The 288358-nt window shown below is 49.3% G+C and overlaps 4 protein-coding genes across 6 annotated transcripts in view; 2 read left to right on the top strand and 2 right to left on the bottom strand.

Annotated features, from left to right (window-relative positions):
• TRIM50 (tripartite motif containing 50) overlaps positions 1-36236 on the top strand; it is a 55486-nt gene extending 19250 nt beyond the window's left edge. The window contains exons 2-6 of the mRNA XM_075333271.1: positions 1067-1162; positions 16005-16235; positions 18230-18252; positions 19323-19447; positions 35110-36236. Coding sequence (XP_075189386.1) covers positions 1067-1162; positions 16005-16235; positions 18230-18252; positions 19323-19447; positions 35110-35675 — 1041 coding nt within the window. The 3' untranslated portion in view covers positions 35676-36236. The remainder of the gene's footprint in view (positions 1-1066; positions 1163-16004; positions 16236-18229; positions 18253-19322; positions 19448-35109) is intronic.
• A 12522-nt stretch (positions 36237-48758) lies between these two features.
• Positions 48759-75393, top strand: NSUN5 (NOP2/Sun RNA methyltransferase 5). Its single transcript, XM_075335358.1, has 10 exons — positions 48759-48888; positions 49924-50046; positions 52135-52306; positions 53298-53406; positions 53659-53806; positions 53887-54002; positions 54167-54345; positions 64603-64813; positions 72665-72811; positions 75141-75393. The coding sequence occupies exons 1-10, from the start codon at positions 48796-48798 to the stop codon at positions 75322-75324; spliced, it is 1482 nt and encodes a 493-aa protein (XP_075191473.1). The 5' UTR covers positions 48759-48795; the 3' UTR covers positions 75325-75393.
• Positions 75394-116178: 40785 nt separating this feature from the next.
• POM121 (POM121 transmembrane nucleoporin) lies at positions 116179-168661 on the bottom strand. 2 transcript variants are annotated; one of them, XM_075335355.1, is made up of 13 exons: positions 168179-168661; positions 163464-163676; positions 160829-160987; positions 160533-160610; positions 160110-160275; positions 159930-160021; positions 157381-157448; positions 156775-156890; positions 156594-156696; positions 144192-144362; positions 142208-143545; positions 117804-117902; positions 116179-116645 (listed from the first exon to the last, which is right to left on the bottom strand). In XM_075335355.1, exons 1-13 carry the CDS (start codon positions 168619-168621, stop codon positions 116548-116550), a joined length of 3144 nt encoding a protein of 1047 aa, XP_075191470.1. In that variant the 5' UTR covers positions 168622-168661; the 3' UTR covers positions 116179-116547. The 2 variants fall into 2 exon arrangements, with proteins under 2 accessions (XP_075191470.1, XP_075191472.1); XM_075335357.1 differs by lacking the exon at positions 144192-144362.
• An 11924-nt stretch (positions 168662-180585) lies between these two features.
• On the bottom strand, positions 180586-238003 carry TEKT1 (tektin 1). 2 transcript variants are annotated; one of them, XM_075333269.1, is made up of 8 exons: positions 237889-238003; positions 226172-226381; positions 221795-221960; positions 217107-217235; positions 208264-208407; positions 201693-201915; positions 196284-196480; positions 180586-180940 (listed from the first exon to the last, which is right to left on the bottom strand). In XM_075333269.1, exons 2-8 carry the CDS (start codon positions 226359-226361, stop codon positions 180781-180783), a joined length of 1209 nt encoding a protein of 402 aa, XP_075189384.1. In that variant the 5' UTR covers positions 226362-226381; positions 237889-238003; the 3' UTR covers positions 180586-180780. The 2 variants fall into 2 exon arrangements, with proteins under 2 accessions (XP_075189384.1, XP_075189383.1); XM_075333268.1 differs by having other exon boundaries at positions 237880-238002.
• Positions 238004-288358: the final 50355 nt, after the last annotated feature.

Below are 288358 nucleotides of genomic sequence, written 5' to 3'. Positions count from 1 at the left end.
ACACACTGCAATGTCGCTGGGGAGGTCGCTATAACGTCACAAAACTGGTGACGTTACAGCGATGTTGTTTGCGATGTTGCAGTGTGTAAAGGGGCCTTAACATTCATCTTCTTATCTGTGTTCTATGTCCTGTTGTATATAAAATATGGCAACAACATATTTCAAAATCTTTGCATTCTTGTTTTCCTTATAATTGTTTTTTTTCTTCATTTGCTTTATCTAGTGTTGAAAACGAGATGTGGAATCTATAGTTTTTTTTAAACTTTAAAATCCCTCACTTTTCGGGATACCATAACAGTTCATTAGCATTTGTTAGCTTTTACATCATGACATCTGCCCAGAAAACCACTCTCTTCTTGCACTCTTAGGCCCGTTTCACACGTCAGTGAAAAACAGTGACGTTTTTCACTGGCGTGTAAAACACGCACATGTCCCTGCGTGTGCCGTGAATCACGGCACACGTGGGTTGTCTAAGTGCAATCCGGGCTCCGTTATCCGTGGAGAAATCAACTCACCTGCGCCCGCTCCCGCTGTCCAAGGTGCTGATCGCTCCCGCGACGCAGCATCCAGCCGGCGGTGACCCCCGCAGCAGCTGCTTCCGGGTCGGCTGTGTTGCGCATAATGAATATGCGCGACAGTAATCAGCTGGCTTAGAAGCAGCAGGGAGAACGGGCTGCAGAGGACATCGCTGGACGCCGGGTGAGTTAAAATTTTTATTATTTTAAATGCACGTTTTTTTCTGGCACGTGTTTCACGGACCACACCACTGCGTGGTCCGTGGAACATCAGTGATGCCAGAAAAAAATGGACATGTCTCCGTGCAGCAATCACGCACACGCGGGTACGCTGCACGGAGACACGTGCAGTGAAAAATCACTGACGTGTGAGCAGACCCATTCATTATAATGGATCTGCGTATGTCAGTGATTCTGGTACGTTTAAAAAAAAGCACAAACGTACCAGAATCACTGACGTGTGAAAGGGGCCTTATGATAGTATTTTTGTTTTCATTTCCATTACATATATTACGGTACTTTATAAATTATTCTGTTGTGATGCTTTTCAGGAAGAAGTATCTGCTCTGATGACTGAACTACAGAAAGAGAGACAAGGTCTGGAGGAACAGATAAGCAAACTTACCAACAACAAGACCCGAATATCAGTGAGTGAAACTAATTAACTTGGAGTACATAATAAATAGACTGTTTTGACCTAGTAGAAGATAAAGGATTATTCCCATCTCCAAGATCTTATCCCAATATGTAGTATGTGTAAGAATATTAATATTAGCAAATACTGTACCTCCATTTAAAAATGTAGTATAGTTATCCTGATTAGCTATGTCACTTACAGTCAGGGCCAGAAATATTTGGACAGTGACACAAGTTTTGTTATTTTAGCTGTTTACAAAAACATGTTCAGAAATACAATTATATATATAATATGGGCTGAAAGTGCACACTCCCAGCTGCAATATGAGAGTTTTCACATCCAAATCGGAGAAAGGGTTTAGGAATCATAGCTCTGTAATGCATAGCCTCCTCTTTTTCAAGGGACCAAAAGTAATTGGACAAGGGACTCTAAGGGCTGCAATTAACTCTGAAGGCGTCTCCCTCGTTAACCTGTAATCAATGAAGTAGTTAAAAGGTCTGGGGTTGATTACAGGTGTGTGGTTTTGCATTTGGAAGCTGTTGCTGTGACCAGACAACATGCAGTCTAAGGAACTCTCAATTGAGGTGAAGCAGAACATCCTGAGGCTGAAAAAAAAGAAAAAATCCATCAGAGAGATAGCAGACATGCTTGGAGTAGCAAAATCAACAGTCGGGTACATTCTGAGAAAAAAGGAATTGACTGGTGAGCTTGGGAACTCAAAAAGGCCTAGGCGTCCACGGATGACAACAGTGGTGGATGATCGCCGCATACTTTCTTTGGTGAAGAAGAACCCGTTCACAACATCAACTGAAGTCCAGAACACTCTTAGTGAAGTAGGTGTATCTGTCTCTAAGTCAACAGTAAAGAGAAGACTCCATGAAAGTAAATACAAAGGGTTCACATCTAGATGCAAACCATTCATCAATTCCAAAAATAGACAGGCCAGAGTTAAATTTGCTAAAAAACACCTCATGAAGCCAGCTCAGTTCTGGAAAAGTATTCTATGGACAGATGAGACAAAGATCAACCTGTACCAGAATGATGGGAAGAAAAAAGTTTGGAGAAGAAAGGGAACGGCAGATGATCCAAGGCACACCACATCCTCTGTAAAACATGGTGGAGGCAACGTGATGGCATGGGCATGCATGGCTTTCAATGGCACTGGGTCACTTGTGTTTATTGATGACATAACAGCAGACAAGAGTAGCCGGATGAATTCTGAAGTGTACAGGGATATACTTTCAGCCCAGATTCAGCCAAATGCCGCAAAGTTGATCGGACGGCGCTTCATAGTACAGATGGACAATGACCCCAAGCATACAGCCAAAGCTACCCAGGAGTTCATGAGTGCAAAAAAGTGGAACATTCTGCAATGGCCAAATCAATCACCAGATCTTAACCCAATTGAGCATGCATTTCACTTGCTCAAATCCAGACTTAAGACGGAAAGACCCACAAACAAGCAAGACCTGAACGCTGCGGCTGTAAAAGCCTGGCAAAGCATTAAGAAGGAGGAAACCCAGCGTTTGGTGATGTCCATGGGTTCCAGACTTAAGGCAGTGATTGCCTCCAAAGGATTCGCAACAAAATATTGAGAATAAAAATATTTTGTTTGGGTTTGGTTTATTTGTCCAATTACATTTGACCTCCTAAAATGTGGAGTGTTTGTAAAGAAATGTGTACAATTCCTACAATTTCTATCAGATATTTTTGTTCAAACCTTCAAATTAAACGTTACAATCTGCACTTGAATTCTGTTGTAGAGGTTTAATTTCAAATCCAATGTGGTGGCATGCAGAGCCCAACTCGCGAAAATTGTGTCACTGTCCAAATATTTCTGGACCTAACTGTACATCATGTGCAGGGCATTACAATAGCTTATGTATCCATGGTCCTAGCCAGAGTACACATCGGGTTAATTACCCGATGTGTTCTCCAGCTACGTGTGCAGGGAACAGGGAGCCGGCACTGGCGGCGGACGCTAGTAACTAAGGTAAATATCGGGTAACCAAGGAAAGGGCTTCTTGGTTACCCGATGTTTACCGTGGTTACAGCTTACCGCAGGCTGCCAGACGCCGGCTCCCTGCTCCCTGCTCGCTTCAGTTCGTCGCTCTCTCGCTGTCATACACACCGATGTGTGCTTCACAGCGGGAGAGCAACGTCCAAAAAATGAAGCAGGACATTCAGCAACGACCGGCGACCTCACAGCAGGGGCCAGGTCGTTGCTGGATGTCACACACAGCGACGGGACGTCGCTGCTACGTCACAGAAAATGGTGAATTAGCAGCGACGTCGTTGTCGTCGTCACTATGTGTGACACCACCTTAAGACATCTCCGCCATTAGGGATGACCCGGAGGTTAGGGATAGCCTAGGGTCCCCTAGCGTGAGAGACAGCGTGAGCAGGGCAGATCAAAGTGTGCCTTCGTGGGACCTCAATTCTGGTTAGTGTGCCTGACGTAGGACACGTCATGCACATAGGCCTCAAAAGAAAGAAGATGGCGACCTCCACAGAGAGGAGGCACCCGACAGGAGACCAGCCACACCCATCGGACCAGACCACCCCCTAGGTGAGTATTATAAATGTTATTTTTACATTATACAGCGTGGCCTGGGCTCTTATATACAGTATTCTGGAATGCTGTATACAAGAAACTCAGTGGTGGTGGCCGCAGCTCATAGTTGCCAAATCTGATGACAGGTTCCCTTTAACCTTCATCCCAACATGTAGCTTTACGGTTGAGTCGGGCCATAATTGTCATATTCAGCAGACAATTATTTAATGTACTAGAAGGTGGCCCGATTCTACGCATCGGGTATTCTAGAATTTACGTATTGTGTAGTTCATGTATGATTTTTGTTATATATATATATATATAGAGAGATGTTGTTGTCTGTAGTTACCAAGTGTTTGTGTAGGCGCTGTACATGTTCTGGGTGTTGTCTGGGTGTGACGGGGGGTGAGAGCGGTGTTGTATGTGTGTTGCGTGTGTTGCGTTGTTTGTGGAGCGCTGTGTGTCTGTAGCGTTGTGTGTGTGTTGCGCGGTTTGTGTGTGTGTGGTGTGTTTTGGGGGGAGGTATGTTTTGAGCAATGTGTGTGTTGTGCGGTATGTGCGTATATTTGTGTGTGCCGCGGTGTTTGTGTGTGCAGCGTTGTCTGTGTGTGCAGCGTTGTCTGTATGTGTGGGTGTCTGTGTAGGGCAGTTGTTTGTGGTTCCCAGTGTGTGTGTGTGTGTGTGTGTGTGGTGTGTTGTGCAGTGCGCGCGTGTGTGTGTGTGTGTGTGTGTGTGTGTGTGTGTGTGTGTGTGTGTGTGTGCATCAGCCTCTCTTCTCTCAGCCTACCTCTCCCAGCCTCCCTCCTCCCAGCCTCCCTCAGCATCAGCCTCCCTCTCCCAGCCTCCCCAGCATCAGCCTCCGCCAGCATCAGCCTCTCTCCTTCCAGCCTCCTCCAGCATCAGCCTCCCTCTCCCAGCCTTCCCAGGATCAGCCTCTCTCCTCCCAGCCTCCGTCCTCCCAGCCTTCCCCAGCATCAGCTTTCCCCTCCCAGCCTCCCTCAGCATCAGCCTTCCCCAGCATCAGCCTCTCTCCTCCCAGCCTCAGCCTCTCTCCTTCCAGCCTCCCCCAGCATCAGCCTCTCTCCTTCCAGCTTCCCTCAGCATCAGCCTCCCCTTCCCAGCCTTCCCCAGGATCAGCCTCTCTCCTCCCAGCCTCCTTCCTCCCAGCCTCCCTCAGCATCAGCCTTCTGCTCCCAGTCTCCCCCAGCATCAGCCTCCCCATGCATCAGCCTCCACCAGCATCAGCCTCTCTCCTTCCAGCCTCCCCCAGCATCAGCCTCCCCTTCCCAGCCTTCCCCAGGATCAGCCTCTCTCCTCCCAGCCTCCTTCCTCCCAGCCTCCCTCTCCCAGCCTCCCTCAGCATCAGCCTTCCGCTCCCAGTCTCCCCCAGCATCAGCCTCCCCAAGCATCAGCCTCCACCAGCATCAGCCTCTCTCCTTCCAGCCTCCCCCAGCATCAGCCTCTCTCCTTCCAGCCTCCCTCAGCATCAGCCTCCCGTTCCCAGTCTTCCCCAGGATCAGCCTCTCTCCTCCCAGCCTCCTTCCTCCCAGCCTCCCTCAGCATCAGCCTTCCCCTCCCAGTCTCCCCCAGCATCAGCCTCCCCAAGCATCAGCCTCCACCAGCATTAGCCTCTCTCCTTCCAGCCTCCCCCAGCATCAGCCTCCCCATGCATCAGCCTCTCTCCTTCCAGCCTCTCTCCTTCCAGCCTCCCCCAGCATCAGCCTCCCCTTCCCAGCCTTCCCCAGGATCAGCCTCTCTCCTCCCAGCCTCCTTCCTCCCAGCCTCCCTCTCCCAGCCTCCCTCAGCATCAGCCTTCCGCTCCCAGCCTCCCCAAGCATCAGCCTCCACCAGCATCAGCCTCCCTCGTCCCAGCCTCCCCCACCATCAGCCTCTCTCCTCCCAGCCTTCCCCATGATCAGCCTCTCTGCTCCCAGCCTCCTCCAGCACGCCGTGCTCCTCTGCCGACACTCACACACCCGATCGCATCCACTCACACACACCCGATCGCATCCACTCACACACACCCGATCGCATCCACTCACACACACCCGATCGCATCCACTCACACACACCCGATCGCATCCACTCACACACACCCGATCGCATCCACTCACACACACCCGATCGCATCCACTCACACACACCCGATCGCATCCACTCACACACACCCGATCGCATCCACTCACACACACCCGATCGCATCCAATCACACACACAGACACTGACGATATCGCACATACGCGCTTATACTCACAACATCCGGGGATATCACATGCTTCTGGCCATGTGATCCTCCGGCAGGTCCTGGAAGATCACAACAGCACAGTATCGAGGCCGAGAAGCAAGCGATATCCCAGGATGTTGTGAGTATGTGGATGCGATGTGATGTGTGTGTGTGTGAGTGTGATCTGATTTGTGTGTGTGTATGTGTGTGCTGTTATGTGTGTGTGCTGTTATGTGTCTGTATTTTCCGGCGCTGCAGGACCTTGATGTGTGGATGCGATGTGATGTGTGTGTGATGTGTGTGTGAGGTGTGTGTGAGAGTGAGTGTGAGCCGCTGTACACTGTTAACTATGATACACATCGGGTAACTAAGGGACCTTAGTTACCCGATGTGTATAATGGTTACCAGCTTTCACGGCCTCCGTGAAGATCCCAGCATCGCAAGGTTATGTCTGGCGCTGCTGGGATCCTGACGGAGCCGGTGTAGAAGCAAGCGATATCCCAGCATGTTGTGATGTGTGAGGTGTGTGTGAGAGTGAGTGTGATCTGATGTGTGTGTGTGTACTCACCTGGGAATCGGGGCTCCATGTCAGTTGGGCCAGAGCGAGCGTGGATTGCGTGAGGGGGGCGGGGCCTGCAGAGAGCCGGGGCGAGAGGCCAATCCGTGTGGGGGGGCGGGGCCATGGCGAGCCCAGCGGCCAATCAGCTTTGTGTCACCGTAAGGACACAATTTCGGAGCATGACAGACAGACAGATAGACAGATAGACAGACAGATAGACAGACAGACAGACAGACAGACAGACAGACAGAATAAGGCAATTATATATATAGATAATGTATATGGCCACTTTAGGAAATACCATCAGTGATTGACACCTACTTGGCACCTTTCTTTGGCTTTCCAAAATGTAAAATATTGTACTGTACTGTAGATATTGTTCATATTTTAAGTCATCTTAGGATACAGTACCTGAATGACTACTAAATGTATAGATTGCTATTGATCTATGGAATTTTCAATTGAAATTTTCCATTTCAGTTGTCTGTTGTTTACCAGGATTTTTTGTTAGTGCTAGTACAATGTGAGCTCATTGTGTACTTTATAATATGTACACAATCATGCTTCCACATTCTGATTAGGTTACAGACACGGTGAATCATGGAGGCAAATACCCTTGTGGCTTGTCCTTCATAGGGTTTGCGATAAGGCTGCTTTGGTACATTAGCAGTGGTCTATCCAAGACTGACCCTCCCCTTTGTAGATTCAAGACTATTAGAGTACTAGCAAACCAATGGCTCTTGCCCTGTACTAGCGGAGCTGATATCATTCTTTTTTTAGTTTATTTGTGGACACAGTTCACACACATTTTTTTCAACTGAGTAAAGTATTATCATAATGAAAAAGCATTTGAAACCTACGAGTTTACTTGGGCAGAGGTGTAAAAATGGCCATACAACAAAGGGAATTTATCTGAATCCACTGGATCATTCGATAATCTCCTGCCAAAGGCATGATGACAAAGATTAAAGGGGGCTTTACACACTACGATATCGTTAATGTTTTGTCTTCGGGGTCAAGTTGTTAGTGACGCACATCCGGCGTCATTAACGATATTGCAGCGTGTGACACTGACCAGCGACCTTAAGCGACCTCAAAAATGGTGAAAATCGTTCACCATAGAGAGGTCGTCCCAAACTCAAAAATCGGTAAGGGTTGTTTATCCAGGTGGTTCGTCGCTCATGCGGCAGCACACATCGCTATGTGTGACACCGCAGGAACGAGGAACGTCTCCTTACCTGCCGCCGGCCACAATGCGGAAGGAAGGAGGTGGGCGGGATGTTACATCCTGCTCATCTCCGCCCCTCCGCTTTGATTGGCCGGCCGCTTAGTGACGTTGCGGTGACGTCGCTGTGATGCCGAACGTCCCTCCCCCTTGAAGGAGGGATTGTTCGTCAGTCACAGCGACGCCGCCGACCAGGTAAGTATGTGTGATGCTGCCGTAGCGATAATGTTCGCTACGGCAGCGATCACAAACAATCGCATGCGCGACGGGGCGGGTACTTACATGCTTGCTATCGCTACAAATTGCTAGCGATATCGCTACCGTGTAAAGCCCCCTTAAGGGAAAGAATAATGGGGCATGTATGATTTCAATATTCCCTAACTTTTATTTCCACAGATGTGTTTGCAATGTCCTACTCCCTGCTTATGAATGTGTGGCGCCCCTGACCTGGTCAGGCGCCGCTGAGTACTGCACCCATGCTGGGACAGTACTTCCAGGTATTCCTAAAGGTTGGAATAGGGTGTGTACGCACAGACACATAGCGACCAGGTCTCCCACACCTTGAGAGGGGACCCTTGGGTAAACTCAAGAGGGGGCTTGCCTCCACATCTCATCAAGGGGTGTAGTGGAGGGGCTGGGAGCTAAAGTGCAGAGTCTGTCAGGAAAGGAGTGGAGCAAGCCAGTCTGATAGTGGTAAGCGCGGGAGTTGCTAAGGGAGACGCGCGTGGCCACTAGTCAGATCCTGCGCGCGTGGAGTAGCCATTAGCGGGGGAGAACGGTTACCGGTCAGTCAGTCAGAAAGACAGAGAGAGAGTCGGTTGAGTTCGGGGACTTCTGGTGACTAGGCACGCATAAGAAACAGGTCCCTAGAGTAGACATCCATTTATTGATCTGCTAAACCTGCCGGTGAGGGGAACTACAAGTCCCTCACCAACCATCTACAGTCCGAGATTCAGCAGCAACGAGGGAGCCCATAAGGGGATCGAGCCTGGAGCCATCTCACTTGGTCCACGCTGCCCGCAAATGGGCCAAAAAGGAAGAAAAGGCAGTAGCGACTCCCTGGATGAACCCCACGGTACTTCACGTCAGGGGTTATCCGAACAGAGAAGTGCAAGGAAGGCGAGTTAATGTTTACCCTTAGACTGGCCTGAAGGAGCTCCTGGTTTCAACCTGGTTAATCTCAGCATCGCCCGGGTACCTCACAAAAACAACTAAAGTGAGTAGTAAAGATCAATTGAAAGACATTTTGGACTCTGACTGGATTATTCCTGGATCCACTACCCTACACACCCGAGCCCCTGGGGCCACCCTCACTCACGGGAGGCCTCACCATCAGACTGCAGACTCCATCAGCCCCAGACGCTCGTTAAATTTGCAGTGGCGGTCACCCATATCCCTGACCGCAAACCGTGAGTGGCGTCACGACACATATTATACAGAAATCGACATACCTGTTGCCTTGCCATATACTAAAGAAGACCCTGTGGCGTCCCTGAAGGTGGATCGATGTCCCTGGGACGACTGGGCTTCACAAATGAAATAAACATAGAGGCTCAGATGAGCATGCATGTTAATAGCGAGTGGTAAAAATAGTGGTCAGCTGACAACTATTACATGTGTATGGCCACCTTAACTTACCAATAGGATAGGTGATAATGAAAGCTTACTGACCCCTGGTGATCCGAACGCTGGGATCCTCACTAAGGGCTGCTTCTCACTTGCGAGTTCCTCGCAGTAGAGCAATGCAAGAAAATCTCGCATTGGAATCGGACACATGTTAGTGAATGATTCAGCTCGCATTTGCGATTTTTTTTCTCAGTCCAAATCGGACTGAGAAAAAAATCGCAGCCTGCTGCGTTTTTGCGAGTTTCTATTGCGAGTCTCTCCAATGCAAGTCTATGGGAGCGTGTAAAAAATGGGATGTCACAGGACGGCACTCACACCATCCTAGTGACATCCGATTTTCTAAATACATTTCTCGCATGTTTCCTAAAACACTGGAAACGAGTGATGTCTCACAATGTCTGTCAATCACTATTCTCTGTCAGTCGGTCTCTCCCTCTCAGTCTCTATTCTCTCTCTCTGTCGGTCGGTCGGTCACTATCTCTGTCCCTCACTCTCTGTCCATGTCGGTCTATCCCCTTCCCCCCCTCTCTCATACTCACCGATCTCCGATCACCAGCGCGGCGCTGCACGGCGTTCACACTGCTCCGGCGGCTTCTCTTTTGAAAAAGCCGGCCGCTCATTAAACAATCTCGTATTCCCTGCTTTAACCGCCCACCGGCGCCTATGATTGGTTGCAGTCAGACACGCCCCCACGCTGAGTGACAGCTGTCTCACTGCAACCAATCACATCAGACGGTGGGCGTGTCTATGCTGTGCAGTAAAATAAATAATAATTAAAAAAAACGGCGTGCGGTCCCCCCCAATTTTAATACCAGCCAGGTAAAGCCATACGGCTGAAGGCTGGTATTCTCAGGATGGGGATCTCCACGTTATGAGGAGCCCCCCAGCCTACCAATATCAGCCAGCAGCCGCCCAGATTGGCCGCTTCTATTAGATGCGACTGTTCTGGGACTGTACCCGGCTCTTCCCGATTTGCCCTGGTGCGTTGGCAATCAGGGTAATAAGGAGTTAATGGCAGCCCATAGCTGCCACTAAATCCTAGATTAATCATTGCAGGCGTTTATGAGACACCCCCAATGATTAACCTGTAAATTAAAGTTAATAAACACACACAGTGAAAAAATCCTTTATTTGAAATAATAAACAATAACAAAGACCCTCGTTCACCACTTTATTAAGTACGCAAAAAACCCATCCTTGTCCGACGTAATCCATGGAGGTCCCGAGTCGCTTCCAGCTCTGCTACATGAACGTGACAGGAGCTGCAGTAGAACACCGCCGCTCCTGTCAGCTCCCCGCAGCAACTGAGGTGAGAAGCGCGATCAGCTGATGTCAGTCAGGTAACTCGTGGCCACCGCTGGATTCTCCAACAGTGACAGCAAGTCGCCTGAGTGACAGCGATGAAGTCACAGGTGAGTTGTGGTCTCGGGTGGAGGATCCAGCTAGCCGCGGGTAACCTGAGTGACGGCAGCGCTAATCGCGCTGCTCAATTCAGTCACTCAGGGGATTAGCGGTCATCGTTGAGTCCTTCACGGGTGACCGCTAATCAGGACGCGACACAGACAGAGCCGCGGCATGACAATGAAGTCGGGTGAAGTTCACCTGAGTTCATTCTGATCGTGCGGCTCTGTCTGTGTCTGCTGTCATCTGCCATTCAGCTCTGCTACATGGCTGTCTGTGGCTGCTGTCATCTGCCATTCAGCTCTGCTACATGGCTGTCTGTGGCTGCTGTCAGCGGCCATGTAGAAGAGCTGAATGGCAGATGACAGCTGCTGAGAAAAAAAAGGATCACACACGGATCACACACGCATTGCACACGCACTGCAATCATGAGAACAATCTCAGGATCACAGTGCAGTTGCATTGCAATCTGACCTAACGTGAACTAAAATCAGCCGAGTTTTTTTCAGCCAACTCGGACCGATTTTACTCGCATAGATGTGTTTCCAGCCTAATCCCAAGAAATGCAGAGCCCCATCTTAAGGGACCAGATGTCTAGCAAACACTCCACTGCCCCAATCATTGCCCATGTGACTGTCGGAGGCAGCTTAGTACTGCACTCTGTAGAGTTCTGCTCTCATGTTTTTTTGGAATCACATCTCTTATCAATCAGTAGCATACCTGTCGTGCAGTGTTCAGCGTTGCACTCTTTGGGTGTCATGGCAGTGCCAGACTCTGTTCACACTGCAGAGTCTGACAAACAGCCTGGGATCACTTAGGTTGCTTTCACATCAGCGTTTTTTTGCCGGTCGGCAAAAAACACAAACCGCATATGACCGGATCCTGTGGATTGAATGTGCAACGCATGCAACCGCAATTGTTATTTTACTGGATCCTTCTACTTTTCATGGCTGCTGTGATGGATACAGCGGGACACAGAATTTAATCAGCCGGCACTGGAATAAGCTGATCGGGAGCCAGCTGAACTCCTGATTTCACAGCCTGCACACGCTGCGATGGATGCAGGTTAACAGCAGTCACTGCTTGCTGCTGATCACGTGTGACCATGTGCGGGCTGTGTGGTCAGAGGTTCAGCTGAGTTCACATCAGCTGACTCCCGTGTCGGCTGATTACTTGTTCTGTGTCCCCCTGCATCCATCGCAGCGTGTGCGGGCTGTGGAATTCAGCTGAGTTCGGCCGGCACTGGAGTCTGCTGATCTGAACTCAGCTGAACTCCTGACTTCATAGCCAGCAGAACAAGTAATGAGATCAGTTGACTCCAGTGTCAGCCGATTACTTGTTCTGTGTCCCGCTGCATCCATCGCAGCATGTGCGGGCTGTGAGGTTAACTGAGTTCAGATCAGCCAACTCCAGTGCCGGCCGAACTCAGCTGACCTCACAGACCACACACGCTGCGATGGATGCAGTGGGACACAGAACAAGTAATCGGCCGGCACTGGAGTCAGCTAATCTGATTACTTGTTCTGCTGGCTGTGTGGTCAGGAGAAGGGATGAGTGAGCAGTAAAATGCTCGGGTGCTCAATGGGCGACTCCCATGTTGATTTTTTTTTAATTCATTAAAAAATTAAAAAAAAAAACAAAAACAAAATAAAAACCAAACACATAAGCCTAACCCTAGGGTTAGGGGTAAGAAAAAAATGCGTGGGCTCCTGCTGCCTTTTTTATTACTAAGGGTAACCCAAGCAGCTACTGGCTACTAACCCCCACTGCTTGGTGTTACCTTTACTGGCAATGGAAAATCCAGGGAAACCCTTCTTTTTTTTTTCATTTTTTTGCCCAAAAACTAAAAAAAAAAAAAAAAAAAAGACGTGGGCTTCGCCATATTTTTGTATGCTAGCCAGGTACAGCAGGCAGGTACGGGCTGCACCCAACCCCCAGCTGCCTATTTGTACCCGGAACCAAAAATATAGGGAAACTCTTTTTTTAATTATTTCATGAAATAATTAAAAAAAAACTATGTGGGCTTCTCCCAATTTTTGTGTCCAGCCAGGTACAACTAGGCAGTTGGGGATTGAAATCCGCAGCGCAGGGTGGCCCAAGCTTTCTGCACCCCCCCTGTGAATTGCAGTCTGCAGCCGCCCCAGAAAATGGCGCTTTCATTGAAGCGCCATCTTCTGGCGCTGTATCAAACTCTTCTAGCATCCCTGGTGGCGGGTGGCACGCTGGGTAATAAGGGGTTAATACCAGCTTTGTTTTACCAGCTAGCATTAAGCCCGAGATTGTTAATGTCAGGCCAAGTTTGACCCGGCCATTAACAATCTCCAATAAAGGGTTAAAAAAAAAGACACCACACAGAGAAAAAAATACTTTATTAGTAATACACAGACACACTTAGGGATTCCATCTTTATTACTCCCTCTAACCCCTCCACGATCCTGGTCTTCTGTCACTGATCTAGATCTGCTGTATTACAAAGCACAGGGGAGGAACTACTTTCTGGTCATGCTCAGTACAGACAACAGGATCCTGCCTATCAGAATGCGGTGACTTCTGGTAGAGAAGGATCTGGCATTGAACTACATTGCAGGTACCGCGGCAATATGAAGGATCCGGTGAGATGCAGTATTTTGACCGAGATCAAAAACGCAACAAGTAGCGTTTTTGAAACACAGTAAAATCCCGCAAAACAACGGATCCAGTGCGTGCCGCACACAACCGCATCTTGTCGCGATTCCATTGCAAATGCATTGAATTGACAACGCATTGTAAAGGATCCGGTTTTGTGGCAAACGCTGATGTCAAAGCACCCCAAGTTGCACAGCCTGTATTGGGCGTCGGCTGGTACCTGTTTCACTGCTCTCCTGCACAGCAGGAGTTAATTCCTGCTGGCTTCTGATTATCTGTTGGGAGTCCAGGCTGCTGTTCACTACCAGATGCCCTCACCCTTTATAAACTTCTGGATTCTGGGGCTGTTTGCCGATTGTATAGTGATCTACAAGTTGCAGTGTGTGAATCCTCCAGTTATTTATTTCCTACCCCTTTTGCGTTACTCCCCAGTTCACATACTGTCCATCCTTTGTGTTTCAGTGCAGTGTGCACGAGTTTTCGTTTACCCTTGTCTGTGATTATTTGTGGGGTTTTGGTAACTGTGTTTCCAGTCCGCTCCCTTGGTGGGCGGAAGTAGTATCTGAGCTTGGACAGGAGACAGGACCACGTTGGAGGCTCGATTTTTGCTACCATCAAGTCTACCTTCGAGATAAGGGCCCCAGTCTTAAGGCCGCTTTACATGCTGCGATATAGTTACCAATATCGCTAGTGTGCGTACCCGCCCCCATCGGTTGTGCGACACGGGCAAATCGCTGCCCGTGGCGCACAACATCTCTCAGACCCGTCACACTACTTACCTTCCCTGCGACGTCGCTGTGACCGGCAAACCGCCTCTTTTCTAAGGGGGCGGTTCGTTCGGCATCACAGTGACGTCACTTAGCGGGCACCCAATAGAAGCGAAGGGACGGAGATGAGCGGAACGTAACATCCTGCCCACCTCCTTCCTTCCGCATGGCCGGCGGCTGCAGGTAAGGTGAGATTCCTCATTCCTGCGGTGTCACACATAGTGATGTGTGCTGCCGCAGGAACGACGAACTACATCGTACCTGCAGCAGCAACGATAATTGGGAATAGGGGGGGCATGTCACCGATTAGCGATTTTGAACGTTTTTGCAACGATTCAAAATCGCTAATAGGTGTCACACGCAACGACATCGCTAAAGCGGCCGGATGTGCGTCACAAATTCCGTGACCCCAAGGAGATCGCTTGAGCGATGTCGTAGCGTGTAAAGCGGCCTTTAGGGTCAGCCTAGGAGCCCCTGTTCCATCCGTATACTCCCGTGACAATTCCTAATTGATACAAATCTTTAAGATTTTAGTGAAATGTCAGTATAAAACCTTCTGTTATCCATTTATTTGAGGTGGGGCTGTGTGCCACAGAATCATCTGCACGTCCTATAGCTCACTGATGTATGCACCAAGACAAGTAATAATACATGTACGTATATAGATATTCATGGAACTATGAGTGATTTGATTGTTTTTAAATCATGTAACCTTTGTCACGCACCGACAGTTTTGGCTGATGTGTGACAAGGGCTGCAGTCATACTTTCCCTGACAATTTTCTTTTTAAACTAATAACTAAACTCAAAGAACTTTCCACACAACAACACTGTGAGAGAAAGTCGCCAGCCACAGATAGGTACAACTTTAGGGGTGTGGATAATGCACCTGAAAATTACACTGATTATTTACAAAGAAACTAATTTGCAATAATAATCCACTTAATAATCTAGCCTACACGACTTTCACATTGTACGTGGTTGGCAACTCTCCGTAATTTCCATGGACATCTCAAGGTTGCAGTGACTCATTTTTCCTGAAATCCTTTTCCCTGTTTTGAACTAAGTAGTTCTCGAACACATTCTCTCATTCTAAATATTAATTTATAGGAAATGTCTTGATTACTATAATGCCTAGTGAAGGTACCATACACATCTGTAACATAATGTATAAAACATAGTAACATAGTCTAGCTGGTAAAATCTAACACAATATAGTATCAGTCTCCTTAAATAGGTTGTCCAGGTGCCTGATAAAAGTCTGCAGTTACTTTATGTGACTGCAATTTTCTGAATCCTGATAGTGTGTGGTGTACACACTTTTAGGATTCTTCGGTGTTGGTCATATGGCTTCAAGTATGCAATTTTCAGCCACATTCTGATTAGATGTGCCTGACTTCTCACAATACAAGTAAATTTATTGAGGCCAAGCACTTCTAGTCGGCAAGTGACTGCATGTATGCAAATCATAGACTTGTAGTCACATGACTGCCAGCTTTCACTGGCAATACCGGTGAATCTTGACAGCGTGCACATCGCACACTGTGAGTATTTAGAAGTCCGCAGTAACTGCAGACTTTTATCAGAAGACCAGACAACTGTTGTGCAAGTACCTTTTATATAAAAGTTCTTCAAAAACTATAATGTATAACAAAATTGAAAGTTTTCTCCTATCTCCTACAGGTAGGGTATGCAACAAACCTTTGGCAAATCTGTGAATTACAGTGAAAATTACATTGTGGATGAGATTTTACAAAATCTCATCCATGGTCTGTAGAGAAAATCTATGGGCCTCTTGGGCAGCACATAGCCTATATGATAATCCTAAACAATGCTTCCAAAATAATGGGTGCTGTCTCTCCTGCTTTCCAGAATGAATCCGATGTATTTCAGCGTTTAATCTGCAAGGAATTCCGTGATCTCCAACGATACATTGCAGAAGAAGAGTCTCATTTCCTAAAGCTGGTATCCACAAAAGCTGCAGAACGCATCAACGCCATTGAGATTCAGTTACAGCAAAGAAATGAGATTCTGAGCATTGTACTAGGAAAAGAGCGACAACTGGAGAACCTGGGCAATGAGAACCACTTACACTTTATCCAGGTGAGACATTACTCTTCTTGTCGGTGCTCAAAATAAGGATGTATTCACAAGGCAGAAAGATGGGGCAAAGTCCAACACCACAAAATTTATTATGGAAGCAATTCTAGAATGATATATTTAGAAGGAGCCAGTCACATGCATAATGTGGTAGTGGAGGCAGTATGATATAGAGAAATAGGAGCTGAGGAGATTAATATATCGTTTTTTGAGAAAAGATTCAGTAAAGCCTGTGTTTTAGGCTGTGCTCACACGAGCGTATATTCTCTCATGCAAAAGTATTGGATCGATTATGTTATTGGATCAAACTCTGATCTATGTTTGATCTGAGTGTCAGCTTAGTGTGATTCGATTCTCTCAGATGAAAGAATCTATCACAGGTCAGGACAAAATGGAGAACAAATTTCTCCATCTTCTCCATTCTATCAGTCTGTGGCAATCGGATTGGACTCAGATGTCATCTGATGATTGCAGTCCAATGATTTTTGCAAAGTCATAGACTTTAACAGGTGCGTGCTTTCAAGCTCCCCCCCCCATTTTGAAACCCAGCCAAGATAAAGCAGTCAGCTGGGGGCTGGTATTTTCAGGCTGGGGAGACCCGTGGTTATTGGGCTTTGCCTAAAAATAGCAGCCTGCAGCCGCCCCAAAATCGGAGCATTTCATTAGATGCGCCAATCCTGGCACTTTATCTGGCTCATCCCGATTGCTTTGGTGTGGTGGCAATCAGGGTAATATAAAGGGTTAATGACAGCTGTGATTTGTGAATAAATCACAGCTGTCATCAATTCCAAGTTTAGTAATGTAGAGGTCTTTGAGATCTTCCCATTACCAATTGTAATTTTCTTCCTTTTGCAGCCCCCTAGCCATTGCTAAAACCATTTTATAACACCTAAGTTCGGGTCCCTTAGACTTCTATGGGGTTTGGCATCTAGATTGAGTCAAGTCCTGTCCCGAATCAGACTTTTTTTTAAGTCCTGCCAGGTTCGCCCACCTAAATCTATGAATCAGCGTTACTTGTAAGTGTACATGCAGACACAGCATCAGACAGAAGTACCTTGGACTAGCCAAAATTTTTTGGGGCTCCTTAGTCATACTTATTTGGACAGCTCTGTATAGCACCCCTAACTTACAAACACCACCTCACTCACAACACTCATTGATGGGGGAAGTTCTATGTGAAATTGTGCGCAAAGAATTCAGCACTGTGATACAGTATTGCTGAGCAGATGATATTTTAACAAATCTTAACCGCATGCTGCAAAACATTTCTATGTGAAATATCTGTAGTATGTAACATGCAGACTTTGCTGCAGATAAACTGCAGATACACTGCAAAAAATGTGCAGCAAAACTATGAGTGAACACACCCTACAGATTTGCTTTAACAAAAATTACCACTACACTCACAGCAACATCAAATGTACTAACATGCATTTTTGGGAGAGTTTTCAGGCTTCATTTTGCTGCATTTATGAATGATACTAAAATGCAGAGTCTAAACTTGGCTTTACTGAAGCTTTGAAATGTAAAACAGAATTATTAGTCACAGCTCTTCACAATACAGAACACCTCTCTCCAGTAGCCCCTAGTGGACACTTATTATAGTGAGAAATAAGTGAAAACTTGTGTATAAAAGGGTATATCGCTTTCATAAATAAAATAGATGCTTCATATTGCACTTAAACTACAGTTTTTTCTTAAATAAAAAAAATCCAACAGTGTCCCACTGACACCGGATAATATGTGATCACCTCTGATCTTCATCTTATTCATGTTCAAGATTCTGTGCAAATAAACATAGAAAAGCATAAAAAAAACTTAGTTACGGTTTCAGCACTGTTTGTAGTGCTTTTAATATTTTCCTATTGCTTCACAGACAAAATATGTCTAAAACATTTTTTACTCCCCTTCTTAATGAAAAAAAAACATGGCATTTTTGCAAAATGTGCTGTGTTAACCCATCCTTCACCACTTTTTCTTTTTGTTTGCATTTACAGAACTATGCTGTAGTGACTTCCAGGTGAGCGATACACACATTTGTATTAATATTGCATGATGCAGGTTAATAATTTAAGCACCACTCCATTTTTGTGTTTTTTGTTTTTTTTATTGAACCTCTGGTGTGCTGCTTTGAATCTAAATCCCCTGCCCCCTGTATTATACTCACCCTCCAGCAGCTTCATCTTCTATCAGCGCCGCTCCTGTTGGTCTATTTTGAGTTTTGACCTGCTGACAGCTCCAGTGTTTCATAGAGCGCACCAGAGGTCACAAATGAATACAACTCTAAAGGGTGCTTTACACGCTGGCATCTCGCTAGAGAGATCGCTAGCCAGCGTACCCGCCCCCGTCGTTTGTGCGTCATGGGAAAATCGCTGCCCGTGGCGCACAACATCACTTACACCCGTCACACGAACTTACCTTCCCTGAGACGTCACTGTGGCCGGCGAACCGCTTCCTTTCTAAGGGGGCGGTTCGTGCGACGTCACAGCGACGTCACACGGCAGCCATCCAATAGAAGCGGAGGGGCGGAGATGAGCGGAACGAACATCCCGCCCACCTCCTTGATTCCTCATTGCGGGCGGCTGCAGGTACGAGGTTGTTCCTCATTCCTGCGGTGTCACACATAGCGATTTGTGATGCCGCAGGAACGACAAACAACCTCGCTACTAACCAGACAACGATTTTTGGTAAATGAACGACGTATCACAGACCAACGATTTTTGCCTCTTTTGCGATCGTTTAAGGTCGCTCATAGCTGTTACACGCTGTGATGTCACTAACGACGCCGGATGTGCGTCACAAACACCGTGACCCCAACGATATATCGTTAGCGATGTCGCAGCATGTAAATGGCCCTTAACAGAGCCTCGATCTGGTCCTCATAGACTTGTATTGAGCACTTGTGATTAATTTTTGGCCAGTCAGAAGTTACAGTCACAAGATAGCGCCAAGTGACAAGAGTGGCAAAAAAGCAGAGTGAGTATAAAATAATGGGCAGTGTGCTTACAATTAAAGCGCCACTCTAGCACTTGAAAACTGAAAGCACCACTACAGCATATTTTTAAGTAAAGTTACATTTCTTTCTTGCAGTTGTCAGCCTCCGCTCCCTCGCTGTGCCGACACATCTTATAGTGCTGTTTCCTTTAAGCCTGGATTTCGACAAGATGACATAAAACTAACAGTCTGGAAGCGCCTGCACCGCCGAGTTCTGCCCGGTGAGGATCTACAAGTGCATTCAATAATATACAACAAAAAAATACTATATTACTGACAGGAATATTTTTAGAAAAATCATACCAGTTAGGTGGGGATTTGACCACTTATGATTTCCATTTTCATGTAGAGATCATAGGTCATATGTCACAACTCCATTAAATTTAATGGTTGTATTTTTTAAAGGTTTGGTCTGACAAACACAGTCATTTTCATCCTAAATCCTTATCTATTTACTGCAATAATCTAAACTATTCTCTAATGTACATTAGTTAAAAATTCCCGTTACTTTCCTCATTTCATCAACAACTTAAATAAATAAAAGGGGTGTTTCACACAAACAAAGTTCATTTTAAAATTGATTTTAATCAAAAGATCTTGGAATAATAATAATTTCCACAATTGGATGTGTTTAAAAAATGTTCCTGTGCTGAGATAATCTTACAGTGCCTACAAGTAGTATTCAACCCCCTGCAGATTTAGCAGGTTTACACATTTGGAATTAACTTGGCATTGTGACATTTGGACTGTAGATCAGCCTGGAAGTGTGAAATGCACTGCAGCAAGAAAGAATGTTATTTCTTTTTTTATTTTTATTTTTTTTTAAATTGTGAAAAGTTTATTCAGAGGGTCATTTATTATTCAACCCCTCAAACCACCAGAATTCTGTTTGGTTCCCCTAAAGTATTAAGAAGTATTTCAGGCACAAAGAACAATGAGCTTCACATGTTTGGATTAATTATCTCTTTTTCCAGCCTTTTCTGACTAATTAAGACCCTCCCCAAACTTGTGAACAGCACTCATACTTGGTCAACATGGGAAAGACAAAGGTGCATTCCAAGGCCATCAGAGACAAGATCGTGGAGGGTCACAAGGCTGGAAAGGGGTACAAAACCCTTTCCAAGGAGTTGGGCCTACCTGTCTCCACTGTTGGGAGCATCATCCGGAAGTGGAAGGCTTATGGAACTACTGTTAGCCTTCCACGGCCTGGACAGCCTTTCAACGTTTCCACCCGTGCCGAGGCCAGGCTTGTCCGAAGAGTCAAGGCTAACCCAAGGACAACAAGGAAGGAGCTCCGGGAAGATCTCATGGCAGCGGGGACATTGGTTTCAGTCAATACTATAAGTAACGTACTCCACCGCAATGGTCTCCGTTCCAGACGAGCCCGTAAGGTACCTTTACTTTCAAAGCGTCATGTCAAGGCTCGTCTACAGTTTGCTCATGATCACTTGGAGGACTCTGAGACAGACTGGTTCAAGGTTCTCTGGTTTGATGAGACCAAGATCGAGATCTTTGGTGCCAACCACACACGTGATGTTTGGAGACTGGATGGCACTGCATACGACCCCAAGAATACCATCCCTACAGTCAAGCATGGTGGTGGCAGCATGTCACGCTCCCCGGGTCCTCTGCTCCGCTCCCCGGCTCACCTGCCACGCTCCCCGCTCTCCAGCCTCCAGTCCCAGCGCTTCCCAGGTCCGCTGGTCCCCGCTCCCGGCGCCCGTCGGCTTCCCAGTCCATGGCCGGCTCTGCTGCGTCCTCCTCTCAGCTTCCTGTGTTGGCTTCTGGCACCCGGGCCGCGCGCATGCGCATTAGGGCGCGCGCGCGGTCACTGACCCTTTCTTAAAGGGCCAGTGTCCACGAACAGGAAATGATGCACACAGGTACAGGGTATATAGGGGGTTAATGTCCAAGGGAGCGGGGCCTGTTCTTCGTGTTTTCCCAAGCTAGGAGTCAGGTCTCCTTGTGTTCTGTGAGATACTTACCTCTCTGTCTTCTAGAGCCGATCCTGCATCGCCATCCGGTCCTGCTGTGTCTCGAACCCCGAACGCTGCCCATCTGCCATCCTGACAGTCCGCACCATCTCGGTTCCCTGCGGTGACCCGTCATCTCGCTCCAACGGTTCCGGACCCCGCCTGACATCATCACGGCTTCGGAACCTGAGCTCCGTCACCCGGACCACCATCAGTGACCTCGTGGTCCCAGGGACTTCTCCATTGTCTTCCAGTGCACGGACTGTTCTGCTACCTAAAGTGCTCCGGCTACCGGACTCCTTTTCCTCATCGGGGAGTTCGGCCCAGTGGATCCACCTCCCGGGTCTGCCCGGCCATCTGGCCCTAACAGTAAGAACAGGCCATGGATCCCGCCGAAGCACTAGCGGCCTTGCATGAGGAACTACAACGCCAGCGTGAGACTCAGACCCGCATGCTGAACTTTATGACTTCCGTGGACGCCCGCTTGAATACGCTACAAGCCTCGGTCACATCTTCAGCGTCCCGGGCCTCCACTAGTCAATCCACGGCCCCCGCTCCCGTGGCAGCCTCCTCGGATGCTTCCAGACTGCGTTTGGCCTCACCACCCCGGTACGCCGGAGATCCCAAGACCTGCAGGGGGTTTATAAACCAATGCTCCCTCCATTTCACGCAGCTGCCACATTTGTTTGCCTCCGACCAAGCCAAGGTCGCCTTCATCATGTCTCACCTAGAGGGCGAGGCACTGGCGTGGATGAACCCCTTGTGGGAGAAGGAGCACCCTATGACCAAGAACCTCCAGGACTTCCTACAGGCCTTTCGCAGCACCTTTGACGAACCCGGACGCGCCTCCGCGTCTGCTTCATCTCTTCTCCGGTTACGTCAGGGAACTCTGACGGTGGGTCAATACGCCATCCGTTTCCGCACCTTGGGTTCAGAACTCGGGTGGAATAACGAGGCCCTAACCGCCGCCTTCTGGGAAGGACTCTCGGGTCGAATCAAGGATGAGCTGGCTGGACGTGATGTACCGTCCACCCTGGACGCCCTGATTACCCTAGCGACTCGAGTGGACATACGCTTCCAGGAGCGGTCCAAAGAGGTGTCCCGTGAGAGACGTCCGGTACGGCATTCCTCTCCTCCACAGAAGCCCGCTGTACTCCAGTCAATGGCCTCAGGCGTCTCCGTCCATGAGCCCATGCAGATCGACCGTGTGCGACAGTCGGAACAACGTCGAGCAGAGCGGCTCGCCAAGGGTCTCTGCTTCTACTGCGGAGAAAGCACACACCTGCTACGCGCCTGTCCTGAGAGGCCGGGAAACTCCAAAGCCTAGGGTTGGTAGGAGAGGCCACCCTAGGTGCTGGGACTCTCTCAGACCCGGTTACATGGACTGTGCAAGTGACAACGGGAGAGACGCGGTTTACGGCTGAGGCGTACCTCGATTCTGGGGCAGCAGGCAATTTCATCCAGCAGGCCACGGTGGACAAGTACCAGGTGCCTGTTACTCCACTCGCCAAACCTCTTGTGATTGCCTCCGTGGATGGGAGACCCCTCTCTGACACCATCTCCTGGATCACCAAGCCGCTTGAACTGCGTATCGGTGCTCTGCACACCGAGAACATCGCTCTCTACGTCCTCCCACATATGTCACATCAAATCCTGCTGGGCCTTCCCTGGTTGCGGACACACGAGCCTTCAGTCAGCTGGGGCACTGGCGATATCACTCGATGGGGGTCTTCTTGCCATGAGAAGTGTCTGAAGACCATACAACCTATCCGGCGACCTCCAGTTCCCGAGTCCCTACCGGGACTGCCTTCAGCCTATTGGTCCTTCGTGGACGTCTTTGATAAGAAGGAGTCCGAAGTACTTCCGCCACATCGTCCTTACGATTGTGCCATTGACCTGCTCCCGGGAACTACACCACCTCGAGGACGGATATATCCACTGTCTCCAGCCGAAACAAGAGCCATGTCTACGTACATCACAGAGAGCCTGGCTAAGGGATTCATTCGGAGATCCTCCTCTCCTGCTGGAGCAGGCTTCTTCTTCGTAAAGAAGAAAGAGGGCGACCTACGCCTATGCATAGACTACCGGGGATTGAACCTAATCACCGTAAAGAACAAGTACCCCCTGCCGCTCATCCCCGAATTGTTTGATCGGCTCAGAGGAGCTCGTGTGTTCACCAAGTTGGATCTTCGGGGTGCCTACAACCTGGTCCGTATCCGCTCAGGGGATGAATGGAAGACCGCGTTCAACACTCGCGATGGGTATTATGAATACTGCGTGATGCCCTTCGGCCTGTGTAACGCACCAGCAGTCTTCCAAGAATTAGTGAACGATGTGTTCCGGGACCTTCTCTACGTTTGTGTGGTGGTATATCTGGATGACATCCTTGTCTTCTCTCCGGACCTCCAGACCCACCGAGAGAACGTGCAACTGGTCCTACAAAGACTGAGAGAGAATCGTCTGTACGCCAAGTACGAGAAGTGTGTCTTCGAACAGTCTTCTCTCCCCTTCCTGGGGTACCTCATCACCGACACCGGACTGCAGATGGATCCAAAGAAGGTCTCTTCCGTTCTCAACTGGCCTCCCCTTTCTGGACTGAAGGCAATCCAACGCTTTCTGGGATTCGCCAACTATTACCGCCAGTTCATTCCTCACTTCTCGGCTCTGACTGCTCCTCTCTCCGCCTTGACCAAGAAGGGGGCTAATCCAAAGGACTGGTCACCTGCGGCCGACGCCGCGTTTGGCTCTCTAAAGCGAGCCTTTGCCTCCTCTCCTGTACTCCACCGTCCAGAGTTAAACCGCCAGTTCACCTTGGAGGTGGATGCCTCCTCCTCGGGAGCCGGAGCAGTACTCATGCAGAAGTCCTCCTCCGGGAAGATGGTGACTTGCGGTTTCTTCTCCAAGAGCTTCTCAGCGCCTGAACGCAATTACACCATCGGTGACCGAGAGCTATTGGCGGTCAAACTGGCTCTGGAAGAATGGCGCTATCTTCTGGAAGGAGCAGTGTACCCCGTCATTATTTACACGGACCACAAAAACCTGGAATACCTGCGGACTGCTCAGCGACTGAACCCACGGCAAGCCAGGTGGTCCTTGTTCTTTGCCCGGTTCGACTTCCAGCTTCATTTCCGACCCGCGAACAAGAATGTACGCGCTGATGCCTTATCTAGGTCTTTCCTGCCCATGGAGCAGGAGGAAGAGACATCTCAATCCATCATCTGTCCAAGTAAGATTATTCCAGTGGCTCCTGTCACCCTGGCCCAGATACCGCCTGGGAAGACCTATGTCTCTGAGACTGACAGGCAAAAAGTGTTACACTGGGGCCATGCCTCGAAAACAGCCAGTCATGCAGGTCAGAAGAAAACATGGACTGCGATTGTGCGTCATTACTGGTGGCCATCCCTTCGCACGGACGTCGCCTCTTTTGTCTCTGCCTGCTCCTCCTGTGCCAGGAACAAGACTCCCAAACACCTGCCATATGGCCGTCTTCTGCCTCTGCCCATACCCTCAGTTCCCTGGCAACACATAGCGATGGACTTTATTACGGACTTGCCATTGTCCTCCGGACACACAGTCATATGGGTCGTGGTGGATCGGTTCTCTAAAATGGCCCATTTCGTTCCTATGGCTGGACTGCCCTCTGCCCAGGAACTAGCGGACGCTTATATACATCACATCTTCCGCTTGCATGGCTTTCCATCACACATCGTGTCCGATAGAGGAACTCAGTTCACCTCCCGCTTCTGGAGGGCTCTCTGCAAACATCTGGGAGTGACTTTGGACTTTTCTTCGGCCTACCATCCTCAGTCGAACGGCCAAGTGGAACGGGTCAATCAGATATTGACCTCTTTCTTACGTCACTACGTCAACGCCCATCATGACGATTGGTCCACGCTTCTTCCTTGGGCTGAATTCTCCCATAATCACCACGTCAGTGAGTCCTCCTCCAGTTCTCCCTTCCATGTCGTCTACGGACTTCAGCCGTCTGTCCCATTGCCGGTATCCTCTTCCTCGGACATCCCTGCTGCTGATGCAGTGCTCCGTGACTTTGCTACCATTTGGGACTCAGTTAAGGCGTCCCTTGCACGTGCATCCCTGCGGATGAAGAGACACGCGGACAAGAGACGTCTGGATCCTCCGTGTTTCTCTTCGGGAGATCTCGTCTGGCTTGCTTCCAAGTACATCCGACTGAAGATACCATCCTACAAGCTGGGACCTCGCTACATCGGACCATTTAAAGTCCTCGGCAAGATCAATGAGGTCTCCTACAAACTGCAGCTCCCGGCCACGATGAGGATACCCAACTCCTTCCACGTCTCTCTGCTCAAGCCGGTTGTCCTTGGTCCCTTCTCCGCTGCCGCCAGTCCGGCTCCTCCCCCTATTGCTGAGGACGACATCTATGCGGTAAGGGATATCGTGGCCATGAAGACCGTACGAGGTCGACAGTTCTTCCTGGTGGACTGGGAAGGGTATGGTCCTGAGGATAGGTCCTGGGAGCCCAGGGAGAACGTGGGCACTCCTCTGATCCGTGCCTTCCTGTCCCGGTTGCGGGGAGGGGGGCGTGGGAGGGGGTACTGTCACGCTCCCCGGGTCCTCTGCTCCGCTCCCCGGCTCACCTGCCACGCTCCCCGCTCTCCAGCCTCCAGTCCCAGCGCTTCCCAGGTCCCCTGGTCCCGGCGCCCGTCGGCTTCCCAGTCCATGGCCGGCTCTGCTGCGTCCTCCTCTCAGCTTCCTGTGTTGGCTTCTGGCACCCGGGCCACGCGCATGCGCATTAGGGCGCGCGCGCGGTCACTGACCCTTTCTTAAAGGGCCAGTGTCCACGAACAGGAAATGATGCACACAGGTACAGGGTATATAGGGGGTTAATGTCCAAGGGAGCGGGGCCTGTTCTTCGTGTTTTCCCAAGCTAGGAGTCAGGTCTCCTTGTGTTCTGTGAGATACTTACCTCTCTGTCTTCTAGAGCCGATCCTGCATCGCCATCCGGTCCTGCTGTGTCTCGAACCCCGAACGCTGCCCATCTGCCATCCTGACAGTCCGCACCATCTCGGTTCCCTGCGGTGACCCGTCATCTCGCTCCAACGGTTCCGGACCCCGCCTGACATCATCACGGCTTCCGAACCTGAGCTCCGTCACCCGGACCACCATCAGTGACCTCGTGGTCCCAGGGACTTCTCCATTGTCTTCCAGTGCACGGACTGTTCTGCTACCTAAAGTGCTCCGGCTACCGGACTCCTTTTCCTCATCGGGGAGTTCGGCCCAGTGGATCCACCTCCCGGGTCTGCCCGTCCATCTGGCCCTAACAGCATCATGCTGTGGGGCTGTTTCTCAGCCAAGGGGCCTGGCCATCTGGTCCGCATCCATGGGAAGATGGATAGCACGGCCTACCTGGAGATTTTGGCCAAGAACCTCCGCTCCTCCATCAAGGATCTTAAGATGGGTCGTCATTTCATCTTCCAACAAGACAACGACCCAAAGCACACAGCCAAGAAAACCAAGGCCTGGTTCAAGAGGGAAAAAATCAAGGTGTTGCAGTGGCCTAGTCAGTCTCCTGACCTTAACCCAATTGAAAACTTGTGGAAGGAGCTCAAGATTAAAGTCCACATGAGACACCCAAAGAACCTAGATAACTTGGAGAAGATCTGCATGGAGGAGTGGGCCAAGATAACTCCAGAGACCTGTGCCGACCTGATCAGGTCTTATAAAAGACGATTATTAGCTGTAATTGCAAACAAGGGTTATTCCACAAAATATTAAACCTAGGGGTTGAATAATAATTGACCCACACTTTTATGTTGAAAATGTATTAAAATTTAACTGAGCAACATAACTTGTTGGTTTGTAAGATTTATGCATCTGTTAATAAATCCTGCTCTTGTTTGAAGTTTGCAGGCTCTAACTTATTTGCATCTTATCAAACCTGCTAAATCTGCAGGGGGTTGAGTACTACTTGTAGGCACTGTATATATGTGTCCCTGCTGTGTGCTGTGTAATGGCTGTGTCTGCCCGTACAGGGACAATGTCTGATCATACCACATCTCCTGGGCCGGGGAGGATGCAAGAGAGAGTATACAGGCACTGTATCACAGCTCACTCTTTTTGTGATGTAACACATTTCCTAGCCTGTTTTTTTTAAATGTTTTACCTCTAAAAAAATATATAAGATTATCTCAACACATTAATGAATAAATATAAATATATATATATATATATATATATATATATATATATATATATATATATATATAAAGGGCAGCAGAGCTAAGTGGATGTGTGTGCTGCATCATTCTTTTTGTTCATAACGTAGAGCAACATTATGTGAGATTAACTGTTAAAGGGGTTGTCTAGTACTTACAGTGCCTTGCAAAAGTATTCAGCCCCCTTGAATTTTTCAACCTTTTCCCGCATTTCAGGCTTCAAACATAAAGATAAACATTTTAATGTGGTGAAGAATCAACAACAAGTGGGACACAATTGTGAAGTTGAACAAAATTTATTGCTTATTTTGAATTTTTATAAAAAATAAATAACTGAAAACTGGGCCGTGCAATATTGTTCGTCCCCTTTACTTTCAGTGCAGCAAACTCACTCCAGAAGTTCATTGAGGAGCTCTGAATGATCCAATGTTGTCCTAAATGACTGATGATGATAAATATAAGCCCCCTGTGTGTAATCAAGTCTCCGTATAATTGCACCTGCTCTGTGATAGTCTCAGTGTTCTGTTTAAAGCGCAGATAGCATCATGAAGACCAAGGAACACAACAGGCAGGTCTATGATACTGTTGTGGAGAAGTTTAAAGCTGGATTTGGTTACAAAAATATTTCCAAAACTTTAAACATCCCAAGGAGTACTGTTCAAGTTATCATATTGAAATGGAAGGAGTATCATACTACTGCAAATCTACCAAGACCCGGCCATCTATCCAATCTTTCATTTCAAACAAGGAGAAGACTGATCAGAGATGCAGCCAAGAGGCCCATGATCACTCTGGATGAACTGCAGAGATCTACAGCTGAGGTGGGAGAGTCTGTCCATAGGACAACAATCAGTCGTACACTACACAAATCTGGCTTTTATGGAAGAGTGACAAGGAGAAAGCCATTTCTCAAAGATATCCATAAAAAATGTTGTATAAAGTTTGCCACAAGCCACCTGGGAGACACCAAACATGTGGAAGAAGGTGCTCTGGTCAGATGAAACCAAAATCGAACTATTTGGGCAAAATGCCAAAACGATATGTTTGACGTGAAAGCAACACAGCTCATCACCCTGAACACTCCATCCCCACTGTCAAAACATGGTGGTGGCAGCATCATGGTTTGGGCCTGCTTTTCTTCAGCAGGGTCAGTGAAGATGGTTAAAATTGATGGGAAGATGGATGGAGCCAAATACAGGACCATTCTTGAAGAAAACCTGTTGGAGTCTGCAAAAGACCTGAGACTGGGATGGAGATTTGTCTTCCAACAAGACAATGATCCCAAACATAAAGCAAAATTTACAATGGAATGGTTCACAAATAAACGTATCCAGGTGTTAGAATGGCCAAGTCATAGTCCAGACCTGAATCCAATCGAGAATCTGTAGAAAGAGCTGAAAACTGCTGTTCACAAACACTCTCCATCCAACCTCACTGAGCTCCAGCTGTTTGCAAAGGAAGAATGGGCAAGAATTTCAGTCTCTCGATGTGCAAAACTGATAGAGACATACCCCAAGCAACTTGCAGCTGTATTGGCAGAAGAAGGTGGCGCTACAAAGTATTAACTTAAAGGGGACGAATAATATTGCACGCCCCAATTTTCAGTAATTTATTTTTTTAAAAAAAAAGTTTAAAATAAGCAATAAATTTCGCTCAACTTCACAACTGTGTCCCACTTGTTGTTGATTCTTCACCATAACATTAAAATTTTTATCTTAATGTTTGAAGCCTGAAATGTGGGAAAAGGTTTAAAAATTAAAGGGAGCCAAATACTTTCGCAAGGCACTGTATATATTGATGTAGCGATGACCTATCCTTACAGCCTCAAGAGCCCTCACATAGTTTTCTAACTACATTATGAGCCCCATATATAGCCTCCTACATACATTATGAGCCCCACATAGCCACCAAACACAGTATAAGCCCTCACATAACCTCCTAAACACAATATGAGCCCCACATAGCCTCCTAAATACATTATTAGCTCCACATAGCCTCCTAAACTTTTTATGATCCCCACATAGCCTCCTATATACGGTACATTATAGGCTCCACATAGTCTTCTAAATACAGCATGAGCCCCCACATCGCCTCCTATATACAGTATGAGCCCTGCTATATACTGTAATTTATAAACCCCACATAGGCTCTATATATATTTCTGAGCCCCCATATATCCTCCTATATCCTGTACATTATGAGCCCCACACGGCCTCCTACATACATGTAAACATCCCATCCACGTGAAAAATAAACCCACATACTGACCTCACTCCCGTACTTGCGGCGCTCTGTATCTGCCACCGATGCACTGACGCTCCGCACAGCACACTCGGTGATGTGATGTCATTGTGTCTGCTGTGTATCACACTGATTAATAGAAGCTTAAGCCTGCGGCATCGTCCACCACAGATGTACTCACTGTTGTCTGCAGCCTGAGGATGCAAATAGCGGTAACATCAGAAAGCAGATGGTGTCAGCGGCGATGGGCATATAGTGCAACCTGCGGTCCACTGTTTTCAGCCCTTTGGCTGTCACGGGCCACGGGCTACTTTATAGTCTGAAAAACATGGTAAATACCATGGAGCATTCCTTCTAACTGTGCTGTTTTCTCTGTTGTTTGTTTAGAATATTCACAAATTAATTGACAACTGGGAGTTACTTTCCGCTTTGTCGAAAGGTTGAGTACACAATATAATGCTGACAGCACTGGTTCTGTTACACGCTGTGTATTTTCCACCTGGAAAGTCCAGATGTGAAATCTGCAGTGTATCTGCTCTTTATAAACTTTCATTTAAAGCAAATGTCCCTACTTTTAATGCCATATAGTTTTTAGATCTGATTAATTTCCTAATATATTTTTATAGCAGTTGGAACTTTGTTTTTCCCTGTATAGAGATACAGTATGATACAATTCAGGCACCACTAGGAGCAAAATCAGCACATGAATACTATACAGTATGCTCCTTATCTCCATCTAGTGGTGGCTGCAGGGAGCACAAAGCTTTTTATCCTGAAGTGGTCTATGCAAGAGTTTTAATACTCAGTATCAGAAAAATGAAGATCAGCATAGAACGTTGAAAATATTATGGTTATCTTTAATATTTTTAGTATATCCGGAGTTCTGTTTTGCTTTGCTATGTCTGACATCCTTTTTCCCCAAATAGGTGGGGATCCCCTGTCCTGCCAAGCAAAGGCGGATATGTTCCCTAGGAACGTTTGTTCGAATCTAGTTTATTATACAAGGTTTTGTGCTCTGATGTTCTCTTTGTCTTCTTCTTCGCTATACTCTACTTCTTTCAACCCTCTCCCTCCTTCCTCTCTTGGCGGCCGGGCTGATCGTGTTCGATCCCCTCTCTCATGTATCTTTAATGTCACACTCTCTTATAGATGGCGGACCTGACTATTGCCTCTTTTAACGCCAGGGGCCTCAATGTTCCGGAGAAACGAACACAGATCCTGTACCACTTCCATAAACAGAAGGTGAGCATGGTGTGTTTCCAGGAGACCCACTTCAAACAAGGGCATGCCCCCATTTTCAAAAATAAGTATTATCAGACATGGGTATCCTCAGACAACCCGGATTCCCGATCTAAAGGGGTGGCGATAGCCATCCATAAATCCCTCCCACATCAAATCCTAAAATGTACGACTGATAGGCTTGGACGGTACATCATCCTCTCGCTGAAGGTAGGGGATCAAACACTCACAGTCATTAACGCATATGCCCCAAACCAAAAGCAAGATAGCTTTGTCACCCGCCTGGTAGACGTTGCGGTCCCTCTGATACAGGGTACAGTGGTTCTATGTGGCGACCTCAATGTCACCCTCGACCCCACATTGGACAACTCCAGGGGGAAATCTAACATTGCTTACAGCACAATCAAACGTATTAAAAAAGCTCTATTGCGTATTCAACTGTTCGACACCTGGAGACTGAAACACCCGTCCGATAGAGATTATAGTTTCTATTCCCACACTCAAGACTCATACAGTCGCATAGACTATATACTTTTACAACATAACGCTCTCCCCTGGATTCGACACACTGGGATGGACAACATACTATGGTCGGACCATGCTCCGGTCTATTGTACAATTGAGATACCCTCCCTCTCGACCCCCAGGGGTTCGTGGCGGCTTAATGAGTCGTTGCTGTTGGATGAGCTCTGTGTTTCCGACGTTCAGACCTCTATCACGGGGTTCGTAACAGACCACTTAACTGATGACACAGCCCCCACTTATAAGTGGGAAGCATTGAAATGTGTCATACGAGGTATTTTTATTAAGCATGGGTCCCGAATCAAAAAAGAACGGGCCCAGGATATAGTAACAGCCCTTCGTAGGGTCTCTGAACGTGAGCTTATCCACAAACGAGCACTATCGGCCGCGAACCTACAGGCCCTTTTACAGGCCAGGATGGAGGTCAAAAAGTTGTTGGATTCCTCATATAAGCGCCTGATACAGGTAGGGAAAGGGAGGTTTTATGAGTTTGGAGATAAACCGGGCAGGTTACTGGCCAACGCGTTGAGAGAGGGAAGAGCCCACACCCTTATACCTTGCATCAAGAACTCACGTGACGAACTACTCTACGCCACCCCCGACATCTCCAACACGTTTCATGACTATTATTCCAAGCTATATAATTTACCTGTCGAACCCTCTGAGTCGAGTGCCGAGTGCCCCTCAATGCCCTCACCCTTTAAGCGCCTTGGTAGCTCCACAATTGAGGACCTGGAAAGTCCATTTTATTGAATGAATTGTTGATGGTGATCCGTGATACACCGGGTAATAAGAGTCCTGGACCTGACGGATTCCCCGCTAAATTTTATAAAGCCTTCTCGGAACAGTTAGCACCCTTAATGCTCCTCTCTTTCAACTCAATCTCGGACTCGGTCCCTTTCCCGCCCCATTCAACCACGGCCCATATTTCTCTGATTCGTAAGGCTGGAAAGGACCCCACAATATGTAGCAGTTTCAGACCGATATCACTCCTTAATGTAGATTTAAAAATCTATGCCAAGCTTTTGGCAAATAGACTGGGCCCTTTGCTTCCTGACCTGATCCATCCAGACCAGGTCGGGTTTGTCCAGGGCAGAGAAGCTAGGGACAATACTATAAAGACCTTAGACCTAATCCAACATGCGCACACTAAAAAACTCTCCTTGATGTTGTTATCTTTGGATGCTGAGAAGGCCTTCGACAGAGTCTCATGGCAGTCACTCTCACAGACATTGGAGCATATGGGCCTGGGACCCATTTGCTCCTCTAAGATTATGGCTTTATATCACTCTCCGACTGCATACATTAAGATTAATGGCACTCTGTCGAGGCCCTTCCCCATCCGGAATGGGACCCGGCAAGGATGCCCCCTATCACCTTTATTATACGTATTAGTAATGGAACACTTACTGTCGGCCATTAGGGCTAACCCGGATATTCAGGGCATTCGGGTTGCCAACCGGGAACATAAATGTGCCGTGTTTGCCGATGATCTCCTTATTTATTTATGTAACCCTCTTACATCCCTCCCGTCCCTGCTAGTGGAGCTAAACCGCTTTAGTAAATGGTCCAACTTCAAAATCAATTTTGACAAGTCGGAGGCGCTGAATATCTCTCTGCCCCACACAATGGTAAACGCCCTAAAACCAAGCTTTCCCTTTAAATGGCCATCCCATGGTAGCATTGAATACCTGGGCATAAAGATTCCCTCCGACCTGAATAGGCTCTTTCAATTAAACTATCAAACTTTTCTGTCAAGACTCGAGGGAGACCTAGCCTCATGGCAAAAAGGCACTCTTTCGTGGTTTGGCAGGATTGGCGCTCTCAGGATGACCGCCCTGCCGCGATTACTGTACCTGGTCCAGACGGTTCCGGTATATATCCCGGCAACATATTGGGCCAAGATACAACGCATATTTAACCAATTTGTCTGGTCCAAAAAACGTGCTCGCTTGAGATGCAGCGTCTTAACCAGGACCAAAAACGCGGGGGGAGCAGGTCTGCCCGATTGTAGGCGATATTATATGGCAGCCGCTTATGCCAGGGTCTTGGACCTTTTGCACTGCTCTAGGTCTAAGCTCTGGGTCTGCCTGGCACAGGATCTGTGCCCTTTATCGACATCGACCTTGCCGTGGACCTGGCCCCTCCTCACCAAGCATAAAATTGAGATGTCCTATAGTACCAAACAAACACTACGAACGATACACTCTATATCATCACGCAACCTCATGATCCAGCCTAGGGGACCCCTTATGCCACTAACTGACAACCCGGAGTTTCTACCGGGAGCGTCGTCTAACAACTTTCTGGGATGCACGAAGCTAAACCCCCTGAGATTAAACCAGGTAGCTTCGGGAGGATCCCTCCTTCCGCTCCGGGAGATTGTAGAGAACCGCAACTTCAAACTGCGGTTCCACTTTGAATATGCCCAGCTCAAACATTTCATAACCTCCCAGGACATTGACAGAGCCCACCACTTGCCCCAAACGCCTTTTGAAAACCTTTGTAGTGGGTCCTCTGATGCACGCCATGCAATCTCAAAGGTGTACAAATGTATGACGAACGCGGCGGAGACGTCTCCCCCCCGCTTCTGTGCGGCATGGGAGGCGGAGCTCGGCCAGACTTTCCCTGAGAATCAGTGGAAACGTTGCTTCCGTTTGACCCACAGGTCCGTGGTGGCCACCAGGATGCAAGAAACCAGCTATAAAATACTTTCTAGATGGTATAGGGTCCCAGCATCTCTTCATGCATGGTATCCCGAAATTCCTGACACGTGCTGGCGCTGTGGAGCGCAGGGGGGCACTATGGCGCATATCTGGTGGTACTGCCCGAGCTTGTCGGCCTTTTGGAATAAAATACTGGCGGCCATTCATGAGGTTACCGGGGTTGCGGTCCCGAGTCGCCCAGAGGCGGTATTATTGTACATCTTTAATGTATCCGAAAAGGTCTATAAAAATTCTATCCTAGGCCATCTTCTCCAGGCAGCCAAGACAGTGATCCCACGACGATGGAAGGACTCTGCTCCCCCTTCGTTGGAAGAGTGGGTAATGGAGGTTAATGTGATCCACCGTATGGAGGTGGTGATGGCCCAGTCACGCGGGCAGACAGTGGAGACAGCCACCAAATGGTCCCAGTGGGAATCTTTTCTGTCTAGTAAAAAATTCTTGGATCTAATGTAACTCCTGAGGAACAAGCACCCCGGCCCCCTCTCTTCTTCAGACGACACACATCATCTTTTCGAATGGCCTTGGTCCAGCGGACAGTGTATTAGCCCCGGTCACCGCGCTCTACTTTCTATTTTTCCTCCTTTCTCTCCGACTTACGCTATCTTTCCTACATCTCATGACTGCTACTCTCCCCTGTCTTTCCTCCCTGTGTTACTGGTTTCTACGGTTTAAAATGAGGATCCATGTGTTACCGTAATGACCTATAATCCATTATGACTCCTATGACAGTTTAATTTTGTCCAGATGTTTGATGAAAACTATCTATCATTACATGGTCCCATGCTCTTTTACTGTATGCTTATGAAAATTCAATAAAATTTTAAATTGAAAAAAAAAAAAAAGAACGTTGAAAATATTAATATTTACTTTAAGACATTTCATGTCCTAAGTCTTTCCTGGGGAAGGGATTTCTTCAAATTAGATCCAGGAAAATATTTCATTATTGCCTACCTCTATTTTACAATTTTATCTTCTGTGATTTCTTCAGTTCCAGAGGTTCTGAAATTGGACCCCCTCACAGCCCATCCACTTTTACAGTTGTCCAGGGGAGATACTGTGGTACAGTGCAAGTCGCCCGCCGGCCGTCGTGGCAGCAATCCTGAAGGCTTTGAAAACAGCAGTTGCGTGCTGGCAACACGGGGATTTTCTACAGGAAAACATTACTGGGAAGTTATCGTTGGTAACAAACAGAAGTGGAGAATCGGCGTGGTGAAGGGCACGGTGAGTCGGAAAGGCAAGATGATCCGTTCACCGGAGGCAGGAGCGTGGCTCATTGGCCTTAAAGAAGGACGCTATTATGAAGCCTTCACATCTCCCAGTGTCTGTCTGCCCATCCAAACCCGTCCACAGCGCATTGGGGTTTTCCTAAATTATGAGAAAGGGGAACTTATGTTCTATAATGCAGACAACCCTGACGAGCTGATCCCTCTCTATACATTTCATGCAGAATTCCAAGGAAAGCTTTACCCAGTTCTGGATGTTTGCTGGCAAGAAAGGGGAACCAACCCCCAACCTCTCATATTGCCAACATCAGTAACCATCAAAGCTCCATGATTGCTTAAGAAAACCTTGAAAAAAAAAATCACTATGTGTGTGTGTGTGTGTGTGTGTGTGTGTGTGTATGTATATATATATAATTCTCAGCCCAAAAATCACTTTAAATAATATTTGAGATTATACGGATAGAAGTGAGATGTCAAAACAAGTGTGTAGATGAGTGCATGGCGTGATTGTGTGATGTAGCTTGAGAAAATCTTAGAGAAATTGTCTCGGGGTATGCTTAATACTTTTCACAAGTATATTAAATACTTCAAATGGATCAGTATGCATAGGACAAAGGAAGAGACACTAAAATTGGAGATATATAGATATCTATTACTTCAGTCTGTGATTTAATGATAAAATGCTGCTTAAATGCTTGTAGAGAAAGCCTGTGAGTGCAGGCTCACCCTGTACACAGTGAATGAGAGCTGTCTAATAGACGAGTGAGGGCAGAGAGAACTATTATTCACAGGCTGTATCTACAAGTCCATGCAGGATTTAAAGTAATCTGTCAGCAGGTTTTTGCTATGTAAGCTGAAGACAGCATGCTGCATGGGTTAACAAAGATAATTCAGGCATGCCGGTCTTAGGGTAAGAACGTACTTTGCTTTTTACCTGCTTTTTTGCTGCTTTTTCAACTGCAGCGTTTAATGCCAAAATGGATGTGTTCTGCTTTTCAAGCAAAGTCTATGGGAATTTGGTTTTCTAAACCGCACTATGCAGTTCAAACTGCAGCCTTTTTGTGGCAGAAATTAGAGCAAAAACTCAGCTTTGCAGTGCAAAACCCAAATGGCAAAAACAATTGAAATTCCCATAGACTTTGCTTGAAAAGCAGAACACATCCATTTTGTCATTAAACGCTGCAGTTGAAAAAGCAGCAAAAAAGCAGGTAAAAAGCAAAGTGCGTTCTTACCGTTAAGGTCTGATCTGTTGTTTATATGCTATGTTTGTTTAAGCAGCTGGACTTTTTACCGTTAGGACTACAATGTCAAGCGTGCGGCAGTCCGACACGTCCCCTCCTGTGATTGACACCTCATTGTCAATGTACAATCTCTATATAGAGCTTGGTATGGGGACAGGACAGCTCTCTCAGCTCTGCTACATATCTAAATCTAAACATTCTGATTGTGTCAGAACGGCTGCACATAGTAATCTAAATGATGTATGGCTGGATTCAGGATCTCTTTGCCTGCATCGTGCTGTTCTCAGATGATGTAGCAAAAACCTGCTGACAAATTCACTTTAATCAGCATTTTTGCAAGCAAATACATACTTAAATCCATAGAAAATGATGTATTCCAGAGCTCAACATGTCTCCCTCTATCGTGTTCTGCCTGATACAGTAATATAAGAAAGTTATGTGAACTATTTGTGTAAATAGGTTTAATAGATCACATAGCATTAGAATACCAGATGATCTGTTCTAGTAGGGGTTCCCTACCTATATCTAAAGCCGACTCTTTAGGTCATATAAAAAGTTCAAACACATAGGTGGGCATTAGAGGTACTTATCTTTGTATTGTTCATAAACACACATTCATACAGTGTGGTCCCCAAGGTCTTGGCTCAAAAACTAAATTGAGACAAGGAATACAGAGTTTCATCACATTGCATTATAATTAGTGATGAGCAAGCACTACCATGCTCCGGTGCTCGGTACTCGTAATGAGCAGTCAGAAGTTTGGATGGGTTAGACTCATTTACCGAGTATAATGGAAGTCAACGTGGAACTGAAGCATTTTTCCAGAAGATCTTCCAGAAAAACGCTCAAGTTCCCCATCCACTTACTTATACTCTGTAAACAAGTCAAGCCGGCCTGAGTATCAAACTGCTCATTATGAGTATCGAGCACCCGCATGGTAGTGCTCAATTATCACTAATTATATGCACAGAATAAAAGGTGTTGGGTCCCATGTGACTGATGTGTGCTGCCTAAATGTTACCATGTTATGGACAATTTAGGCACAAATTAATGATCAGACTTACACAGAACCACAGAAATAGACATGGGTAAATCTATTCACATTACCTTGATCCAGCGACCACGTCAGTAGTCCATGGCTGCCGGACGAGAGCCTTGCTAATTGCCTTCTGCCTGCCAAAATTCCCACCGCCTCTTATATGTAGGCCCGGTGAATTATCATGTATGCGTCATGCCGTAACAATGATGCATCGAGCCTACAAATCAGAAGAGGTGCTGGGGATTCGGTAGCAAGACTGTCATCCAGCAGTAATCCACTACTGATCAGGGTCCTGCAAATGCATTCGCTCATGTGTATGTGACGCCCTGGCCTATCAGGTCGTTACAGAGTATTGTGCAATCTGCACTTCTGTGCAATATCCACCTCCTCCTTGGTTACGGGTCCCTAACCATTGGTGTTGCCAAAACCAGCTAATCAAAATTCTAGGAACACTCTGCACCACACCAACCAGACACACCACTTGGGGGGTTGGTTAAGGGGAGGTCAGGAGAAGGCCAGTGTAGTGTTGGAGGTGAAGGAGAGAGGAGGTTAGGAGTACTAGGTAGCAGACGGTGGTCTGGGCCTGGTAGGAGCTGGACCCCTGGTCGCAGGGGATCATGACAAAGGGCACGGCATTGTCGTGGAGGACAGCTGGCGGCCTTGTACCATCACCGGGCTGGGACCAGGGCACGACGGGGTACGTGGACTCTAGGTCAGGGAGTAGCTTCAGGCAACCTGACAATTTACCCGACGAGAACGGAGCCTTCAAGATCCGCTCTCTACCCGCTTCAAAATCTGGGTACTAGTGCAACAAGGGGGATAGGACTTTCCACTAAAACAGTCCAGGAAATCCCAAGCGTGAACCCTGAGAGCAAGCTCCCTCAGTTAGCTATACTGGGGAGCGGGACCCGATTAGTTTCAACTTATAGGGGCCAACTAAGAAGAGAACAAGGTGCCAAGGGAACGATCATCAGGCAACACCAGTAGAAATGGGACCCAAACGTGCTCCCCCTCAGCGGCAGCGGTGTCCAGAACTTTGGTTTACTAAGTTGTCGGTCTCAGCGTTATCGGACTGAGTGAGTACACAAGTGACCCTTATCTCCCCAACGGCACCTCCCTGTCACCATCACCGACTCCGGGGGCATCCCCCCTACCCGTGGAGGGGTTAACACCTGGCTACCCACTCCATCACCACCGGGTACTCCCCAGCTGCAGCGGTGGTACTCCACCTTACCACACACCACGGGTGGCGTCACGAACTGTAAATACACCATCCCCTGTAAATACCGCCTTTAATTCGAGTGGCCGCAAGACCCCCGGGTCCGGACTCCCCTCGAGCCACCGCGGATCCGGATACGAGCAGCTCGGCTGCCGACGTGGGGGCGGCACATGTACATATTCACACCCATTCAGACAAGTGTATTTTCGGTCCACATGTTGAGTGAGTGACAGTCTGCACATGGACCAATGCAAGTGAATGGGGCAGTTCTTGTAAAAATATCTATATACAGTGCCTACAAATAGTATTCAACCCCATGCAGATTTAGCAGGTTTGATAAGATGCAAATAAGTTAGAGCCTGCAAACTTCAAACAAGAGCAGGATTTATTAACAGATGCATAAATCTTACAAACCAACAAGTTATGTTGCTCAGTTAAATTTTAATAAATTTTCAACATAAAAGTGTGGGTCAATTATTATTCAACCCCTAGGTTTAATATTTTGTGGAATAACCCTTGTTTGCAATTACAGCTAATAATCGTCTTTTATAAGACCTGATCAGGCCGGCACAGGTCTCTGGAGTTATCTTGGCCCACTCCTCCATGCAGATCTTCTCCAAGTTATCTAGGTTCTTTGGGTGTCTCATGTGGACTTTAATCTTGAGCTCCTTCCACAAGTTTTCAATTGGGTTAAGGTCAGGAGACTGACTAGGCCACTGCAACACCTTGATTTTTTCCCTCTTGAACCAAGCCTTGGTTTTCTTGGCTGTGTGCTTTGGGTCGTTGTCTTGTTGGAAGATGAAATGACGACCCATCTTAAGATCCTTGATGGAGGAGCGGAGGTTCTTGGCCAAAATCTCCAGGTAGGCCGTGCTATCCATCTTCCCATGGATGCGGACCAGATGGCCAGGCCCCTTGGCTGAGAAACAGCCCCACAGCATGATGCTGCCACCACCATGCTTGACTGTAGGGATGGTATTCTTGGGGTCGTATGCAGTGCCATCCAGTCTCCAAACGTCACGTGTGTGATTTGCACCAAAGATCTCGATCTTGGTCTCATCAGACCAGAGAACCTTGAACCAGTCTGTCTCAGAGTCCTCCAAGTGATCATGAGCAAACTGTAGACGAGCCTTGACATGACGCTTTGAAAGTAAAGGTACCTTACGGGCTTGTCTGGAACGGAGACCATTGCGGTGGAGTACGTTACTTATGGTATTGACTGAAACCAATGCCCCCACTGCCATGAGATCTTCCCGGACCTCCTTCCTTGTTGTCCTTGGGTTAGCCTTGACTCTTCGGACAAGCCTGGCCTCGGCACGGGTGGAAACTTTCAAAGGCTGTCTAGGCCGTGGAAGGCTAACAGTAGTTCCATAAGCCTTCCACTTCCGGATGATGCTCCCAACAGTGGAGACAGGTAGTCCCAACTCCTTGGAAAGGGTTTTGTACCCCTTGCCAGCCTTGTGACCCTCCACGATCTTGTCTCTGATGGCCTTGGAATGCTCCTTTGTCTTTCCCATGTTGACCAAGTATGAGTGCTGTTCACAAGTTTGTGGAGGGTCTTAATTAGTCAGAAAAGGCTGGAAAAAGAGATAATTAATCCAAACATGTGAAGCTCATTGTTCTTTGTGCCTGAAATACTTCTTAATACTTTAGGGGAACCAAACAGAATTCTGGTGGTTTGAGGGGTTGAATAATAAATGACCCTCTGAATAAACTTTTCACAATTTAAAAAAAAAAAGAAATAACATCCTTTTTTACTGCAGTGCATTTCACACTTCCAGGCTGATCTACAGTCCAAATGTCACAATGCCAAGTTAATTCCGAATGTGTAAACCTGCTAAATCTGCAGGGGGTTGAATACTACTTGTAGGCACTGTATGTGCAGACCAAATGGTCTATGTATAAAATAATAAATAAATTACCGCATTTACTACTCTGATATTTTTTGGGTTTTTTTTAAATCAACCAAACCTAGTAAACTCAATGGTATCTATGTTTAACAAATTCATTGAAATTATTAACATAGGAAATGGTATTTGGCCTTATATAAATTATTAATTGTTGAATTGAAGCTGATGTCATAGGGAGATCAAACATCATGTGATCAATATTGTGAATGTGTTTAATATATGTGATCAATGCTTTTAAGAAAGGTTTACCAGTAACCAACGCAACACTGTTTAATATTTATTAATTGTCCAAAAATGTTTTTGCTTATTAATATACTTAATTAAATCTGTTCAGATTGGCCCCACCTGGCACCTTCAATTCTGTACATGAGACACAGGCTATGGCGGTGATGTGGGGAGTGGGCCGGCCATCAGTATATTAGCGATCAATAATTTCATTTTTTTACAATTGTTAAAATAAACAGTATTTTTTTTGCTGATTATTCATTTAATAAAAGGCACTAAGTGATAAATGAGCCAACATAACAAATACTAAGTGGGAGAAGAGTCACTAATATGGAGGCAATTCCTACTACTTCTGTATCCTCAAAGAGTGATGTGAATATACATTTTCGAGTAATGAAATATCTGATTATTTTCTTACTATACAGTATGAAAGCTATAACAACGAGAGCAAGAAAAAAATAATGTATTGCAATCTCTGGTCATGTCATGATGTAGACAATTGTTAATAAATTAACCTACGTGGGAAATAAATTCTATCCAATAATAAACCCAGTGTTGGTGTATTCACTAAATTATAGTTGTTAAAGGGAAACAGACGGCAGGTCATTTCTCCAAAGTGTCCCAGAACACATTTTTCAACACAACAACTCCAGGCCGCATGTTGCTCATGCTACTGTTAGCAACCTGTGTGGCCTAAACCTGATACCATTGCCGGCAGCGTCTCCGGATTTGTCTCCCATAGAGCGCATATGGGATGTCATTGGTCAGCAATTGCAAAGAGAGGTGCCAGCAGCAGATCTTGATGAGTTACATACCCAAGTGCTTTCAGTGTGGAAGAACATTCCTCAGATGACCATTAATAACCTCACTGATAGCAACAAGGCATATAAAGCCTGCTTTACACCTTACAATTAAGCATACGATATCGTATGCGATGTGACACGCCCCCATCGTATGTGCGGCACGTTCAATTTGTTGACCGTGTCGCACAAACGATTAATTGCCGTCACACGTACTTACCTACCATACGACCTCGATGTGGGCGGCGAACATCCACTTCCTGGAGTGGGAGGGACGTTAGGCGTCACAGCGACGTCACACGGCAGCCGGCCAATAGAAGCGGAGAGGCGGAGATGAGCGGGACGTAAACATCTCGCCCAACTCCTTCCTCCCGCATAGCCGACGGGAGCCGCGGGATGCAGGTAAGCTGTAGTTCATCGTTCCTGGGGTGTCACACACTGCGATGTGTGCTGCCTCGGGAACATTGCACAACCCGATGTTCAATTTTTAGGTTTTGAACGACGTGTATGCGATGAACGTTTATTCGTTCAATCGCACGTAGGTTTCACACACTACAATATCACTAACGATGCAGGATGTGCGTCACGACGTGACCCCGCCGACACATCGTTAGATATATTGTAGCGTGTAAAGCCCGCTTAAGTATCTTTATTTCTGCACAAGGTTGCTCAGACTAAATACTGAATAAATCGATATATTTTGAAAATATAATTTTCATCATTTGCATATTAATCCCTCGTTTCTGTGATTTCATGACTTTTCTTTCTTGGTGTTGCAATTTCAAAGTGGAGGACTATAGTTTTGACTTGTGTTCTTCAATTTTAAAACAATGAAGCAGTCTCCCACTATTTCCCTTCCAGTGCTTACTGGTCACACCTGGTCTCTACTTCATAAACCAGTCTCAACACAGCCCTTTAAAAAAATGTTTTATTCATTGGAGTACACTGACAAGATACAGTGGGTGCGGAAAGTATTCAGACCCCTTTAAATTTTTCACTCTTTGTTTCATTGCAGCCATTTGGTAAATTCAAAAAAGTTCATTTTTTTCTCATTAATGTACACTCTGCACCCCATCTTGACAGAAAAAAAACCCAAAAATGTAGAAAGTTTTGCAAATTAAACAAGAAAAACTGAAATATCACATGTTCATAAGTATTCAGACCCTTTGCTCAGTATTGAGTAGAAGCACCCTTTTGCGCTAGTACAGCCATGAGTCTTCTTGGGAATGATGCAACACATTTTTCACACCTGGATTTGGGGATCCTCTGCCATTCTTCCTTGCAGATCCTCTCAAGTTCTGTCAGGTTGGATGGTGAACGTTGGGGAACAACCATTTTCAGGTCTCTCCAGAGATGCTCAATTGGGTTTAGGTCAGGGCTCTGGCTGGGCCAGCCAAGAATGGTCACAGAGTTGTTCTGAAGTCACTCCTTTGTTATTTTAGCTGTGTACTTAGGGTCATTGTCTTGTTGGAAGGTGAACCTTCAGCCAAGTCTGAGGTCCAGAGCACTCTGGAAGAGGTTTTCTTCCAGGATATCTCTGTATTTGGCCGCATTCATCTTTCCTTCAATTGCAACCAGTCATCCTGTCTCTGCAGCTGAAAAACACCCCCATAGCATGATGCTGCTACCACCACCACGTTTCACTGTTGGGATTGTATTGGGCAGGTGATGAGCAGTGCCTGATTTTCTCCACACATACCGCTTAGAATTATCACCAAAAAGTTCTATTTTCATCTCATCAGACCAGAGAATCTTATTTCTCATAGTATGGGAGTCCTTCATGTGTTTTTTGCAAACTCTATGCGGGCTTTCATATGTCTTGCACTGAGGAGAGGCTTCCATCGGGCCACTCTCTGCCAGGAAGGCCGGACTGGTGGAGGGCTGCAGTGATAGTTGACCTTGTGGAACTTTCTCCCATCTCCCTACTGCATCTCTACAACTCAGCCACAGTGATCTTGGGGTTCTTCTTTACCTCTCTCCCGAAGGCTCTTCTCCCATGATTGCTCAGTTTGGCTGGACGGCCAGGTCTAGGAAGAGTTCTGGTGGTCCCAAACTTCTTACATTTAAGGATTATGGAGGCCACTGTGCTCTTAGAAACCTTGAGTACTGCAGAAATTCTTTTGTAACCTTGGCCAGATCTGTGCCTTGCCACAATTCTGTCTTTGAGCTCCTTGGGCAGTTCCTTTGACCTCATGATTATCATTTGGTGTGACATGCACTGTGTGCTGTGAGGTCTTATATAGATAGGTGTCTGCCTTTCCAAATCAAGTCTTATCAGTTTAATAAAACACAGCTGGACTCCAATGAAGGAGTAGAACCATCTCAAGGAGGATCACAAGGAAATGGACAACATGTGACTTAAATAAGAGTGTCTGAGCAAAGGGTTTGAATACTTATGAGCATGTGATATTTCAGTTTTTCTTTTTTAATAAATTTGCAAAAATGTCTACATTTCTGTTTTTATCTGTCAAGATGGGGGAAGGGGTGCAGAGTGTACATTAATGAGAAAAAAGAACTTTTTTGAATTTACCAAATGGCTGCACCCATTGTATTTATACCCTTTAGTGGATACTGATACTGTAAAGGGGGTGTTACACGCAGCGATATCGCTGGTGAAAGCACCCGCCCCCATCCTTTGTGCGTCATGGGCAAATCGCTGCCCGTGGCGCACAATATCGTTAGGAGCCGTCACACGGACTTACCTGCCTAGCGACGTCGCTGTTGCTGTCGAACCGCCTCCTTTCTAAGGGGGCGGTTTGTGCGGCGTCACAGCGGCCGCCCAATAGAAGCGGAGGGGCGGAGATGAGCGGGACGTAACATCTCGCCCACCTCCTTCCTTCCGCATTGCCGACAGCCGCATGTAGGCTGCAGTTCGTCATTCCCGAGGTGTCACACGTAGTGATGTGTGCTGCCTCGGGAACGACGAACAACCTGCGTGCTCAACAATCAACGATTTTTTAAAAAGGAACGACGTGTCAACGATGGACGATTTGGTGAGTATTTTCCATTGTTAATGGTCGTTCGTGCGTGTCACACGCAACGACATCGCTAACGATGCCACATCTGCGTCATGGAATCCGTGACACCGGCGATATATCGTTAGATACGTCGCTGCGTGTAACAGGGCCTTAAGGCCATGTTCACACACCAGACTAAAATGAATGTCTTTGAATAGAGCTCTTCCTCAGTGTTTCCAGCCGGTATAGCTAGCATCCCACTTATAGGGCTCATGCGCACGTAACTGCTGATTCTTCTGCAGCGATTTGACAGCTCATGTGCGCTTCAAATCGCTGCAGAATGAATGCAGTATTTTTGTTGAAAAAAGCTGATTTCATGCGCTATGGCTGCTGCCCCCACCATAGACATAGAGTGGGAGCTGTATCCAGAACGCAGAAATAATTGACATGCTGCTTTTATGAACGCATGGATTTGGGTCAAAATTTTAGCACCCAAATTGCTGCATTCATAAAAGCAACATGCGCACGTCTCATACACAATCTTCATAGATTGTGCTGGGGACGCAGGACGCATGCATTTACGCTGCAGTGCAATACGCAGCGTAAATGCATGCAAGTACGCAACGTGCGCATGACCCCTTAAGGTGTTTATATATTATACTCCAGTTACTGTTTCCCCACACTACTCTCAGAAGAACCAAACCTACACATATTTATGGCAAAGGAGTAATGCTTATACCACTATTTAACACTAGTATTACCTCTATTACAAAATACTAAAAAAGATAGAGCATGATCCAATCACAACGTGACATTATTAGTGATGAGCGAGTACTAACCTGCTCGAGTGCTTGTTACTTGAATCAAGCAGGTCCGATGCTCGTCTGGGCTCAATTCAAGTAACGAGTATAACTGAAGTCAATGGGAAACGAGCATTATCCCGGCAGATCTCCCTAGAAGGGGTGGGGGCAGGAAAATCACAGAAATTGAAGGAAACAGTGCTCAGATGGAATGGGAACAGCATGGGAAAAACGCCCGGATGCATCTCTCACTACAAGGTTGCTGCTGAGAAGTACATAAAGAAATTATTTTAAAAAATGACATGGGTCCCCCCTTTTTATTGATCACCACACAAGGTAAAGCAGATAGCTGGCGGCTGATATTATTAGGCTGGGAAAGACCATGGTTATTTAGTCCTTCCAAGCCTAAAAATATTAGCCTACCACCACTCCAGAATTAGCCCATCACATTAGATGTGCCAATTCTGGCTGTTAGCGTGACTGCCCGATTGTCCTCCTGCAGTGGCAATCGGTAATAGTTTTTGGGATTGAAGTCGTCTGTGTAATGTCAGCTGGGTTAGTAATTGAGAGGCATCTATCAGACACCCCCATTACTAACCCAGTAAGTCTAAAGTGAAAAAAATCCACGATCCATGAATGCAGGTCTGGCAACTATGAATAGCAGTAAAGTACAGCTATTCACAGACACAGAGCGAGACGACAACCCTCATCACAGCCACAGGTTCAATGCTGCTCTCAGTCATGTCTTCTAATGAAGACCTATTTTATAGTTTTAAAGAAATTTTTGGATAATATGCAGTTGTCATATTTACCATGTTTAATTCTCACAATGAGATTTGTGTATCATGGACTACAATGGAGCTTCGTGGGAACATTTTTGATAAATTGGTGAACATGAAAAAGTATGGGGGAGTCTTTATTCAAATAAACTTTTTTTTTCCTGTGTGTGTTTTTTCACTTTACACTTAGTGGGTTATTAATAAGGGTGTCTGATAGATGCCCCCCCATTACTAAACCCTAACTAATGGACACAATCCGTTGTGTACTGGTCCCATGACGCCCCTTGAATTTGTACTCCAACCTATGAAGCCTTGTTCAGAAAATGAGGTCAGCGTCAGATCTGGAATTTCTCACCCACGGTGACCTCAGTAACTCAACGACGTCACTGCACGTGAGAAATTCCAGGTCTGGAACTGACTGGGAGTTAGTGATGTGTCAGTCGAGAACGATCCGACACAAAGATCCGGCTCCCTGCTGTGACTGACAGGAGCTGGATCCCCAGTGAGAGCCACTAAATTCTCTTAACGGCTCTCACTGGGCATAAAATTTTGGTGTTTGGTGGGCAAAACCCCGTCAACCTGAAAAAACCCCGCCTACTAGTGATGTGTCGGTAGCGAACGATCCGACACAAAGATCCGGCTCCCTGCAGTAACTGACAGGAGCCGGATCACTAGTGTGAGACAATAAAATCTCTAAATGGCTCTTTTCGCCGCTGAAACCCCGCCCACCCGTGGCTAAACTCCACCTACTCAACAATCTAATTGGTCACTTGTAAGTGGGTGGGGTTTTGCCGTGGGTGGGCGGGGTTTCAGTGGCGTCACTATAATCTTAAATATGTGTTCACCTGGGGTGAACACATATTTAATAAGGAGCTGAGAACGATCTGAAAGGTTCGGCTCTTTTTGGTGAGCGGAGCCATGGGAACCGGATCACCAAAAAGAGCCGGACTTCCCATCACTACCGCCTACTCAGCAAATTATTTGGCAAGTTGTGAATGGGCGTGGTTTCGGTGGCGTTAACACAAGCTTAAATATGCGTTCACCTGCGGTGAACGCATATTTAATAGGGAGCCATGAACAAGTTGAAAGAGACGGCTCTTTTTGATGAGCGGAGCCATGGGACCCGGTTCACCAAAAAGCGCCGGACTACCCATCACTACTGGGAGTGACCTATGGAGCCTCGCTCTGAGAATAAGGCTCCATAGGTTGGTGCACCGATTAGGGGGACATCATGTTACATCCCCTACACATGCTTGTGCTGTAGGATAGCATCTCTCCATGTACTTGTCCACCCCTGCTGTGGTCTGCAGAGGACTCGCCACAGTCCACCATGAAGCAGAGAAGGGTTGGGTGGTCTCTTGCCTTCTGGAGTGGTGACTGTTGTCTGAACTCCCTACCTACTAACGCCTACTGCTACAGCCAAATCCCTATTTTTCCATTGTTTCTCCTCTTTTATACCTGCCCCCCAGCTAGACCCCCCCCCCCCCCCAGTACGCACTACACAGCGCCATCTAAGGCTGCTTTCACACATCCGGTTTTAGCAGTGCGGCTAAATCCGTCTCTAAAACCTATGCAACGGATGCAGCGAAAAAACTGCATCCTTTGCATAAGTTTTTCCATGCGGCCCGTCCGGTTTTTGCCAGTTGCGGCATGCTACTGAGCATGCGCAGTGCAAAAAAGTGCATGCGGCGGCCGGATGCGGTTTTTGCCGCATCCGGCATCCATAGGCATGCATTGGAAAAAGCGCCGCATTGTCCGGATACGGCGCGATGCAGTTTTTTTTGCCGGACAAAAAAAACGTGCCAGGCAACGTTCCATCCGGCCGCTGCATGGGCTAAATATACCGCATCTGGCAAAAACCGGACCGAACGCAAACCCATGCAGCACAATCCGGCACTAATGAAAGTCTATGCGGAAAAAACGGTTGCTTTTCTGAAAAGAGCCGGATTGTGCCGCACAGCAAAAACCAGATGTGTGAAAGCAGCCTAATCCTCTTACCATAAGGCGCTCAAAGGTCATCACCAATAGATTACACCTAATGATTAACCCTTCCATGATTTAGGGCTCACATGCACAGGTTTCCTGGGGGCTCTAATTTCCACTGCACTTTTTTTTGGCAGCTAAAATCTGCACAGAAATGTGACTCCCCTGATCCCGTCACAGAAACAAGGTAATGTAACTGCTGCAGCCATCCCAGTCTGTAACTGGCTGCACTGGTGTGTGCAGAGGAATTGTGTCATGTGTTAGCAGTAAACCACCTGCTCATACTGACATAGTGGAGGGCATGTGTCAGGTTATATGTAGGTTACATACAGCCACCATCAGGCTCTGCACAGCCTCAGTTGCTTCACACAGTGCACAGCTCACGGCGACTGCGGCTGTAGCCGTCAAGCGAGGCTCTGTTGGGAGTCGTAAAGCGTGCACACTGTACGGCAGCAGGAAGCGCAGACGTCACACGTGGTGCCGGCCGGAGGAGCGGACATGGCGCTGTACCAAACTGCGGCCGGGATCCTCGAGAAACTACAGCGAAGAGAGGGGGCAGTGAAGACCCTCGTGTACGACAGTGGCTTCAAGGTACAGGCGGAGCACCGGAGGGCTGGGAGCGGCTGACAGTCCATAGAAAGCCGCATAGGTCTGCGATCGTGAATGTGTGACTTGTGGCTACTGGGCAGGAAAAGTTCTGTATGCTTAAAGGGGTATTCCATCGGAATAGCAGATCATGGGAGTCTGGGATTCTCATATTTGGGGCTGTTTTGTATTGTGGAAACGATGGTGGTAGCAGAATTGGTGCTGTAGTTTGTATCATAAAGTTAATTATTCCTTGCTACCTGCTCCGCCACTCTGATGGCTACTTCAGGCTTCTCATTGACTTTGCTGTCATCAGGATAGGCATGCAGATTTGTGACAACTGCACAAAAAACCGCAGTGTGTGCACAAGGCCTTAGGGTTATGTTCCGTTTCACGGTATATGGGACTGGCTGATGTTTTTGTTTTTAAATCTATGTATTTCTTAGTCCCATTAGGGGACTTGAACCCGTAATCATTCAATTGCTTGTGTGAGCAGTACATTAGGAGTTAAAGGGGTTGTCCACTACTTTGACATTCATGGCCTATCCTTTGGATGGGTCATCAATGTCTGATTGGCCAGGTCTGAAACCCCCACCAATCAGCTACTCAAGGTACCAGCGGCAGCAGCAGGAAATGCTCCGTTCTGGCGCAGCTCCGTCTGATAGCGGCCTCAGCCGGGCACTGCACATCCACCTATTCAAATCAATAGGAGGCGGATGTGCAGTACCTAACTGCTATCAGAAGACAGAGCAGTGCCGGAACTGAGCATTTCTGGCTGCTGCCTCCGGGACCGAGAATAGCTGATTGGTGGGGGTGCAGAGTGTCAGACCTTGGCTGATCGGACATTGATGACCTATCCTAAGGATAGGCAATCAATGTCAAAGTAGTGGACAACCCCTTTAACAAGAAAAAAAAGTACTCTTGATTCTTCCAAAAGACTAAAGTGATTCTTTATTGCTTTATGTAATATATGTACAATACAAACGTCCTTTATTTTCTGTTGTCGGCTCCTCAGCAATAATGTTTTTTTCTTCACCCTAGAATGTGCGCCAGCTGTACGCCCTGCTCTGCGAGACGCTGCGCTACGCCTCCGTTATTGACGAGATCATCACAAGTTCAGAACTTCTTCGTGGACCAAAGAAGTTGCCGATAAACTTGGCTAAAGTAAGTTTAAAATAAAACTTCAGTCTTGGGCTACAGAGCGACTCAAGGTCGTATGAGTGCCCTATGTGAAAGTGTTACAGTGGGGCGGGGGGGGGAAGTATTTAGTCAGCCACCAATTGTGCAAGTTCTCCCACTTATAAAGATGAGACGCCTGTAATTGACATCATAGATAGACCACAACTATGAGAGACAAAATAAGAAAACATCTAGAAAATTACCTTATCTGATTTGGCAAGATTTTTTTTTTTTACAAATTATGGTGGAAAATAAGTATTTAGTCATCTAAAAACATGCAAGATTTCTGGCTCTCACAGACCTGTAACTTCTTCTTTTAGAGGCTCCTCTGTCCTCCACTCATTACCTGTAGTAATGATACCTGTTTGAACTTGTTATCAGTATAAAAGTCACCTGTCCACAACCTCAAACAGTCACACTCCAAACTCCACTATAATGAAGACCAAAGAGCTGTCGAAGGACACCAGAAACAAAATTGTAGCCCTGCCCCAGGCTGGGAAGACTGAATCTGCAATAGGCAAGCAGCTTGGTGTGATGAAATCAACTATGGGAGCTATAATAAGAAGAAAATGAATGACCTACAAGACCACTGATCATCTCCCTCGATCTAGGGCTCCACGCAAGATTTCACCCCGTGGGGTCAAAATGATCACAAGAATGGTGAGCAAAAATCCCAGAACCACACGGAGGGACCTAGTGAATGACCTGCACAGAGCTGAGACCACCATAACAAAGGCTACCATCAGTAACACACTACGCCACCAGGGACTCAGATCCTGCAGTGCCAGACTTGTTCCCCTGCTTAAGTCAATACATGTCCGGGCCTGTCTGAAGTTTGCTAGAGAGCATTTGGATTATCCAGAAGAGTATTGGGAGAATGTCATATGGTCTGATGAAACCAAAGTAGGACTCTTTGAAAGAAACACAACTCGTCGCATTTGGAGGAGACAGAATGCTTAGTTGCATCCAAAAAACACCATACCTACTGTAAAACAGCATGGGGGTGGCAACATCATGCTTTGGAGCTGTTTCTCTGCAAAGGGACCAGGATGACTAATCCGTGTACATGAAATAATGAATCGGGCCCATGTATTGTGATATTTTGAATGCAAATATCCTTTCATCAGCAAGGGCATTGAAGATGAAAGTGGCTGGATCTTTAAGCACGATAATAATCCCAAGCACACCGCCAGAGCAATGAAGGAGTGGCTTCGTAAGAAGCATATGAAGGTCCTGGAGTGGCCTAGCCAGTCTCCAGATCTCAACCCCATAGAAAATTTTTGGAGAGAGTTGAAAGTCTGTGTTGCCCAGCGACAGGCCCAAAACATCACTGCTCTAGAGGAGATCTGCATGGAGGAATGGGCCAACATACCACCAACAGTGTGTGCCAACCTTATGAAGACTTACAGAAAACGTCTGACCTCTGTCATTGCCAACAAAGGCTATATAACAAAATATTGAGATGAACTTTTGTATTGACCAAATACTTATTTTCCACCATAATTTGCAAAAAAAAATTGCCAAATCAGACAAGGTGATTTTCTGGATTTGTTTTCTCATTTTTCTCTGATAGTTGTGGTCAGCTACAGGCGTCTCATCTTTATAAGTGGAAGAACTTGCACAATTGGTGGCTGACTAAATACTTTTTTCCACACTGTATATGCCACCAGGATGGAAATTTTAGGATTGGCGCATGGATTCATCCATCAATAGAATAATTGAATTACAACCATGGTCTTCAGCATTCTGTCTCCTAAACCATATTTACTTTATATCATGAAGGAAAACTAAGGTACTGCTGCTGATCCACTATTTACTATGGGTTTGGTAAAGCTACTAACCAAGCAGCTGTAGCATAAATGTGCCTTCTCATGTCGACCATTGCAATAAACAGACTGCAATCCAGCGTGTTCTGGAGCGGGAGCTGCTCTTCTAGACGCTCTTTACTATGACTACTACTGGCCCCTGCTGTATGATGAATACATGTGCTAATAGAGCAAATAGACCGGGCTCACAGTGTATGTATATTGAATCAAATATGTGGTCAATGGCTTTTTTTTCCTTCCATCTCAGGTGCTAGTTTATGATTTGCTTTTTGGGAAAGGACTTCAGTGTGGAGGCCGATGGAAATCAACAATTCTAGCACATCGAGCAAGACTTCATGCCGAGCTTGCAAAACTAAAAGTCAAGAGAAAGGTCAGCAGCAACCAGGACTTGGTGACATCTATGGGTGGCTCATCTCAGGGTATGTAGAGAATCCTTTCACCCAAAAGGCGCGGAGCCGTTAAAGAGGTTGTCCCGTCTTTTGATAAAAGATAGTGACTGCAGATTTCTGAATCCTTAGTCTTCACACCGCACGCTATCAGGATTCTCCGGTGCTAAAGGGAACCTGTCAGGTGCAATATGCACCCAGAACCACGAGCAGTTCTGGGTGCTAACATGCTAATGAATGCGCAGCATCAGAGGATGGTCATGCTCACCTCTCTGCTGCCATCGCATCCCAATCCTGGATTTTGTCTCAGTGTGCATGATCCCGGACTTCCGGTTATGCGCACCATATGGGTTTGAAGCCAGGACTCGTACACCCAGCTTCATAGTGCGCATGACCGAAAGTCCGGGATCATGCGCACTGAGCTGAAATCCAAAACTTGGATGCGATGGCAGCAGACCATCCTCTGACGCTGCAGAGTCATTAGCATGTTAGCACGCCAATCGGGGCATGCTTACATGCTAAGGGGGCTGACTAGCCAGGGGAAGTAACGCTGTTGTGACTAGTCGCTGGCCTCATTTGCATATCATATGGAATCTTTAGAAATACTTTTTCTAAAGATCTCTTTATCTATGCTAGTGTATACAGGGACAGTTAGGCAGGGATTACTAATATGCACCCAGAACTGCTCGTGGTTCTGGGAGCATGTTGCAAATGACAGGTTCCCTTTAACGGTGCGAACAAGTATGTAGTCTGTATACTTCCAGCCACATTCCAACTAGACATGTGCAGTCTCGATTACTTCACTTGTATTGAGGGAGGCCTAGCACATCTATTCAGCACGTGACCACATGTATTTAAATCGCCTACTTGAGGTCGCATGACCGCCCGCTCTTGCCAGCATCGCTGGAGAATCCTGACACTGTGCCATGCGCACTGTAACGATTCAGAAGTCTGCAGACTCATTGAGTGACTGCAGACTTTTATCAAAAGACACTGTTGTGCTAGCTAATCATTTCTCTCATAGGCCCCGTTTTGCCACGTTATGTCCGTGTCAACACACTGAAGACCTCCATGGATGATGTCATCACTTACTTCAAGCGTCAAGGTTATACCTACTTTGGCAAAGCCCGCAGGTAAGTAGCCAACATGGTATTAATATCAGTGATTGTGTAGCATTAACCGTCTCATTGGCGCTTTCTTGGGTAAGTGCCAGGGCTGTAACTGCAGGTAGAAACAGAAAGTGCAGCCTATGACTGAAGTTCTGGTATTCCTTCTTCTTCACATTTCAATGGCCACTTGTGCTAATACAGAGACTTTCCGTCCTTGAATAGGCCAGAGCTATGGAAGTTTACGGTGATATTATATATTGATATTTTCCTTTGCAGTATCCAAGAGCTGATAGACTTTGGGCAGAAATCTGGGAAGTTGTTCCTCCAGGATCTCCATGTCCCCAACCTGCTAGTTTTTCCACCCAGCACAGATTTTCACAAGGACTCCTTATACACATCTGGACATCTTATATTGCAGGATAAGGTGAGCATATCCCAATATTTCCACAAAAGAAAGACTTGTCATCCACTCCAGGCACATTACTGATAACATTGCTTCCACAGGCGAGTTGTCTCCCAGCATTACTTCTGGACCCTCCGGTGGGGGCCTTTGTCATTGATGCTTGTGCTGCCCCTGGAAATAAAACAAGCCAGCTGGCTGCCATATTACAGAATAAGGGGTAAGCCAAATCTGTGAAAGTGATATGTGCATTATATGTCTTAGTGGGCAGTATGGTGAGACCCCTTCCATCCAGTGCAGTAGACCATTGATAAGCAGCTTAGTACATGATTTTGAGGTCATAAATAATATTAGAGCTCTTTAATACCTTTTTAATATTTCCAGAAAAGTTTTTGCCTTTGATCTGGACACAAAACGTTTGGCAACCATGAGTACACTGCTGCTGCGTGCTGGAGTCACGTGTCAAGAACTGGCCAACCTGGACTTCCTCACAGTCAATCCGAGTGACCCAAAATATCACAAAGTCAGCCACATCTTGGTGGATCCATCATGTAGCGGATCAGGTAATTACTGACTTTTCTACAAAAGGCTACAAATGGGAGGCAACAGAATCTGTTTGTAACTATGTATTCAGGCCATCAGTGGGGTTGTCCTGGGGCTATCCATTACTACACAGCCCCCTCTTCATTGCTAAAGAACCCCATATAAAATAAAGAAAACCACATCTTCACCTCTAGGACCAGCGCCATTCTTACGATGTCAGTGCTGTGACTTCCAGCGGTCATATGACCTTGTCGTGTGACCACTGCAGCCAATCGGCAGCCACAGTACAATGTACTGGTGTACAGACCAGTGCAAACAATGAAGAGACCACAGTGTTTATTGGAAGGCCGCTGTCCCTTTAAGTAGCTGATGAACAAGGGTCAGATCCCACTAGTCCAATATTGGTAGCCAATTCTGAGACGAGGTAAGTAACATAATAATTGTACTCATGTGGTGGTTTAACATCCTGTTCAGGCGCTCAGATAATGCTTTCATTGTTTGTTAATTCGGGACTAGAAATGAGCGGACCCGTGGAAGTTCGGGTTCTGCTGGTCCAGCTGAACTTTCTTAAAGTTCGGCTTTGGACCTGAACTTCATTTGTAGTCAGTAATTGGGCAGTTCGGGTCTCCGCCCACATGCAGCTAGCCATAAACAGATCACTTCCTTGTTAGGGAAGGCGGGGCTCCCTCCCCCTCCCCCCCCCCCCTTTTTTTTTTCTTTTCTTTTAATTGGGTGCACACTACATCCGATCACGCTGTTGTTACTCCCAGTTCGAGCCGATTGAACACTACAAGCAGCTCCCACCGGACCGAGCACCGAGTGTACCCGAGCACAGCGATGCCAGAGAGAATGCTTTGCATGCGTAAAGCACCCGAACTCTGAACCCAAACTTTTTCTTGGAAAAATCTGAGTTCGCACTGAACATTGAACTTCAGGTTCATTCATCTCTATTCAGGACCTATAGTGGGTGATAATTTATTCATACCAGTTTTAACCTATTCCTGACTGTGGCTTTTGCTGGGCTTTGTGCAGCACAGACGCATTACAAATTGCTCTACTCGAGTAACAAGCACCCGAGCATTTTAATGCTCGCCCATCATTAGTTACTTATTACGATTTTCTGTGATATAACTCTGGTTTAAGAGCATCAAAGTTCAAAAATTGCAAAATTAAAAAAAATATATTAAGTTGTTTTTTTTTCACAAACACAAATCATATTGATCAAAATTTAGAACTAACCTGAAGTACAACATGTCACGAAAAAATACTCCGAATGACTGGGAGATGTTGAGCTGTTCCAGAGTCATTACCACAAAGTGACAATTGTCATGACTGTAAAATTTGGCCTGGCCAGGAAGGTGAAAACCAGGCTCTGGTGCAAAAGGATTCATCCATCAATAGAAAAAATAATCTTTTTTTTTTTTTATTATTAATAATAATAATAATAATAATATAATATTATGTGTGTTTTAAAAAAAACAAAACACTACAGTAATTTTAAATGGCCATTTTTAGACTGGATAATGGCTTGCATTGTTTTCCCTCTCTAAATTAATTAACAACATTCTTTTACTTGACAGAAAGACACACCGCAGGTCAGTGTTTGCTGTGTAAAAAACAAGCACAGTGGGCACGGGATTTCTAGAAATCATCCACTGTGCTTGTACTGTACAATGCAGCGTTTTGGACGCAGCGAAAACACGCTACATCCAAAACGCTGCAAACACTGATCGAGGGCACACAGCCTAAGGCCTTGTGCCCACGGGACCTTGTACCTGCGGATTTTGCTGCGAAAAACCTGCGGATTTATCTGGATTTTCTAGATAAATCCGCAGGTTTCAGCAAGTACGGACACTCCCCATGTTATCCTATGGGATTTGGGGAGTGCTGTGTCCATGCTGCGGTATGTGCGGCTGCGGATGGGCCGCAGCCGCACAACTGCATGTCAATTATTCCTGCGGAAATTCCTGCAGAAATTCCGGCCCTCCACTATGGAGATGGAGGCCGGGACTTCCACAGGTAAGTCGCATGAATGTCCGCAGGTTTACCGCAGATATTTTGATGGAATGCCGCAGCTAAGCTACAGTTAGGTCCAGAAATATTTGGACAGTGACACAAGTTTTGTTATTTTAGCTGTTTACAAAAACATGTTCAGAAATACAATTATATATATATATAATATGGGCTGAAAGTGCACATTCCCAGCTGCAATATGAGAGTTTACACATCCAAATCGGAGAAAGGGTTTAGGAATCATAGCTCTGTAATGCATAGCCTCCTCTTTTTCAAGGGACCAAAAGTAATTGGACAAGGGACTCTAAGGGCTGCAATTAACTCTGAAGGCGTCTCCCTCGTTAACTTGTAATCAATGACGTAGTTAAAAGGTCTGGGGTTGATTACAGGTGTGTGGTTTTGCATTTGGAAGCTGTTGCTGTGACCAGACAACATGCGGTCTAAGGAACTCTCAATTGAGGTGAAGCAGAACATCCTGAGGCTGAAAAAAAAGAAAAAATCCATCAGAGAGAGAGCAGACATGCTTGGAGTAGCAACATCAACAGTCGGGTACATTCTGAGAAAAAAGGAATTGACTGGTGAGCTTGGGAACTCAAAAAGGCCTGGGCGTCCACAGATGACAACAGTGGTGGATGATCGCCGCATACTTTCTTTGGTGAAGAAGTACCCGTTCACAACATCAACTGAAGTCCAGAACACTCTCAGTGAAGTAGGTGTATCTGTCTCTAAGTCAACAGTAAAGAGAAGACTCCATGAAAGTAAATACAAAGGGTTCACATCTAGATGCAAACCATTCATCAATTCCAAAAATAGGCAGGCCAGAGTTAAATTTGCTGAAAAACACCTCATGAAGCCAGCTCAGTTCTGGAAAAGTATTCTATGGACAGATGAGACAAAGATCAACCTGTACCAGAATGATGGGAAGAAAAAGTTTGGAGAAGAAAGGGAACGGCACATGATCCAAGGCACACCACATCCTCTGTAAAACATGGTGGAGGCAACGTGATGGCATGGGCATGCATGGCTTTCAATGGCACTGGGTCACTTGTGTTTATTAATGACATAACAGCAGACAAGAATAGCCGGATGAATTCTGAAGTGTACCGGGATATACTTTCAGCCCAGATTCAGCCAAATGCCGCAAAGTTGATCGGACGGCGCTTCATAGTACAGATGGACAATGACCCTAAGCATACAGCCAAAGCTACCCAGGAGTTAATGAGTTCAAAAAAGTGGAACATTCTGCAATGGCCAAGTCAATCACCAGATCTTAACCCAATTGAGCATGCATTTCACTTGCTCAAATCCAGACTTAAGACGGAAAGACCCACAAACAAGCAAGACCTGAAGGCTGCGGCTGTAAAGGCCTGGCAAAGCATTAAGGAGGAGGAAACCCAGCGTTTGGTGATGTCCATGGATTCCAGACTTAAGGCAGTGATTGCCTCCAAAGGATTCGCAACAAAATATTGAAAATAAAAATATTTTGTTTTGGGTTTGGTTTATTTGTCCAATTACTTTTGACCTCCTAAAATGTGGAGTGTTTGTAAAGAAATGTGTACAATTCCTACAATTTCTATCAGATATTTCTTTGTCGCTCTATTGGGAGACCCAGACAATTGGGTGTATAGCTACTGCCTCCGGAGGCCACACAAAGTATTACACTTAAAAGTGTAAGGCCCCTCCCCTACTGCCTATACACCCCCCGTGGGATCACGGGCTCCTCAGTTTTCATGCTTTGTGCGAAGGAGGCTAACATCCACGCATAGCTCCACTGTTTAGTCAGCAGCAGCTGCTGACTTTGTCGGATGGAAGAAAAGAGGGCCCATACTAGGGCCCCCAGCATGCTCCCTTCTCACCCCACTTTTGTCGGAGGTGTTTGTTAAGGTTGAGGTACCCATTGCGGGTACGGAGGCTGGAGCCCACATGCTGCTTTCCTTCCCCATCCCCTTAGGGCTCTGGGTGAAGTGGGATCCTATCGGTCTCCAGGCACAGGAGACCGTGCTCCGTCCACAGCCCTGGGAATCTGCTGGACATGGAGCTGAGTATCGTCAGGGACATGGCCCTGCTACATTAAGGTACTCTGTGTCCCCGTACAAATCGCGCACACACACACCAGCATTGCTGGGTGTGTTAGTGCGCCGGGGGCAGCAGCGCGGCGCGCTTGTGCTATACTCACTGCAGCTTTGCTGAGTGAGTTTATGTATTAGGAACTGCCGCGCCGGCCGCTGATGGCGGTTTTTACGGCGGCAGCGCTGCGGCGCGGCTGGGACTTGTGGTGCGCCGGGGACTTCCGCGCTGGACGCGCTTATACGGCGGCCGCGCTTATAAATCGAGTTCCCGGCTTTTGCGGCCTAGTTCCGTTTCGTTCCCGCCCCCAGGCCTGCCAGTCAGGGGAAGGGCGGGACGCTGTTCAGAACGTCAGCGCCGAGGGCTGGAGTCTGCTTAGCATACTCCAACCCCCCTCACTGGGCACAGTGGGACGCCAGTTTCCCGCACTTTGTCTGGGGCACGCCCACGGCCCGCCCCTCTTCACAGGACGCTGGCAGCCATTCCTGTTTGCAGTCTCAGTGGAGAAGGGAGACAAGCTCTGGGAGACCCAGACACGGGATTCTGGCGACCACACACCCGCTTGGAGCGGGCGGTAAGCGGCACCTCGGGTGCTGACCCCACTTGTGCCGAAGTGTTCATTTGTACTTTATGCTTGTATTCTATACATTGCACTGTACGGTCGCTATTCTTGGCTATATACCCTCCTAGATTGCTAGACAACATGTCGTCCGCAAAAAGCAAGGGGGCCAAGGCACAGGCTTTCTATGCTACCTGTACCGCATGTGCGGCTGTTCTACCGGCTGGTGCCACTGACCCCCCATTGTGTGCAATGTTCGGCCCCTGTGGCACTTGCTCAGCCGGGGCCTCTGCTAGAGGTGGCCCAAGGAGAACCACCTGTGAACACTGTCCAGGTGACAGGGACGGAGTTTGCAGTTTTTGCTGATAGATTGTCGGTGACTATGACTAAAATCCTTGAGACTTTGCAGTCCAGACCGGTAACTCAGACCATGGGCACTGTTGATTCAATGCTCCCTGGCCCCCCTCATTTGGAACAAATCCGTGCTCCGGGGGGGGTCCCATGCATCCCGGGGTGATGGCTCTGACACGGACGACAGTCCCAGACAGCCTAAGCGAGCTCGCTATGAGCGACCCTCGACTTCATCACACTGGTCAGGGTCCCAGCAAGAGGACTCTCTATATGATGAGGCAGAGGTAGCTGATCAGGATTCTGATCCTGAGACCGCTCTTAATCTGGATACACCTGAGGGGGACGCAATAGTGAATGATCTCATAGCGTCCATCAATAAAATGTTGGATATTTCTCCCCCAGCTCCTCCAGTGGAGGAGTCAGCTTCACAGCAGGAGAAATTCCATTTCAGGTATCCCAAGCGTAAATTGAGTACTTTTCTGGACCACTCTGACTTTAGAGAGTCAGTCCAGAAACACCACGCTTATCCGGATAAGCGTTTCTCCAAACGTCTTAAGGATACACGTTATCCCTTTCCCCCTGATGTGGTCAAGAGCTGGACCCAGTGTCCAAAGGTGGATCCCCCAATCTCCAGGCTTGCGGCTAGATCCATAGTTGCAGTGGAAGATGGGGCTTCACTTAAAGATGCCACTGATAGACAGATGGAACTCTGGTTGAAATCCATCTATGAAGCTATCGGCGCGTCGTTTGCTCCAGCATTCGCAGCTGTATGGGCACTCCAAGCTATTTCAGCTGGTCTTGCGCAGGTTGACACTGTCACACGTACATCTGTTCTGCAAGTAGCGTCCTTAACCTCTCAAATGTCTGCATTTGCGTCTTACGCTATTAATGCTGTCCTGGACTCTACGAGCCGTACGGCAGTGGCGTCCGCCAACTCCGTGGTTTTACGCAGAGCCTTGTGGTTAAGGGAATGGAAGGCAGATTCTGCTTCCAAGAAGTGCTTAACCAGTTTGCCATTTTCTGGTGACAGACTGTTTGAGAGATTGGATGAAATCATTAAACAGTCCAAGGGTAAGGATTCATCCTTACCTCAGCCCAGACCAAATAAACCCCAACAGAGGAGGGGACAGTCGAGGTTCCGGTCCTTTCGAGGCTCGGGCAGGTCCCAATTCTCCTCGTCCAAAAGGACTCAGAAGGATCAGAGGACCTCAGATTCTTGGCGGGCTCGGTCACGCCCGAAGAAAGCAGCCGGTGGAACCGCTACCAAAGCGGCTTCCTCATGACTTTCGGCCTCCTCTCTCCGCATCCTCGGTCGGTGGCAGGCTCTCCCGCTTTGGCGACATTTGGCTGCCACAGGTCAAAGACCGTTGGGTGAGAGACATTCTGTCTCACGGGTACAGGATAGAGTTCAGTTCTCGTCCTCCAACTCGATTCTTCAGAACTTCTCCGCCTCCCGACCGAGCCGATGCTCTTCTGCAGGCGGTGTGCTCTTTAAAGGCAGAAGGAGTGGTGATCCCTGTTCCTCTTCAGGAGCAAGGTCACGGTTTTTACTCCAATTTGTTTGTGGTGCCAAAAAAGGACGGGTCTTTCCGTCCTGTTCTGGACCTAAAACTGCTCAACAAGCATGTGAAAACCAGGCGGTTCCGGATGGAATCCCTCCGTTCCGTCATCGCCTCAATGTCTCAAGGAGATTTCCTAGCATCAATAGACATCAAAGATGCTTATCTCCACGTGCCGATTGCTCCAGAGCACCAGCGTTTTCTACGCTTCGTTATAGGAGACGAACACCTTCAGTTCGTAGCCCTGCCTTTCGGTCTGGCGACAGCCCCAAGGGTCTTCACCAAGGTCATGGCAGCAGTAGTAGCAGTCCTGCACTCTCAGGGTCACTCCGTGATCCCTTACTTGGACGATCTACTTGTCAAGGCACCCTCTCAAGAGGCATGCCAACACAGCCTGAACGTTGCGCTGGAGACACTCCAGAGTTTCGGGTGGATCATCAACTTTTCAAAGTCAAATCTCCCCCCGACCCAATCGATAACATACCTTGGCATGGAGTTTCATACTCTCTCAGCGATAGTGATGCTTCCGCTGGACAAACAGCGTTCACTACAGACAGGGGTGCAATCTCTCCTTCAGGGCCAGTCGCACCCCTTGAGACGCCTCATGCACTTCTTGGGGAAGATGGTAGCAGCAATGGAGGCAGTCCCTTTCGCGCAGTTTCATCTGCGTCCACTACAATGGGACATTCTCCGCCAATGGGACGGGAAGCCGACGTCCCTAGACAGGAACGTCTCCCTTTCTCAGGCGGCCAAGGATTCTCTTCAGTGGTGGCTTCTTCCCACCTCATTGTCAATAGGAAAGTCTTTCCTACCCCCATCCTGGGCGGTGGTCACAACGGACGCGAGTCTATCAGGGTGGGGAGCAGTTTTTCTCCACCACAGGGCTCAGGGTACGTGGACTCAGCAAGAGTCCTCACTTCAGATCAATGTTCTGGAAATCAGAGCAGTGTATCTTGCCCTACAAGCCTTCCAGCAGTGGCTGGAAGGCAAGCAGATCCGAATTCAGTCGGACAACTCCACAGCGGTGGCATACATCAACCACCAAGGAGGGACACGCAGTCGCCAAGCCTTCCAGGAAGTCCGGCGGATTCTGACGTGGGTGGAAGACACGGCATCCACCATATCCGCAGTTCACATCCCGGGCGTAGAAAACTGGGAAGCAGACTTCCTCAGTCGCCAGGGTATGGACGCAGGGGAATGGTCTCTTCACCCGGACGTGTTTCAGGAAATCTGTCGCCGCTGGGGGATGCCGGACGTCGACCTAATGGCGTCCCGGCACAACAACAAGGTCCCGGCCTTCATGGCACGGTCTCACGATCTCAGAGCTCTGGCGGCGGACGCCTTAGTTCAAGATTGGTCGCAGTTTCGGCTGCCTTATGTGTTCCCACCTCTGGCGCTGTTGCCCAGAGTGCTACGCAAGATCAGGTCCGACTGCCGCCACGCCATCCTCGTCGCTCCAGACTGGCCAAGGAGGTCGTGGTACCCGGATCTGTGGCATCTCACGGTAGGACAACCGTGGGCACTACCAGACCGGCCAGACTTGCTGTCTCAAGGGCCGTTTTTCCATCAGAATTCTACGGCCCTGAGCCTGACTGTGTGGCCATTGAGTCCTGGATCCTAGCGTCTTCAGGTTTATCTCAAGAGGTCATTGCCACCATGAGACAGGCTAGGAAACTAACCTCTGCCAAGATCTACCACAGGACGTGGAAGATATTCTTAGCTTGGTGTTCTGCTCAGGAAGTTTCCCCCTGGCCATTTGCATTGCCTACTTTTCTTTCCTTCCTGCAATCCGGGTTGGAAAAAGGTCTGTCGCTCGGCTCCCTTAAGGGACAAGTTTCGGCGCTTTCTGTATTTTTTCAGAAGCGCCTAGCACGACTTCCTCAGGTACGCACGTTCCTGCAAGGGGTTTGTCATATCGTCCCTCCTTACAAGCGACCGTTAGAGCCCTGGGATCTGAACAGGGTTCTAATTGCTCTTCAGAAGCCGCCTTTCGAGCCTATGAGGGATGTTTCCCTGTCTCGCCTTTCTCAGAAAGTGGCCTTTCTAGTAGCGGTCACGTCTCTTCGGAGAGTGTCCGAGCTAGCAGCGCTGTCATGCAAATCTCCCTTCCTGGTGTTTCACCAGGATAAGGTGGTTCTGCGCCCGATTCCGGAGTTTCTCCCTAAGGTGGTATCCCCCTTTCATCTCAATCAGGATATCTCCTTACCTTCTTTGTGTCCTCGTCCAGTTCATCAATGTGAAAAGGATTTGCATTTGTTGGATCTGGTGAGAGCACTTAGAATCTACATTTCCCGCACGGCTCCTCTGTGCCGCTCGGATGCACTCTTTGTCCTTGTCGCTGGCCAGCGTAAAGGATCGCAGGCTTCCAAGTCAACCTTGGCTCGGTGGATCAAGGAACCAATTCTTGAAGCCTACAGTTCTGCGGGGCTTCCGGTTCCCTCAGGGCTGAGAGCTCATTCTACCAGAGCCGTGGGTGCGTCCTGGGCATTACGGCACCAGGCTATGGCTCAGCAGGTGTGCCAGGCGGCTACCTGGTCGAGTCTGCACACTTTTACCAAGCATTATCAGGTGCATACCTATGCTTCGGCGGACGCCAGCCTAGGTAGACAAGTCCTTCAGGCGGCGATTGCCCACCTGTAGAAAAGGGTCGTTTTTACGGCCCTATCATGAGGTATTATTTTACCCACCCAGGGATTGCTTTTGGACATCCCAATTGTCTGGGTCTCCCAATAGAGCGACAAAGAAGAAGGGAATTTTGTTTACTTACCGTAAATTCCTTTTCTTCTAGCTCTAATTGGGAGACCCAGCACCCGCCCCTGTTTTTTTGTATACACATGTTGTTCAGGTTGAATGGTTTCAGTTCTCCGATATTCCTTCGGATTGAATTTGCTTAAACCAGTTTATTGGCTTTCCTCCTTCTTGCTTTTGCACTAAAACTGAGGAGCCCGTGATCCCACGGGGGGTGTATAGGCAGTAGGGGAGGGGCCTTACACTTTTAAGTGTAATACTTTGTGTGGCCTCCGGAGGCAGTAGCTATACACCCAATTGTCTGGGTCTCCCAATTAGAGCTAGAAGAAAAGGAATTTACGGTAAGTAAACAAAATTCCCTTCTTTTGTTCAAACCTTCAAATTAAACGTTACAATCTGCACTTGAATTCTGTTGTAGAGATTTCATTTAAAATCCAATGTGGTGGCATGCAGAGCCCAACTCGTGAAAATTGTGTCACTGTCCAAATATTTCTGGACCTAACTGTATGTATAGCTGCGGAACTTGGACAATACCTCCTAGTTTGGGAAGGTTTTTAATGTTTCAGCTTCATAAGTGACATGCACTTTTGTTTTTACAACTAGCGCTTTTCAATATTTTTTCAGAAAAGTTAAAAGCTTGAAAAGCTTCTCATATGAAAGTCGATTTTTCCACATAAAGGAGTTGTTTTTCCAATTGTTTTTGAAGCAGTACAGTATTTTGCAGAGAATCCACTCCAAAGTAACTCTGTGTGCACACAGCCTTACGTGTCTCATTTTTAGACCGTTGTTTTCCTTGGGATCCTTGCTAAGGCGATGTGTACACAGTCTGGTGCTGAGTTTTCTAAGCAGAAATTTAGCAGCGACTGAAAGTTTTTGAGATTTTGGAGGAAGATTTGTTGAGTTTCCGCTCAGCTTGCCCTCCAAAAACTCCTAAAAAACTTTTTGCCACACATAACCTAACAGACTCTTCCATTTCTCAGGCATGCCAGATCGGATGAGAGTCCTCACAGATGAGGCAGGGACTGAACAGGAAGAGAGGCTGCAGGCCCTATCGGCTTTCCAAAGGCGAGCCCTGTCCCATGCCCTGAAGTTCCCTTCTGCGCAGTACGTCGTCTACTCTACCTGCTCCATACACCAGCAGGAAAATGAGGATGTGGTAAAGGATATTCTGGAGCAGCACCCAGACTTTAGGTACGTTATACCGTATATCACAAGTGAGTACACCCCTCACTTTTTTTTATTAAATATTTTATTATCTTTTCATGGGACAACACTGTATATATTGCACTTTGATACAGTGTAGTCGGTGTACAGCTTGTAAAACAATGTGAATTTGGTGTGCCCTCTAAATAACTCAACACATAGCCATTAATGTCTAAACCTCTTTCAATAAAGGTGACTACACCCCTAAATGAAAATAGCAAAATTGGGTCCAATTAGCCATTTCCCCTCCCCGATGTTATGTGACTCATTAATGTTACAAGATCTTAGGTGTGAATGGGAAGCAGGGGTGTTACATTTGGTTTTATCGCTCACACTGTCTCATACTGGTCACTGGAAGTTCAACATGGCACCTCATGACAAAGAATACTTTGAGGATCTGATAAAAAAGATTGTTGCTCTACATAAAGATGGCCGAGGCTATAAGATGGTTACCAACAACTTGAATCTGAGCTGCAGTACAGTAGCCAAGACCATACAAGGGTTTAACAAGACAGGTTCCGCACAGAACAGGCCTCGCCATGGTAGACCAAAGAAGTGGAGTGCACAGTGTCATATCCAGAGGTTGTCTTTTCAAAATAGAAGTATGAGTACTGCCAGCATTGATTCTGAGGTTAAAGGGGTGGGGGTCAGCCCGTCAGTGCTTAGACCATAAGTTACACACTGCATCAAATTGGTCTGCATAATGCTCAAGAAAGCACGGACACAAAGTTTGTTGAAGACAAGCAGACTAAGGACCTGGATTACTGGAAGCATGTCCTTTTATCTTCGTCTCATCAGACCAAATTTATTAAGTTTAGATGGTGTCAAGCTTACGTGGTGGCAACCAAGTGAGGAGTACAAAGACAAGTGTGTCTTGCCTACAGTCAAGCATGGTGGTAGGAGTGTTATGGTTTAGGGCTGCATGAGTGCTGCCAGCTGTGAGGAGCTACAGTTCATTGATGGAACCATGAATCCCAACATGTACTGTGCAATACTGAAGCAGAGGATGATCCCTCTTCCCTTTTGTAAACTGGGCTGCAGGGCAGAATTCCAACATAACTCCAAAAAAGAGAATTTTGTTTACTTACCGTAAATTCTTTTTCTTATAGTTCCGTATTGGGAGACCCAGACATTGGGTGTATAGCTTCTGCCTCCGAAGGACACACAAAGTACTACACTAAAAAGTGTAGCTCCTCCCTCTGAGCATATACACCCCCTGGATAACCAGATCTAGCCAGTTTAGTGCAAAAGCTGAAGGAGAATAGCCACCCACAAGTAAAGAAAGAGCAAGAACCGGAACAACCGGAGACTCTGTCCACGACAACAGCCCGTGATAACACGCGGAACAAGAAACTGCCAACAGGCAACAGGGAGGGAGCTGGGTCTCCCAATACGGAACTGTAAGAAAAAGAATTTACGGTAAGTAAACAAAATTCTCTTTTTCTTTATCGTTCCTATGGGAGACCCAGACATTGGGACGTCTCAAAGCAGTCCATGGGTGGGAATAAACAGAAAAACTGAGAAGTAGGCAGAGCCTAACTTCACAAATGGGCGACAGCCGCCTGAAGGATGCGTCTGCCCAAGCTCGCATCTGCCGAAGCATGAGCATGCACTTGGTAGTGGTTTGAAAAGGTATGCAGGCTAGTCCAAGTGGCAGCCTAAGAGACTTGCTGAGCCGTAGCCTGGTGCCTGAAAGCCCAAGAGGCACCGACAGCTCTGGTCGAGTGTGTCTTGATCCCCGGCGGGGGAGGCACCTGAGTACACTGGTAGGCATCGGAAATGGCCGACCTAATCCAACGAGCTAAGGTCGGCTTAGAAGCCGAGAGGCCCTTACGCCGACTTGTGGTTAGCACAAAAAGAGAGGTGCACCGCCTAAGAACAGCGGTGCGAGACATATAGATCCAGAGCGCCCGCACCAGATCCAGAGTATGCAATGCTTTTTCAAAGCGATGAACAGGAGCCGGACAAAAGGAAGGCAGGGAAATGTCCTGGTTAAGGTGGAAAGGAGAAACCACCTTAGGGAGAAAATCCGGAGTCGGACGGAGAACCACCTTGTCTTGATGAAAAACCAAAAAAGGTGACTCCGAAGAGAGCGCAGCCAAATCAGAGACTCTCCTGAGGGAAGTTATGGCCACTAGAAAGACCACTTTCTGTGAAAGACGAAACAAAGAAACCTCCCTAAGAGGCTCAAAGGGGGGTTTCTGCAAGGCCGTGAGGACCAAATTGAGGTCCCAGGGATCCAAGGGCCGCCGGTAAGGCGGAATGATGTGAGACGCGCCCTGCATGAAGGTGCGGACCTGAGCCAGCCGGGCGATACGCCGCTGGAACAGCACTGACAGAGCCGAGACTTGTCCCTTGAGGGAATTGAGGGATAGTCCTAGCTGCAGACCGGACTGTAGAAAGGACAGAAGGGTCGGCAAGGAAAAAGGCCAAGGAGCATGGCCGGAAGAGCGACACCAGGACAGGAGAATTCTCCAGGTCCTGTGATAGATTTTGGCCGAGGAAGACTTCCGAGCCCGAGTCATAGTGGAGATGACTTCAGGAGGAATACCAGAAGCCGTCAAGATCCAGGACTCAAGAGCCACGCCGTCAATCTGAGAGCCGCAGAATTCTGGCGGCAAAACGGACCTTGTGAGAGAAGGTCTGGACGGTCCGGAAGATGCCACGGCACCTCTACGGACAGATGGAGCAGGTCTGGGTACCAAGCTCGCCTGGGCCAGTCCGCAGCAATGAGGATGACCCGACGGCCCTCCATTCTGATCTTGCGCAGAACTCTGGTCCCAGTTTCGTCTGTCCTACGTGTTTCCCCCTCTAGCTCTCTTGCCCAATCTTGAACCAGAGCGTCCGCTGCAAAGGCCTGAGGATCGTGGGAGCGAGCCACGTAAACCGGAACCTTGTTGTTGTGCCGGGATGCCATTAGATCCACTTCCGGAGTGCCCCACTTGCGGCAGATTGACTGAAACACTGCCGGATGCAGGGACCACTTGCCACTGTCCACGGTTTGACGGCTGAGATAATCTGCTTCCCAGTTTTCCGCGCCTGGGATGTGGACTGTGGATATGGTGGACTTGGAGTCCTCCGTCCATTGAAGGCTGCGTTGAACCTCCAACATTGCCAGGCGGCTGCGTGTCCCGCCTTGGTGATTGATGTAGGCAACCGCTGTCGCGTTGTCTGACTGGACTCGGATGTGCTTGCCCGCCAACAGGTGGTGAAAGGCTAGGAGAGCTAGAAGCACAGCTCTGGTTTCCAGCACATTGATCGAGAGGGCTGACTCGGACGGAGTCCAAGTGCCCTGCGCTCGGTGGTGGAGACATACCGCTCCCCAGCCGGATAGACTGGCATCCGTGGTGAGGATCACCCAGGACGGGGCCAGGAAAGAGCGCCCCTGAGACAGAGGGAGGGGCCGAAGCCACCACTGAAGGGAGCTCCTGGTCTGTGGCGACAGAGCCACTAGCCTGTGCAAGGAGGAAGTCCGCTTGTCCCAACAGCGGAGAATGTCCAGCTGCAGAGGACGCAGATGGAACTGGGCAAAGGGAACAGCCTCCATTGACGCCATCATCTGACCCAGCACCTACATTAGGTGCCTGATGGAATGACGGCGGGGCCTCAGCAGAGAGCGCACCGCCAGATGGAGGGACTGCTGTTTGACTAAGGGCAGCTTCACAAGTGCCGGCAGAGTCTCGAACTGCATCCCTAGGTACGTGAGCCTCTGGGTCGGAGTCAGAGTGGATTTGGGCAGATTGACAAGCCACCCAAATTGGGCTAGAGTGGCGAGAGTGAGCGAGACACTCCGCTGACAGTCTGCGCTGGATGAAGCCTTGATTAGAAGGTCGTCCAGGTAAGGAATCACTGCCAACCCCTGGAGGTGCAGAACCGCAACCACTGCTGCCATGACCTTGGTGAATACTCGAGGGGCCGTGGCTAACCCGAAGGGGAGAGCCACGAATTGGAAATGTTCCTCTCCGATTGCAAAATGTAGCCAACGCTGGTGTGAAACTGCAATTGGCACATGCAGATAGGCATCTCTGATGTCGATGGATGCCAGGAAATCTCCTTGGGTCATTGAGGCAATGACTGATCGCAGAGACTCCATGCGAAAATGCCGCACCTGAACATGCTTGTTGAGAAGCTTGAGATCCAGGATGGGCCGGAAGGAACCGTCCTTTTTGGGGACTAGGAAGAGATTTGAGTAGAAACCTCTGAACCGTTCCCGGGCGGGAACCGGTACAATTACTCTGTTGGCCTGCAAGGATGCCACGGCCTGTGAGAAGGCGGCGGCCTTGGAGCAGGGGGGAGTTGACAGAAAAAATCTGTTTGGCGGGCTGGAAGAGAATTCTATCCTGTAGCCGTGGGAGATGATATCCCGCACCCACTGATTGGAGACGTGTTAAAACCACACGTCGCCAAAGTGGGAGAGCCTGCCACCGACTAAGGACGTTGCTGGCGCGGCCAGATAGTCAAGAGGAGGCTGCCTTAGTGGCAGCAGCTCCTGCGGTCTTCTGTGGACGTGCCTTTGTGCGCCAGTTGGATTTTTGGTCCTTGGCTGAGTTAGTGGACGAGGCCGAGGGCTTAGAGGATGACCAGTTGGAGGAACAAGAGGAACGAAACCTCGACTGGTTCCTACCCTGGGCAGGTTTCCTGGTTTTAGTTTGTGGCATGGAAGTACTCTTCCCGCCAGTAGCTTCCTTAATAATTTCATCCAGTTGTTCACCGAATAGCCTGGATCCAGCAAAAGGGAGCCCAGCAAGGTACTTCTTTGAAGAAGCATCTGCCTTCCACTCTCGAAGCCACAAGATCCTGCGGATAGCGAGGGAATTAGCCGAAGCCACCGCAGTGCGGTGAGAAGCCTCCAGCATGGCAGACATGGCATAGGATGAAAAACCTGAAGCTTGGGAAGTTAAGGCAACCATTTCGGCATAGATTCCCTGGTGAGGGAATGCATCTCCTCTAGAGAAGCAGAGATGGGTTTGAGAGCCCACACTGCTGCAAAAGATGGGGAGAACGAGGCCCCTGCCGCCTCATATACAGATTTGGCCAGAAGGTCAACCTGGCGGTCAGTGGAATCCTTAAGAGAGGTGCCATCAGCCACTGATACAACGATCCGGGCTGAGAGTCTAGACACCGGAGGGTCTACCTTTGGTGAATGAGCCCACTCCTTGACCACCTCAGGTGGAAAGGGAAAACGGTCATCAGAACCACGCTTTGGGAAGCGTTTGTCAGGACAGGCCCTAGGCTTGGTCACAGTGGCCTGAAAACTGGAGTGGTTAAAGAACACACTCCTTAGGGCGCGTCCACTCGGGTGGGAACTCTTTGTACCCTTCCCCTTTCATCTTACTTTCCCACGTTTCTGTTGTCTTTACTGTCTCTAAATTCTTCTTCCACCTCCTCTTCTTCTTTATCTCTTTTTTTTCAACTTGTTCTTCCTATTTCAAACACATACGAATTGTACTTGTTATTTTTGGTCGCCAGTGGCGAAGGTGTAGTCAAAGAACTGTTGTGTTTTTAGCAGCTAGCTTGGATATATACCCTCTGCCTGCACGCTGTGCAATTGTTTGATTATCTTCTTCTATTCTAATAAACTTTGATTTGAACAAAAGAACACACTCCTTGTCCTCTTAGGCAAGGTAAACTGGTGCTTTTCTGCCAGAGAGGGTTGCTCCTCTGATACTGGCGGATTGAGATCCAGTACAGAATTAATGGACGCAATCAAATCACTAACATCTGAGTCACTTTCGGACAGATCAATGGGGCACATGGAGGTAGCCTCCGAGCCCCCAGTAAAGGCATCCTCCTCGCCTGTGAGTCAGCTCTTGAATCAGAGCCGCGGGACAAGGAAGGAGAGGGGACCCTGCGTTTCCTTTTAGGAGGACGGGGTCTGGGACCAGATGATGAATCCTCTGTGAGCTCCGCTGAGAGAGCCCTAGCAGCAGAGGCACCCTGTGAAGGGGGCTGATGCATGTTCAGCAAAGTCCTGGACAGCTGTCCCATGGAGTCGGCAAAAGACTGGGAGATAGACCTAGATAAGGATTCTACCCAAGCCGGGGGTTCAGCCACAGGAGCCGGAGCAGCCGGAGAGACCACTGGGGGGGCGATTCCAGGCTGAGGCATTGTCAGGGCAGAGCAGACATCACAATGTGGATATGTGCTCGGTTCATGCAGCACGAGCTTACATGCAGTGCATACTGAATATAGCTTTGGAGCCTTGCTCCTCGTGTGAGACATGCTGCTGAAGTGGGGGCTCTTGCCAGAGTGACCCCCAGAGAGTATATACGGAGACCCACAACTAGAGGTTGTGGCTTATCAGACTGCTGGAGTGGTGTTGTGTGCCCTCCAGATCTCAAAGCCCGGACCCCCAAGCACCTCAGCAGGGATGCTGCAGCCAGTGCTGATTGCAGAGAAAACGCTGATAAAATGGCGCCGGAGCGAGGAGAGGGGGCGGGGCCAACCCTGAGAGCGGGATCTGGAGGGCCAAAGAGACTTACAGGGGAGGAGACATGTACTCAGTGAGGAGTGTCTCTCCCCTGTGCAGAACGGCCGCTGGGCGGAGCCACACTGTCCCTCTGCATGAATGACATGCGAGGGCAGTGAAACCGAAAGTAGGCCTCCGGCGAAGCCGGGGCCTAAATTTGAGCGATGCGGCCGGCGCGCAGGCACCATCGGCGCGGTTCTCAGGCGACAGCCAGAGAACCCGCCGGAAATGTCACAAAAAACACTCAGCACACTCTCCCCACATAATAAAAGTACAGGGACCCCCAGAACATAAACGTCTCAGGTACTTGGCCCTGCGTCTCAGCAAGCTATGTCCCTGGGGATGAGTGCTCCGTCCAGCAGGATCCTGAAGGGCTGCGGATGGAGACCGGTCTCCTGCAAAGCATGGAGAACCGTGCTGGCTCCCACTTCAAGCCAGAGCCCGAGGCATGGTGAAGGAGCGCGGCATGTAAGGCTCCAGCCTTGGAATCAACCTTAACAACACCGCCGACACAGTGGGGTGAGAAGGGACATGCCGGGGGTCCAGACTTGGACGCGCTTTTCTTCAAAATCTTTCCAAAAATGAAAAAATCAGATGAGAATGCATGTGTGGATGTATGCCTCCTGAACACAAAGCAATGAACTGGCTAGATCTGGTTATCCAGGGGGTGTATATGCTCAGAGGGAGGAGCTACACTTTTTAGTGTAGTACTTTGTGTGTCCTCCGGAGGCAGAAGCTATACACCCAATGTCTGGGTCTCCCATAGGAACGATAAAGAAAACACTCCCAATACAACCACTGCCTTGCTAAACAAAACTGAGGGTAAAGGTGCTGGACGTTGCAAGCATGTCTCCAGACCTAAACCCTATTAAGCATCTGTTTGGCATCCTCAAACGTAAGGTGGAGGAGTTTAAGATCTCTAACATCCACCAGCTCTGTGATGTCATCATGGAGGATGAAAGAGGATCGAGTGGCTCCTGTGAAGCTCTAGGGAACTCCATGCCCAAAAGAGTTAAGGCAGTGCTTGAAAATAATGGTGGCCACACAAAACATTAACATTGGACACAATTTAGTAATTTTCACTTAGAGGTGTTCTCACTTTTGTTATTTGTTTTGACATTAATGGCTGTATGATGAGTTATTTATAGGGCACCAAATTTACACTGTTATACAAGCTGTACACTCACTACTTCACATTATATCAAAGTGTAATATCTACCGTGTTGTCTCATGAAAAGATGTAATAAAATATTTACAAAAAAGTGAGGGGTGTACTAACTTTTGTGATATACTGTATGTGTATTGTCTCTGATATACAGTGAATATTATGCTGCTGAGATCTTATGGTATCCTATCCTTTTCTCTTACAGATTGGTTCATGTTCTTCCTTCATGGCCAGTGCGTGGGCTGAGCACGTTCCCGGGATCAGAGTGCTGTCTGCGGGCCTCTTTGGCAGATACACTTACAAATGGATTCTTTGTAGCGCTATTTCAGCGCAGGAGCCCAGAAGAAAAAAGGTACAATAAAATGTTTACATTGTGACAATTGCTATAAATGTTGATATCCGTTTTAATAGTGAGGCATTTGTATTTGTAACCTTGGATCCGAGGAAGAGTATTGGTGCAACAAAGTGAGTGCATAGTAATCTTCAGTGTTGCCTCCTGCCATCTCATCAGGTCTGTCATGATGATCATACAGAAAAAATGTGTCTGCCAATATTCTATCTGTAACTTACAGAAATCCGTGCGAAAAAAAAAAAATGTATTCCACCTCTGGTGGCTGCTAACGTTTACCTCCTTGGGAGTCCGGCTCAGGTGGAGCTGGATCTATTCGCTGACATTCTTAAAAGATCTACACTCATATGAAAAAGTTTGGGCACCCCTATTAATGTTTAACCTTTTTTCTTCATAACAATTTGGATTTTTGCAACAGCTATTTCAGTTTCATATATCTAATAACTGATGGACTGAGTAATATTTCTGGATTGAAATGAGGTTTATTGTACTAACAGAAAATGTGCAATCCGCATTTAAACAAAATTTGACCGGTGCAAAAGTATGGGCACCTCAACATAAAAGTGACATTAATATTTTGTAGATCCTCCTTTTGCAAAAATAACAGCCTCTAGTCGCTTCCTGTAGCTTTTTTTTTTTTTAATCAAATACTTTTTTATTAAAACAGAATACATACAAACAGTATAACAAATTGGCATCCAAATTAAGTTTATCGTATCTATTACCCCTTTCCCTCCCCCTCCCGCCCCCTTCCCCGGCAGCAACACTCCTCCCCAGTAATACATCCCATTTAGTACACACTTAGAATACCCTCCAACTGCAGTATATCAACCATCCTTCCTGTAGCTTTTAATGAGTTCCTGGATGAAGGTATATTTGACCATTCCTGTTTACAAAACAGTTCCAGTTCAGTTAAGTTTGATGGTCGCCGAGCATGGACAGCACGCTTCAAATCATCCCACAGATGTTCAATGATATTCAGGTCTGGGGACTGGGATGGCCATTCCAGAACACATTGTAATTGTTCCTCTGCATGAATGCCTGAGTAGATTTGGAGAGGTGTTTTGGATCATTGTCTTGCTGAAATATCCATCCCCTGCGTAACTTCAACTTCGTCACTGATTCTTGCACATTATTGTTAAGAATCTGCTGATACTGAGTTGAATTCATGCGACCCTCAACTGTAACAAAATTCCCGGTGTCGGCATTGGCCACGAAGCCCCAAAGCATGATGGAACCTCCACCAAATTTTACTGTGGGTAGCAAGTGCTTTTCTTAGAATGCCATGTTTTTTTGCCTCCATGCATAACGCCTTTTTGTATGCCCAAGCAACTCAATCTTTGTTTCATCAGTCCACAGGACCTTCTTCCAAAATGTAACTGGCTTGTCCAAATGTGCTTTTGCATACCTTAGGCGACTGTTTGTGGCGTGCTTGCAGAAACGGCTTCTTTCGCATCACTCTCCCATACAGCTTCTCCTTGTGCAACGTGCGCTGTATTGTTGACCAATGCACATTGACACCATCTGCAGCAAGATGATGCTGCAGGTCTTTGGAGGTGGTCTGTGGATTGTCCTTGACTGTTCTCACCATTCTTCTTCTCTGCCTGATATTTTTCTTGGCCTGCCACTTCTGGGCGTAACAAGAACTGTACTTGTGTTCTTCAATTTCCTTACTATCTTCCTCACAGTGGAAACTGACAGTTTAAATCTCTGAGACAACTTTTTGTATCCTTCCCCTGAACAACTATGTTGAATAATCTTTGTTTTCAGATCATTTGAGAGTTGTTTTCAGGAGCCCATGATGCCACTCTTTATAGGAGATTCAAATAGGAGAACAACTTGCAAGTGGCCACCTTAAATACCTTTTCTCATGATTGGATACACCTGCCTATGAAGTTCAAAACTCAATGAGGTTACAAAACCAATTTAGTGCTTTAGTAAGTCAGTAAAAAGTAGTTAGGAGTGTTCAAATCAAGAAATTGATAAGGGTGCCCATACTTTTGCACCGGTCAAATTTTGTTTAAATGCGGATTGCACGTTTTCTGTTAGTACAATAAACCTCATTTCAATCCAGAAATATTACTCAGTCCATCAGTTATTAGATATATGAAACAGAAATAGCTGTTGCAAAAACCCAAATTGTTATAAAGAAAAAAGGATAACATTAATAGGGGTGCCCAAACTTTTTCATATGACTGTATACTTTTCAGAGTAAGCCATGTTGTGTTTGTACATAAGGAATAACAATGATGTAAAAACCCATATGTAGTTATAATAATGTAAGCTTCATATGTTGGAATAATCCTTTTACTATCTTGTTTTATATTTGCAGAATAGCCTGCACCTCTAAAGCGCTAAAACCAGCAGATGTACAAGTAAATGCCTCCGATGGACGGAGTGAGAGGAATGAGATTGTCCACTCCAAAAGGAAATCTGAATGTATCAGTCAGGATTCAGTAAGCGGCCCAAAGAAAAATCGCAAAAAGAAGAAGAAACGCAAAACGGACCAGTCCTAAATTTTTTATATGCTAATGCATGAATGATTTTGATACTGTTATAATGGAAAAAAAGACTGAAAAAAACCCCCAGCATTGTACTTACTTAAATACTTCTAAGAGCACATTCTAAAAAGGAACCACAGCTCAATACTCCTCCATTGTGAGGATTCTAAGTTTGCAGTCACACTATAGACTTATGGTTTTAGACTGGACAATTCCTTTAAAGGGAACCTGTCTGTTCAAAAAAGCGTTATAACCTACAAGCAGGAGCCTGTGTGAGCTAGTAACCCCTTCCTACCCATCCCTGTGTTTTAATATGAAAGGCATAAAATACATTTTATTACTTACATATTCCCTATGTAAATGAGCAGGTCTCTAGCCCCATGGGTGTCTCATCACGCCGTGGGCGTTTGCATAAGTCAGTACGGGTCTCAGAAAATGGCACCCAAAGCTCAATTCTTTTTTTTTGGACAAACTTCTGAATTTTATTTTAACCCCTTAGATAAAAGTATACATGTTTGGTATCTACAAACTCTTACCGACCTGAGGCATCACACCGATACTTCAATTTTGACAAATCGTGAACATGGTGAATAAAATATCCCAAAAACAATTGTGTAATTGCACTTGTTGCAAAAAAAAAACAAAAAAAAAAACACCGCACTTGGAATCTTTTCCCCTGTTTTCCAGTACACTATGTGGTTTAAACTAACTATGCCATTCAAAAGTACAACTCATCCCGTAAAAATAAGCCCTCATATGGTAAGATTGACAGAAAAATAAAAAAAGTTACGGCTCTCGAAAAAACAAATTACCTGGGCGTGAAGGGGTTAAAAGAAAACTATACATGTTTGGTTTCTGTGTACTTGTACTGACCTGGAGCATTATATTGAACATAGTAAAAAGAGAAAAACAACAAAAAAAAATTGTACTTGAAAATAGGAAAAAAAAAAATCCAACTGCGATGACATGGCAAAACAAAAGTGCAGTTCCACAATATCTGGCAGAGTGAATGGTGTCAATCAAAATTACAAGTCTTACTACAAAAATGAAGCCCTTATGAGGCTGGTAAAATAAAAGTTATGGCTCTTCTGGAAGAAGGGGAGAAAAAATGGAAAGTTGCCCTGGGTTGAAGAGGTTAATTGAATAAATGAGTAAGCCAAGGTGCCTCACATACTGACGTACATTGTGTAATCCCTGCAACTCCCTCACCTTCCACCATCGCAAATGTAATAGGTCACCAACCTACCTCGAAAAACTGTGTAGTTGTTGATGTAAGGTGATGATGGAAAGGAGATGCTGCGGATATGTTGACATTTAGCAGCCATATAATAAACCCAAGGATTCAGAACTGCCAGCCGCCCTCCCTGATGCTTTGCAATGTTTCCAGTCGAACATGTCGAGCTTATTTACCCCAGATCAAATCCCTGAACAAATTCAGAAAAAAATATACACAGAATTCCCCAATTTGAATACCCCAGAGATGAGTTGGGGTATCCGGATCATTTTGACCAAATTAACTTGTCCTACCACAGATAGTGTTAATTTAGACCAAGTGCCCAACTTTTGTTTAAGGATAAGGTGTAGTCTCTCATATTCAGTCACCCGCGCCGTTCTCAATACCCAAATATTTGAATTGAGAAGTCGCCTGAATTCCAGACCTGGCATAAATTAGGTAAATTATTGCTGCTAACGAAAGGGAGCAGGGCTGATTTACTCCAGTTAATTACGAGGCCTGAGTATGTCCCATATGTCTTAATTGTCTACAACACTGGGAAAAGAAGAATCAGCCCTGGCTAGTAATAATAGGGCATCATCGACATATAGTGCCACTTTTACCTCCATTCCCCCTCTGTAGAAACCCTCCATTTCCGTACCCATGGCCAAGTCAATATGCAAAAGTGATTCATGAGATTTTGAGTAACAGGAGAATTGCTTAGTCTTGGTTTTTCAAAACTCCACAAATCTGACAGTGATAGTTCCAACAACAGCATACCAAATGTAGATATGGGGGTGTACTCTGTGGTCTGATCTGAATTTGTCCCAATATGGGTGAATAATGGTCTTAAAGTCTCTCATAGTTAACACAGGGAGCCTCCTTTTCTCCATCGTTTCATTGGGGGACACAGGACCATGGGTTATGCTGCTGTCACTAGGAGGCTGACACTAAGTAAACAGAAAAAGTTAGCTCCTCCCCAGCAGTATAACCCCTGAGCCAGAGGCGGACTCAATCAGTTTTTTGCTTAGTGTCGTAGGAGGCTGATGTGGGCCGACTGGGCCCTCTTCAGCCACTTGATTTTTTGCGTATATTTTTTCTTTTTTCTCGGCGGCGCTCGTCGCTCTCATCTGTTGGAATTCTCTTTTCTGCAGGTATCGTGTCTCTACCTCAGCCCTCGCAGCCTGTGTGGGTACCACTCCCCTGGGTCGCAGAAGCTTGAGTTGTCGGGCCCTCTCCCCCGTCCAATTCCACGGTACCACTCCCGGGTTGGCACGCTGGGCTAATCCTTCCTGGACACCTCCTATTCACCCTGCGGTATCACCCCAAAGGGTGCAAGGGGCATACAGCAGGGACTGGACCTCACAGCGCGTCTGGATGATGATGGGGCCCGCAGCGCTGCTTCACCACAGGGGCTCCCTGCCCCCACCGGGTCCACCTCCCTGCCTGCCTGCCTGCCTGCCTCATCCTTCTGCGGTCCGCAGCCTGCACACTGGCAGAGGCTACGCCGCCGACCAGGTAGGACACCCCCTCCTACCTTCTCCCAGGCGGTTACAAAATATAGGCCCCGGTCCGGGCCTACTCACCGGGCGCCCCGGCCACGTCCTCTCCCAGCGCTGGAATCCACCCTGACGGCCGGTGCACGGATGTCGCTGCCGCGCCGCCGCCCCCACAGGTAGAACCGCCGGTTTCTACATAACCCGGCGCTGGCTGCTTCTTTTTAGGCTCCGGCCTGGGCCGCATCGGGCGACAGAGCGCACGCACTGCCGCCGGTCTTCGCAGCTGCGCTGCAGCCACCGGGCAGCCGGCCGGTACCCTCCATGCTCCGGCAGCCTTCAAAATTTAGGCCCCGGCTTCGGCCTTGTCCCCGGCGTCCTAGGCCCGCCTCCTGCCGCAGCGCGATTGGCCGCCGGCCGCTCGGTCTACACCCTCCTCCCAGCCCCAGGCATCACAAGAGGGGGCGGTGGAGGTTTTTTCCCGCTCTCCTCGGCCCCCCCCCCCCCCAGCATCCATTTTAAAAAAAAAAAAAAAAAGTGACTGATTATAGCAGTCTCCCTAGTCTGCGGATTGCTGAGGCTACAGCAACCCTCATATGGAGGAAAAGTAGCCAACATTAGCCACGTTCTCTTGAACGGTAGTGGTTGTTTTCTGTTTCTTTTGTCATGGGCTCAGTTTACTTCAATATGTAAAGGTAGACATACATGTATATATATGTATATTAACTCTTACGGGCACAATACAGGTTGAGAATTTAATTAAAAATTATGGGATTTGTTTGATTCAATGGGAATTTTTTCTGCATTTTTTCTGCAGCATAATGTCTGAACCTGTTTTTTTCTTGGATCATGACTCATTGTTTGAGATCCTGCAGGTGCTTTTTTATGTACATATATATATATATATATATATATATATATATATATATATATATATATATATATATATATAGGTATATTAACTCTAACGAGCTCTTATTCGGGTTCTTGGTTTGCATAAGAGGTACAGTTGGTTTAGGGCTGTTCTCTCAGTTATGAATTCCCCCGAACGTTGTCATTAGTACTTCCAGCTTCCGCGGGCCCTGGCACTGCACGCACCGGTATCCCGCACCGGCAGGCGGGTTGGCGCCCTCTCTCTCTCTCAGTCCCCGCATACCCGTGCTGACGTCCCTGGGGTGAGTGCGCATGCGCTGCGCCCCCGGGCTGTCGCTCTGCCGTAACCATCCGCAAGACTGGCGCATTCCCCCCGGTGAGTTGGGTCCCGTACTAAGGATCCTTTCCTCTGCCCAAGGCGGACCCGCCAGGTCTCGTCTTCTGCGCCCCCAAGGTTCACCTTACTCCCCAGGTCCAGACTGCCTCTCCTCTAGTAGTCTTTCGACCTCTCGGGAATGGCCCAGGCGTTTCCACCTCTGCTGGACTTCGAGCAGGAGTACCGGGATGTTTGGCACATGACTAATAGCCGGGTAAGGATAGTGAGTCAAGCCTTAAAGGTACGAACAGTCCTTCTCTACGTGCACGCACCGGGGGAGGTGAGTCCCGTACCAGGGACCTCACCCGCTGCTCGAAGCGTACCCGCCAGGTCTCGCCTTCGGCGCCTCCCCCTGGTTTTTCCTTCATTCCCAGGTCCAAGCTCCCGATCGTCCAGAAGCTTTCCGACCTCTCTGGGGATGACCCAGACGTACCACCTCTGCTGGATTCCGAGCAAGCGCCGAGGTTCGGCGCATGACGATTAGCCTGGAAGATACGGTGAGTCAGGCCATATGGCCACGGATAGTTCTCTTCTCCTCTCTGAGCACACAGGTCTCCGTTAAGACCTTTCTAGAGGACCCATGATGTTTGTCAGTGGACATCCAATAGTTCGCAGAGCTACTGCTCCTTCACAGACATCAGCCAGACTGGACGTTACCAGCGGTAAGTCTTGTTATTGTCTTTATTCATTCTCCAAGGGGCCCCGGAGAGAAGTGGCATGCCCCCCTGCGATCGACTCGCCAGGTTGCCTCTTGGCTTATCATCCCTAAGGTGACGTCTCTCAGGGACTGCACGGTCTCCCTACGCAGAGGACTACATTCCATCTCTGCCGATCAGAACTGGTTGACATCTTCGGTAAGTTCCTTCTCATCATAGCCCTGGCACTTTAACAGCCTCACGGTCTGAGCCTATAGCAGCAGTGTGACCACACGTCGAGGCCTCTGCCTCAGGAGCTGGATCGCGGAGGCGACATCTAGAGAGTCGCTGACCTTCCTTCCACCTTTAGGTGAACGTCCCTTCGGACATAGGTTAGTCCAGTGGATCCCCTAGACTACGTGAGGGTAGTGGACATCTCTCCATAGGCTACGCGAGGGAAGGGCACATCTCTTCCCAGCATCGGCCCAGACGCTCAGGATCGTCGCCTTCACCGCTCGGCTCCTGTCCGTTCGAGCCGCAACCGTCAGGGCGCCGCTATTTCTCATCGTCATTTCTCGCTACTAGGGCAGCTGTTCCACCGGTTGGAGTCCTTTCAGATCCCGGCCCGGTAGATCATCCCCTTAGGCATGTTTTTCGAGACCGCCATAGGGAAGTTACTCTTCACGCTGGAGTAGTTTTTCCTTCCCCGCACCAAGTTGGGTTCGATAGGTTAGTCCGCAGCGGCTGGGGGAGGTGATAGCGGTGGTACACTTACCGGTGTTCATCCTTGCCCTTTCCCTTCCTAGTGGACCAGCTTTCGTGTCCGGTCCCTGGGAAGATCCCCTCTCCGTCTCCTCTGGGGAATAGCATCAGCCATTACCAGTCTCCTATGCTAGGGTGGGCTTGTCCACTTTTCCACAGCACGATCCCGAGGAACACCCCCTATGTGTGGTCTCCCCTTCAGCATTCCAGGATTTCAGATCCATCCGGTTAGACTGGTTACGTTTTCTTCACTGGGGCGAGGTTGTTCCGGTCAGGTTCCAGTCGGACCATGCCACAGCGGTGGCGTGCATCATCCACCAGGGAGACGCAGGAAGTGTCGTGCAAAAGGAAGACGTCAGGAAGATCTTGCTCTGGGCCGGATCTCGCGCTCTCTAATCTCAGCAGTTCACATCCCTACCGTGGACGTTTGGACGGCCGTTTTTTCTTAGCAGGAGGGGCCTCGCCTAGGCAGAATGGCTCCTCAACCGGGTAGTCTCCAGCCAGATCTACGACGAGGGAAGACCTCCAGTCGTGGTCCTATTTGCCACCCGATCCAGCTTCTAGTCAGGTGACGACGCCCTCGCCCGGCTGTGAGGCCGGTTCATTTTTTTTTTTTTTTTTTCATTTTCTTGGGCATCTGCCTACGGCTTCCCATGATCTCGAGCTCCTCAAGAGGGACCGAGGCAGAGGGTGGCTATGGAGGGGTCCAGGCGAGCATAGTTCACAGAAGTCACTCAATCCACTCGCAGAGGCCCTGGGGCGCTTTCCAGACCGTCCAGTTCTTCCGTGTCGAGCCCCCTCTGCCACCAGGACTTAGAAGCCCTAAGTTTCCCGACCTTAAGAGCGGATCCCGGGTTCTTGCTCGCACAGGCCGGTTGACAAGAAAGATGCAGACAATGTTGGAGACCGGGGAGCTGGTTCCCTCGAAAATGTATTACCACACGTGTGGCATTCCTCCGGGGGGTAAAGAGCACATTTTCTTTCCTCTCTCTTTCTCGCTCCTTTCCTGCACTACTGCCATGCTGACAGTCAGATCGGGATGCGGCTTTCTAGCGCGTTCCTCTAGGGGCCTGGTGTCGACGCGGTCATTTCAGTTCAGAGGCTTATCACTTCTCGTCCCACGACCAAGGTGTTTCACGCAGAGAAACGTCCATCTAGCTCGGCGGCATCGCCGTCCACTAGTGACGTGGGACCTTAATCTAGCGATGGGTTCACCTCACGACTCTCGGTTTGAGCTTTTCCGAGGGCTTCTTACTCCCACATGTTTGGATAGGTGGGCTCCTCGTGACCGTCTCCTTGTCTCAAGGGGCATCAGGGCGGACAGCTCTCTCTTGTTGCCTTTGTTCCCCCCTTTTTTCCAGGTCCTCCAGTAGGGCAAGGGAGGTGCCCCAGCCACTACCCTCCCTTCGGTCCAAGGCAGCCCGCCTTCCTTCCAGATAAGGTGTTTGGGGTTTCGGGTTCGGTTCTAGTACCTTCTCTCAGCCTGAAAAGAGCCTAGTCCGTTCCTGAACGGGTACGAACCCTCAGTAGGTGTGCCCTTAGGACCGCACTTTTCGGTCTACTCCGACAGTCAGTTCATCTTTTCAGGACAGTTCCTCTTTTCATCCGGTCCCAGGAGGCGCATGCTGGCGCCCAGGGCTAAGATTTCCATAGGGATCCTTCCGTCATAGGTGAAGCCTATCGCATGGAAAACGGACCTCCGCCGTTTTTTTTTTTTTTTCTACCGTCCAAGGAGAGTCTCTTGGATGATTGGACTACAGACGTTGACGGACCGAGGTCTGCCGGGCCTCCTACTGGTCTAGTAGGCAGTCCTTTACTAGTTCCTTTCAGGTCACACCCAAGCTTTGGCAGTGGCCAGTCTTGCCGTTATCTTTGCGGGCGGCAGTAGCACACCGGTAACCAGGTAGGTAATTGTAGGTCCGGGTCGAGCCCGACTGGAGGTAGCGGTTTCCTACCGATCTCCGGTGAGGGTTCTCTTCCCACCCAGGGACTGCTTTTGGACATCCCATGGTCCTGTGTCCCCCAATGAAACGATGGAGAAAGATAGATTTTTGTGTACTCACCGTAAAATCTCTTTCTCTGAGTCTTCATTGGGGGACACAGCACCCACCCTGCTTGTGTTTTTTGGGTTACATTTTACCGGTCTGTTGCCTCAGTGGCCTTATTCCCAGGCCATTGGTCGCACGTCTATTTAGTTATAGTTTTTTCCTTGTCTTATTCAGGATTGTTGGTTCTCCTCCTACTGCTTGTGCACTAAACTGATTGAGTCCGCCTCTGGCTCAGGGGTTATACTGCTGGGGAGGAGCTAACTTTTTCTGTTTACTTAGTGTCAGCCTCCTAGTGACAGCAGCATAACCCATGGTCCTGTGTCCCCCAATGAAGACTCAGAGAAAGAGATTTTACGGTGAGTACACAAAAATCTATCTTTTTACCCCATAAGTAGCTTTATCGACTTCAACAACTTCTTATATGGAGGAGGGACATAAACTGCGAACAATAACAATTCCTTGGAGAAAATGTTATACTGATGCTCACCAAATCTACCATCTCCATCAATCTTGGAGGATATGGCTTCAAAGAGAATGGACTTATGGAGAATTCTAACTCCTCTAGAATAGTTCTTGTATGTTAATGATACAAGAGCGGTTCACTATGTAGTTTTATCCTTTTCAAGATGAGTTTCTTGGAGACACACATTTGCGAGTGAATGCACCCTGATAAACTCCATGACATCCAACCTTCTTGTTGAATCCCCTAACCCTCTAACATTCCATGAAAGACCTTTGACATTATTAGCCTTTACACCACTCTGTATTAGCTAAAAAAATATATATATAGTGGGAATATATATTACCCACCATCCCATGTACCAGCACACAAAAAAAAATCCATTTGCACATAGAATAGTTAGCAACATCGTGTTTAGCACCATGCAGAACATTCTCTGTGAAACATTAATATCCACAAAACAACGTAAAATTACAAATCCATCTGACAATGGAACTCGGTTATGGAGTCACTAGAAAAAGAGAGAGCTCCAACAATGTAGCAGATTAACACCTATGGTACTTTGCTTGAAGTATAAAGGGTTAATGCTGCAGGCTCCAGTGAATTCTTTCCTCATTTACAATTGCATTTCAATAAATTAGAATATCATAAAAAAGTTAAATTAATTCAATACAGAAAGGGAAATGAATATTATTAGTCATTACACACAGAGTGATCTATTTCAGGTGTTTATTTCTGTTAATGTTGAGGATTTTGGCTTACAGCCAAGGAAAACCCAAAAGTCATCTCAGAAAATTAGAATAATTACCACAAAACACCTGCAAAGGCTTCCTAAGGCCTGCGACACACATCCGTGCCGCCGGTACGTGTTTGCCATTTTGTGCACGTACCGGCGGCACGGAGACACGTTCAGCAATGCTACCCTATTGTAGCAGGCACACACACGTAAAACCACACGGAACGTGTGTCTGTGTGCGTTTGTACGTGTGCGCGTTTTTCTAAGCGCTGACATGTCAGTGTTTTCTCCGGCAGCACAGGTGTCACACGGCCCGCACCCGTACCACACGGATGTAGTGTGGATGCGGTCCCGTGTGATACGCGCCGGAGAAAGCCTAATAGTGTTTAAAATGGTCCCTTAGTCTGGTTCAGTAGGCTACACAATCTTGGGGAAGACAGCTTACTTGACAGATGTCCAGAAGGCAGTCATTGACACACTCCACAAGAAGGGCAAGCCACAAAAGGTCATCGCTAAAGAAGCTGGCTGTTCACAAAGTGCTATATCCAAGTATTTTAATGGAAAGTTGAGTAGAAGGAAAAAGTGTGGTAGAAAAATGTGCACAAGCACCCAGGATAACCGCAGCCTTGATAGGATTGTTAAAAAAAAGAGAATTTTGTTACTTACCGTAAATTCTTTTTCTTATAGTTCCGTATTGGGAGACCCAGACCATGGGTGTTTAGCTTCTGCCTCCGGAGGACACACAAAGTACTACACTTAAAAGTGTAGCTCCTCCCTCTGAGCTTATACACCCCCTGGTCGCCAGTCCTAGCCAGTTTAGTGCAAAAGCTGAAGGAGAATAGCCACCCACAAGTAGAACCGAGTAAGAACCGGAACAACCGGAGACTCTGTCCACGACAACAGCCGGTGATAACACACGGAACAAGAAAATTGCCAACAGGCAACAGGGAGGGTGCTGGGTCTCCCAATACGGAACTATAAGAAAAAGAATTTACGGTAAGTAACAAAATTCTCTTTTCTTTGTCGCTCCATTGGGAGACCCAGACAATTGGGTGTATAGCTTCTGCCTCCGGAGGCCACACAAAGTATTACACTCAAAAGTGTAACCCCTCCCCTCTGCCTATACACCCTCCCGTGCCTCACGGGCTCCTCAGTTTTATGCTTTGTGTGGAAGGAGGCACACATCCACTCACACATCTCCATTTTAGTCAGCAGCAGCTGCTGATTGTATCGGTTGGAAGAAAAGAGGGCCCCCACGGGGCCCCCGGCATGCTCCCTTCTCACCCCACTATGTCGGCGGTGCTGTTAAGGTTGAGGTACCCATTGCGGGTACGACGGCCGGAGCCTCATGCTGTGTTTCCTTCTCCATCCCTGAGGGCTCTGGTAGAAGTGGGATCCGAAGCGGTCATCCAGGTTCTGGGACCGTGCTCCCTCCGCAGCCCCTGAGGGAATCTGCTGGACAGGAGCTTATCTATCTTCAGGGACAGGGCCCTGCATCCACGAGGTACTCTGTGTCCCCATGGGGACTGTGTATGGAGCGCCTGGTTTCCAGACGCCGCAACTGTCTGCTCAATTGTGAAGACCGGGGACTACCGCGCCGACCGCGCCTGCTTGTCGGCCGCGGTATTAAATTTAGTCCCCGGCTTCATCGTGGCCTAGTGGAAAACTCCCGCCCCCGGGCCTGACTATCAGAGATAGGGGCGGGACAGCCAACCTGACGTCGGATATGAGGGCCGGGGCATCCTGTATGCTCCCTCCCCCCTCACTGATCACTGTGGGGACCCCAGATTCCCGCACTTTTCCTAACGCCGCCCCTGGCTTTACTCCTCCCCTGAGAGCTCCGGCAGCCATCTTTAGGACATTCTGCCGGTGGAGAATCACACAGAACAGCTCTGCAGCTCTGGGAGACCAGGCAGGGAATCTGGAGCGCACACACCCCGCTTTTTAGCGGTCGGTAAGCCGCACCGGTCACTCGGTGTTGGTCCCCTCTGGTGCCGGTATAGATACGTATATATATACTTTTCTGTTCGGCCGGGCTGTATACCCTTTTTTCTGTATACCCTCAGTGATCACGCTCCTAGGACACAACAGCATGTCGGTCACAAGGAGCAAGGGCACTAAAGCACAGGATTTTTTTGCGACATGTACCTCTTGTAGGGCCATGTTACCTGCGGGTTCCACCTACCCTCACTGTGAGCAATGCTCGACCCCTGTTACGCTTGCTCAGCCGGAGCCTCGGTCACTAGTGGGCCCCTCGGCTCAGGCAGACCCCCCTGTTTCTACTGTCCAGATGGCAGCGACTGAGTTTGCAGTTTTTGCTGACAAGCTCTCAGTCACTCTCACAATCCATGGCTCAGTCTATGGACAAATGGTCTGCCAAGTTGCTGGAAGCCCTGCAGTCCAGACCGGTCCTTACACAGGCCCCGGACCCGGTTAGATCGGCACCTCCAGGTCCCTCTGGGTACACCCCGGCCGGGGTGGGCCCCAGGTCTCACGTGGAGGACTCCTCCACGGACCACAGTCCCAGGCCAGCTAAGCGGGCTCGCTTGGAATCATCCCCGACTTCCTCACGCTGCTCGGGTTCCCAGCTTGAGGACTCTCTAGAGGACGAGGCGGAGGTCGCAGCTCAGGGCTCGGACCCTGATGTTGCTCTCAATCTTGATACACCTGAAGGGGACGCCTTAGTAAATGATCTTATCTCGTCCATCAATCAGGTGTTAGATCTATCTCCACCGCCTCCACCTATAGAGGAGTCGGCCTCTCAGCAGGAGAAACACCAGTTTCGGTTTCCCAAACGTATACGGAGTGCATTTTTTGATCACTCTAACTTCAGAGATGCTGTCCAGAAGCCCAGAGCGGTTCCGGACAAGCGCTTTACTAAGCGCCTTACTGACACACGTTACCCCTTCCCCGCTGACGTAGCTAAGGGTTGGGCTCAATGTCCTAAGGTAGATCCCCCAGTCTCCAGATTGGCGGCTAGATCCGTGGTTTCGGTTGCAGATGGCTTATCACTAAAAGATGCCACTGACAGGCAGATAGAACTCCTGGTGAAATCCATCTTTCTCCATCGTTTCATTGGGGGACACAGGACCATGGGTTATGCTGCTGTCACTAGGAGGCTGACACTAAGTAAACAGAAAAAGTTAGCTCCTCCCCAGCAGTATAACCCCTGAGCCAGAGGCGGACTCAACCAGTTTTTTGCTTAGTGTCGTAGGAGGCTGATGTGGGCCGACTGGGCCCTCTTCAGCCACTTGATTTTTCTTCAGCGCTCTATTGGGAGACCCAGACGATTGGGGTATAGCTACTGCCTCCGGAGGCCACACAAAGCACTACACTAAAAAGTGCAAGGCCCCTCCCCTTCTGGCTATACCCCCCCGTGGTATCACGGGTTCTCCAGTTTTCAAGCTTTGTGCGAAGGAGGTCAGACATCCATGCATAGCTCCACAGATTTTAGTCAGCAGTAGCTGCTGACTATTTCGGATGGAAGAAAAGAGGGCCCATATAGGGCCCCCAGCATGCTCCCTTCTCACCCGTTGATGGTGTTGTAAGGTTGAGGTACCTATTGCTGGTACGGAGGCTGGAGCCCACATGCTGCTTTCCTTCCACATCCCCCTGAGGGGCTCTGAGGAAGTGGGATCCTGCCGGCCTCAAAGCTCTGACGCCGGGCTCCATCCACAGACCCATTTGAACCTGCTGGATACGGAGCTGGAGTACCGTTCAGGGACATGGCCCTGCACCATTACAGGTACTCTGTGTCCCCGGACACACAGACACAGCACACTCCAGACTTGCTGGGTGTGCTAGTGCGCCGGGGACAGTAAAGGGTTACAGTCACTGCAGCTTTGCTGAGTGACTTTGTGTATTGGGAACTACCGCGCCGGACGCTCCGGGAGCGGCGGCGCGGCTGGGACTTGTAGTTCGCCGGGGACTGGGCGCCGACCGCGCTTTTACGGCGGCGGCGCTTATAAATCCAGTCCCCGGCTTCTGCGGCCTAGTGCCGCTTCGTTCCCGCCCCCTCCCTGTCACTCAGGGAAGGGGACAGGCGCTGAGCAATCAGCAGCGCCGAGGGCTGGAGCCTTTTTACATGCTCCAGCCCTCTCACTGCACACTGTCGGACGCCGGATTCCCGCTCTGACTTGGGGCACGCCCACGGCCCGCCCCTCCTCACACGAGCTGGGGAAGACGCCGGCAGCCATTACCGCAGTCCGAGCTCGGACTTTCGGCAACCAGGCAGGAAATATATACTGCAGTGTGTACATGTGTATTTTAACTGCATAGGTCGCTATATGCCCGCTTGGAGAGCGACACATCAGCAGCAGGAAAGCAGGTGTGCTAAGGCACAGGCTTTCTATGCTGCTTGTATTGCACGTACTGAAGTGTTCATTTGTATTTATGCTTGTATGCTATACATTGCACTGTACAGTCGCTAGTCTTAGCTATATTCTCCTGGAATGGCTAGACTACAGCAGCTGAAAACCAAGGGTGCTGGGGCACAGGTTTTTTTCTATGCTGCTTGTATTGCATGGGCTGCAGTGTGCATTTGTACTTGTGCTTGTATGCTATACATCGCACTGTATGGTCACTCTTCTGGGCTATATTCCCCTAGATGACTTGTCTACAGCAGCAGAAGAGCAGGGGTGCCAGGGCATAGGCTTCTATGCTGCTTGTATTGCTTGTGCTGCAGTGTTCATTTGTACTTTATGCTTGTATGATATACATTGCACTGTACGGTCACCATTCTTGGCTATATACTTCTAGATGGCTAGTCGGCAGCGGCAAAAAAGCAACACAGATTTTCAGTGCTGTTTTTACTACATGGGATGCTATTCATGACACCGTCCCATTGTGTGCATGCTCCCCTGTAGCACTTCGTCTGCCGGGGTCTCTAGCACTTCGTCTGCCGGGGTCTCTACTAGTCGTGGCCAAAGAAACCACCTGTCAACCCTGTCCAAGGACAGGGACGGAGTTGCAGTTTCGACAGATATATTGTCATAAGATAGAGACTTGCAGTCCAGACAGGCCATGGGCAATCTTCCTGACCAACCTCATTTGGAACGGGGGGGTCCCAGGAGGACTCTCTGTATGATAAGGCAGCTCTCCAGGACTTTGATCCTGACATCGCTCTCAATCCGGATACACCGGATGGTAACGCCATACGGAATGATCCTATAGCGTCCATCAATGGAAGGTTGGATCTTTCTCCCTCAGCTCCCCCAGTGGAGGAGTCAGCTTCACAGCAGGAGAAGTCCCCTTTCAGTATCTCAAACGGATATTGAGTATTTTTCTGGCCACGCTGACTTCAGAGAAGCAGTCCAGAAACACCACGCTTACCAGATAAGCGTGTTCTCCAAACGTTTTTTAAAGATACACGTTATCCCTTTTCCCCTGACGTGGTCAAGCGCTGGACCCAGGGTCCAAAGGTGGATTCTCCAATCTCCAGGCTTGCGTCTAGAGACATAGTTGCACTGGAGATGGGGCTTCACTTAAAGATGCCATTCACAGACAGATGGACTCTGGTTGAAATCTGTCTAGGAGGCTATCGGCGTGTCGGTTGCTCCGGCATTCACAGCCGTATAGGCAACCTAACCTGTTCAGCTGTTCTTGCGCAGCTGGCCTTGAGCACATGTACATCTGTACCGCAGAGGCGTCCGTAACCCCGCAATGTCTGCACTGCGACTTACCCTATTAATGCTGTCCTAAAAGTACAGTCGAGGTTTCGGTCCTTCCCAAGCTCGGGCAGGTCCCAATTGTCCTCGCGCAAAAGGGCTACAAAACCTCAGACGGGCTCAGATTCCGGCCGGGCTCAATCACGCCCAGGGAAGGCAGCCGGAGGAACCGCTACCAAGGCGGTCTCCTCATGACTCTCAGCTCTCTCTCTCTCTCTCTCCGCATCCGCGGTTGATGGCAGACTCCCCCGCCTTTGGCGACATTTAGCTGCCACAGGTCACAGACCGGTGGGTGACGGACATTGTGCTCACGTGCACAGGACAGTGTTCTGTTCTCGTCCTCCGACTCCATTCTTCAGAACGGCCCCACCTCTCCACCGAGCAGATGCCCTGCTGCAGGCGGTGGACGCTCTAAGAGCAGAAGGAGTGGTGATCCCTGTCCCCCCTCAGGAACGAGGGCGAGGGTTTGTACTCCAATCTCTTTGTGGCTCCAAAACAGGATGGCTCCTTCCGTCCTGTTCTGGACCTAAAACTGCTCAACAATCATGTGCACGCCAGGCGGTTCCGGATGGAATCCCTCCGATCCGTCATTACCTCAATGTCTCGAGGAGACTTCCTTGCCTCAACAGACATCAAAGATGCCTATCTCCACGTGCCAATTGCTACGGAGCACCAACGTTTTCTACGTTTTGTGATAGGAGACGACCATCTTCAGTTCGTAGCTCTGCCATTCGGTCTGGCGACAGCCCCACGGGTGTTCACCAAGGTCATGGCAGCAGTGGTAGCAGTCTTGCACTCTCAGGGACACTCGGTGATCCCTTACTTGGACGATCTACTCGTCAAAGCACCCTCCCTCGAGGCATGCCAACGCAGCCTGAATGTTACGCTGGAGACTCTCCAGACTTTCGGGTGGATCATCAATTTGGCAAGGTCAAATCTGTCACCGACTCAATCACTAACGTATCTCGGCATGGAGTTTCACACTCTATCAGCGATAGTGAAGCTTCCGCTGAACAAGCAGCGTTCACTGCAGACAGAGGTGCAGTCTCTCCTTCAAGGCCAGTCGCACCCCTTAAGGCGCCTCATGCACTTCCTAGGGAAGATGGTGGCAGCCATGGAGGCAGTTCCCTTTGCGCAGTTTCATCTGCGCCAACTTCAATGGGACATTCTCCGCCAATGGGACGGGCAGTCAACCTCCCTGGACAGGAAAGTCTCCCTTTCCCAGACGGCCAAGGACTCTCTGCAATGGTGGCGTATTTCCACCTCATTGTCACAGTGAAGATCCTTCCTACTCCCATCCTGGGCAGTAGTCACGACAGATACGAGTCTGTCAGGGTGGGGAGCAGTTTGTCTCCGCCACAGGGCTCAGGGGACGTGGACTCAGCAGGAGTCCACCCTTCAGATCAATGTTCTGGAAATCAGGGCAGGGTATCTTGCCCTACTAGCTTTCCAGCAGTGGCTAGAAAGAGAGCAGATCCGAATCCAGTCGGACAACTCCACAGTGGTGGCATACATCAACCACCAAGGAGAGACGCGCAGTCGGCAAGCCTTCCAGGAAGTCCGGCGAATCCTCATGTGGGTGGAGGACACAGCATCCACCATATCCGCAGTTCACATCCCGGGCGTAGAAAAATGGGAAGCAGACTTCCTCAGTCGCCAGGGTATGGACGCAGGGGAATGGTCCCTTCACCCGGACGTGTTTCAGGAAATCTGTCGCCGCTGGGGGGTGCCGGACGTCGACCTAATGGCGTCTCGGCACAACAACAAGGTCCCGGCATTTATGGCACGATCGCGCGATCACAGAGCTCTGGCGGCAGACGCCTTAGTGCAAGATTGGTCGCGGTTCCGGCTCCCATATGTGTTTCCACCTCTGGCAATCTTGCCCAGAGTACTGCGCAAAAATCAGATCCGATTGCAGCCGCGTCATACTCGTCGCCCCAGACTGGCCGAGGAGATCGTGGTACCCGGATCTGTGGCATCTCACGGTCGGCCGACCGTGGTCACTACCAGGCCGGCCAGACTTACTGTCCCAAGGGCCGTTTTTCCATCGGAATTCTGCGGCCCTGAACCTGACTGTGTGGCCATTGAGTCCTGGATCCTAGCGTCTTCAGGATTATCCCAAGGGGTCGTTGCCACCATGAAACAGGCTAGGAAGTCCACCTCTGCTAAGATCTACCACAGAACGTGGAAGATTTTCTTAACCTGGTGCTCGGCTCAGGGAGGGTCTCCCTGGCCATTTGCATTGCCTACTTTTCTTTCCTTCCTGCAATCGGGGTTAGAAAAGGGCTTGTCGCTCGGCTTCCTTAAGGGGCAAGTCTCGGCACTATCCGTGTTCTTTCAGAAGCGTCTAGCACGTCTTTCTAAGGTGCGCACGTTCCTACAGGGGGTCTGTCATATCGTACCCCCGTACAAGCGGCCGTTAGATCCATGGGATCTCAACAGGGTACTAGTTGCTCACCAGAAGCCGCCTTTCGAGCCTCTGAAGGAAGTTTCATTTTCTCGCCTGTCACAGAAGGTGGCGTTTCTCGTTGCGATCACATCGCTTCGGCGAGTGTCTGAGCTGGCAGCTCTGTCATCCAAGGCTCCCTTCCTGGTGTTCCACCAGGACAAGGTAGTGCTGCGCCCCATTCCGGAGTTTCTCACTAAGGTCGTATCCTCATTTCATCTTAATCAGGATATATCCTTGCCTTCCTTTTGTCCTCATCCGGTTCACCGGTATGGAAAGGACTTACGTTTGTTAGGTCTGGTGAGAGCACTCAGAATCTACATTTCCCGCACGGCGCCCATGCGCCGTTCCGATGCATTTTTTGTCCTTGTCGCTGGTCCGCGCAAGGGGTTGCAGGCTTCTAAAGCCACCCTGGCTCGATGGATCAAAGAACCAATTCTAGAGGCCTACCGTTCTGCGGGGCTTCCGGTTCCTTCAGGGCTAAAAGCCCACTCACCCAGAGCCGTGGGTGCGTCCTGGGCATTACGACACCAGGCTTCGGCTCAACAGGTGTGCCGGGCAGCTACCTGGTCGAGTCTGCACACTTTCACCAAACATTATCAGGTGCATACCTATGCTTCGGCGGACGCCAGCTTAGGTAGAAGAGTCCTGCAGGCGGCAGTGACACCCCCGTAGGGGAGGGCTGTTTTGCAGCTCTAACATGCGGTATTTCTTTACCCACCCAGGGACAGCTTTTGGACGTCCCAATCGTCTGGGTCTCCCAATAGAGCGCTGAAGAAGAAGGGAATTTTGTTACTTACCGTAAATTCCTTTTCTTCTAGCTCTTATTGGGAGACCCAGCACCCGCCCTGTTGTCCTTCGGGATTTTTTTGTTGTTTGCGGGTACACATGTTGTTCATGTTGAACGGTTTTTCAGTTCTCCGATGTTGCTCGGAGTTAATTTGTTTAAACCAGTTATTGGCTTTCCTCCTTCTTGCTTTGGCACTAAAACTGGAGAACCCGTGATACCACGGGGGGGTATAGCCAGAAGGGGAGGGGCCTTGCACTTTTTAGTGTAGTGCTTTGTGTGGCCTCCGGAGGCAGTAGCTATACCCCAATCGTCTGGGTCTCCCAATAAGAGCTAGAAGAAAAGGAATTTACGGTAAGTAACAAAATTCCCTTCTTTGCGTATATTTTTTCATTTTTCTCTCGGCGACGCTCGTCGCTCTCATCTGTTGGAATTCTCTCTTTCTGCAGGTATCGTTCCTCTACCTCAGCCCTCGCAGCCCGTGTGGGTACCACTCCCCTGGGTCGCAGAAGCTTGAGTTGTCGGGCCCTCTCCCCCATCCAATTCCACGGTACCACTCCCGGGTTGGCACGCGGGGCTAATCCTTCCTGGGCACCCCCTATTCACCCTGCGGTATCACCCCAAAGGGTGCAAGGGGCATACAGCAGGGACTGGACCTCGCAGCGCGTCTGGATGATGATGGGGCCCGCAGCGCTGCTTCACTACAGGGGGCTCCCTGCCACCACCGGCGTCCACCTCCCTGCCTGCCTGCCTGCCTGCCTGCCTCATTCTTCTGCGGTCCGCAGCCAGTCCTCCGGTGTGCGGAGCACACGGACACAGGTGCAGAGCTCCACGCCTGCACACTGGCAGAGCCTACGCCGCCGACCAGGTAGGACACCCCCTCCTACCTTCCCCCAGGCGGTTAAAAAAATATAGGCCCCGGTCCGGGCCTACTCACCGGGCGCCCCGGCCACGTCCTCATCCAGCGCTGGAATCCACACAGACGGCCGGTGCACGGACGTCGCTGCCGCGCCGCCGCCCCCGCAGGTAGAACCGCCGGTTGCTTCATTACCCTGCGCTGGCTGCTTCTATTTAGGCTCCGGCCTGGGCCTAGTCACCGGACGCCCCGGGCCGCATCGGGCGACAGGGCGCACGCACTGACGACATCCGGTCTTCGCAGCTGCGCCGCAGCCACCGTTCGCTGGCAGGACAGCCGGCCGGTACCTTCCATGCTCCGGCAGCCTTCAAAATTTAGGCCCCGGCTTCGGCCTTGTCCCCGGCGTCCTAGGCCCGCCTCCTGCCGCAGCGCGATTGGCCGCCGGCCGCTCGGTCTCCACCCTCCTCCCAGCCCCAGGCATCACAGGAGGGGGCGGTGGACGTTTTTTTCCCGCTCTCCTCGGCCCCCCCTACCCCCACCTCCAGCCTCCTCAGCATCCATTTAAAAAAAAAAAAAAAAAAAAAGACTGATTATAGCAGTTCCCCTAGTCTGCGGATTGCTGAGGCTACAGCAACCTCTCATATGGGGGAAAAGTAGCCAACATTAGCCACGTTCTCTGGTAATGGTTGTTTCTGGTTCTTTTGTCATGGGCTCTGTTTATTTCAATATGTAAATGTAAAAATATATATATATATGTATATTAACTCTTACGAGCTCTTATTCGGGTTCTTGGTTTGCATAGGAGGTACAGTTGGTTTAGGGCTGTTCTCTCAGTTGTGATTTACCCCGAACGTTGTCACATTAGTGCTTCCAGCTGCCGCGGGCCCTGGCACTGCACGCACCGGTATCCCGCACCGGCAGGCGGGTTGGCGCCCTCTCTCAGACCCCGCATCCCCGTGCTGACGTCCCTCGGGTGGGTGCGCATGCACTGCGTCCCCGGGCCGTCGCTCTGCCATAACCATCCGCAAGACTGGCGCATTCCCCCCGGGGAGTTGGGTCCCGTACTAGGGAACTTTTCCTCTGCCCAAGGAGGACCCGCCAGGTCTCTTCTTCTGCGCCCCCAGGGTTCACCTTACTCCCCAGGTCCAGACTGCCTCTCCTCTGGTAGCCTTTCGACCTCTCGGGGATGGCCCAGGCGTTTCCACCTCTGCTGGACTTCGAGCAGGAGTACCGGGATGTTTGGCGCATGACTAATAGCCGGGTAAGGATGGTGAGTCAAGCCTTAAAGGTACGGACAGTCCTTCTCTACGTGCACGCACCGGGGGAGGTGAGTCCCGTACCAGGGACCTCACCCGCTGCTCGAAGCGTACCCGCCAGGTCTCGCCTTCGGCGCCTCCCCCTGGTTTTTCCTTCATTCCCAGGTCCAAAGCTCCCGCTCGTCCAGAAGCCTTCCGACCTCTCTGGTGATGACCCAGACGTACCACCTCTGCTGGATTCCGAGCAAGCGCCGAGGTTCGGCGCATGACGATTAGCCTGGAAGAAACGGTGAGTCAGACCATAAGGCCACGGATGGTTCTCTTCTCCTCTCTGAGCACACAGGTCTCCTTTAAGACTTTTCTAGAGGACCCATGATGTTTCTCAGTGGACATCCAATAGTTCGCAGAGCTACTGCTCCTTCACAGACATCAGCCAGACTGGAAGTTACCAGCGGTAAGTCTTGTTATTGTCTTTATTCATTCTCCAAGGGGCTCCGGAGAGAAGGGGCATGCCCCCCTACGATCGACCCGCCAGGTTGCCTCTTGGCTTATCATCCCTAAGGTGACGTCTCTCAGGGACTCCACGGACTCCCTACGCAGAGGACTACATTCCATCTCTGCCGATCAGAACTGGTTGACATCTTTGGTAAGTACCTTCTCATCATAGCCCTGGCACTTTACCAGCTTCACGGCCTGAGCTTATAGCAGCAGTGTGACCACCCGTCGAGGCCTCTGCCTCAGGAGCTGGATCGCGGAGGCGACATCTAAAGAGTCGCTGACCTTCCTTCCGCCTTTAGGTGAACGTCCCTTCGGACATAGGTTAGTCCAGTGGATCCCCTAGACTACGTGAGGGAAGTGTACATCTCTCCCTAGGCTACGTGGGGGAAGAGCACATCTCTTCCCAGCATCGGCCCAGACGCTCAGGATCGTCGCCTTCACCGCTCGGCTCCTGTCCGTTCAAGCCGCAACCGTCGGGGCGCCTCTATCTTTCATCGTCATTTCTCGCTACTAGGGCAGCTGCTCCACCGGTTGGAGTCCTTTCAGATCCCGGCCCGGTAGATCATCCCCTTAGGCATGTTTTTTCGAGACCGCCATAGGGAAGTTACTCTTCACGCAGGAGTAGTTTTTCCTTCCCCGCACCAAGTCGGGTTCGGTAGGCGAGTCCGCAACGGCTGGGGGAGGTGATAGCGGTGGTACACTTACCGGTGTTCATCCTTGCCCTTCCAGAGGTCCCCACTGAAGAACGGAGATAAGTAGCTTCCGTCTGTCCGGGGGGATCCGCCTTTTCCCTTCCTAGTGGACCAGCTTTCGTGTCCGGTCCCTGGGAAGATCCCCTCTCCGTCTCCTCTGGAGAATAGCATCAGCCATTACCAGTCTCCTATGCTAGGGTGGGCTTGTCCACTTTTCCACAGCACGATCCCGAGGAACACCCCTTATGTGTGGTCTTCCCTTCAGCATTCCAGGATTTCAGATCCATCCGGTTAGACTGGTTACGTTTTCTTCACTGGGGCGAGGTTGTTCCGGTCAGGTTCCAGTCGGACCATGCCACAGAGGTGGCGTGCATCATCCACCAGGGAGGCGCAGGAAATGTCGTGAAAAAGGAAGAGGTCAAGAAGATCTTGCTCTGGGCCGGATCTCGCGCTCTCTAATCTCAGCAGTTCACATCCCTACCGTGGACGTTTGGACGGCCGTTTTTTCTCAGCAGGAGGGGCCTCGCCTAGGCAGAATGGCTCCTCAACAGGGAAGTCTCCAGCCAGATCTACGATGAAGGAAGACCTCCAGTCTTGGTCCTATTGGCCCCCCGATCCAGCTTTCTAGTCAACGGCACGTCTAGGGTGCCCCCTTTTCTGCGCTAGGTGACGACGCCCTCGCCCGGCTGTGAGGCCGGTGCATTTATTCATTTTCTTCGGCATCTGCCTACGGCTTCCCATGATCTCGAGCTTCTCAAGAGGGACCAAGGCAGAGGGTGGCTATGGAGGGGCCCAGACGAGCATAGTTCACAGAAGTCACTCAATCCACTCGCAGAGGCCCTGTGGCGCTTTCCAGACCGTCCAGTTCTTCCGTGTCGAGTCCTCTCTGCCACCAGGACTTAGAAGCCCTAAGTTTCCCGACCTTAAGAGCGGATCCCGGGTTCTTGCTCGCACAGGCCGGTTGGCAAGAAGGATGCAGACAATGTTGGAGACCGGGGAGCCGGTTCCCTCGAAAATGTATTTCCACACGTGTGGAGTTCCTCCGGGGTGTAAAGAGCACATCTTCTTTCCTCTCTCTCTCGCTCCTTTCCTGCACTACTGCCATGCTGACAGTCAGATCTGGATGCGGCTTTCTAGCGCGTCCCTCTAGGGGCCTGGTGTCGACGCGGTGATTTCAGTTCAGAGACTTATCACTTCTCGTCCCATGACCAAGGTGTTTCACGCAGAGAAGCGTCCATCTGGCTCGGCGGCATCGCCGTTCACTAGTAACGTGGGACCTTAATCTAGCGATGGGTTCACCTCACGGCTCTCGGTTTGAGCTTTTCCGAGGGCTTCTTACTCCCACATGTTTGGATAGGTGGGCTCCTCGTGGCCGTCTCCTTGTCTCAAGGGGCATCAGGGCGGACAGCTCTCTCTTGTTGCCTTTGTTCCCCCCCTTTTTTCCAGGTCCTCCAGTAGGGCAAGGGGGGTGCTCCGGCCACTACCCTCCCTTCGGTCCAAGGCAGCCCGCCTTCCTTCCAGATAAGGTGTTCGGGGTTTCGGGTTCGGTTCTAGTACCTTCTCTCAGCCTGAAAAGAGCCTAGTTTGTTCCTGAACGGGTACGAGCCCTCAGTAGGTTGTGCCCTCAGGACCACACTTTTCGGTCTACTCCGACAGTCAGTTCATCTTTTCAGGACAGTTCATCTTTTCATCCGGTCCCAGGAGGCGCATGCCGGCGCCCAGGGCTAAGATTTCCATAGGGATCCTTCCGTCATAGGTGAAGACTATCGCATGGAGAACGGACCTCCGCCGTTTTTTTCTACCGTCCAAGGAGAGTCTCTTGGATGATTGGACTACAGACGTTGACGGACCGAGGTCTGCCGGGCCTCCTCCTGGTCTAGTAGGCAGACCGTTACTAGTTCCTATCAGGTCACACCCAAGCTTTGGCAGTGGCCAGTCTTGCCGTTATCTTTGCGGGCGGCAGTAGCACACCCGTAACAAGGTAGGTAACTGTAGGTCTGGGTCAAGCCCGACAGGAGGTAGCGGTTTCCTACCGATCTCCGGTGATGGTTTTCTTCCCACCCAGGGACTGCTTTTGGACATCCCATGGTCCTGTGTCCCCCAATGAAACGATGGAGAAAGATAGATTTTTGTGTACTCACCGTAAAATCTCTTTCTCTGAGTCTTCATTGGGGGACACAGCACCCACCCTGCTTGTGTTTTTTGGGTTACATTTTACCGGTCTGTTGCCTCAGTGGTCATATTCCCAGGCCATTGGTCGCACGTCTATTTGGTTATAGTTTTTTCCTTGTCTTATTCAGGATTGTTTGGTTCTCCTCCTACTGCTTGTGCACTAAACTGGTTGAGTCCGCCTCTGGCTCAGGGGTTATACTGCTGGGGAGGAGCTAACTTTTTCTGTTTACTTAGTGTCAGCCTCCTAGTGACAGCAGCATAACCCATGGTCCTGTGTCCCCCAATGAAGACTCAGAGAAAGAGATTTTACGGTGAGTACACAAAAATCTATCTATGAGGCCACGGGAGCGTCTTTTGCCCCGGCTTTTGCAGCCGTGTGGGCACTCCAAGCTATCTCAGCTTGTCTGGCTGAGATTAATGCGGTCACACGTACGTCGGCCCCGCAGGTTGCATCTTTAACCTCTCAGGCATCAGCGTTTTTTTTCCTACGCCATGAACGCAGTCCTAGACTCTGCTAGCCGTACAGCGGTGGCATCCGCTAATTCTGTTGCAGTCCGCAGGGCCATGTGGCTGCGCGAATGGAAGGCAGACTCTGCTTCCAAGAGGTTCTTAACCGGTTTGCCGTTTTCTGGCGAGAGATTGTTTGGCGAACGATTGGATGAGATTATTAAGGAATCCAAGGGAAAGGACTCCTCCTTACCCCAGTCCAAACCTAAGAGACCTCAGCAGCGGAAAATACAATCGAGGTTTCGGTCCTTTCGTCCCTCCGCCAAGCCACAGTCCTCTTCGTCCAATAGACCTCAAATTGCTCAACAAACACGTGAGCACCAGACGATTCCGGATGGAATCTCTCCGCTCGATCATCGCCTCGATGTCACAAGGAGACTTCCTCGCATCGATCGACATCAAGGATGCCTATCTCCATGTGCCGATCGCACCAGAACATCAACGCTTTTTGCGTTTCGCCATAGGGGACGAACACCTTCAGTTCGTGGCTTTACCCTTCGGCCTGGCGACAGCCCCACGGGTTTTCACCAAAGTCATGGCATCCGTTGTGGCGATCCTGCATTCTCAGGGGCACTCGGTGATTCCTTACTTGGACGATCTCCTAGTCAGGGCACCTTCTCGGGCGGCGTGTCAACACAGCCTTACCGTCGCTCTGGAGACCCTCCAGCAGTTCGGGTGGCTCATCAACTTCCCAAAATCCAAGTTGACACCGACCCAATCTCTGACCTATCTAGGGATGGAGTTTCATACACAGTCAGCGGTAGTCAAGCTACCACTAGACAAACAGCTGTCACTGCAGGCAGGGGTGCAATCTCTGATTCAGACTCAGTCTCACCCCTTGAGACGTCTCATGCACTTCCTGGGGAAGATGGTAGCAGCGATGGAGGCAGTGCCCTTCGCGCAATTCCATCTGCGACCACTCCAGTGGGACATTTTCCGCAAATGGGACAGGAGGTCGAACTCTCTCGACAGGAACGTCTCTCTTTCCCTTGCAACAAAGACGTCCCTTCAGTGGTGGCTTCTTCCCACTTCTCTTTCACAGGGAAAATCCTTCCTGCCCCCAACCTGGGCTGTGGTCACCACGGACGCGAGCCTGTCAGGGTGGGGAGCGGTGTTCCTCCATCACAGGGCTCAGGGAACCTGGACTCCGATAGAGTCTTCCCTTCAGATCAATGTCCTGGAGATAAGGGCAGTGTATCTGGCCCTAGTGGCTTTCCAGCAGCTGCTGGAGGGCAGGCAGATCCGTATCCAGTCGGACAACGCCACTGCCGTCGCATACATCAACCACCAGGGCGGCACGCGGAGTCGTCAAGCCTTCCAAGAAGTCCGGCGAATTCTGCAGTGGGTGGAAGCCACAGCATCCACCATCTCAGCAGTTCACATACCGGGCGTAGAAAACTGGGAAGCAGATTTTCTCAGTCGTCAGGGCATGGATGCGGGGGAATGGTCCCTGCACCCAGAGGTGTTTCGAGAGATCTGTCGCCGCTGGGGAACGCCGGACGTCGATCTCATGGCGTCACGGCACAACAACAAGGTCCCGACCTTCATGGCACGATCTCAGGATCACAGAGCTCTGGCGGCGGACGCACTAGTTCAGGATTGGTCGCAGTTTCGACTACCTTATGTATTTCCTCCTCTGGCAATGCTGCCCAGAGTACTACGCAAGATCAGGTCCGACTGCCGTCGCGCCATTCTCGTCGCTCCAGACTGGCCGAGGCGGTCATGGTACCCGGATCTGTGGCATCTCACGGTGGGTCAGCCGTGGGTGCTGCCAGACCGCCCAGACTTGCTGTCGCAAGGGCCGTTTTTCCATCTGAATTCTGCGGCCCTCAACCTGACTGTGTGGCCATTGAGTCCTGGCTCCTAGCGGCTTCAGGGCTGTCTCAGGATGTCATTGCCACTATGAGACAGGCCAGGAAACCGACGTCTGCCAAGATCTATCACAGGACTTGGCGGATTTTCTTGTCCTGGTGTTCTGATAAAGGTCTTTCTCCTTGGCCTTTTGCCTTACCCACTTTTCTTTCCTTCCTTCAATCCGGAATGGATAAGGGGTTGTCACTTAGTTCTCTCAAAGGGCAAGTATCAGCACTCTCAATATTCTTTCAAAAGCGCCTGGCCAAGCTTCCGCAGGTCCGCACGTTCCTGCAGGGAGTTTGCCACATAGTCCCACCTTACAAGCACCCGCTTGAACCCTGGGACCTTAACAGGGTGCTGACGGCTCTTCAGAAACCGCCTTTTGAGCCGCTGCGTGATGTCTCCTTATCACGTCTTTCGCAGAAAGTGGCATTTCTAGTAGCAGTTACTTCTCTCCGTAGAGTGTCGGAGCTTGCAGCACTGTCATGCAAAGCCCCCTTCCTGGTTTTTCACCAGGATAAGGTGGTTCTCCGTCCTGTTCCGGAATTTCTCCCTAAGGTGGTATCGCCTTTTCATCTCAATCAGGATATCACCTTACCTTCATTTTGCCCTAATCCAATTCACCACGTTGAAAAGGATTTGCACTCATTAGATTTAGTGAGAGCACTCCGTTTCTACGTGTCTCGCACAGCGCCCCTGCGTCGTTCAGATGCGCTTTTTGTCCTTGTGGCTGGTCAGCGTAAGGGTTCGCAAGCTTCCAGGTCAACCTTGGCTCGGTGGATCAAGGAACCGATTCTTGAAGCTTACCGTTCTTCGGGGCTTCCGATTCCTTCGGGGCTGAAAGCCCATTCTACCAGAGCCGTAGAGGCGTCCTGGGCTTTGCGGCACCAGGCGACGGCGCAGCAGGTGTGTCAGGCAGCTACGTGGTCTAGTCTGCACACTTTCACAAAGCACTATCAAGCGCATGCCTATGCTTCGGCAGATGCCAGTCTAGGTAGGCAGGTCCTTCAGGCGGCGGTGGCCCACCTGTAAGAGGGAGTCGTGTCGGCTCTTGTTATCGAGGTATTCTTTTACCCACCCAGGGACTGCTTTTGGACGTCCCAATTGTCTGGGTCTCCCAATGGAGCGACAAAGAAGAAGGGAATTTTGTTTACTTACCGTAAATTCCTTTTCTTCTAGCTCATATTGGGAGACCCAGCACCCGCCCCTGTTCCCTTCGGGCTAGTTGTTCTTTTGTGTACACATGTTGTTCATGTTCAATTGTTTCATGGTTTTCAGTTCTCCGAACATCCTTCGGATTGAATTTACCTTAAACCAATTTATAAGTTTCCTCCTTCCTGCTTTTGCACCAAAACTGAGGAGCCCGTGAGGCACGGGAGGGTGTATAGGCAGAGGGGAGGGGTTACACTTTTGAGTGTAATACTTTGTGTGGCCTCCGGAGGCAGAAGCTATACACCCAATTGTCTGGGTCTCCCAATAGGAGCTAGAAGAAAAGGAATTTACGGTAAGTAAACAAAATTCCCTTCTTTCTTTATCGTTCCTTTGGAAGACCCAGACCATGGGACGTTCCAAAGCTGTCCCTGGGTGGGAATAAACAGAAAAAACTAAGAAGTAGGCGGAGCCTAACTTCACAAGTGGGCGACAGCCGCCTGAAGGATGCGTCTGCCCAAGCTCGCATCTGCCGAAGCATGAGCATGCACTTGGTAGTGCTTCGAAAAGGTATGCAGGCTAGTCCAAGTGGCAGCCTGACAGACTTGTTGAGCCGTAGCCTGGTGCCTAAAAGCCCAAGAGGCACCGACAGCTCTGGTCGAGTGTGCTTTGATCCCCGGCGGGGGAGGCACCTGAGTACTCTGGTATGAGTCCGTAATGGTCGATCTAATCCAACGGGCCAAGGTCGGCTTAGAAGCAGAGAGACCCTTGCGCTGCCCTGTGGTTAGCACAAAAAGAGAGGTGCACCGCCTAAGCGCAGCAGTGCGAGACACATAAATCCGGAGAGCACGCACCAGATCTAGAGTATGCAGCGCTTTCTCAAAGCGATGAACAGGGGCCGGACAGAAGGAAGGCAAGGAAATATCCTGGTTAAGGTGGAAGGGAGAGACCACCTTAGGAAGAAAGTCCGGGGTCGGACGGAGAACTACCTTGTCTTGGTGAAAAACCAAAAAAGGTGACTCCGAGGAGAGCGCAGCCAAATCAGAGACTCTCCTGAGAGAAGTTATGGCAACTAGAAAGGCCACCTTTTGAGAAAGACGATACAAAGAAACCTCCCTAAGGGGCTCGAAAGGGGGTTTCTGCAATACCGTGAGGACCAAGTTAAGGTCCCAGGGATCCAAGGGCCGCTGATAAGGCAGAATGATGTGAGACGCACCTTGCATGAAGGTGCGGACCTGAGCCAGCCGGGCGAGACGCCGCTGGAACAGCACTGATAGAGCTGAGACTTGTCCCTTGAGAGAGTTGAGGGACAGTCCTAGCTGCAGACCGGACTGTAAAAAAGACAGAAGGGTCGGCAAGGAGAATGGCCGGAAGAGCGACACCAGGACAGGAACATTTTCCAAGTCCTGTGATAGATCTTGACGGAGGAAGACTTACGGGCCCGAGTCATAGTGGAGATGACTTCAGGAGGAATACCAGAAGCCGTCAAAATCCAGGACTCAAGAGCCACGCCGTCAATTTGAGTGCCGCAGAATTCGGGCGGAAAAACGGACCTTGCGAGAGCAGGTCTGGACGGTCCGGAAGATGCCACGGCATCTCCACAGACAGTTGGAGCAGGTCCGGATACCAAGCTCGCCTGGGCCAGTCCGGTGCAATGAGGATGACTCGACGGCCCTCCATTCTGATCTTGCGCAGGACTCTGGGCAAGAGAGCTAGAGGAGGAAACACGTAGGACAGACTAAACTGGGACCAGTCTTGAACCAGAGCGTCCGCGGCGAAGGCCTGAGGATGGTGGGAGCAAGCCACGTAAACCGGAACCTTGTTGTTGTGACGGGATGCCATTAGGTCCACGTCCGGAGTGCCCCACATGCGGCAGATTGACTGAAACACTGCCGGGTGCAGGGACCACTCGCCACCGTCCACGGATTGACGGCTGAGATAATCTGCCTCCCAGTTTTCTACGCCAGGGATGTGGACTGCGGATATGGTGGACTTGGAGTCCTCCGCCCATTGAAGAATGCGTTGGACCTCCAACATTGCCAGGCGGCTGCGTGTCCCGCCTTGGTGATTGATGTAGGCAACCGCTGTCGCGTTGTCTGACTGGACTCGAATGTGCCTGCCCGCCAACAGGTGGTGAAAGGCTAGGAGAGCTAGAAGCACAGCTCTGGTTTCCAGCACATTGATTGAAAGGGCTGACTCGGACGGAGTCCAAGTGCCCTGTGCTCTGTGGTGGAGATGTACCGCTCCCCAGCCGGATAGGCTGGCATCCGTGGTGAGAATCACCCAGGACGGAGTCAGGAAGGAGCGCCCTTGGGACAGGGAGAGGGGTCGAAGCCACCACTGAAGAGAGCTCCTGGTCCGTGGCGACAGAGCCACTAACCTCTGTAAGGAGGAAGGCCGCTTGTCCCAACAGCGGAGAATGTCCAGCTGCAGAGGACGCAGATGGAACTGGGCAAAGGGAACCGCCTCCATGGAGGCCACCATTTGACCCAGCACCTGCATCAGGCGCCTGAGGGAATAACGGCGGGGCCTCAGGAGAGAGCGCACCGCTAGCCGGAGAGACTGCTGTTTGATTAAGGGCAACTTCACAAGTGCCGGCAAAGTCTCGAACTGCATCCCTAGGTACGTGAGACTCTGGGTCGGAATTGGGCTAGGGTGGCGAGAGTGAGCGAAACACTCCGCTGACAGTCTGCGCTGGATGTACCCTTGACCAGAAGGTCGTCCAGATAAGGAAGCACTGCTAACCCCTGGAGGTGCAGGACCGCAATCACTGCCGCCATGTCCTTGGTGAATACCCGAGGGGCCGTGGCTAACCCGAAGGGGAGAGCCACGAATTGGAAATGATCCTCTCCTATCACAAAACGTAACCAACGCTGATGTGACACTGCGATTGGCACATGTAGATAGGCATCTCTGATGTCGATGGACGCCAGGAACTCCCCTTGGGTCATAGAGGCAATGACTGATCGCAGAGACTTGATGCGAAAATGCCGCACCTGGACATGCTTGTTGAGAAGCTTGAGATCCAGGATGGGCCGGAAGGTACTGTCCTTTTTTGGAACTAGGAAGAGATTTGAGTAAAAACCTCTGAACCGTTCCTGAGTGGGAACTGGGACAATCACTCCGTTTGCCTGCAAGGACGCCACGGCCTGCGAGAAGGCGGCGGCCTTGGAGCAGGGGGGAGTTGAGAGAAAAAATCTGTTTGGAGGGCTGGAAGAGAATTCTATCCTGTAGCCGTGAGATATGATGTCTCTCACCCACTGATCGGAGACTTGCTTTAACCAAGCGTCGCCAAAGTGGGAGAGCCTGCCACCGACTAAGGACGTGGCTGGAGCGGGCCGAGAGTCATGAGGAAGCTGCCTTAGTGGCAGAACCTCCTGCGGTCTTCTGCGGACGCGCTTTTGGGCGCCAGTTGGATTTCTGATCCTTGGCTGAGTTAGCGGACGACCAGTTGGAGGAACGAAAGGAACGAAACCTCGATTGATTCCTACCCTGGGCGGGTTTCCTGGTCTTGCTTTGTGGCATGGAAGTACTCTTCCCGCCAGTAGCTTCTTTAATGATTTCATCCAGCTGTTCACCAAACAGCCGTGAACCAGCAAAAGGGAGCCCAGCAAGAAACTTCTTGGAAGAAGCATCTGCCTTCCACTCTCGAAGCCACAAAATCCTGCGGATAACAAGAGAATTAGCTGAAGCCACCGCAGTGCGGTGAGCAACCTCTAGCATGGCAGACATGGCATAAGATGAAAAAGCTGAAGCCTGAGCAGTTAAGGTAACCATCTCAGGCATAGATTCCTTGGTGAGGGAATGCATCTCCTCTAGAGAAGCAGAGATGGCTTTGAGACCCCACACTGCTGCAAAAGTCGGGGAAAACGCGGCCCCCGCAGCTTCGTACACAGATTTGGCCAGAAGGTCAGACGGTCAGTGGAATCCTTAAGTGAGGTGCCGTCAGCCACCGACACAACGGTCCGGGCTGATAGCCTAGACACCGGAGGGTCTACCTTTGGGGAGTGAGACCACTCCTTGACCACCTCAGGTGGAAATGGAAACCGGTCATCAGAACCATGCTTTGGAAAGCGTTTGTCAGGGCAGGCCCTGGGTTTGGTCACAGCGGTCTGAAAACTGGAGTGGTTAAAGAACACACTCTTCACTCTCTTAGGCTAGGCAAACTGATGTTTTTCTGCCAAAGAGAGTTGCTCCTCTGACACTGGCGGATTGAGATCCAGCACAGAATTAATAGAAGCAATCAAATCACTAAGATCTGAGTCACCCTCAGAGAACTCGATGGGATACATAGCCTCCGAGCCCCCAGTGAGGGCCTCCTCCTCATCTTGAGAGTCAGCTCTTGAGACAGAGCCGTGGGATGGGGAGGGGGAGGAAACCCTGCGCCTTCTCTTAGAAGGACGGGGTCTGGGATCAGATGATGAATCCTCCGTGAGCTCCGATGGACGGAGGTCAGAGGATAGGAGTCCTCTGTCAAGAGTATTAGAGGCACCCTGTGACGGAGGCTGATGCATATTCATCAAAGTCCTGGACAAAAGTCCCATGGACTCAGCAAATGACTGGGATATGGACCTAGAAAAGGACTACCCAGGCCGGGGGTTCAGTCACAGGTACAGAGGCAGCCGGAGAGACCACTGTGGGTGAGACTCCAGGCTGTGGCACCGCCAAGTTAGAGCAACCATCACAGTGTGGATAAATGCTCGGCTCAGGCAGCAGGAGCTTACATGCAGTGCATGCAGAATAAAGCTTTGGAGCCTTGCTCCTTCTGTGAGACATGCTGCTGGAGTGGGGGCTTTGCAGAGAATGAACCCCAGGGAGAATATACAGAGGTCCACAACCGGAGACCGGCTGTGGCTTACCAGACCGCTGAGCGCGGTGTTGTGTGCCCTCCAGATCCCGAAGCCCGGTCCCTCAGTCGCAGCACCTCAGCAGAGATGCAGAATGCAGGATGTCCCAGAGCAGAGTGAACTCTGCCTGAGAAATGGCCGCCGGAGCGAAGAGAGGGGGCGGGACTAGGGGGCGTTCCTATAAAAGAGCGGGAACTGGAGGGCTATAGAGACCTGCAGGGAAGGAGGGACGCCCCAGCAGTGGGGAGTGTCCCTCCCCTGTGTAGAACGGCTGCCGGGAGGAGCCAAACCTGTCCCTCTGCATGAGTGACATGCGAGGGCAGGAAAATGAAACTAGGCCTCCGGCGAAGCCGGGGCCTAAATTTAAGCGGCGAGGCCGACAAGCAGGCACCATCGGCGCGGTTCTCAGGCAAAAGCTAGAGAACCCGCCGGAAAAGTAAAACAATCACATACAGCATACTCTCCCCTTACAATAAAGAACCGGGACCCCCAACATAAACGTCTCAGGTACTTAGCTGCTGAGACGCAGGGCCATGTCCCTGGGGATGAGTGCTCCGGTCCAACAGAATCCTCAAGGGGCTGTGGATGGAGACCGGACTCCTGCCAGGCATGGAGACCGTGTTGGCTCCCACTTCAAGCCAGAGCCCAGAAGGGATGGTGAAGGAGCGCGGCATGTAAGGCTGCAGCCTTGTAAATCAACCTTAACAACACCGCCGACACAGTGGGGTGAGAAGGGACATGCCGGGAGTCCAGACATGGACCAGCTTTTCTTCAAACTCTTTCCAAAAGTCAAACAATCAGATGAGAATGCATGTGTGGATGTATGCCTCCTGACACAAAGCAATAAACTGGCTAGGACTGGCTACCAGGGGGTGTATAAGCTCAGAGGGAGGAGCTACACTTTTAAGTGTAGTACTTTGTGTGTCCTCCGGAGACAGAAGCTAAACACCCATGGTCTGGGTCTCCCAAAGGAACGATAAAGAAAAGGCCATTCAAAAATTTGGGGGAAATTCACAAGGTGTGGACTGCTGCTGGAGTCAGTGCTTCAACAGCCACCACACACAGACGTATCCAGGACATGGGCTACAACTGTCGTATTTCTTATGTCAAGCCACTCATGACCAATAGACAACACCATAAGCGTCTTATCTGGGCCAAGGAGAAAAAGAACTGGACTGTTGCTTAGTAGTCCAGGGTGTTGTCTTCAGATGAAGAAAGTAAATTTTGCATTTCATTTGGAAATCAAGATCCCAGAGTCTGGAGGAAGAGTGGAGAGGCCACAATCCAAGCTGCTTGAGGTCTAGTGTGAAGTTTCCACAATCAGTGATTATTTGGGGTGCCATGTCATCTGCTGGTGTAGGTCCAGTGTTTTATCAAGACCAAAGTCAGCGCAGCCGTCTACCAGGAAATTTTAGAGCACTTCATGCTTCCCTCTGCCAAGCTTTTTGGAGAAGGAAATTTCATTTTCCAGCAGGACTTGGCACCTGTCCACACTGCCAAAACTACCAATACCTGGTTTAGTAACCACAGTATCACTGTGCTTGATTGGCCAGCAAACTCGCCTGATTTAAACCCCATAGAGAATCTATGGGGTATTGTCAAGAGGAAGACGAGAGACACCAGACCCAACAATGCAGACAAGCTGAAGGCTGCTATCAAAGCAACCTGGGCTTCCACAACACCTCAGCAATGCCACAGGCTGATCGCCTCCATGCCACGCCGCATTGATGCAGTAATTCATGCTAAAGGAACTCCGACCAAGTACTGAGTGCATTTACTGTACAGACTTTTCAGTAGGCGCCAAAATTTCTGTTTAAAATAATTTTTTGATTTGGTTTTATATAATAATCTAATTTTCTGAGATGACTTTTGGGTTTTCATTAGCTGTAAGCCATAATCATCAACATTAACAGAAATAAACACTTGAAATAGATCACTCTGTGTAATGACTCTATATAATATATGCGTTTCACCTTTTGTATTGAATTACTGAAATAAATTCACTTTTTGATGATATTCTACTTTATTGAGATGCTCTTGTAGATCCATCCATTTTAGTGCCTCCTTCAGCAGCTCAGCAACGAAAATATCCCCTATAGCCTCCACTCTGCAGGATAGGGAGATTATTACCACATGTAATTGCAGTTCCCTCCGACTCCCCAGTTAGCTTCACAAGTTGTAAACTGTCAGCTGTGTCTGTGCTCCCCCTGCAGAGGGGGCTTGTTTAAGGGATGTTCTGGCAAAATTAGTCAGTTTTGCACTGCATTGGATGTAGCGGTCCTTCCCACCCTGGTACGGGCACGTCGACACAATCTTGGGATTCCCCCACCGTGCATACCGCAGTCTCCTGATCTCTCCTGCAGCAATTCCTTCATCATCAGTATGTGCAGAAGATCTTCATGTTCTTGCTGAACCACGTAGAACAGATGCGGGGACCCAGTGGATCTACAAGCAGGCTGTTATCCCCAGAGGTCTCCGCATATGCAACTGCTCACATGCCTGGCCAAGCAATGCCCCCATGAACTATCGTTTTGGTAGATTCAGGGTTGAGGAAGGGTTGGATTATGGAAATATTTTTCAGTTGAAGGTGGCAAGAGCTTGAAAGTACAATTTGAAGGACAAGGCAGTCAAGGGTTACTCCGAGGCAGTAGACTTCCGCTACAGGGGAAAGCATGCTGTAATTTCTTGTGATAGATAAATCATGTAGGACAGTTAGGTAAGATGGCAGAAAGATGGTGAGCTCAGACATGTCCACATTAAGCTTTAGGAAGTGTGATAAAGAGGATATGGCTGATAAATATTCCAGGATTATGGACAGCTGAGAGGTGACATTTGGGCCAGAGCGGTAGATCTGAATGTCATCAGTGTATAGATGGTACTAGAAGCCATGGGCTAAAAAGGTATAGATGGAGAGTAGGAATTGTAAAACAAAGCCTTGAGGGACACTGATAGGTCAGGATGAGGAGGTAGTGTGGTAGTAGGAGCGGCTAAATATGCAGTTGAAAATATACGCAGTGATACAGGAGAGGCAAGGTGTCTCTGTCTAGTGGAAGAGAGGATGTGTAGGAGGAGGTAATGGTCAACTATATGGAATGCAAAGAACACGTCTAGAAGGAGGAGTATAGAGCATTGCCTGTTAGCCTGGGGTCAGATGAGTGAATTGAGTGTTATTAGCATATCACATTGGATTCTATACAATCTCTGATTCAAGTTGTTGCCAAGTGTCATTCAACTGTGCTCCAATTCTCTCATGTAATAATCGAAGCATAGGTGAGGTGAAGATGGAAAGATTTGTGACGCCCCTGGACTATCAGGTCGTCACAGGGCATTGTGCAATCTGCCCTCCTGTGCAATATCCACCTCCTTCTTGGTTATGTGTCCCCAACTACATGGTGTTGCCTACATCATCTGATTAAAATCCTAGTTACACTCTGCACCACACCCACCAGTGGACGGCCTGAGTGGAATAGGGTCGCCCACTTGGGGGGTTGGTTAGGGGAGGTCAGGAGAGAGAGAGAAGCGTGTTGGAAGTGAAGGAGAGAGGAGGTCAGGAGCCGGGCTCCTAGGAAGCCATCTAGGTAGCAGACGGTGGTCTGGGCCTAGAGGAGCTGGACCCCCAGTCACAGGAGATCATGGCAAGGGGCACGGAACTGTTGAGGACAGCCGGCGGCCTTGTACCATCACCGAGCTGGGACCAGGGCACAACGGGGTATGTGGACCCTAGGTCAGGGAGTAGCTTCAGGCAACCTGACAATTTACCCGACGAGAACGGAGCCTTCAAGATCCGCTCTCCACCCGCTCCAAAAATCAGGGTACTAGCGCAATGAGGGGGGGATAGGACTTTCCACTAAAACGATAAGTAAGAGTAATCTGGGCTCAACTGCTTCAATCCTGGTGCTCGGGAGAAAAAAAAAAATAGTACATATAAAGATAAAGAACCCCGGCACACAGTATGGAAGGAGGATAAACAGTCAATGGTTTTTGTAGTATGTTCGAGTTTTATTCAAAAGAAGAATTCTCCAGTTTCTCATCTCCTAGTGTTGTGCACAGGACCCACTCTGTACAACATCAGTACGGTACCTTTTTGTCCCTGGTGAAGGCTCATTTAAGAGCCGAAACGTCGGACTGTATTGCAACTCCTTGTTGTTGTGAAAGGACTGTATTGCAACTTCCAATTGTTGTGAAAACTTCTTTTGAATAAAACTCGAACATACTACAAAAACCATTGACTGTTTATCCTCCTTCCATACTGTGTGCCGGGGTTCTTTATCTTTATATTTCCACTAAAACGGTCCAGGAAATCCAAAGCGTGAACCCTGAGAGCAATCTCCCACACTTAGCCATAGTGGGGAGCGGGACCCGGCAAATTCCATACTACCCGGACCAACAGAGAAGTAAACTTAGGGCCAGGAGGCAGGTCATGGATCACCAGGCAGCACCGGTGGGGACGGACCCGAACTAGCTCCCCTCAGCAGCAGTGGTATCCAGAACTTTGGTTTATCCAGTTGTCGGTGTCAGCTTAATGGACTGAGTGAGTATGCAAGTGACCCCCTTGACACCCAATGGCACTCCCCAAACACCATCGAGTTCCAGAGCATTCCCCTACCAGTATAGGGTTCAAACACCTGGCTGCCCCATTCCATCACCCCCGGGTACTCCCAACTGCAGCGGTGATACTTCAAATCACCACATACCACAGGTGATGTCACAAACTCTTAACACAATCCCCTGTAAATACCCCCTTCATTTGAGTGGCTGCACAACCCCCAGGTCCAGAGACCCCCTCGAGCCACCACGGATCAGAGCAACCTGGCTGCTGGCATGGGGGCGGCACAGATTAGTCTCTCCATCACCTGGATCTGTGTATATGGACTTCACTCGGATGTTATCCAAGTACAGTCCGACGTGTGACTTGCACCCATAGACTTGTATGTATGCACATGATCCAATTTACGCAGGCACTTGCAGCATGCTTTGATTGTTTTGTTATAAGATATCGGCATGGTTGGAGTTGAGGATGTACTCTTCTGCCTCACTGATTAACATTGGTCAGAGCACAAGATTTGCTCCCCTCCCCACTTAAAAGGGAATCTGTCAACAAGTTTTTGCTCCCCCATCTGAGCAGCATAATGTAGAGACAGACCCCGATTTCAGCAATGTGTCACTTACTGAGCAGTTTGCTAGATCTGCAGCAGAGAAAACATTGATTTTATGAAAATGGACACCAGTTATACAGAGCTTATGAATATGCTGGACTACCTGGCAGCAGCCAAGTAGTCCTCTAATGAATTATAAAAGAGAAAAAAAAAAAGTTTAATCCGCAGTAGATTATTAAAACTACACTAAGCAGCCTAATAACTGAACCACCACTAGAATCAGGATCTCTGCCACTATGTTATGCTACTCTCAGATTAGGTGACAGATGCCCTTTAATTTTATTTTTGAATCAAAATTTTACTTTATGTAGAATATAATCAGCAAAACAAGTTAAGCAATTTTGTTTTATTTAAAATCAGAGTTTTAAGACATAAGAATTTATAAAAAGAAAAAACAAAAACAAAAATTCTAAAAAACCTCCCAAAACTTAATCCAGGCAAAACAGCAAGCTTACAAAACTATGTACATTCCACCATACATAAAGCCATACACATTGTCCACAGCAGATTTCAGTACAGTAATGCTTTGGGCTGTAACGCTGAAGGTCTGAGAGCCCCTTTCTAGCTCTGACACTTTTGCAATGTAGGCCATAGGGTCAAGTACAATAATATTGGGTTTTACTCATCCTCCAAGTACTGAGTCTAAAAATTCACTGAAGATATTTCTAAAAATTACAAAAGAAATTGTTCTCTTATGGGTGCAAGTAGAATGTCACTAGCAACATAGTCTGCCAGGATAGTCCATACCTTATGCATGTACAGATTCCTCTGGCAGAAACAGGCCTGGTAAAAATCCACTCTAAAGCCACCCTAAACCAACCTTAAAAAAGGCCGGAGTCACACTTGTGAGAGACTCGTGCAAGTCTTGCATCACATCACCCAACATGGCCTGCAGCTCTCCGGACCGGACAGGAGCATCTCAGCTGCACAGAAATACATGCAGCTGACCCGCTCCTGTCAGGAGAGTGTGTGGCCATGCCGGGTGATGCGATGTGAGACTCGCGAGAGTCTCTCCCAAGTGTGACTCCAGCCTAAAACTCAGTGTTGAGTGCACCCTCCCATATCTAGATCTTCGATGAGTTACGGGGGCAAGCAAATTCCATATGCCCGATTTACCAAAAGGATAAGCAAACCCACAGGGAAATTCAAGACTTAAAGGAAACACTTTGGAAAATACCATTTACCTGCAGCTAAACTAGGATTATAAAGCTGCCTGGCCACCTTACTGAAAGTGCGACTATTGGGTGTCAGTGGCAGGGAGTACTCGCAGTCACCGCTCACAGCACAGTGACAGCTGGCTCTGCAATGTGTTCATGCAAAGAGGGAACAGTTTGTGTCTGTAGTCACCCCTATGGTCTAAAAATCAGTGTTTCCCAGGAGGAAAGAAGTTTATTTTCTCCCAGTAGCTGCACTTTAATTTGGCTGGGTAGCATTGTAATACTATTTTACCCTATATCTGAATATATTTATTAAAAAAAAAAAAGCTTTTTTCTTCTAAAAAGAAGTGACACGTACCATTTTAAGAACCATTTACACTGAAAGACTATCATATATGGGTGTTTCTAGGAGAGTTAACGTCACAATTTGAGTGTAAACAGGCTGCCGCTCGTCCAACAAATGGGCAAAATACAGGTCAGCTGAAATTTCCTTTTGTGCAAAACAAAAGGAATGATTCTTCGCACACTGCAAAGAATGGCAGCCTATAGGCCCTGAACGATGTTACAGATAGTGTGCGTGTGAAGTGGGGTCTGTCTTTGTAAACTGGCTATTTGATTGCCAAAGATTAGCAAACAAGTAGCCAACTTGTGGGGCTACATGAACATCAACATAAAAAAGACCTTTCCTGGGGATATGCCTGAAAATTTCCCAACTAAATAAAATCAATCACTTGGGTCAGAGAACGGAGGAAGGTAAATTAGCACCTGTGGGGGTTGATATAGCCCATACTCAGTTTGTCAGTGTCTCTTTACACTGGTTCTTTGTTCTGTAGCTCTATAAAACAAAGTGATATGAAGCCAATTGCAAATCAGACAAGACAATGCTATGTTGAGGCATACAGACTTTCCAACTAGTCAGGTTTCCTAAAATAATAAATTTAATCTGCACGTTACAGGTCTAAAAATCAACTTACATCCTCCCTGCAGCTGCTCACCTTCATTGAGAGAAGCTAGTAATGAGCAAGCTCCACCATTAAGAGCAGTTAGATGGGAGTAACTCTAGCACCCAAATATCATTGAGGTCAATGGGGATTCTAGCATTTTTCCAGGAAATCTTCTAGAAAAATACTTTAGTCCCCCTCATTGCCCTCCATTTTTACTAGGGTGCGCTAGTCATAACCATCTGTGCATGGTAGTGCTCTTTCATCTCTAATAGTAATCACCCCCTTCACCACTATGCTGAGTGCATGACAAATCTCCCCAAAAAGGAGGCTGCTGCATTAAACTGACAGGACTTATTGTAGTCACAGGAGCAGCTTCAGGGTGGATATACATTCATGTTCACCCTGAAGCTGTAAGTCCAGTCAGGTAGGCAGGTTTTTAACCTTCTATTCTGCAAGTAAACAGCATGTCAAGTTAGAAGCCAGTGCCTTTTCCAAATATGTTCATATCAGCAAATATTTTAGGCACCGACATTCACCAGAGTGGCAGAGTAATTATTTGCAGGCATGATCTCATATGTAAGCACAGACAAAGCTACAAGCAATCCAAGATCAGGCCACCACGCACAGTGGTGAGTGACATTCGCAGACAGTGAGCTCTCATGGCAATAACTAAATGTTGAAGACCCCCGCATCTGCTGCACGCAGTCTCATTCTAACATGCATTTCACTTTCACTCTTCCCCTTAGAGGTAGCTTACAAAAACAATTTTTCACAACACAAATAAAGTGACTGACAATTGCAAAAAAGCATGTCATAAGTTAAGGATGATGCCTGCGTGTTATAGAGCATACAATCTGCACCGGAGGGCGGAGAACTGCTTTAAAGAGCAACCGTCGTTTTATTTTTCATAGATCAATAGCAAAACCGAGCCTAAGCAGGTTTGTAATCTCTTCCCAGAGAAATCAGCTTCCTTCTTCTACAGGACTGATCATTCACTCAAGGCAGGGGGGTAAAAACCTGTATTCTGTGAAGACCAACTCTTCCCCATTACTGAGATAGATGGCAGCTGAGGCTTTTAACACTAGAAGCCCCAGAGAGGGGTCATTTGTCATTTCTACCATTGGAACCCTATGGAGCTTGAAATTCCTGGGACTTCTAGTGTTAAACTATGGAGGAGCTGGGGGCAGATAGAGATTCTGCTGCAAGTGCTCCTGAGAATGACCGTTGCCGTTCTCCATAGAACTTTAAGAGCACCAACTATCATCTCCTTTTGTAATGGGGTGGAGGAAAGGGGGTGTATACAGAGACCTGCCTTCACTGAAGACTTGGCCATATATTTTTAAATTCTCAATTCATGGGTTATGTGCCCACCAGACAATGTGACCGCAGATTTTGCCACAGAAAACCTGCAGACTTATCTGGATTTTCTAGATAAATCCGCACGTTTTAGCAAGTACAGACACTCTCCATGTTATCCTACGGTACATGGGGAGTGTCTGTCCATGCTGCGGTAGTCCCGCAGCTGCACATAACCGCATGTCAATTATTCCTGCGTAAATAGCTGCGGAATTCCCACATCTCCACTATGGAGATAAAGACCGGCAAGTCGCATGAATGTCCGCAGGTTTTCCCACAAATATTTTGCTGGAATACCACAGCTATGGATAGCTGTGGAGTTCAGGGCGCTGCTGCGGGAAACCTGCGGACATACCTGCATATATATCCGCAGGTGCGAGCTCCCGTGGGCACATAGCCTTTCAGAAAGCCGCACATTTCTCTAACATTAAAGAGATTTTTTCCTTCTAGTCAATTGTACACAAGAAAAGAAAAAAAAACAAAAAAAAAACCAAAAGTTACTCTTTAAAGTTTAAAAACAGTCTAAACAACATCCTACTTGTTTAGGAATCAGAGCAAGTAAAAAAGGAGAACAATGGGATTTATACAATGGCATATTACTGAAAGTCCTAGTATGATGGGAAAAAAAAAAAAAAAAAAAAGTCTGACAAATTGTGAAAAAAAAAAAAAAATTAAAATAAAAAAAATATAGGCGTCCCTTGTATACACATGGAAATATGCACAGTTCACCAGGCATTAAATTAATCATCGTATATAACTTAGGTCAGTTACAAGATTGTAAGCCGTGGTGTTAATATTCATTATGAACATTGCGCTCATCACGGTACAAGTCCCGGCTTTGGCACTCCTTCCCTTGCTGAACAACTCAGCAACAGGTAGATCATCAAGTAAGGAGAAAGCAGGGGGAGAAAAAAAAAAAAAAAAAAAAAAAAAAAAAAAAAAAAAAAAAAAGGCACTGCAAATGAAATCCAAAACTGATGAACAGGCAGTTTTACAGTACTTTTATACAGAAATAAAGCTGCTCCCAGTCACAGGATGGCCACGCTGTCCAGATGAGAGTGCAGGCAAGAGCAGGTGAACTGTTTGGCAGTGTCATTTTGCATGTTATCGCAACACCATCACTCCATAACTAATCAGATGTTAGCAATAGTCTCTAGACCCCGCCTGGAGAGAAGGTCGACTCCCCAATGGGATAGGAATTCAGTGTTCTGCTTTCTCATTGCAAGGAACAATGGAGATTGTGAAAACAGTGTATATATAAAGTTTAAAAGAGCAAGTAGATGCAATCCTCCATGTCTACTTCTTCCGCGTATGCTGGCGTCGGGCCATAAGTCGCTGACGAGTTCCTGAAGATTTAGAGGTTACTCCGATTGAGAAACCATGACTTGATTGACCTTCATTAATACACACATGAGAAAATATAAAAGTGATTGTTAACCAAGCTGTCAAACAATATGCAATAATTCTATTAGCAGTGGTGATCCACACAAAGTATTAATGAGATAGGGAAACACTTTCCAAGATTGTCTCTGCACAGTAATGCTAATCCCTTATTGACATCTGTGGTGCGTGTCAGGTACATGGAGCAGGCTCTGGAGCCAAGCCTACACTAACCCAGCATCGGCTTCTGACCGCTGCAATCCATTTAATGCCTTACATGCCACTGTCACTCATACAGGGACATTAAAGTCATGTGTCTGTATACCAATCCAGATGTCCATTGGACCATGCCCCTAAGATATTGCAGCAATCGCAAATTCATGTATTTTGGGCAGAAGAGGACACCTGTAGAAGTCTGATATTCGTGATGGGCGGACTTGCAGATAACCGGGACTGGAGGGTCTAACTGGGGATGGTCCACTAAGCATAGGACTCCCAGGCTGGCAGGCTTCATCTTGGCTGGGTATTCAAATTGGGGAGGACCATAATTTTTTATTTTTTTTATACAAATAAAAAGCCACATGTGCCTTTTCCTGTTTTGATGTACAGCCAAGATAAGCGCATGGCTGGGGGCTGCAGCCGTATGCTTTATCTATGCTGAGTATCATAATACAGGGGCACCCTACGCCAATAGGTTTATTTTTACACTATGACAGTGACCCACAGACAGTGCCTGTGATTGGTTGCAGTCAAACTGTCACACAGGCCGGGGGTGCGTCTGACTGCAACCAATCATAGATGCCGGGGAAAGCAGTGCATATGGATGAGCAATAATGAGGCGCCAGAAGTAAATAAGCAGCGGCAGGAGCAGTTACAACCACACTGGAGTCTTGGTAAACGCTTAACCCCCCGCAAAATAAACCCTAAAAAGCATTAAACAAATTTAACGCCAGAATTTGTTTTCATCTGGAGAATCCTGCTGGACAAGTAATGTCATTCTTACAGCACAGGGAACGCAAAAAAAAAAAACAAAAAAAAAACAAACAAACAAGAAGTGTTTCTTGCACTTGGAATTTCAATAAAAGTTGAATGGTAAGTGTTCCTTTAACCCCAATAATTAGCCCACTCTGTACATGCTACATCATTATAGTGAAGTCACACATGCATCTTACCAAATGAAGAGGCGCCAGGGCTACCGAATGAAGCCGTTTGAGCCCCAAAGGTAATGGGTGCAGGGGAGGCATTCTGACCAAATGGTGTAGCAGGTGTTCCTATAGGTAAAGGAGATATTATGGTATATTATAGTTAGAAATCAGAATGATCCCATAAGTCAGTGACATGTAAGCCTGCCCCAGCAATACAGGAGATCTAGTCAGCTGATTCATGCTGCCCAAAGGGCAAATAGAGCAATTCCTGCATTTACACACATTTTCGCAGACCATTTTGGAACAGCTTTTAAACGATTACAGCAGTAAAGCCCACTATTGTATGACACGGGAAATCTACTTATGTGTTGTGTATATATATTACAAATAACCTAAAGTGCAAATTAGACAGACGGTCACAGAATAATGTATGCGATATGCTCCCAAATGATCCGCACTAAGAATGGGTAAAAGCAGATACTGGGAGCCTAGGACATAAGGTATTAGTATGCACAAGTCATTGTTCATATGGAGTTAAACAGCCCTAATCAGTCAAGATATGTTGACAGGCAATGTGCCTCCTATCTGAATGCAAGACTCGTACCTTTAGGCCTAAGCCACACGGCATGAAAATCGGAGCGAGTGGAATGCGAGGTTTTAATCGCACTCCACTCGGACCAATATTAGCCTGTCACAGCACCCATGAGCAATTTTCTCATGCCCTAATTGGACCTAGAAAACCGCAGCATGCGGCAACTGTAATGCAAGTCTTGTTTCTTTCACACCCATTCAAGTCTATGGGGCGAGAGGGGGGAGGGGAGCACTGCACTCACAGTACACCGGTGTACCGCGAGTGCAGTGCAAGAATGGCAATAGCTGGCTACGGAGGAGAGCAAGAGATAAATCCTGCCCCAACTCAGTGTCAGCCCGCGTCCTGCAGCTGAGGTCCGATCGCATGATTGGACCTCAGTCGCAGCAACACTCACATGACACTTAAAGGTGTATGTCCCTCAGCCCCCCCCATCCTAAAATTAGCCCCCTTAATCTGGATATGGCCCCCTTATATTGAATATAGTCCCCTTGTGCTGGCACACGTCCCCCAGTGATGGCACACGTCCACTACAGCTGGCACAGATCTCCTATGGATGGCACAAATCCACCTGTGCTGCCCATGGCTTCCTATGAATGGCACATGTCCCCATTTTAGATATAGCCCCCTATGGATGGCACACCTCCCCCTGTGCTGCCCATGGCCCCCTATGGATGGCACACCTCCCCCTGTGCTGCCCATGGCCCCCTATGGATGGCACACGTCCCCCTGTGTTAGATATCGCCCCCATGCTGCTGCCCATAGTAAAACCAACACTTTACCCTCTCCAGTGCTCTCCTCCCTAGTGTCTCCCTCCGTGCTGCTGATCTCCTGCACTTCCTGGTTCTCTGTACCAGTCATGTGATCGGCACAGCAGTGTGATATCTCTGCGTGCATGATCACAGCGGCATAGGGAGACCGGGAGATCAGCGCTGGAGGTAAACAGTTTTTTATTTTACTATGGGCAGCAGCATGGGGGCCATATCTAACACAGGGGGGCATAGGCAGATATAATATGCGCTGCTGCCCCAGCCTATCACCACAGTGATGGACAGCAGCAGTGCATATTATATGAGCGGGAGCAGGAGATGTAACTCTGCCTGCAGCTTTCACCAGCCCCCAGCACCACTCCAAAGCTGCAACCACCTCCCCTGGACACACACACACACACACACACACACACACACGGCCAAGAGTATTGGCACCCCTGCAATTCTGTCAGATAATCAGTTTCTTCTTGAAAATGATTGCAATCACAAATTCTTTGTTATTATTATCTTCATTTATGTTGCTTGCAATGAAAAAAAAAAAAAAAAAAAAAATTCGAATTAAAACAAGAATCAAATAATTGATCATTTCACACAAAACTCCAAAAAAATTGGGCCAGACAAAACTATTGGCACCCTTAGCCTAATACTTGGTTGAACAACCGCTTCCAGTAACCATCAAATGAGTTTCTTACAATGCTCTGCTGGAATTTTAGACCATTCTTCTTTGGCAAACTGCTCCAGGTCCCTGAGATTTGAAGGGGGCCTTCTCCAAACTGCCATTTTAAGATCTCTCCACAGGTGATCTATGGGATTCAGGTCTGGACTCATTGCTGGCCACTTTAGTAGTCTCCAGTGCTTTCTCTCAAACCATTTTCTAGTGCTTTTTGAAGTGTGTTTTTTGCGTCATTGTCCTGCTGGAAGACCCATGACCTCTGAGGGAGACCCAGCTTTCTCACACTGGGCCCTACATTATGCTGCAAAATTTGTTGGTAGTCTTCAGACTTCATAATGCCATGCACACGGTCAAGCACTCCAGTGCCAGAGGCAGCAAAGCAATCCCCAAAACATCAGGGAACCTCCCCCATGTTTGACTGTAGGGACAGTGTTCTTTTCTTTGAATTCCTCTTTTTTTTCCTGTAAAATCTATGTTGATGGCTTTTCCCAAAAAGCTCTACTTTTGTCTCATCTGACCAGAGAACATTCTTCCAAAATGTTTTAGGCTCTCAGGTAAGTTTTGGCAAACTCCAGCCTGGCTTTTTTATGTCTCTGGGTAAGATGTGGGGTCTTCCTGGGTATCCTACCATACAGTCCCTTTTCATTCCGACGCCGACGGATAGTATGGGTTGACACTGTTGTACCCTTGGACTGCAAGGCAGCTTGAACTTGTTTGGATGTTAGTCGAGGTTCTTTATCCACCATCCGCACAATCTTGCATTGAAATCTCTTGTCAATTTTTCTTTTCCTTCCACATCTAGGGAGGTTAGCCACAGTGCCATGGGCTTTACACTTCTTGATGACACTGCGCACCGTAGACACAGGAACTTTCAGGTCTTTGGAGATGGACTTGTAGCCTTGAGATTGCACTTGCTTACTCACAATTTGGATTCTCAAGTCCTCACAGTTCTTTGGTCTTCTTTCTTTTCTCCATACTCAATGTGGTACACACAAGGACACAGGACAGAGGTTGAGTCAACTTTAATCCATGTCAACTGGCTACAAGTGTGATTTAGTGATTGCCAACACCTGTTAGGTGCCACAGGTAAGTTATAGGTGCTGTTAATTACACAAATTAGAGAAGCATCACATGATTTTTTTTTTTTTTAAACAGTGCCAATACTTTTGTCCACAATTTTTATGTTTGGTGTGGAATTATATCCAATTTGGCAATTTTTTTTTTCATTGAAGACTAATTAAATGAATATAATGCCAAAGAATGTGATTGCAATCATTTTCAGGAAGAAACAGTATTATCTGACAGAATTGCAGGGGTGCCAATACTTTTGGCCAGCACTGTATATATTTTACATATTGTATTACATATTTACAATTTATTACAGTTTGTGTTCTAACATTGTATTACAATATATTTTATGTTCTAAATATCTTGATTAGTGTATCAAAAATGATTAAGTGTCTGATGTTTACATTGTACTACAATAATTTTGTCACTTAAATATAAGCATTATACAAAATATTATTTAGTATGTGTTGAAAACAGTTTGCCACATATACATATATATACACACACACACACACACACATATATCTCACATACATATATACACAAATATATATATATATCTCACATATACATACACATATATATATATATATATATATATATATATATATGTGTATGTATATGTGAGATATATATATATATTTGTGTATATATGTATCTCACATATACATACACATACATATATACACAAATATATATATATATATATATATATATATATATATATCTCACATACATACACATACATATATAGACAAATTATATATTATATATATATATATATATATATATATATATATATATATATATAATATATAATTTGTCTATATATGTATGTGTATGTATATGTGAGATACATACATACATACATACATACATACATACACACACTATGTAATACACTATGTAAGTGGCAAAGAAGGGAATTTTGTTTACTTACCGTAAATTCCTTTTCTTCTAGCTCCAATTGGGAGACCCAGACAATTGGGTGTATAGCTTCTGCCTCCGGAGGCCACACAAAGTATTACACTTTAAAAAGTGTAAACCCCTCCCCTCTGCCTATACACCCCCCCGTGCATCACGGGCTCCTCAGTTTTGGTGCAAAAGCAGGAAGGAGGAAACTTATAAATTGGTCTAAGGTAAATTCAATCCGAAGGATGTTCGGAGAACTGAAACCATGAACCAAAGGAACAATTCAACATGAACAACATGTGTACACAAAAGAACAACCAGCCCGAAGGGAACAGGGGCGGGTGCTGGGTCTCCCAATTGGAGCTAGAAGAAAAGGAATTTACGGTAAGTAAACAAAATTCCCTTCTTCTTTGTCGCTCCATTGGGAGACCCAGACAATTGGGACGTCCAAAAGCAGTCCCTGGGTGGGTAAATAATACCTCGGTAAAAGAGCCGTAAAACGGCCCCTTCCTACAGGTGGGCAACCGCCGCCTGAAGGACTCGCCTACCTAGGCTGGCATCTGCCGAAGCATAGGTATGCACTTGATAGTGTTTCGTGAAAGTGTGCAGGCTCGACCAGGTAGCCGCCTGACACACCTGCTGAGCCGTAGCCTGGTGCCGCAAAGCCCAGGACGCACCCACGGCTCTGGTAGAATGAGCCTTCAGCCCTGAAGGAACCGGAAGCCCAGAAGAACGGTAGGCTTCCAGAATTGGTTCCTTGATCCACCGAGCCAAGGTTGACTTAGAAGCCTGCGACCCTTTACGCTGGCCAGCGACAAGGACAAAGAGCGCATCCGAGCGGCGCCGTACGAGAAATGTAGAGTCTGAGTGCTCTCACCAGATCCAACAAGTGCAAATCCTTTTCACATTGGTGAACTGGATGAGGACAAAAAGAAGGTAAGGAGATATCCTGATTGAGATGAAAAGGGGATACCACCTTCGGGAGAAATTCCGGAACCGGACGCAGAACCACCTTGTCCTAGTGAAACACCAGGAAGGGAGCTTTGCATGACAGCGCTGCTAGCTCAGACACTCTTCGAAGTGATGTGACTGCTACTAGGAAGACCACCTTCTGTGAAAGGCGTGAAAGAGAAATATCCCTCATTGGCTCGAAGGGTGGTTTCTGAAGAGCCGTTAGCACCCTGTTCAGATCCCAGGGTTCAAGCGGACGCTTGTAAGGAGGGACTATGTGGCTAACCCCCTGCAGGAACGTGCGTACCTGCGGAAGCCTGGCTAGACGCTTTTGAAAAAACACAGAGAGCGCCGAGACTTGTCCCTTAAGGGAGCCGAGAGACAAACCCTTTTCCATTCCGCATTGAAGGAAGGACAGAAAAGTGGGCAAGGCAAATGGCCAGGGAGTAAAACCCTGATCAGAGCACCAGGATAAGAAGATCCTCCACGTCCTGTGGTAGATCTTGGCGGACGTTGGTTTCCTGGCCTGTCTCATAGTGGCAATGACCTCTTGAGATAACCCTGAAGACGCTAGGATCCAGGACTCAATGGCCACACAGTCAGGTTGAGGGCCGCAGAATTCAGATGGAAAAATGGCCCTTGAGACAGCAAGTCTGGTCGGTCTGGTAGTGCCCACGGTTGGCCCACCGTGAGATGCCACAGATCCGGGTACCACGACCTTCTCGGCCAGTCTGGAGCGACGAGGATGGCGCGGCGGCAGTTGGACCTGATCTTGCGTAACACTCTGGGCAGCATTGCCAGAGGAGGAAACACATAAGGTAGTTGAAACTGCGACTAATCCTGAACTAATGCGTCCGCCGCCAGAGCTCTGTGATCCTGAGACCGTGCCATGAATGCCGGGACTTTGTTGTTGTGCCGAGACGCCATGAGATCGACGTCCGGCGTTCACCAGCGGCAACAGATCTCTTGAAACACGTCCGGGTGAAGAGACTACTCCCCTGCGTCCATGCCCTGGCGACTGAGAAAGTCTGCGTCCCAGTTTTCTACACCTGGGATGTGAACTGCGGAGATGGTGGAGGCTGTGGCTTCCACCCACAGCAGAATCCGCCGAACTTCCTGGAAGGCTTGCCGACTGCGTGTGCCGCCTTGGTGGTTGATGTATGCCACCGCCGTGGCGTTGTCCGACTGAATTCGGATCTGCCTGCCTTCCAGCCACGGCTGGAACGCCTTTAGGGCTAGATACACTGCCCTTATCTCCAGAACATTGATCTGAAGGGAGGACTCTGGCTGAGTCCAGGTACCCTGAGCCCTGTGGTGGAGAAAGACCGCTCCCCACCCTGACAGACTCGCGTCCGTCGTGACCACAGCCCAGGATGGGGGTAGGAAGGATTTCCCCTTCGACAGAGAAGTGGGAAGAAGCCACCACTGGAGGGAGGCCTTGGCTGCCCGAGAAAGGGAGACGTTCCTGTCTAGGGACGTCGACTTCCTGTCCCATTTGTGGAGAATGTCCCATTGAAGTGGACGCAGGTGAAACTGCGCAAAAGGAACTGCCTCCATTGCTGCCACCATCTTCCCGAGGAAGTGCATGAGGCGCCTCAAGGGGTGCGACTGGGCTCGAAGGAGAGATTGCACCCCTGTCTGTAGTGAACGCTGTTTGTCCAGCGGAAGTTTCACTATCGCTGAGAGAGTATGAAACTCCATCCCAAGATATGTCAGCGATTGGGTCGGTGTCAGTTTTGACTTTGGGAAATTGATGATCCACCTGAATCTCTGGAGAGTCTCCAGGGCAATGTTCAGGCTGTGTTGGCATGCCACCCGAGAGGGGGCCTTGACAAGAAGATCGTCTAAGTAAGGGATCACCGAGTGTCCCTGAGAGTGTAGGACTGCTACCACTGTTGCCATGACCTTGGTGAAGACCCGTGGGGCTGTCGCCAGGCCGAAAGGCAGTGCCACGAACTGAAGGTGTTCGTCCCCGATGGCGAAACGCAGGAAGCGCTGATGCTCTGGTGCAATCGGCACGTGGAGATAAGCATCCCTGATGTCGATTGATGCTAGGAAGTCTCCTTGGGACATTGATGCGATGACGGAGCGGAGAGATTCCATCCGGAACTGCCTGGTTTTCACGTGTCTGTTGAGCAGTTTGAGGTCCAGAACGGGACGGAAAGATCCGTCCTTTTTTGGCACCACAAACAAGTTGGAGTAAAAACCGTGACCCCGTTGCTGAAGGGGAACAGGGATCACCACTCCTTCTGCCTTCAGAGTGCTCGCCTGAAGAAGAGCATCGGCTCGCTCGGGGGGCGGAGATGTTCTGAAGAAACGAGTCGGAGGACGAGAGCTGAACTCTATCCTGTAACCGTGAGACAGAATGTCTCTCACCCATCGGTCTTGGACATGTGGCAACCAGGCGTCGCAAAAGCGGGAGAGCCTGCCACCGACCGAGGATACGGTTTGGGGAGGCCGAAAGTCATGAGGAGGCCGCTTTGGGAGCGGTTCCTCCAGCGGTCTTCTTAGGACGTGACTTAGACCGCCATGAATCGGAGTTCCTCTGACCCTTCTGAGGCCTGTTGGACGAGGAGAATTGAGATCTGGCTGAAGGCCGAAAGGACCGAAACCTCGATTGTACCTTCCGTTGTGGAGGTGTGTTTGGTTTGGACTGGGGTAAGGACGAGTCCTTTCCCTTGGATTGTTTAATGATTTCATCCAATCGCTCGCCAAACAGGCGGTCGCCAGAAAATGGCAACCCGGTTAAGAACTTTTTGGAAGCAGAGTCTGCCTTCCATTCACGTAGCCACATGGCCCTGCGGACTGCCACCGAATTGGCGGATGCTACCGCCGTACGGCTCGCAGAGTCCAGGACAGCATTCATGGCGTAGGACGCAAACGCCGACGCCTGAGAGGTTAAGGACACAACCTGCGGAGTAGAGGCACGTGTGACTGCATTAATCTCAGACTGACAAGCTGAGATAGCTTGGAGAGCCCATACGGCTGCGAATGCCGGAGCAAAGGACGCGCCAATAGCTTCATAGATGGATTTCATCAGGAGCTCTATCTGCCTGTCAGTGGCATCCTTGAGTGATGCACCATCTGCCACTGCAACTATGGATCTAGCCGCCAGTCTAGAGACTGGAGGATCCACCTTGGGACACTGAGCCCAACCCTTAACTACGTCAGGGGGGAAGGGATAACGTGTGTCATTAAGGCGCTTAGTAAAGCGCTTATCTGGGAAAGCTCTGTGTTTCTGGACAGCATCTCTGAAGTCGGAGTGATCAAGAAAACCACTCCGTGTACGTTTGGGAAACCTAAAGGGAATTTTGTTACTTACCGTAAATTCCTTTTCTTCTAGCTCCAATTGGGAGACCCAGACGATTGGGTGTATAGCTACTGCCTCCGGAGGCCACACAAAGCATTACACTAAAAAGTGTAAGGCCCCTCCCCTTCTGGCTATACACCCCCCGTGGGATCACGGGCTGCTCAGTTTTAGTGCTAAAGCAAGAAGGAGGAAAGCCAATAACTGGTTTAAACACATTCAACCCGAAGTAACATCGGAGAACTGAAACCGTTCAACATGAACAACATGTGTACCCGAAAAACCAAAAATCCCGAAGGAAACAGGGCGGGTGCTGGGTCTCCCAATTGGAGCTAGAAGAAAAGGAATTTACGGTAAGTAACAAAATTCCCTTCTTCGGCGCTCCATTGGGAGACCCAGACGATTGGGACGTCCAAAAGCAGTCCCTGGGTGGGTAAATTAATACCTCATGTTAGAGCTGCAAAACAGCCCTTCCCTACGAGGAGGCAACCGCCGCCTGCAGGACTCTTCTACCTAGGCTGGCGTCCGCCGAAGCGTAGGTATGCACCTGATAATGTTTGGTGAAAGTGTGCAGACTCGACCAGGTAGCTGCCCGGCACACCTGTTGAGCCGTAGCCTGGTGCCGTAATGCCCAGGACGCACCCACGGCTCTGGTAGAATGGGCCTTCAGCCCCGAGGGAACCGGAAGCCCGGCAGAACGGTAGGCTTCAAGTATTGGTTCCTTGATCCATCGAGCCAGGGTGGATTTGGAAGCCTGCGACCCTTTGCGCTGACCAGCGACAAGGACAAAGAGTGCATCCGAGCGGCGCAGGGGCGCCGTGCGGGAAATGTAGATTCTGAGTGCTCTCACCAGATCTAACAAATGCAAATCCTTTTCATACCGATGAACTGGATGAGGATAAAAGGAAGGTAAGGAGATATCCTGATTGAGATGAAAGGGGGATACCACCTTAGGGAGAAACTCCTGAATCGGGCGCAGCACTACCTTGTCCTGGTGAAACACCAGGAAGGGAGCTTTGGATGACAGTGCTGCCAGCTCGGACACCCTCCGAAGAGACGTGACCGCTACCAGAAAGGCCACTTTCTGTGAGAGTCGAGAAAGTGACACCTCCCTGAGTGGCTCGAAGGGCGGCTTCTGGAGAGCAACTAGAACCTTGTTCAGATCCCATGGGTCTAACGGCCGTTTGTACGGAGGGACGATGTGACAAACCCCCTGCAGGAACGTGCGTACCTGAGGAAGCCGTGCTAGACGCTTCTGAAAAAATACAGATAGCGCTGAGACTTGCCCTTTAAGGGAGCCGAGCGACAAGCCTTTTTCCAACCCAGATTGCAGGAAGGAAAGAAAAGTAGGCAATGCAAATGGCCAGGGAGACACTCCCTGAGCAGAGCACCAGGATAAGAAAATCTTCCACGTCCTGTGGTAGATCTTAGCAGACGTGGGTTTCCTGGCCTGTCTCATGGTGGCAACGACCCCTTGAGATAATCCTGAAGACGCTAGGATCCAGGACTCAATGGCCACACAGTCAGGTTCAGGGCCGTAGAATTCAGATGGAAAAACGGCCCTTGTGACAGTAAGTCTGGCCGGTCTGGTAGCGCCCACGGTTGGCCGACCGTGAGATGCCACAGATCCGGGTACCACGACCTCCTCGGCCAGTCTGGGGCGACGAGTATGACGCGGCGGCAATCGGACCTGATCTTGCGTAGCACTCTGGGCAACAGTGCCAGAGGAGGAAACACATAAGGGAGCTGGAACTGCGACCAATCCTGCACTAAGGCGTCTGCCGCCAGAGCTCTTTGATCGCGAGACCGCGCCATGAAGGCCGGGACCTTGTTGTGCCGAGACGCCATTAGGTCGACGTCCGGTATTCCCCAGCGGCGACAGATTTCCTGAAAAACGTCCGGGTGAAGGGACCATTCCCCTGCGTCCATACCCTGGCGACTGAGGAAGTCTGCTTCCCAGTTTTCTACGCCCGGGATGTCAACTGCGGATATGGTGGATGCTCTGTCCTCCACCCACATCAGAATCCGCCGGATTTCCTGGAAGGCTTGCCGACTGCGTGTCCCGCCTTGGTGATTGATGTATGCCACCGCTGTGGAGTTGTCCGATTGAATTCGGATCTGCTTTCCTTCCAGCCACTGCTGGAAGGCTTGTAGGGCAAGATACACTGCCCTGATTTCCAGAACATTGATCTGAAGGGTGGACTCCTGCTGAGTCCACGTACCCTGAGCCCTGTGGTGGAGAAAGACTGCTCCCCACCCTGACAGACTCGCGTCCGTCGTGACCACCGCCCAGGATGGGGGTAGGAAGGACTTCCCCTTTGACAATGAGGTGGGAAGAAGCCACCACTGAAGAGAGTCCTTGGTAGTCTGGGAAAGGGAGACGTCCCTGTCTAAGGACGTCGACTTCCCGTCCCATTGGCGGAGAATGTCCCATTGAAGTGGACGCAGATGAAACTGCGCAAACGGGACTGCTTCCATTGCTGCCACCATCTTCCCCAGGAAGTGCATGAGGCGTCTTAAGGGGTGCGACTGGCCTTGAAGGAGAGATTGTACCCCTGTCCGTAGTGAACGCTGCTTGTCCAGCGGAAGCTTCACTACTGCTGAGAGTATGAAACTCCATGCCAAGATATGTTAGTGATTGGGTCGGTGTCAGATATGACTTTGAAAAGTTGATGATCCACCCGAAATTCTGGAGGGTCTCCAGCGCAACTTTCAGGCTGTGTTGGCATGCCTCTTGAGAGGGTGCCTTGACAAGTAGATCGTCCAAGTAAGGGATCACCGAGTGTCCCTGAGAGTGCAAGACTGCTACCACTGCTGCCATGACCTTGGTGAAGACCCGAGGGGCTGTCGCCAGACCAAATGGCAGGGCTACGAACTGAAGATGGTCGTCTTCTATAACGAAGCGTAGATAACGCTGGTGCTCTGGAGCAATCGGTACGTGGAGATAAGCATCTTTGATGTCTATTGATGCTAGGAAATCTCCTTGAGACATCGAGGCAATGACGGAGCGGAGGGATTCCATCCGGAACCGCCTGGTTTTCACGTGCTTGTTGAGCAGTTTTAGGTCCAGAACGGGACGGAAAGAGCCGTCCTTTTTTGGCACCACAAACAGATTGGAGTAAAAACCTTGACCTTGTTCCTGAAGAGGAACAGGGATCACCACTCCTTCTGCTCTTAGAGAGCACACCGCGTGCAGCAGAGCATCGGCTCGGTCGGGATGTGGGGAAGTTCTGAAGAATCGAGGCGGAGGACGAGAAGTGAACTCTATCCTGTACCCGTGAGACAAAAGGTCTGTTACCCACCGGTCCTTGACCTGTGGCAGCCAAATGTCGCGAAAGCGGGAGAGCCTGCCACCGACCGAGGAGGTGGAGAGAGGAGGCCGAAAGTCATGAGGCAGCCGCCTTGGTAGCGGTTCCTCCGGCTGCCTTCTTTGGGCGTGATTGAGCCCGCCAGGAATCTGAGCTCCTCTGTTCCTTCTGAGTCCTTTTGGACGAGGAGAATTGGGACCTGCCCGAGCCTCGAAAGGACCGAAACCTCGACTGTCCCCTCTGTTGAGGTTTGCTTGATCTGGGCTGGGGTAAGGAAGAATCCTTACCCTTGGACTGTTTAATGATTTCAGCCAATTGCTCACCAAACAGTCTGTCTCCAGATAATGGCAAACTGGTTAAGCATTTTTTGGAAGCAGAATCTGCTTTCCATTCCTTTAACCACAAGGCTCTGCGTAAAACCACAGAGTTGGCGGACGCCACTGACGTACGGCTCGTAGAGTCCAGGACAGCATTGATAGCGTAAGTCGCAAATGCAGACATTTGCGAGGTTAAGGACGCCACTTGCGGCACTGATGGACGTATGACAGAGTCCACCTGCGCAAGACCAGCTGAAATAGCTTGGAGTGCCCACACGGCTGCGAATGCTGGAGCAAACGACGCGCCGATAGCTTCATAGACAGATTTCAACCAAAGGTCCATCTGTCTGTCAGTGGCATCTTTAAGTGAAGCCCCATCTTCCACTGCAACTATGGATCTAGCCGCAAGTCTGGAGATTGGGGGGTCCACCTTTGGGCACTGGGTCCAGCGTTTGACTACGTCAGGGGGAAAAGGATAACGTGTATCCTTAAGACGTTTGGAGAAACGCTTATCTGGATAAGCATGGTGTTTCTGGACTGCTTCTCTGAAGTCAGAGTGGTCCAAAAAGGTACTCAATTTACGCTTGGGATACCTAAAATGGAATTTCTCCTGCTGTGCATCTGCCTCCTCCGCTGAAGGGGCTGGGGGAGAAATATCCAGCAGTCTATTGATGGCCGCTATAAGATCATTTACCATGGCGTCACCATCAGGAGTATCCAGATTGAGAGCAGTCTCAGGATTAGACTCCTGATCATCTACCTCTGCCTCATCATACAGAGAATCCTCTCGCTGAGACCCTGACCAGCGTGATTACGTCGAGGGTCTCTCCCAGCGAGCCCGCTTAGGCTGCCTGGGACTGTCGTCCGTGTCAGAGCCTTCAGCCTGGGATGCCTGGGACCCCCTTGGAGCACTGATTAGTTCCAACTGAGGGGGACCGGGAAGCATTGAATCAACAGTGCCCATGGTCTGAGTGACCGGCCTGGACTGCAAAGTTTCTAGAATTTTTGTCATAGTCACAGACATCTTATCAGCAAAAACTGCAAACTCTGTCCCCGTCACCGGGACAGGGTTCACAGGCGTCTCTGCCTGGGCCACTACTAGCATAGACTCCGGCTGACGAAGTGGCACAGGGACCGAACATTGCACACAATGGGGGTCAGTGGAACCTGCCGGTAGATCGGCCCCACATGCGGTACAAGCATCATATAAAGCCTGTGCCTTGGCACCCTTGCGTTTTGCGGATGACATGCTGTCGTCTCCTCAGAGCAATATAGGGGTATTAGCCAAGAAGCGACCGTACAGTGCAATATAGGTACAAACAAAAGTACACAAAAAAACACTGTGGCACTAGTGGGGTCAGCACCTAGGTGCCGCTTACCGCCCGCTTAAAAGCGGGTGTGTGGTCGCCAGAATCCCCTGTCTGGGTCTCCCAGAGGCTATGTCCGTTCTCCAGCCCAGACTGCATGCAGGAATGGCTGCCAGCGTCCTGTGAAGAGGGGCGGGCCGTGGGCGTGTACAGACAAAGTGCGGGAAACTGGCGTCCCACTGTGCCCAGTGAGAGGGCTGGAGTATGTAAATAAGACTCCAGCCCTCGGCGCTGAACATCGTACAGCGTCTCGCCCCTTCCCTGACTGACAGGGCTGGGGGCGGGAACGAAACGTAACTAGGCCGCACAAGCCGGGGACTAGATTTATAAGCGCTGCCGTCGTAAAAGCACGGTCGGCGCGGAAGTCCCCGGCGCACCACAAGTCTCAGCCGCGCCGCTGTTTCCAGCAGCGGCCGGCGCGGTAGTTACCCACACAAACTCACTCAGCTAAGCTGCAGTGAGTATAGCCAAAGCGCGCAGCGCTACTGTCCCCGGCGCACTAGCACACCCAGCAACGCTGGAGTGTGTCTGTGCCTGTCTGTACGGGGACACAGAGTACCTGAATGTTGCAGGGCCTTGTCCCTGACGATACTCAGCTCCATTCCAGCCGGATCTCCGGGTCTGTGGATGGAGCCCGGCCTCAGAGCCTGGAGGCCGGTAGGATCCCACTTCACCCAGAGCCCTTCATGGGGATGGGAAAGGAAAGCAGCATGTGGGCCTCAGCCTCCGTACCCGCAATGGGTACCTCAACCTTAACAAACACCGCCGACAAGAGTGGGGTGAGAAGGGAGCATGCTGGGGGCCCTAGTATGGGCCCTCTTTTCTTCCATCCGATATAGTCAGCAGCTACTGCTGACTAAACAGTGGAGCTATGCGTGGATGTCTGACCTCCTTCGCACAAAGCTTGAAAACTGAGCAGCCCGTGATCCCACGGGGGGTGTATAGCCAGAAGGGGCCTTACACTTTTTAGTGTAATGCTTTGTGTGGCCTCCGGAGGCAGTAGCTATACACCCAATCGTCTGGGTCTCCCAATGGAGCGCCGAAGAAATGGAATTTCTCCTGCTGAGAAGCTGACTCCTGAATCGGAGGAGCTGGAGGAGAAAGATCCAACACCTGATTGATGGACGCTATAAGATCGTTTACTATGGCGTCCCCTTCAGGTGTATCAAGGTTGAGAGCGGTGTCAGGATCAGAGCCCTGATCTGCCACCTCTTCATCCTCCAGAGAGTCCTCATGCTGAGACCCTGAACAGTGTGATGAAGTCGAGGGAAGCTCCCAGCGACCCCGCTTAGCCGGTCTGGGACTGCGGTCCATGTCGGAGTCCTCACCGTGGGACCTATGAGCCGCCCCAGGAGCACTTTGCTGCTCCAACCGAGGAGGGCCTGGGGTCAATGATTCAACTGTGCCCGTGACCTGTGTTACCGGTCTGGACTGCAAAGCTTCCAGTATCTTAGCAGACCATTTATCCATAGTCTCAGACAGTTTGTCAGCGAATACTGCAAACTCTGTCCCTGTCACCTGGACAGTGGAAGCAGGTGGTTCCACCTGGGCCGGGGGTTCCACCAGTGGCATAGGCTCCGGCTGAGTGAGTGTCACAGGGGCCGAACATTGCACACAATGAGGGTAGGTGGAACCTGCAGGTAGCATAGCCGCACATGAGGTACAGGTTGCAAAGTAAGCCTGTGCCTTGGCACCCTTGCTTTTTGCGGACGACATGCTGTTGTCTCCTCTTAGAGCAACCAGTGAGGGCTATATAGCCAAAAGCAAATAGTGCTGCCGTACAGAGTAAATGTATACAATATAAGCCTATAAGTATACACTTCGGCACCCAGGGGGGCCAGCACCTAGTAACAGGTGCGGCTTACCGACCGCCCGCAGCGGTTGTGTGACCACCAGATTCCCTGCCCGGGCCTCCCAGAGCTGTGGAGCTGGGTGTTGTCTCCCCTCTGAAATTGCCAGCGTTCTGAGAGGAGGAGGGGGCCATGGGCGTGCCTCAGAAAGTGCGGGAATCTGGTGCCCCACGGTGCTCAGTGAGGGGGGAGGAGGATACGAAGTATGCTCCAGCCCTCAGCGCTGACGTCCAGTGCAGCGTCCCGCCCTTACCCCTGACTGGCAGGCCTGGGGGCGGGAGTATGCGGTACTAGGCCGCAAAAGCCGGGGAGTAAAGTTATAAGCGCGGCCGGCAAACAAGCGCGGTCAGCGCGGTAGTCCCGGCGCACCAACACACCCAGCAGCTGCTGTAGCGTCCATAACACAGGCGCTCTATGCGCCGTCCCCAAGGGGACACAGAGTACCTCAGAGTAGCAGGGCCCTGTCCCTGATGATACCCGGCTCCTGTCCAGCAGATTCCCTCAGGGGCTGTGGAGGGAGCACGGTCCCAGTGCCTGGTGACCGTTAGGATCCCACTTCACCCAGAGCCCCTAAGGGATGGGGAAGGAAAACAGCATGTGGCTCCTGCCTATGTACCCGCAATGGGTACCTCAACCTTAACAGCACCGCCGACCAGAGTGGGGTGAGAAGGGAGCATGCCGGGAGCCCTGTTATGGGCCCTCTTTTCTTCCATCCGATATAGTCAGCAGCTGCTGCTGACTAAATTGTGGAGCTTGCGTGCATGTGTGCCTCCTTCGCACAAAGCATAAAAACTGAGGAGCCCGTGATGCACGGGGGGGGGTGTATAGGCAGAGGGGAGGGGTTTACACTTTTAAGTGTAATACTTTGTGTGGCCTCCGGAGGCAGAAGCTATACACCCAATTGTCTGGGTCTCCCAATGGAGCGACAAAGAAAAACAGTTTTCAACAAAACCATACTAAATAACATTTGTGCAGTCTATGAATTTGTTGTAAGAAATAGAATTGCTTCCATCAGATCCTCCTTCGCAGATGACCTCAAATCTGACCTAATAATTTTCAGGCTAGAGAACAACCTCTCTGCAGTAAGTTGGGTTGGAGGCAAAGCCGTAACCACATGGGCAACACCTCTAACAATTTCCAGGTATAAAAAGGAATTGCGTCATGCAGTCAGTTTTGATAAACTGTTGCATTTTTCTATTTCTTTGGGAGCAAGTGAAAAATTTTACTGAAATATGGCCAATCTGCTGCTATAGGAGACGGAGTGAAATCTTTTTTCCTTGCGGCAACACTTTGCCTGCTCCATGTCATCCAAATACTTGTCAACGTTAAACTCATCTGATGAGGATGAAGATATTGCAGCAGTAGCACTGTCAGGCCCCAGGTCCTCTTGCGCCTGGCAGTCCTGTAGCTGCTCATCCTAACTGCTACCTCACTCAAAGCTTCTTTTCCTTTAGTAAGCTGTTGATCATCAAGCACTATATAATGACTTGGGTCCACATAAACAGCTGCCAGAAGAATTTTATTTTCCAAAAGCGGTGTCTCTCCATTTCATTAAAGCAGAAATGCAATCTGCGATTAAACCTCCTCTTTGGGACATGCAAAATAGCAAGTTTTTCCACTCGTGAAAATGCCAAGAGTTAAATCCTCAGCTTGTAATTTTTTTTAGTTTTTTTTGGGTGATTAAGCAATTCCTTCAATTAAGCCACCTGTGTCCATTGACCTTCATTTAAGGTTACTTGAGGGTTCACGATATCTATAAGAAATGATTTTAGTTCAAGCAATCGCTCAGTCATTAAATAAGTGCTGCCTCACCGAGTGGCTTGATCAACAATTGCCCCTTTCCCAACAAGTCTCTTCAAGATGGAATCAATTTTAGGGGGTTCTGGTGGCAATAACCAATTTCCTCACTTTTCCAATCAGATTTCCAGCATGTCCGCCCAGTTTTACACATCCGGCTTTTCGCCGGTTTGGCGGATGCGGCGCACGCGAGTACAGTACGATACAGTACAGTGGCAGCGCTGCAACTTCCAGGTCACATGACCGCATGTGACCGGTGTTTGTCGCGCTGCTAATGTACTGTATAAACTGAAGAGCGCCGCATCCGCCAAACCGGCGAAAAGCTGAATGTGTGAAATCGGGATCCCTCTTGCAGACTCTTCTTGCCAGCTGCAGCGTGGGCACAACACAGCGCATGTGATGAATATGAAAGTGTTTTGAAGAAGCTTCAACAAGATAATCTAATCCTAAAGCATCATTTTGCTGTTCTGTTGTAATATCTGCTTGTTCGTCAGTTACATGAGCAGCACTGTTGCTTTATCTCACATACTGAATCCTAAATTTTCTTCTAACTGTTCAATAATCTCATTCATCAGTTTAAGGCCTAAGCCACACGGCGAGAAAAACAGTGCGAGTGGAATGCGATAAAACATCGCATTCCCCTCGGACCAATTCTAGCCTGTGTGTCAGCGCACATGAGCGATTATTTTCTCAGCCCTAATCGGACTGAGAAAACAATCGCAGCATGCTGCGATTGTAAGCGGAGACTCTCGCACCCATTCAAGTGAATGGGGCGAGAGAAAAAAAAAAAAATATATATATATATATATATATCGCACTGCACTCGCGGTACACCGGTGTACCGCTAGTGCGGTGCGAGAATGGCAATAGCCGGCTACGCAGGAGAGAGGGAGAGAAATTCCTCCCTCCCCTCTTGAGTGCCGGCCCGCTCCCCGCAGCTGAGGTCCGCTCGCACAAACGGACCTCAGTTGCAAGGACACACGCATGACACTCGGCTCTGCTGTACTACCAGCACGAGCCGAGTGTCATGCAAGGGGATCGCAGTAGTCCCCGTGTGGCCCCAGCCTAATTGTACTTCTGTTTGAAGCATTGGTTGTTACAATAGCAAGAACCTGTTTTTTTGAGTTTGTAATCTTGCAGAACTTTTTCCACTAAGGCCTGAAGAAACTGGCTGGTGTGATGAGCTTTAGTATCCGTTACTGCCAGTGTCTTGCTAACAATTTCTGTGTCACAAACATATCGAACATTGATGGAAAAATAATTCAGTGAAATGCAGTGACTCTGGGCACCCAGCAAAGGCAATGGGTGAAAGAAGGGAATTTTGTTTACTTACCGTAAATTCCTTTTCTTCTAGCTCCTATTGGGAGACCCAGACAATTGGGTGTATAGCTTCTGCCTCCGGAGGCCACACAAAGTATTACACTTTAAAAAGTGTAACCCCTCCCCTCTGCTATACACCCTCCCGTGCATCACGGGCTCATCAGTTTTGGTGCCAAAGCAGGAAGGAGGAAACTTATAAATTGGTCTAAGGTAAATTCAATCCGAAGGATGTTCGGAGAACTGAAACCATGACCCAAAAGAACAATTCAACATGAACAACATGTGTACACAAAAAAACAACAGCCCGAAGGGAACAGGGGCGGGTGCTGGGTCTCCCAATAGGAGCTAGAAGAAAAGGAATTTACGGTAAGTAAACAAAATTCCCTTCTTTGTCGCTCCATTGGGAGACCCAGACAATTGGGATGTCCAAAAGCAATCCCTGGGTGGGTAAAAGAATACCTCGATAAAAAGCCGAAAAACGGCCCCCTCTTACAGGTGGGCAACTGCCGCCTGAAGGACTCGCCTACCTAGGCTGGCATCTGCCGAATCATCGGCATGCACCTGATAGTGTTTCGTGAAAGTGTGCAGACTCGACCAGGTAGTCGCCTGACACACCTGCTGAGCCGTAGCCTGGTGTCGCAATGCCCAGGAAGCACCTACGGCTCTGGTAGAATGGGCTTTCAGCCCTGCAGGAATCGGAAGCCCAAAAGAACGGTAGGCTTCAAGAATCGTTTCCTTGATCCACCGAGCCAAGGTTGACTTGAAAACCTGAAATCCCTTACTCTGGCCCGCGATAAAGACAAGAGCGCATCGGGCCGGCGCAGTGGCGCCGTGCGAGAAATGTAGAGCCGGAGTGCTCTCACCAGATCTAATAAATGCAAATCCTTTTCACATTGGTGAACTGGATGCGGACCCAAAGAGAGTAAGAAGATATCCTGATTGAGATGAAACGGGGATACCTTAGGGAGAAAGTCCGGGACCGGACGTAGAACCACCTTATCCTGGTGAGACACCAGGAAGGGGGCTTTGCCTGACAGCGCTGCTAGCTCCGACACTCTTTTGAGTGATGTGACTGTCACTAGGAAGGCTATCTTTTGCGAAAGGCGAGAGATCCATCCGATAAAATCAGCAGCTGCTGCTGACTAAAATGGGAGCATGAGTGCATGTGTGCCTCCTTCAACACAAAGCATAAAACTGATGAGCCCGTGATGCACGGGAGGGTGTATAGCAGAGGGGAGGGGTTACACTTTTTAAAGTGTAATACTTTGTGTGGCCTCCGGAGGCAGAAGCTATACACCCAATTGTCTGGGTCTCCCAATGGAGCGACAAAGAAAGATAGGACATTCAGACAGTTTTGTGAGGATCTGTTTTTTGGCTCAAAAACAGATTCTCGCCAAGAATGAGCATGTCAGTTTGTGGCATTTTTCTAATCTGCTTTTGCTATTGACAACATTTATGAGCTCAAAAACCTTTCAGGTGATGCTGTTTTTTTTAAAAAACTGATCTGCTTTTGCAGCTGACAAACGTAAAACGTATCCTCAAAAACGCAACAAAAACGCTGTGTGTGAATGTAGCCTTAGATCAGGAATAGAACAGCCATTTATAGAACATTTCATAACTTTCCCAAATTCCTATGAAAAAATATTCAGCACACTCTGCATTGCACTACTGTCCCCAAGTTATTACATATTTTAGGAGTTGGTGCATTTTATACCTTCTCCGACTCCACTAAAATGAGCTCCGACTCCACAGCCCTGGGACTAAGCCCTTATGGGCAGGTTTACAACTACCTGCATGTCTGGCCATGTGAGAATTTCTCCTGACTGAGAAGTCAAAAGGAAATTGGAGCATTGACAACATCACATCAACAGCAGCTCCTTCTCTTCCACTCTATTGCTGATATGGGGATTGATAGATGGATCCCCAGCTGCCCAACTGAGCCAAATTAGACACCCATGCCTATTAACCCCTTACATCGGTCAGAATTGGACAGATGTATAAGCACGCTGCCATAAGGATAACTTACCCACCACCATCGGAAGTCATATGATCACGTGACTTACGGTGGTTGCCATGGTAGCACAGGGTCATGCGAGGACTCCTATAGCAATCATGAGTCACTATCTCAGTGCCAGCAGAGCGCAGTGTGTGAGAGTTAGGCCCCTTTCACACGTCAGTGATTCTGGTACGTTTGCTTTTTTTTTCTACGTACCAGAATCACTGACATACGCAGACCCATTATAATCAATGGGTCTGCTCACACATCAGTGATTTTTCACTGAACGTGTCTCCGTGCAGCGTGCACGTGTGGCCGTGATTCTGCACGGAGACATGTCAGTTTTTGTCAAGAGAACAAGAGTAGAAATGCTTCAAATATTTTTATTATTAATAGTAGTCATGAAGGAAGGGTGCAAAAGAGGGTCTATGATGACCAATACATTTTCAATATGGCACAAAAAGTGGGGACCTAGATGTAAAAGGTAGGCAAAGAAACACACGGACAATCAGCTGCACTTCAAGAGGACTGTAAAACATTCATTTGCCAAAGACACAGCCATGTGAAGCAGTGAATTGCTACTAAAAAAATATATATATATATATATATATATATATATATATATATATATATATATATATATATATATATATATAATGCTCTTTCAGTATCACCATGCAGGAGCATTCACAGGGACACATGACCATGTCAAAAAGGCCAAACCAGGGGGTCAGCAAACACATTAAAAATGCATCATCACCCCAGTAACATGCATACAGAGTGGAAGTAACCTGTCCCTGCTCCCGCGCATGCGCTGACGTCATGACGGCCGGTGGGAATCCCTGGATCTGAGTGGCGCTATGCGCGCACGCGCCGTTACTGATCAGTGACGTTACACAGCTGAACGCGGGCTATTTAAAGCAGCCCTGCTGTGCCATTATCTACTCCCTGATGAAGCAAGATATCACTGTATGTGAAACGTACGTCGGAGTCTTGTGCCTGGGGTAACGCTCCCTGTCACCCACGGACCTGCCTGCACTTCTCACAGCACTTTTTTGATCCTGTCCAGTTACAATCCACGGTGGGTCAGCCTTTCTGCACTTACTATGTGCAATAATGTCTCTCTGCCCCAGTGTGTCTATGCACAGTGATTGACTGTCTCTTATTTATTTTTTGATTATTTACTTCCACTCTGTATGCATGTTACTGGGGTGATGATGCATTTTTAATGTGTTTGCTGACCCCCTGGTTTGGCCTTTTTGACATGGTCATGTGTCCCTGTGAATGCTCCTGCATGGTGATACTGAAAGAGCATTATATATATATATTTTTTTAGTAGCAATTCACTGCTTCACATGGCTGTGTCTTTGGCAAATGAATGTTTTACAGTCCTCTTGAAGTGCAGCTGATTGTCCGTGTGTTTCTTTGCCTACCTTTTACATCTAGGTCCCCACTTTTTGTGCCATATTGAAAATGTATTGGTCATCATAGACCCTCTTTTGCACCCTTCCTTCATGACTACTATTAATAATAAAAATATTTGAAGCATTTCTACTCTTGTTCTCTTGTCTTAAAATGCTATTTGAGTAGCTCTGAAGTTTGGTGGTGAATTCTTGATCCACCTTGCTTCTTTTTTCAATGCATATGGAAGTTCTGTGTTTAATGTCAGTTTTTGTCTAGAATCACTGATGATCCACGGACCACATTATGGTGTGATCTGTGTGTGATCAGTGACACACTTACAAGAAAATCACGGACATATTAAATATTCAAAATTTTCAACTTACCTTTCCTGCGATTCGCTGTGCCTGCTCCGTTCTCGGCAACTCCTGCCTGGCTCATGAATATTCATGAGAGCAGGAAATGCCGACCAGGAAGTAGCTGCTGAGAGCTGTGGGCGGACGCTGCAGACCCGAGGAGTTCAGCACCAAGGACAGCAGGAGTGAAGGCAGGTGAGTAATGTCCATATGCAATCACGGGATCACGGATTGCACATGGACAACCCACGTGTGCCATGAATCACGGAACACGGAGGGACATGTGCGTGTTTTACACGTCAGTGAAGAACGTCAGTGTTTCACTGACGTGTGAAACGGGCCTAAAGCAGCTTTTCTCCAGATCTCAGCTGTGTAGCTGTGATCTGGAGAAATGGAAGAGCGATCAGACAGCTGATTTGTTATAGTCCCCTAGGAGGACTAATTAAAAAAAAAAAAAAAAGTTATAAAAACCCAAAACCTAAAGAGTTCAAATCACCCCCATTCAGCCCATTGAAAATGTCACTGCGTTCAGAAACTCCCGATCAAAATATAAAATTAAATTAATCCGATTGGAATTATTGCCGCCACGCAGTTTACCAAACGCTAAAATTACGTTTGAGTCACCGCAAGTTTTACTCAAAATGCAACAGGTGATCAAAACAGCATCTGTGCAAAAATGGTACCATTAAAAAAAAAAGTCAGCTCGAGACAAAATAAGCAGTCAACTGAGCCATAGATTCCAAAAAGTGAGATTACTACGAGTTTCAGAAAATGGCTCAAAAAGTGCACCACTTTTTTTTTTATTTACAAACTTGTGAATTTTTAACCCCTTAGATAAAAGTAAACCTATACATGTTTGGGGTCTATAAACTTGTACCGACCTGAGACATCATACAAAGTTTTACCATATAGTGAACATGGTGAATAAAATATTCCTAACACTATTTTTCAATCGCACTTTTTTCGAACTTGAAATTTTGTGGCAGTTTACCAGTACACTATATGGTAAAACCTATGGTTTCATTTAAAATTACAACTCGTCCCACAAAAAAAACAAGCCCTTATAATAATATTTCCCTATAAGTATTAAATTATTACACACACACACACACACACTTTGTGTGTGGTGTGTGTCCAGGATTGGCATCTGCACAGTCACTGCTACAAAATTTTGCACACACACACACACGTCTGGACCCCGAGAGCATAATAGGCTATGTTGTGAGGCGAAATTTTAGCCCCGCGCATTCCAGTTTAACAATTTTGCCCCTTATCTACATAATGGGGAGAAAGTGAAACGAAAAGTGTATCCGCAACGTCACATTTACAATCACAAATTTTGTACAGACACCTCATGTCACCCAGGGAACTTCGTAGACTATGTTTTGACAGGAAAATTTAACACCGCGCTTTACAGTTACTATCCAAAAAACCATGCCTCCATTCAAGTAAATGGAGCCTGGAACTACAGGTTATTAGTAGGAGCTGTGATTGTTCCTATAGCAACCAAAAGACATTCATAGTATACCAAGCTTATATGTGAGGTAATAAGATGTCAGTGGGGAGATGGGGAAAAGAGACAGACGGGGAAAAGAGACAGACGGGGAAAAGAGACAGACGGGGAAAAGAGACAGACGGGGAAAAGAGACAGACGGGGAAAAGAGACAGACGGGGAAAAGAGACAGACGGGGAAAAGAGACAGACGGGGAAAAGAGACAGACGGGGAAAAGAGACAGACGGGGAAAAGAGACAGACGGGGAAAAGAGACAGACGGGGAAAAGAGACAGACGGGGAAAAGAGACAGACGGGGAAAAGAGACAGACGGGGAAAAGAGACAGACGGGGAAAAGAGACAGACGGGGAAAAGAGACAGACGGGGAAAAGAGACAGACGGGGAAAAGAGACAGACGGGGAAAAGAGACAGACGGGGAAAAGAGACAGACGGGGAAAAGAGACAGACGGGGAAAAGAGACAGACGGGGAAAAGAGACAGACGGGGAAAAGAGACAGACGGGGAAAAGAGACAGACGGGGAAAAGAGACAGACGGGGAAAAGAGACAGACGGGGAAAGAGACAGACGGGGAAAGAGACAGACGGGGAAAGAGACAGACGGGGAAAGAGACAGACGGGGAAAGAGACAGACGGGGAAAGAGACAGACGGGGAAAGAGACAGACGGGGAAAGAGACAGACGGGGAAAGAGACAGACGGGGAAAGAGACAGACTGAGCACATTACTTGGCCAATTTAATTAAACATGTGTGGAATATCTGTTGTGAAATGCTTCTATTAGCTTAGTTGTTGCCTTTTAATAATTACACTTCTATTTGTTTTGTGTGTGCAGAATAAATTTGTTAATACATTCTATTTTGTTAACAACAGTTATTAACCCGGGCAAAGCCAGGTAGTACAGCTAGTAGATATATAAAATGGACTCCGGAATTTAACACTCACCAAAAGACAGCTTGTTTTCTGTTGGTCCGGGGGTTCCAAATGTGCTATTCTGAGCCGCAGGAGAGTTTCCAAAACTCATGGCTGGAGCAGGCACAGTGCTTGTGGTTGCACCAAAGGATACAGCAGTGTTTGTTTTTTCCCCAAAAGAGAAGGGCTTTGAAGCACTAAACTGGCTTGTTGTGGGGGTACTGTTTGTTTGTGTGCTATTTATTGTGCCAAAAGTCATTGGGTTTGTTGTTGCAGGAGCAGATCCAGAGCCAAATGTAAAAGTTACATTTGAACCAAACGCTGGTTGGGAATTTGCACCAAATGACGTCTGAGAGCCGCTTCCAAAAGTGGGCTGAGTAGTTGATCCAAATGCAGATGGTGCTCCAGATGTTCCAAAGCTAGTAAGTGGATTAGGGGCAGGTTTGTCTGCCTGAATCCCACTGCCTGAGCTACTGTTAAAAGTGGGTGTGCTGGAGCTACCAGGATAGGGAGGTGGATTGGAGTTTAGCGTAGCTGAAAATGCAGAACTTGTGGAGCCAAACACGGACGACTGTGGGGGTTTAGACGTTGCAACAGTTTGCGTATTCCCAAACATATTCATCCCAGGTGTTGCTTGTGAGGTAGGTGCTTGCCCAAATACAAATGTGGTCTTTGTTTGGGAATCTAAACTTGTGTTGCTTCCCAAGAATGTATTTGTGGGAGCAGAGGCAGCTGCGCTACTCGAGGTTACAGCTGCCGGAAAGGTTGAGCTAAAGCTAGTGGTGGCACTGCTGGATGCCGGTAAAGAAGTTGATGGCTTTGTGCCGCTGTCCGTGCTTGGAGTTGTACTGGTCGCTGTAGCACCAAACCCAGAAAAAGATGGGGGAGCAGTGGATGTAGGATTGGAGTTCACTTGGAATGTGAATGGGGATGCAGAAGTAGCGGCAGGTTGCTGAAGAGAAGAGTCCCCAAATATTGGCTTAAATGTATTTACAGGCGGATTCTGCTGCACACTTTGCTCTCCAAATATTGGTTTAAAAGTATTGGTTGAAGAGACTGAGGGCACAGATTGCCCACTGGAGGAAACACTGGGGGGAGTAGCACTCACATTACTGGGAAATAGTGGCTTAAAGCTAGACTGGGAATCATTTCCGGATGGTTGCGTAAGAAGCTGAAGAAGACTACTTTTTGATTCGGGTTTATTCTTGACCCTTTCGGGCTGGGATGCAGAGATCGTGGGCACAGGTGCAACTTGTTGGGGTGCCAGTTTGAGGGAAACATTCTGAGCAGGACTAGAAACATCTTTAGGAGACAAACCCAACGAGATCACCTTGTTATTTGGAAAATCTGCAGCAACGGTTTGTGGAGGCTCTGAAGGACAAAACAGAAGAAATGTTACATCTAAGCGCACGTTTCATTTATACATTTGTTAGTGCTTACAAGCCACATTTTAATTACAATGTGGCATATTGCCACTTAAATGAGTGACTACCACTGATCCTGAACACAATCCAGTCTACGTTTTCCCAGCACAGCAAAGCTTCTGGCCTCCCACACGTGCGGCAAAACGCAATGAAGGGCAAAAATGGATACACCAGTGTTTTAGATACCAAGAGGTTGAATCCCCAGATCATAAAGGTGCTATATCACTAGAATATGCCATTACATTCCAGTCACAATTTGACAAATCATGTTCACGTTCAACGACTGTCCCATCTAACAAAGCGTCCCTCTCCTAATTAAACATTCGAGGAGAGTCCTTTCAGGCCACAGCTCTCCCACAATTGTTATGGCAATACACGTAATCAAGAAGTTTGGTCTGAGGAGCATTGTCAAAATTGCTGTTTCCCCTCAAAAAAGATGCAATTTTTTACCCATGGGCATTTTGCATATCAGTTCTATTGAAGTGAATGGTACTAAGCTGCAATTCCACACAACCCATGGATAGAGGAGCAGGGATAAAGTGTAGATTAGGCCCCGTATTGCCATACACCTAAGACATTATCATCCTCCTCACCTTGTGAGCCCTCTTTGCTTTGCATTTTTGCTAGGCTCTGTAGTAAAGGGTTACTGCTTGCTGCAGAGGTCTGTGATGTGAGCGCGGATGTTGTATTGGATAATATAAAGAGAGGTGACGCAGTAACAGAAGAAGTGGTAATTGATGGAGTTGAGTTTACAGGGATTGGATCTGTAAAAAAAGAAGGGAATTTTGTTTACTTACCGTAAATTCCTTTTCTTCTAGCTCCAATTGGGAGACCCAGACAATTGGGTGTATAGCTATTGCCTCCGGAGGCCACACAAAGTATTACACTTAAAAGTGTAAGGCCCCTCCCCTTCTGGCTATACACCCCCAGTGGGATCACTGGCTCACCAGTTTTAGTGCCAAAGCAAGAAGGAGGAAAGCCAATAACTGGTGTAAAGACCAACTCAATCCGAGGAAACATCGGAGAACTGAACCATACCACATGAACAACATGTGTACCCGAAAAAACAGAAAAACCCCGAGAAAACAGGGCGGGTGCTGGGTCTCCCAATTGGAGCTAGAAGAAAAGGAATTTACGGTAAGTAAACAAAATTCCCTTCTTTTTCGCTCCTAATTGGGAGACCCAGACAATTGGGACGTCCAAAAGCAGTCCCTGGGTGGGTAAAAGAATACCTCGTGATAGGGCCGTCAAAGAGCCCTTTCCTACAGGTGGGCAATCGCCGCCTGAAGGACTTATCTACCTAGGCTGGCGTCTGCCGAAGCGTAGGTATGCACCTGAAAATGCTTGGTAAAAGTATGGAGACTCAATCAGGTAGGTGCCTGACACACCTGCTGAGCCGTAGCCTGGTGCCTTAATGCCTAGGATGCACCCACGGCTCTGGTAGAATGGGCCTTCAGCCTTGAGAGAACCAGAAGCCCAGTAGAACTGTAGATTTCAAGAATTGGTTCCTCGATCCCCCGAGCCAGGGTGGATTCAGAAGCTTGCGACTGTTTACGCCGACCAGCGACAAGGACAAAGAGTGCATCCGGGTGGCGCAGGAGCGCCATGCGGGAAGTAGAACCTGAGTGCTCTCACCAGAACCAACAGATGCAAATCCTTCTGAAATTGATGGACTGGACGAGGACACAAAGAAGGTGAGGTGATATCCTGATTGATATGAAAGTGGGATACCACTTTAGGGAGAAATTCCGGAATCGGACGCAGAACTACCCTGTCCTGGTGAAGGACCAGGAAGGGAGATTTGTATGAGAGCGTTGCTAGCTCGGAAACTCTCCTAAGAGACGAGACCGTTACTAGAAGGCCACTTCCCGAGAAAAGCGGGAAGGGAGACCTCTTTCAAAGGCTCGAAAGGCGGCATCTGGAGAGCAATTAGAACCTTGTTCAGATCCCAGGGCTCTAACGGCCGCCTGTACGGAGTGCTGAGAAGACAAACTCCCCGTAGGAACGTGCGTACCTGAGGAAGTCGTTTCTGAAAAAATACAGATAGCGCTGAGACTTGTCCCTAAAGGGAACTGAGCGACAACCCTTTTTCCAACCTAGATTGCAGGAAGGAAGGAAACATAGACGATGCAACCGGCCAGGGAGAAACACCCTGCGCCGAGCACCGAGATAAGAATATCTTCCACGTCCTGTGGTCAATCTTGGCGGACGTTGATATGCTAGCCTGTCTCATGGTGGCAACCACGTCCTGAGGTAATCCTGACGACACTAGGTTCTAGGACTCAAAGCCACACCATCAGGTTGAGGGCCGTAGAATTCAAATGGAAGAATGGCCCTTGAGACAGCCAGTCTGATTGGTCTGGTAGTGCCCCCGGTTAGCCTACCGTGAGGCACCACAGAACCGGGAACCACAACATCCTCGGCCAATCTGTAGCGACGAGGATGGCGCGGCCGCAGTCGGTCCTGATCTAACGCAGCACTCTGGGCAACAATGCCAGAGGTGGCACATAAGGTAGCTGGAACTGCGACCAATGCTGAACTAAGGCGTCTGCCGCCAGAGCTCGATGATTGTGAAACCGTGCCATGAAGCTGGCACATTGTTGTTGTGCCGTGACGCCATTAGATCGACGTCCGGCCTCTGTCAGCGGCGCCAGATCTCCTGAAACCCGTCCGGGTGAAGAGACCATACCCTTTCGGCCACACCCCGGCGACTTAGGAAGTCAGCTTCCTAGTTTTCCACGCCTGGGATGTGAACTGTGGATATGGTGGATGCCGTGTCTTCCACCCACATCAGAACCTGCCGGACTTCCTGGAAGGCTTGCCGGTTGCGCGTTCTTCCTTGGTGGTTGATGTATGCCACTGCTGTGGAGTTGTCCGACTGAAGTCGGATTTGCTTGCTTTCCAGCTGCTGTTGGAAGGTTTGTAGGGCAAGATACACTGCTCTGTGTTCAAGAACATTGATCTGAAGGGTGGACTCTTGCTGAGTCCCCGTACCCTGAGCGCTGTGGTGGAGAAAAACTGCTCCCCACCCTGATAGACTCGCGTCTATCGTAACTATCGCCCAGGATGGGGATAGGAAGGACCTTCTTTTTGACCATGAGGTGGGAAGAAGCCACCACCGTAGAGATTCCTTGGCCGCCTGAGAAAGAAAGACGACTCTGTTGAGGGAGGTCGACTCCCCGTCCCATTGGCGGAGAATGTCACATTGTAGTGGACGCAGATGAAACTGCGCGAGAAGAACTGCCTCCATTGCTACCATCTTACGTAGGAAGTGCATGAGGCGTCTTAATGTGTGGGACTGGTTCTTAAAGAAGAGATTGCAGCCCGTAGTGAATGCTGTTTGTCTAGCGGAAGCTTCACTATCGCTGAGAGAGTATGAAACTCCATGCCTAGATATGTTAGCGATAGGGTCGGAGTCGGATCTGACTTTAAAAAGTTGATGATCCACCCAAAACTCTAGAGAGTCTCCAGCGCAACGTTCGGGCAGTGTTGGCATGTTTCCTAAGAGAGTGCCTTGACAAGTAGATCGTCTAAATACGGGATCACAGAGTGACCCTGAGAGTGCAGGACTGTGACTACTGCTGCCCTGACCTTGGCGAAGACCAGTGGGACTGTCGCTAGCCGGAAGGTAGAGCTACGAACAGGTGTTCGTCTCCTATAACGAAGCGTAGAAACGCTAGTGCTCTGGATCAATCGGCACGTGTGGATAAGCATCTTTGATGCTTAATGATGCTAGGAAATCTCCTTGGGACATTGAGGCGATGACATGGCGGAGGGATTCCATCCGGAACCGCCTGGTGTCCACGAGCTTGCTGAGCAGTTTTAGATCCAGAACGGGACGGAACGGCCCGTTCTTATAGGCACCGCAAATAATTTGGGGTAAAAACCGTGACCTTGTTCCTGAAGAGGAACGGGGGTCATCACTCTTTCTGCCTATAGAGTGCACCCTGTTTGCAGAAGAGCAGCGGCTCGGCCAGGAGGTGGAGAAGTTCTGAAGAATCGAGTTGGAGGACGAGAAGTGAGCTCTATCCTGTACCCGTGAGACAGAATGTCTCACACCCAACGGTCATTGACCTATGGCAGCTAAATATCGCCAAGGCGGGAGAGCCTGCTACCGACCGAGGATGCGGAGAGAGGAGGCCGCAAGTCATGAGGAAGCCGCCTTGGAAGCGGGTTTTCAGACTGTCTCTTTTTTGGGCGTGACTGAGCCCGCCAAGAATCTGAGCTCCTTTGATCCTTTTGAGTCCACATTGGACGAGGAAAAATGGGACCTGCCCGAGCCTCGAAAAGACCGAAACCCCGACTGCCTCCTGCTCTGTTGGGGTTCGTTGTGTCCGGGCTGATGAAGAAGGGAATTTTGTTTACTTACCGTAAATTCCTTTTCTTCTAGCTCCAATTGGGAGACCCAGACAATTGGGTGTATAGCTATTGCCTCTGGAGGCCACACAAAGTATTACACTTAAAAGTGTAAGGCCCCTCCCCTTCTGGCTATACACCCCCAGTGGGATCACTGGCTCACCAGTTTTAGTGCCAAAGCAAGAAGGAGGAAAGCCAATAACTGGTTTAAAGACCAATTCAATCCGAGGAAACATCGGAGAACTGAACCATACCACATGAACAACATGTGTACCCGAAAAAACAGAAAAACCCCGAGAAAACAGGGCGGGTGCTGGGTCTCCCAATTGGAGCTAGAAGAAAAGGAATTTACGGTAAGTAAACAAAATTCCCTTCTTCTTTGTCGCTCCATTGGGAGACCCAGACAATTGGGATGTCCAAAAGCAATCCCTGGGTGGGTAAAAGAATACCTCATGATAGGGCCGTCAAACGGCCCTCTCCTACAGGTGGCCAACCGCCGCCTGAATGACTTATCTACCTAGGCTGGCGTCTGCCGAAGCGTAGGTATGCATCTGATAATGCTTGGTAAAAGTAAGTAGACTCGACCAGGTGGGTGCCTGACACACCTGCTGAGCCGTAGCCTGGTGCCGTAATGCCCAGGATGCACCCACGGCTCTGGTAGAATGGGCCTTCGGCCTTGAGAGAACCAGAAGCCCAGTAGAACTGTAGGTTTCAAGAATTGGTGCCTCGAGCCCCCGAGCAAGGGTGGATCTGGAAGCTTGCGACTGTTTACGCCGACCAGCGACAAGGACAAAGAGTGCATCCGGGTGGCGCAGGAGCGCCATGCGGGAAGTAGAACCTGAGTGCTCTCACCAGAACCAACAGATGCAAATCTTTCTGAAATTGATGGACTGGACGAGGACACAAAGAAGGTGAGGTGATATCCTGATTGATATGAAAATGGGATACCACTTTAGGGAGAAATTCCGGAACCGGACGCAGAACTACCCTGTCCTGGTGAAGGACCAGGAAGGGAGTTTGTATGAGAGCGTTGCTAGCTCGGAAACTCTCCTAAGAGACGAGACCGTTACTAGAAGGCCACTTCCCGTGAAAAACGGGAAGGGAGACATCCTTCAAAGGCTCGAAAGGCGGCATCTGGAGAGCAATTAGAACCTTGTTCAGATCTCAGGGCTCTAACGGCCGCTTGTACGGAGTGCTGAGAAGACAAACTCCCCGTAGGAACGTGCGTACCTGAGGAAGTCGTCGTTTCTGAAAAAATACAGATAGCGCTGAGACTTGTCCCTAAAGGGAACTGAGCGACAACCCATTTTCCTACCTAGATTGCAGGAAGGAAGGAAACATAGACGATGCAACCGGCCAGGGAGAAACACCCTGCGCCGAGCACCGAGATAAGAACATCTTCCACGTCCTGTGGTCAATCTTGGCGGACGTTGGTATGCTAGCCTGTCTCATGGTGGCAACCACGTCCTGAGGTAATCCTGACGACACTAGGTTCCAGGACTCAATGCCACACCATCCGGTTGAGGGCCGTAGAATCCAAATGGAAGAATGGCCCTTGAGACAGCCAGTCTGATTGGTCTGGTAGTGCCCCCGGTTAGCCTACCGTGAGGCTCCACAAAACCGAGTACCACACATCCTCGGCCAATTTGTAGCGACGAGGATGGTGCGGCCGCAGTCGGTCTTGATCTAGCGCAGTACTCTGGGCAACAATGCCAGAGGTGGCACCTAAGGTAGCTGGAACTGCGACCAATGCTGAACTAAGGCGTTTGCCGCCAGAGCTCGATGATTGTGAAACCGTGCCATGAAGCTGGCACATTGTTGTTGTGCCGTGACGCCATTAGATCGACGTCCGGCCTCTGTCAGCGGCGCCAGATCTCCTGAAACCCGTCCGGGTGAGGAGACCATACCCTTTCGGCCACACCTCAGCGACTTAGGAAGTCAGCTTCCTAGTTTCCACACTTGGGATGAATTGTGGATATGGTGGATGCCGTGTCTTCCACCCACATCAGAACCTGCCGGACTTCCTGGAAGGCTTGCCGGTTGCGCGTTCTTCCTTGGTGGTTGATGTATGCCACCGCTGTGGAGCTGTCCGACTGAAGTCGGATATGCTTGCTTTTCAGCCGCTGTTGGAAGGATTGTAGGGCAAGATACACTGCTCTGTGTTCAAGAACATTGATCTGAAGAGTGGACTCTTGCTGAGTCCACGTACCCTGAGCGCTGTAGTGGAGAAAAACTGCTCCCCACCCTGATAGACTCGCGTCTGTCGTAACTATCGCCCAGACGGGGATAGGAAGGACCTTCTTTTTGACCAAGAGGTGAAAAGAAGCCACCACCGTAGAGATTCCTTGGCCGCCTGAGAAGAACGACGACTCTGTTGAGGGACGTCGACTCCTCGTCCCATTGGCGGAGAATGTCCCATTGTAGTGGACGCAGTAAAACTGCGCGAAAGGAACTGCCTCCATTGCTACCATCTTACGTAGGAAGTGCATGAGGCGTGTCAATGTGTGCGACTGGTTCTTAAAGAAGAGCTTGCAGCCCGTAGTGAATGCTGTTTGTCTAGCGGCAGCTTCACTATCGCTGAGAGAGTAAGAAACTCTATGCCTAGATATGTTATCGATAGGGTCGGGGTCGGATCTGACTTTAAAAAGTTGATGATCCACCCAAAACTCTAGAGAGTCTCCAGCGCAACGTTCGGGCAGTGTTGGCATGTTTCCTAAGAGAGTGCCTTGACAAGTAGATCGTCTAAATACGGGACCACAGAGTGACCCTGAGAGTGCAGGACTGTGACTACTGCTGCCCTGACCTTGGCGAAGACCAGTTGGACTGTCGCTAGCCGGAAGGTAGAGCTACGAACAGAGGGTGTTCGTCTCCTATAACGAAGCGTAGAAACGCTAGTGCTCTGGATCAATCGGCACGTGTGGATAAGCATCCTTGATGCCTAATGATGCTAGGAAATATCCTTGGGACCTTGAGGCGATGACATGGCGGAGGGATTCCATCCGGAACCGCCTGGTGTCCACGAGCTTGCTGAGCATTTTTAGATCCAGAACGGGACGGAACGGCCCGTTGTTATAGGTACCGCAAAGAATTTGGGGTAAAAACCGTGACCTTGTTCCTGAAGAGGAACGGGGGTCATCACTCTTTCTGCCTATAGAGTGCACCCTGTTTGCAGAAGAGCAGCGGCCCGGCCGGGAGGTGGAGAAATTCTGAAGAATCGAGTTGGAGGACGAGAAGTGAGCTCTATCCTGTACCCGTGAGACAGAATGTCTCACACTCAATGGTCATTGACCTATGGCAGCTAAATATCGCCAAGGCGGGAGAGCCTGCTACGGACCGAGGCCGCAAGTCATGAGGAAGCCGCCTTGGAAGCGGGTTTTCCGACTGTCGCTTTTTTGGGCGAGACTGAGCCCGCTAAGAATCTTAGCTCCTCTGATCCTTTTGAGTCCACCTTGGACGAGGAAAAATGGGACCTGCCCGAGCCTCGAAAAGGCCGAAAACCCCGACTGCCTCTTGCTCTGTTGGGGTTTGTTGTGTCCGGGCTGAGGAAAGGATGAATCCTTACCCCTGGACTGTTTGATGGTTACATCCAACGCTCACCAAACAGTCGGTCAGCAGAAAAAGGCAACTGGTTAGGCAACCTTTTTTGGAAGCAGAATCTGCCTTCCATTCACTTAACGAGCAGACCAGGCTCTGCTTAAAAACACGGAGTAGCGGAGGCTACCGCCGCACGGTTCGCAGAGTCCAGGACAACCTGAATCGCGTAAGAAACAAATGCAGACATTTGAGAGGTTAAGGATGCCACCTGCGGCACAGATGTACGTGTAACCGTGTCAATCTGTGTAAGACAAGCTGAAATAGCTTGGAGTGCCCCAAGGGAGAGAATGCCGGAGCCAACGGTGCGCCGACAGCCTCATAGATGGCTTTCGACCAGAGATCCATCTGTCTGTCAGTGGCATCTTTGAGTTTGCAGTTCCATCTCCCACTGCAACTATGGATCTAGCTACAAGCCTGGAGATTGGAGGATGCCGCTCTGGACATTGGGTCCAGTCCTTGACCAAGTCAGGGGACAGGGATAGCGTGTATCCTAAGCCGTTTGGAGAAGCGCATATCTGGATAAGCGTGGTGTTCCTGGACTGCCTCTCTGAAGGCAGAGTGGTCCAGAAAAATACGTGAAGCTGACTCCTCCACTGGAGGAGTTGTGAGAAATAACCCACATTCTATAGATGGACGCTATAAGATTATTTACTATGGCGTCACAATCAGGTGTATCCAGATTGAGAGCGGTCTCAGGATCAGAATCCTGAGCCGCTACTTCCGCCTCATTACACAGCGAGTCCTTCTGTTAGGACCCTGATGAAACCGAGGCCGCTCATAGCGAGCCCACTTAGGCTGTCTGGGACTGACGTCCGTGCAGAGCCGTGACTCTGGGATGCGTGTGACATTCCCGGAGCTGTTAGTTATTCACACTGAGGGGGGCCATGGATCAATGATTCAACAGTGCCCATATTGTGAGAGACATGTCCGGACTGCTAGGCTTCTAGTATCATAGCCATAGTCTCAGAAAAACTGTCAGTAAATACTGCAGACACCGTCCTCATCCCCTGGCCATTAGTGCATACAATGGGAGCTGTATAGAAAAACATGTGGTTCTGCACCTTTGTTTTACACAGAGAATATGCTGATAACTCCTCCGCATAATCCAGGAGGGTATATACAACGTGCGACCAAACAGTGCAATGTATATAGTACAAGCATATCTATAAGTGCACTTCTGCACTAGTGGGGTTAGCACCACAGGTGCTGCTTAACGCCTGTTACAGCGATTGTGTGACTACCAGAATGCCAGGGTCTTCCACACTTGTCTCTGTATCGTACAGAAACTGACACTAATGGCTGCCGGTGTCCTTGTAGCGAAGGAAGCCGTGGGCGTGCCTGAGAAAGTGCGGGAATTGCACACAGTGAGAGGGGTGGAGTATGCAAAACATACTCCAGCTCTCAGCTCTGCTCTTGCAGCGTCACGCCCCTACCCTGACTGTCAGGGCTGTGGGCGGTAACGAAGGGAGACTAGGCCCAGAAGCCGGGGACTCGAGTTAACAGCGCGGCCGCCGTAAAAGCGCGGGCCGCGCTGAAGTCCCCGGCGCACCACAAGTGCCAGCCGCGCCGCAGTCCCAGCGGCCGGCGCGACCGCCCTAGAAGTGGCCAGCGTCCCGCCCCTCTCCTGACTGGCAGGTCTGGGGGCGGGAACGAACTAAAGCAGGCCGCAAAAGCCGGGGACTCGAGTTATCAGCGCGGCCGCCGTAAAAGCGCGGGCCGCGCTGAAGTCCCCGGCGCACTACAAGTGCCAGCCGCGCCGCTGTTCCAGCGGCCGGCGCGCCCGAGTCCTAGACGTGGGCAGCGTCCCGCCCCTCTCCTGACTGGCAGGTCTGGGGGCGGGAACGAACGGAAGCAGGCCGCAAAAACCGGGGACTGTAGTTATCAGCGCGGCCGCCGTAAAAGCGCAGGCCGCGCTGAAGTCCCCGGCGCACTACAAGTGCCAGCCGTGCCGCAGTCCCAGCGGCCGGCGCGGCCGAGTCCCATAAGTGTGCCTGCTTCAGCTAAGCTGAATGAGGCTATGGCACAGGCGCCGCAGCGCTGATGTCCCCCGGCGCACTACAACACCCAGCATGCTGCGGTGTGAGCGCCAAATGCACGGGGACACAGAGTACCTTGAGGAAGCAGGGCCATGTCCCTGATGTACTCCGCTCCATCCAGCATCTTCTCCAGGGGCTGTAGATGGAGCACGGTCTCAGTGCCTGGAGACCGGTAAATCCCACTTCACCCAGAGCCCTGTAAAAAGGGATGGGGAAGGAATCAGCATGTGGGCTCCTGCCGCCGTACCCGCAATGGGTACCTCAACCTTACAAACACCTCCGACATACAGTGGGGTGAGAAGGGAGCATGCTGGGGACACTATATGTGTCCTCTTTTCTTCCATCCGACATAGTCAGCAGCTGCTGCTGACTAAAAAGTGGAGCTATGCGTGGATGTGTTGCCTCCTTCGCACAAAGCACAAAACTGGTGAGCCAGTGATCCCACTGGGGGTGTATAGCCAGAAGGGGAGGGGCCTTACACTTTTAAGTGTAATACTTTGTGTGGCCTCCAGAGGCAATAGCTATACACCCAATTGTCTGGGTCTCCCAATGGAGCGACAAAGAAAGGATGAATCCTTACCCCTGGACTGTTTAATGGTTACATCCAAACGCTCACCAAACAGTCGGTCAGCAGAAAAAGGCAACTGGTTAAGCATCCTTTTTTGGAAGCAGAATCTGCCTTCCATTCACTTAACGAGCAGACCAGGCTCTGCTTAAAAACACGGAGTAGCGGAGGCTACTGCCGCACGGTTCGCAGAGTCTAGGGCAACCTGAATCGCGTAAGAAACAAATGCAGACATTTGAGAGGTTAAGGATGCCACCTGCGGCACAGATGTACGTGTAACCGTGTCAATCTGTGTAAGACAAGCTGAAATAGCTTGGAATGCCCCAAGGGTGAGAATGCTGGAGCCAACGGTGCGCCGACAGCCTCATAGATGGATTTAGACCAGAGATCCATCTGTCTGTCAGTGGCATCTTTAAGTGCAGCTCCATCTCCCACTGCAACTATGGATCTAGCTACAAGCCTGGAGATTGGAGGATGCCGCTTGGGACACTGGGTCCAGTCCTTGACCACGTCAGGGGGCAGGGATAACGTGTATCCTAAGCCGTTTGGAGAAGCGCATATCTGGATAAGTGTGGTGTTCCTGGACTGCCTCTCTGAAGGCAGAGTGGTCCAGAAAAATACGTGAAGCTGACTCCTCCACTGGAGGAGCTGGGTGAGAAATAAACAACATTCTATTGATGGACGCTATAAGATTATTCACTATGGCGTCACCATTAGGTGTATCCAGATTGAGAGCGGTCTCAGGATCAGAATCCTGAGCCGCTACTTCCGCCTCAGTACACAGAGAGTCCTTCTGCTAGGACCCTGATGAAACCGAGGGCCGCTCATAGTGAGCCAGCTTAGGCTGCTGGGACTGACGTCTGTGCAGAGCCGTGACTCTGGGATGCATGTGACATTCCCGGAGCTGTTAGTTGTTCACACTGAGGGGGGCCATGGATCAATGATTCAACAGTGCCCATGTTGTGAGAGACATGTCTGGACTGCTAGGCTTCTAGTATCATAGCCATAGTCTCAGAAAATCTGTCAGTAAATACTGCAGACACCGTCCTCATCCTCTGGCCATTAGCAGAGACTCCGGCTGAGTTGGATACAATGGGGGTCTATGTAACCTGCCGGCCGTATAGCCGTACATGCTGTACCGGCTGCATAGAAAAACATGTGGTTCTGCACCTTTGTTTTACACAGAGAATATGCTGATAACTCCTCCGCACAATCCAGGAGGGTATATACAACGTGCGACCAAACAGTGCAATGTATATAGTACAAGCATATCTATAAGTGCACTTCTGCACTAGTGGGGTTAGCACCACAGGTGCTGCTTAACGCCTGTTGCAGCGATTGTGTGACTATCAGAATGCCAGGGTCTTCCACACTTGTCTCTGTATCGTACAGAAAACTGACACTAATGGCTGCCGGCGTCCTGTATAGAGAAGGAAGCCGTGGGCGTGCCTGAGAAAGTGCGGGAATCCGGTTTCACAGTGCACACAGTGAGAGGGGTGGAGTATGCAAAACATACTCCAGCTCTCAGTGCTGCTGTGCTATGCAGCGTCACGCCCCTACCCTGACTGTCAGGCCTGTGGGCGGTAACGAAGGGAGACTAGGCCCAGAAGCCGGGGACTCGAGTTAATAAGCGCGGCCGGCATATCAGTGCTGGCCGGCGCGGAAGTCCCCGGCGCACCACAAATCCCAGCGGCGCCTTCAATAAAACGGCAGCGGCGGTTAGCGCGGTAGTCACCCAATACACTAACACACCCAGCAACGCTGTGGTGTGCGATGGCACTAGTGCGGACAGCGCCGCTGTCCCTGGCGCACTAACACACCCAGCAGTGCTGCCGTGTGTCTGCGCAGTCCCCACAGGGACACCGAGTACCTCCATGTAGCAGGGCCATGTCCCTGAAGATACTCCGCTCCATGTCCAGCAGATACCAGGGGCTGTGGATGGAGCACGGTCTCTGTGCCTGGAGACCGATAGAATCCCACTTCACCCAGAGCCCTGTAAAAAGGGATGGGGAAGGAAGCAGCATGTGGGCTCCAGCCTCCGTACCCGCAATGGGTACCTCAACCTTAACAAACACCTCCGACATGAAGTGGGGTGAGAAGGGAGCATGCTGGGAGTCTGTATAGACCCTCTTTTCTTCCATCCGACATAGTCAGCAGCTGCTGCTGACTAAACAGTGGAGCTATGCGTGGATGTGTTGCCTCCTTCGCACAAAGCACAAAACTGGTGAGCCAGTGATCCCACTGGGGGTGTATAGCCAGAAGGGGAGGGGCCTTACACTTTTAAGTGTAATACTTTGTGTGGCCTCCGGAGGCAATAGCTATACACCCAATTGTCTGGGTCTCCCAATTAGGAGCGAAAAAGAAATTAAATAAAAATTAAAATAAATATTCAATGTTTTGGGGAAACTTTAAAAAAAATATAAAAAGATTATATATACACTCACCAGCAGTTTCTTCCAGTGCCTTGTTAAGCCTCTGTAAAAATGCTTTTTTCTCAGAATCCAGATCCTTTGATGTAATATTGTATCCAACGACAGGTGGTGGGGGCTAAAGGAAGAACACATTTGTGACCACCACATGAAGGTGGAAAAGGGTTAAGAGGGTAAAAACATCAAGTATCTTTACCTGTGGGTAATTCTCACCACGACGTGAACACATCAACAAAACCTTCTTCCTGCGAGGCCCACCACTTCCATTATCAGATGAATTTACAGCAGAAGACTTGGAGGACGAAGTTTTAACTAAGTGCAAAATAAATAAAATAAATAAAAAAGGCACACCAAAAGTGAAGTGGCTTTTTGAAACATTGTAGCTGAATACAATTTGCCGTTGGCAGCTGCTACTTTCCCTTTGCATTGGTTTTGAAAGTGCGTGATCATCTGACAATAGGAAGCACACTCAGTTATCAAAGTTGGCAATATTTCTTGACTGCACTATAAACATGTACACGGTCGAGCACCCATGTTTAGATCAATATGGAAATGTCCCCCTCCCCAAGTAGAAAAGCTGCAGCTAGAGGATTAAGTGCTAAATTACAAGAGACGCAAGCAGTGCCTCCATTATGATGAGATATGAGACCTCCAATATAGCGAAGAGGGTCTCATCCCACCGAAATACACTCACATTTATGGCAAGCATAACGAACGTTAAGACCAATGAATACATTTGATATATAAGAGGACTATCAAATTACTATTCTATAAAATGGACAGTAGCACATTTTTTACTTACGCTCCCCTGACTGGTCCCCACTGCCAGATTTCACTGGAGTTGTTTGGCTCGTTTCATGCACATCATCCCTACAAAAGGCCATGACAAAATGAGATTAGATTTATATTGAGTCAAACTGACCAGCAGATCCAAGAATGAGAAGTGTGAACAGGTGCAAGCGAAAACAGCTGGTCACTATAAGACGACTATAGCAGAACTCTGAAACGCTGTAATATGTAACAATGAAAAACCTGAAATATAAATACACACATACTTTCGAAAGTATTCAGCCCATTTGAATTTTACAACCTTTTCCCACATTTCAGGCTTCAAACATAAAGATAAAAATTTTAATGTTATGATGAAGAAACAAGTGGGACACAATTGTGAAGTTCAATGAAATTTATTGCTTATTGTAAACTTGTTAAAAAAAAATAAATAACTAAAAATTGGGGCGTGCAATATTATTCGGCCCCTTTACTTTCAGTGCAGAAACTCACTCCAGAAGTTCATTGAGAATCTGAATGATCCAATGTTGTCCTAAATGACTGAAGATAAATATAAGCCCCCTGTGTGTAATCAAGTCTCCGTATAAATGCACCTGCTCTGTGATAGTCCAGGGTTCTGTGTAAAGCACAGAGAACATAAAGACCAAGGAACACAACAGGCAGGTCCATGATACTGTTGGAGAAGTTTAAAGCCGGATTTGGTCACAAAAATATTTTCAAAACGTTACATCCCAAGGAAAACTGTGCAAGCAACCATATTGAAATGGAAGGAGCATCATACCACTGTAAATCTACCAAGACCCGGCCGTCCATCTAAACTTTCACCTCAAACAAGGAGAACACTGATCAGAGATGCAGCCAAGAGGCCATGATCACTCTGGATGAACTGCAGAGATCTACAGCTGAGGTGGGAGAGTGTCCATAGGACAACAATCGGTCATACACTGAACAAGTCTGGCCTTTATGGAAGAGTGGCAAGGAGAAAGCCATTTCTCAAAGATATCCATAAAAAGTGTAGTTTAAAGTTTGCCTCAAGCCACCTGGGAGACACCAAACATGTGGAAGAAGGTGCTCTGGTCAGATGAAACCAAAATCGAACTATCTGGGCACAATGCCAAACGATATGTTTGGCATAAAAGTAACAGCTCATCACCCTGAGCACACCATCCCCACTGTCAAACATGGTGGTGGCAGAATCATGGTTTGGGCCTGCTTTTCTTCAGCAGGGACAGGGAAGATGGCTATAATTGATGGAAGATTGATGGAGCCAAATACAGGACCATTCTTGACGAAAACCTGTTTGAGTCTGCAAAAGACCTGCGATTGGGACAGAGATTTGTCTTCCAACAAGACAATGATCGCAAACAAAGCAAAATCTACAAAGGAACAGTTCACAAATAAACATATCCAGGTGTTAGAATGGCCAAGTCAAAAGTCCAGACCTAAATCCAATCGAGAATCTGTGGAAAAAGCTGAAAACTGCTGTTCACAAACGCTCTCCATCCAACCTCACTCAGCTCGAGCTGTTTGCAAAGGAAGAATGGGCAAGAATTTCAGTCTTGATGTGCAAAACTGATACACATACCCCAAGCGACTTGCAGCTGTAATTGCCGCAAAAGGTGGCGCTACAAAGTATTAACTTAAGGGGACGAATAATATTGCATGCCACACTTTATTTTTTAAAAAAGTTTAAAATAAGCAATAAATTTCATTCAGCTTCACAATTGTGTCCCACTTGTTGATTCTTCACCATAACATTAAAATTTTTACCTGTGTGTTTGAAGCCTGAAATGTATGAAAAGGTTGAAAAAATTCAAAGGGGCCGAATACTTTCTCAAGGCAGTGTAACAAAAAAAATTCTTAGCACACAAATTTTGATAATGTGACAACTACATACACAATTTCAGAACTTTGGCAAGAGAGAAGACAAGCATTCCTGATTATGGTATCAGGCAATTTATACAAGTATATAGTCTAACAAATCCCATCTACCTTGCCAGATGCTGTCAGCTGGCCTATCTAAAGTGGGTTAGTGACTGCTGATGGATATGTGAGGCCTAGACATAGGACTGCCTGTGAATAAGATGTCAAATACCCTTTACAATTATTCTTTAAAAAGGCCCGCCCTTGTGGACGTGCTAACCTGCTAATGAAATGCGCAGCGTCCGAGGATGCTCTCGCTGACCTCTCCAATGCCATCGCAGCTGGATTCTGGCTCAGTGCACACATGACCCTGGAGTTTCAGTCATGCGCACTATGAAACCAGCTTCAAACTGAAGTCGTGCACATGACAAAGTCCGGGATCATGCGCACTGAGCTGAAATTCAGTATCGGTCAGTAATGGCAGCAGAGGTGAGATCATCCTCCGATTCTGCGCACTCATTAGCACGTCCCTGTGGGCATGCCAACATGCTAATGGGGCCAACTAGCAACGCCCTTGGGACTAGTCCCAGAGCTCATTAGCATACTATAGAAGAACTGCTCGTGGTTCTGGTTGCATATTGGGCCTGACAGGTTCCCTGTTAAAGCCTTCAGCAATCTCCTGCATAGCTCAGTCTTTACCTGATTTTTTTGGCTGAAACGTCTGGCGTTTGGCTCCGAGAGGAGGACGGGCTCGAAATTACAGATGTATTCTGGCAATTTCTCTTTCTTTTCTAAATAGAAAAGAAAATTGCTTATGAATTTGGTCACTGGTGTGGGCCTGCCATAAAATGCATAATATTTCTATCGCTCATACAATACCTGTAGGAGAACTCTGCTTGAGCTGAAAGAGCTTGTGATTGCATTATGAGTTGGCATTGAAAACCCATTCATTGTGCAGCTACTCAGGGAGCTATTGGAGGAGGTGCGGGAGCGTTTGTTGGTTGTCTCATCGAGTGTATTAAGTGCTCTTTTCAAGGTATCAGACCTAAGAACACACATGTGAAGGCAAAAATTACAGATATTGCGATCCAAAAAATCCTAATACAGCTGGTAAAGCACTAAATGCTTCCAAAAGTGAGGGACCAAATATGTATCTCTGGAAAGCCCTTCTACAAAGTATATATTTCAGTTCTACAGTCTAAAGATAAAATGTTCCATATAAAACCAGTTAAGATGGTGAACAGCTACATATTAAAGGGAAACCACGAACATGGGCCAAGAAAACAGACATGACTGACTTACTTGGAAACACAAGACAAGGAGCCATTTACCACCGGAGATTCTGCCGAATACTCTCCACTTCCACTGCTAACCTGCCTCCTATGGGAGAGAAAAAAAAAAAAAAAAGAAACCTTAAACACTTACTGCCAGATACAGAAGAGCTAACTGAGCGCTATACTAAACCATACACTCCGCTTAATGAATTTTATTTGGTATTACTTTATTAGTATTTGTCGATTTGAGTCATTACCAATTTGTAGAGGTCAATGCAAAGTAGAAGTGGCCAAGTCTCCGATCATTCACATATGACTTCTTACCTCCTTTTGTTCTCCGTCTCTCCATTGTATTCGTCATCTTTGTTCATTCTCTTCCTGCACTCGCGGATGGCATTGAGCACAGTCTCCTTTGCACAAGGGTCTGGAGGTGCACATGTAACCGATGGTGAGGGCGAGCTAGCAGATAACAGACTGTTCAACCTATGAACGGAAGAAAATACATTTTTACTATGTAAGAATTGTTTCAACTGACGGTCAGACAAGATATACTAGAAAAGTCCAATCCTTGTGCTTGTACCTACAATAGGAATTCAGTAGATATCCCATGGGTATTGATGCAAGACACACCAGTAGTCCTGTAACTAAGGATTAAGATAAATTGCTTATCATTTAAAGGGTATATCTGAGACAAAAAAACAACCACCACAACAACCCTAATATGCAGGTATTTGCTACCCACTTGATGTACCTGGCACAGTTCTCCTGTCAGTGATACAATAGCTATGTCAACAGAGCAGTGGCTTCTCATACACTGTTCTCTAGACAGGGTGGGACAGCCGGCTGTCAATCATCATGACTGACGCCCCATCTACAGAGCAGAGTGGATGAGAAGCTGCTGCGACATCCTGAAATCACTGGCAGAATCGGTCTGTGACGCCAAAACAAGGTGCCAGGTACAACAGGCAAGCAGGTAGTAACTACCTGCCAATGGGGGCTTAGGCCCTTTTTTTCCTTTAAAGTCCTAGATATACCAAAAAAATAAATAAATAAATAAAATAATAAATAAATATATATAATAAATAAACATAACAGTACCAGGGCGTTGCCCAGGACAGTAACTGTCTTTGTCTCTCTCCCACTATGTCTCTCCCCCCCACCCTCCGTCTGTCTCTTTTCCTGTCTGTGTCTCAGTCTGTCTCTATCAGTCTCCCCACCGACATCTTATTACCTCACACGTAAGCTTCTTATACTAACAATTTAATTTGTTCCTATAGCAACCAATCACAGCTGCTATTAATAAGCTGTAGCTGCCATCTCCATTGACTTTAATGGAGACAGGATTTTTGGTGTGCAAGTAAAGCTCGAGGTTAAATTTTCCTGTCAAAAACAGTCTACGACATTCCCTGAGTCACATGAGGAGTGTGCAAAATCTTGTTTTTGTAAATGCGACAGTGCAGATTCCTTTAGCGGACATACATACACTCCGCTTTATAGATTAGAGACACACACACACACACACACACACACACACTATAATGGCAACACCTTACATTTTTGCATCATAATCGAACATGTTATAAACATGCAAACCGTGACATGTTAATGTTTTGTAGTTGATTTGTGTTATGTGATATGTGTATGTAAATTAACTGTTTGCTTTGCAGAATTGTAAGAACATTGATGAGAACCTGATACCAATGGCAGACCTCTCAGATTTTCAAAAAGGACAAATTGTTGGTGCTCATATGGCAGGTGCTAGTGTAACAAAGTGCACGAATGCTTGGCGTCTCAAAAGGTACTGTCTCCAAAGTAATGACTGCGTTTGAAAGAAGGAAAAATGTCCGCAGCAAAGCACAGGTCCGGCCGAAAGTCCAAGTTAACGGATAGAGACTGACTAAAGCGAATTGTGAGAGCATCGCAAGACCGCGCCTCCAAAAATCACTGCTGAGCTCAATGAACACCTACAGAACCCAGTTTCCACAAAAACTTTTCGTCGGGAGCTGCACAAATCTGGATTCCACGGAAGAGCTGCAATTAGAAAACCGCTGCTCTCAATGACAAATGTGTCCAAGCGTTTAGAGTGGTGTAGAAACCTCCAGAATTGGTCCCTCGAGCAGTGGAAACATGTGATTCTCAGATAAATCATCGTTGACCCTTTTTCCGACCTCCGGCCGAGTGTACGTTTAGAGACAGCCAAAAGAAGCCTTCCATCCACACTGCCTTCTCAACTGTAAAACATGGTGGAGGTTCTGTGACGATCTGGGGTGCTATTTCGTGGAGATCCGCCGGGCCAATGATATCCCTTCATGGAAGAATTAACAGTCGAGATTATTTAGGCATTTTGGGCGACCAAGTGCATCCCATGGTTCAAGCACTGTTCCCGGAGGGGAACACCATCTTTTAGGATGATAATGCACCAATTCATACAGCTAGAATCGTTCAAGCATGGCACGAGGAACATTCTAATGAAGTTGAGCAGCTCATCTGGCCCCACAATCCCGACACCTCAACATTGAGCATTTATGGTCGTTTTAGAGATTCAAGTTAGACGTCAATTTCCGCCACCATCCTCGCTCAAAGAACTGGAGGGAGTTTTAACTGCAGAATGCGCCAAAATTCCTGTGGAAACAATTCACACCTTGTATGAATCCATGCCTCGGAGAATTGAGGCTGTAATCGGCGCAAAAGCTGGACCTACACCATATTAAACTAACTTTTGTTGATGTTTGCAGGTGTTTCCATTATTTTGTTTAATATTTAAACACACACACACACACACACACACACACACACACACACACACACACACTTATATTAATCAGTCACTAGATTATGCAGAACAACTTCAATTCATGGTTGTCCACAACTTGCCATGCAACAATGGCCAAAACTCATTACATAGTACCTTCAGCACCCTCCCTTTGCCGCTAAACACCTAGAGAAGCTCATCACTTACACTGGCGACCGAGCAATATTTGCATCAGGACGGGCAATTTTCACTGTCACAGGACTGCGCATCTGAGAATGTTTAGGAGACAGCAGAGTCTTTCTTGGAAAGCCATCTATGTACACTGTAGGAAGAGATCCCGGCATACTAAATTGGGGCTGGTGGGTTGGGTACCGCCGCCGTGGGCTCATAAGTGTCCGGTTTATTACAATTGGAGTCTCCCTAGAGAAAAGAAAAAAAAAATTAAAAATACATATATTTAAGGAAACTGGACAGCAGTGCAATCTAAACCATCCATCAAAATGAGGCAGGCAGCGCCGTACAGACGACAATTCAGGTCTCCATGTGGCGATCAGAATCAACCCTCTACAGAGGCGATGGCACAATCCACAGATGTGGGGTGAACACTGGTACTCTTTGTAAAAACGCTGGCCACTACTAGACCTCTGCTTAATCAATTCAGGGCTCTATAGAAAACAAACCATGTGTATTCCCCTCCTACAGCAGCGCCGCTCCAACCACGCAACCACTTTTTCTAGTAGCTGGTGAAAATAAATGGACATTTGACCACTGCAGCCAGTCGTGTCATCACAGTGCAGCCATGGTTGGAATGGCGCTGCTGCAAGGGGAGAGTATCCATGTTTTTTGTTCCCGATTGGGTCCTGAATCCATTAAAGAGAACCGGTCACCAGATTTGGTGACTAAGCTGTGGCCACCACCACTGAGCCCTTCTATAAAACATTCTAACATGCTGTATATAAGAGCCCAGGCCGCTGTGTAGACTGTAAAAAAAACACTTTATAATACTCAACTAAGGGGCGGTAGAGTGCAGACCGGTCGGATGGGTGTCTGTTACCAGCACCTCCTCTTCCGGCCGTCTTTGTCCTCCATCGTCTGAAGTCTGGGTGCATGATGTGTCCTACGTCATCCACACAAGCTGACACTGGAGTCCTGGGCAGATGCATTTTGATCTGCCCTGAGTAGGGCAAATTAAAGTATTGTAGTGCGCATGTGTGGAACCTCAATGTCGGCTATTGTGGACGACATTGGACGCATCATCCACACTAGCTTCAGAAGGAGGACAAGGATGTCCAAAAAGGAGTCGCCGCACCCAGAGAACAGACGCCCATCCAACCAGTCTGCTCCGCACTGACCGTTTAAAGGGAACCTGTCAGCTGAATTTTCACAATTAAAACTAAAAAGTTTCCCCTCTGCAGCTCCTGGGCTGCATGCTAGAAAGGTTTTTGTTGCTATTGTGAGCCCTTTGAGACCTAAAATACTTTATAAATTCTTATCTTTTAGTATGCAAATGTGTTTTTATGGTCAGGAGGTGGGCTGTTTTTCGTCCGTTATTCCCCTTCCTGCCGCTTTACGCCGTCCCCCATTGCTCATTTACATATATGAGGACGCCCTCCTTATGTAACTGTCCTCCCGAGTTCTCGCGCATGCCCAGTGGCACTCTCGTGGGACTGAGCACTGTACAGTGTGAACGCTGGTGAGGCGATTGCGCAGGCGCGAGATTATGGGCGGCGCTGCGCTAGTCATCAGCAGCATCATCCAAGTACCCGCCCATAATCTCGTGCCCGCGCTTTTCCCTCTGCCTCCACTGTTATGCGCAAGCGCTGGCCATATGAACCACGTTACCCATTACCGCAGGCGAGAGATTATGGGCGGCGCTGTGACTGTCATCATCCAAGTACCCGCCCATAATCTCGTGCCCGCAGTAATAGGTAACGTGGTTCATATGGCCAGTGCTTGCGCATAACCGTGGAGGCAGAGGGAAAAGCGCAGGCACGAGATTATGGGCGGGTACTTTGATGATGCTGCTGATGACTAGCACAGCGCCGCCCATAATCTCACGCCTGCGCAATCGCCTCACCAGCATTCAGGAGGGGGTCCTCGTGTATGTAAATGAGCAATGGGGGACGGCGTACAGCGGCAGGAGGGCAAATAACGGATGAAAAACAGCCCGCCCCCGTGACCATACAAACACATTTGCATACCAAAAGGTAAGAATTTATAAAATTTATTTAGGTCTCAAAAGGGGACACAATAGCAAGAGGAACCTTTCTAGAATGCAGCCAAGGAGCCGCAGAAGGGGAATCTTAGTTTAATTGCGAAAATTCTGCTGACAGGTTCCCTTTAAATATTATAAAGTGCTTTTTATGTTCTACATAGTGGCCTAGGGTCTTATATACAGCATGTTAGAATACTGTATATAAGAGCTCACTGGTGGTTGCCGTAGCTTATAGGCCCCAAATCTGCTGACAGGTTCCCTTTAATCAGGAGTTGTCAAATAGTGGACACCCCTTTTAAATACATTTTTCCTCTGAAAAGTGAATATTTCAGAGTAAAACATTCCTGTCTGAAATGACAAGAGCCAATAAGAGCCAATTAATTCTTTGTTGCCTGCAGTTAGGCCCGTTTCACACGTCAGTGAAAAACAGTGACGTTTTTCACTGGCGTGTAAAACACGCACATGTCCCTGCGTGTGCTGAAAATCACGGCACACGTGGGTTGTCTAAGTGCAATCCGGGCTCCATTCTCCGTGGCCCGTGATTGCACTTAGAGATTCACTCACCTGCGCCCGCTCCCCATGGTGCTGATCGCTCCCGCGACGCAGCATCCAGCCGGCGGTGACCCCCGCAGCAGCTGCTTCCGGGTTGGCTGTGTCGCGCATAATGAATATGCGCGACAGTAATCAGCCTGCACAGAAGGAGCAGGGAGAACGGGCTGCAGAGGACATCGCTGGACGCCGGGTGAGTTAAAATGTTTTTTAATTTTAAAAGCACGTTTTTTTCTGGCACGTGTTTCACGGACCACACCACTGCGTGGTCCGTGGAACATCAGTGATGCCAGAAAAAAAATGGACATGTCTCCGTGCAGCAATCACGCACACGCGGGTACGCTGCACGGAGACACGTGCAGTGACAAATCACTGACGTGTGAGCAGACCCATTCATTAGAATGGGTCTGCGTATGTCAGTGATTCTGGTACGTAGAAAAAAAAAAAAAAAAAAAAAAAAAAAAAGCACAAACGTCCCAGAATCACGGACGTGTGAAAGGGGCCTTAGGGCGTCATGGATCAGATTCCTTTTAACACTGTGGGTCGTCAGGGATAAAGTAGCGCTAGAAGTGCTCTCCATCCTAACAATGAGATCCATTAGGCAATGTGCACACTAGAAAAAGAATTTTTCTTAAGAAATTTCTTACGAAAATTTGAGAGTGAAGGATTAGCGCACCTGCGTTTTTACCGCGATTTGGTGCGTTTTTACCGCTGGTTGCTCCCTGCGTTATTGTGCCATTATCTATGGTAACTAACGCAGTTAGCTGCAGAAAAGTAGTGACATGCTCATTCTTTTTCTTAAGAAAATCTACTGAAAGAATTTTCTTAAGAAAAAAACGCAGTATGCGCACAGCTAATTTTTTTTTGCCATAGGCTTGGCTGGGGAATGTCTGCAGAAAGGTTACAAGAATTTCTCAAGAAATTTCTGCAGCAAAAAAGCACCAAAAGTGCAGGTAAAAAACGCAGTGTGTGAACACAGCCTTAGGCTAAGTGCGCAAGTTGCGTAATTACATGCAGTTACGCTGCGCTTTGTAGCGCAGCGTAACTGCATGCGTCCTCTGCATAATCTATGGAGATTGTGCAGGAGATGTGCACACGTGGCGTCTTAGAGCGCAGCGCTTCGGCTGCTGCCCGAAGCGCGCGTTCTAAGTAGTGACATGTCACTTCTTCCGTGCTCTTTGCCGACAGCCCCTGCTCTGTCTATGGGAGGGGCTGCATGCAGAGCGCACGCTCTCTGCCGGCACCATGCGCTTCAGAACGGAGCTTTTCAGCTGCGCTCTGAAGCGCACCTTTTAGGTGCGGTGCAGAGCGCACACAGCCTTAGGCTGCTTTCACACATCGGGTTTTTTGCAATGCACCTCAAAAACCTATGCAACGGATGCGGTGAAAAAAAAACGGATCCATTGCATAAGTTTTTCCATGCAGCCCGTCCGTTTGACAGATGCGGCTTGATACTGAGCATGCGTAGTGCAAAAAACACATCCAGATGCGTTTTTTGCCGCATCCAGCGTCCATAGGCTTGCATTGTAAATCGCGCTGGATCCGGCGCAATGCGGTTTTTTCACCCCCCACAAAAAAAAAAAAAAAAAAATGTGCCAGGCAATTTCCATCCGGCCGCTGCAAATATACCACATCCGGCAAAAAAACGGACGCAACACAAGGCCATACGGCACAATACAGCGTTAATGCAAGTCTACGCAGAAAAAAAAATGCAACTGGCGGAAAAAAAACGGTTGCAGTTTTTCTGCAAAGCGCCACTCAGCAAAAACTGGATGTGTGATAGCAGCCTTAGTCTATCAGACCAGTCATCATGCATCGCTGCCCGGGGTCTCAACCACACAAGCTAGCAGGTGTGAAGTATAGATGAACTGTGCAGGAGCAGACACAGGACCAGTGATGCCAGGAGGGGGCTGCCCCACACACTACTACAAACCAGACCCCTTCCCCAGAGGACGGGCCATATACAGCTAGACTGTTCTCTGGAGATGGCACTGTCCCCACAGGATGGGCACATAAGGTGGGGGGGGGCACAGGTCTGATCACTGGGACCCCTGAGCACAGTGGGAGTGAAGGCAGAGCTCAGGAGTCCCCCATCTTCAGGATCTGACCACGCGGGAGATCAGCGGGCAGCCACAGCACACGCGGATACACCACTCACCTGAAGGACAGGCGCCTGGCAGGGGTGGGCACCGTGGGGTTGGGTCTCGCCAGCCGCTCTCTCAGGTCCCGGGTCCCGCGCCCCACGGCCCGGCCCGGAGCCTCTTGCTTTCCCAGGTAGCTGCCCATCAGCAGCAGCAGTGAGGCCGGACTCCACCTAACCGCCGGCCTCCTGTATGCCGCAGGCCTCTGCCTCCCAGCGACCACACGTGGACCCCACTCAGGAAGCCTCCACCCGCGGCCGTACGCGCTGCTGTAAGCCCAGCCGGCGAGCACACACAGCAGCAGGGCGCTGAGCCAGGGCCAGCAGTACACGAACAGCAGGAGCAGCAGGGCAGCGGGCAGGAGCAAGGTCACCGGCTGCAACTCGCGATTCAAACCGTCCCGAATCAACCGCCTCAGCCGGTCCCTGACCCCTCCTACCCGCCCTCCCGCCGGACACATGATCGGGCCGTGCGCCCCGCCAGGCCTTAAATACCCAGCGTGCACTACGCATACAGGACCCCGTCCGTCACATCCCGTGTAACCAAGCAACGCACGCCCCCCCCACCCACCGCTTCTTTCGAATGCAGGCTTCACAACAGGTTATTTTCCTGTGGGAGTCGCTTATGCACCGATACGTCATTTCCTGCAGTTGTCTATTGGATAAAACACGTCGTGACTCCGCCTCTAATGGTATCTGGCGCCAGAAGTGTCGAACTAGAAAATGTGGATTCCGCCAATCATGAGTAGGGATAGGATCACGTGGTCTTTAAGTACTATTTTCAAATAGCTCAGCCCGATGTCTGCTACAGCGTAGACGAGTGGAGGCCGTCAGTTACACAATACACAGGCTCAGCATACATACACATGCAGCATGAGTATACATCAGTGGCGTAGCTAGGGTTTCAGCTCAGGGGGGGCAAAACATCTGAGTGTGCCCCTTACCAGGTAACCACATACCTCCCAAGTTTTAAAGAAGGAAAAGAGGGACAAAGTTTGCAGCGCGCTACGCGCGCCGCGGCAAATTTTTAGGCCACGCCCCCTAACCACACCCATTTCACAGTCACGCCCATATCCACTCCCCATCCACACCCATTCACGGACACGGAGGCAGCCGGCGGGCCTCCAGCACGGACACGCAGGCAGCCGGCGGGCCTCCAGCACGGACACGCAGGCAGCCGGCGGGCCTCCAGCACGGACACGCAGGCAGCCGGCGGGCCTCCAGCACGGACACGCAGGCAGCCGGCGGGCCTCCAGCACGGACACGCAGGCAGCCACAGTGAGGCGGCCGGTCGCCCGCACAGTGAGGCGGCCGGTCGCCTTCACAGACAGGCGGCCAGCCGCCCGCCTTCACAGACAGGCGGCGGGCCGCCCGCACAGAGAGGCGGCCAGCCGCCCGCACAGAGAGGCGGCCGGCCGCCCGCACAATGAGGCGGCGGGCCGCCCGCACAGACAGGCGGCGGGGGGCGCCTGCACAGACAGGCGGCAGGGGGGCGCCCGCACAGACAGGCGGCAGGGGGGCGCCCGCACAGACAGGCGGCAGGGGGGCGCCCGCACAGACAGGCGGCAGGGGGGCGCCCGCACAGACAGGCGGCAGGGGGGCGCCCGCACAGACAGGCGGCAGGGGGGCGCCCGCACAGACAGGCGGCAGGGGGGGCGCCCGCACAGACAGGCGGCAGGGGGGCGCCCGCACAGACAGGCGGCAGGGGGGCGCCCGCACAGACAGGCGGCAGGGGGGCGCCGGCACAGACAGGTGGCGGGCCGACCGCACAGACAGGCTCCGGCCGGGGGTGAGGGGGGAGGGAGGGAAATCAGCGCTGGGGAGATTCGTTTACTGTACCAGCAGCAGCACAGGCAGCGTTCCTCTCTATGCCACGTCTACTAGGATGGTAGGAGGGAAAAGCAGGGAGGCGGAGAGAGAGTGGGTGGGCGGAGCCCGGGAGCCGGCCGTCCCGCCCGTGGCAACGGGACAAACAACGTAAAGCGTGAAAGTCCCGCTGTATCCGGGACGGTTGGGAGGTATGCAGCATGTTAGAATGTGTACATAAGATCCCGCTGGTGGTGGCCGCAGCTTATAGGCCCCAAATCTGGTGACAGGTTCCCTTTAAAGTGAACCTGTCAGGTGCAATATGCACTCAGAGCCAGGAGCAGTTCTGGGTACATATTGCTAATCCCTGCCTAACCGTCCCTGTATACACTAGCATAGATAAAGAGATCAAGAACAAATATTTTTAAAGATCTTATATCTTATGCTAATGAGCGCGGGGACTAGTCACAAGGGCGTTACTTCACTTGGCTAGTCGGCTCGCATAGCATGTTAGCATGTTATTACGCCCCTGTGTGAGTACTAACACGCTATGTGAGCCGACTAGCCAAGTGAAGTAACGCCCTTGTGACTAGTCCCCGCGCTTATTAGCATAAGATATAAGCTCTTTAAAAATACTTTTTCTATAGATGCCTTTATCTATGCTAGTGTATACAGGGACGGTTAGGGAGGGATTAGCAATATACACCCAGAACTGCTCCTGGCTCTGAGTGCAGATTGCACCTGATAGGTTCCCTTTAAAGGGAAACTGTCACCAGAAATTTAGCAAAAAAAATAAAAGATTCCCCTCTGCAGCTCCTGGGCTGCATTCTGGAAAGGTCCCTGTTGTTATTGTGCCCCCTTTGAGACCTAAAAAAATACTTTATGAAGTCTTACCTTTTTGTATGCAAATCTGTTTTTATGGTCACGGGGGCGGGCTGCCTGGCGTCCGTTATTCCCCCTCCTGCCGTTGTACGCCGTCCCCCATTGCTCATTTCCATACATGAGGACGCCTTCCTCATGTAACTGTCCTCCTGAAGTTTTGTGCATGCCCAGTGCCACTCTCGCGGGAGTGAGCACTGTGCAAAGTGTGAACGCTTTTGAGGTGATTGCGCAGGCGCGAGATTATGGGCGGCGCTGTGATTGTCATCAGCAGCGTCATCCAAGTACCCACCCATAATCTCGTGCCCGCGCTTCTCACTCTGCCTCCACTGTTATGCGCAAGCACTGTCCATATGAACCATGTTACCTATTACCGTGGGCGCGAGATTATGGGCGGCGCTGTGATTGTCATCAGCAGCGTCATCCAAGTACCCACCCATAATCTCGTGCCCACGCTTCTCACTCTGCCTCCACCGTTATGTGCAAGCACTGTCCATATGAACCATGTTACCTATTACCATGGGCGCGAGATTATGGGCGGCGCTGTGATTGTCATCAGCAAAGTCATCCAAGTACCCGCCCATAATCTCGTGCAAGCAGTAATAGGTAACATGGTTCATATGGCCAGCACTTGCGCATAACGGTGGAGTCAGAGGGAAAAGTGCGGGCACGAGATTATGGGCGGGTACTTGGTTAACGCTGCTGATGACAATCACAGCGCCGCCCATAATCTCGCGCCTGCGCAATCACCTGAAAAAGCGTTCACATGCGCAAAACTTCGGGAGGACAGTTACATGAGGAAGGCGTCCTTGTGTATGTAAATGAGCAATGGGGGACTGCGTAAAGCGGCAGGAGGGGGAATAACGGACGCCAGACAGCCCGCCCCCGTGACCATAAAAACACATTTGCATACAAAAAGGTAAGACTTCATAAAGTATTTTTGTAGGTCTCAAAGGGGGCACAATAACAACAGGAACCTTTCTAGAAGCAGCCCAGGAGCTGCAGAGGGGAATCTTTTATTTTTATTGTGAAATTTCTGCTGACATGTTCCCTTTAACTGGTAGGGGAGCCAGGATAAAGCAGAGCTGAACCTGTTGGGAAGCTAGGACCCAGCAGCTCTGCAGGCAGAAGACCACTGATCGGTAAGCTAATAGAAGCCTGCAGATGCCACTCTGCATAGGTTATTACTGGCCAGTGCTATCTGCAGGAGATAAGTGCTGATTGCACGGTCTTCTCCTCAGCTTCCTGATCCCCGTGTGTCTGCAGCAGTGAGAAGCCGCACACGGGGAATCAGAGAGAACAGGGGATGTCGGCTCTGGGGGAGGGGGGGGGGTCGGCTCTGGTGCAGGGGGGTCGCTCTGCTGCAGGGGGTGATTCATACCTCAGCAGCAGTCACAGGAGTTTCAAGGTGCGCGCTCGACTCTGTAATGAATAGAAGGGAGAAACAGCGAGGCGGGGCTACAGTGGGTGGGTGGAGCCCGGGACAAACAGCCTCACGGGCGGGACCCGGGATCAAAGGCTCAGAAGAGGGACTGTCCCGCTGTATCCGGGACGGTTGGGAGGTATGGGTAACCATGATATGATGATGATGGTGGTGCAGACTAATCGTGGGTATAGTGGACCTCAGCAGATGACACTGATATTACCGCTATATGGTGACTATATAGTGCTAGATATCGGTGCTGCAGCACAAACAAGAGATCACAGTGCAGTTATAGATGGTGACTTACAGCTGACGTTCTTTCGGATGGAGTTGTTCACCTTTTCCGTCTTTTCCATCTGGCCCAGACCGACATGACAACTTCTTCCAGCCAAAACTCATCTACAGAAATTACAACACAGACACATTTGACTCCTCACACTTCCGGCACCGAACCCCATCTAATTCCAACCTGCACAAACTCCTCATCCTGCCGTCGCCCCAATACTGAGCCACTGCTGCCGTGTGTGTCCTATTACTGCACCTGCTGTGTGCACAAAAACCATGCTCCTCTTACTGCCACACATAATAATGCCACCACTGTGCCCCCACATAATAATGCCACCACTGTGCCCCCCACATATTAATGCCACCACTGTGCCCCCCACATAGTAATGCCACCACTGTGCCCTCACATAATAATGCCACCACTGTGCCTCCACATAATAATGCCACCACTGTGCCCTCACATAATAATGCCACCACTGTGCCTCCACATAATAATGCCACCACTGTGCCCCCACATAATAATGCTACCACTGTGCCCCCACATAATAATGTCACCACTGTGCCCCCCACATGGTAATAATGTCACCACTGTGCCCCCCACATAGTAATGCCACCACTGTGCCCTCACATAATAATGTCACCACTGTGCCTCCACATAATGCCACCACTGTGCCCCCACATAGTAATGCCACCACTGTGCCTCCACATAATAATGCCCCCACTGTGACCCTCACATAATAATGCCACCACTGTGCCTCCCACATAATAATGCCACCACTGTGCCCCCCACATATTAATGCCACCACTGTGCCCTTTACATGGTAAAATGCCTCATTTGTGCTCTCTAAATTGTAACATTTCCCCCTAGAAAATATTAATGACCTGTGTAAGTGCCCTAGAAAGGTGCCCACATATTGTTCCTAGAAAGTAATAGAGCCCCCAGTGTGCCTTTCACAGTCACAATACCGTGACTGTCCCTATAACAATAATGGATCCTAAGTGTCCACTTAATATTTAATAATGTCCCTCCCATGTACAGCTCCCCTATACACAGTATGAAGCCCTTATACCTCCCCTATACACAGTATGAAGCCCTTATACCTCCCCTATACACAGTATTATACCTCTACACCTCCCCTATACACAGTATGATGGGCCTATAGCTCCATACAGACACCTGCGTACAGCCGTATACACATACACACACCTGCGCACAGCCGTATACACATACACACACCTGCGTACAGCCGTATACACATACAGACACCTGCATACAGCCGTATACACATACAGACACCTGCATACAGCCGTATACACATACACACCCCTGCGTACAGCCATATACACGTACACACCCCTGCGTACAGCCGTATACACGTACACACCCCTGCGTACAGCCGTATACACGTACAGACACCTGCATACAGCCGTATACACATACACACCCCTGCGTACAGCCGTATACACATACACACCCCTGCGTACAGCCGTATACACGTACACACCCCTGCGTACAGCCGTATACACATACACACCCCTGCGTACAGCCGTATACACGTACACACCCCTGCGTACAGCCGTATACACGTACACACCCCTGCGTACAGCCGTATACACGTACACACCCCTGCGTACAGCCGTATACACGTACACACCCCTGCGTACAGCCGTATACACGTACACACCCCTGCGTACAGCCGTATACACGTACACACCCCTGCGTACAGCCGTATACACGTACACACCCCTGCGTACAGCCGTATACACGTACACACCCCTGCGTACAGCCGTATACAAGTACACACCCCTGCGTACAGCCGTATACACATACAGACACCTGCTTACAGCCGTATGCACACACACATATATATACAGACGCATATACAGATATAGTCACATAGAAGCGTATACATATTTGAAAACATTCACATACTCATACACAATCATAATCATACACATAGACAGACACAATCCTATACACACACTCACATACTGGGGGGCTTTTACGTTTGATGATTGGGGGACACTTCTTCTCTCCCGTGCAGCCACAGACTTGTTTCATGGTAAATTCCTCTAGGCTAAAGGACCTATGGTGACGTCACGGTGTGTCACGTCCATGTGATCAGAAGAGGCGGGGCCTCAGCAACGCAGCTGATAACATAAAGAAACTCCAGATGTGCTGGGATGGTGATTGCTGGGGCCGGCGCTCCCAGTCGGACCGGGGAATGTTAGGTTACTCACGGTTGAATAAATCACAGAAGTCCATTGGGAAACCAAGGTGCTGGTGGTCGGCCACCGCGGTCGGATGTATCTGGTTCCACACCCGGGCTGGTGGTCTGTGTCACTTTCCTCTGCACTCTGTGTTTGGTGTGTTGGACTTCCCGGTGTGAAACACGGGAGTCCGCTCCCGGTCCTTTTGTTTGGAGCCTTGCCCGCTGACGCTGGCCCTTGGGATCTACCGGGCCCTGGCAGATGCCCTATCCCTCTTGGTGGGTGGTTGTCTGCTATTGGGACTTTGGTTGGCACAGGACCTATAATCCTGCCCTCAATTGGTTAATTAGCTAGGCCATTGGTTCCGGTGCTGGCTTCAGGGTCCAAGTACCCCTATGTGCACGGTTTTCAGGTTGGTTCTCCGGTGTTGGTACCGGCGGCCTCCAACCCTGTCCCGGTCCACCTCGGATCTCCGGCAGCCGTCTTCCCATCTCCTGTTAGATACGGACCACCGTCTGCCACCTAGCCAGCACGCCGGGGCTCCAACCCCGACGCCTTTCCTTTCTGGCTTCGCACTTCACTGGAGCTACACTGCTCCCCTTCCACTTCGACTTCACTCAACTCTCCCACTTAACTCCTAACTCTTAACTGACTCTTTTCCCGCCCCGGGTTCTCTAGACCCCTAGGTGGGCATTTCTCATCCACCTGGTCCGGCCCACTGGTGTGTCTGTCCTACCCTAAGGGGGGGGTGGCTAGGGTTTCAGGTTGGCTGTATGTAACCCTGTGTGGGAAGGTGTTGTGCGGGGGCCTGAACTGTGTGACTACCTGGTTTTGCCAGGGCGTCACATTATGAAATTATTGTGCATGTTTTCTTTTTGCTAATATCATGTACTATGTTTTGATAATTGTTGGTAGCTTTGATTCTAATAGAACTAGTGTTTCACATTTAACTGCTGGAATCTTAATGGTTTTGACTATTTTAGTATATGTGGGTTTAATGCCCTTTTTCAATTTTTTTTTTCATTTAACTGGAGACGCACGTGTGTTTAATTAGAGGGAGGTTTCCTTTTTCTCCCTTCTGTTTAAAATAGTCTATTCTAACAGAGCAGTTGTGGACCTAGATGAAGGCAGTTTTGTGCCGAAACAAGTAGTCCCAATGTGAACTCACTGCTATATTTGGAGAAGTGCATGTCTCATGGACTTTTACCATTTGAATAAAGATTTTGATTTTAAAGATGGCCGTGGATCTATGATCGTGCTGGAGAACATCTTCCTTTTTCCAATATTGGTGGTAAGCTCCAACCCTCTCCCTGCATGTTACTCAATGGAGACTGAAGTATGGTGAGCTGGCTTGATATTTTCTTTTTTACATTATATATATATATATATATATATATATATATATATATATATATATATATATAATGTATATATATATACACAGCATATGCATATTGTACACTGGAAATTAAAATTAGAGAACAATGTATGATGATTTGCTTTTTTCAGAAATAATGTAATCTACATTGATCAACATGTGAAGGTTTTTTGTAAGGGGTGCACCATGCCACTAGAACAGTGTTTTACAAAAGATCCAAAGTTTATCAACATTAAACCTTTATTTTGTCCAAAACGTGATGATCATAATTAGAGAACAGCAATGACTGTAGCACAGAGAAAGATTATAACAACTTTCTGAAGGGAACAACAGTCACAGATCAGTAGGATGTGTACAGTCATGGCCAAAAGTTTTGAGAATGCTACAAATATTAATTTTTACAAAGTCTACTGCTTAAGTTTTTCAAATGGCAATTTGCATATACTCCAGAATGTCATAAAGAATTATCAGCTTAACAGCAATTACTTGCAAAGTCAATATTGGCAAAGAAAATGAACTTTAACCCCCAAAACACATTTCAACATCATTGCATTCCTGCCTTAAAAGGAGCAGCTAACATTGTTGTAGTGATTGTTCCATTAACACAGGTGTGGGTGTTGATGAGGACAGGGCTGGCGATCAATCAGTCATGATTAAGTAAGAATGACACCACTGGACACTTTAAAAGGAGGCTGGTGCTTGGTATCATTGTTTCTCTTCAGTTAACCATGGTTATCTCTAAAGAAACACGTGCAGCCATCATTGCTCTGCACAAAAATGGCCTAACAGGGAAGAGTATCGCAGCTACAAAGATTGCACCTCAGTCAACAATCTATCGCATCATCTAGAACTTCAAGGAGAGAGCTTCCATTGTTGCCAAAAAGGCTCCAGGGCGCCCAAGAAGGACCAGCAAACGCCAGGACCGTATCTTAAAACTGTTTCAGCTGCGGGATCGGACTACCAGCAGTGCCGAGCTAGCTCAGTAATGGCAGCAGGCTGGTGTGAGTGCGTCTGCACGCACTGTGATGCGGAGACTCTTTGAGCAAGGTCTGGTTTCAAGGAGGGCAGCAAAGAAGCCAATTCTCTCCAGAAAAAACATCAGGGACCGACTGATATTCTGCAAAAGGTACAGGGAGTGGACTGCTGAGGACTGGGGTAAAGTCATTTTCTCAGATGAATCCCCTTTTCGATTGTTTGGGACATCTGGAAAACAGCTTATTAGGAGAAGAAGAGGCGAGCGCTACCACCAGTCTTGTCTCATGCCAACTGTTAAGCATCCTGAAACGATTCATGTGTGGGATTGCTTCTCAGCCAAGGGAATCACTCACTCACAGTCTTGCCTAAAAACACAGCCATGAATAAAGAATGGTACCAGAATGTCCTCCAAGAGCAACTTCTCCCAACTGTCCAAGAGCAGTATGGCGCCCAACAATGCCTTTTCCAGCATGATGGAGCACCTTGCCATAAAGCAAAGGTGATCACTAAATGGCTCATGGAACAAAACATAGAGATTTTGGGTCCATGGCCTGGAAACTCCCCAGATTTTAATCCCATTGAGAACTTGTGGGCAATCATCAAGAGACGGGTGGACAAACAAAAGCCAACAAATTCTGGCAAAATGCAAGCATTGCTTATGCAAGAATGGACAGCTATCAGTCAGGATTTGGTCCAGAAGTTGATTGAGAGCATGACAGGGAGAATTGCAGAGGTCCTGAAGAAGAAGGGTCAACACTGCAAATATTGACTTGCTGCATTAACTCATTCTAACTGTCAATATAACCTTTTGGTACTCATAATATGATTGCAATTATATTTCTGTATGTGATGTAAACATCAGACAAACACAATTAAAAACCAGAGGGCAACAGATCATGTGAAAATATAATTTTGGTGCCATTCTCAAAACTTTTGGCCATGACTGTACAGGCTTTTACTTTCAAAGACTTCAGCTCATCTGCGGCCACAGGACATCACTAGTCTTTCACACTGCTCTGGTATGATTTTGGTCCACTCTTCTTCCAGTCTCTTCCACAGTTCTTTGTCTGTTGCTGGTTTCTTGGCTACAACTTTATGACCAAGGTTTTTCCAGAGGTTTTCTATTTGGTTTAGATCAGGACTCTGGGCTCGTCATTTCATTGTTTCAATGTTTTCTGTTTCAAGGAACTGCTTTACCAGTTTTGCTGTCTGACAGGGAGCATTGTCCTGCATGAAAATTGCTAGATGATTGAGTGATGAACGCAAGTAAGGAACCATGTGTTATTGAAGAAGGTTCTGATACACACTTGCATTCACTCTGCCATGTAGCTGCATGAGAGGTCCCACTCCTGCTGCAGAAAACCTTCCCCAAACCATGACACTTCCTCCACCACCTGTCACTGACTCCTTAAAACACTTTGGGTTCAGTATTTCCTCAGTTTGACAAATATAATGTTACCCATTTGACCCAAATAAATTAAACTTGCTACATCACTAACATGAACTGTGGACCACTTCTCCTCTGTCCACACAACATGCTCCTCACCAAAGGTGAGTCTAGTCTTTTGATTCTTTCTGCTAATGAGAGGTTTGGCCACTGCAGAGTGGGCTTTCAGTCCAAATGTTCTTAAACGCGTGACACTGTATGACGAGACAGCTCTTTACCCTGTTCAGTGGTGAACTGCTGAGCATTTCCAGCTGTAGTCTTGAAACAAATACCCATGGAGATTCTTGCATTATCCTGTCCTCTCTTGCATTTGTCTTTCAAGGGCGACCAGCCTTCTTGGGGGACTTGAAGAGTTTATGATGTAAGGATGCAACATTCTCAAAATTACAGACTTGGATCGACCAACGTCTCTTGCTATGGCTGATAGGGTCACCCCTTTGGCCTTCATCTGGACAATCTGCTGCCAGAGTTTTTCAGTCATTTTGGAACGGCATACGATATTTGCAAAGGCAGTACAAACTGGAAAGTTTAGGCTTCCAGTTATATAGGGATTGTCAGATAATTAAGGAAATTAGCAGCAGGTGACAGATTATCACCAATAACTTGCAGATATCTGAAAGTGTTTTCTAATTTTGATCAGTATTCTTTTTCATTTATCTCATTTACATTTTTATTATGTGTTTTGCAATAAAATCAATTTATTAAATAAGCTTAAAATACTGCTAGTTTACTCATGTTAGGATATAATCACATAGGACTACACAATGACCTTAACATTTAGGAAATTGTGTGTTCTTCTCTAATTTTGATCTCCAGTATATTGGTGCATGACGCTTAAGTATGAACAGGTAGAATTTAAATACAAAATAGCAGTAGGGTTTTGAGGGTCAATTCCACCTGTGGGCCCAAGGCATCCTAGTCCAACACCGGTCATGTGAATGGAGCAGCAGTAGTCAAGCAATGTGGTGTTATAATGGTTATTAAAAGGTGTTGTCCAAGACTGTAACATTGATAGCCTATCCTCTGGATAGGTCATCTATGTATGATCGGTTAGAGTGCATCACCCAGCACCCCTGCCGATCAAATGCTCCCAGTGCTTCTGCCAACCGGAACTTCTTGGTTGCAGATTCATATTGATTCCAGTGGAGGTGGATATGCAGTACTCAGCCCAGGCCACTATATAGTTAACTGAGTTGTTGCGCAGCTCCGCAACTAAGAAGTTCCAGTTGCTGGCAGCACCTGTAACAGCGGGGGTGTCGGGTGTCTAAAGCCTGCTTTACACCTTTCAATTAAGCATACGATATCGTATGCGATGTGACACACCCCCATTGTATGTGCGGCACGTTCAATTTGTTGACCGTGTCGCACAATCAATTAAAAGCTGTCAAAAGTACTTACCCTTCCATACGACCTCGCTGTGGGCGGCGAACATCCACTTCCTGGAGTGGGAGGGACGTTCGGCGTCACACAGCAGCCGGCCAATAGAAGCGGAGGGGCGGAGATGAGCGGGACGTAAACATCCCGGCCACCTCCTTCCTTCCGCATTGCCGGCGGGACGCAGGTAAGATCTGTTCATCATTCCCTGGGTGCCAAACACTGCGATGTGGGCTGCCTCGGGAACATTTAACAACCCGACGTGCAATTTTTAGGAAATGAACAACGTGTATGCGATGAACGGTTTTACGTTCAATCGCAGTCGCACGTAGCTGTCACATGCTACAACACCACTAACGATGCCGGATGTGCGTCACTTACGACGTGACCCCGCCGACACATAGTTAGATATGTTGTAGCGTGTAAAGCGGCCTTAACTCACACTGATCAGCTATCCTGAGGATAGGCCATCAATATTAAAGTCCCGGACAACCCCTTTAAATACACTTTTTTTTTTTTCTTCTAAAAAAAAGAAGCTAAACAACAAAAAACCTGAAAACAATTTTAAAGGTTTATATAATTTTAGTTCTTACTCGCCACATTTCTGTCTGATCAGGTGATTCCAGAATGAAAAAGAAGAATCATATACAAGACTGAATGGAATGTTGTAGTTGTACAGATGAATAAATACATGTAGCTAACACGCAAAATCTTTTTCACCTTTATATTATTTATTTATTTTTTACTTTTTCCATAAGTACTCAGAATATGTAAGTAGAATATTAGAGTGGTGAGAAGTCACACATTTCCATATACTATTTTTTATTTTGTTTTGCAAAGACTTAGAAGTTGTTAATTGAGATAGCTTCTCTCATCTGCATACATATCACTTCATCAATGTACAGCGTGTTTTCCTTCACTTGGATCTCCTCCTCCAGAGAGAGCTGCTTACGGTTCAAGCCTTTCAGCTCCTCTTCTGCCTGGCTCAAAGCCTCTCGTAGTCTGCAAAAAAATAAAAGACCACCATTTAGTGCCTAAAGGCTGCTTTACACGCTTCAATTTCTAGTGCGATCGCACCCGCCCCCATCGTTTGTGCGGCACGGGCACGACAATGCCCATGTCGCACAAAGTCGTAAACCCCCGTCACACGTACTTACCTCCTGAACAACCTCGCTGTGGGCGGCGAACATCCACTTCCTGAAGGGGGAGGGATGTTCGGCGTCACCGCGATGTCACACAGCGGCCGGCCAATAGAAGCGGAGGGGCGGAGATGAGCGCAACATCCCGCCCACCTCCTTTCTCCCTCATTGCCGGAGGCCACAGGTAAGCTGCAGTTCATCGTTCCCGGGGTGTCACACGTAGCGACGTGTGCTGCCTGGGGAACGATGAACAACCGGAGCACAGAAGGACGTTCGATTTTTTGAAAATGAGCGGCGTGTCAACGAGCAACGATAAGGTGAGTATTTTTGCTCATTCACAGTCGCTCATTTACACACTATGATATGTCAAACGAGGACGGATGTGCGTCACTAACGACGTGAGCCCGACGACATATGTTTGATAAATCGTAGCATGTAACGTGCCCTTAAGTGTGGAGTCGATAATGATTAATGAGCAGGGCACAACTAATAAATAGGGATTATCTTAACATATCGAGAAACACCTCCAAGAGAAAAAAGGAGGTAAGTATACAAAAGGGATCATCTTTAAAATAGCAATTTTTATTTAGAGTACAAAAAAAGGATGAAACACCTATTTAAAAACAATTAAAAGGCACAAAATGGTCATAACAAGCAGAACTGACCCAGACGGTGTAAGGCTATGTTCACACTGGGCGTTTTTGCGGCGTTTTTCGCTGCAGATTTGCCTTGGTTTTATGCAAATTCATGCTAATAAAACGCTGCTTTTTACACTCCCAGCAAAGTCTATGAGATTTCTAAAATCTCATGCACACACACACACACACACATACACACAAACACGACAGGATTTTTTTCCTGACGGTTTTGTGAACCACCTCTGGTTTTGTTGCGTTCTGAAAAGAATGAACATGTCAATTATTTTCAGCGCTTTTGTTACGGTTTTTCACCCTAGTGATGGGTGTACTCTCAGATACCCTGCAAATCCACCCATCACTAGATACCCGGAATTAATCCAGGGTATCTGGACGGCACTTAAATGGTGCTGGGGATAGGGGGATTGGAGCAGGCGCAATACATTTACCAAATCACTGGTGCGGCTGTACGCTCCCACGGCTCCTCCACTTCCCTGCTCATTGCATATTCACTGCTTTCATCTGTGATTGGTTGCAGTCAGATGCGCACCCAGCATCTGACTGCAACCAATCAGAGGCCTGGTCTGTGGGTCTATACAGAGAATGAATGAGCCGCTCATTCAGCGGTGACCTCACTCAGGCTATTCACGGTCACAGGTATTGTCTGAGTGAAGTGACCGCTGATCGTGTGGCTCATTCATTTTCTGGAGCTCACAGCGGGCAGTCCTGTTCTATGGCCGCTCACTGTGATCTTCAAGGAGAGCTGAATCACCGTGGGACCTCGTGTGGATTACCTTGGATCTGCAAGGGTGATTATGGGGTTAATAAAGTGGTGAAAGAGGGGGCTTTTTGTAATTTTATTTCAGAGAAAGGACTGTTTGGTGTTTGTGTTTTCTTTTCACTTACAGATTGGTAATGGCAGGCGTCTATGAGACCCCCCCCCCCTCATCACCAATCTAGGGCTTAGCCGCAGCTAGGAGCTGCGATTAACCCCTTATTACCCCGATTGCCACTGCACCAATTCGGGAAGAGCCGGATAAAGTGCTGGGAATGTCGCATCTAATGGATGCGACAATCCTTGGCATCTGCAGGCTGATATTTTTAGCCTGGATCTCTCCAGCCTGAGAATACCAGCCCCCAGCTGTGGGCTTTATCTTGGCTTGGTATCAATATTGGGGGAACCGTACGCTGTTTTGTTTTTTTTTTTAATTATTTATTTAAATAATTTAAAAAGCAGCATGGGGTCCCTCTTATTTTGATACCCAGCTAAGATAAAACCCACAGTGGGGGGCTGCGGCCTGTAGCTCTAGGCTTTATCTGTGCTGTGTATCAAAATATGGGGGGACCCTACATCATTTTTTATTTTATTTATTTATTTTTTTTACCCCCCTACCCACCATGTGATAGGGGCCGGTTGAAGAAGTTATACCTAGAAGGAGCCCATACACTCTAGCTTCTACCAGAGACTGGTAAGTATAGCGTGCTTGCTTTACTTTTTTTTTTTTTACTACCCGAGTGCCGAATACAGGTCAATCTCGGCCCGGCCCAGCACACGGGTACTCTTTAACCCTTGCTGGTCTTGACATCACATAATAAACGCTGTAAAAATGCCACAAAACCCGCACCAAAACTGCAGCTGACTCCCAAGAGATATTCTACCACACGATTACGTTTTGGTCAGGAAAAAAATGCTGCAAAAACGTCCTGTGTGAATATAGCCTAAAGCGGGCTTTACACACAGCGACATCGCTACCAATGTCGCTGGTGAAAGCACCCGCCCCCGTCGGTTGTGCGTCATGGGCAAATCGCTGCCCGTGGCACACAACATCGCTAACACCCGTCACCCTATACTTAGCTGCCTAGCGACGTTGCTGTGGCCAGCAAATTACCTCCTTTCTAAGGGGGGGGGGGGCAGTTCGTGTGGCGTCACAGCGGCATCACTAAGCGGCCGCCCAATAGAAGCGGAGGGGCGGAGATGAGCGGGACGAACATCCCGCCCACCTCCTTCCTTCCTCATTGCGTGCGGCCACAAGTACGATATTGTTCCTCGTTCCTGCGGTGTCACACGTAGCGATGTGTGCTGCCGCAGGAACGATGAACAACATCGTACCTGCAACAGCAACGATAATCAGAATAGGAATGACTGGACAACGATCAATGATATGGTGAGTATTTTTGATCGTTAACGGTCGTTCCTGCGGTGTCACACGCAACGACGTCGCTAACGAGGTCGGATGTACGTCACGAATTCCGTGACCCCAACGACATCTCGTTAGCGATGTTGTTGCGTGTAAAGCCCGCTTTAGACTTAGCTCATCCCAATCTCTCTGTAGTCTGGACCTCAGATGAAAGTTGCACTTGGGGAATGAGTGACTATACAGCCCAGACGTCATGAGGTTAGTATACGTGCAATGACAGTAACAAGTGATAGCTGAACAAAAATACAAATAGTGAATTGAGATGGAATTTGTAAATTAATATCCATGTGTGTTTTTGTATAATATAATATAGCTAATTACTGTACAACAGATAATATGCTGATTACAATATATACGGATCCATGAAAATAGAACATACAGAGACAATGGGTCCACCTGGTGGTTTTCCTAGGGACCTTTAGAAGCATATAGAACGTGGGAATAATTGGATGCCGTGTATAAAGGAAATCCATGTCCTTTTTGGCTATGATGCCACAATGAAGGTGTAGTTGAGAGGAAGCAATCTTCTTTTTGAAGGACAGGGTGAGGTCTGAGGGCAAAACCTGGTAACAAAATTTGTTCAAAAGTTGGCGTTTAGCCTCCTTGGTGTATAATTCATCAGGACGGAAAATAATATTCCCATCTTTGTCAGCCTCCTTTATGATGAATTTCTTATTATTTTTAAGATCTAACAAATCATTTTACCCCCCCTTCCACATTTTTTGAATTTTCCTGCATATTTTAACAACGCTCACATTGGTAAATATGTACCGGTATATAAATTTTTGCTGTTGTTGTTTTGTTTTTTTTATGAATTAATAATTAATTTTACCAGCATAACCAATTTGCAGTGATGGCTGCCTCCCAGGTAAAATGATTTTTGGTAATTACATAATAGATATGATGGGTACATGCCTGTACGTACATCTCTTGCAGCGTCTTCCCCTGATGAAGCCGCATTCCTACCAGCGTTACACGTTGGGTTACACTTCAACTACCCATTTAATTTTTTTCCTGGATACCCCAGTATGGTATACATCACTCACTAACATCTTTGTATTGGTTGTGCTGGTAATGAGGTCAGAGGTATTTTGAGTGGGTAGATCATTGTCCCAGCCTTTTTATATTGAAGGCTGTTAAAGGTTTGATTTGGCAGAACAATTTATGTTTTATATTGTACCTATTGGGTGTCATGCTCTCTATGTATTATTTTTATTGAACCGTATATATTGTAATCAGCATATTATCTGTTGTGATTAGCTATATTGTATTATACAAAAACACACATGGGGATTGATTTACAAATGCCATCTCATTTATTGTTTGTATTTTTGTTCAGCTATCAATTTTTACTACTATTGTATGCAGGCAGGGCCGACGTCAGCAAGTGTCGGGGCCCTGTACAGCCAGAATCAAGGGCGGTGATGTATTCTGTGAGTTTCATGGACTCTCTCAGGCTGGTGGGCCTCACTTTCCTGGCTGCTGTCTCTTTAAATCTTGCACTTGCACTGTGTCTTCACTGCTAAAAGCTGTGTGCACGTGTACTGAAGTTCATCTGGGGGTTGAGCTAGTGCGCGATGTGCAGCGCTCCCGTACCACAGATCGAAAGAGAGGAGCCGCAGTGCAAGGCAGCATCACTCAGGCCCAGAGCTGTATGTGCCCCCTACCTCCCCCTTCCTAGCTGTATGTGCTCCCAGTGCTGAATACCTCCACCCAGTGATGTGTATGCCTCCCAGTAATGTGTATGCCTCCCAGTAACATCCTGCCCCCAGTAACGTGTATGCCCACCTAGTAACGGCTATGCCCCCCAGTAATGTGTTTATCCCCCAGTAATGTGCATGTCCACAAGTAATACCTATACCCCCAGCACTTTCTGTGATTTATATACTGTAGCCCCCAGCCCCTCCTGTGATGTATATACAGCAGTATCAGTGTGCACTGTGCGTGGCCATGTCTGTTAAAGTGACGGCCATTAAGGTGCAAGCTCTGCACAGCCAATTGCCTATGAGACAAGCAGGGGAGGTGACTGAGGCTGTTGCCAGCTTCTACATTTTAAAAATATCTCTAATGCGTCTGTGTCTGTATGTATGATGAGTGTATCTATGTATGTCAGTGTATATGACTGTGTATATGCTTATGTCTGTTTAAATGTATTTTTGTGAATTTGTCTTCAAATACTGTACGTATATGTACATATTTTATTACCACAAGGAACCATACGGGACGGTGTTTAACCTAAAAAACTAGACTTTATTAATTCTTATAAAATTATTAACAATCAAATGTGTCAAACAGAGATCTCAAAATCATCACACTGGACGTAACAACATACCAATATTCTCTCAGTAATCTCCATAATGCCGAGAGCGCACAGTTAAACCTCCGTATGCCCGGCCCGCCCCCTGTGACACACCCGGAGGGATGGATGGATCCGCGTCAGCAATGGGGACTGACTGGGCATACGTCAGTATACACATGGGAAGGAGATCCGGGTGCCGCGTCACTGTGGGGGCGGGCCGGGCATACGTGATTGCACACATGGGAAGGAGTCCCTGGTGCCGCGTCACTGTGGGGGCGGGCCGGGCATACGTCACCGCACGGGTATGAAGGAGGTTCCGGTTCCCACTATATAAAAAGGCGCCTGTTTCAAAAACATATACACACGTCCCCTGAAGAAGTGGGAAACACGCGTCGGGATAGAGGACGGGCACACCAATTACCATCACAGTCAGGTCAGTGTATCTTGTCATTGCCGTGGGTTACTCCAGTCATTGGGGAGAGGTAACTGTTGGTGGCGATCACGCTGCCACGCTGGTTGTCTGCTGAATTGTAATAGAATCATTAAGGCTTCACTGGGATATATGAATGCTAAACAGCTGGTTGAGCTCAGGCAGAATTTTTTGCGAACCAGAATTTCACAGTAAATAGCAGAATGATCGGCTTGATTTGAACCCCAATTATACCCGTGTATCCACCTTTTATGGTGGAAAACATTTTTACTAAAAGATATTGAGTACTGGAGGTTTAACTGTGCGCTCTCGGCATTATGGAGATTACTGAGAGAATATTGGTATGTTGTTACGTCCAGTGTGATGATTTTGAGATCTCTGTTTGACACATTTGATTGTTAATAATTTTATAAGAATTAATAAAGTAGTTTTTTAGGTTAAACACCGTCCCGTATGGTTCCTTGTGGTAATAAATTATTGGTGGTGTAAAACCTAAGTATGAGGTTGATAGATTTTGGACAAGTGACGAATATGTATATGTACATATGCCTGTATGTGTACATATCTGTGTATGAGCGTGTGTGTGTGCATGGGGCCCACAGAGACTCTTTCGCCCGGTGCCCACAAAAAGCTGGAGCTGGCCCTGATTGTATGTATACTCACCTCATGATATCTGGGCTGTATATTTGCTCTCATAACATTCATCTGAGATCCAGGATACAGACGGATTGGGATGACCTAAGTCCTACAGAGAATGGGTCAGTTCTGCTTGTTATGGCCATTTTGTGCCTTATAATTGTTTTTAAATAGGTGTTTTGTGCTTTTTTTATAACCAAAATAAAAAATTCTATTTTAAAGGTGATCCCTTTTGTATACATACCTTTTTTTTTTTTTTTCTCTTTTGTGCGGACTCCATTACAGAGAGGTGAAGTCTCCTGCATATACTGCCTTACATTAGACGGAACCTGTTTATCTGGCACTTAATATTAAACTAGTGGCATGGTTGTAAAGGTCCTAAAGAAGCAATAAAAATCTTTCTTGTTTTATAGTAATCAGATGTGTCTGTGCAGAGAAATTAAGTTTTAAAGAGGACCTGTCACCAGGTGAAAAGTGGCCAGTTTTTGTTAGTAGTATATTCCCGCTGCTTCCCTGATTATGCATTTTTTTATTTTTTCATAATCCGCCACACAATTTCAGAGATATGGGTCTCCACATTTAGTACTAATTTTTATGGCCTTAACAATGGGGCGTGGCTCATGGGTTCCTCTGGAGGTGTGTCTTCATGCTGCTTTGCATAATTAACCTGTGAGCCACGCCTCCTCTGTAAAGGCCATAACCAGCACCGCCAAATAAAAAGGTCCATATCTCTGGTACTGTTTGACATATTTAAAAAAAAAAATCTGAATACTCAGAGGAGCAGCGGGAATAAAATAAGAGCAATACCTGGTCACTTTTAACATAGTGAGAGGTATTAGAAAGGAGTATACAAATGCAGGTGCATGGTGGGCACGGAGGACCTGTCAGGTTCCTTTTCATTTCTTTGTTTACTGCTATTTCCCACTGCAATGTAAAGAATAACTACCAGTAGGCCACTATAAAAACATAACACTTCGTAAGGTCTCCTTCACACGTCAGTGATTCCACTACGTATGTTACTGATTTTATACGTACCAGAATCATGGATATTTGCAGACCCATTAAAATCAACGGGTCTGTGCACACATCAGTGATTTTTCACTGACATGTTTCTGTGTGGCGTACACGCGTGTCCGTGTGTTCCGCACGGAGACAAGTCCGTTTTTTTCTGGCATCTCTGATGTCCTACGGACCACACAATGGTGTGGTAAGTGAAACACATAGCAGAAAAATCACGTACATTTAAAATAAAAAGCTTTTTAAGCTCACCCGTCTCCAGCGATGCTGTGTTCAGCCGCTGCTTTCTGCTGCTTCCAATTATGGTCATGCATATGCACTGCACAGCCGACCTGAAAGTAGCTGCAGAGTGGAGACAGCGGCGGCCGGACACAGTATTGCGGGAGACTTCACCACCATGGACAGCAGGAGCGTGGACATGTGAGTATAAATGCCTGATCTCCATGTATTATCAAAGATCATACACGGAGATCACACGTGTGCCAAAATCACGGCACACAAAGGGACATACGCACCTTTATCACGTCAGTGAAAAACGTGTGTTTTTCATTGACGTGTGAAGGGTGCCTAAAAAGAATAGGAAACTCAAAAAATGGTAGCAAAAAAGTTTTGAACAAATGGTAAATGTTATTGATTAAAATTATCAAAATTCAAACATGTACAACAGAATAAACTCAATAACCCCAGACTAAGATTAGACAAAATGACACCATTGTGCAATTAGGACAAGTTCACAGAAAAATTACAAAATGTATCCACTAGAGGGTAGTAGTGCGCAGCTATGTCTATAACTAATATAAAAACTATCATGTAACAAGTAATTTTGTTTGTAAATATAGAACACATTTAATAATGAGGTAGCTAATAGGCAGCGATTTGCCCGTGACGCACAACCGACGGGGGCGGGTATGCTCGCTAGTGATATCGATAGCGATATCGCAGCGTGTAAAGTGCCCTTTAGTCTTTGTTTCTTCAGTTTATTCTGTGCTTGTCTCCTTGTAGATTTTAGAATTGTGATAATTTTAATCAATATAATTTACCATTTGTTGGAAAATCTTTTTCACTTCCATTTTGTGGTTCACCTCTGCAATCTAGCAGCAGGGGCTGTTTTATTCGCTTATGAGCGTTTTTCTATAAAGCATGTAATCACTGCTCTGAAGCAGTCGGGATTGCTGCGCTGCACTGCACCGTTAAGGCCCCTTTACACACTGAGACTTTCTAGCGATCCCATCAGCGATCCCGACCTGGCCGGGATCGCTGGTAAGTCTCTAAACAGTCGCTGGTGAACTGTCAAACAGGCAGATCTATGTGAGCAAGGATGGTTGACCTTAGGGAGATCAACATCCACCACTGCGGAGACACCATCACGTGTTTCTCAACGCAGTGATTCTAGAGCAATGCACCCTGGGAAATATTCAAAGCAAGAAGGCCTGCGGAGACACCATCACATGTTTCTCAACGCTGGCAGGAAACTAGCCAGGTCTTTCACCGGGAAGGAACAACCTCGGGAAGGGCAGTCTCCAGTCAAGGAGACTACCTATGCCAAACATGGTAAATATTCAAAGCAAGAAACAGGCAGATCTGGCCAACGACGCAGCAGCGATACAGACCTGCAGAACGACCTCGCTGGTCGTTGGGGACGTGTCACACAGCAGCTGTTTGACGACTCACACCTATGTTAGGGGTGTGGTGTTTGGCGCTGAAGCCACCTAGGTGTCCTTTATACACGCCCCCCTCAGCTCCGATTGGTGATCACTAGTGCGTTCTTATTGGCGACCCCGAGCTTGGAAACATTGGCAAAAGTCGCGCTTGTATATCCTTTGTTCCTGAGCTTCTGTTGCTTAGCGGATCTTTGTAGAGTTCTCTGTGCGGCGACTCCACACTGGTTTATCTATACAGCATCAATACAGCTTCTATCAAATGATGCTTACCGTATAGGCTTTATAGTATTGCAGACTGGAGAACTCTCTAATGATCCTCAAACCAGCACGCTCAGGAACAAGGTAGCTTTGAAACAAAGGACGGAAGCGCTAAAGTTGCCTTCTTTTCAGTGAAAGCCGCCCAATCAGAACGCAACAGCGACCACCAATCGAAGGTAAGGGGGCGGGAAAGGGAACACCATAGCACGCCTACGGGCTGGGTTCTAAGTCGCTAACGATGACGTTGTAACGGTGTCAAACACACGGATGCATGTGTGACGCCCTGGCAAAACCAGGTAGTCACACATTAGGCCCCCGCATAACACCTTCCCTCACCTAGGTCACATACAGCCGACCTAAAACCCTAGTCACCCCCCTCAGGGCAAGACAGGCACACCAGTGGGAGGGACCAGGCAGTTAGTAAACGCCCACCTAGGGGTCTAGACAGCCCGGGGCGGGAAAACAAACAGATTAAGTTTGCAGTTCAAGTTGAGAGGAGTGGAGGCTGGAGTTAGGTGTAGCTCCAGCGGAGGAGAAGTTCAAGTTGAACAGTGCCAGTGTCGGAGCCCTGGTACCTTGGCTAGGTGGCAGATGGTAGTCTCCGTCAGCAAAAGATGGGAAGACGGCTCGGCAGATCTGAGGTGGACCCGACCGGAAACTGTGCACAGAGGGGGTACTCGGACCCTGAAGCCAGGACCGGAACCAACAGCCTAGCTAATCAACCGATTGAGGGCAGGATTACAGGTCCTGTCCCACCCAAAGTCTCTAAAAGAAGACAACCACCCACAGAGAGGGATAGGGCAACCGCCAGGGCCCATAGATCCCACGGGTCAGCGTCAGTGGGCACGGCTCCTCAGGCACACAGAAAGCTGGAAGCGGACTCCCGTGTTCCATACCGGGAAGTCTAAACACACAACCACAACTAGTGCAGAGGAAAGGACGGCGACCACCAGCCCGGGTGGGGGACCAGAGTACAACCGGCCACAGCGGCCAGCCACCAGCACCTTGGTTTACCAAAAGACTCGTTTGATTCATTTGATTGTGAGTAACCAAACATCCCCTGGTACGTCCGGGCGCGCAAGCCCCTGCCATCGCCATACCCTGCACATAGACACTGGGCCCCGGGGCAACCATCCCTACCCATGGAGGGGTTAACATCCAGCTGCCACTACATCTCCCCCGGGTATCCCACAACAGCAGTGGTGGTGTCCCACCTCACCACACACCGTGGGTGGTGTCACAAACCGAATACGGCCAAGGCCGTAGAACTACGTCCCCCTTTTCATTCGGCGTGTCCGCGTGATCCCCGGGTCTGGAGGGTCCCTCGAGCCACACAGCGGGTCCGGATCCGAGCAGCCCGGCTGCTGCGGGTGTGGGGGTGGCACACATGCTGCGCAGCGGGAAACAAAGGACCAAAAATTGGTCCTGAACGACTTGTAGCGATCAGCAACCTCACAGCGGGGGCCAGGTCGCTGATGTGTGTCACACACTGCAATGTCGCTGGGGAGGTCGCTATTAAGTCACAAAATCGGTGACGTTACAGCGATATCGCTAGCGATGTTGCAGTGTGTAAAGGGGCCTTTAGCTTCTGATCTAGCCAGCTTTAGTGCCATTGTGTTCTTATGGTGTGGCAGAGTCAGCGGTCAAATATAGCAGCATCAGGAGCGCACAATTCATAACAATGCCATTATTCTTGACTATTGATCAATTTTAGGAGTGCACCGCCTTTGACAAGCAGGAAGCTAGGTCAACCCTTGTAATGCCCCAGCAGATGTTTTCAGAACCACACAACTTTGTCAGGGTCAGCTGACAGATGTGTATGGGGGTCTCTCAACTCTCACCCAACATTATCTGTCATCCTTACTTTGAATTTAAACAATGATCCTTTTACTCTCCCGCTGGATAGGTCGCTGCCAGAAGAATCTGCCACTGGCTTAAAGTTAGGTGATATAGCAATCAGCCAAATGAGCATTAGGCGGGCTTTGCACACTATGACATCGCAGGTGCGATGTCGGTGGGGTCAAATTGAAAATAACGTACTTCCTGCGTCGCTCTCGACATCGTAGTGTGTAAAGGCTCGATGATACGATTAACGAGCGCAAAAGCGTCGTAATCGTATCATCGGTGCAGCGTCGGCGAAATCCATAATGCCGCTGACGCGACGGTCCGATGTTGTTCCTCGCTCCTGCGGCAGCACACATCGCTGTGTGTGAAGCCGCAGGAGCGAGGAACATCTCCTACCGGCGTCACCGCGGCTTCCGTAGGATATGCGGAAGGAAGGAGGTGGGCGGGATGTTTACATCCCGCTCATCTCCGCCCCTCCGCTCCTATTGGCCGCCTGCCGTGTGACGTCGCAGTGACGCCGCACGACCTGCCCCCTTAATAAGGAGGCGGGTCGCCGGCCAGAGCGACAGTCGCAGGACAGGTGAGTCCATGTGAAGCTGCCATAGCGATAATGTTCGCTACGGCAGCTATCACAAGGATATCGCAGTTGCGACGGGGGCGGGCACCATCGCGCTCGGCATCGCAGCATCGGCTTGCGATGTCGTAGCGTGCAAAGTACCCCTTAGTATAGGTGGTACAGCGTTCAGAGATCTAGGCTCAGGCCATAAAGAGTCTCATTCTCACCTGTCAGCTCTCACAGGCTAGTAGTCATCTCATAAGAGCTGCACAACGGCCTTATTATTAAAAAGATATATCACTTACTTGGATGCTTGCTGTCATTTTGATACAATAACTGTTTCGCCTGTTGCAGATCTACCAGTTCTCTGAATGCTGAGCTCTGTACAACCCCGCCCACAACACTGATTGGCAGTTTTCTATGTACACTGTGCATAGGCAGAAAGCTGCTAATCGGTGGTTGTGGGGTTACACAGGAGAACAACATGGCATGAGACAACTAGTCTTTTAGTGATAATCTCCTGCTGATAAAACAGTTATTTAATTTAAACGGCAACAAGCAGCCTAATAAGTGACACATCACTGGAGTCAGGGTTTCTGTCTCTACATTAGGGCTCCGCCACACATCCGTGAAACACGTGCGTGTTTGGTCCGTTTCCGTGTATACTGGAGACACGGCCAAACGTGCACCAATGTTACTATATCTCAGCGGTTACATTTGCGTTTTTGGTTATGTCCGTTAGTCCGTCTCCGTGATGCGTTTTGTGGGCCGTGTCAAACGCCAGCATGTCCGTTTTATTCACGCAACACGCAGCACGGACCCAATGAAAGTCAATGGGTCTGTGCGCACGTCCGAGTGACACGGACGCATCTCTGTTTGCTCCCTGTACGTTTTGTGCTTTTTTCATGTGATGTCAGTCTTTTTTCTTTTTATGTTTCGTTCTCTCCCTCAGTCCGTCGGTCGGTCTCTATGTCTGTCGGTCGGTCTCTCTGTCTTATCTGTCCCTCTAGCTGTCTGTTGGTCAGTTCCCCCCCCTCTCTCATACTTACCGCTCCCCGATCTCCGGCGCGGCGCTGCACTGCTGTTATAAAAACTCCGGCGGCTTTTACTATTTTGAAAAAGCCGGCCGCCCATTAATCAATCTCATATTCCCTGCTTTACCCGCCCACCGGCGCCTGTGATTGGTTGCAGTCACACACACCCACCACGCTGAGTGACAGCTGTCTCACTGCACCCAATCACAGCAGCCGGTGGGCGTGTCTATACTGTGCAGTGAAAAAAAATAAATAATTAAAAAAAACGGCGTGCGGTCCCCCCCCATTTTAATACCAGCCAGATAAAGCCATACGGCTGAAGGCTGGTATTCTCAGGATGGGGAGCTCCACGTTATGGGGAGCCCCCCCCCCTAACAATATCAGTCAGCAGCCGCCCAGAATTGCCGCATACATTATATGCGACAGTTCTGGGGCTGTACCCGGCTCTTCCCGATTTACCCTGGTGCGTTGGCAAATCGGGGTAATAAGGAGTTATTGGCAGCCCATAGCTGCCAATAAGTCCTAGATTAATCATGTCAGGCGTCTATGAGACACCTTCCATGATTAATCTGTAAGTGACTGTAAAAAAACACACACACCCGAAAAAAATCCTTTATTAAAAATAAAAAACACAAACAAATTCCCTCATCACCAATTTATTAACCCCGACAAACCCTCCATGTCCGGCGTAATCCACGGACTCCAGCGTCGCTTCCAGCTCTGCTGCATGGAGCTGACAGGAGCAGCAGAAGACACAGCCGCTCCGGTCACCTCCACGCAGCTAATGAGATGAGTAGCGCGATCAGCTGCTGTCACTGAGGTTACCCGCGGCCACCGCTGGATCCAGCGGTGGCCGCGAGTTACCTGACTGACAGCAGCTGATCGCGCTACTCATCTCATTAGCTGCGTGCAGGTGACAGGAGCGGCTGTGTCTTCTGCTGCTCCTGTCATCTCCATGCAGCAGAGCTGGAAGCGACGCTGGAGTCCGTGGATTACGCCGGACATGGAGGGTTTGTCGGGGTTAATAAATTGGTAATGAGGGAATTTGTTTGTGTTTTTTATTTTTAATAAAGGATTTTTTTCGGGTGTGTGTGTTTTTTTACAGTCACTTACAGATTAATCATGGAAGGTGTCTCATAGACGCCTGACATGATTAATCTAGGACTTATTGGCAGCTATGGGCTGCCAATAACTCCTTATTACCCCGATTTGCCAACGCACCAGGGTAAATCGGGAAGAGCCGGGTACAGCCCCAGAACTGTCGCATATAATGTATGCGGCAATTCTGGGCGGCTGCTGACTGATATTGTTAGGGTGGGGGGCTCCCCATAACGTGGAGCTCCCCATCCTGAGAATACCAGCCTTCAGCCGTATGGCTTTATCTGGCTGGTATTAAAAAGGGGGGGGGACCGCACGCCGTTTTTTTTAATTATTTATTTATTTTTTTCACTGCACAGTATAGACACGCCCACCGGCTGCTGTGATTGGGTGCAGTGAGACAGCTGTCACTCAGCGTGGTGGGTGTGTGTGACTGCAACCAATCACAGGCGCCGGTGGGCGGGTAAAGCAGGGAATACGAGATTGATTAATGAGCGGCCGGCTTTTTCAAATTAGAAAAAGCCGCCGAAGCAGTGTGAACGCCGTGCAGCGCCGGTGATCGGGGAACGGTGAGTATGAGAGAGGGGGGGACACTTCAGTCACTCGGGGGATTAGCGGTCACCGGTGAATCCTTCACAGGTGACCGCTAATCAGTACACGGCACAGACAGAGCCGCGGCATGAGAATGAAGTCGGGTGAAGTTCACCCGAGTTCATTCTCATTCCGCTACTCTGTCTTCCGACATGTAGTAACGACATTTTGCATCACACACGTACATTTCACACGGACAACACATACACATGTCAGTTATTTCACTCACGCACACACGGACATTCCACACGCACATACGGCTAGCATACGGGATACACACGCAGGCCACACATACCATAAAAACGGACCTAAAAAACGGAAAACGGACCCGAAAAATGGCCCGTTTTACACGGACATGGTTTTCACGGATGTGTGGCGGAGCCCTTGTGCTGTTCTCCGATTTCGTGGTAAAACTTGGTGAAAGATTTCCTTTAAGGTGCAAAATGGGAAAACAGCACAAGCATCACAGCCCATGATGGGAAATAGGAAAGTAAGGAACCCATTTGCCTGAATAGGATGCAAACATAGTAGTGACTGTAATTATCCAATACATTTTCAATGGATTCATTCATTTCAGCAACCATAAAGTGCCCACTCATCTATATTGTCTATAGAAGACGGAAACGTGCGCATCCTACATTGCCACCCCCAGTCAAAAATATAAAACTACAACTTAAAAAAATACCAAACAAGTTATTTATAGTCATTATACTCAAAAAGGTTGTACAGTATTAAAACAGCATGGATATTTTCCAAAAACAGCAAACCAAAGGACTATACCTAGTATTGTAGCTAAACACCATTGAAGTGAATAGGGTTTACCTGCAATACCACACACAGCCTGTGGACAGAGGTGGCGACAAATTTGGAGTTATTTTTCTATAAATGTACAACACGTTTAAATCTAATTTAAACTGACATATGAGAAGATCCTAATGTTTCACTCACCTCTCCACATTTGTAGCAATCTCCTGGACTTCGTTGATAAGTCGGTATTGTACAGGGTCACGACAGTGCTCCACATTAGGTCTCAGGGTTCTGGTTTCTAGTCGAGTCTGAGCCACTTTGATCGGTCCTTCTTTATCTGCAATGGCTTTCTTAAGATTTTCTATATTCTTCTCCTGGGAACTGATCTCATCCATAACCTTTTTAAAATAATGAAGGATTTTAAAGCTTAAGAATAGAAATGCACCTACAGTCATGGCTGAAAGTGTTGGCACCCTTGAAATTGTTCCGGAAAATGAAGTATTTCTCCCAGAAAGTTATTTCAATTACACGTTTTATTATAAACGTTTATTTTCTTTGTGTTTATTTGAACAACACAAAAAAAGAGAAAAAAACGCAAATTGGACATAATTTCGCACAAAACCTCAAAAATGGGCCAGACAAAATTATTGGCACCCTCAAATTAATATTTGGTTGCACACCCTTTGGAATACATAAGTGCAATCAATCGCTTCCTATAACCATCAACAAGCTTCTTATACCTCTCAGCTGGAATTTTGGACTCTTCTTTTGCAATCTGCTCCAGGTGTCATTTTTGAAGGTGTCATTTTTGAAGGCGCCTTCTCCCAACAGCAATTTTAAGATCTCTCCACAGGTGCTCAATGGAATATAGATCTGGACTCATTGCTGCCACCCAGAACTCCCCAGCGCTTTGTTTCCAGCCATTTCTGGAGGCTTCTTGAAGTATGTTTGGAGCCATTGTCCTGCTGGAAGACCCATGACCTATGAAGCAAACCCAGCTTTCTGACACTGGGCACTACACTGCAACCTAAAATCCTTTGGTAATCTTCAGATTTCATGATGCCTTGCACACAGTCAAGGCACCCAGTGCCAGAGGCAGTAAACCATTAAAAGAAGTTTGAACTTCCACCTTATTTCACTGTAGGTACTGTGTTCTTTCCTTTGTAAGCCTCATTTTGTTTTCAGTAAACAGGAGAATGATGTGCTTCACCAAAAAGCTCTATCTTGGTCTTATCTGTCCACAAGACGTTTTCCCAGAAGATTTTCAGTCTTACTTTATTTTGTCTCTGTGTCAGCAGAGGGGTCTTCCTAGGTCTCCTCTGTAGCGTTTCATTTCATTCAAATATTTTTAGATAGTTTGCGCTGATACAGATGCACCCTGAGCCTGAAGGACAGCTTGAATTCCTTTAGAACTCAATTGGGGCTGCTTATCCACCATCTGGGCTATCCTGTGTTCCAACCTTTCATCAATTTTTCTCTGCTGTCTATGTCCTGGGAGATTACCCAGTGTCATGAGTTGTAAACCTCTTCTTTATGTTGTGCACCGTGGACAAAGGATCATCAAAAGTTTGGACACACCTTCTCATTCAAAGAGTTTTCTTTATTTTCATGACTCTGGAAATTGTAGATTCACATTGAAGGTATCAAAACTATGAATTAACACAAGTGGAGTGAAATACTTAACAAAAAAGTGTGAAACAACTGAAAATATGTCTTATATTCTAGGTTCTTCAAAGTAGCCACCTTTTGCTTTTATTACTGCTCTGCACACTCTTGGCATTCTCTTGATGAGCTTCAAGAGGTAGTCACCGGAAATGGTCTTCCAACAGTCTTCAAGGAGTTCTCAGAGATGCTGAGCACTTGTTTGCCCTTTTGCCTTCACTCTGCGGTCCAGCTCACCCCAAACCATCTCGATTGGGTTCAGGTCTGGTAACTGTGGAGGCCAGGTCATCTGGCGTAGCACCCCTTCACTCTCCTTCTTAGTCAAATAGCCCTTACACAGCCTGGAGGTATGTTTGGGGTTATTGTCCTGTTGAAAAATAAATGATGGTCCAACTAAACGCAAACCAGATGGAATAGCACGCCGCTGCAAGATGCTGTGGTAGCCATGCTGGTTCAGTATGCCTTCAATTTTGAATAAATCCCCAACAGTGTCACCAGCAAAGCACCCCCCACACCATCACACCTCCTCCTCCATGCTTCACGGTGGGAACCATCCCGTTCACCTTTTCTGCGTCGCACAAAGACACGGTGGTTGGATCCAAAGATCTCAAATCTGGACTCATCAGACCAAAGCACAGATTTCCACTGGTCTAATGTCCATTCCTTGTGTTCTTTAGCCCAAACAAGTCTCTTCTGCTTGTTGCCTGTCCTTAGCAGTGGTTTCCTAGCAGCTATTTTACCATGAAGGCCTGCTGCACAAAGTCTCCTCTTAAGGCTATGTGCACACGGTGCGTTTTTCTCGGCGTTTTTGCGCGTTTTTCGGGTGCGTTTTTGGCCTCAAAACTGCATGACTTTGCTTCCCCAGCAAAGTCTATGAGTTTTCATTTTTGCTGTCCCCACACAGCGTTTTTTTTCAGCTGCGTTTTTGTGGTGACCACAAAAACGCAGCATGTCAATTATTCCCGCGTTTTTCACTGCGCTTTTCATCCATTGAGTTCAATGGGATGTTGAAAGACGCAATGAGAAACGCAAATAGCTGCGTTTTGGTGCGTTTCTAAGACCAAAAACGCAGCTATAAGCGCAGGAGGTGAGTAGTAAAGTGACGTGTACAGGAAGAGGATTCCTTCTGTCAGTATAGACAGAAGCATGAATCCTCCCGGTACCGTCACCGCCGCGTCCATCTCCCGTCCTGTGCATGTATGCTGCCGTGCGGCGCCATGTACAGGCAGGAGGTGGAAGCGGCTGCGAAAACAAAAGTTAACAGTAGAATAAAAAAAAAAAAAGTTATACTCACCTGTCTGCAGCCTCGCGGTGCCATGCCCGCTCCCAGCTCCTGTCACGGTATCGCCGCTCCCGCTCCGGCTGTGTGCAGTCTCCCCGGGGCAGGACCTTGCTTGCAGGACCTGGCGATGGATCACCTGATGCAGTCACCTGACGCATCAGCTGATCGAGTCTCGGGCTGACGCGGGCGCCCGGCCGGTATCAGCGGATGCGTCAGGAGACTTCATCCCTGATTACCGGCAGCTGCTGCAGCGATCGGACAGGATCAGACTCCCGCCCCATCGCTCTAGGAGCTGCCGGTAATTCAGCACATAAGTGAGTATTATTTTTTTTTTTTTCTACTGATGCATCAGCTGATTGTATAATCGGCGTTTATGCAATCAGCTGATGTGTGATGGGATTCACATCCTTTAACCTGACACATCATCTGATCGCTTTGCCTTCCAGCAAACCGATCAGATGATATTGGATCCAGATTGGACGGCGCGGGACCCTGACCCAGGATTACTGCGGAGGGGGGTTCTTTATTTCAATAAAGATGGAGTCACTAATTGTGTTGTGTTTTATTTCTAATAAAAATATTTTTCTGTGTTGTGTTTTTTTTTTATCTTTACTAGAAATTCATGGTGGCCATGTCTAATATTGGCGTGACACCATGAATTTCGGGCTTAGGGCTAGCTGATAATATACAGCTAGCCCTAACTCCATTATTACCTGGCTAGCCACCCGGCATCAGGGCAGCCGGAAGAGTTGGATACAGCGCCAGAAGATGGCGCTTCTATGAAAGCGCCATTTTCTGGGGTGGCTGCGGGACTGCAATTCACAGCGGGGGTGCCCAGAAAGCATGGACACCCTGCACTGTGGATTCCAATCCCCAGCTGCCTAGTTGTACCTGGCTGGACTCAAAAATGGGGCGAAGCTCACGTCATTTTTTTTTTAAAATTATTTCATGAAATTCATGAAATAATTTAAAAAAAGGGCTTCCCTATATTTTTGGTTCCCAGCCGGGTACAAATAGGCAGCTGGGGGTTGGGGGCAGCCCGTACCTGCCTGCTGTACCCGGCTAGCATACAAAAATATGGCGAAGCCCACGTCATTTTTTTTTTTTGGGGGGGCAAAGAAATCCTGCATACAGTCCTGGAAGGAGGATGCTGAGCCTTGTAGTTCGACAGCTGCTGTCTGCTCTCCTGCATACACTATTGGATGGAGGATGCTGAGCCTTGTAGTTCGACAGCTGCTGTCTGCTGTCCTGCATACACTATTGGATCGAGGATGCTGAGCCTTGTAGTTCTGCAGCTGTCTGCTCTTCTGCATACACTAGTGGAGAATGAAGAACACATTGAAGAAGGAAATGACATCAGACCTTTTTTTTTTTGTTCACTTATAAAAAACGCATAAGGACGCAGTGAGCAAAAACGCAGCAAAACGCAGCAAAAAAACGCACCAAATCGCAGCAAAACGCGTGCGTTTTTTGCCGCGTTTTTTCGACGCAGGTGCGTTTTTGTGCGTTTTTAGCGGCCAAAAACGCACAAAAACGCAGCGTCAAAAAAACGCAGCGTGTGCACATAGCCTAACAGTTGTTCTAGAGATGTGTCTGCTGCTAGAACTCTGTGTGGCATTGTCCTGGTCTCTAATCTGAGCTGCTGTTAACCTGCAATTTCTGAGGCTGATTACTCGGATAAACGTATCCTCTGCATCAGAGGTGACTATTGGTCTTCCTTTCCTGCGGTGGTCCTCATGTGAGCCAGTTTCTTTGGAGCATTTGATGGTTTTTGTCACTGCACTTGGGGACACTTTCAAAGTTTTCCCAATTTTTCAGACTGATTGACCTTCATTTCTTAAAGTAATGATGGCCACTCGTTTTTCTTTACTTAGCTGCTTTTTTCTTGCCATAATACAAATTCTAACAGTCTATTCAGTAGGACTATCAGCTGTGTATCCACCAGACTTCTGCACAACACAACTGATGGTCCCAACCCCATTTATAAGGCAAGAAATCCCACTTATTAAACCTGACAGGGCGCACCTGTGAAGTGAAAACCATTTCCAGTGACTACCTCTTGAAGCTCATCAAGAGAATGCCAAGGGTGTGCAAAGCAGTAATCAAAGCAAAAGGTGGCTACTTTGAAGAACCTAGAATATAAGACATATTTTCAGTTATTTCACACTTTTTTGTTAAGTATTTCATTCCACATGTGTTAATTCATAGTTTTGATGCCTTCAATGTGAATCTACAATTTTCAGAGTCATGAAAATAAAGAAAACTCTTTCAATGAGAAGGTGTGTCCAAACATTTGGTCTGTATTGTAAATCTTTGTTATTAACTATATTCCTGTTGCAAGTTCTGGACTGCATGTACGTCTATACTTTTCAGTGTGTGGCTGCCCATGAGCAGCATTTAGTGCATCCAGGCTCGCTTGTCCATCTGCTGCTGTCCTGGTCCTCACTGATCCATGTGCTGTCCTGTTCTGCTGTAGCGTTACCTACGGTCTGTGCTGCTCACCCTGACCTATGGCAGAAAGAATCCATCTCACCAGGTGAGCCCATAAAACAAGGTAGTCTAGAGGACTGACAGTAATATGACCTATCATTATGCACGTGGTGTGACAGTCCTATTCTGTACATTTGTATGCTACACAGTACTACGTCTCCTCTCCTGTATTTTACCTTAGCCAGGTGAACTTCTAACTTGTTTTTTGCATCCTTTGTCTCCGCTACTCGTCTCTTCAGGGCAAAATTGACGGTTTCACACTGTTTGCGCATGTCGCAGGCTGTTTCAGATAAAATGCTGTCAATCAAAGCCCGCAGTGCTACAGCATTGTTCCTCTGCTTTTCGGCTTTTTCAATGTTCGTATTGCTGAAATCTTCCCATTCTGTAGGTGTTACTGAGCTGAAAATAATAAGAGCAAAACTATATTGTCATAACCACAGTCTTGATTTTTTTTCCTTTACAAGATGCTTTGTGCTGGTCCTGAGTTTACAATATTAGAGGCTGATGGGGATGAAAGTTCTTTTTAAAAAGAGCCATTATCAGGTAAAAAATGATCAATTCATGACTTTTTATATATCCCTGCTGTCAGGGCCGGCGTCAGCACGCGGCATACCCGGGCAAATGCCGGGGCCCTGGAGAGCTGGGGGGGCCCACTCGGCCTCGTCAGTTCTGCTGCCCCCGGGCCGAGTTCCGGGGACAGCAGTCCTTGGCACTGGAAACTGTGGCTGCCGGCCCTTTAAGGCCCGCAGACCACAGCGTTCACTGTGTTCTGCTGCATTGAGCATCATCTGTGGGCGGAGCTACCGCCCGGCGTCCTGCTCGGTCGCACAGATGAAGGAGTCACAGTACCAGCCAGCGACCCCCAGCACATCGCTTCCCTCCAGCGCTGTGTGGGCCCCATCTGCACCGTGACCTGATCAGTATGTGGGACATCACTCTCTCCCCACCCCTCCCTGTCCCCCCGTGCGTGTGTGGGCCCCGCAGAGCCGCGTGTGTGGCCCCCGGAGCCGCGTGTGTGGGCCCCGCAGAGCAAGGTGTGTGTTTGTATGTATGTATGCATGCAGCAGAGCAGTATGCGTGTCTATATGTATGTATATATGCAGCAGAGCAGTATGCGTGTCTGTATGTATATATGCAGCAGAGCAGTATGCGTGTCTGTATGTATGTATGTATATATGCAGCAGAGCAGTATGCGTGTCTGTATGTATGTATGTATATATGTAGCAGAGTAGTATGCGTGTCTGTATGTATATATATATATATATATATATATATGCAGCAGAGCAATATGCGTGTCTGTCTGTATGTATGCATGTATGTATGCAGCAGAGCAGTATACGTGTCTGTATGTATGCATGTATGTATGCAGCAGAGCAGTATACGTGTCTGTATGTATGCATGTATGTATGCAGCAGAGCAGTATACGTGTCTGTATGTATGCATGTATGTATGCAGCAGAGCAGTATGCGTGTCTGTATGTATGCAGAAGAGCAGTATGCGTGTCTGTCTGTCTGTATGTATGTATGCATGTATGTATGCAGCAGAGCAGTATGCGTGTCTGTCTGTATGTATGCATGCAGAGCAGTATGTGTCTGTCTGTCTATATGTATGCATGCAGCAGAGCAGTATATGTGTGTCTGTCTGTATGTATGTATGCAGCAGAGCAGTGTGTGTGTGTGTGTGTGTCTGTATGTATGTATGCATGCAGCAGAGCAGTATGTGTGTGTCTGTCTATATGTATGTATGTAGCAGAGCAGTGTGTGTGTGTCTGTCTATATGTATGTATGCATGCAGAGCAGTATGTGTGTGTCTGTATGTATGTATGTAGCAGAGCAGTATGTGTGTGTCTGTCTATATGTATGTATGCAGCATAGCAGTGTGTGTCTCTGTATGTATGCATGTATGATGTGTATCTATGTATGTCAGTGTATATGACTGTATAGATTTGTCTGTTTATATGTATTTTTGTGAGTTTGTCTTTAAATATGTATATGTACGTGTATGTATCTGTATATGTGTGTGTGTCTGCGTGTTTATGGGGCCCACTGGGACTCTTCCACCCGGGGCCCACAAAAACCTGGAGCCGGCCCTGCCTGCTGTTCCCTTGAGTATTTGTAATATTTATTTCTGTTTGTTTTGTTTTTTTAAATCCGCCACACGGTTCCGGAGAACTGTGCGTTTTTAGCTAGTAGTGATTTTTCTGGTCTAAGAGGGCGTGGCTTACATGATTATTGGGGTGTGTCTTCAGGCTGTGAGCCACGCCCCTTGTACTGACCATAAAAATTAGCACTAAATAAAAAGGTCATTATTTCCTGAACCATATAGCAGATTTAACAAATAAAAATATTTCTAAAAAAAATCCCAGGAAAAAAGAAAAAAAAAGAAAAAAGTAATAAAACAAGAGCAAAAACTAACAACTTTTGACCTGGTGACAAGTACTCTTTAAAAGGGAACCTGTCACTTACCCTCTGGCGTCTTCACCTTTTACCGATATCATTCTACTCCTGCGCAGCCATCTTCTGACTACAACTTCTGACTGGCTGGAAGTCAGAAGTTAAGTCACATGCTCTAAATGCAACTCTATGACAGCCAAAATGAGCTCAGAATGAGCCTCTCATAGAGATGCATTGAAGAGTGATCTCAGACGTGCTCCATAAAACACTGGCACAATACGGCAGGTCAAAACCAGCCTGAGACCGACGGGAACAACAGCAATAGAGGGTGAAGACCATGATAGGTGAGTATATGAGTAGGGTCAGGGACCTTAGGGGTACTTTGCACACTACGACATCGCAAGCCGATGCTGTGATGTCGAGCGCGATAGTCCCCGCCCCCGTCGCAGCAGCGATATCTTGTGATTGCTGCCGTAGCGAACATTATCGCTACGGCAGCTTCACATGCCCTTACCTGCCCTGCGACGTCGCTCTGGCCGGCAAATCGCCTCTTTCCTAAGGGGGCGGGTCGTGCGGCGTCACAGCGACGTCACACGGCAGGCGGCCAATAGGAGCGGAGGGGCGGAGATGAACGGGACGTAAACATCCCGCCCACCTTCTTCCTTCCTCATTGCAGTCGGGACGCAGGTAAGGAGATGTTCCTCGCTCCTACGGCTTCACACACAGCGATGTGTGCTGCCTGCTGGAACGAGGAACAACATCTTACCATCGCTGCTGCGAAATTATGGAAATGTCGGACCCTACACCGATCATACGATAACGACGCTTTTGCGCTCGTTAATCGTATGTAAAAGGATTCACATACTGCGATGTCGACAGCGACGCTGGATGTGCGTCACTTTCGATTTGACCCCACCGACATCGCACCTGCGATGTCGTAGTGTGCAAAGTACCCCTTAGATTAAAAGCACTTTAAGACAAAGTTAAGGCAGAAAGACCCACTAATAAGTAACAACTAAACTCAGCTGCCGTAAAGGCCGGCCAAGTCTCATAAAAGGAGGAAACCCAGCGTTTGGTGACATCCATGGCTTTGAGACTTCATTGCCTGCAAAGGATTCTCTACAAAGTATTAAAAATTAACTTTTTATTTATAGTAAAATAAATTTGTCTAATTATTTCTGAGCCCCTGAAATAAGGAGACTTGGTAGAAAAATGGTTGGAATTCCTAAACGTTTCACAGAATATTTTTGTTCAAATTTTTTCATTAAAACTTGAAGGTCGACACTTTAATTTCAGTTGTTTAATTTTAAATAAAAAATAGCGACATGCAGAGGCCAAATGATAAAGATTCAGTCACTGTCCAAATATTTATGGACCTAACTGTATAGAAAATATGAGGGTCTCCTATAAACACCAACCACAAGCTGGCAGTCATAGGAGCGCTATCATGGTATAGGGATCATCAGCAGGTCCCTGACTGTCTTGATAACCTATCAGCAGCCCCATAATCAACTTGCAAGCGGGGAGAGAATTATAGCTGATGGGGGATCAGAACGGTGCGCCCCGGGAGCACGCTGTTAAAGCTGCTCTCAGAGAATGACAGTGGCATTTCACAGCTTCACAGATCATATTGCCAGTTTAGTTTTACTGCATAATGAACGCTGCAAAAGCAAAAACAATGTCAGAAATGCTTTTTTCCCTCCATCATTTCTCCACATTTGCCATTTTTTTCTCTCAATTTTCATCCCGCAAGAAAAAACCCCCAAACCCTCATGGACAAATAAAAAAAAGTAACAGATCTTGGAAAAAGTGGAGGAAAAAACAAGGGGAAAATAAAAATTAATTCTGGCGGTCATGTGTTAAGACTATGATAGGCGAGACTGGACAACAACCATCTATTGAGCATCTTAATTTTGGCCTATGATGGGGGAAGAAAAAGAGCTGCATGTGGAATTCAACATGTCCGATCCTTTGGCGGGCTTTGCACGTTGCAACATCGGTAACAATGTGTTACCGATGCTGCAGCGATAGTCCCGCCCCCGTCGCACGTTCGATATATAGTGAAAGCTGCCGTAGCGATTATTATCGCTACGGCAGCTTTACACGCACATACCTGCCGTGCGACGTCCCTCTGGCCGGCGACCCGCCTCCTTCCTAAGGGGGCGGGTCGTGCGGCGTCACAGTGACGTCACACGGCAGGCGGCCAATTGAAGTGGAGGAGCGGAGATGAGCAGGATGTAAACATCCCGCCCACCTCCGTCCTTCTCATTGCAGCCGGGAGGCAGGTAAGGTGAAGTTCCTCGCTCCTGCGGCTTCACACACAGCGATGTGTGCGGCCGCAGGAACGAGGAACTACATTGTACCTGTCGCTCCCCCGGCATTATGGAAATGTCGGAGGCTGCAGCGATGATACGATGACGACGATTTTGCGCTCGTTCATCGTATCATCTAGGATTTACACACTACGACATCGCAAGTGACGCCGGATGTGCGTCACTTTCGATTTGACCCCACCGACATCGCACCTGCGATGTCGTAGTGTGCAAAGCCCGCCTTAGTTCGCAACCGTCAGAGGTGTCTGGTAATCACTAACTTCTCTCTTCTTAGCAGAACAAATGCATGCTCATCTGGGCAAGCGTGCATGTGTATGAGCAGGCAAAACAGCAACAATTCATACTCAGAGGGGCTGTCTGGGCAAAATAAAACTTTGCCCAGGGGTCTGATTATGTAAAAAAACAATAAATGCAGTGATACTCCCCTACCAGCCTCTGCCGGGATCCAACGCAGGTGGCTCCGTGATCTGCACAGAGAAGGGGATCATTGAAGTCACGCGATTGTCTGTGATTGGCTGCAGAACATTATCATAAAACATCCTGTGATGCACTATTAAATTCACGGACCACAGACTATTATGGTCCGGCACCTAGTGGAACGTTGACATCACTATTTCTCTACAGAGAAAAAGGAGTGGCTGCACTGGATCCCGATGGGTGGCAAAGGGGAGTATGACCATATGTGTTTTTTACATATGCAGTGCCTTGGACAAAGGTTTTATTTTGCCGAAACAACCCCTTTAACCATACCCATATTTCCTATTATGACATGCCGCTGTCAAACATGAGATCCATGCACAGAATTTTCCTTGGTTATTAATGCTGAAGATCTGCTCTTGCTCAGGACACCTTATAACTTTGTGTTACATGTTTGCCAGTCCAGATCACAGGAGAAATCTGCAGGCCATTCATTACTGTTCCCTCGGTCACACAGCCAGCTTTGTGCTAGTAATCTTATATTCATTTTTCCATAAAAAAGTAGGAGCAGGTCATCAGGAGACGTTATGTCCTGCAAGATGTGCTCATTTTATTTATTTTAAGAGCCCAAGAACTGCAATCTATACCCAACAGGTGAAAGCCCCCCAATAAACCATTCCCGACCCTTTGGACTAGAAGGTCACAGCGAGGGCCGGGGAACAGTGGCCTTCCATAGATGAAGTTTAGGGAGACACAGTCTTGTTCCCAGCATCCAACAGGGCTGCAACCCCAATGGAATTGGGAGCCAGTGTAGATCAGCTCCATTTCAGGTCCCCTTCACACGTCCGTGAAAATCACGTACGTGTTTCACGGACGTGTCAAAGGTGCGTTTTCCTCTCCGTGTGCCGTGTTTATGGCACTACGTGTGTTCTCCATGTGTTATCCGTGATAACACACGGAGAACGGGAACTTTCTGCACACCTGTCCCTGGCGTCACTGTCCGTGGTGCTGATCTTCGGTCTCCGGTCCTGCCGACTCCCCACTGCTGCCGCTTTCTCCGCAGTGAAGTGAATATTAAATGAGCATAATGAGTGGAGGTCGGCAGCAAGTGACAGCAGCGGCAGAGACAGGAGGGCTGGAGAAGATGAGTAAAGATTTGTTTTATTCTCTGACACGTGAGTTTTCTCCAGCGCGTGTCAAACGGGACCGCATCCACACTACATCCGTGTGGTATGTGTGCGGGCCGCGTGACACCCGTGCTGCCAGAGAAAAACGGACATGCATCGGTGTGGAGCACACGGGCTCACGTCTGCTCCACACGGAGGCACGGGTCAATGGCTGCACACGTGCGTGCACATAAACCCATTGATTTTAATGGGTTTACGTGTGCCCGTGTCTCCGGTACATGCGGGCACGGACCTAGCACGTACCGGAGACACGTGCGTGTGAAGGGGGCCTCAGAGAGAGCAGAGCTCGGGGTTTGCAGAGGGAAGCAGAACATGATGGCTACACACTGTACCCTAGACTGATCAGGAGGGAACCAATAAGGGAACCGCACCCTGAAAAGCCTTGTATGTTACCAAGAGCACAATGCCATATCTTACTTTCCCTGCACGGTTACCGCATTGGAAACATATTTGATGTCCGGAGTGTTGTTTGTCAATGTGCTGCAATGATTATCCAGTTTCAAAGCTTCAAACTTGTCTTTAAGATCTTTCTCCAGCGAATATTTAGCAGAACGACTCAACCTAGAAACAATGGAAATTCAATGGGTCATCATGGTGCAGTTATTCATAAAGTACCGATGATTAGAAAAATTGCATAGTATATAATGCTAGAAGCATACATACAGAAAACAATTGTTATGTCGGCTGTTTGAATAGAAAACAATCAAGATCACAAAATAAGAAAACAGACTTAACTGGTCACAATGGGTGATTGTCCTGACTTATCTAATTTAGTTATCACACATGAAGCCCTCTGTTATCTGTCCCATATCTACATTATGCTTTGATCCTAGCTCCTCACAGTCTACCGTCCCATCAACATAAACTATTTTTACAATGAAGCTGCCCCAGAGGTCAGCCTGTGGTAAGGGGCTGTTATTGATAACAGATGTATGGGCTGAGAGGGGACCTTTCCCCAGTTTGAGCATGTAAACCAACCACATCATGGAATAAAGGTTAGATATTTTTTTTTTATTTTGTTTTTTTTAAGACCAAGTAGGTCTTAGCAGAGATTTGTCTCTAGGGCATCTACTTTTTGTGGCCTCCCGACTCAACCTCCGACGCACGATGTCAGCAGATAGAATGATCTGACCTGTGATGGATTTTGGACTATCAATCTTTTTGTTCTCAGAGAGATAAGTAGCCGCCAATGTCTGGCAGCAGCTGATCATAGTGATCACAGGAGGAGTTATCAGAGTTAAGGTGGTGTCACACACAGCGACAACGACAACGACGTCGCTGTTACGTCACCATTTTCTGTGACGTTGCAGCGACGTCCCGTCGCTGTCGGTGTGTGTGACATCCAGCATCGAGCTGGCCCCTGCTGTGAGGTCGCCGCTCGTTGCTGAATGTCCAGCTTCATTTTTTGGTCGTCGCTCTCCCGCTGTGACGCACAGATCGCTGTGTGTGACAGCGAGCGAGCGACGAAATGAAGCGAGCAGGGAGCAGGAGCCGGCATCTGGCAGCTGCGGTAAGCTATAACCAAGGTAAACATCGGGTAACCAAGGTGGTTACCCGATATTTACCTTCGTTACCAGCCTCCGCCGCTCTCACGCTGCCAGTGCCGGCTCCTGCTCTCTGCACATGTAGCTGCAGTACACATCGTGTAATTAATCCGATGTGTACTGTAGCTAGGAGAGTAGGGAGCCAGCGCTAAGCAGTGTGCGCGGCTCCCTGCTCTCTGCACATGTAGCTGCAGTACACATCGTGTAATTAACCCGATGTGTACTGCAGCTAGGAGAGCAGGGAGCCAGCGCTAAGCAGTGTGCGCGGCTCCCTGCTCTCTGCACATGTTGCAGCACTGTCGTTATGATCGCTGCTTCGGCTGCTGTGTTTGACAGCTCAGCAGCGATCATAACAGCGACTTACAAGGTCGCTGCTACGTCACAGAGAATGGTGACGTAACAGCGACGTCGTTGTCGCTGTTGTTTAGTGTGAACCCAGCTTAAGGGTCCCGTTACACGTAGCTAAGCACCAGCGATCCGACCTGGCAGGGATCACTGGAACGTCGCTACATGGTCGCTGTTGAGCTGTCAATCAGGCAGATCTCCACAGTGACCAGCAACCAGCCACCAGCAACCCGTGTAACAACGGCTCCCTGCACACTCAGAACCGGCACTCGTTGGTCTCCCGCCGTCAAACACGCTGATGCGTGCTGCACAGCGGGAGACCAACGAGCAAAAAATGGTCCTGATTATTTTTTCACAATCAGCGACCTTGTAGCAGGGGCCCGCTCGCTGCTGCTTGTCACACACAGCGATATCGCTGGCGAGGTCGCTGATACGTCACAAAACTTGTGATGTTTAAGCGATCTCGCTAGCGATCTTGCTATGAGTGACGGGGGCTTTAGTGTTTTTGTGTAGCAAGGAGAGATCACTGTTGGCCTAGTTATCGGCCAAACCTTCGTTTGGGCATCAGCCATCTGTGTATGGGGACCCTTAAGCCCACCATATGTCGCGGGCGGAGGAGGGGACGCCGCGCTCTCCCACTGCTCGGGTCCGGCTGCCGCTGCTGCGGCCTGCTGCTGCTGCTCGGTGGCTCGAGCGATGGGCCGGATCCCGGGGACTCGAGCGGCGCTCCTCGCCCGTGAGTGAAAGGGGATTGTTTTTTTTTTGGGATAGTTTATTGTCCGTGACGCCACCCACGGTTGTGGTGATTTGTTGACACCACCGCTGCTCTGTATGGGGAGCCCGGGAGTGATGGTATGGAGCAGCCAGTTGTTGATGTGCCCCTCCGTGGGTAGGGGTTGTGGTGCTCCCGGGGCCCGGTGAAGGGATTGGTATGGTGGACAGGCGGGTATGGGGCCTGTGGAGGTGCAGGGGCGCAGGGGCAGCGCTGTGCCGCACGGCACGGAGGTACTCACTCAGCCAGTAAACACGACACAGTTCTCGGTAAACAAACGGCTGGTTGGACGGGTCCCTCGGACGGTTACGGTGCTGCTGTTCCCTGCAGTTAGCGGTGACGGTCTCTTCCCTGCACCTATGTAAAGTCTCTTTGGTAGCGATGGGTCCCCACCGGTTACCCGCTCCCCGGCTTCAATCTGGGCCGGAGGAGCCTCTCTCTTGCCCGCAGGCGCTGGCCCTGGGAAACTGGTGCCTTGGCGGTGGGGTGTCTCCCCTCAATGGTCGGACTGTTGCCTTCAATCGGGACTTGGTTGTTAGGAGACAGAGGTCCCCTTCACTGACGGATTTGGCAAATTATGGCGACTCCTAGCCTTGCCGGGATCCGAAAGGCCCCTGCCCTGGTGCTGACTGTTCTTCGTATACTGCTCCGGTACCGCCGGGTCGCCACCCGTCCGCGGTCCTTCCAGCAACCTCCAAACAGTCCCCCTGCAGACTATCACCGCCGTCAGCTGACCTTGCTGTCACAGTCCGGGGCACACACCCGGACCAACTTCAGGCTTTACTACTCTCACTTTTCTGTCGCTTCAGCTTTTCTCTTTAGCTCCACTACCACTTCACTTCCTTCTACTTTCACATCCTTCACTGATCTTTACTCCTTCCACTTCCTCCTCCAAACTCTATCTGCCTGGTTCCTCCCGCCTCCAGGGCTGTGAACTCCTCGGTGGGCGGAGCCAACCGCCTGGCCCACCCCCTGGTGTGGACATCAGCCCCTGGAGGAAGGCAACAAGGATTTTGGGTTAGCTAGGTGTACCTGCAGGGAATGTGGGGTGCATGTGATGTTGTGACCTGTGACCCCTGGCCTGCCCAGGGCGTCACATTCCCCCTTAGCAAAACGCAGACCGTCCTCGGGCTGCCCGTCCAACACCGGTTTTATTTTCCTTTTTGTTTTCTGTAAAAGATAGAAAAACGGTAACATATTTACAATTTATGGCATCATCCCACAGCGGGAGGTTCATTTCTTAAACGTTGCAAACTTTATCACGGTTAACGGTTACGGTCTCCGCTCTCTCCCACCCAAGTAACCTGGCCCTGATGCTGCCTCTAAAGCCCAGGCAGCACCCCTTGACCCCAGTCCAGCACAAGTTACCCGAGTGGGATCTGTCCTTCCCCTCCAGAGGGTAGCCACCGGTTCCTGTGGTGGCTGGGCCCCAGCCTGCTCTGCTGTGGGCCCTCCCTCCAACCTGCCTCTCCGGAGGCGGTAATTGCGGAAACGGTACCGGTAACTCAACTTATTTACAAGCCACTTAACGTTTGTGGTTGCCCTGCAAGTTCACGGGCTTGTCCATGAGCAGTTCCTCATACAAACTTTCAAACGGTCCCCACGGGGACAACGGTGCCGGCAACGGCCGGTTGCAAATCACGGTAAGACAATCAGGTTACTTCATCAGTTGATCACTTTCAATTTCAGAACTTTCAAACAAACACACTGGTGGTCCCAACGGGGACGGTGCAACGGTGCTCCGCTGCCCTTACTGTGCATTTTCGTCCTCCTCACCTGGCTCTGGGTGGAAGAACACGGGCACCAGCCCCTCCAGCGCATAGCAAGCGCGGCGAGGAAGGGCCGCCCGATACCCGTTGTTTCCACTCTGGGGGATGTAAGTGGCCTCCGTGCCCTGCAGAGCGACGACTCCTTCATCTTCCTCCGAAACGGGCTCGGTGTCAGGCCCGGAGTCACCATCGCCCGTCTCTGCGCCAGGCGGGTTGCCGCCAGCTGCCGCAGCTTCCAGGCTTGTCACTCTCTCGGCCACTGTGACGAAGGGGTGTACGCCCGACGGGCCAGGTGCAGCGCGGTGCACGGACAAGGAGGACAGAGGCAGCATGGGAGCCAGGGGTAGACCGGGTCCCTCAGCCGCAGCGGCCGGTCCCTCGGGGACATAGGGGCGTGGGTCACCCTCCAGCTCCTCCAACATAGCCTCCATCCCATACACTCGTGCAACTGCAGCTGCGTCCTCCACCTCTGCGGTCCACTGTTCCATCAGCCGGCAGATCTGGCTCCGGTAGTGTCGACAGATCCCTGCCGTTCGGGCCCTCAGCCATGCCGCTGTCCCGGGCACCGGTTCGGTAGCCTCTGCATAGCTAGGTGGAACAGACATCTTTTTGCAAGGCTCAGCAAATTGCAGGGTCCCAGCGTCCGTGCTTGTATGGCCGCGGCTACATGCGTCCAGTCGCCATTTCGTCCCCCTTAGCCTCTTTTCGGCCCCTCCTCTATCGGGGCGGGGTTTTGGCCTTCGCGCCTCTGCTGCTCGAGAAGACGCTCGAGCGGGAACTTTTCGCGCCAAAGATGGCGACTTCTGAATTTTTCCGGCCGGATACCTCCGGCGGTCACAAGGCGCACCTCTACCCAACGGCAGAGCGGTAAGATCCTGTTCGTGACGCCAAATTGTCGCGGGCGGAGGAGGGGACGCCGCGCTCTCCCACTGCTCGGGTCCGGCTGCCGCTGCCGCTGCTGCGGCCTGCTGCTGCTGCTCGGTGGCTCGAGCGATGGGCCGGATCCCGGGGACTCGAGCGGTGCTCCTCGCCCGTGAGTGAAAGGGGGATTGGGTGTTTTGGGATAGTTTATTGTAATAGTTTATTGTCCGTGACGCCACCCACGGTTGTGGTGATTTGTTGACACCACCGCTGCTCTGTATGGGGAGCCCGGGAGTGATGGTATGGAGCAGCCAGTTGTTGATGTGCCCCTCCGTGGGTAGGGGTTGTGGTGCTCCCGGGGCCCGGTGAAGGGATTGGTATGGTGGACAGGCGGGTATGGGGCCTGTGGAGGTGCAGGGGCGCAGGGGCAGCGCTGTGCCGCACGGCACGGAGGTACTCACTCAGCCAGTAAACACGACACAGTTCTCGGTAAACAAACGGCTGGTTGGACGGGTCCCTCGGACGGTTACGGTGCTGCTGTTCCCTGCAGTTAGCGGTGACGGTCTCTTCCCTGCACCTATGTAAAGTCTCTTTGGTAGCGATGGGTCCCCACCGGTTACCCGCTCCCTGGCTTCAATCTGGGCCGGAGGAGCCTCTCTTGCCCGCAGGCGCTGGCCCTGGGAAACTGGTGCCTTGGCGGTGGCGGTGTCTCCCCTCAATGGTCGGACTGTTGCCTTCAATCGGGACTTGGTTGTTAGGAGACAGAGGTCCCCTTCACTGACGGATTTAGCAAATTATGGCGACTCCTAGCTTTGCCGGGATCCGAAAGGCCCCTGCCCTGGTGCTGACTGTTCTTCGTATACTGCTCCGGTACCGCCGGGTCACCACCCGTCCGCGGTCCTTCCAGCAACCTCCAAACAGTCCCCCTGCAGACTATCACCGCCATCTGCTGACCTTGCTGTCACAGTCCAGGGCACACACTCAGACCAACTTCAGGCTTTACTACTCTCACTTTTCTGTCGCTTCAGCTTTTCTCTTTAGCTCCACTACCACTTCACTTCCTTCTACTTTCACTTCCTTCACTGATCTTTACTCCTTCCACTTCCTCCTCCAAACTCTATCTGCCTGGTTCCTCCCGCCTCTAGGGCTGTGAACTCCTCGGTGGGCGGAGCCAACCGCCTGGCCCACCCCCTGGTCTGGACATCAGCCCCTGGAGGAAGGCAACAAGGATTTTGGGTTAGCTAGGTGTACCTGCAGGGAATGTGGGGTGCATGTGATGTTGTGACCTGTGACCCCTGGCTTGCCCAGGGCGTCACACATACATATTGCATAGTTGTCATCGTTCAACGGGGAAGCCATCTTTGGCCTGCTGTCCCATTCACAAAAAAACCCAAACATTAAACATTTTGTGTTTTATACTATTCTCAAGAAGGACAGGAAGCGCAGTTGGGGGGAGTAAATGAATCGGTTTGTATAATTTCCAATGCACAAGGCAAATGCTTTAGGGTCTTTTATCACCAAACTAAAGAGATGCATTTTGAGACTTGATATTAATGTGTTCAGGGACTGATGACCCTTCAAATATCTGGGGCCTAAGTTTAGCCAGTCTTGTTTTTGAGAGCTTTCTCTCCAGACATATAATGTAAAGCTGGTGTCACACACAGCGACAACGACAACGACGTCGCTGCTACGTCACCATTTTCTGTGACGTTGCAGCGACGTCCCGTCGCTGTCGCTGTGTGTGACATCCAGCAACGACCTGGCCCCTGCTGTGAGGTCGCCGGTCGTTGCTGAATGTCCAGCTTCATTTTTTGGTCGTCACTCTCCCGCTGTGACACACACATCGCTGTGTGTGACAGCGAGAGAGCGACGAAATGAAGCGAGCAGGAGCCGGCACTGGCAGCTGCGGTAAGCTGTAACCAGCGTAAACATCGGGTAACCAAGGGAAGACCTTTCCCTGGTTACCCGATGTTTACGCTGGTTACCAGCCTCCGCCGCCCTTGCTGCCAGTGCCGGCTCCTGCACTGTGACATGTGGCTGCAGTATGCATCGGGTAATTAACCCGATGTATACTGTAGCAAGGAGAGCAAGGAGCCATCGCTAAGCAGTGCGCGCGGCTCCCTGCTCTCTGAACTGTGACATGTAGCTGCAGCACACATCGGGTTAATTAACCCGATGTGTGCTGCAGGAGAGCAAGGAGCCAGCGCTAAGCGCGGCTCCCTGCTCTCTGAACTGTGACATGTAGCTGCAGCACACATCGGGTTAATTAACCCGATGTGTGCTGCAGGAGAGCAAGGAGCCAGCGCTAAGCGCGGCTCCCTGCTCTCTGAACATGTAGCACAGCGACCTTATGATCGCTGCTTCTGCTGTGTTTGACAGCTAAGCAGCGATCATAACAGCGACTTACAAGGTCGCTGTTACGTCACCGAAAATGGTGACGTAACAGCGACGTCGTTGTCGCTGTCGTTTAGTGTGAACCCAGCTTAAGGCTGGTGCTTATCTCCAGGAGGACAAAAGGATCGGCAATCCAATATCCAGCACATCAAATCCTTAATTCCCCTGACGATAAATTAAAGTCCCCATTCATATTAGACAGTTGGTGGGATACATCGATATCTGAGGGTTCATCCAACATTAAGAAGGTTTGAGTAAGTCATTAGTTCAAAATCAACAGAAGCCAAACCTAAGGCCCCGTCACACTAAGCAACATCGCTAGCAACATCGCTGCTAACGAACAACTTTTGTGACGTAGCAGCGATGTTGCTAGCGATGTTGCTGTGTGTGACATCCAGCAACAACCTGGCCCCTGCTGTGAGGTCGTTGGTTGTTGCTGAATGTCATGGGCCATTTTTTAGTTGTTGCTGTCCCGCTGTGAAGCACAGATCGCTGTGTGTGACAGCGAGACAGCAACAACTAAATGTGCAGGCAGCAGGAGCCGGCTTCTGCGGAGGCTGGTAACCACAGTAAACATCGGGTAACCAAGAAGCCCTGTCCTTGGTTACCCGATATTTACTTTCGATACCAGCCTCCGCCGCTCTCACTGTCAGTGCTGCCGGCTCCTGCTCTGTGCACATGTAGCTAGCTGCAGGACACATCGGGTTAATTAACCCGATGTGTGCTGTAGCTAGGAGAGCAGGGAGCCAGCGCTAAGCATTGTGCGCTGCTCCCTGCTCTGTGCACATTTAGCTGCAGCACACATCGGGTAATTAACCCGATGTGTGCTGTAGCTAGGAGAGCAAGGAGCCAGCGCTCAGTGTGCGCTGCTCCCTGCTCTCTGCACGTGTAGCTCCGTACGGTGGTAACCAAGGTAAATATCGGGTTGGTTACCGATATTTACCTTAGTTACCAAGCGCAGCATCTTCCACGCGGCGCTGGGGGCTGGGACATTGGTTGCTGGTGAGCTCACCAGCAACTCGTGTAGCCACGCTCCAGTGATCCCTGCCAGGTCAGGTTGCTGGTGGGATCGCTGGAGCGTCGCAGTGTGACATCTCACCAGCAACCTCCTAGCAACTTACCAGCGATCCCTATCGTTGTTGGGATCGCTGGTAAGTTGCTTAGTGTGACGGTACCTCTAGATCAGGGGTAGATGCCTATCTCAGCTCACAAACCAGAGCAGATATCAATTGTCTGTAGTCCAAGGCATTGCGGACCCCCTCACAACTGGTGCTGCGGCTACTGTGACCGGAGAGGCTGACATCTGTGGTTATCTTCATTCATTTTTTTGGGTGTGATAGAAAGCGCATACATGTGACTGTCTCTTCTGTCATAGGAGCAGCACTAGCCAGAAAAGAGGGTCAAGAGGCCCCCACATCCATCATAAATAAGTCTCTGTGATAAACAACCTATTTATCCTGTTGCTTCATTAAAAACAATGTTCACAGACTAAAAGTGAATAACAGGTGATTCACAAAGTAGCCGAGCCTGTAGTGTTTGGCCAGTTAATACTTGGTGTAAGGAGATGTAACTCACCTGATCTGCTCAGTGATCTGCTCCAATGTCCTCTGCAGCAGAGCCACCACTCCCTGGATCACTTCCACTTCTTTGATAAGTTCCCGCTCCACTTCATCATGAACCAGATCTATACCAACTCTCTTCTCTCTAAAACGGTGATCAGTAAATTAGATATATGCATTGGTGACCAAAGCAGAATGATTGTAGGGCAGAATATATGTATTGTTAGATTACATGGCCATGCAAATTTACCTGGAGCGCTGATCAATTTACAGAAAAGAGGACCTTCAACACCAGGGCCGGATTAAGGTTGGTGGGGGCCCATGGGCAGAAGATCTGGTGGGGGCCCAATAACGTTAACATTTTAACCATAACAGTAGAGCACGAACTGTAGCATTTAGATATAAATACTGCACCTCAGTCTCACATTCCCCCTCCTCAGCATACTGTGCCCTCACACTGGCCCCCATGCTGCCCCTTCTCTATACTGCCTACCTTCTTCACTATCCAGTCACTATACTGCACCTTAGTCTTGCATTCCCCTCCGCAGCATACTGTGTCCTCCATACTGTGCCCTCACACTGGCCACCATGCTGCTCCTTCTCTATACTGCCTACCTCCTTCACTATCCAGTCACCATACTGCACCTCAGTCTCACATTCCCCCCCCTCAGCATACTGTGTCCTCCATACTGTGCCCTCACACTGGCCACCATGCTGCTCCTTCTCTATACTGCCTACCTCCTTCACTATCCAGTCACCATACTGCACCTCAGTCTCACATTCCCCCTCCTCAGCATACTGTGACCTCCATACTGTGTCCTCACACTGGCCACCATGCTGCCCCTTCTCTATACTGCCTACCTCCTTCACTATCCAGTCACCATACTGCACCTCAGTCTCACATTCCCCCTCCTCAGTATACTGTGTCCTCACACTGGCCACCATGCTGCCCCTTCTCTATACTGCCTACCTCCTTCACTATCCAGTCACAATACTGCACCTCAGTCTCACATTCCCCCTCCTCAGTATACTGTGTCCTCAGACTGGCCACCATGCTGCCCCTTCTCTATGCTGCCTACCTGCTTCATTATCCAGTCACTATACTGTATCTCCGTCTCACTTTCCCCCTTCTCAGCATTCTGTGCCCTCCATACTGTGCCCTCACACTGGCCACCATGCTGCCCCTTCTCTATACTGCCTACCTCCTTGTACAGTCACTATACTGTACCTCAGTCTCACATTCCCCCTCCTCAGCATACTGTGCCCTCCATACTGTGCCCTCACACTGGCCACCATACTGCTCCTTCTCTATACTGCACCTCAGTCTCACATTCCCCCAGCTCAGCATACTGTGCCCTCACACTGGCCACCATACTGCCCCTTCTCTATACTGCTTATACCCCCTCCCCCACTACCCAGTCTCCATTCTATGCCCCTCACACTTTTCTTTCTCAATACTGTCCACTTACAATTTTCTCCCACCATACTGCTGCCTCACATTTTCCAATGGTGCCCCCCTGATTGCTGTGCAGGGGCAGATATGCCGCATGCCCCCCAAAGGTACGCCCCTGTACAGTGTACAGGAGAATACATGACTGGTACACGCAGGGCCGGCTCCATGTTTTTGTAGGTCCTGGGCGAAAGAGTCTCAGTGGGCCCCATCCACACATAGACATGCACAGATACTGTACATACACATACAGGCATACGTACACATACAGTATATATTTAAAGACAAATTCACAAAAACACATATAAACAGACATAAATCTAGACACAGTCATACACACCGACATACATAGATGACACATAGATACGCATCACACATGCACACACAGACACATTTTTATATTTTTATCTAATTTTTAATATTGGGAAGCCGGCAACAGCCTCATTCACCTCCCCGCTTGTCTCCATCCAACTCCTCCTGGGCATGTGTCTGTGCCACGCTGATTGGTGGCTGACACTAACAGACATGGCCGCACATAGAGAACACTAACACTGCTGTATATACACATCACAAGAGAGGCTGGGGACATACACATTACTGGGGACATCTATATTACCGAGGAAAGGTGTACATAGCAATGGGGGGCATACAGCTCTAGAGGGGGGCAGTGGCTCTGAGGTGGGGGGGACAAAGAGCTCTGAGGTGGGGGGATGACATGCAGCTCTGGGGATATACAGCTCTGGGGTGTAGAGGACATACAACTCTGGGGGTATAGTATTATGCAGCCCCCATATTCCTCCATATAGTGTTATGAAGCTCCCATAGTCCTCCATATAGTATTATGCAGCCCCCATGTAGCACTATGCAGCCCCCATATGGCACTATGCAGCCCCCATATGCCATTATGCAGCCCCCATATGGCATTATGCAGCCCCCATATGGCACTATGCAGCCCCCATATGGCACTATGCAGCCCCCCATATAGTACAATGCACACCCATATAGCATTAGGCACCCTCATGTAGTACACAGCCCCTATATAGCACAGTGCAGACCCAGATAGCATTAGGCATCCTCACATAGTACACAGCCCCTATATAGCACAGAACAGACCAAATAATATTAAGCACCTTCACATAGTAAACAGCCCCTATATAGCACAGTGCAGAGCCAGATAGCATTAGGCATCCTCACGTAGTATACAGCCCGTATATAGCAAAAAGCAGACCCAGATAGCATTAGGCATCCTCATATAGTGTACAGCCCGTATATAGCACAGTGCAGAACCAGATAGCATTAGACACTCACATAGTTCACAGCCCCTATATAGCACAATGCTGACCAGATAGCATTCGGCACCTTCATGTAGTATACAGCCCCTATATAGCACAGTGCAGAACCAGCTAGCATTAGGCACCTTCATGTAGTATACAGCCCCTATATAGCACAGTGCAGAACCAGATAGCATTAGGCACCTTCATGTAGTATACAGTCCATATATAGCACAGTGCAGAACCAGATAGCATTAGGCACCCTCATGTAGTATACAGCCGCCATATCATTTAATGCACCCCCATGGTCGTCTGGCCACAGTGATTGTACATACTCACTTCTCCTCGTTCCCCCGCTCCTCCGGTCTCCTCAGCGCGTCCACTGCTGTCGCTTTCTCTGACCTCTCAGCAGGCGCGCAGTGATCACGTCACCACGCTCTGCTGCAGAGCTGTCAGAATGCCGACAGACACAGCGAGGAGAATCATGAGAGAGAGCGCGCCGCTCCATCTCATCATTGCTCTCAATTGTATCGGCAGCTGTGATGCCGATACAATTGAAAGCGCGATCCTCGGCGGGAGGAGGCAGCGCGGGCACCGGGCCCCCCCTTACTAGCACTACGCCACTCCTGCCACCGCGAGTGGGCCCCCCCGGCATTTGACCGGGTTTACTGTGATACAGACACCAGATGTTATAGAATATACACATTATTATATACCATCTGATGTGTGTACACAGTATATCACACTGCTCTGTACACTGGATGTGATATACCATGTACACAGATATACAATGCCCTGCACTGATCACACCTGGACCTACAGGACCTCACATATTCTATATGTAATATGGGCCATATAGTGTAATGTGTGCTGCAGGCTCAGATGTGATCAGTGCAGGATCTGTGTAGTGATGTCTGTGCTGGAGCTCAGTGTTATTGCAGGGGAGGGATGAGGCTGCAGCCGATGACCCGGCACTGACAGCCCGACCTGTACTGACAGCCCGACCTGATCTGCTGCAGTTCAGACTCCGGCAATAACTCACACTGATCCCGGGCAGAGTTGCCGCTGACACTATGGAATCCCGTCTGAGTTATCAGCGGCGTCCTGCTCCCTCCTCACTGCAGTCTCCTGCCCGGCCGGCACCATGATTAATAACATCATACTTACCGGGATCCACTGAGACCTCCGGTCCTCCCACAAGCTCCTCTACGGCAGGAACTTAGAAGCAGCAACAGGTGCGCGGTGACGTCATCCTAGCAGACGCAGCCCACAGAGCGTGCAGTGGGCGTGTCTGCAGAAAAGTGACGGCCGGGATTGAAATTCTTTAAAGGTACAGTGCGGTCCTGAACCACACTGCGGCGTTAATAAAATGGCGCCCACACTGATGGTGGTGGGGGCCCCCTCAGAAGCTCTTGTGGTGGGGGCCCCTGGGCGGGAGCCCCGTCTGCCCCGCCTATAATCCGGCCCTGTTCAACACACAGAGACTACAACTACATAGCAACTCCGGCTGTGACACCTGTCGTGTGACCAAGGTTCACTTGGTACCGCTGCTACACTACATGATAATACAAGTTAATTGTCATATTGTAACCCAGAGGGGCCTGTGACTGTGACATGCGGCATTTCAGAAAAAAACAATTTATTGACCTAGCTGGGAACTATAGAGAGAGACCTGTAGAGTCCAGTGATGTCCCCCACCAGCTTCTCCCTGTCCCTCTTTAGTTGATTTACAGGTGTCTCCATGTGTGTAAATAGCCAGAGACCTGTCAATCAACTTTAGTGAGGTGGGTAATAAGTCAGCGGGGGATGTCATTGGAATAGTCATGTCTTTCTTTTTCAAACTACTGTATGTTTTCACTTATACACCTTTACAGAGTAAAGCATACCCAGCTGTAATCCTGAACCAGACTCTGATTCATGCTGTCGATGGTTCAGGCACCAGGAATCTAACGTCAGGTTCCCTTTAAACATTCCCTCAATTACCTTTCTATTAAACACTGCTGTGCTATGGAAAGGGGCTCCATGCAGCTCTCCAGAGCATTCTCCAGACGGGTCTTATATGCCAGCAACTGGTCTATATCATTCACGGTGTCTTCAAGCTTGTTGTCCAACTCCTTCTTCCAAAAATCGATCTCATTCAGCCTCTGCTCTGTGGAGAAACAAGCGCACACCAAACCTGACATAGGAGGCTAAAGAGAGGACGAGATCCACGTTCACAGCTATGAGCATGTGAAACTGGACATATACACACTTGCATAGAATGATAGTATACACAAATACTAAATGGAAGCATATAATATATATATATATATATATATATATATATATATATATACTAGAAGGTGGCCCGATTCTACGCATCAGGTATTCTAGAATTTACGTATTGTGTAGTTAATGTATGATTTTTGTTATATATATATATATATATATATATATATATATATATGTGTATATATATATATAGATGTTGTCGTGTGTAGTTACCAAGTGTTTGTGTAGGGCGCTGTACATGTTCTGGGTGTTGTATGGGTGTGGCGGGGGGTGAGAGCGGTGTTGTTTGTGTGTTGCGTTGTTTGTGGAGCGCTGTGTGTCTGTAGCGTTGTGTGTGTGTGTTGTGCGGTTTATGTGGGGTGTGTGTGTGTGTTTTGGGGGGAGGTATGTTTTGTGCAATGTGTGTGTTGTGCGGTATGTGCGTATATTTGTGTGTGCCGTGGTGTTTGTGTTGGGTGTTGTGTGTCTGCGGCGTTGTCTGTGTGTGTGTGGGTGTCTGTGTAGGGCGGTGTTTGTGGTTCCCAGTGTGTGTGTGGTGTGTTGTGCAGTGCGTGTGTGTGTGTGTGTGTGTGTTTTGGGGGGAGGTGTGCACCCCCCATCGTGATCCATCCCCCATGCTGCGCACCCCCCATCGTGCTCCATCCCCCATGCGCACCCCCCATCGTGCTCCATCCCCCATGCGCACCCCTCATCGTGCTCCATCCCCCATGCGCACCCCCCATCGTGCTCCATCCCCCATGCGCACCCCCTCATCGTGCTCCATCCCCCATGCTGCGCACCCCCATCGTGCTCCATCCCCCATCGTGCTCCATCCCCCATGCTGCGCACCCCCCATCGTGCTCCATCCCCCATGCTGCGCACTCCCCATTGTGCTCCATCCCCCATGCTGCGCACTCCCCATTGTGCTCCATCCCCCCATGCTGCGCACTCCCCATTGTGCTCCATCCCCCATGCTGCGCACTCCCCATCGTGCTCCATCCCCCATGCTGCGCACTCCCCATCGTGCTCCATCCCCCATGCTGCGCATTCCCCATCGTGCTCCATCCCCCATGCTGCGCACTCCCAAACGTGCTCTATCCCCCATGCTGCGCACTCCCAAACGTGCTCCATCCCCCATGCTGCGCACTCCCAAACGTGCTCCATCCACCATGCTGCGCACTCCCCATCGTGCTCCATCCCCCATGCTGCGCACTCGCAAACGTGCTCCATCCCCCATGCTGCGCACTCCTCATCGTGCTCCATCCCCCATGCTGCGCACCCCCCATCATGCTCCATCCCCCATGCTGCGCACTCCTCATCGTGCTCCATCCCCCATGCTGCGCACCCCCCATCGTGCTCCATCCCCCATGCTGCGCACTCCCCATCGTGCTCCATCCCCCATGCTGCGCACTCCCCATCGTGCTCCATCCCCCATGCTGCGCACTCCCCATCGTGCTCCATCCCCCATGCTGCGCACCCCCCATCGTGCTCCATCCCCCATGCTGCGCACTCCCCATCGTGCTCCATCCCCCATGCTGCGCACTCCCCATCGTGCTCCATCCCCCATGCTGTGCACCCCCCATCGTGCTCCACAGTCACACATCAGACAGTATACACGCACACATCTGATCGCATACACTCACACCCCACTTCTGCCTGTGCCCTCCGGTGTGCGGTCCCAGCACCTGTGCTACACGCAGTGCTCCTCTGCCTTCTGCCGACACGCACACACCCGATCGCATACACGCACACACCCGATCGCATACACGCACACACCCGATCGCATACACGCACACACCCGATCGCATACACGCACACACCCGATCGCATACACGCACACACCCACTGACGATATCGCACATACGCGCTCACACTCACAACATCCGGAGATACCACATGCTTCTGGCCATGTGATTCTCTGGCAGGTCCTGGAAGGTCACTGCACGCACAGTATCGCCGCCGAGAAGCAAGCGATATCACTGGATGTTGTGAGTGTGTGGATGCGATCTGATATGTGTGTGAGGTGTGTGTGAGAGTGAGTGTGATCTGATGTGTGTGTGTGTGTGTGTGTGTGTTCTTATGTGTATGCTTGTGTGTGTGTTCCGCCGCTGCAGGACCTTGATTCGCTCACTGTGTACGCTGGTAACCATACTACACAATATTACTCGATGTGTACCATGGTTACCAGCGTACCCCGCTCCCACGGGAGCCCACACCAGCGTACGCCGGCAACCCCAGCAAGGGTATGTGTCGGCTGGGTTGGCGGCGTACGCTGGTGTGGGCTCCCGGGGGTACAGTACTCACCTGGGAGTCGGGGCTCGGTTCGGGGAATGCGTGCGGGGTGTGGGGCCAGAGCAAGCGTGCAATGCGTGAGGGGGGCGGGGCGTGGCCGAGTTGCCAATGCGTGCAGGGGGCCGGGGCGAGAGGCCAATCCGAGTGGGGGGTGGAGCCTGGGCGAGCGTCCAATCCGTGCGGGGGGGCGGAGGCGAGGCGAGCGGCCAATGAGACGCTTGTCGCGGTAAGGACAGAATTTTGGAGCAAGACAGACAGACAGACAGAATAAGGCAATTATATATATAGATATATATATAATATATACAGACACACACACCGACTGACATATACATCCACTTACACACGTATAAGCACTGTGACACACATCTACTGTACATACTATACACTCACCAAACTGTGATATACAGAAGTGTAAAAAATTCATGGTTGTGGTAAAATCATTTGTGACACGCGAAAATGGCTGCAAATGCGTTTGGATAAAGAAGGGATCAGAAAGTAGAGAACAGCGGTAAAGCTACATTCCCATGATGACAGGGACCAGGCACTAGAGACCAGCGGTAAGACTACATTCCCATGATGAGTGGGACCAGGCTGTAGAGACCAATGGTAAAAGACTACATTCCCATAAGGAGTGGGACCAGGCACTAGAGACCAGCGGTAAGACTACATTCCCATGATGAATGGCACCACGCTGTAGAGATCAGCAGTAAGTCTACATTCCCATGATGAATGGGACCAGGCTGCAGAGACCAACGGTAAAGGCCCCGTCACACGCAGCGACGTATCTAACGATATATCGCCGGGGTCACGGATTCTGTGATGCACATCTGGCATCGTTAGCGACGTCGTTGCGTGTGACACCAACGAACGGCCGTTAACAATCAAAATTACTCACCTTATCGTTGACACGTCATTCATTTTCAAAAAATCGTTGCTTGTTGAGGACGCAGGTTGTTTGTCGTTCCCGAGGCAGCACACATAGCTACGTGTGACGCCTCGGGAATGACGAACTGCAGCTCACCTGCGGCCGCCGGCAATGAAGAAGGAAGGAGGTGGGCGGCATGTTACAGCCGCTCATCTCCGCCCCTCCGCTTCTATTGGGCGGACGCTTAGTGACGCCGCTGTGACGCCGCACGAACCGCCCGCTTAGAAAGGAGGCGGTTCGCCGGCAATAGCGATGTCGCTAGGCAGGTAAGTATGTGTGACAGGTCCTAACGATATTGTGCGCCACCGGCAGCGATTTGCCCATGACGCACAACCGACGGGGGCAGGTGCTTTCACCAGCGATATCGCAGCGTGTAAAGCCCCCTTAAGGCTACATTCCCATGATGAGTGGGACCAGGCAGTAGAGACCAGCAGTAAGGTTACTATATTTTCTTAATATAGTACAACTTTATGTGAATAATCCCCACATATCACTCTGTGTGCTCTTGAGATAAAGTGACATGTTGCGAATATGAAACCTACATTGCAGATGAGTTTATGCAGCATCAGGGGGCAGGAGATTTCTACAAATCCATCCACTTTGCTGGAACTGGAGGCTGATGCGTTTTTTTGCACAGTGAAAATATGTAGAGTCAAAAACTCATTGTGAGAACTTAACCGTGGAGCGTAAGCATCAGAATGGAATTTGGTGATTATGGGCATCACATCTTTCATTTCTTTTATCGCTTTGATATCATTTAAAAATGATTTTTATTCCATGGACAACCCCTTTAAGTAGTAAATGTATGTACAAACCTACTCAACTTTTTAAGTGCTTTTATTTCATAGTGTAGATGGTGTTTGCCATACGAGACGCCGCACAGATCCTACCTAGTTTCTTGTTGACATCATTTTGCGTTTTCTGTGTCGTCTTTTCAACCTCATCAACCAGTCTCTCACTTTCAGCAACTAGTCTCTCAGATCTTGACCTCTGCACCTCCGCGCTAGCATATTGGGTTTGGTTAGCAAGGCTCCATTCATTAGGAAGAAACTTTGGTGGAAGATGGACAAGCCGGGCCATTGTGAGCCGGTATCAACAATCTGGGACAGAAAAGACAAGATTATGTATAATGAAGTAAATGTGATGGGGAGATACGGGTGATATGTCCTTATCTACTAACAACACAGACGCATTAATGATTAAAGACCATTCTTTGACCATGAGACAATAGTATATACAGAATAGACAGGCAGAGGGTAAAGGCCACGTCTCACTAAGAGACATCGCTAGCGACATCGCTGCTGAGTCACGGTTTTTGTGACGTAGCAGCGATGTTGCTAGCGATGTTGCTGTGTGTGACATCCAGCAACAACCTGGCCCCTGCTGTGAGGTCGCCGGTCGTTGCTGAATGTCCTGGACCATTTTTTGGTCGTTGCTCTCCCGCTGTGAAGCACACATCGCTGTGTGTGACAGCGAGAGAGCAACGATCTGAATGTGCAGTGAGCAGGGAGCCGGCTTCTGCGGACGCTGGTAACCAAGGTAAATATCGGGTAACCAAGCAAAGCCTTTGCTTGGTTACCCGATATTTACCTTGGTTACCAGCGTCTGCAGCTTCTAGAAGCTGGCTTCCTGCTCCCTGCACACGTAGCCAAGGTACACATCGGGTAACTATAAGCGAAGCGCTCTGCTAGTAACCCAATGTGTACTATGGTTACGAAGCACAGCGTCGTTACATGGGTCGCTGGTGGCTGATCTGTGATCGCTGTGGAGATCTGCCAGTTTGACAGCTCACCAGCGACCCGTGTAGCGACGCTCCAGCGATCCCTGCCAGGTCAGGTCGCTGGTGGGATCGCTGGAGCGTCGCTTAGTGTAACGGTACCTTAAGGGGGTAATCTGCTGTACTTATTGTCATAGCTATATATTACCTGTGCTGTACACGATCATGGTTTTATGAGTTTGATATAAGGAAGTTTAAACAGAAATTAAGGAAAAAACTAAAACATTGTTTGTTTACACAATAATCTAAAGGCCCCATAGATATTAGAGAAAAGCCTTCTGAGCCTGCCAGGATCTGAAGACCACCTAATCTGTGTGGGGGCTCCTGACTGTCCACTGACAGATTATTTTGGGGATACAAGGATCTGGTGACTGGGTAAGATGATTATAGTAATAAGATAAGATGATTATAGTAGCTGCTCTCTCAGAGAACACTAAGAGTACCGTCACACTAAGCGACGCAACCAGCGATCCCACCAGCGATCCGACCTGGCAGGGATCGCCGAAGCGTCGCTACATGGTTGCTGGTGAGCTGTCAATCAGGCAGATCTCCACAGCGATCAGAGATTAGCCACCAGCGACCCGTGTGACGACGCTGTGCTTGGTAACCATGGTACACATCGGGTTACGAAGCAAAGCGCTTTGCATAGTTACCCTATGTGTACCCTGGCTACGTGTGCAGGGAGCCAGCACTGGCAGCCTGAGAGCGGCGTACGCTGGTAACCAAGGTACATATCGGGTATCCAAGCAAAGCGCTTTGCTTAGTTACCCGATGTGTACCATGGTTACCAGCATACCGCAGGCTGCCAGAAACCGGCTCCCTGCACATACAGATCGTTGGCTCCCGCCATCAAACACGCCGATGTGTGCTTCACAGCGGGAGAGCAACGAGCATAAAATGAACCAGAGCAGTGTGTAACGATCAGCGATTTCACAGCAGGGGCCAGGTCGCTGCTTAGTGTCACACACAGCAAGATCACTGATGAGGTCACTGGTACGTCACAAAAACCTGTGACTCGGCAGCGATCTCGCTATGTGAGAAGTACCCCTAAGGTGTATGGCCAACTTTATCTCCTAATTGCATTGCTCTAGTGCTACATCTCTGGGGGTTGCTGTCAGTCTCTGGTTATTTTGCTGCAATGATCATATGCAAAAATGTTTATTTCTAAATTTTGTGCAGTTATATTGACTTACCTGGTGAAAATAAACCCGTGACATGGGAATAGATTTGGTTTTTATTAGGTTGCCTAATAATTCTGCACAGTAATAGTTACCTGCACAAACAGAAATCCAGTCTTTTGGGTTGATTGAGAACATAGTTTTTGATCAATAATAAAAAAAATCTGCTAAAATACAACTTGCCTAATAAGTCTGCCCGCGGTGTACAGGCCCCTGCTGTACACCCTGCTGTCACCATACAGGCCCCTGCTGTACACCCTGCTGTCACCATACAGGCCCCTGCTGTACTCCCTGCTGTCACCATACAGGCCCCATGCTGTACTCCCTGCTGTCACCATACAGGCCCCTACTGTACTCCCTGCTGTCACCATACAGGCTCCTGCTGTACTCCCTGCTGTCACCATACAGGCCCCTGCTGTACACCCTGCTGTCACCATACAGGCTCCCTGCTGTACTCCCTGCTGTCACCATACAGGCCCCCTGCTGTACTCCCTGCTGTCACCATACAGGCCCCTGCTGTACACCCTGCTGTCACCATACAGGCCCCTGCTGTACTCCCTGCTGTCACCATACAGGCCCCATGCTGTACTCCCTGCTGTCACCATACAGGCCCCTACTGTACTCCCTGCTGTCACCATACAGGCCCCTGCTGTACTCCCTGCTGTCACCATACAGGCTCCTGCTGTACTCCCTGCTGTCACCATACAGGCCCCTGCTGTACTCCCTGCTGTCACCATACAGGCTCCCTGCTGTCACCATACAGGCCCCCTGCTGTCACCATACAGGCCCCTGCTGTACACCCTGCTGTCACCATACAGGCCCCTGCTGTACACCCTGCTGTCACCATACAGGCCCCTGCTGTACTCCCTGCTGTCACCATACAGGCCCCATGCTGTACTCCCTGCTGTCACCATACAGGCCCCTACTGTACTCCCTGCTGTCACCATACAGGCTCCTGCTGTACTCCCTGCTGTCACCATACAGGCCCCTGCTGTACACCCTGCTGTCACCATACAGGCTCCCTGCTGTACTCCCTGCTGTCACCATACAGGCCCCCTGCTGTACTCCCTGCTGTCACCATACAGGCCCCTGCTGTACACCCTGCTGTCACCATACAGGCCCCTGCTGTACTCCCTGCTGTCACCATACAGGCCCCATGCTGTACTCCCTGCTGTCACCATACAGGCCCCTACTGTACTCCCTGCTGTCACCATACAGGCCCCTGCTGTACTCCCTGCTGTCACCATACAGGCTCCTGCTGTACTCCCTGCTGTCACCATACAGGCCCCTGCTGTACTCCCTGCTGTCACCATACAGGCTCCCTGCTGTCACCATACAGGCCCCCTGCTGTCACCATACAGGCCCCTGCTGTACTCCCTGCTGTCACCATACAGGCCCCTGCTGTGCTCCCTGCTGTCACCATACAGGCCCCTGCTGTACTCCCTGCTGTCACCATACAGGCCCCTACTGTACTCTCTGCTGTCACCATACAGGCCCCTGCTGTACTCCCTGCTGTCACCATACAGGCCCCTGCTGTACTCCCTGCTGTCACCATACAGGCTCCCTGCTGTCACCATACAGGCCCCCTGCTGTCACCATACAGACTCCCTGCTGTCACCATACAGGCCCCTGCTGTACTCCCTGCTGTCACCATACAGGCCCCTGCTGTACTCCCTGCTGTCACCATACAGGCCCCTGCTGTACTCCCTGCTGTCACCATACAGGCTCCCTACTGTACTCCCTGCTGTCACCATACAGGCCCCTGCTGTACTCCCTGCTGTCACCATACAGGCCCCCTGCTGTACTCCCTGCTGTCACCATACAGGCCCCTCCTGTACTCCCTGCTGTCACCATACAGGTTCCCTGCTGTACTCCCTGCTGTCACCATACAGGCCCCTGCTGTACTCCCTGCTGTCACCATACAGGCCCCTGCTGTCACCATACAGGCCCCTGCTGTCACCATACAGGCCCCTGCTGTACTCCCTGCTGTCACCATACAGGACCCTGCTGTACTCCCTGCTGTCACCATATAGGCCCCTGCTGTACTCCCTGCTGTCACCATACAGGCTCCCTGCTGTCACCATACAGGCTCCCTGCTGTCACCATACAGGCCCCTGCTGTACTCCCTGCTGTCACCATACAGGCCCCTGCTGTACTCCCTGCTGTCACCATACAGGCCCCCTGTTGTACTCCCTGCTGTCACCATACAGGCCCCTGCTGTACTCCCTGCTGTACTCCCTACTATCACCATACAGGCCCCTGCTGTACTCCCTGCTGTCACCATACAGGCTCCCTGCTGTCACCATACAGGCCCCTGCTGTACTCCCTGCAGTCACCATACAGGCCCCTGCTGTACTCCCTGCTGTCACCATACAGGCTCCCTGCTGTGACCATACAGGCCCCTGCTGTACTCCCTGCTGTCACCATACAGGCCCCTGCTGTACTCCCTGCTGTCACCATACAGGCCCCTGTTGTACTCCCTGCTGTCACCATACAGGCCCCTGCTGTACTCCCTGCTGTCACCATACAGGCTCCCTGCTGTACTCCCTGCTGTCACCATAACGGCTCCCTGCTGTACTCCCTGCTGTCACCATACAGGCTCCCTGCTGTACACCCTGCTGTCACCATAACGGCTCCCTGCTGTACTCCCTCCCTGCTGTCACCATACAGGCCCCTGCTGTACTCTCTGCTGTCACCATACAGGCCCCTGCTGCACTCCCTGCTGTCACCATACAGGCCCCTGCTGTACTCCCTGCTGTCACCATACAGGCCCCTGCTGTACTCCCTGCAGTCACCATACAGGCTCCCTGCTGTCACCATACAGGCCCCTGCTGTACTCCCTGCTGTCACCATACAGGCCCCTGCTGTACTCCCTGCTGTCACCATACAGGCCCCTGCTGTACTCCCTGCAGTCACCATACAGGCCCCATGCTGTACTCCCTGCAGTCACCATACAGGCCCAATGCTGTACTCCCTGCTGTCACCATACAGGCCCCTGCTGTACTCCCTGCTGTCACCATACAGGCCCCTGCTGTACTCCCTGCTGTCACCATACAGGCCCCTGCTGTACTCCCTGCTGTCACCATACAGGCCCCTGCTGTACTCCCTGCTGTCACCATACAGGCCCCTGCTGTATTCCCTGCAGTCACCATACAGGCCCCTGCTGTACTCCCTGCTGTCACCATACAGGCCCCTGCTGTATTCCCTGCTGTCACCATACAGGCCCCTGCTGTCACCATACAGGCCCCTGCTGTACTCCCTGCTTTCACCATACAGGCCCCTGCTGTACTCCCTGCTGTCACCATACAGGACCCTGCTGTACTCCCTGCTGTCACCATATAGGCCCCTGCTGTACTCCCTGCTGTCACCATACAGGCTCCCTGCTGTCACCATACAGGCTCCCTGCTGTCACCATACAGGCCCCTGCTGTACTCCCTGCTGTCACCATACAGGCCCCTGCTGTACTCCCTGCTGTCACCATACAGGCTCCCTGCTGTCACCATACAGGCTCCTGCTGTACTCCCTGCTGTCACCATACAGGCCCCTGCTGTACTCCCTGCTGTCACCATACAGGCCCCCTGTTGTACTCCCTGCTGTCACCATACAGGCCCCTGCTGTACTCCCTGCAGTCACCATACAGGCCCCTGCTGTACTCCCTGCTGTCACCATACAGGCCCCTGCTGTACTCCCTGCTGTCACCATACAGGCCCCTGTTGTACTCCCTGCTGTCACCATACAGGCCCCTGCTGTACTCCCTGCTGTAACCATACAGGCCCCTGCTGTACTCCCTGCTGTCACCATACAGGCCCCTGCTGTCACCATACAGGCTCCTTGCTGTCACCATACAGGCTCCCTGCTGTCACCATACAGGCTCCCTGCTGTACTCCCTGCTGTCACCATAACGGCTCCCTGCTGTACTCCCTGCTGTCACCATACAGGCCCCTGCTGTACTCTCTGCTGTCACCATACAGGCCCCTGCTGCACTCTCTGCTGTCACCATACAGGCCCCCTGCTGTACTCCCTGCTGTCACCATACAGGCCCCTGCTGTACTCCCTGCTGTCACCATACAGGCCCCTGCTGTACTCCCTGCTGTCACCATACAGGCCCCTGCTGTACTCCCTGCTGTCACCATACAGGCCCCTGCTGTACTCCCTGCTGTCACCATACAGGCCCCTGCTGTACTCTCTGCTGTCACCATACAGGCCCCTGCTGTACTCACTGCTGTACTCCCTGCTGTCACCATACAGGCTCCCTGCTGTACTCCCTGCTGTCACCATACCGGCTCCCTGCTGTACTCCCTGCTGTCACCATACAGGCTCCCTGCTGTACTCCCTGCTGTCACCATACAGGCCCCTGCTGTACTCTCTGCTGTCACCATACAGGCCCCTGCTACACTCTCTGCTGTCACCATACAGGCCCCCTGCTGTACTCCCTGCTGTCACCATACAGGCCCCTGCTGTACTCTCTGCTGTCACCATACAGGCTCCCTGCTGTACTCCCTGCTGTCACCATACCGGCTCCCTGCTGTACTCCCTCCCTGCTGTCACCATACAGGCCCCTGCTGTACTCTCTGCTGTCACCATACAGGCCCCTGCTGTACTCTCTGCTGTCACCATACAGGCCCCCTGCTGTACTCCCTGCTGTCACCATACAGGCCCCTGCTGTACTCCCTGCTGTCACCATACAGGCCCCTGCTGTACTCCCTGCTGTCACCATACAGGCCCCTGCTGTACTCTCTGCTGTCACCATACAGGCCCCTGCTATACTCCCTGCTGTACTCCCTGCTGTCACCATACAGGCCCCCTGCTGTACTGCCTGCTGTCACCATACAGGCTCCCTAATGTCACCATACAGGCCCCTGCTGTACTCCCTGCAGTCACCATACAGGATCCCTGCTGTACTCCCTGCTGTCACCATACAGGCCCCTGTTGTCACCATACAGGCTCCCTGCTGTACTCCCTGCTGTCACCATACAGGCCCCTGCTGTACTCCCTGCTGTTACCATACAGGCCCCCTGCTGTACTCCCTTCTGTCACCATACAGGCTCCCTGCTGTACTCCCTGCTGTCACCATACCGGCTCCCTGCTGTACTCCCTCCCTGCTGTCACCATACAGGCCCCTGCTGTACTCCCTGCTGTCACCATACAGGCTCCCTGCTGTACTCCCTGCTGTCACCATACCGGCTCCCTGCTGTCACCATACAGGCCCCTGCTGTACTCTCTGCTGTCACCATACAGGCCCCTTCTGTACTCCCTGCTGTCACCATACCGGCTCCCTGCTGTACTCGCTGCTGTCACCATACAGGGTCCCTGCTGTACTCCCTGCAGTCACCATACAGGCCCCTGCTGTACTCTCTGCTGTCACCATATAGGCTCCCTGCTGTACTGCCTGCTGTCACCATACAGGCCCCTGCTGTACTCCCTGCTGTCACCATACAGGCTCCCTGCTGTACTCCCTGCTGTCACCATACCGGCTCCCTGCTGTACTCCCTCCCTGCTGTCACCATACAGGCCCCTGCTGTACTCTCTGCTGTCACCATACAGGCCCCTTCTGTACTCCCTGCTGTCACCATACCGGCTCCCTGCTGTACTCGCTGCTGTCACCATACAGGGTCCCTGCTGTACTCCCTGCAGTCACCATACAGGCCCCTGCTGTACTCTCTGCTGTCACCATATAGGCTCCCTGCTGTACTGCCTGCTGTCACCATACAGGCCCCTGCTGTACTCCCTGCTGTCACCATACAGGCTCCCTGCTGTCACCATACAGGCCCCTGCTGTACTCCCTGCTGTCACCATACAGGCTCCCTGCTGTACTCCCTGCTGTCACCATACAGGCTCCCTGATGTCACCATACAGGCCCCTGCTGTACTCTCTGCTGTCACCATACAGGCTCCCTGCTATACTCCCTGCTGTACTCCCTGCTGTCACCATACAGGCCCCCTGCTGTACTGCCTGCTGTCACCATACAGGCCCCATGCTGTACTCCCTACTGTCACCATACAGGCTCCCTGCTGTACTCCCTGCTGTCACCATACAGGCTCCCTGCTGTACTCCCTGCTGTCACCATACAGGCCCCATGCTGTACTCCCTGCAGTCACCATACAGGCCCCTACTGTACTCTCTGCTGTCACCATACAGGCTCCCTGCTGTACTCTCTGCTGTCACCATACAGGCCCCTGCTGTACTCCCTGCTGTCACCATACAGGCCCCCTGCTGTACTCCCTGCTGTCACCATACAGGCCCCTGCTGTACTCCCTGCTGTCACCATACAGGCCCCCTGCTGTACTCCCTGCTGTCACCATACAGGCCCCCTGCTGTACTCCCTGCTGTCACCATACAGGCCCCTGCTGTACTCCCTCCCTGCTGTCACCATACAGGCCCCTGCTGTACTCCCTGCTGTCACCATACAGGCCCCTGCTGTACTCCCTGCTGTCACCATACAGGCCCCCTGCTGTACTCCCTGCTGTCACCATACAGGCCCCTGCTGTACTCCCTGCTGTCACCATACAGGCTCCCTGCTGTACTCCCTGCAGTCACCATACAGGCCCCATGCTGTACTCCCTGCAGTCACCATACAGGCCCCATGCTGTACTCCCTGCTGTCACCATACAGGCCCCATGCTGTACTCCCTGCAGTCACCATACAGGCCCCATGCTGTACTCCCTGCAGTCACCATACAGGCCCCTGCTGTACTCCCTGCTGTCACCATACAGGCTCCCTGCTGTACTCCCTGCTGTCACCATACAGGCCCCATGCTGTACTCCCTGCAGTCACCATACAGGCCCCTACTGTACTCTCTGCTGTCACCATACAGGCCCCTACTGTACTCTCTGCTGTCACCATACAGGCCCCCTGCTGTACTCCCTGCAGTCACCATACAGGCCCCTGCTGTACTCCCTGCTGTCACCATACAGGCTCCCTGCTGTCACCATACAGGCCCCTGCTGCCCTGCCGTACTCCCTGCTGTCACCATACAGGCCCCTGCTGTACTCTCTGCTGTCACCATACAGGCCCCTGCTGTACTCCCTGTTGTCACCATACAGGTCCCTGCTGTACTCTCTGCTGTCACCATACAGGCCCCTGCTGTACTCTCTGCTGTCACCATACAGGCCCCTGCTGTACTCCCTGTTGTCACCATACAGGCACCCTGCTGTACTCCCTGCTGTCACCATACAGGCCCCTGCTGTACTCCCTGCTGTCACCATACAGGCCCCTGCTGTACTCCCTGCTGTCACCATACAGGCCCCTGCTGCCCTGCTGTACTCCCTGCTGTCACCATACAGGCCCCTGCTGCCCTGCTGTCACCATACAGGCTCCTGCTGTCACCATACAGGCTCCTGCTGTCACCATACAGGCCCCTGCTGTACTCTCTGCTGTCACCATACAGGCTCCCTGCTGTCACCATACAGGCCCCTGCTGTACTCTCTGCTGTCACCATACAGGCTCCCTGCTGTCACCATACAGGCCCCTGCTGCCCTGCTGTACTCCCTGCTGTCACCATACAGGCCCCTGCTGCCCTGCTGTACTCCCTGCTGTCACCATACAGGCTCCTGCTGCCCTGCTGTACTCCCTGCTGTCACCATACAGGCCCCTGCTGCCCTGCTGTACTCCCTGCTGTCACCATACAGGCCCCTGCTGCCCTGCTGTACTCCCTGCTGTCACCATACAGACCCCTGCTGCCCTGCTGTACTCCCTGCTGTCACCATACAGGCCCCTGCTGCCCTGCTGTACTCCCTGCTGTCACCATACAGGCCCCTGCTGCCCTGCTGTACTCCCTGCTGTCACCATACAGGCCCCTGCTGCCCTGCTGTACTCCCTGCTGTCACCATACAGGCCCCTGCTGTACTCCCTGCTGTCACCATACAGGCCCCTGCTGTACTCCCTGCTGTCACCATACAGGCTCCTACTGTACTCCCTGCTGTCACCATACAGGCCCCTACTGTACTCCCTGCTGTCACCATACAGGCCCCTGCTGTACTCCCTGCTGTCACCATACAGGCCCCTACTGTACTCCCTGCTGTCACCATACAGGCCCCTACTGTACTCCCTGCTGTCACCATACAGGCTCCTGCTGTACTCCCTGCTGTCACCATACAGGCCCCTGCTGTACTCCCTGCTGTCACCATACAGGCCCCCTGCTGTACTCCCTGCTGTCACCATACAGGCCCCCTGCTGTACTCCCTGCTGTCACCATACAGGCTCCTGCTGTACTCCCTGCTGTCACCATACAGGCCCCTGCTGTACTCCCTGCTGTCACCATACAGGCCCCCTGCTGTACTCCCTGCTGTCACCATACAGGCCCCCTGCTGTACTCCCTGCTGTCACCATACAGGCCCCTGCTGTACTCCCCGCTGTCACCATACAGGCCCCTGCTGTACTCCCCGCTGTCACCATACAGGCCCCTGCTGTACTCCCTGCTGTCACCATACAGGCCCCTGCTGTACTCCCTGCTGTCACCATACAGGCCCCTGCTGTACTCCCTGCTGTCACCATACAGGCCCCTGCTGTACTCCCTGCTGTCACCATACAGGCTCCTGCTGTACTCCCTGCTGTCACCATACAGGCTCCTGCTGTACTCCCTGCTGTCACCATACAGGCCCCTGCTGTACTCCCTGCTGTCACCATACAGGCCCCCTGCTGTACTCCCTGCTGTCACCATACAGGCTCCTGCTGTACTCCCTGCTGTCACCATACAGGCTCCTGCTGTACTCCCTGCTGTCACCATATAGGCCCCTGCTGTACTCCCTGCTGTCACCATACAGGCTCCTGCTGTACTCCCTGCTGTCACCATACAGGCCCCTGCTGTACTCCCTGCTGTCACCATACAGGCCCCTGCTGTACTCCCTGCTGTCACCATACAGGCCCCCTGCTGTACTCCCTGCTGTCACCATACAGGCTCCTGCTGTACTCCCTGCTGTCACCATACAGGCCCCTGCTGTACTCCCTGCTGTCACCATACAGGCTCCTGCTGTACTCCCTGCTGTCACCATACAGGCCCCTGCTGTACTCCCTGCTGTCACCATACAGGCCCCTGCTGTACTCCCTGCTGTCACCATACAGGCCCCCTGCTGTACTCCCTGCTGTCACCATACAGGCTCCTGCTGTACTCCCTGCTGTCACCATACAGGCCCCTGCTGTACTCCCTGCTGTCACCATACAGGCCCCTGCTGTACTCCCTGCTGTCACCATACAGGCTCCTGCTGTACTCCCTGCTGTCACCATACAGGCCCCTGCTGTACTCCCTGCTGTCACCATACAGGCCCCTGCTGTACTCCCTGCTGTCACCATACAGGCCCCCTGCTGTACTCCCTGCTGTCACCATACAGGCTCCTGCTGTACTCCCTGCTGTCACCATACAGGCCCCTGCTGTACTCCCTGCTGTCACCATACAGGCTCCTGCTGTACTCCCTGCTGTCACCATACAGGCTCCTGCTGTACTCCCTTCTGTACTTCCTCCAGTCACCTCCATATTAATCTATATCATTTCCCTAGAGACTCCATTATCACCAATGCTTCCAGTAATCATACATCATCCTGTGCCCCACTATATACACTCACAGACATGAGCTACACAGTGTTCACAGTTCTTTTTACATATTTCTAGACAGATATATTTTCACAAGAGGTTCTGCAGCAGCTATACCTTTCCTACCCAAAGCAGCCGGCAGGATCCCTGTTGCGGGGGTCTCTAGTTGTGCGGATGTCCTGTGCTGGGACTGCGCCGATCTCAGCAGCTCATCTCCTGCCTGAAATACAAGGCGGTTACCATGGGAGCAGGAAGCACGCGTCTCCAGGACAACACGGGCGCGGCCCCTCCCCCTGCAGTGATACCGGCAACTCTGCTGCTGTCAGTGAATCCGTCCGTCTGTCGGGGGTCTCACAGGATCTGGAGCCTGCCTATTCCTAATCATAAACGAGCTGCAACTAGAGAGGAGCGGGGAGCAGAGCCCAGCAGGCTGCAATGCGCGGGAGTGGAGCCCAGCAGGCTGCACTGTAGGGCAGCAGAGCCCAGCAGGCTGCAATGCGCGGGAATAGAGCCCAGCAGACTGCACTGTGCGAGAACGGAGCCCAGCAGGCTGCACTGTACAGAGACCAGGGGAATCACCCGCACTGAGAGATACCGAGCTGGAATAGGATGAAGAATTGTACATCTTACTAGGAAATATTCGGGGTCTTTCGCTAAACAATGCACATTTGCCAACTAGTATGAGGAGTCCCAGAGTGCATGTGAAAAAAGTGCCTAACCATGCCCCTTTAGAAAACAAGACCCACTCCCTTGTCAAAGCCTCCTCCAAGCCCCTCCCCCTTGTCAAAGCCCCCTCAAAGCCCACTTTAGCCATGACCCCGGAGTTTGGGTCATGCGCACTACTTCAGTCTGAAGCCAGGATGCGTACACCCGGCTTCATAGTGCGCATGACCCAAACTCCGGGGTCATGTGCACTGAGCCGGAATCCAGCATCGGACGGCAATAGCGGCGGAGAGGTGAGTGAGATCATCCTGTGACGCTGCGTATTCATTAGCATGTTAGCATGCCCACAGGGACGTACTAACATGCTAATGGGGGCGACTAGCCAAGGGAACTAACACCCAGGGGACTAGTGCCCTCGCTCATTAGCATACTGTAAAAGTGTGCCGCCCTGGCGCAGACCGGGGTGCTCGGATCCGGGGTGGTCGTGGCTCGAGGGGTCTGGACATGGGCTCGGCACTCGCTCCGGTGCTTGAAAGGGGATTATTTACAGGGGAGAAGTTCGTGATGCCACCTGCGGGTTGCGGTAATGGGAGTACCGCCGCTGCTGGAAGGAGTACCGGGGCAGATGGTGTGGAGCAGCAAGGTGTCAGTCCCTCCGCAGGTAGGGAAGGCCCCGGCCTCTGGGGTAGTTTGGTAAGATGTTTGGGAGCGCAGGGTGCAGGGGAACCAGGGTACTCACTGTGGGTAGTCATGGTGCAGGATGAGGATTATAAAGCAGACACTCACACTGAAGATAAACCAAAGACTATGTACATCACAGTCTCTACAGGGAGCCCGTCCAGGTGTCCGCTCCCACCGGTGTCACTGGGTAATCCGGAGCCACCTCCGTGCACTGGTGATGGGCAGTCCGGCTCTTTTTGGTGATCCGGTTCCCATGGCTCCGCTCACCAAAAAGAGTCGGCTCATTCAAATCGTTCTCGGCTCCTTATTAAATATGTGTTCACCCAAAGGTGAACACATATTTAAGATTATAGTGACGCCGCTGAAACCACGCCCACCTGCAAGTAAACCCTGCCCACTTACAAGGGACCAATTAGATTGCGGAGAGGGCGGTGTTTAGACGCGGGTGGACGGGGTTTCAGCGGCGAAAAGAGCCGTTTAGCGATTTTAGTGGCTCGCTTTGGTAATCCGGCTCCTGTCAGTCACAGCAGGGAGCCGGATCTTTGTGTCGGATCGTTCGCGACTGACACATCACTACCGTGCACAAGTTAGTTCTCTGTGTGGCCCCTTGGCTTGAAACTGTTGGGGGCCCCGCTCACTATGTTTTTAGTATAGCTGAGCTTATGATGCCTGGCACTTGGGATTTTAGTGGGCCAATTTCTGGAAAGCCCTATCTCCCGCGGTGTGCTGTCGCCTTCAATCTCTGAGTTCCTAGGGAAGTTCATAAAGAGACTCTCCCTCCCAGGTTAATTATCAGGACGATAAACTGGCTCCTGACCTAGGATCCTGTACCCCGTTGTGCTCGGTATCGGTCAGTTCTTTTGCATTTATGATGCCGACAGTCCTCCTAGACTATGTCTGTCGCACCCTTCCAGTGTCGCTGCCGGTCCCGACTCCTCTGGCCCCGAACCACCGTCTGCGACCTAACCTTGGTCTAGCTCCCTGGGAGATACCACTCCAGCTCCTCACTCCTTGAGGGCTCTCACTACTGTCCTACTTCTTCCATCCAACCAGTCTGCCTGACCCCTAGGTGGGTGGCCTTATTCCGCTTATCCAACCCACTGGTGTGTCTGACAGGTCATGATGTGAGGTGTGATTGGGATTTGTGCTGATGTTAGTGACACTGGTTTCTTAGAAGCCTGAAACCAGGGGGGTAGATCCTGCACCCTTGGTAAGGATTGCAGTACCCTGTAGCACCCTGATATATTCAGGGGCGCCACATTCCCCCTTGGTTAAACGTAGCTCATCCCTGAGCTACAGGACACAGAAAGGTTTTATTGAACTGGAACTGAAAAAGGATAACATGTTATATTTTAGACATTCTTCCCACAAAGGGGAGGCAATACACTTAAACGTTTCTAACTCACAGAGTCTAACAGTAAAACACTTGGGAACGCTACCGGTTGAAGCGGCAGTCGGAGACACAGCCTACTCTGCTGCAGCTCCCTCCTGCAACAGTCCATTCCCATTGTCCCTTTTCCCTTCAACCCGCCACCCAAAACACCTGAACCCTTGATGCCACCGCTAGCCATGGCGTCGCACCACCCCGAGTTCCTTGCAGTATCCGTAGTGACAGGATTGAAGTCCTGATGGTTCAGGAGACGACTCTGGTAACCCTCCTAGGGAAACGCATAACTGGTGCAGTCATTTTGCAACACTCGTTAACACTTTTACATTCTCAGTAAACTACCGGGGTAATCTGGCAGTCATTACCCTTGCGCCACCCTCCACCAAGGGTCTCTGGTACCACCTCCTAGTGGCGCACCACCCAGGACCCTGATTGCCTTTTTATCTTTAACGGAGCAACATAAAAAGGTTCAACAAGGATGGCACATACACTTGCTAAACATTAACTTCCTTGCCGTTCTCCACCGGGGACCTCTGGGATCATCTTGCAGCCCCCAGGCCCCTGATGGCCTTTCTACTTAAACAGAAAACTGTAGAAAGGTTCAATAAGGATGACAATAGTGACAGTCATTTTTCAAACTTGTAATGCAAGAACAGTAAAACATTCGGGTAACTACCTGACTGGAGCTACCATGGTTGCATTCGGATTCCCGCGGCCCCGGCAGCTACCGGGGGGGCGCGCTGCAGTGGAACCAGCATGTCGGCGGATTCCTCCTCTGCAGCAGTGATGAGATGAACTGGCTGTTCCGTAGTCGGGGTAGCAGTGGCCGGGTGCTCCATACCGAAGTACGGACCCGGTGATGCGGCCGGGTCTGGTCTGGCCGGTGGTAGGGCCGGAGGCGTTGCGGCCTGCTCGTCTCCCGCGGCGGCTGGAGGCTCCACTGCCAGTGTCGGGGGCAGTGGCACGGCTATAGCTTCAGCCGAGGGTGGAGGACGTGACTTGGCTGTCGCGGTGGCCGGGAGCATACCGTGTTCTGCGGCCGGGTAGGCCGGATCAACCGGAACTGGGCTTCTGCTTACCCGCTCCACACGCAGGGCTTCCACTTCACGGGCCCACACCGCCGCGTCCACACTCCTCATCTCGATCCTTCAGTTACCCAGCAGAAACAGGAACTGCGTCCGCATCTGTGACGCCCTAACAAAATCAGGGTGTCACAGATGACTGCACCCCTCTTCTGGGTGCAGGATTCCCTCCTCCTTGACCCTCCATCATAACCCCCATCCTGGTGCACAACACCAGCCAGCAAAGCCTAGTCACCCCCCATGACAATAGAGACACACCAGTGGGCGGGGGCCAAGCGGATGGTGACGCCCACCTAGAGGTTCTGAGGTGTCCTGGGAGGGAACAAGACAGTTAAGCTTGGACAGAGGAATTGTGAAGAGACAGGGTAGTCAGGGGTTGGAGTCCCTGGACTACCAGACTACTGACTAGGTGGCAGTCGGCAGACAGGGCCCCAGGCGACGGAGATCCGGTCGCAGGAGACCTTAAGTGGACCAGGGAGGGGTTGTAGCCCGCCGGTGCCGACAGCGGGAATCCGGTCCGGATTCCGACGGGGTACCTGGACCCTAGAGCAAGGACAGCTTCAAGCACCTTTCTAATTGACCAGCTGGGGACAAGATTTCAGGTTTGTTCCCACAGGAGGCCCAGATAGAGCGAGACGGAAGCCCAACGAGGGGGATAGGGCTCCGCAATTGCCTGCTAAGATCCCACGGGTCAGTTCTCGCGGGCCACAGGATCCAACACACAGAATCACCGGGAGTGGACTTCCCCGTTTCATGCAGAGTAGTTACAAAAAGGACACAAACACTAAGTGCAGGAGGAAGGGACCCCTGTTTGCTGTACCAGGGTGTGGGACCCGAACACACCCACCAGTGGCCACCGGTCACTGGCAATTTGGTTTACCATCTGGACTCTGTGTGCATTTATTCAGGAACTGTGAGTACACCAATACCACCCGGTCCAATCTGCAAACCGCTCCGTAGCTCCATCTCTCCTGCATCGGGACAACACCTCCGCTACCCGTGGAGGGGATAACATCCAGATGCCCCTTTCCATTGATCCCGGACATTACCCCCAGCGGCAGCGGGGGTGTCGCCCACTGTCACCGCACCCCACGGGTGGCGTCACTGACAAACTCTCCCCTGTAAATAACCCCCCTTTTCACTTGCAGGCGACGGATGGTTACTCAGGCCCAGGTCTAGCTTCCTCTCGAGCCACCGCCACGACCCCGAATCCGAGCGTCTCGAGCAGCCCCCCTGCCGTGGTCTGTCCCCTGCCCGCAACAAAACTTGGCGTCACGAACAGGATACTTACCCCATCCACTAACCTGGGTGAAGTGCGCCTTTTCTGGACTGTTGACCCTTAAAACGCTGAAATTTTTCAGTCCGCCGCCATCTTGCCCACCATTTTGGTGCCAAAAACAACAACATCAGACAAATATATTCCCAAATATTTCTTTATTTTGAATATATAAATTAAATATCCACACCTACAGTGAATCAATTATAGTACATAAAACTTTGATATCAAGGACAGTTCGCATACATAAAGCATACAATAGTTTAAGGTACATATAGGCCCTTGATAACAAGGAAAATCGCATACATATAGCATACAATGATTATTCAAAATATATACAGGCTGCTCACTCCAGGATTATGGATAATGCTTCACAAACACTTAACTTGTGGGCTTATATGCTCTTTCCCATTATACTCATGGCAAACGCTATTATGGTTTAAGCAGGTCCAGAATAGGCAAGCATATAGAATCCAGTCTCAGTATATTCAGAGTGAGTTTAACATCAAGCCTTTTAGTTTGATCTTCACCTCAACGCGTTTCCCCACATGAATTATTGTGGTTCATCAGGAGGCTATAAAAAGCAGAATACAGTCTATCAGGTTTGCATATTTGTATCATTAGAAATAACACATGCATGTGTGGAAAATAAACATAAACATGAACATAGTCACTAATCATTGTATCTACTTGCCATAACAAAAAGTCAATTAGGTATGCAGATCCATGGAGTCTTTCCTTAATGGAATCGGCGGTAGCACAGAGCGATCCTGTCCAGATAAACAGCCACTTCCGTCCCTGGAGACTCTATGGATCTGCATAGCCGTAGAGGTTTATAAAGCCGGCATAACCTAGATCAGCTGTGTGCCCCTAGGTCAGATGGGCTGGCGCGTCATAGTGTTACTATTGCGCCTGCGTGCAGTAGTTAAATCACTACAGCTGTATATCCCAAACAGTTTTGAGTGATGTCCGCGCGCGTGCGCGGCATATCGCCCCCACCGCGCATGCGCGAATCGTCACCATGACGTCAGCGCGCATGCGCAGTGCATCGCATCGCGCCACGCAGGCGCACATCCACCTCAATTCCGACAGATTAGCCGCGGCCTTCTGGTATAGCATCACGGCTGAATGCTGCATATGACCATCTATATACCCGCAATATATTTGCATAAACCGATAGTATATCGGCAATCACAGTGGCAATGTTAGTGCGCATGCGTGATGCGTCATCTCTGACGTCAACGCGCATGCGCAGTACATCGCACTCTGTCATACTCAGCCGTCCTAGATGAATTACTATTGCGTCTGCGTATCGCAGCGAACCCTTACGGCTATATATTTGCATGTAATCTCTGCGACGTCAATATATATTACAGGATGAAAGACCTGCTTTACATACACAGCAGGTATAGATCATGCAACTATTCTCAGTACATAATGCCACATCTCTATAGGGCACACAAATCTGATCTTTACATAGAAAAATATGCACGGCTTTTTAGATTGCCCAATAGAAGGCTCATTGGGAATACATTTCATGATAATGAAGTAGATCTCTGCTGGATGTTTTTTCTTTATATCCATTGGGTCATTGAATCAAATATAATATTTCTTTCTAGATTCTTTTATATTTATCGATTCTTTAACATACTCATACTTATATATATTCGTATATTAATCAGTGTAACCTAGTATATAATATCCAGCAGGGATCCTGTGTAGGATTAATAACATATACATAACAAGTGCCAATGATACACCAAAGATTCCCTACAACAGGCATCCCTAATATGCAGAAATTTCTCCAAGATTAGTCGTTAATATACTCCTATTTATTAAAGCAAGAAGATAAAATTATAATTTAATATTTTCCAAAGATTTTTGGATGAATGCCATAGGCAGTCTATCTCTAATATTATAACGTTATAGGATATTGAACAGATAAGTCCTTAGGTATTTTACATAGGTAGGAAACAACTAAAAGAGAGCAGTTCGTTCAGCCCTTTTGGAGATAAGGAACCCATTTTAAAAATCCATTCAGATTCTTTCTGTAGTAGAATTCTATCAAAGTCCCCCCCCCTTGGATTACGCCTTACTACTTCGAGTATGGAGAATCGGATATGTTTTATATCCCCGTAATGTACGGTGTTTATATGCCGGGAAATTGGGGTATCCCTTTTATTCCGTATATCGGATAGGTGCTCCCCTACCCTTCTCCGAAATTCTCGTCTTGTTTTGCCTATATAGTCGAGGGGGCAGTTACAGGTGGCTCTATAAATAACTCCTGTAGATTTACAATTACTGAAGTCTCGTAGAGTAAAGATTTTCCCTGTTGCTGCACTTCTTACTGTTTTACATGAATCCATAGAATCACAATAATTACAGGTCCCACATCGGAACATACCGCATATCTGCCTGTCCAGCCAAGTCCCTGACGGACGAGGTCCTTGATATATGCTATGCATGAGTCTATCTCCTATAGTTTGGCCCCTTCTATAGGTAATGCATGGATTTTTTGGAATATATTTGGCCAGATCTCTATCTGCCTTTAAGATATTCCAATGTTTGTTAATAATTCTAAATATCCGTTCAGATTGAACGTCAAAGGTACCGATAATGCGTGTAATATTCAGATCCTCCTCTTTCTTTTTTGAAGACATAAGTGTATGTCTATCACTATCTCTGGCAAATGCATAAGATTGCTGTAGAATTCTTTTTGGGTACCCTCTGTCCAAAAATCTTCCAAACATATCTGAGGCCTGTATTTTGAAATCTATATCCCTGGAGCAGTTTCTGCGCACTCTCAGAAACTGCCCTTTTGGAATCCCTCTTTTTAGAGGGATGGGATGATGGCTATCCCATTTTAGCAGGGAGTTAGTGGCCGTTGGTTTACGATATGTTGCCGTATGTATCTTGCCCCTGTCATCTTTTGAAATAGTTAAATCCAGAAATGAAATGGAATTAAGATCATAAGAATAGGTAAATCTCAGCCCTAGCGTGTTCTCATTGAGATTAGTAATAAATCGTTCAAAATCAATAGCTAATCCATTCCAGAAGACGAGAATGTCATCAATGTATCGGACCCATAGTCCGATACATTGATGAGATGTCTCGTCCTCCCCCCCAAAAACCACCGTTTCCTCCCACCAGCCCAGGAATATATTAGCGTAACTGGGGGCACATGGGCTCCCCATAGCTGTACCCCTGAGCTGGTGGAAGTATTTGGCGTTGAACAAAAAATAGTTATGATGAAGAACAAATGATAATAATTCTTCAATAAACACATTGTGTACATTACAGTCAATTGATCGTGTCTTGAGAAAAAAATCCACTGCATGAATTCCAAGGTCATGAGGGATGGAGCTATAAAGTGCCTCGACATCAATGGAGGCCAGAATGGTATCTGGACCTACATTGATATCCTCTAAAATTTGTAAAAGATGCGGAGTATCGCGGACATAGGATGGTAACGAAACGACAAAGGGCCTAAGTATCTTATCAATATAGATGCCGATGTTTTGGGACAGTGAATTAATTCCTGCAACAATAGGCCTACCCTTTAAAGGGTCCAGGCCTTTATGCACTTTCGGAAGCGCATAAAATACAGGAATTACAGGGCAGTGTGGTACCAGAAATTCAAATTCATTAGCGGAGATAATTTTATTTTGTTTAGCATTACTTAGTAGAGGAAGAAGGAGATCCATATAAATTTTTGTCGGATCAGAAGGTAGTTTTTCATAAGTGTCTTTATCATTTAACAGGCGTAAACACATTTCAAGGTATTTAGGGTGATCTAATACTACGAGATTCCCTCCCTTATCTGACCTTTTAATTATAAGTTGATCATTCTTTGAAAGTTGATCTAGCGCCATTGATTCTTTTTTAGTAAGATTATGGTTCATGTTGGAATGCCATTGTGGAATCTTACATAATTCATCCTGCACTAATTTCAAGAAGATGTCTATACTCGTACAGTTATTTATCGGGGGTGATTTTTTACTAGGTCTCTTTAGATTAGTAAAGGGGCCTTCCCCTTTCTTTCTAGCGCTGTCTTTAAGGAGGTCCGCTAGAGTCTGAAAACATTCGTAGTCTTCCTCACTAATACCAAGAACTTTGCATTGCTCCTTATTATTTTGTTCAAAAAATAATTTCCATTTTAATTTTCTACCAAATAATTCTAGATCCTTTATCCAGCCAAAACAATTAAAGTGGTTAGTAGGAATATAATTAAGACCTCTAGATAAAACCCTAATTTCATCATTTGAGAGTGGGTAATCAGATAGATTTAAAATCCGCCCCTGGCTTGATGAGCCCTGGTATGTGGATAGTAACCCCCTGCATGTCTCTGTTCCAAAAAAGATGATCCAGAGGGACCAGACAAAGAGGGAGGGGGGGAGACACTTATGAAAAACTACCTTCTGATCCGACAAAAATTTATATGGATCTCCTTCTTCCTCTACTAAGTAATGCTAAACAAAATAAAATTATCTCCGCTAATGAATTTGAATTTCTGGTACCACACTGCCCTGTAATTCCTGTATTTTATGCGCTTCCGAAAGTGCATAAAGGCCTGGACCCTTTAAAGGGTAGGCCTATTGTTGCAGGAATTAATTCACTGTCCCAAAACATCGGCATCTATATTGATAAGATACTTAGGCCCTTTGTCGTTTCGTTACCATCCTATGTCCGCGATACTCCGCATCTTTTACAAATTTTAGAGGATATCAATGTAGGTCCAGATACCATTCTGGCCTCCATTGATGTCGAGGCACTTTATAGCTCCATCCCTCATGACCTTGGAATTCATGCAGTGGATTTTTTTCTCAAGACACGATCAATTGACTGTAATGTACACAATGTGTTTATTGAAGAATTATTATCATTTGTTCTTCATCATAACTATTTTTTGTTCAACGCCAAATACTTCCACCAGCTCAGGGGTACAGCTATGGGGAGCCCATGTGCCCCCAGTTACGCTAATATATTCCTGGGCTGGTGGGAGGAAACGGTGGTTTTTGGGGGGGAGGACGAGACATCTCATCAATGTATCGGACTATGGGTCCGATACATTGATGACATTCTCGTCTTCTGGAATGGATTAGCTATTGATTTTGAACGATTTATTACTAATCTCAATGAGAACACGCTAGGGCTGAGATTTACCTATTCTTATGATCTTAATTCCATTTCATTTCTGGATTTAACTATTTCAAAAGATGACAGGGGCAAGATACATACGGCAACATATCGTAAACCAACGGCCACTAACTCCCTGCTAAAATGGGATAGCCATCATCCCATCCCTCTAAAAAGAGGGATTCCAAAAGGGCAGTTTCTGAGAGTGCGCAGAAACTGCTCCAGGGATATAGATTTCAAAATACAGGCCTCAGATATGTTTGGAAGATTTTTGGACAGAGGGTACCCAAAAAGAATTCTACAGCAATCTTATGCATTTGCCAGAGATAGTGATAGACATACACTTATGTCTTCAAAAAAGAAAGAGGAGGATCTGAATATTACACGCATTATCGGTACCTTTGACGTTCAATCTGAACGGATATTTAGAATTATTAACAAACATTGGAATATCTTAAAGGCAGATAGAGATCTGGCCAAATATATTCCAAAAAATCCATGCATTACCTATAGAAGGGGCCAAACTATAGGAGATAGACTCATGCATAGCATATATCAAGGACCTCGTCCGTCAGGGACTTGGCTGGACAGGCAGATATGCGGTATGTTCCGATGTGGGACCTGTAATTATTGTGATTCTATGGATTCATGTAAAACAGTAAGAAGTGCAGCAACAGGGAAAATCTTTACTCTACGAGACTTCAGTAATTGTAAATCTACAGGAGTTATTTATAGAGCCACCTGTAACTGCCCCCTCGACTATATAGGCAAAACAAGACGAGAATTTCGGAGAAGGGTAGGGGAGCACCTATCCGATATACGGAATAAAAGGGATACCCCAATTTCCCGGCATATAAACACCGTACATTACGGGGATATAAAACATATCCGATTCTCCATACTCGAAGTAGTAAGGCGTAATCCAAGGGGGGGGGGACTTTGATAGAATTCTACTACAGAAAGAATCTGAATGGATTTTTAAAATGGGTTCCTTATCTCCAAAAGGGCTGAACGAACTGCTCTCTTTTAGTTGTTTCCTACCTATGTAAAATACCTAAGGACTTATCTGTTCAATATCCTATAACGTTATAATATTAGAGATAGACTGCCTATGGCATTCATCCAAAAATCTTTGGAAAATATTAAATTATAATTTTATCTTCTTGCTTTAATAAATAGGAGTATATTAACGACTAATCTTGGAGAAATTTCTGCATATTAGGGATGCCTGTTGTAGGGAATCTTTGGTGTATCATTGGCACTTGTTATGTATATGTTATTAATCCTACACAGGATCCCTGCTGGATATTATATACTAGGTTACACTGATTAATATACGAATATATATAAGTATGAGTATGTTAAAGAATCGATAAATATAAAAGAATCTAGAAAGAAATATTATATTTGATTCAATGACCCAATGGATATAAAGAAAAAACATCCAGCAGAGATCTACTTCATTATCATGAAATGTATTCCCAATGAGCCTTCTATTGGGCAATCTAAAAAGCCGTGCATATTTTTCTATGTAAAGATCAGATTTGTGTGCCCTATAGAGATGTGGCATTATGTACTGAGAATAGTTGCATGATCTATACCTGCTGTGTATGTAAAGCAGGTCTTTCATCCTGTAATATATATTGACGTCGCAGAGATTACATGCAAATATATAGCCGTAAGGGTTCGCTGCGATACGCAGACGCAATAGTAATTCATCTAGGACGGCTGAGTATGACAGAGTGCGATGTACTGCGCATGCGCGTTGACGTCAGAGATGACGCATCACGCATGCGCACTAACATTGCCACTGTGATTGCCGATATACTATCGGTTTATGCAAATATATTGCGGGTATATAGATGGTCATATGCAGCATTCAGCCGTGATGCTATACCAGAAGGCCGCGGCTAATCTGTCGGAATTGAGGTGGATGTGCGCCTGCGTGGCGCGATGCGATGCACTGCGCATGCGCGCTGACGTCATGGTGACGATTCGCGCATGCGCGGTGGGGGCGATATGCCGCGCACGCGCGCGGACATCACTCAAAACTGTTTGGGATATACAGCTGTAGTGATTTAACTACTGCACGCAGGCGCAATAGTAACACTATGACGCGCCAGCCCATCTGACCTAGGGGCACACAGCTGATCTAGGTTATGCCGGCTTTATAAACCTCTACGGCTATGCAGATCCATAGAGTCTCCAGGGACGGAAGTGGCTGTTTATCTGGACAGGATCGCTCTGTGCTACCGCCGATTCCATTAAGGAAAGACTCCATGGATCTGCATACCTAATTGACTTTTTGTTATGGCAAGTAGATACAATGATTAGTGACTATGTTCATGTTTATGTTTATTTTCCACACATGCATGTGTTATTTCTAATGATACAAATATGCAAACCTGATAGACTGTATTCTGCTTTTTATAGCCTCCTGATGAACCACAATAATTCATGTGGGGAAACGCGTTGAGGTGAAGATCAAACTAAAAGGCTTGATGTTAAACTCACTCTGAATATACTGAGACTGGATTCTATATGCTTGCCTATTCTGGACCTGCTTAAACCATAATAGCGTTTGCCATGAGTATAATGGGAAAGAGCATATAAGCCCACAAGTTAAGTGTTTGTGAAGCATTATCCATAATCCTGGAGTGAGCAGCCTGTATATATTTTGAATAATCATTGTATGCTATATGTATGCGATTTTCCTTGTTATCAAGGGCCTATATGTACCTTAAACTATTGTATGCTTTATGTATGCGAACTGTCCTTGATATCAAAGTTTTATGTACTATAATTGATTCACTGTAGGTGTGGATATTTAATTTATATATTCAAAATAAAGAAATATTTGGGAATATATTTGTCTGATACTGATGATACATATTCCCTAGGCCCAAGAGCCAACGTTTAATTATGCCAAAAACAACAACCTCACCATCTTTATCCCCGAAAAGAGCGCGAGTCTGAAGCTCCGCCCACCTCCTGTGAATGCGGCTGGAACCCAGTGACCTCGGGAGCAGGAAGCAGCAAAGGACAGTGGGTCCCGCGAGACTGCTGTTGAAAACCAAGAGTGAAGCACCGGAAAGTTTTCGGCGCCTGATGATGATCGTGGAGCCGCGACTCCCGCGGCAGCGCAAGATGACTGAGAAGCAGCAGGCCCCGCTCCGGTCACAATAGAGGCGGACCCTGCGGTCCAAGCGGTCACGCAAGTTAGCCGATTACCCTATCTTAAGTGTCCGGTGCCGCCTGGCTGCCCCAGTATGATGGCTGACCTAATGCCCTGCAGGTATTTAAGCAAAAGATATATACTGTTCTCGATATGTATGCAGTGACTGGCCAGCAGCACGCATCCGTGGTACTCGGACAGCTGACAGGCACAGCCGAATAGGAGGTAGAGACATGAACTGACGAGGATCGGGCCTCAGTACCTATCATATTTGATAAACTGCAAATAACCTTTGAAACCCGCATGGAGGCGGAGCTGAGGATGCAATTTTACAACTGCATGCAGCACCCCAGGACAGTATTAGAGACTATTCCCTGAGGCTACAAACCGCCCTGTGCACCCTAAAGCAAATAGACTCTATCAATGAACCAGAGAGCAATAAAATGCTTGTGGAGCAGTTCCTGCAGGGGCTGGTGTCAGCAGAAGATCGCAAGCAGCTACGGCTGTGGGCCCTGGAGCCCAGGCCATAAAGGCTCTACAGACCCCTGAGGTCAATGACTCTATACCATCATCTTGGCCAGCTGATACCTCTCACCTGCTGGTGAAACCTTCTCTATTAGCATTACCAGCACCTGCAGTGCCAGCAGCACCCCCTGGAGCTTCCGATGCTCTGTCATCCCAAGTTCAACAGCAAAGCAGGGACGTTGCCAGGATCCTCGAAGCCATGCAGCTCCAGCCAAAGACCACGTCAGCGGAGAAGATCCAGCTTGCCGACAGCCCTGACGACGTCCCCTGGATGCAGAGAAGGGGCAGCAACCGGTATGGACAACCCGTTTGTTACAGGTGCAACAAGACCGGCCATTACGCCCGACGATGTCCTTTAAACGGGCAACCCCTGAAGCCAAGGGCCAATCCTCAGGAATAGACCAACAAGGCCCAGCTGATTGGCGTGAGCGGTATGTCAGAGGCCGCCCCATCATCTCCCTCACCGTAGACGGGATTCCGACATTTGCACTTCTGGACACCGGCTCGCAGGTAACGACTATGCCCTATGTACTGTATAAGCGTTACTGGTCTGATGATGACCTTACCCCGCCAGATTCTGGCCTTACCATTATTGCAGCCAATGGACTCCCAATGACCCAAGTGGGGTTTAAAGAAGTGACTCTTAAGGTGGGGAGAGTGGAGTTAGAGCATCAAGGACTTATAGTGGTGCAGAATGACCCTAGTGATCGTAATCCGAAAATGGTCCTAAGAACCAATGTTATTGAAAATTGTATGGGGGAAGTATTGTACTTGCTTCAGCAGCTTTCTGCAACGGCAGGAGTGGGGCGGCAGAGAGTCCTGCAACATGAGATCCGAGCCCTCCTGCAGTGGCAACAGATGAATGTGTCTGGTGGAGAGATTGGCAGTGTGCGAGTGATGGATGTAGCACCCGCGAAGTGAGATGATGATTTGGTGTAGGGCAGCAGTAGGTACCCGTGGACAAGATTATCAGGCAGTGGTGGAGCCCCGGCCTTCAGAACACTGGCCCACAGTTTTGACAGCCAGAGGAGTGATTGATGTCCGGAAGGGGGAGAGTGCCCGTGAGAGTGATGAACTGCGGAGAGGAAGAGATTAAGCTACCCGGATATGCCGCTATTGCCAAGCTGTTCACAGTAGATACACATGCCATCCAAGCAGCAGCATCCACCAATACTGCACCCCAACCAGTCAGTGACAGCTCACCAAGTCAGTCAGAAGAGTGGTGTCAAGAATTACACGTAGGCACTGACTCCACACATTCACATCACAAGAAGGGGGTCTACAGGGTAGTGCAAGAATACGAGCAAGTCTTCAGTAAACACCCGCTAGACTTTGGGAGAATCAAAGGGGTTCAACACTACATTCCCACAGGTGCACACCCACCCATTAAAGAGAGGTACAGGCCAATACCACCTGCACATTATCAGTGTGCCAAGGACATGTTGAGGAACATGAAGGAGGCTAGGGTTATCCATGACAGTTGTAGCCCCTGGGCAGCTCCGTTGGTCCTGGTAAAGAAGAAGGACGGCACCATGAGAATGTGTGTGGACTACCGAAAAATTAACCAGATCACCCACAACGATGCGTACCCACTCCCCCGTATTGAGGAATCGTTAGCTGCATTGAGAACTGCAAATTACTTTTCTACCCTTGATCTCACTAGTGGCTACTGGCAAGTGTCCGTTGCTGAGGAAGACGGTGAGAAGACCGCCTTCGCCACCCCACTGGGTCTCTGCGAGTTCAACAGCATGCCCTTCGGGTTGTGCAACGCACCAGGAACCTTCCAGAGACTGATGGAATGCTGCTTAGGACACCGCAACTTCGAGACGGTACTGCTATACCTAGATGACGTCATTGTCTATTCTAAAATGTATGAAGATCATCTGGAACACCTTGCAGAAGTCTTTGAAGCTCTCTCCAAGTATGGGATGAAGTTAAAACCATCCAAATGCCACTTGCTGAAGCCTAAAGTCCAATACCTCGGACATGTGGTTAGTGCAGGTGTGGCTCCGGATCCAGAGAAGATAACCGCTATCCAGAACTGGCCAAGACCCACTACCATTAAGGAGGTCTGACAGTTCTTGGGCCTGATGGGCTATTACCGCCGCTTCATCAAGGGCTATACCAAAATGGCAGCTACTATGCAAGATCTCCTGGTCGGACAAACCAAGCATGGCAAGACTTCTGGTCCTCCCTTCACATGGGGTGAGGAGCAAGAAAGTTCCTTCCAACAGATGAAGTCAGCCCTGACCAGAGAAAAGATCCTGGCATACCCCGACTATGGTCTCCTGTTTATACTGTATACGGATGCCAGCAACGTGGGACTAGGGGCTGTCCTATCCCAAATGCAGAATGGCAAGGAGAAGGTGATGGCTTACGCAAGTTGGAAGCTCCGTCCAACAGAAAGGAACCCTGAGAATTACAGTTCTTTCAAGTTGGAGTTCCTAGCACTCGTCTGGGCTGTGACAGAGAGATTTAAGCATTACCTGGCTTCTGCAAAGTTCACTGCATATACAGGCAACAACCCTTTAACCCACCTGGACACAGCGAAACTAGGAGCCCTAGAACAACGCTGGGTAGCCCAACTGGCGAATTATGACTTCACCATAAAGTACAGAGCCAGTCGTAAGAACACCAATGCTGACGCGTTGTCTAGAATGCCACACCTGCCTGATGATGGGGTAGATGATGACGATTTGGAAGAGATTGAACTGCCCGCGTTCCATCAACCTGACAGTTTGGAAAACACCAAACTTTACAGTGGTCAGCAGGAGGCAGCTTGCAACCCCTTACCTCATCACGGTTGGCAAGAAGCGCAAGATAGAGATCCTGCATTGATCAAGACACTGATCTCCCAAGCTGATTCCAGATTGGAGCTCACTGCTCCAGCAGAAGCACAGAGGCTGTGGAAAGAGAGAAGCCGATTGTATCTATAGCGAGGCAAGTTGTGCAGAGGACTCATCAATCCCAAGACACATGAGAGGATCTGCCAGATAGTTATACCTCAAGCATATTTGCCAGTGGTCCTGGAAGCCTACCATGATGGAGCTGAACACTTCGGCTGGAAGAAGCTGGAAATACTTCTGAGGGAGCTCTTTTACTGGGCTGGGATGAGAGAATCCATTGAAGCATGGTGTAGGGATTGTGGTCTCTGTGTACTAAGGAGAAAGGATGGTACCAGCCAGAGAGCCAGATTACAGCCGATAATCACCCGCCAGCCATTAGAACTCGTTGCTCTAGATCATGTCAAAGTCACACCAAGCAGGAGCGGATACACGTATGCGCTCACGATGGTAGACCACTAATCAAGATTCATGGTTGTGGTACCCGTCAAAAATCTAACAGCCCATACTGCAGCGAAAGTCTTCCAAGCACACTTCTGCAGACCTCATGGCTACCCAGAGAGAGTCCTCACAGATCAAGGCCCTGCCCTTGAAGCGGAAATCTTCAAGGAGTTCTGCAGCCTGTACGGATGCAGGAAGATACGTACTACGCCCTACCATGCCCAAACCAATGGGATGTGTGAGAAGATGAACCATTTAGTCATCAACCTGCTTAAGACTCTACCTCTTGAAGAACGGAACCAGTGGCCTGAGAGATTTCCCGATCTATTGGATATGTGTAACAACATTCCCGTCAGTTCCACTAAGTGTACGACTGCTTACCTCATGAGGGCAAGGCCTGGAAGTTGCCGGTGGACTTGGACATGGACGTTGAAGTACCTGAAACCATCTCCCCAACTACTGACTAGGACTCCAAACGTCAGATGCAGTATAAGCAAATCCAGGAGTATGTGGAAAGAAAACATTCCCACAACCCGTGGAAGAGCCAGAACCAGAGAGGCCTGCTGACATTGCACCCGTACACACACCTAGAGTCGCATCTGTACCCATGCCACACACCTGCAGTTTCTACCTACAGTACCCATCACGGAGAGTGAGGAACCCGTAGATAGTATAGTACCACAGGGCCTAGGAGAGAACTAAGGGCCGAGGGGGTCCACACGCCCTAACCTAGGTCAGCCACCATTCAGATTCAGGGAGTGAGTGATGCCACATGTACTTATATATAGTAATGTATGCAGTGCATTTTTTGCGGCGGTACGTGCCGGTACAGCGTACCGGAAAATCTGAAGAGCACCTCTGGCTCTGTCCACATGGCTAATTTGTAAACTATACAAATTAGCCATGTGTGGACTGGAGGCACAAGCCAGAGGCGTATCTAGGGGGGAGCTGGTGGGGCGCTGATGGGCTGCCTGATGTGGCCGTGTGGAAGTCTGCCGGGGTGGGAGCCGCTAGTCTCTGAGTGTGGCTGTCACGCTGACAGCCGCACTCATAGAAAGTGCAGTGCGCAGCTCCCACTGCTCAATTGTCCTTGTATCTGTCAGACGCGAGGACAATTGGAGCGGTGACGCCGGCACTGACATCTGGGTCAGCGCGACGGCTTTCATGTGATCAGGTCAGCTGATCACACTGCTGACCCGGAAGCCAGCGCGGAGGCGGCAGAGAAACGCTGATAAGTGCTCCACTGTTGAGCTGAAGACACGGAGGAGGAACATTATGGGGTGAGAGAGGAGTATTTATGAAACAGTATGGGGAAGAGACGGTGGGGGAGGGAACTGTGGACACACTATGGGGGGGACAGAGGGTGGGCAACGGGAACTATCTGTGGACACACTATGGGGGGTGTTGATCCGGAACTATGGAAGATCACCATAAATCATTGGCAAAAAAGGTGACAAGAGCATTGGCAACTAATCTGGACGCCATCCCCTTACTAACCATCAACACTAGAAGTAGCTGAGGGGTGAACTAACATCCTATGCACCATGAACCCAGCCGGAGAACTAGCTATCCTAAAAGAAGGAAAGATGAATAGTTCTCTGCCTCAGAAATAGCTTGAAAAGGTATAGCAAGCCCCCCACATTCAAAGACTGCAGTGATATAGGAAAACACAATACACAGATAGATGATAGGATTAGCAAAGGTGAGGCGCCATTCACTAAATAGGAAAGGATAGGAAAGGGGCTGATGGTGGCCAGAGAAAAATCCTACAAAAATCCAAATACCTGATAGTACAAAAAGTCCTCAGATCATTAGATCTGAACTCCGTCCTATATCAGGCGCTCTTGTCATCCCAATGAACAGAAAGCAGGAACAATTACAAATTCAAGAAGCAACAAACACATGGACTTATAGGAGCAATACTCCAAACATAGCTGCAGGGAGCTTCCCAGCTAAGCGACTGAGAGGGAAGATTCCTGCATGCAAATACACTGACAATAACCACAGAAAATGACAAACCCAGATAAGAGCAAAAAGAACAAAACAACATAACAAAGAACCAAGCACTTATCTGGGGTAGATGTGGTCTGGAGCAAGATGAGAAGGCTGGAAAACCAAAGAACAAATGACAACCGGCTCATACTGCTAGCAGACCAAGGTTTAAATAGGCAGAGAGTTAGCAATGGAAACGCCCATTGCTCCAGCACACCTGTCTCTGTCCAAACCATTCTTGGCCACAAGAGGGAGCCTCACAGCAGCAAAAGCATAACTGACATTCACAACAGGGGGGACAGGGTGTGGAGGGGGCAAAATCTATATACACAGTATGGGGTGGGGGAGGGAACTATCTGTGGACACACTATGGGGGGACAGAGGGTGGGGAGGGGGCAATATCTATATACACAGTATGGGGGGGAGAAGGTGGGGGAGGGAACTATCTGGACAGAGTATGATGGGAAGAGAGGATGGGGAGGGGGAAGTATCTTTGGACACAGTATGGGGAGAGAGAGGATGAGGTTTCATGCATGGGGAGAGAGAGGATGAGATTTCATGCATGGGGACAGAGAAGATGAGGGGTGATACATGGGGAGAGAGAGGATGAGGTTTCATGCATGGGGACAGAGAGGATGAGGGGTGATGCATGGGGAGAGAGAGGATGAGGGATGATGCATGGGGACAGAGAGGATGAGGGGTGATACATGGGGACAGAGAAGATGAGGGGTGATGCATGGGGACAGAGAGGATGAGGGGTGATGCATGGGGACAGAGAGGATGAGGGGTGATGCATGGTGACTGAGAGGATGTGGAGCGAACTGGAAAAAATTTTTGAGGACACAGAATAAATAGTGACATGGTATGAGGAGCAAGTGGGCAGGATGGGGAGTGAGGTGGAAAAGTATATGGACACACAGGAGGTAGTGAGGAGACAGTACGGGATGAGAACAATGTGAGAGGCACAGAATAAAGACTGGGTAGTGGAGGAGGGTGGTATGGAGAGGGGGCAGAATGGGAGGACATTGTGAAGTTATAGCAAAGAGGGGGAGTGTGATGAAGGCACAGTATAAAGACTGGGCAGTATAAGGGGACACAGTGTAAAGGACACTGTAAACAGTAGGCTCAGTTTGGAAAGAGAGGTAATATGGAGGGCATGTACCATAAGAGGGACAGTGTGGGTCATATTTTGTGCAGAGAATACTGTGAGGGGCCATTATTTATTCTGGGGCACAGTGTAGGGCAGATATTTTTAAGTAGAAGTATAATCATTCTTCTACTTTTAGGGGCATCGTGTCGGGATGTGTTACAGAAGACCGGAGAAGATGGAAATCTGCAGAGACGAGATGTGAATGTGAAAAGTCATCATTGCGTCAGGACAAGATGAAGAATAGAAAGAAATGACTAGAGACAACATCATCTATAAGGTACCTGAATGTAAATATTTATTTGTGATACAGACAATGTCTTATCGCATTGCTTCTGATGTAAGCGCAATGGGACCCCCAATGATCAGCTGATTATGGTGCAGGTGGCCGGAAATGCTTATTTCTGGATCTGCTCCGTCCTCTGATGGTGTCCACGGCTGGGTACTGCACATCCACCTCATTGATTTTAATAGGAGACAGCTGCCACTATCAGAAGACGGAGCAGATCCAGAACGGAGCACTTCCGGCCACCTGCCACCACCGACACCTAGAGTAGGGAATTGGCGGGGTTGGCAGGTGCCGGACCCTGACCAATCAGACTTTGGTGACCTATCCTAAGGAAAGGTCATTAATGTTAAAGTAGTGGACAATCTCTTTAATAAAGTCTTATGCCGCCTGACAAGTTAAGGGTTACTATGTTTTTATTTATGTTGTTAGGAGCATTAAAGGGGTTGTCCAAATTTGTGATGAGTCTGCAGTCACTCCTTGTGTCACTCTGTGACTGCAGCCTTCTAAATTCTCACAGTGTGCACACTGCACACTGTCAGGATTCTCTGGTGCCGGCAGTGAGAGTGGGAGGTTATGAAGCTGCAAGTATGCAACCTACATAGATGTGGTCATGTGCTGAACAGACATGCTCAATGAAAATAAATTGACTGAGGCTGCATCAAATTAGAATGTGGCCAGAAGTATACAAATCCCATACTTGTGCTCACATGATCGTCCACTCTCCCCACTGGCACTGGCACCCCCCTCCCTCTGCTCCTCAATCTCGTCCGGTGGCGCCTGACAGCCCCCCCCCCTGCTCCTCGCCTCAGAGATTTGTACCGGCAAATATTTTTTTACAAACAAAGCACTGAATGTACAGTACAGACCAAACGTTTGGACACACCTTCTCATCTCTAGAACAACTATTAAGAGGAGACTTTGTGCAGCAGGCCTTCATGGTAAAATAGCTGCTAGGAAACCACTGCTAAGGACAGGCAACAAGCAGAAGAGACTTGTTTGGGCTAAAGAACACAAGGAATGGACATTAGACCAGTGGAAATCTGTGCTTTGGTCTCATGAGTCCAAATTTGAGATCTTTGGATCAAACCACCGTGTCTTTGTAGAAAAGGTGAACGGATGGACTCTACATGGCTGGTTCCCATCGTGAAGCATGGAGGAGGAGGTGTGATGGTGTGGGGGTGCTTTGCTGGTGACAATGTTGGGGATTTATTCAAAATTGAAGGCATACAGAACCAGCATGGCTATCACAGCATCTTGCAGCGGTGTGCTATTCCATCCGGTTTGCGTTTAATTGGACCATAATTTATTTTTCAACAGGACATTGACCCCAAACACACCTCCAGGCTGTGTAAGGGCTATTTGACTAAGAAGGAGAGTGATGGGGTGCTACGCCAGATGACCTGGTCTCCACAGTCACCAGACCTGAACCCAATCGAGATGGTTTGGGGTGAGCTGGACCGCAGACTGAAGGCAAAAGGGCCAACAAGTGCTAAGCATATCTGAGAACTCCTTCGAGACTGTTGGAAAACCATTTCCGGTGACCACCTCTTGAAGCTCATCAAGAGAATGCCAAGAGTGTGCAAAGCAGTAATCAAAGCAAAAGGAGGCTACTTTGAAGAACCTAGAATATAAGACATATTTTCAGTTGTTCCACACTTTAAGTATTTCATTGCACATGTTTTAATTCATAGTTGTGATGCCTTCAATGTGAATGTACAATTTTTAGATAATTTTTTTAGTCATGAAAATAAAGAAAACTCTTTGAATGAGGAGGTGTGTCCAAACTTTTGGTCTGTACTGTATGTATATATGCAAATCGTAAATGTCAATTAACCGTGTACCTCACCTGATTCGCAAAAAAAAATGAAAAGAAGGAGTAATGTGGTAGGGGTACTCGGCTACCCCCTTTCCTAATTTTAACCCAGCCTTACCCTTTGTTGTTTATGGACCATGGCCTCAGGACTGGCAGAGGCCACCCAAAAACTTTCTTGGATTCTTGTAAATACCCCTCATTTGCCTTCTTATTTCTCTGCCCGCCAGGACTGTGACACCCACTGGAGAGGACTGGTTGAACCGGTGGCTAACCTCCAGGCCAGAGGGTTCTGGGACACTGTTACTCATTGAGGTGGACTGGTGAAAAAGAACTGTTTGCAACGTTTAAGTAAAGTGCTTCCCTGTTAGGGGATGAAATATATATAATGTTTTATGCTATATGCTTTTACCTTTTTCAGAAGCAGTTTAATAAAAAAAACAAAACAGTGGCCGGACAGCCCGAGGATGGGATGTGTTCTACCAAAGGGGAGTGTGACGCCCTGACAAAATCAGGGTGTCACAGATGACTGCACCCCTCTTTTGGGTGCAGGATTCCCTCCTCCTTGACCCTCCATCACAACCCCCATCCTGGTGCACAACACCAGCCAGCAAAGCCTAGTCACCCCCCCAGGACAATAGAGAAACACCAGTGGGCGGGGCCAAGCGGATGGTGACGCCCACCTAGGGGTTTTGAGGTCTCCTTGGAGGGAACAAGACAGTTAAGCTTGGACAGAGGAAGTAAGAGGAGTGTGAAGAGACAGGGTAGTCAGGGGTTGGAGCCCCTGGACTACTGGACTATTGACTGGGTGGCAGTCGGCGGACAGGGCTACAGGCGACGGAGATCCGGTGGCGGGAGACCTTAAGTAGACCAGGGCAGGATTGTAGCCCGCCGGTGCCGACAGCGGGAATCCGGTCCGGAGGCCGTGCACGACGGGGTACCTGGACCCTAGAAAAAGGACAGCTTCAAGCACCTTTCTAATTGACCAGCTGGGGACAAGATTTCAGGTCTTGTCCCACAGGAGGCCCAGATAGAGCGAGACGGAAGCTCAACGAGAGGGATAGGGCTCCGCAATTGCCTGCTAAGATCCCACGGGTCAGTTCTCGTGGGCCACAGCTCCCAACACACAGAATCACCGGGAGTGGACTTCCCCGTTTCATGCGGAGTAGTTACAAAAAGGACACAAACACTAAGTGCAGGAGGAAGGGACCCCTGTGTGCTGTACCAGGGTGTGGGACCCGAACACACCTGCCGGAGGCCACCGGTCACTGGCAATTTGGTTTACCATCTGGACTCTGTGTGCATTTATTCAGGAACTGTGAGTACACCAATACCACCCGGTCCAATCTGCAAACTGCGCTCCGTAGCTCCATCTCCCCTGCACCTTGGCCCCGGGACAACATCTCCCCTACCCGTGGAGGGAATAACATCCAGCTGCCCACTCCATGAGATCCCGGACATCACCCCCAGCGCCAGCGGCGGTGTCACCCACTATCACCGCACTCCACGGGTGGCGTCACTGACAAACTCTCCCCTGTAAATAACCACCCTTTTCACTTGCGGGTGACGGACGGGTGCTCAGGCCCGGGTCCGGCTTCCCCTCGAGCCACTGCCATGACCCCGGATCCGAACATCTCGAGCAGCCCCTCTGCCGTGATCTGTCCTCTGCCCGCAACACAAGCTCCTGCAGAGTCGCTCTGTCTCCTCTTCAAACCTTGCAGCCGTCCCGGGAACTGAACGCTCAGGCGACCAGTCTCTTGGCACCGACATCCTGCTGCTCTCTCTTCCAGGAACTTTTGTGCAGAGTCCTGGTGTCCCTGCGCCAGCTCCTGCTCTCACATCCTGCTCCCATCATCCGTCGCCGACATCTTCCTGTTCCCCCTTAGTTTTCATCACCAACCTCTGTGTAACAGGGGATCACTGGGAACTTTCGGGTCCGGCCACGCTTTCTGGATGAGGGGCGGGGCTTCGGCTTTTTACCCTTTTGCTGGGGATGATGGCGCAATTGCTGTTTTTAGGCACCAAAATGGCGGGCAAGATAGCGGCAAAATGGTGGCAAATCAAATGGACAGCCACAGCACAGTTTTGAACAGCTCTGGAAGGTGCACGTCACCCGGTTTAATGGGTCCAGTCCTTATCCTGTTTGTGACGCCAGAAAGAATTAGAGGTGTGCTGCCCCGGCGCAGACCGGGGTGCTCAGATCCAGGGTGGTCGTGGCTCGAGGGGACTGGACCCGGGCTCGGCACTCGCTTCGATCCTTGAAAGGGGATTATTTACAGGGGAGAAGTTCGTGACGCCACCTGCGGGTTGCGGTAATGGGAGTACCGCTGTTGCTGGAAGGAGTACCGAGGCAGATGGTGTGGAGCAGCAAGGTGTCAGTCCCTCCGCAGATAAGGAAGGCCCCGGCCTCTGGTGTTTTTGGTGAGATGTTTGGGAGCGCAGGGTGCAGGGGAACCAGGGTACTCACTGTGGGTAGTCATGGTGCAGGATGAGGATTATAAAGCAGACACTCACACTGAAGATAAACCAAAGACTATGTACATCACAGTCTCTACAGGGAGCCCGTCCAGGTGTCCGCTCCCACCGGTGTCACTGGGTAATCCGGAGCCGCCTCTGTGCACAAGTTAGTTCTCTGTGTGGCCCCTTGGATTGAAGCGGTTGGGGCCCCGCTCACTACGTTTTTAGTGTAGCTGTGCTCTTGATGGCTGGCACTTGGGATTTTAGTGGGCCGCGTTACTGGAAAGCCCTATCCCCCGCGGTGTGCTGTCGCCTTCAATCTCTTAACTCTTAGGGAAGTTCATAAAGAGACTCTCCATCCCAGGTTAATTATGAGCAGGGTCGGACTGGGCTGTCTGGGGCCCACCAGGAGAATTGACTCCAGGGGCCCTCCTTACAGCTAAATATAAACACCCATTAGTGTTATCCTCATTATTGTGTTGCTTTGACTGTAAAGCACAGGCGGCTCCTGCACATGTATATTGTGAACCATAACTGGGATGTACAATTATAGTAGTAGATAACAACAAGCGCAGCGCTCACAACCACTGAGGGAATGGATGTGTGTCGCCCTGGGCAAGCCAGGGGTCACAGGTCACAACACCACCACACCCCACATCCCAGGTAGGCACACCTAAGCTGAACCAAAAATCCTTGTTGCCTTCCTCCAGGAGTCTGATGATGCACACCAGGGGGTGGGCCAGGCGGTTGGCTCCGCCCACCAAGGAGCTCACAGCTCTGGAGGCAGGAAGTACCAGGCAGATAGCCCCGGGCAGGGGAAGAGTGCAGTCTAGCTGAGGGCTAGAGTAAACAGAGAAGTGAAAGTAAGGAAGAAGAGTAGTAAAGGAGGAAAGCAAGAAGTGGTGACAGAGCAGAGAGTGTGCCAAGCCTGAGAGCTCAGCTTTGTGTAGGGCCAGAACAGCAAGGTCAGCGACGGCGGTGACTGTCCGGAGGGGGACCGTTTGGAAGTTCCTGGAAGGACCCCGTTGGCTGTGTGCCCGGTGGTCTGGAGCAGTGTTCCGAAGGACAGTCAGCACCAGGGCAGGGGCCTCTCGGACCCCGGCAAGGCTAGGAGTCGCCAAATTTGCCGAATCCGTCAGTGAAGGGGACGTAGATTCCCCCAACAACCAAGTCCCGATTGAAGGCAACAGTCCAACCTGTACAACAGAGGCACCGCCACCGCCAGGGCACCAGTCTCTGAGGGCCAGCGCCTGCGGGCAAAGTGTAGTGCTCCTCCGGCCCAGCTTGAAGCCGGGGAGCGGGTTACCGGTGGGGACCCATCGCAACCATCCGTACATACAGGTGCAAGGAAGAGGGACATCACCGTCACCTACCGGGAAAGCAAAGCAGCCGTCTGTGGGACCGTCCTACCAGCCGTTTGGTTTACCGTACAAACTGTGTCCAAATCTCAGGCTGAGTGAGTACCACAGTGCCGCAAGGCACAGCGCTGCCCCCGCGTCCCTGCGCCCACCAGGCCCTGCACCTCCCAAGCCATCACCGGGTCCCGGGATCACCAACCCCTACCCACGGAGGGGCAACGCAACACCTGGCTGCTCCCCATCACCATCCCCGGGATCCCCGCATTGAGCAGCGGTGGTGCTACACATCACCACAACCGTGGGTGGCGTCACGGACATTATCCCAACATCCCAAACCCCCCTTTCACTCACGGGCGAGGAGTGCCGCTCGAGGAAAACCCCCGGGATCCGGCCTACGGCTCGAGCCACCACTGAGCAGCCGGACCCGAGCAGAAGGGGTGAGCGCGGTGTGCTGACACCCTCCTCCCCGCCCGCGACAACTTGGCGTCACGAACAGGATCTTACCACTCTGCCGTCTGGTAGAGGTGCGCCTTGTTACCGCCGGAGGTATCCGGCAGAAAAATTGCAGAAGCCGCCATCTTTGGCGCGAAAAGTTCCCGCTCGAGCGTCTTCTCGAGCAGTAGAGGCGCGAAGGCCAGAACCCCGCCCCGAGAGAGGAGGGGCCGGAAAGAGCTAAGGGGGACGCGATGGCGGCCGGCCGCATGTAGCTGCGGCTATAAAAGCAGGGACGCCAGGACTCTGCAAACATCCCGTTCCTGGAAGAAAGAGAGAAAGCCATCATGTGGATGCCGTCCCACGACACCGTACCCCCCGCGCCTGGAACCGCGGCGTGGGTGGAGATCCGGACCGCGCAGCTCTACCAACGGCGGCTGCAGGTAAAGATGCAGCTTCTCATGGAGGAGTGGGAGGCCGACATGGCGGACGTTGTAGCCACCGTGCGGAGACGCGAGGAGGAAGCGGAGAAAGGGAGGGTGAGTGACCCACGTCCCGACGCCCTTGAGGGGCCGGTCATCGCGGCTGTGGGGCCCGGTCCAAGCCCTCTCCCTTCGCTGCCTCCCTCGCCACCCGTCCCGGAGGCCATGACCCCGCCACTAGGCCTGCTACCACCGCAACCGGTAGCAGTACCCAGCGTCCCCGCCCTGTAGCCGGAGCCTGCAGCAAGTCAGCGGTGTTGCCGTGGAAGACTCCGAAGACCGAACCGGAGGCATCCCCTGAGAAACTCCCCGAGCCGGAGCCGATGACCCGCTCCGGGCCGAAGGCCCAGCACCGGAAAGCCCCTAGGCCCATCCCCCACACCTCGGCTGAGGTAGCGCCGGGTTGTTGCTGCAAGGCAGCGCCCAAGGCCAAGACACCGCGGGACATGCCGCCCGTAGTCCTGACAGTGGGTAATGTCCAGGATGTCCCGCGGGGCCCGACCCGTGCGCCGGCGCTGGCAGCAGCGCCGTACTGGGATAGGGAGCCGGTACCGCTGGGCCTGGAGATCGCCGAGAGGGAGAGGAAGAAGGCCGAGCTGGTGGCCAGAGCGATCCGGGAGAAAGAGAATCTCCGGCAAGCGACATTCCGTGACCGGGGACCGCTGTACGAGGGACAGGTGAGGCGGTTTGATGTCTGCCGGGGCTACGGGTTCATCTACGAGCCGGGCCTGGAGGCCGAAGTGTTTGTAGCCCGGCGGGATGTGCATGCTCACCTGCCCGAAGAACATCCCGGCCGTAACCTGATGCCGGGAGATATTGTGCAGTATACCCGGCACTTTGGGGAGCGAGGGTGGTTTGCGCTGGACGTTAACCTCAGGAGGGGCCCGGAGGCCCGAGCGAGCGCAGACCTCTACCCCTTGCCGGCAGCCCCAGCGCTTGAAAGACCGGAGTAGGGCAATGGAGGCCTGCAGCACCGTCCCCGTTGGGACCACCTGTTTGTTTGCAAAGTTTTTGAAAGTTTACAGAAAATGATAAGAAAGATGATTATCCGAGTTTTCACCTGATTGCTGTGATTTGCAACCGGCAGGAGCCGGCACCGTTGTCCCCGCGGGGACCGTTTAAAAATGCATGGGAACTATCCATGGACAAGCCCGTGAACTTTGCAGGGCAACCACAAACGTTAGTGGCTTGTAAATATGTTGGTTACCATTACCGTTTTCCGCAGGCCGCCTCCGGAGAGGCAGGTTGGAGGGAGGGCCCTGAGCAGAGCAGGCCAGGGCCCAGCCACCAAAGGAACCGGTGGCTACCCTCTGGAGGGAAGGACAGATCCCGCTCGGGTACCGTGTGCTGGACTGTGGGTCAAGGGGTGCTGCCTGGGTTTTAGGGGCAGCATCAGGGCCAGGTTACTTGGGTGGGAGAGAGCGGAAACCGTAACCGTAAACCGTTGCAACGTTTAAAGTAAATGTGCCTCCCGTCTTGGGAAGAAGTTATTAAAAATGTTATTATTGTTTGTTTAACCCTGTTATCCCCTTTTTACAGAAAAATAAAACCGGTGTAGGACGGCAGCCCGCGGACGGTCTGCATTTTGCTAAGGGGGAATGTGTCGCCCTGGGCAAGCCAGGGGTCACAGGTCACAACACCACCACACCCCACATCCCAGGTAGGCACACCTAAGCTGAACCAAAAATCCTTGTTGCCTTCCTCCAGGAGTCTGATGATGCACACCAGGGGGTGGGCCAGGCGGTTGGCTCCGCCCACCAAGGAGCTCACAGCTCTGGAGGCAGGAAGTACCAGGCAGATAGCCCCGGGCAGGGGAAGAGTGCAGTCTAGCTGAGGGCTAGAGTAAACAGAGAAGTGAAAGTAAGGAAGAAGAGTAGTAAAGGAGGAAAGCAAGAAGTGGTGACAGAGCAGAGAGTGTGCCAAGCCTGAGAGCCCAGCTTTGTGTAGGGCCAGAACAGCAAGGTCAGCGACGGCGGTGACTGTCCGGAGGGGGACCGTTTGGAAGTTCCTGGAAGGACCCCGTTGGCTGTGTGCCCGGTGGTCTGGAGCAGTGTTCCGAAGGACAGTCAGCACCAGGGCAGGGGCCTCTCAGACCCCGGCAAGGCTAGGAGTCGCCAAATTTGCCGAATCCGTCAGTGAAGGGGACGTAGATTCCCCCAACAACCAAGTCCCGATTGAAGGCAACAGTCCAACCTGTACAACAGAGGCACCGCCACCACCAGGGCACCAGTCTCTGAGGGCCAGCGCCTGCGGGCAAAGTGTAGTGCTCCTCCGGCCCAGCTTGAAGCCGGGGAGCGGGTTACCGGTGGGGACCCATCGCAACCATCCGTACATACAGGTGCAAGGAAGAGGGACATCACCGTCACCTACCGGGAAAGCAAAGCAGCCGTCTGTGGGACCGTCCTACCAGCCGTTTGGTTTACCGTACAAACTGTGTCCAAGTCTCAGGCTGAGTGAGTACCACAGTGCCGCAAGGCACAGCGCTGCCCCCGCGTCCCTGCGCCCACCAGGCCCTGCACCTCCCAAGCCATCACCGGGTCCCGGGATCACCAACCCCTACCCACGGAGGGGCAACGCAACACCTGGCTGCTCCCCATCACCATCCCCGGGATCCCCGCATTGAGCAGCGGTGGTGCTACACATCACCACAACCGTGGGTGGCGTCACGGACATTATCCCAACATCCCAAACCCCCCTTTCACTCACGGGCGAGGAGTGCCGCTCGAGGAAAACCCCCGGGATCCGGCCTACGGCTCGAGCTACCACTGAGCAGCCGGACCCGAGCAGAAGGGGTGAGCGCGGTGTGCTGACACCCTCCTCCCCGCCCGCGACAGATGGATCAGGGGTCGAGTCGGACACGAGCTCCAGTGTAATGGGGGATAAAAGTTGCACGATCAGTGCAGGTCCCAGCAATCGGTTTACTCCCCACTGATGAATAAGTGATCACTTATCCTGAGGCCACGTTCACACTTTTAGTATTTGGTCAGTATCTTACATCAGTATTTGTAGTCAAAACCAGGAGTAGGTGAAAAATACAGAAGTGGTGCTCGAGTTTCCATTATACTTTCTCTGATTTCACCGCTCCTGGTTTTGGCTTCAAATACTGAGGTAAAAAAACCTCACTGAATACTCAGTGTGTGCACGTGGCCTTAAGGTGGCTTTACACGCGGACGATATTGCTAGCAATTGCTAGCGATATCGAGCGTGTAAGTACCCGCCTCTGTCGTGCAAGCGAAATCGTGTGATCGCTGCCGCAGCGAACATTGTCGCTACGGCAGCGTCACACATACTTACCTGGTCTCGGCGCCGTCGCTGTGACTGCCGAACAATCCCTCCCTCAAGGGGGAGGGACGTTCGGCATCACAGCGACGTCACCGCAACGTCACTAAGCGGCCGGCCAATCAAAGCGGAGGGGCAGAGCTGAGCGTGATGTAAACATCCCGCCCACCTTCTTCCTTCCGCATTGTGGCCGGCGGCAGGTAAGGAGACGTTCCTCGCTCCTGCGGTGTCACACACAGCGATGTGTGCTGCCGCAGGAGCGACGAACCACAACGAAAAACAACCCTTACTGATTTTTGAGTTTGGGACGACCTCTCCATGGTGAACGATTTTCACCATTTTTGAGGTCGCTTAAGGTCGCAGGTACGTGTCACACGCTGCGATATCGTTAATCACGCTGGATGTGCGTCACTAACAACGTGACCCCGACGATAAAACATTAACGATATCGTAGTGTGTAAAGCCACCTTTAGTAAAGGTGATTACTTGTTTTCACTGGAGAACCTATGTAAGTGCATGTTTACTGCAGTGTAATAGTCACAGGACAGGAAGGAGTTAAATGTTTAAGTATTTAATTTCTATTGGAAATAATCTCCCCCTTATAGAGAGAAAATGTGAACCCAATACACCACACAATCCATTATACCAAGAGCAATAATAGCACATACAAGGGAGAAATACCGCCACACTATGACCAGATAACATACTACCAACACATAGTGATCAAAAGCAATTACATAACAGAGAGTAATACCACCACACCATAATTAGACCACATAGTAACTGAATATTACCACATACAAGGGAGAAATACCGCAACACTATAACCACACCACATAATGACCGAATATAACTACATACAAGAGAGTAATACCGCCACACCATAATCAGACCACATAGTGACCGAATACAACCACATACAAGGGAGAAATACTGTGACACTATAACCACACCACATAATGACCAAATAATAACACACGAGACAAATATCAGTACAACATGACCAGACGATATATTGCTACCACACAAGAACATATAAAACTACAATAATGATCATGAATAAAAACTACAATGCTAATAACACTAATATTACCATCAGTGCCATTATACACAGGAGCTCTGTATATAGTGTATAGGTAATACAGTGCTCACCAGTGATATTATACACAGGAGCTCTGTACACAGTGTACAGTATAGTGTGTGTGTTCATGTAATACACTGACTTACCAGTGACGTCTCTAGCTGACTTTATTCATCTTCACATTTTCTCTTCATCCGGCGCTGACCGTCATCACTTCTTCCTGCTATGACGCGACTCTATAGAAAATAACAGTTACCTATAGCCGATCACTCCCAGAACACATTCTACACTTTTTCCCCAATTTCTACACTACATCAGAGTCTTGTTCCCCCATTGTAGTCAGTATCCTCAAAATTAACTTATATTTCATCAGTAATAATGTCCCCTAATTTGCCCCTACAGAAATTATGCCCCACGTGCCACTATAAACTAATAATGTATGTTCCTCATTCTGGCCCCATATAGTAATTATGTCCCTCATCCTGGCCCCTTTTATTTAATAATGTCTGGGGAAACAAGTGGAATCAGAAGGGTTGTTAATTGCTTCCTGCACAAAATATCGCCACACACACTGCTCCTCTCCAGAATAGCCCCACAAAGTGCCCCTTTCCATAATGTCCCCCAAAAATTTGCCCTTTCTATAATATCTCCCCCATACTAAATCCCTGTATAAATTCCCTCCCCACTCCTCATTATACTATACTGCCCTCCACAATACTTGATGCCTCATAATGTCCCCCATTGCCATATAATGTCCCAATTTCTTTCATAACGCCCCCCACTAACCTATAATGCCCCAATTGGCTTCATAATGTCCCCCATTACCCTATAATGTCTTCCACTGCCTTATAATGTTCCCCACTGCCCTATAATGTCCCCCACTGCCTTATAATGTCCCCCACTGCCCTATTATGTCCCCCACTGCCCTATTATGTCCCCCACCGCTTCTTAATGCCCCTTGTAAAATAACACCGCCCCTCCCCCACCACAGCCCATGTAAAATTACTGTACATGTTCTCTTCGGCTCCTCTGGAGCGCTTACCTGTGCCTGCGCGTCTTCATCCCTGCAGCTGCGGCCCTGGTGATGGCTGTCGGTGAGGATTAAGGCGCGCTCCTCTCCCTCAGTCTTGTAGCATCCTCCTCATCTACAGCCCCAGCCCCAGTGATGACGTCCCGTCGCGGTGCGGGGCTGAGCATCGCTGCTCTGCCTGCTGTCACCAGCCGCACTGTATAAATGTATGTGCGCCTGAAAGACGTGCATACATTTGAATAGTGTCGTGGTCTCCAAGTCCTGCACACCTCATCGGTGCAGGCCTGGGGACTCCCGCAGTGCACCGCTAGGACCTTTGCTGACTCACATGACACACGTGATGTCACTAAAGGTCCTGCAACTGCGTAAACTTCAGTGATCGTACAGAACTTGTACGATCACTGAAGTTTATGATTGAAAGGCTGGGGGCCACACAGAGCGTGGGGGCCCTGGATGAGCTGCCCAGTCTGCCCACCAATAAAGGTCGGCCCTGAGACACACGCGGCCCTGTACAGCCTCCATGCACTATATAAGGCATGGGAGGCCCACTGAGGGCCCGGGGCCTACCGGGGGATTCCCCGCTACCGCGCTGGGCCAGACTGACCCTGTATAACACTAGAATTAGCAACTTTTAGCCGCTGCTCTTTCTTGAAAAATTAAATATCAAGATGTGAATGGTGTCAATACATGTAAATTCCAGCTACCCAGATTGCAAAAAAAAAGCCCTCACACAGCTAGATAAGTTACAGGGCTTAGAACATAGTGCCATAAACTTTTTTTTTTATTTCTGATTTTTTTTCACCAAAAATAAAAATTAAAAAAAAAATAATAAAAAAGGACAAGTTTGGTATCTTCAGGTGCTAAGCTGATAATCCTGTTGCTCGGTCAATTTTTCCAAATAATGAATGCTAAGAAATGGTGGTGGAATTGTGTGGGGGTTTTCCAATTTTATCACACTATTTTTTCCCGCTTTCCATACTTTTTACTATACAAAGTGCTGGTGTCGGCCAAACCTATAATTGTCCCACAAAAGCCAAACCCTCATGTGGCTATATGGACGAAAAATAAAAGACGTTATGGGTCTCAGGACAAACACCAGATCCTAAAGGGGTTGATATTAAAATATGTATTTCTTTGTTTTGTAGAAATGATTAATAATTTCATATATCCCATAAATACACAGCATTATATATAGGTACAGCTATATACAGTCTGTGGTCCGGCGCTGCATTATGAGGTCGGCAGTGAGGTAGTGACATTAGGACACATGATGGAGCACGGAGCATGTAATGTGATGTAATGTGATGTTATGACATCATAATGGCCTCCATTATTATAGGGGCTACTGGTCCGTTGATCGGTGCACTCACGTAGGAGAATTTTCTTTAGTGAGTGCTCTCTTTGATTTAGTTGTTTTTTTGACAAAATCAGAGTATTTATATTGACCAGAATCTTAGCTTGAAGTTCTGAAGTTTCCTCGAGGCCGAAGGATCTCCTTCATCTTGGCCCAATATGGATTCTCAGGACAATTATCATCATTACCATGTTCGAGATGACCCATCATCCAATGGACCTGCCAGTCCTTCTGTATCAGGTAAGAGCAGGAAGGGCATAAAAAGCCACTAATATGTCTATGTACAGGTGTGTAAAATATGTGTTCCTCATAGAGGATAATATTCGCCAGGAGAAAGTGCTTATATGTGTGTTGTTTTTCTTTTTCACACAGGAACATCGCAGCGCAGCAGGGAGGACTCCCCGATTGCGCACAGGACAAGAGGCAGGATTGCAAGACAAAGAAGAGAGGATATTGCCCCAATTACACCTAGGAGACGGAGAAATAGGAGGCTCCCACCACCACCACCATCACCTCCACCATCACCACCACCACCACCATCACCACCGGAGAGGTATCGGCTCTGGAACGCATTCCAAAATAACACCTATCCTAAAGTCATCAATCCGTCAAGACTGACACTGCCTACAGCCATACGATCGGCCGAGGACCCCCTGGATTCCTGCCCCATCTGTTTGGAAGAACTTGTCCCCCGAGATGCCATCAGCTATATGGAGTGTGGCCACTTTTTTCACCTACCATGCATAGGACAATGGCTTCAGGACAACATCACATGTCCTATGTGCAGGCACATCAACACCACGGCTGAATATATGGTCCCTGCATATTTAGAAGGCATTGGTGAGATTGAAGTGCTAACGGATGACCCAAACATGCGCTATTATCCTCCGGTACGTGTATATGACCATGGCGAATGGCGAACCCTGATATATTATTGAGCAGATGAACTGCTACCCAGTCCTCGTCTCCCTGACTCCTGTTCTCTCTGTTTTATCTGACCTCCCTGTCTCCCTCTGCTGCTCCCTGATTTTTTGTTTTGTCTCTATGCCCTCCCCCTACTGACTTGCTCTCCCGGTATCTGACTTTGGCTTGTTATTTGACTTCGGCTCTGTTTTCCTCTGGCTTCTGACGACACCTCCTGGCTTCTGACCTCCAGCTCTCACTTGACTCTGATTCCGTCTGCTCCCTTGTACTACGTTACCTCCTGGCTCTGACCTCGGCTTGTACGACGATCTCACTGCATCCATACGCAGATGACCCTCATCCCCATGTAGTAAAGTGCAAGAGGGGAGGTATGTGTCGCTGAGACTACTACAATCAGTGATGTGAACCTGGATGTAATGCTCCAGCATACTAGGTGCTGAGAGGGTTAAATTGCTTTTAACTGGGCCAGGTTTTTGTGAACAGCTAAAGACATGGGTGGGACGGCTGTTCACCATACCTCCACCTCGGGGTGTGGTCCAAGAGGTAAAAACCTCTGGACACACTCACTGTTCTGTGTGTTCTGTGTTGGAGGAAGCAGTTCCTCATCTCTGTGAACGGTGTGGAACCCCAAACTTTAATGGGCTGAACCCGCAGTGGATGGACTTAATACATGAGGTTTTGTTTTCTTTTATGCCGGTAAGGCTATTTTGTTTTTTGTTCAGGCTAGTTTATGGAGCTAATAAACCAGCTGAAATTTAAACCGAGAAGCATTCCTGTGTCTACCTCATACTGCAGCTGAGTGAGTGGATCTACCACACCCATGATTTCTATGTATACCCCTGCTGATGAGATGTACTATCAAAAATAAAGATTTACATCCAGTTACTTTGTAGTTGATGTCTTCTCTGATTAGAGTCGTTCTCTTTCTTTTCACCTCCATTTTTGTCCACACACCATGATGACTTCTCACATCCACAGGTCGTCTCTGCAGACTTCCATCTTCTCCCGTCTTCTGTAGCACATCCCAACACGGAGCCCTTAAAAATAAGAGTGTTAGTAAAATGCCCTCTATATAAAAATATCTGCATTCACACCATTTACACTTACACCTTTTGGATTCAGTGTAAATATCCAACCCGATTCCCGATGTAATAAACGGGCTCCATTCTGCTGGGTATCTACCAAACACTTCCTCAGCTATCATCCACCTAACATCACATACTGCATCACCTGCTACAAATAAATGTTGTGCCGCTGTGGTCTGAATTATTTCTTCATCCCAAATCTTCTTTCTTTCCTGATTCTCCTTATTCTTCATCTTTTCTTCAAAAGTCAGTATGGCAGAACGATGTCCTGTTACTCTAATCATACAGTCAGGTGTATACAGCCAGGTGTTTATATACGGTCAGGTGTATACAGTCATGTATATATATACAGTCAGGTGTATACAGTCAGGTGTATACAGTCAGGTGTATGTATACAATCAGGTGTATATATACAGTCAGGTGTATACAGTCAGGTGTATATAAACAGTCAGGCTGTATACAGTCAGGTGTATATCTACAGTCAGGTTGTGTACAGTCAGATGAATAAATACAGTCAGGCCGTATACAGTCTGGTATATATATATATATATATATATATATATGTAGACACACAGTCAGGTGTATGGTCTGGTGTATATCTACAGTCAGGTTGTATACAGTTAGGTGTATATATACAGTCAGGTGTATACAGTCAGGTGTATACAGTCAGGTGTATGTATACAATCAGGTGTATATATACAGTCAGGTGTATACAGTCAGGTGTATATAAACAGTCAGGCTGTATACAGTCAGGTGTATATCTACAGTCAGGTTGTGTACAGTCAGATGAATAAATACAGTCAGGCCGTATACAGTCTGGTATATATATATATATATATATATATGTAGACACACAGTCAGGTGTATGGTCTGGTGTATATCTACAGTCAGGTTGTATACAGTCAGGTGTAGTACAGTCAGGCTATATACAGTCAGGTGTATATATACAGTCTGGTTGTATAGTCAGGTGTATATATACAGTCAGGTGTATATATATATATATATATATATATATATATATATATATACACACACAGCCAGGTTGTATACAGTCAGGTGAATAAATATAGTCAGGTTGCATACAGACAGCCTGTGTACAGTCCGGTGGGTAGCTATAAATATATATATATATATATATATATATATATATATATATATATACACACAGATACACACACACAGTGAGGTGTATGGTCTGGCGTATATATACAGTGAGGTTGTATACTGTTAGGTGTATATATACAGTCAGGCGGTATACAGTCAGGTATGGATATTTATATATATACAGTACTGGCCAAAAGTATTGGCACCCCTGCAATTCTGTCAGAGAATACTCAGTTTCTTCCTGAAAATGATTGCAATCACAAATTCTTTGGTATTATTATTTTCATTTAATTTGTCTTCGATGAAAAAAAAAAAATTGTCATAAAGCGAAATTGGATATAATTCCACACCAAACATAAAAAAAGGGGGTGGACAAAAGTATTGGCACTGTTTGAAAAATCATGTGATGCTTCTGTAATTTGTGTAATTAACAGCACCTGTAACTTACCTGTGGCACCTAACAGGTGTTGGCAATAACTAAATCACACTTGCAGCCGGTTGACATGGATTAAAGCTGACTCAACCTCTGTCCTGTGTCCTTGTGTGCACCACATTGAGCATGGAGAAAAGAAAGAAGACCAAAGAACTGTCTGAGGACTTGAGAATCCAAATTGTGAGGAAGCAAGAGCAATCTCAAGGATACAAGTCCATCTCCAAAGACCTGAAAGTTCCTGTGTCTACGGTGCGCAGTGTCATCAAGAAGTTTAAAGCCCATGGCACTGTGGCTAACCTCCCTAGATGTGGAAGGAAAAGAAAAATTGCCGAGAGATTTCAACGCAAGATTGTGCGGATGGTGGCTAAAGAACCTCGACTAACATCCAAACAAGTTCAAGCTGCCCTGCAGTCCGAGGGTACAACAGTGTCAACCCATACTATCCGTCGGCGTCTGAATGAAAAGGGACTGTATGGTAGGATACCCAGGATGACCCCACTTCTAACCCCGAGACATAAAAAAGCCAGGCTGGAGTTTGCCAAAACTTACCTGAGAAAGCCTAAAACGTTTTGGAAGAATGTTCTCTGGTCAGATGAGACAAAAGTAGAGCTTTTTGGGAAAAGCCATCAACATAGAGTTTACAGGAAAAAAAAAAAGAGGCATTCAAAGAAAAGAACACGGTCCCTACAGTCAAACATGGCAGAGGTTCCCTGATGTTTTGGGGTTGCTTTGCTGCCTCTGTCACTGGACTGCTTGACCGTGTGCATGGCATTATGAAGTCTGGAGACTACCAACAAATTTTGCAGCATAATGTAGGGCCCAGTGTGAGAAAGCTTGGTCTTCCTCAGAGGTCATGGGTCTTCCAGCAGGACAATGACCCAAACACACTTCAAAAAGCACTAGAAAATGGTTTGAGAGAAAGCACTGGAGACTACTAAAGTGGCCAGCAATGAGTCTGGACCTGAATCCCATAGAACACCTGTGGAGGGATCTCAAAATGGCAGTTAGGAGAAGGCCCCTTCAAATCTCAGGGACCTGGAGCAGTTTGCCAAAGAAGAATGGTCTAAAATTCCAGCAGAGCATTGTAAGAACCTCATTGATGGTTACCGGAAGCGGTTGTTCGCAGTTATGTTGGCTAAAGGTTGTGCAACCAAGTATTAGGCTAAGGGTGCCGATACTTTTGTCTGGCCCATTTTTGGAGTTTTGTGTGAAATGATCAATGATTTGATTTTTGTTTCATTCTCTTTTGTGTTTTTTCATTGCAAGCAAAATAAATGAAGATAATAATACCAAAGAATGTGTGATTGCAATCATTGTCAGGAAGAAACTGAGTATTATCTGACAGAATTGCAGGGGTGCCAATACTTTTGGCCAGAATGTATATACAGCTTAACTGTACATATATACACGACTGTATATGCATGTATGTGTATATATATATATATATATATATATATATATATCACGCTGTATACAGTCAGGTGTATATACACAGTCAGGTTTTATACAGTGAGGTGTATATATAGAGTCAGGCTGTATACATACAGTCAGGTGTATATATGCAGTCAAGTGTATACAGTCAGGCTGTGTACAGAGTCAAGTGCATATATATATATATATATGTGTGTATATATATATATATAATTATTATTTATTTATAGAGCACCATTAATTCCATGGTGCTGTACATGGGAAGGGGTTACATACAGAATACATATACAAGTTACAGTAGTCAGACTAGTACAGAGGGAAGAGGGTCCTACCCTTGCGGGATTACATTCTATAGGATTTTGAGGAGGAGACAGTAGGTGGGGTTTAGGTCAGGCGGCAGCTCCGCACGGTGGTCAGGCGGCAGCTCCGCACGGTGGTCAGGCGGCAGCTCCGCACGGTGGTCAGGCGGCAGCTCCGCACGGTGGTGAAGTACAGTACATACATATACAGTCATGTGCAGCGTCGGTCTGGCGTGCTGGGGTAGCGGGGAAACCTTGTTGTCAAACTAATCTGTCCCCGTCAGCCTGCAGGGCCCCCGCAGGGTGTATTAAAATGACGCAGGTCCGTGGCTCCTTACACCGTTGGGCCGCCACCGCAGGTCTGTATGTGACAGTCAGATTACTATAGCTCCAGCAGAGTAGCTACAGGGGGGGCAGAGGGGGCGGTCCTGACCTGCAGGGGCGCCCGGAGCTTATGAGCTGCAGCGCGGCAGGGGCAGAGCCGAAGCTGCTTCAGAGAGGAAGAAAATGCAGCTAGTGGTGGATCAGCCAGGACCTGCGATGACTCATGCCCATGTGACTGTGTGGGAGGAGCCGGGAAGGAGATGCAGAAGGAGATGTTCCCAGTGAGAGGGGGGTAGGGTGAGTGACATATGAGGGGTCCAGACCAGGGTCGGACTGGGGTGTGAGGGCCGGGGCCTACCAGGGAAATTGCCTCTAGGGGCCCACACTATAGCTACCATGAATGTTTTTATTACTTGTTCATTTTCCGCTTCTCTCACTGTAACGTGCTCCTTTTAGTAAACTCTACAGTGCGCAGAAGAGCCCTGTCCTGGGCCTGCAGATAGCGCAGAAGAGCCCTGTCCTGTGCCTGCAGATAGCGCAGAAGAGCCCTGTCCTGTGCCTGCAGATAGCGCAGAAGAGCCCTGTCCTGGGCCTGCAGATAGCACAGAAGAGCCCTGTCCTGGGCCTGCAGATAGCGCAGAAGAGCCCTGTCCTGTGCCTGCAGATAGCGCAGAAGAGCCCTGTCCTGGGCCTGCAGATAGCGCAGAAGAGCCCTGTCCTGTGCCTGCAGATAGCGCAGAAGAGCCCTGTCCTGGGCCTGCAGATAGCACAGAAGAGCCCTGTCCTGTGCCTGCAGATAGCACAGAAGAGCCCTGTCCTGGGCCTGCAGATAGCGCAGAAGAGCCCTGTCCTGTGCCTGCAGATAGCGCAGAAGAGCCCTGTCCTGTGCCTGCAGATAGCGCAGAAGAGCCCTGTCCTGGGCCTGCAGATAGCGCAGAAGAGCCCTGTCCTGTGCCTGCAGATAGCGCAGAAGAGCCCTGTCCTGTGTCTGCAGATAGCGCAGAAGAGCCCGGTCCTGTGCCTGCAGATAGCACAGAAGAGCCCTGTCCTGGGCCTGCAGATAGCGCAGAAGAGCCCTGTCCTGTGCCTGCAGATAGCGCAGAAGAGCCCTGTCCTGTGCCTGCAGATAGCGCAGAAGAGCCCTGTCCTGGGCCTGCAGATAGCGCAGAAGAGCCCTGTCCTGTGCCTGCAGATAGCGCAGAAGAGCCCTGTCCTGTGCCTGCAGATAGCGCAGAAGAGCCCTGTCCTGTGCCTGCAGATAGCGCAGAAGAGCCCTGTCCTGTGCCTGCAGATAGCGCAGAAGAGCCCTGTCCTGTGCCTGCAGATAGCGCAGAAGAGCCCTGTCCTGTGCCTGCAGATAGCGCAGAAGAGCCCTGTCCTGTGCCTGCAGATAGCGCAGAAGAGCCCTGTCCTGTGCCTGCAGATAGCGCAGAAGAGCCCTGTCCTGGGCCTGCAGATAGCGCAGAAGAGCCCTGTCCTGTGCCTGCAGATAGCGCAGAAGAGCCCTGTCCTGGGCCTGCAGATAGCACAGAAGAGCCCTGTCCTGTGCCTGCAGATAGCGCAGAAGAGCCCTGTCCTGTGCCTGCAGATAGCACAGAAGAGCCCTGTCCTGTGCCTGCAGATAGCACAGAAGAGCCCTGTCCTGGGCCTGCAGATAGCACAGGATTTCTTGTAGCCTCTTATTTACTGCAGTTAATAATTAGTGATGAGCGAGCATGCTTGTAACTACTCGGTACTCGCACGAGTATCGCTGTACTCGGGCTACTCGGCGGGGACCGAGTAATCTCGCGATACTCGTGCTGTACTCGTGGTCTTCATTTCTGCATGTTGGCGCTCTTTTGAGAGCCAGCCCTCATGCAGGGATTGGCTGGCAGACCACTGCAATGCCACAGCCCTGTTAGTTGTGGAATTGCAGTGATTGGCCGGCCTGCACAGCGTGACCGAGCCTTTATACCGGCCGGCGCGCTGTGCTCTGCTCACAGCTATCCAGACAGTCAGTGCAGGGAGAGTGTCGCTGATTCAGGGAAAGCTTTGCGGCCCTTTATAGTTAGTTCCGGAGCAGGGCTGCAAACAGTGTGACCAGAAGTCCTTCTCAGGACTATTCTAGTTGTATACAGGCAGGCAGGGTATAGCCAGGTCGGAGTACAGTAGCAGAGTCCTTCTCAGGACTATTGTTGCTATATACAGGCAGGGTATAGCCAGGTCGGAATACAGGCTAGTGACCAGAAGAGTCCTTATCAGGACTATTGTAGCAGTATACAGGCAGGCAGGCAGGGTATATAGCCATTCCTAGTGGTGACCGTATACCAGCCTTCATCATATCTGGGGCTGGTGTACACAGTGTAAAACAGTCCAGATAGTGTCAGACTTCTCAGCAATTGTCGCTCCTAAAAACCAGTTAGGTTCTTATTGCGTCCGTGCTTGCATTTAAAAACAGCACGTGTGTGTCTGTCGGTGGCAGCGTACAGGTGCGCGTTTTGCACAAACTATTATATAACGCACAAGTCTAGTGTATAATACACGTCAGTCAGCAGTGTCTGATAGTGTCAGACTTCTCAGTAATTGTCGCTCCTAAAAACCAGTTAGGTTCTTATTGCGTCCGTGCTTGCATTTAAAAACAGCATGTGTGTGTCTGTCGGTGGCAGCGTACAGGTGCGTGTTTTGCACAAACTATTATATAACGCACAAGTCTAGTGTATAATACACGTCAGTCAGCAGTGTCTGATAGTGTCAGACTTCTCAGTAATTGTCGCTCCTAAAAACCAGTTAGGTTCTTATTGCGTCCGTGCTTGCATTTAAAAACAGCATGTGTGTGGCAGTCGGTGGCAGCGTCAGGCTCCATATTGTCCCTGGATAGAGACGTGCATGATGGCCTGTAAACATGAAGTGCCCATTGTAAGGAAGTGGGTCTATTGTAGTATAGCCCTTAGGCAGGGCAGCCAAAAATTGGGAGGCTCCACATTGTCCTTGGATAGAGATGTGCATGAGGGCCTCAAAACATTGTTCCCATTGCAAAGGAGCGGGTCTCCTGTCGTTGTAATGCCCATTCAGAAAGAATGGGCGAAAAAATTTACCACTGGGGGTATACCTGAAACAACGGCTTAACTATTGTAACGGTCACCATGATGGCGCATGAGGAGAAGGAGGAGCAGTCCAGCGATTAGCCAAAGTCCAGAAGTGTGTTACCATGGGTGAGTGGAGGTACATGGCAAATTCCCGTTACAAACTTTAAATTCCGCTGTAATTTGCTGTTGGTGTGTGTGGTGAAGTCTGGCCAAATCCAACCCTTGTTCATCTTGATTAGAGTCAGCCTGTCAGCATTTACAGTTGACAGGCGGGTGCGTTTATCTGTAATGATTCCACCTGCGGCACTAAAAACACGCTCTGACAAAACGCTAGCGGCAGGGCAGGCCAGGACTTCCAAGGCGTAGAGAGCCAATTCATGCCACGTGTCCAGCTTGGATACACATTAATTGTAAGGCACAGAGGAATGTCGGAGTACAGTTGTTTGATCTGCAAGGTACTCCTTGAGCATCTGGCCAAACTTAGGATTTCTTGTGTCACTACCCCTCACCTCAGGGGCTATGGTATGTGAGGGGCTGAGAAAACTGTCCCACATCTTAAAGACTGTTCCCCTACCTCTGGTGGATTGGACTTGTGCCCCTCTCGGCTGTACGCCTTGGTTGTCCAGTGATTCCTGACCTATGCCGCTAGCGTTTTGTGAGGGGAATGCTTTGCCTACTTCCGTGACTATGGCCTTCTGGAACTGCTGCATTTTGCCTGACCTCTCCGCCTCGGGAATAAGAGACATAAAATTCTCCTTTTAGCGTGGGTCTAACAGTGTTACCAACCAGTAATGATTGTCGGCCAAGATGTTCTTAACGCGAGGGTCACGAGACAGGCAGCTTACCATAAAGTCAGCCATGTGTGCCAGACTCTTAACAGCCATCACTTCAGTATCCTGACCAACACGATGACTGAACATGCTGTCCTCCTCCTCCTCCTCCTCATCATCATCTACCCTGTCCTCTGGCCAGCCACGCTGAACCGAGGATATGACTGCATGTCATATCCTCAATTTGGCCAGAGAGTTGCTCCATGTCTTCATCCTCCTCCTCGTCATAGTCCTCCACTGCACGTTGTGATGAGACGAGGCTGGGCTGTGTGTTATCATCACCCACACCCACTACTGTTTCTTGCTCAAACTCATCGCGCTCCGCCTGCAATGCATCATGGTTGTTTTTTGAGCAGAGACCATTTTAGAAGGCAGAGAAGCGGTATGGTGATGCTAATAATGTCGTCATCGCCGCTCACCATCTTGGTGGAGTCCTCAAAGTTTTGGCGGATGGTGCATAGGTCGGACATCCATCTCCACTCCTCAGGTGTTATGTGTGGAGTTTGACCCATTTCCCGACGGCTTAGGTGATGCAGGTACTCAACAACTGCCCTCTTCTGCTCACATATCCTGACCAACTTGTGCAGAGTTGAATTCCAACGCGTGGGGACATCACACACCAGTCTGTGTGCCGGAAGATGCAAACGGCGTCTTAAGCCGGCAAGGCCGGCTGAAGCAGTAGGTGACTTTCGAAAATGTGCAGACAGGCGGCGAACTTTTACCAGCAGATCAGACAGCTCTGAGTATGACTTTAGAAACCGCTGAACCACGAGGTTGAGCACATGGGCCACGCATGGAACATGTGTCAGCTGGCCTCGCCTCAAAGCCGCCACCAGGTTCCGGCCATTGTCACACATGACCTTTCCTGGCTTTAGGGGTGCTTCACACACAGCGAGCTCACTGCCGAGATCGCTGCTGAGTCACGCTTTTTGTGACGCAGCAGTGACCTCATTAGCGATCTCGCTGTGTGTGACAATGAGCAGCGATCTGGCCCCTGCTGCGAGATCGCTGCTCGTTACACACAGCCCTGGTTCGTTTTCTTCAAAGCCGCTCTCCTGCTGTGACACACAGATCGCTGTGTGTGACAGCAAGAGAGCGACAAATGAAGCGAGCAGGGAGCAGGAGCCGGCGTCTGACAGCTGAGGTAAGCTGTATCCAAGATAAACATCGGGTAACCAAGGTGGTTACCCGATATTTACCTTAGTTACCAGCCTCTGCAGCTCTCACGCTGCCTGTGCTGCCGGCTCCGGCTCTCTGCACATATAGCTGCTGTACACATCGGGTTAATTAACCCGATGTGTACAGCAGCTAGGAGAGCAAGGAGCCAGCGCTAAGCAGTGTGCGCGGCTCCCTGCTCTCTGCACTTGTAGCTGCATTACACATCGGGTTAATTAACCCGATGTGTACTGTAGCTAGGAGAGCAAGGAGCCAGCGCTCAGTGTGCGCGGCTCCCTGCTCCCTGCTCACACTGGTAACTAATGTAAACATCGGGTAACCATACCCGATGTTTACCTTAGTTACCAGTCTCCGCAGCTTCCAGACGGCGGCTCCGTGCAAGCGCAGCGTCGCTTGCACGTCGCTGCTGGCTGGGGGCTGTTCACTGGTCGCTGGTGAGATCTGCCTGTTTGACAGCTCACCAGCGACCATGTAGCGATGCAGCAGCGATCCTGACCAGGTCAGATCGCTGGTCGGATCGCTGCTGCATCGCTAAGTGTGAAGGTACCCTTAGGTTCAGAGTTGTGAGCCAGTGATCTGCCTGCTGTTTCAGAGCTGTCCACACCTCTTCTGCATTGTGGGGTTTGTCACCTATGCAGATTAGCTTCAGCACTGCCTGTTGCCGCTTCGCCGAGGCAGTGCTGCAGTGCTTCTGTGTCGCCCTGGACAAGCCAGGGGCCACAGAGCACAACACTTAAACACCCCACACTCCCTGCAGGCATATCATAGTCAAAACACAAAATCCTTGTTGCCTTCCCCAGGGGCTGTTGTCCACACCAGGGTGTGGAGCCAGGCGGTTGGTCTCCACCCACCGAGGAGGAGGGAAAACACAGGCAGTGAGAGTTAAGCTAAGGAAGTGGAAGGAGGAAAGTAGTAGAGAGGAGAAAAGTGACAGCAAAGAGCCTGAAGTTGGTCCGGGTGTGTGGCCCGGACAGGACAGCAAGGTTAGCAGGATGTGGTGACCGTCTGCAGTGGAGGCCGATTGGAGTCTGCCGTAAGGACCGTGGACGGGTGGTGACCCGGCCGTACCGGACCGGTATACAAAGAGAAGCCAGCACCATTGGCAGAGGACTTTCGGATCCCGGCAAGGCTTGGTGTCGCCGTGAATTTGCCAAATCCGTTAGTGAAGGGAACCTCAGGGTTTCCAAACAGCCAAGTCCAGATAGAAGGCAACCGTACAACCGTGAAGGGGAGACACCGCCACCGCTAAGGGCAACCGTCTCCCAGGGCCAGCGCCTGTGGGCAAAAGGGGCTCCTCCGGCCCATATCCAGGTCGGGGAGCGGGTTACCGTTGGGAAACCATCACTACCAACACTTAACTTAGGTGCAGGGAGAGACAGTCATCACTAACCTGCAGGGAGGAACAACCGCAGCCGTCCGAGTGACCCGTCCATCCAGCCACTTGTTTTACCGTGAACTGTGTCATCATCATTGGGCTGAGTGAGTACCTCCGTGCCGTGCGGCACAGCGCTGCCCCTGCGACCCTGCACCTCATCAGGCCCCGCAACCCGCCTGTCATCCATCTCTACCCCATCACCAGGCCCCGGGACAACCAACCCCCCTACCCACGGAGGGGAGAAATAACAACAAAGCTGCTCCCTGTCACAGGCTCCCGGGATCCCCGTCCAGAGCAGCGGTGGTGTCCACACACAATCACCACAACCGTGGGTGGCGTCACGGACAATATCCCCAAAACCCAAACCACCCCTTTTCACTCACGGGCGAGTAGCGCCGCTCGAGTCCCCGGGATCCGGCCATTGCTCGAGCCAACGAGCAGCAGCAGCCGTAGAGCAGCGTCAGCCGGACCCGAGCAGTGGGAGAGCGCACCGTCCCCTCCTCCGCCCGCGACACTTCCAGCTTGGGACTGGTGTGGAGGGTAAAGTGGATCAGGATGCGCAGGAGGAGGAGGAGGCTGAGGAGCATGACATTCCGGAGCTGTAGAGTGTGTGTGAAACCCTGACTGAGGTAGGGCCTGCAAAACTTGGTGTGTGAAGGACGTGTTCCGTCCCTCGCTCAGACTGGGTCCCAGCTTGCACAATATTAACCCAGTGTGACGTCAACGAGATGTAGCGGCCTTGCCCACATGCACTTGTCCACGTGTCTGTGGTTAGGTGGACTTTGGCTGAAACAGCGTTGTTCAGGGCATGTGTGATGTTTTGTGACACGTGGTTATGCAATGCGGGGACGGCACACCGGGAGAAATAGTGGCGGCTCTGGACCGAGTAACGTGGGACAGCTGCCACCATCATGTCGCGGAATGCTTCTGTCTCAACCAGCCTAAAAGGCAACATTTCCAGCGCAAGCAGTCGCGAAATGTTAGCATTTAGAACTGTGGCATGTGGGGTGTTGGCAGTGTATTTGCGCCTGCGTTCAAAGGTTTGCTGAATGGATAACTGAACGCTGCGCTGGGACAAGGACGTGCTTGATGATGGTGTTCTTTCTGCGTAGGCAACTGCAGGTGCAGGAGTGGAGGAGGCTTGTTCGCAGGCAGCATGGACAGGGGATTGGCTCGCATCCACAACCAGCGAAGACGTAGCAGTGACATCAGCAAGCACTGCTCCTCGACTCTGTTGTACTTCCCACAAAGTCGGGTGCTTGGCTGACATGTGCCTGATCATGCTGGTGGTGGTCAGGCTGCTAGTTTTGGTACCCCTGCTGATGCTGGCATGGCAGGTGTTGCAAATGGCCTTTTTAGAATCATCTGGAGCCAACTTAAAAAACTGCCAGTGTCAGAGTTCCGGGTTTTCCAGTTTTCTTTTGAAAGAGCTTGCCCTTTGTTAACATGGAGTTTTCTGTTCTGTTGCCCTACTTCCTGTCCATCTGTTTAAAAGCCGCCCCTAAAGCTTAGTCCAGTGCCTGAGTATACTGCTTCCTGTGTGCTCCTGCCCTGCTGCTTTTGGTTCCTGATTGTTATTCGGATCCTCTTGGAAAACAACCGACACCGACTCTGGACTTCATCTGGTATCATCTAGCTGTGCCTGGACTCCGTTTGCCGTCTTTGGTCGGCACTTCTGCCCGGTTCCTTCCGTTTAATACCACTCTGGACTCACATCACGTATGGACATTTTTGGACTTACCTATTGCCCTTTTGTGTCCCGGCTGCTGCGCATTTAGGGCTTCTGGGGTGATTGCCAGACAGTCCCTGTATAGGGGTTCGCTCTTAGTGGTCTCCCTGGGGGAGTCCGGTGCGCAGTCCCGGGAATTCCCTTTCGCTCCGTCCCTGGAAGGTATTTCCTGTATTTATGTTCTACTGTGTTTTTGTTCCGTTTATGTACATATTTGCTGGTTGCATATTATAAACGTCTTGCACCAAGAACTCGTCTCTGGTTGTCATTGCCCTAACGCAATCGAAATCCTCAATACATACAATAGTATTACAGCCAGACTCGGGAAGACCTAACATTTGTACAGGCACCTTGTGTCGTGTTGTTCCGGGGAACAGTTGCCTGACGTCTGCCTGGGGCCACCACTCTGCTTCTTACTGCCTGTTGGGATGCTACGCCTCCCTCCCCCTGTGCACTGCTGTCCTCGCTCTGCATATCCTCCTGCCAGGTTGGGTCAGTTACTGGATCATCCACCACGTCGTCTTCCTCTTCCGCACCCTGCTCCTCCTCCTGACTTCCTGACAATTGTGTCTCATCATCGTCCACCCCTTGTTGAGACACGTTGCCAACTTCGTGAGAACGTGGCTGCTCAAATATTTGGGCATCTGTACATACAATCTCGTCATGGCCCACTTCAACAGGAGCTGGCGAGAGGCCAGAATTTGTGAATGGAAACGTGAACGAACAGCTCTTCCGAGTGTCCAAGTGTGGGATCAGTAATGTCCGTGGACGTGTACTCGGCCTGGTGGTAGGAAGGAGGATCAGGTACTGAAATGTGCGGTGCAGTATCACGGCTACTGACACTTGACCGTGTGGAAGACAGAGTGTTGTGGTGGTGCCAATCTGACTGGAAGCATTATCCGTTATCCAACTAACAACCTGTTGACACTGGTATTGGTTCAAGAGCGGTGTACTGCTGCGGTCCCCAAGAATTTGGGACAGGACGTGCGAGCGACTAGATGTGGCCCTTTGTTGTGGCGAAATTAGAGCTTGCACACAACCTCGGTCTCTGCCTGCACCACCATCACGTCCACTTCCTTGTTCGTTGACAACGCCCTTGCGCATTTTGCAATGCTGTGCTGATGTGTATTCACTAGACTTGTGCGTTATATCCAAGTTTTTGCAAAACTCACACAAATGCAGCGGAAAGCTGCCACCAACAGGCACACACGTGCGGTTTTTAAATGCAAGCACGGAGGCACTAAGAACCTAACAGGTCTCTATCCAGGGACAACGTGGAGCCTCCCAATTTTTGGCTGCCCTGCCTAAGGGCTATACTACAATAGACCCACTTCCTTCCAATGGGAACTTCAGGTTTACAGGCCCTCATGCACGTCTCTATCCAGGGACAACGTGGAGCCTCCCAATTTTTGGCTGCCCTGCCTAAGGGCTATACTACAATAGACCCACTTCCTTCCAATGGGCACTTCAGGTTTACAGGCCCTCATGCACGTCTCTATCCAGGGACAACGTGGAGCCTCCCAATTTTTGGCTGCCCTGCCTAAGGGCTATACTACAATAGACCCACTTCCTTCCAATGGGCACTTCAGGTTTACAGGCCCTCATGCACGTCTCTATCCAGGGACAACGTGGAGCCTCCCAATTTTTGGCTGCCCTGCCTAAGGGCTATACTACAATAGACCCACTTCCTTCCAATGGGCACTTCAGGTTTACAGGCCCTCATGCACGTCTCTATCCAGGGACAACGTGGAGCCTCCCAATTTTTGGCTGCCCTGCCTAAGGGCTATACTACAATAGACCCACTTCCTTACAATGGGCACTTCAGGTTTACAGGCCATCATGCACGTCTCTATCCAGGGACAATGTGGAGCCTCCCAATTTTTGGCTGCCCTGCCTAAGGGCTATACTACAATAAACCCACTTCCTTCCAATGGGCACTTCAGGTTTACAGGCCCTCATGCACGTCTCTATCCAGGGACAACGTGGAGCCTCCCAATTTTTGGCTGCCCTGCCTAAGGGCTATACTACAATAGACCCACTTCCTTCCAATGGGCACTTCAGGTTTACAGGCCCTCATGCACGTCTCTATCCAGGGACAACGTGGAGCCTCCCAATTTTTGGCTGCCCTGCCTAAGGGCTATACTACAATAGACCCACTTCCTTCCAATGGGCACTTCAGGTTTACAGGCCCTCATGCACGTCTCTATCCAGGGACAACGTGGAGCCTCCCAATTTTTGGCTGCCCTGCCTAAGGGCTATACTACAATAGACCCACTTCCTTCCAATGGGCACTTCAGGTTTACAGGCCCTCATGCACGTCTCTATCCAGGGACAACGTGGAGCCTCCCAATTTTTGGCTGCCCTGCCTAAGGGCTATACTACAATAGACCCACTTCCTTCCAATGGGCACTTCAGGTTTACAGGCCCTCATGCACGTCTCTATCCAGGGACAACGTGGAGCCTCCCAATTTTTGGCTGCCCTGCCTAAGGGCTATACTACAATAGACCCACTTCCTTACAATGGGCACTTCAGGTTTACAGGCCATCATGCACGTCTGTATGCAGGGGCATTGGTGAACCTCACAATTTTGGACTGCCCTGGCAAAGGAAAATACTACAAAGACTCACTTCCTCAAAATGGGCACATTAGACTCAAGAGGCCTTCATGTACGTCTCTTCTCAGGGACATCGGAGTGCCACACAATGTTTTCACGTAAAATCTTTCATGTATTAATCTCAAAAAGTAACATACACCAGCTCTATCTCACTATTGGGTATGTGCCCTTAACATTTCCGCCATGAAAAATCATTTTGGGGTCATTTTGGAAGGTTTTCTGGTGAGTCCGTAAAAATGGCGTAAAACGCGGACAAAATTGTTCACAGCTGTGACTTTTCAGTGAT

This window comes from Anomaloglossus baeobatrachus, chromosome 2 (genome assembly GCF_048569485.1).
Source record: "Anomaloglossus baeobatrachus isolate aAnoBae1 chromosome 2, aAnoBae1.hap1, whole genome shotgun sequence".
In the NCBI taxonomy this organism is placed as follows: domain Eukaryota; kingdom Metazoa; phylum Chordata; class Amphibia; order Anura; family Aromobatidae; genus Anomaloglossus; species Anomaloglossus baeobatrachus.
The sequence above is the reverse complement of the archived record's forward strand: the minus strand, read 5'-3'. Positions and strand labels throughout refer to the sequence as shown.

Coding starts and splice junctions, on each gene's coding strand:
- NSUN5 (XM_075335358.1), top strand. CDS start 48,796: ATGGCGCTGTACCAAACTGCGGCCGGGATCCTCGAGAAACTACAGCGA. Junction 53,407..53,658: donor TACTTTGGCAAAGCCCGCAG/GTAAGTAGCCAA, acceptor TTTCCTTTGCAG/TATCCAAGAGCTGATAGACT. Junction 72,812..75,140: donor AGGAGCCCAGAAGAAAAAAG/GTACAATAAAAT, acceptor TTATATTTGCAG/AATAGCCTGCACCTCTAAAG.
- POM121 (XM_075335355.1), bottom strand. CDS start 168,621: ATGTGTCCGGCGGGAGGGCGGGTAGGAGGGGTCAGGGACCGGCTGAGG. Junction 160,988..163,463: donor AATATTGCTCGGTCGCCAGT/GTAAGTGATGAG, acceptor TTCCGTTCATAG/GTTGAACAGTCTGTTATCTG. Junction 157,449..159,929: donor GTTTCAGCCAAAAAAATCAG/GTAAAGACTGAG, acceptor GGCCTTTTGTAG/GGATGATGTGCATGAAACGA.
- TEKT1 (XM_075333269.1), bottom strand. CDS start 226,361: ATGGCCCGGCTTGTCCATCTTCCACCAAAGTTTCTTCCTAATGAATGG. Junction 196,481..201,692: donor TAGAAGTTCACCTGGCTAAG/GTAAAATACAGG, acceptor TATTTTAAAAAG/GTTATGGATGAGATCAGTTC. Junction 180,941..196,283: donor ATTGCTACAAATGTGGAGAG/GTGAGTGAAACA, acceptor ATTTTTTTGCAG/ACTACGAGAGGCTTTGAGCC.